The following is a 242971-nucleotide window of genomic DNA, read 5'->3' as shown; positions in this document are numbered from 1 at the left end:
CAAATGAAGGTAATCAAGTCCAAGTATCACATCCCCTCACAGTTTGAGTTTGATGATTATATACAGTCAATCAAATTGATTGATCAGCAAATCTCAAACTATAATCCAGACTTCAAAGCATTGGCAGATAATATGCAATCACGTGTCACACTGACATTGGTGAATAACTATATATACACTTAGTTTTATATTTATATAGTATTAAAATGACATTTATTCTTTACTTGGACTAGATCCTGGCTTGCACTTAAATTCCTAAAGTACTTTAAAGGAATGGAGATCCAGAAGGCTAAGGGCTGCAGATACATGATAATGTCACCCTTCCCTGTCAAGCTGCACAATATCTTGAGTTGGAACTATGCCACCTTTCCTTCATTATCTTTAGGTCAAAATCCTGGAACTCCCCCCTTATCAGCATTATGGATGTACCTACACCGCAGTACAAGTAGGCAACTCACTGCCACCAGCTCAAGGGCAATTAGATATGGGCAATACATACCAGGGTTGCCCCATTCCATGAACAAATATATAAAGCCTCCTTTCAGGTTTAATTATTTGCTAAAAACTTACTGTGTCCACCCCAACCCAACACCACTACCAAAATTCGATGTTTTTTTCCAGATGTTTCTCCCACATCCTTCAGAATATCCACCAGAAATCCCCCTAGCTTCTCTCTGGAACACTGACTCCAGTTCAAGAGTGTTCAAATGAAAAAAAGTATCCCCACATTCCTACCATTGTATGATGAGTTCAAAATGGCTTCCTTGTTTGTTTCAGTTACATGCTTTTTGAAATCTTAACATAAGCCATAAAAGACAGAAGAAAGATTTTAAGCACTTTCTCTTATATTTTAATTTCATGATTTGTTTTCATGCACTCATTTTAAAATATTAATATATTAAACTACTGTTTGGTTCTTCTATTTTGACACTATATCTGGTAATATAATTTCTTGGGGCAGCTGATCTGATAAGCTGTTGATAGGGCTTGATTCAGGTTCAACAGGAGCCTGAGTGATAAATGTCGGACTGTGCTTCTCATCTTGAAGGCTGTGAAGGAAATAGTGTTCAGGTCAGACTTTTGAAATGAGAAGGACAGAAATAATATAGACTGTGAAAATTATGTAGAGCTGCTAAACATATCTAGTTTTCAACTTCCTAAATTGCTTCTGTTCTGTAAAGCTTAGAATCTGTCGTTAATTTCTTTTATATTTTACTTATCAATTTGGTACAAGTTTTCTCCATTAAGGTATTATTTGATTTACAAAGTCAATTATTTCTTATTGTTGAACTTCTGTGTTCTATGGTAACAATGCAGATCAATCAGGGATTACAGTGCAGAAATAGAAATTGCTGGAGAAACTCAGCAGTTTTGGCAGCATTTGCAGAGATAAAGCAGTTAATATTTCGAATCTAGTCGCCCTTCTTCAGGACAGGAAGAAGCATCTGCAGTTCTTTGCTTTGCCTTATATTAGGTATGACAGTCCCTTTGGTTCAGACTTTGAGGTTTTTCAGGCAAAAAATTAAGGGAAGGACATCTCTGAAAGTACTATGACGACCCATGGTGCTCCTACTGCAATAAGAAGTGTTGGTTCACCTTCAATCTGTTGTGGTTCTTTCCCATTTTGAAGCCCTTTCCCCAGTTTAATATACATTGGAAAATAATTAAAGTGAGCTAGCCATCAGGAAACAACATTTACGCAACATACACATTTATGACAAATATTTCTAAACTGTACAGTGCTGATATATTAACTAATCCCCCTTTAATCCATACTGCAAAAGTAAAATGTTGGGTATACATAAATCATTCACTGGATCTGAAAGAGCCTTATTGTGATGAAAGAAAAATACTGCTGATGCAAAAATATCTGATGTAAAAATACAAAATGCTAGAGAAACTCAATACATCTGAGAGCATCCATGGAGACAGACAAACAGTTAACATTCTGAGACCAACATCACTTCTTCCAACCCAGAGTTGGAATCATCATTGGTTTTGTGATGTTGAGAAGGAACAAATAGAACAGAAGAACAAGTCTGGGAAATGTTAAGGAAAATTGGAGATAAAATGTGTCATTGAATAAAAGAAATCGATTGTCCTTATGGATGTGGAGGAGGCAAGACATAGAAGACATGCTAATAATAATAAAGACGAGTTCTAACTGAAAATACAACTATAAAAACCAATTTACAAAGATGTGGAGAGTTTGGGGCCTTGTAGAGTGAGAAGCCAGGAGATAAAGGGCCAAGCATTACAGTTTCTGCAATTGCATCATAAGGTGCAATTTGGGTGTGAGCAAGCAGGAAATGAGATGTTGGCAGCGATGGAGGAGTAGACCAGGGTCACAGATGATTCCCTTATGGAAAGATGTGAGGGAAGATGTGTTTGCTGGTGATATCCTGCAGGATAGGGCAGAAGATGATCCTTTGAATGTAGATTCAAATGTGGAAAATGGAAGGTGAGGACAAGGGACGTCTATCCCTTATCGTGGTCCTGGAGAGTAAATGTGCAAGGAATGGGTTGAACACGGCTGAGGATGATGTCAACTGAGGAGGCAGGGGCAAGGACATGACAAAATCAAAAGGCAAGTTCTTTCTTGTTCCCACTCCCCAGCCTGTACTAGTTTCTGAACAACTTGACTGCTTCCATCCATAAATCCATGTACAATCAGGAAACCAAAAGGGAGGAAATGAGAAAAACTGCAAGTTGAAGGTTACCCAGCACACCCCAATGCTAGCATTAAACTTGTGAGCACAAGTTCATTCTCCGGTAATGATAGGTCATCTAATGGGCAAAGATGGAAATCCACCCTCAATCAAATCACCATAATCGGGCCATCAGTATATGCCTACATTTAGTCATAAAGATGTACAGCACAGAAACAGACTCTTTGGTCCAACTCGTCCACGCCAACCAGACATCCTAATTTAATCTAGTCCCATTTGCGAGCACCTGGCCCATATCCCTCCAAACCCTTCCTATTCATGTACCCATCCAGATGCCTTTTAAATGCTGTAGTTGTACCAGCTTCCACAACTTCCTCTGGCAGCTCATTCCATACACACACCCCCTCTGTGTGAAAATGTTGTCCCTCAGGTCCCTTTTATATCTTTTCCCTCTCACCTAAACCTATGCCCTCTAGTTCTGGACTCCCCCACTTCAGGGAAAAAATTTGTCAATTTATCCTATCCATGCCTTTCATGATTTTATAAACTTCTATAAGGTCATCCCTCAGCCTCTGACGCTCCAGGGAAAACAGCCCCAGCCTATTGATCCACTCCTTATAGCTCAAATCCTCCGACCCTGGCAACATCCTTGTAAACCTGTTCTGAATCCTTTCAATTTCACAACATCCTTCCTAAATGTATGGCATCACTTTATTACAATACTCATGGAAGGACATAATTAAATTACGTTCTCTGCACAGCTGTTGAAGAATAAAATGAAACTATTTGTACTGAAGGATATTTATAGAGTCTGTTCTTTACCTAGCTGCTTCTGGCTCCTTTGCAGTCACTCCATTTTCAGGAAGTTGTTTCCTCTTCAGACTACAAGTAAATGAGAGATTCATAATATGGATTATGCACACACTGCATGCATACTAGCCTATTGAATAATCAGGCAATGAGTAAACCAAAAAGCTAGCAAAGAAAATGTAAAATCATTTACAAAATATTAATTCCGGAAACCATTGCTGAAAAGTCTAACTCTATTAACATTATAGCCAGTCCTTTCAGCAATGAGTGTAGCCAGACATAGTGTAATGGTTTCATCACTCTATCTAATCAAAGAATTCCCTCCTGAACCAAATGATGAAAGGTGCAATAATACAATTCTTGGAATTTAAATTTCAAAATAAAAACTGGGAGGGGGGGGGGGTTGAGTTACTTCTCTGAAGGGTTTTCTTTAATAGAGAACAACGTCACACAATCCTCTCAGACAGTGACTGAAGCTAACAGTTAATAATGCAGCTAACTGCAGACACCAATGATATTAAAGGATAAAACTTCACACAGGCTTACATTATGTTATATGACAGGTAAGGTAATTTTTTTCAATTCACTGGTGGGATATGGATGTTGCTGGCTGTCCAGCATTTATTGCCCATCCCTAGTTGCCCTTGAGAAGATGCTGGTGAACTGGTTTCTTAAAGCATGCAGTCCACCTGCTGTGGGTTGACCCACAATGCCATTCACGAGGTAATTCAGGATTTTGACCCGATGATAAAAAGTTTAGGGGAGTAGCTTTGTTTTCAGTTCAGAAGACACCAGGGTTGAGTTTAGAAGTAAGTTTAGTTTCTTCCTAGAAGAGATTTATGCCAGCTCAGGACAAGTCACTTAGAGTCATAGAGTCCTGAAGAAGATTTACACCAAAGCATTAACTCCACCATCTCCTGATGCTGCCTGGCTTGCTGTGTTGTTCCAGGCTCCTGCTTGTTTATCATAGAGTTTTACAGCATGGAAACAGATACTTCAGCCCAACTTGTCCAGGATTTTCTAAACTAAACTAGTCCCATTTGCCTGAGTTTGGCTCAAATCCCTCTAAACGGTTTCTAACCATGTACCTGTCCAAATGACCTTTGAATTTTGTAATTGTACCCACCTCTATAATTTCCTCTTACAGCCTGTCCCATACATGCACCACCGTCTGTGTGAAAAAAGGTGGCCCCTCAGGTCCATTTTAAATCTTTCCCCTCTCATTTTAAACCTATGCCCTCTAGTTTGGACCCCCCCATCCCTATCCTGGGGAAAAAAACCTCAGCAATTCACCTTATCATGCCCCTAATTTTATAAACCTCCATGAGGGCACCCCTCAACTTCCTACAAACCAGAGAAAGAAGTCCTAGCCTATCCTTATAACTCAAACCTTCCATCTCAGAAACATCTTTGTAAATCTTTTTACACCTTTCCAGTTTAATCACATCCTTCCTATAGCAGGGAGACCAGAATTGTATGCTGTACTCCAAACATGGCCTCACCAATGTCTTGTACAGCTGTAATATGATGTCCCAACTCCTTTACTCTGTGCTCTGATTGATGAAGGCAAGCATGCCAAATGCCTTCTTCACCACCCTGTGTACCTGTGACACCACTTCAAAGGAACACGACAGGCACATGGAAAGTGAAGTGAAAAGTGATACCAAAGCATGATTCTTAATCTGGACTTGTGCAAAAGAAACTCCTGCACCAAGCACATTGCTGCAAGAGGTGCAATAAATTCACTAGCATTAACCAAGCTTTCTGCATTTCTAAAAAGCACTGCTTTCATAGAGATAGTTAGATGCACTGGTAGTAATCTTCTAGGAAGCCTTAGATTTTGGACATGTCCAAGAGGATTGGAAAACTGCCGATGTATAAAACTTTATTGATAAAGGGAATGAGTCAAACAACAGATAGGTCAGTAAACATAAAATGTGTTATTGGAAAAATGTTAGTCTGTTATAAAAAAGAGTATTTATAAATACATGATTTGATCAAGCTTCACAAGGGAAATCATACTTGACAAATTGGCCATGAGAAATGCAGGGTTACAGGGATAGGGTAACATGGTGGTATGCTCTTTGAAGAGGCGGTGTGGGCTTGTTGGGCAAATGGACACACTGTAGAGATTCTATGATTTCTATGTTAACACATTTTCAGTGCTCATCCAGGTAAAGCAAACAGCATGAATAACAAAGTAAATTGGGAATTTAGTGCCAAAACATAGAATTATCAGATAATTTGAAGACACAGCTGTTAAGAGTGTGTTGTATCAGATATTTCATTGACAAATAAATTATCCAAGTAAAAACTGCAAAATAATAAAAGTAATAAATAGATGGAAAGTGAGGGCTGGCACCATTTGAATATTGTATGGCATTCACTATATCAGTCACCATTTCTAAGCAATGTAATTCAATCTGATGTTCTGAAATTCACAATTAAGGTATCACCTTTCAATGCAACATACCTGTTTGTTTGGAATCCATTCATCTTTGCAAACAGTAGGCGCAGGACCTTTTCTTTCTGCTCCCAAGTTAAGTCAGAGATATTTACTTTTCCAACATGAGTGCTAGAAAACACCAATTGGATTTATTTAAGAATAAAATTAATGGAGAGATTGTGGGCAAGAGAAGCAAACAACAGTAACTTAAATACCATTCCAAAATAAATTGATTAGCAAGTTCTATAAATTTGTTGCATCTCAATTCCCTGAATTCCCCTAATCCTAAAAACACATTAAAGACCTACAATTATGCATTTGTTCCAAGTTTTACTTCTCTAAACATGGTGGCTCAGTTGCTCAGTGGTTAGCACTGCAGCCTCACAGTGCCAGGGACCTGGGTTCGATTCTAGCCTTGGGCGGCTGTCTGTGTGGAGTTTTGCATATTCTCCCCGTGTCTGCATGGGTTTCCTTTAGGTGCTCCGGTTTCCTCCCACAGTCGAAAGATGTGCAGGTCAGGTGGATTGGCAATGCTAAATTGCCCATTGTGTTAGGTCATTAGTCAGAGGGAAATTTGGTCTGGATGGGTTACTCTTCAGAGGGTCGGTGTGGACTTGTTGGGCCGAAGGGCCTGTTTCCACACTGTAGGGAATCTAATCTAATCTTTATTCTTATATGGGATATGGGTTTCATGGGCAATTCCAGCATTTGCTGCCCAACCCAAACTGCCCATGAACAGAGTGCCTTGGTAGGCTATTTCAGAGGGAATTTAAGCATCAGTCACATCACTTGCTTTCAGCTGGGAGACACATGTAGGGATGGTGGTATGTGAATGCATGTTACCAGAGAATTAACTTGGATCTCTTGATTACTGATGCAGTGACATTATCATTATGTCACCATCTCCACCAAAAAAATTTTAAGAATCTCTATGCATTTTCACAACAGCTTTACCAATGTATATAAAGGCATTATATAAAATTTTAAAAATCTAACAATATTGACATACCACTTATCAGCTTCTTCCATATCTTGGTACACACAGTTTGTGCTATGCTCACTTTTGTTAAAGGTCCTGATTTTGGGATATTCCTCCTTGCCAGTACTTGCCTTCAGCATTAATTTCTGGTATGCAACTTGGGCTGCCCGCTTGTAGTGAGCCCGACTGTGGAAGATCTGCTGCCTCACTTCATCTAAGGCTTGCAGGAAAAACAATTCCACTTCAGTGCGCTGATCCAGGATGTTTTTGGCAAGCTTCTTCACTCGATTCATCTCTTTATCTTTCAATTTAACCACTGCCTGCAGCCTGGCAATCTCTACCTTACCAGTTGCTAGTCTAAGTTCAGTTTCTCGTTTGATTTCTTGCTTTTCTGCCTCGAACTCGGATGCCATGAGTCCCAGTGCTTTTTCCAAGTTCTCCACTTTCCTTTGAAGCTCGCTGATCTTTTTTCTCTGCTGCCTCGACTGTGACACTTTTTCTTTCACTAATAGCTCATTAGTTTCCTGGAACAAGAATTGAATGGGACTGTTATAATAAAAGATGTAAAAACATGTAAGCATGAGAGAAGATGCAAGAGTAAAGGAAATAGGTTGTCAGGCAAGATTAAAGAATTTTTAAGCTCTACAGTCTGGGAAAAACTCAGTTCAGGGTGACTTCGTTGAGACACACCAAACATTTTTTTTCACAAATAAAGATTTTGTTCAGTCAAAACAAATTCAGGGTACTTGCAATTCTTAAGCATACCCAGGGTATCATTTTAAGTGAATAAGAAATAGTTTTCAAATAAAAAATTTCATTCATAGTAATAAGTGAAATGAATAATTGTCCACTATGATTACCACAGTTTAAAAAAAATTGATGTTTTAACTGAGAAATTGTCAAATTAAATTCAGGGACCATATGAATATAAGCAGGGTAACTCCTTTTCTAGATTCTCTCAGAAGGGGAAACAGACACACACACTGTCAAAACCACTGAGAATCTTGTATGTATCCTTTAAGTCACCTCATACTCTTCTGAATTTCAAGAATATAACACAAAGGAACATTGCACAAAACTTTATCCCCTAAAATAAGTCTAGATCTCAAACCTTACAGCTATGACCCTTCTGAATTTGCGGTTTCCACAGTTCTGTTTACAGAATTGAGTTTTATAAAATGCATACACTTTGCTCAGTCTTCAATGAATACAACACCTTTTCACTCTCCAGCTGTGTGCTTTTTTCTTCGAGAGTCTTGTGAGACTTCTTCATATATTCTTCATCTTTCTTATAGATCTTCACCATCTCATGTAGCCTTATGTTTTCTTTGAAGACACAACGAGTTCTTTCATTAAGATTCCTGTGGGAAGACAGGAACAGTATTTGAATAACTACAGAATTAGCACTGCTGGTCATATTCCTGACAAAGCTCAGATGCTGCCTGACCTGCTTGGCTTTTCCAGCACCATACACTCAATTGTTGGTCATAGGCAATGGGGCCATCAAGTTTGTATCGATGACCTTCTACACAATTCATTTAATCATGCTCTGCTTGTTGCCCATACATTACATTTCTTTTTAACAAACAATCATTTAAAAACTATGGTCTCTGTTTCAAAAATGTTTCAATGTTATTCCAGAGTTAGAACTGGACAGAAGCAATATTTCATTATTAATACCAATAAAGACATTTCAATTCAATAGAATCCATCCTGTAGCACAGAAACTGAGACAAACTTCTGAAAACAGGTTGCTGAGGAATATGAAGTGAAGCATCTGCTGGGTTGTAGTGTTTCAACATATTGCACTCCATGGAAATCACTGAACTTAGCTTGTGACGGTTCATCATCCATCTTCGACAGAAAAAAGTCAATAATGCTTTGCGTGATTGTAACTAGTGCCTTTGACTCCAGGATATCAACTAGCAGTGAACATATTCCTCATTAAAAAGGAAGTTCTTATCACCATAATTATTTTTGAAAAAAGTAAATAATCTCAAACAAAGTAAATTTTTTCTGTTTTGAGGGTATATAACACTCGGCCTTAATATTTTTGATGAGAATGAGCATCTTACATTAGCTGATATGCAATAGTTGATGCTTTCATGGTTACCAAAAAGAGTATTTGGAACTTTCACAGAAGCGCTTTGGGAGGTGTTGTCATTTGGATGCATTACTAAACCGATGCTCCGTCTGCTCCCTCAATCAGGTATAAAATAGTACTGGTAAAAGAAGCAACAGGGAGCTCTCCCTATATCTATCCCCCAACTAACACTCACAAATGTGTTATCTGCTCACTACCCAATGTGCTATCTGCTCAATACCTCATTGTTATTTGTAGGGTTTTGTTGGGTGGATACTAGCTGCAATTATTCCTCTTGCAATGGTGACTGTGATTCAAAAGTACCTGACTGTATGTAAAATGCCTTACGATGCCCTCAAGTGGTGAAAGGATTATAAAACTCCATGTCTGTCTGTAACAGAAATGAGGATAAGTAAAGCACCTTCTGTGATGTCACTGTCCTCTTTATTATTTTCTTACTCAGTTCAGAGGTCTCCTGTTCTCCCATGCATATCACAAAATCACAGAATTATTACTGCACAGAAAGAGGCCATTTGGCTCACAGTGTAAAGACTATCTTTTCATTATTCTGTATTTTTGACTGTGCACTGAAATGAAAAACAGGCTATTTAAAAATAAGGGCTATGGAAGGAACTTCTGCACTTTTTAAGGACATGTCAGCAAAACTCATTGTATTTGCTGTTGACACTGCTGCTTTGTTTAAGCGGTGCAGCAAATGTTTTAAGATGGGCTGTCATGAGATGAGGGGTAGGGCATAAAGTGAGATTTGGCTGGGCAACAAGTAGCAGGTCCATTTGCAGCATTGTGAGCAATTATGGATGACAACCATCAGCCTGCCAAATGTGATTGACTCCTGGGTAGCTTGTGGGTCTGAACAATACTGGCAGAAGCCTTCAGACTTCCAGAAGGGGACATATTGTATTTCCCTCCAGTCAGTTATTCAAACCTTGAATAAACTTTCTGTTAACCTGAGTCTAAGCAGGTAATAACAACAGGTAAACTGAAGAACATGAAGCTTTTACGACAATTCTGGTATCAGGGGGTTTGACTTCCAGCATACTACCCTCGTGTGGTGGAAGATTATGAATTTGTGTTATTTCCCTACCTTTGCCCCTAACCCTTGCATATTGTTTCTAATCAATGTTCATCCAGTGACTTATTGAATGCTTCTATTGCCTCTACTTCCACAACTTCCAGACAATGCATACCAGACTCAAAGAGTCACACAGTCATAGAGATGTACAGCACAGAAACAGACCCTTCCATCCAACTTGTCCATGCCGACCAGATATCTCAAGCTAATCCAGTCCCACTTGCCAGCACCCAGCCCATATCCCTCCAAACCCTTCCCATTCATACACCCATATAGATGCCTTTTAAATGTTGCAATTGTACTCGCCTCCACCACTTCCTCTGGAAGCTCATTCCATACAATGAATGGAATGAGCTTCCACTGCGTGAAAAAGTTACCCCTAGGTCTCTTTTATATCTTTCCCCTCTCACCCTAAATCTATGCCCTCTAATTCTGGACTCCCCTACCCCAGGGAAATTACTTTGTCTATTTATCCTATCCATGCCCCTCATGATTTTATAAACCTCTTTAAGATCACACCTCAGCCTCTAACGCTACAGGGAAAATAGCCCCAGCCTATTCAACCTCTCCCTGTAGCTCAAATCCTCCAAGCCTGGTGAAATCCTTGTAAATCTTTGCTGAACCCTTTCAAGTTTCACAACATCCTACGTAATATTCCAAAAGTGGCCTAACCAATTCCTGTACCGCCGCAACATGACCTCCCAACTCCTGTACTCAATAATCTGACCAATAAAGGAAAGCATACCAAATACCTTCTTCACTATCCTATTTACCTGTGACTCGACTTTCAAGGAGATATGAACCTGCACTCCAAGTCTGTTTGTACAGCAACACCCCCAAGGACCTTACCATTAAGTCTTGCTAAGATTTGCTTTCCCAAAATACAGCAACTCGCATTTATCTAACTTAAACTCCATCTGCCACTTCTCAAGCCATTGGCCCATCTGATCAAGATCCCTTAGTAATCTGAGGTAACCTTCTTCACTGTCCACTACACCTCCAATATTGGTGCCATCTGCAAACTTATTAACTCTACTTCTTGTGCTCACATCAAATCATTTTGTAAACGACAAAACGTAGTGGTCCCAGCACCGATCCTTGTGGCACTCCGTTGGTCACAGGCCTCCAGTCTGTAAAACAACCCTCTACCACCACCCTCTGTTTTCTACCTTTAAGCCAGTTCTGTATCCAAATGGCTAGTTATCCCTGTATTCCATGTGATCTAACCTTGCTAACCAGTCTCCCATTGGGAACCTTGTTGAACACCTTACTGAAGTCCATATAGATCACATCTCCCGCTCTGCCCTCACCAATCCTCTTTGTTACTTTTTCAGAAAAATCAATCAAGTTTGTGAGACATGATTTCCCATGCACAATGCCATGTTAACTATCCATAATCAGTCCTTGCCTTTCCAAATACATTTACATCCTGTCCTTCAGGATTCCCTCCAACAACTTGCCCATTACTGACATCAGGCTCACTGGTCTATAGTTCCCTGGCTTGTCCTTACCACTTTTCTTAAATAGTGGCACCACATTAGCCAACCTCCAGTCTTCCGGCACCTCACCTGTGACTATCGATGATATACATATCTCAGTAAGGGGCCCAGCAATCACTTCCCTAGCTTCCCAAAGAGCTTCCCAATGGGCGGCATGATGGCCCAGTGGTTAGCACTGCTGCCTCACAGGGACCCAGGTTCAATTCCTGCCTGGGCAACTGTCTGTGTGGCATTTGTATATTCTCCCTGTGTCTCCGTGGGTTTCCTCTGGGTGCTCCAGTTTCCTCCCACAATCCAAAATGTGCAGGCCAGGTGAATTGGCCAAGCTAAATTGCCCATAGTGTTAGGTGCATTAATCAGGGGTAAATATAAGGTGGGGGAATGGGTCTGGATGGGTTGCTCTTTGGACACTTGGTGTGAACTTGTTGGGGCGAAGGGCCTATTTCCATACTGTAGGTTATCTAGTCTAATCTAATCTTCTAGGATACACCTGATCAGGCCCTAGGGATTTATCCACTTTTATGCATTTCAAGCCATACATCACTTCCTCCTCTGTAATATGGACATTTTTCAAGATGTCACCATCTATTTCTCTACATTCTATACCTTCGATGTCCTTCTACTTTGTAAACACTGATGCAAAATACTCATTTAGTATCTCCCCTATCTCCTGCGGCTCCACACAAAGACCGCCTTGCTGATCTTTGAGGGCTTTATCCTCTCCCTAGATACCCTTTTGTCCTTAATGTATTTGTAAAAACCCTTTGAATTCTTTACCTGATTTGTCAAAGCTACCTCATGTCCCCTTTTTGCCTCCTGATCTCCCTCTTAAGTACACTCCTACTGCTTTTATACTCTACTAAGGATTCAATTGGTTTATCCTGTCTATACCTGACATATGCTTCCTTCCTTTTCTTAACCAAACTCTCAATTTCTCTCGTCATCCAGCATTCCCTACACCTACCAGCCTTTCCTTTCACCCTAACAGGAATATACTGTCTCTGGACTCACATTATCTCAGTTTTAAAGGCTTCCCATTTTTCAGCCATCCCTTTACCTGCAAACATCTGTCTCCAATCAACTTTTGAAAGTTCTTGCTTAATACTGTCAAAATAAGTCTTCCTCCAATTTAGAATTTCAACTTTTAGATCTGATCTACCTTTTCCATCACTATTTTAAAACTAATAGAATTATGGTCACTGGCCCCAAAGTCCTCCCTCACTGACACTTCAGTCACCTTTAATACTATGACCGTCCCAGTCTACGTTTGGAAAGTTAAAATCCCCTACCATAATCACCCTATTACTCTTACAGATAACTGAGATCTCCTTACAAATGTGTTTCTCAATTTCCCTCTGATTATTAGTGGGTCTATAATAAAATCCCAATAAGGTGATCATCCCTTTCTTATTTCTCAGTTCCATCCAAATAACTTCCCTGTATGTATTTCCGGGAATATCCTCCCTCAGTACAGCTGTAACGCCATCCCTTATCAAAAACACCACTCGTCCTCCTCTCTTGCCTCCCTTTCTGTCCTTCCTGTAGCATTTGTATCCTGAAACATTAAGCTTGCCAGTCTTGTCCATTCATGAGACACGTTTCTGTAATTGCTATGATATCTCAGTCCCATGTACCTAACCAGGCCCTGAATCATCTGCCTTCCCTGTTAGGCCTATTGCATTGAAATAAATGCAGTCTGATTTATCTGTCCTACCTTGTCTCTGCTTTGTCCCTGTCTGCCCTGACTGTTTGGCTCACTTTTTTTCTCAACTGTACCAGTCTCAAATTGATCTCTTTCCTTACTATCTCCCTAGGATCCCCATCCCCCTACCTTACTAGTTTAAATCCTCCTGAGCAGCTCTAGCAAATCTCCCTGCCAATTCAGGTGCAATCCGCCCATCTTGTACAGGTCACTTCTACCTTAGAAGAGATTCCAATGATCCAAAAATGTGAATACTTCTCCCATACACCAGCTCCTCAGCTATGTATTCATCTGTTCTATCCTCCTTTCCTACTCTCACTAGCTCGTAGCGCTGGGAGTAATCCAGATATGACTACTCTCAAGGTCCTCCTTTTTAAATTCCTGCCTAACTCTCTATATTCTCCCTTCACAATCTCATCCTTTTCCCTTCCTAGGTCATTGGTTCCAATGTTTATAATGACCTTCTGCTGGACCCTCTCTCTCTCTCTCGCGAGAACATTCTGTATCCTCTCTGAGACATCCTTGATCCTGGCACCAGGGAGGCAACACACCATTCTGACATTTTGTTACTGGCCACAGAAGTGTCCGTCTGTGCCTCGGACTAGAGAGCCCACAACACAATCAATCTCTTGGAACCTGACGTACCCCTCATTGCATTAGAGCCAGTCTCAATACCAGAAACTTGGCTGTTTTGATGCGTGAAAAAGTTTCTTTCTTGAATTACATCTGCTAAATTTGCAAATAATTTTAAACCTGTGTCTTCTTGTTCTTGAGCCATTTACAAGCAGGAACAGTTTCTCCCTATTTACTCTATCAGGATCTGTCATGATTTTGATAACTTCTATCAGATCTCCTTGCAGTCTTCTTCTCCCATGAACAACAGCTCAATTTCTCCAATCAATCATCAAAACTGAAGATTTTCATCACTGGTACCATTTTGTAAATTGCTCTGTCATCTCTCAATGTGTTCACATCTTTCCAAAATTGTGTAGCATTCAAAATTGGACACAATACTCCTCAGTTGAGGACTAAAAAGTGTCCTGTACAAGTTCAGAATAACCTCCTTGTCCCTATTAATAAAGACTAAGGATAGTGTATGCATTGTTAACTGCTCTCTTCACATATCCTGCCACCCTTAGTTATCTGTGCATATATGTGTCCCTCTGCTCCTGCTAGGTATCGTACAGTCTATTTTCTATTGTTTGTCCACATTCTTTCAACCAAAATGCATCACCTCACACTTCTCTGCACTGATCATCATCTGTCACCTATATGCTCATTGTACCAAATTGTCTTTTTTTTATAGTTATACACTGTCACAGAGTCATAGACAGACAGCATAAAAACAAGCCCTTCCCCAACTTGCCCATGCCGACCAGGTTTCCTAAACTAAACTCGTCCTATGTGCCTGCATTTGGCCCATGTCCCTCTAAACCTTTCTTATCCACGTATCTGTTCAAATCTCTTTGAAATATTGTAATTGTACCTGTCTCTACCACTTCCTCTGGCACCTATTTCATATACAGTCCTCTTCACAGTTTACACTGATTCTGAGTTCCCTACCATCCACTAACTTTCAAATTGTCCAATGCACACTAAGATCCAGATTATTAAAATTGGTCAGGAAATTCAAAGATCTCAATACCAACTCCTGGTAAACTCCACTAAAGACTTTTCTCCAGCCCAAAATACATCAATTGAACACAACTGTTTCCTGATACTCTGCCAATTTTGTATGCTATTCAAATGATATTATGGGCTAACTAAGCTATTTAGTTACTTCTACAGATTGCTTAGAAAAATTTCATGATAACTATTTATTGCTTGTTAAATGACATTTTATTCATGCAGAAAATATATCAAGATCTGGGAGTATAATCAGAAACTTACATAATAGCTTCAGTGTGAGCCTGTTCAGTCAGCTGAATTAGTCTCTGTTCTGCCTCCCTTTCCAAACGCATCTGAAAGTACATAATAGTGACATAAACACAGAACACTTCACTTCACCTTAATAATTGCCATTGGTTGCTTTATAACAATAATAAAGTAATAACTCTCATTTCCATTTTTGTTGATTTTCTTAAAAGGGAGAATTCTGTGTCATTTTGCAACAGCGTGCATTATTTCTTTACAAAAGGTAATTAGAAAGTAGCATCAAAAGAGGACTATTGTGAAGAAGAACGTAGAATTAGACTAAGTAGTTCACTTGAAGAAAATTGAATGGATCTGCTTTTGCGCTGTAACAGTATGATCATTTCAGTATATGACCAATTCCATAGCTATATGATACTTTTTCTTTAAGGTCAGTTTTGGAAGAGTCAGTTGAGCTACAGCCAGTATCCTAGGTATCAAAACCAGTCATGCAAGAAAAACACAATTAGTTGTCAACATTTCAAAAGAGAAAAGATATAACATTTCAGGTCAAAAGCCTTTGTTTGAGTGTTCAGTTACAAGGACCTAACACTGAAATTCAGGATCTCAGCTCCTTCAGGTGCCAACAGATTTGCTGGCAGGCCTACATTTTGTGATTTTTTTTCTCCATTATCCAGCATTTGTTGTAAATCTTCAGTGATGAAAAAATTTCAGTGGTACATGGGTTATTTCAGTTCTCTAGTATACAAGGTCCCTCCAAATCGTAGTCTTTGCTTAAAACTCAAAGGAATTGATAAGTTGCTGAAGTATTATCTTTCTATTTAATATTGAAACATTTTATTTACTTCTTTTCATGTTCTTCTTGCAGTATCCACTGTTAGCTTTTACACCGAAGACTTCTACAAATGTTTTAGATTAGATTAGATTAGATTACTTACAGTGTGGAAACAGGCCCTTCGGCCCAACAAGTCCACACCGACTCGCCGAAGCGCAACCCACCCATTCCCCTACATTTACCCCTTTACCTAACACTACGGGCAATTTAGCATAGCCAATTCACCTAACCGGCACATCTTTGGACTGTGGGAGGAAACCGGAGCACCCGGAGGAAATGTTCTGAGTTATTCATTAAAAGACTCCAGGTGACCAACTCACTGTAACCTGCCCCTGCCCTCAAACAACCCATCCCTCCTAGCCTTCCATCCTACCTGGAAGGCTCTGGTCTTCCTTTTAGGCCCAGAAGTCACCATGCTAGCACACAGTAGAAGAAAAGGAAGGAAAATCATCTTCATGATCAACCACGGACTTACTGTAAAACACTTAATTAAATCCCATTAAAGTATATGTGAGACTGAATTGGTTTCAGGGTGGGCTCCTGTTTCCAGTTCACGTACCTTTTCTTCAAAAAACTTGTTTTCCAGCTGTCTTAGTGTTTCTTTGTGTTGTTTGTTTGTTGTGTTCATTGTGTCCTTTATCTGAGAGAAGAAAAGAAAAAAAATGGAGGAAACGTTTATTTGTTCTGCATCTCCCCTTTAACTCCTAAAATTTGCAGTGGTACCTAGCATCTTTTCCAAGTGATAGCACATTTAGGATGTGATGTTAAATTGAAGTTCCATCCGCCCACTCAGGTACATGTAAATGATTCGATGACATCTTGAAGAAAAGCAGGGAGGTTCTACTTAGTGTTCTTAATCAATACCACTAATGTTGATCACCATAGAGTCATAGAGATGTACAGCATGGAAACAGACCCTTCGGTCCAACCTGTCCATGCCAACCAGATATCCCAACCCAATCTATTCCCACCTGCCAGCACCCAGCCCATATCCCTACAAACCCTTCCTATTCATATACCCGTCCAAATGCCTCTTAAATGTTGCAATTGTACCAGTCTCCACCACATCCTCTGGCAGCTCATTCCATACACATACCACCCTCTGCATGAAAAGTTGCCCCTTAGGTCTCTTTTATATCTTTCCCCTCTCACTAACCTAATCTATGTTAGGTTATATCTCTAGTTCTGGATTCCCCGATCCCAGGGAAACAACTTTGTCTATTTATCCTATCCATGCCCCTCATAATTTTGTAAACCTCTATAAGGTCACCCCTCAGCCTCTGACGCTCCAGGGAAAACAGCCCCAGCCTGTTCAGCCTCTCCCTGTAGCTCAGATCCTCTAACCCTGGCAACATCCTTGTAAATCTTTTCTGAACCCTTTCAAGTTTCACAACATCTTTCCAATAGGAAGAAGACCAGAATTGCACGCAATATTCCAACAGTGGCCTAACCAATGTCCTGTACAGCCGCAGCACGACCTCCCAACTCCTGTACTCAAATTTCTGACCAATAAAGGAAAGCATACCAAACGCCTTCTTCACTATCCTATCTACCCGCGACTCCACTCAAGGAGCTGTGAACCTGCACTCCAAGGTCTCTTTGTTCAGCAACACTCCCTAGGACCTTACCATTAAGTGTATAATTCCTGCTAAGATTTGCTTTCTGAAAATGCAGCACCTCGCATTTATCTAAATTAAACTCCATCTGCTACTTTTCACAGTTGTGTCAACTTACATTCCAAAAGTTGCCTTTCCTCAAAGTTACTGCATTAGCTGTAAAGCTCTTTCGACCCAAGATTGTGAAAAATGCAAAGAAAGTCTTACGGGGAAACAATAATCTACCATCTTACAGTTGTGTACTAGACAACAGGAGAAAACCATTTTGGATATGCATACATGTATATTTTGATGTCTTCACTTGAAAACGATCAACTTTTGTGTAAACACACCAGCATAGGATTCAACATGAATGGAATATTGTAAATGGTACGTGCAATTACTTAGAAACCATGTTAATTTTCTAAATAAACTTTACATTTAGCAAAAGCTACAAATTATTAACTATTTAACCACAACAAATAAACTTTTCCACCTCATTCAATTTCCTCATCTTACCTGCTCTTGTCTGCAGCTGGCAATGTATGCTTCTCAAAGGCCACAAATACTGGCGCTGCCATAAATGCTCATGCCCCAGGAATGAATAACAAAATGCTCTGCTGCATACGTAGTGCTGCAATTCCTGTGTTATGCCATTGTGCATTGTCAAAAAAAACTGAATCAATGTTTCAGTCCAAGGCTCTCTACCAAAGGACAATCTCTGGACTTGAAATGCAAATTCTGATTTTCTCCCCGCAAATGCTGGCAGAACTACTGGGTTTCTCCTGCATTCTCTGCTTTTATTTCAGGTTTCCAGCATCTGCAATATTCTGCTTTTATTGCAGTGCTCAATCGGCTCGAATGCCTAAAACAAATGAAGGACAATGAGGTGGAAAAGCATACAGTCTCAGTGAAGAAGGATGCCTTTGGTGACAGCGACCAGAGAAATCTTGGTTCTGCACTGGAACAGGATCTGAATTGAAAAGAGCAGTGAGAGCAACGGGCAATGAAGTTGGGTGTCGTGACACATCTAAGCACCTTATAAGAAAAGGAAGTTGAGAAAACAACCTCTGAATGAGCTGCCAGAGGAACTGGTGGAGGCTGGTACAATTGCAACATTCAAGAGGCATTTGGATGAGTATATGATTAGGAAGGGTTTGGAGGGATATGGGCCGGGTGTTGGCAAGTGGGACTAGATTGGGTTGGAATATCTGGTTGGCATGGACGGGTTGGACCGAAGTACATCTCTATCACTCTATATAAGAGGGCCTATCACTACAATAACTGTCTTTGAGGGTGGATGGATGGAATTTGGAGGAAGGGGAGTTACCGACAATATTTGTTAGCTTTGGCAATAGAGTAGTAGTTGTGCAATGAGTAAATTCCTTGCTTATCATTTTAGCCAGAAATGGTGAATGGGAAGACAGAATAGAACAATTATCAGAAAATGGGATATTAATATTGAACAAAAAGAAAAAATAAATACTTGGATTCATATAATTACTTTCAAACTGAAACTTCTCACTTCACATAAATGAAATACTTTTTACATTCCAATGACAACTGTTAATGATAAGTAATCTGTTCATATAGGCATTATTTGCAGAAGAGTGGCACAGTGGAAGGCAAATATGAAACTGGCGCTGATACAAAGGTGACATAAATGAGCAAGTTGTCTGGAATATTGTGTTTTCAGCGTATTTACTTTAAGACTGATTATAAATTTAAATTATATCCACACAGAGGTGGCAACAGTTTTGTATATAACTATATATTTGCTTAAAGATGCACATAAAGAAACAGGAAATCTGAATAGACTCACATCATCCAATTCATTTTCCAAAAGAATTTGTTTCTTCCTAAACTCCTTTACCCTGTTCAGTTCCTCTTGGATCAGCTGTATTTCTTTTGTTTTTTGTAACATTTTGCCTTGCATTTGTTCCAACTGTTGAGTGTAGCTTTCAACCTATAGGAAGATGAAGGTGTGAGAGCAAGTTCAGCTAACAGTGACGACTTGGATAGAGCACTGCACTCCTTATTAATGTAGGTTATTTGCTAATAATTATGGATCAAATTGTATTTCCCTGAAACATTTGGATACCACATGAAGTACTGAAGAAATTACAGCACAAAGAAGGTAATTTGGCCCATCAAATCTACGTCAATATTGCTGATGAAAGGCTTATGCCCAAAATGTTGACTGTCCTGCTCCTTGGATGTTGCCCGACCTGCTGTGCTTTTCCAGCACCACACTTTTTGATACTGTCACCCTTTGTTAGTCCGTTACCTATGATCCAGCCTCACTTATTTTTTAAGTTAATTCACTCAAGTGCCCAACTAATTTCTTTCTGAAATCACTGGATTATCTCTGTTTTCACTGTGCTCAGAGAAAAATTTCCAGGTCATTACAATTAACTGTCTATGAGGTAAGAACCATTCTTCCCCAGAGAGACCTCTCTACACACCTTGCCCAAAACATTGAATCTATCTTTGATTTGATCAGGTGATAAGAGCATAAGACGCAAGAGCAGAAATTGGGTATTCAGCCCATCGAGCTATTCAATGAGATCATGCATCTGATAATCTCAACTTCACTTTCTTGCCTTTTCCCCATAACCCTCAATTCCCTTACTGATTAAAAATCTAGCTATGTCATCCTTAATGGCCCTCTACAATAAAAAGTTGCAAAGATTCACTACCCTCAGAGAAGAAATTCCTTATTTCTCTCTCTCTCCCCCTAACTGGGCAGCCCCTTATTCTGAGATAATGTCCTCTAAAACAACTCTCGATACCTACTGTAAGTCCCTCAAGAATCTTGAAATTGAAATATTGAAATTTTACTCTATTCCAAATCATCGATATATATTTAAAAAGCAGTGGTTCTTGTATTGACCCTCGGATGAACTCTCTACCATCCTCTAGATTGAGGAGCAACCATTTAGCACTGCTTCCTGTCCTTTCTTTTATATCCAACATGTCATGGGCAAAGTGAGAATGGGGTGAATTTAAATTAGGATTGCTTTTCTCCTCAAACCCTTTTCTCCTTTCCCTCTTTAAGCCTAACTCTTACTGAGGCTAAAAGTATTTCCCAAACCCTGTCTTTTTATTAAACCCATAGAAATATCTTTTAAAATTAAATAAAAGGTAGGGTTTATTAATAAGCTTTCAAAATGTTGGGCTGCTTCTTTGCTACTTCATTCTCACTCTTTCGCTCTCTCTCACACATAGACACACATGTATACACACACACATACACACACACGCAGACCTAAAAGGCAAGTTACAATTTATGATTTTTTTTTCCCAAAAGTCAAGAATGCTGGTATTAATGTATGTGACTTAGAGTTCAGTGAGGCAATGTCCAATTGGGAATCTATGAATTGGTTAATCCTATACCAATTATTTTCCTGGAAGTTGGGATGCAGTCAAAAGGCACAGCAATATTTCTTATACTCAGATAATTAGTCCAGATTGGAAGACAAAGTCCAAGATTTTTTCTGGAGATGTACTTTCGAGAGAGAAAAGAGATGGACAGCATGCCTCTTAACTGGTAAGATCTAGAGCTGGTGTTCCTGTAATGTTAAGATAGCAACTGGTTTAGAATCCCAGATTTGCATACTTAAGCAATTTCCTTCATGTGACAAGGACAGACATTTCAGATAGTGAAAGTCCATCTGAATGGACTATTTGGAAGATTGTTGTGCTAACACTATAGCATTACTTTCCCCCATGTGAGTATCCATTGTCAGGTGACAAGATAACTGTAAGAGCAATAGCGCCTATTTTAATATAAAGCATTGAGGTTTTCTTTTGCCCAGAGCTGGATGGAAGCAAGTTTTCAAGTACTTTGTGTCAGCTTTAGCTGAAATGTTTATACAATGCAAAGAGTGCAAAAGCTCCTGGAAATGCAAATATATGATCAGGTATGGCCATTTTATAAATTCAGCAAGCTTGTTTGTATTTTTAACACAAACAGAATTTAAAGATGAAAATAAAGAAGAAAATATAGTTTTCTTTCAGATTTCTCTTCATGCCTTCTGGTCATGACATACATTTCAACAACGAAAACAATTTCCACTGCCACCACGTAGAACTGATTATTGCTAAATATTTTTTTGTTTATTCATTCATAGCTGTGGGTGTCACTAACTTGGTTGACACTTATTGCCAATCCTTAGTTTCCTTTGTGCAGGTGGTGATGAGCTGCCTTCTTGTTGCAGTCCACTTGCTTAGGTGAATCCACAATGCTATTAGGGGGAAAGTTCCAGGGTTTTGACCAGCAACAGTGAATGAATAGTGATATATTTCCAAGTCAGGATGGAGTGTGGCTTGGAGTGAGACTTGCAGGTGGTGGTGTTTTCATGCATTTGCTGCCCTTGTCATTCTAGATGGTAGCGGTAGAGAGTTTGGAAATGGTTGTTGAAGGAGCTTTGTTGAATTTCTACAGTGGACCTTCTTGATTATACACACTGTTGATGGGTGTTGTTGGTGGAGGGAGTGAATATTTGTGGATGCGATGCCAGTCAAGCAGGCTGATTTTTCCTGATGGTGTCAAACTTCAGTGTTGATGGAGCACTCATCCATTTCATTCCTCACTTGTGCCTTGTGGATTGTGGACAGCCTAATTGAAGTCAGAAAGATGGATACTCAATGCACGATTCCTAGCCCTTGTCCTGTTCTTGTCGGCACAGTATTTATATGGTTGGTTCAGTTCAAACTCTGGTCCAGAATGTGGATAATGAAGCTTCATTAATTCCGTTGAATGTTAATTATTAAATTCTCTCTTATTGGAGATGGTCATTGTCTGATACTTATGTGCAGCAAATGTTGTTTTGCCACTTTTCAGCTCAAATGGACCTCCACATCTTGCTGCACTTAGACTGCTGCAGTATTGGAGGAGTCATGAATGGTGCTTAATATTGTGCAGTCATGAGCAGACATTCCTAGTTATGACCTTAGGATGGAGGGAACAACAGTATTGAAGCAGTTGAAGATGGTTTAGCCTACCCTGAGGAACTCCAGCAAAGATGTCCTGGAGCTGAGATGACTGACCTCTGACAATCATAACCATCTTCGTTGTACCAGGTATTACTCCAATCAGTGGAAAGTTTTCCCTCTGATTGTTATTGACACCAGCTTTGTGAGAGCCACACTCTGAAAATGCGGACTTGATGTCAATAGCAGTTACTCTCACTTTACCTTTGGAATCCAGTTCCTTTATCCATGTTAGAACCAAGGCTGTAATGAGATCAGGAGCTAAGCAACCCTGATGAAACCCGAACTAAGCATCAGTGAGCAGATTATTGCTTAGCAAGTGCTGCTTGATCAATCTGTTGATGACACCTTCCATTACAGATGGTCGAGAGTAGATTGACAGGGTGATAATTGCTGGGTCCTGCTTTTGTGTACAAAGACATAACTGGGCAATTTTCCACAATATCAAGCAGATGCCAGTGTAGTAACTGCACTGGAACAGCTTGGCTTGGGGAGTGGCAAGTTCTGGTGCACGTCTTCAATACTATTGGCATAATGTTTTCAGGGCCTACAGCCTACACAGTGGCTTCAACCAATACCTAATATTGAGAAGTAAATCACATTGGCTGAAGACGGTGATGCTGGGAACCTCTGGAGGCCGAAGAATGCTACTGCCTTACCTTTTGCACTGCTGAGCTGGGCTCCCCATCATTGCAGCTGGGAATGTTTGTGTAGCCTCCTCCTTCAGTGAGTTGCTTAATTATCCACTACCATTCAAAACAAAATGTTGCAGGATTGCTTAGTTCTGACCTGTTGGTTGTGGAATTGCTTAGCTCTGTCTATCACTTGCTGCTTATGATGTTTGGCACACATTTCAGTCCAGTGTCTCCTTATTTACCCCATCAAAATCATTCTCATAATTTTGAATACCTTTATCAAATTTGTTCTCAACCTTCTTTCAGCAAAACACCACTTACACTAGTTTCTCTATGTTATTCAAATTTCTTATCCAAGTAAGTTGTCAAGACCCTCTCCCAAGTCTTGACATACTTCCTAAAATATGCTTTACTAGTCAACATACTTTAATCCAGTGCTTCCCTTGAACCTTCGAAGATGACAAGTGCCATAAATACCGCTGTAACTGGAAAACTTCAGTCACTTACAATTGTTTTATTTTCCTCAGTTGCTTGTTGCTTTTGATCCACTAATTGCTGTTGCAGTTTGGCGATCTGAAAAATATAAAATCTGCAATTACATTGACAAAATTCAACTCTTTGAGAGTGGAAAATTTCAGTGACACATTTTAATCCCCTTTATGCAGGCAAGCACTTTCAAATAGTGTGGCGCTGGAAAAGGCTGACCAGCTGTGCTTTTCCAGCACCACACTTTTTGACTCTGATCTCCAGCATCTGCAGTCCTCACTTTTTCCACGTCCTTTCAAATGCCAAGACTCAGAATATGCCATGTAAATTCATGAACACTTAAGCCATTCTGTATCAAAAGCACTTGACTTAATCAAAGTAAAAACTAATACTGAGAATACAGGAATAGGTTTAGCCCAGTCAGTCCTTGGACTCTACTCTGCAATTCAATTTGATCATGACTGACCTACATCTCAACCTCTTTTACCCATCTTTTCCCATATCCCTTGATACCCTTACCTTGCAATAATCTATCATTCTGAGTTTTCAAAACCCCATGTGCAAATTGAAGGAGATAGACTGTAAGGATGCTCCTGGCCTTTTTGTGAAAAGATATATCCTGATTTGTTCCTGAATTTCTTTCCCCCTAATTTTAGGATTATGTCTCATGGTTTTTGATTTGTCAGCCACAAAAGAAAGTTTTTTGTTTTGATTACATTAAATCCTTTTAACATTGAAAACACCAGTAATCCTAGCCATCAAGGAAATACAAGCCACAGTTATGTAATATGTCCCCAAAATTTAATCCTCTAAACCACGGTCAGATGAAACTATAGACTACCCTCTTCAAAGTCAATCTGTTCACACAGAACACAGTTCTCCACATGTGAAGAAGGCGTTTGATATGCTTTCCTTTATTGGTCAGAGTATTGAGTACAGGAGTTGGGAGGTCATGTTGCGGCTGTACAGGACATTGGTTAGGCCACTGTTGGAATATTGCGTGCAATTCTGGTCTCCTTCCTATCGGAAACTTGAAAGGGTTCAGAAAAGATTTACAAGGATGTTGCCAGGGTTGGAGGATCTGAGCTACAGGGAGAGGCTGAACAGGCTGGGGCGGTTTTCCCTGGAGTGTCGGAGGCTGAGGGGTGACCTTATAGAGGTTTACAAAATTATGAGGGGCATGGATAGGATAAATAGACAAAGTCTTTTCCCTGGGATCGGGGAATCCAGAACTAGAGATATAACCTAACATAGATTAGGTTAGTGAGAGGGGAAAGATATAAAAGAGACCTAAGGGGCAACTTTTTCACGCAGTGGGTAGTACATGTATGGAATGAGCTGCCAGAGGATGTGGTGGAGGCTGGTACAATTGCAACATTTAAGACGCATTCGGATGGGTATATGAATAGGAAGGGTTTGGAGGGATATGGGCTGGGTGCTGGCAGGTGGGAATAGATTGGGTTGGGATATCTGATTGGCATGGACAGGTTGGACCGAAGGGTCTGTTTCCATGCTGTACATCTCTATGACTCTATGTGACCAAGACTTTTTACAAAGCAAACATAACTTCTGGTTCCCTTGAGAAAGGCCAATGGTCAATTATCCTTTCTCATAACTGATATATATATATATATATATATATATATAAATCTCTCTTTCTTCTCTATCTCCCTCGTGCCTTCTCCACACTTCACCTAGTCCACGAGATCTCCCACTACCCATGTTCCCACTCCCCTCCTGACCACCTTACTTCCTATGTTAATTGATATTGTTAATGGTTCTTCCTCCTCAGGGTTTGTTCCCCTTTCCATTAAATTTATTGACATCAGGCAGAATGCTTGCAGCATTTTTGGAGAAAAAACAGAGTTAAAGATTTGAGTCCAGTGAAATGGTTGTAGCATTCGCAATTCTTTTATTTTATTGTCCTATTCTTGTGTTCTGTTCCTTAACATAAAATCACCATTCCTACGTTAGAAGGTAAGTAACGTATGTTCAATTTGCTTGAAAATCTCAATAAACTTACTTAACAGACAGCTGATAATCTTCATTAACGGAACAACTTCGGTACATATTTTTAATCTAGCATGTTGCTGCTTGCACTCTGTGGGTGCTGATCATGTGGCGTCATCCTGGTTGTGGGCTCATTAACATACCCATTAGTAGGTATCAATGGGGACACTTCTCAAAGAACCAACATATAACCCCCATATCGCTGAAAATGATACCCCATCTTCAAAATCCCTTTCTGCCCAAAGTCATTGAACATGTTGTCGCCTTCGAAACACGTATACTTTTTCTCAGTCTTCCACGTTTAAATCTTTCCAATGGGGAGAAGATTAAATACATGTTAAATAACAACATTTTAAAATACATAATTAAACAAGATTATTACCATTGTCTCTTTCTCCAAGTCCTGTTTCTTTAAGTATGTGATCACTTCCATGGCATCTCTCTCTACCTGAAACCGATCGTTCATTAAGGTTTCATTGGTCCTGGCAAGTGTCCGTGCTGTGTCACGGTACTCCACTCGCGACTTCTCAACCGTGTTGAGTCTCGATTCCCACAAAGCAGCATTAGCCATCGCCTTCTCTGCATCTGATTCCACGGGTTTTGGTTCAGCCTTTTCATCCTTATTTCCTTTCCTTAATAAAAAAAGTTTTTTTTTAATTTGGAGATGCAGTCTTCCAGCTGTGCCAGCACCCACCTTCGGCAGAAACATTTGGGCCACAGCTGTGCTTACTGACTGTCCTTCCACCACCACCACAGTCTGTAGCTATGGCCTTCTGTGAAAACAAATGCTATCATCTTGAGGCTCCCACGCTCTTTTCCTGTCAACATTGGCAGTGCTAACCTCTGTAGATAGGACCACTGATATGCCAGTTTTGGAGATGGTTCTTCAAGGACAAGTGTAAGTTGTCAGTATTTTAAGGCTTGATTTATTTTTGTAGGGGTGGTGGATAATTAAATAAATAAAATCAAAGGTCATCCGAAGTCGGGGTCCTCAACCCAGAACAAAAATTCAGCTTATTCACCTGGTTTGCTGTACATTTTAAACATTTAATCTAGATTGGTATATGTTTGTTTATATATTGAGATATAAAGTTACCCCCATTTGAAATCATCGAGCTTTATATAATTTAACAAGTAACTGAGTTCTCTTTCTATCAAGGTTTCGCCTTGTAGTATTCATACAAGGCTGCAATTCTGTAAATGTCCACCCTCTGATACCCCATTCAAGTTCACATTTTTCAGAGTTTGACAGGCTAGTAAATCATAAACCCATGACAAGCATCGATATGCTTAAATATTTTACCAAGGAGGAAAAGATTGATGGTAAATTCTACAGACTGTCTTTGGACAGCAATCTAAATTAACCATTTCTAAATTAACCCCATCCACAATTATTCTCTCACTTCTCCCCTACTTCCTTAAGGAAACAACTCATTATGGAGGGTTAAGTACCCTACATAACGCTTGACATAGTGTCACGAGCGATGGACTAATCAGTTCTCGAGCCTTTCATCTGGCGAACATAATGGCATAGGGAGACATGCCTAGAGGAGAGCATTATATACGTTCCCAGAAAGAAAGGAATTAAATGTCACTTCATTACACACAAATTATATAAATGTAATCAATTAGGTTACCGAAATGTAGCCAACTGCGCCATCGCAATTTGAATTATGCCCTATGCATATGTTCCTACGATGGTATTTATGACTGTGATGTAGTGAATCAACAGAGGATGTTTGTTGATTGACATATGATCGGCGTAATAATAATAACGTGGCCGTACAGGTAAAGCAAACGACAGTTGTTGATTTTCTAACAAACTATCTTGACCTTCCTTGAATTATATGCTAGTTGCCAGTATACGGTCCTACTTAAGAATAACAATACAAAATCAAGCTTAATATTTCATATGTACAAATAATATTACAACGTTAACATAACTCTGATGATGTCATATTCCAAATGCCAACCTGTTTTCTTTTATAGATGTTGACCAATATCCTCCTTATTTCACAGATGTCCATTTCAGTATTTACCAAGGTAAGGGGGTGGTGAGTAATCATATTTTACAGCACTGAAACACGCCCACATCGTGTACGCGCAGTTAATCGAACATCTTCTAATCCCCCTTTTCCCCAGCACTTAGCCTGAACCCCTTGTATGCTACGGCGTTTCAAGAGTTCATCTAAATAATTCTTATGTCTTGAGGGTTCCCGCCTCTACGATCCTTTTTGATTGCGAGTTCCAGATATCACAACCCTCTTTTTCCCTCAAATCCGATCAAAATACTTTGCTCCCCACTTAAAAAAAATACTGTGGCCCCGTTTAGCCATTGGCCCCTCTATGGAAGGGAAATGTTTCTCCCTAAAAAACTATGCCCCCCTTTCGCCATTGACCCCTCTACATTGGGAAATGTTCCTCCCTAAAAAACTGTGCCCCCTGTTTAACCATTGACCTCTCTACATTGGGAAATGTTTCTCCCTAAAAAAACTGTGCCCCCTGTTTAGCCATTGACCCCTCTACAGTGGATAAAAACAGGGGCTGCAGATGCTGGAAACCAGATTCTAGATTAGAGTGGTGCTGGAAAAGCACAGCAGGTCAGGCAGCATCAGAGGAGCAGGAAAATCGACGTTTTGGGTAAAAGCCCGTCATCAGGAATAGAGGCAGAGTGCCTGCAGGGTGGAGAGATAAATGAGAGGAGGGTGGGGGTGGGGAGAAAGTAGCATTGAGTACAATAGGTGAATGGGAGTGGGGATGAAAGTGATAGGTCAGAGAGGAGAGCTGAGTGGATAGGTGGAAAGGAAGATAGGCAGGTAGGACAAGTCATGGGGACAGTGCTGAGCTGGGGGAAGGGGAAATGAGGAAACTGGTGAAGTCTACATTGATGCCCTGGGGTTCAAGTGTTCCGAGGCGGAAGATGAGGCATTCTTCCTCCAGGCGTCGGGTGGTAAAGAAATGGCAGTGAAGGAGGCCCAGGACCTCCATGTCCTTGGCTGAGTGGGAGGGGAAGTTGAAATATTGGGTTACTGGGCGGTGTTGTTGATTGGTGCGGGTGTCCCAGAGATATTCCCTAAAGCACTAGGAGGCATCCAGTCTCCCCAATGTAGAGGAGACCACATCGGGAGCAACAGATACAATAAATGATATTGGTGGACATGCAGGTGAAACTTTGATGGATGTGGACTTCACCAGTTTCCTCATTTCCCCTTCCCCCACCTCACCCCAGCTCCAAACTTCCAGCTCAGCACTGTCCCTATGACTTGTCCTACCTGCCTATCTTCCTTTCCACCTATTCACTCCACCCTCCTCTCTGACCAATCACCTTCATCCCCAACCCCACTCACCCATTGCACTCTTTGCTACCTTACCCCACCTTCCTCCTTGACCTATCACCTCCAACCCCACCCCCATTCACCTATTGTACTCAATGCTACTTTCTCCCCACCCCTACCCTCCCATAACTTATCTCTCCACCCTGCAGGGAGTCTGCCTCTATTCCTGATGAAGGGCTTTTGCCCGAAACGTCGATTTTCCTGCTCCTCCGATGCTGCCTGACCCCCCTCTACAGTGGGAAATGTTCCTCCCTATTTACCTTGGAGAGCCGTTCGAAGTCTGTGCACCACAAACAGATCCCGCCCCCCCCCCCCCCAAAGTGGTTTTGATCAGTAATACTTCCCCATCCATTTTTGTTTTGCTGAATGGTCTGGCGATCTTTCATGCAATAGTTTGAATGGAGACGTAGCAAAACAGAGGTAGAGGCGGCGAAACTTTTAAAATTAGGTTTGAACAGCACCGAGTTAATCAACATTTAAAGGAAAATACGCAGGCATGTTACCCTTTTCCCTTTTTCTTCGGCATGGTTACTGAGCGGTAAGCTTTGAAATTGCTGTGCTGTGTGAAGGTTTCTGCTGCGGGAGAGTTTCCCAAGTCTCACTCTGGAAAATGAGAGTTGCTAATTTTGCTTGTCACGCCTGCACAGCGTTTTGGAAGACAACGGGAGGCGAGAGTCTGATCACAAATTCATCCTTTCATCCCCACGGAGGACGGAGCAACTTCAATTAATTTTTTCTCCCCCTGCGTCTTTTCCGACTACATTTGAGTTCCTGAAGGTGGCCCACAGCTCCTGCTGGGCGGGCTCTCTGCCTATCTCACGCTACATCTTCAGAGGACAACTTCTCCAGCTCTGACTCAAATTGTTCAAATAATGGCTCGAGACAGCGGGAGAGGATCAGGCCGGCGGAGCGTCCGTCACCATGGAAACCGAGTGCTTCGGAGGGAAGGGCCGGGGTGGGGGGGGACGGTGACGTTCGACGCGAATGACGGATGACGTCGGGACGCGCTCACGGCTTGCGCGTGACGTAGAGCGCAGGAGGCGGACCAAGAAGGTGGGGTATAATGGGGGCGGGGTGGTCGCTCGGCGGCCGGCCGGCAGTGCCGGTTTGGCAGAGATTGTGGATCGGAGTTCTCCGCGAGGGGTAAGTGATGTTCGTTTGTGGTGGCTCTGTCGGCTTGCTTTCTTTTTTGAAGAAACGCGGTGGCACTGAGGGGTTGTATCAGGTGGACAAGGCGCTGCTGAGGGTTCTCCTGTCACTGTGGAGTTGTCCACTGTCCTGGAAGTTTCTGTTTGGCCGCAGAGGGACCTCTTTGCCTGTCCCAGCCACAAGTGTCAGGGTCCCCCCCCGGTGTGTGACCGACCTGTCAAATCCAGACCAACACTGCGCTGGATCAAGGCAGCCCTTCTGAGACAAAGCAAACAACTGCGGAGGCTGGCGATCTGAAACAAGCAGAATCCTGCAACTGGCGAGAAAACTGTCCTGAAGAGGAATCACACTGGACTCAAAGCGTTAACTCTATTTTCTCCCCATTGATGCTGCCAGACCTGCTGAGTTTCTCCAACAGTTTCTGTTCTTGTTTTCTCACTCAGCTTGCCTCGCCCAATCAGATTTTCTCTAAAAATTTCCTCCCTCACAACAAGAGCTGAAGAAGCTTGATACTATCCAGAAGAATGCAGCCCACATGACTGGCACTACATCAAAAAAACATCCATTCCCTCCACCATGAATGCTTAATGCACATTGCTGATACTGTCTACAAGATACTCTACAGAAATTCACCAAAGGTCCTTAGACAACACCTTCCATCTAGGAGGACAAGGGCAGCAGATACATGGGAATATCACCACCTGTAAGTTCTCATGCAAGCCACTCACCATCCTGACTTGGAAATATATCGCTGTTTTTTCACTGTTGCTGGGTCACAACCCTTGAATTCATTCCCAGAGGGCATTGTGGGTCAACCGACAGCACATGGATGGCAATGTTTCATCAAGTCCCTCACTCCTTCCATCTTCTTAAGAGCAACTAAGAGTGGGCAATAAATGCTGACCAGCCAGTGACATCCATGTCCCATGACTGAATTTAAAAAGTCTCTTCACTCATTGCTTGCATAACTCACTTATTAATTCAGCTTGCTCCACTCACTCACTCACTCATTCAGCCCACTTGTCTCACTCAACTTTTCTCATTCACTCACTGAACTTGCCTTCTCCCCCCATTCATTTGTTCACTCACTCAACTTGTATCACTCATTTGTTCACTTGCTCAATCAGCTTTCCTCATTTTATCATTAATTCACTTACTCATTCATGCAGTTTGCCTCACACATTCACTTAATCACACCCAGATCACAGTAAATTCCCTTGGTTCTGAGACGAGGAATACACCAGATCAAATGATTCTGCTGGTCATTCTGCATGGTTTTTTTTTAAAAAGTCAACAAATGCGGAAGGAAAACAGAAGTTGTATTTTGAATGAATGTATGAGAGATTGTTGATATCCTAGCAAAACAGTGAAATGTAAAGATAAAGTCCCTATAACACTACTAGACTATAGAGTTGCTCTCTCTTTGGAGAGAGAGATGTTGATGGTTTAACCTGAGGGCCACATGCCTCAGATGAGGGGAGAGATTGAGAAGGAGACTCCTTCATGGTAACTTCAACCTCCATGTGTAAATTGAACCCATGCTGTTGGCATCACTCTGCATTGCAAACAAGCTGTCCACCAACTTAGATACTAAACCCAGGAAACAGCAACCAAAACAAAAACATCAGAGAAATTGAACTAAATGGATAGTTTTCTTCAAAGCTTTCAGTAAAGTACTGACTTCTCCAGTTGTATGTGGAAGATTAAGTTTTTCTGGATAGAGTAGATGAAGGTCCTTGAGTAGTTGTTCATTCAGATACATATAATACATAATATAAGGACAATTGCAGTTTGGTCCTCTTGAAGTCATAGAGTCGTCTAAGATTTTTTTCTATTTGAGTATTAACATTTTTTTGGAAGGGAAATGCTTCCAAAAATCTAAATGCCATTTTTAAACTTGATTTCACAATAGTCAGACTTTTCTGAAGTTATTTTAAATATATTTTTAATTTGCTTTTGCAAACAATGTGTGAAATCTTTCCAGGTAATTCAACAGTAGCAACCTATTATTCTGGTAGCTGTCCAGTACTGGCTGTGCAATGCAGTGCTGTTCATTCAGAATCAACCTGTCAGCCAGCCAATTTATCATAGGGAAAGCTTAATTATGCCTGTTCTCCCTTGATGTTCATAGTTATTTCAAAGAGATGATTTGATAATATTGGAAGGTGCAATAGCTTCATGGCTAAAATTGGATAACTCAGTACAGACTATTGCTCATATCTGGGATCATCCTGGAATGTCTGAATCAGTGCCACACCACAATTTGAATGAGGCATTGGGAAAGCTCTGATGATATAGCTCTGATGTTATATTGGTGTTATATTATTTATTTTTCCTCTCTTCAATATCTGCAAATAAGCTTGAGTAGGTGATCTGATATCAATACTGTTTTCTGTCATTCATCCATCTCAATATTGTAGAACCACAGCACAAGGTCATTTCATTCTGTAGCAGTTGTTCATGTGATGTGAAACAAGGAATGTTAAGAGACACAGGCTAAGGTTAAATAACAGGTTAAGGATGATCAGAGAATGTCAGTGCAAATATTCCCTTGGGGAGGATGGTTAAGGTACAGAATAATATAATGGGAAGGAGCTTGATTAGTCTAGTTGCCAACTCTTATGATGTCTCCTCAATTTCTATCAGCTTAAGGTACTTTGAAGATAAGCAACACAGTTGATCATTTTGCCATTTTTAACTTAAAAGTGTCTTTCTGAGCTGCAGAATCACAGAATTGTTATTGTGCAGTAGAGGCTATTCAGTGTGTCTGCATTGGCAGATTTGACGTTTTTGTTGTGCTGCATTAGGTGATCTCAGTGAAAGCTGAAGGAAGGGGTCTAGTGTAGGCTGCTGTACCTCTGTACTGGTAAGAAGTAAAAATCATCTAGGCCTCCGTGTCACGACTACTGTGTAGTGATCTCTGTTGAAAACCAGTTAACTCCAAGCATTTTGTGAAAATAAAGTCGTGACCTGCTTTGATGTCCCTGATGGTATTGTGGCTTGTTAACATTTGCTTTCTAAGCCATAAAAATCACAAATCTTCAGAAGATTTGGAGTTATCCTCTAACACTTCCAAAAAGAAAATTCCAAACACAGTTCATTTCCATTGTGTTTCCACTGTGACGTGTTATGGTACTGTGCAATTGTTCATCATTTTACTTCTGAAATTACTTTCTAGAGCTCTCCTAACCTCTTCTGCTGAAATGAAATTTGTCAAATGCAAAAGAAAAAGAGAGTATGTGTTTCTGTAGTGCATTTTCACAACCTGTAGTTCTCCAAAATGCATCACCGTGAATGAAAATTTTTGATTTTCATTGTTGTTAGGTCGGAAATATAACAATTACTTTGCACTCAATAAACTCTTCTAAACAGTAATGATGATGACCAAATAATCAGTTTTAGTGATATTGTTCTGAGAGGTACAGTGGAATAAATGTTCCATTTCTGATCCAAAAAGCCAACACTTCTAAATGCACTTTGCCTGGGAATGCTGATTATTGTGCTACAGACTCTGGAATTGGACTTGAACATGCAACTATTTGCCTCTAGCCAAGATTTATATCCACCAAACCATGACTGGAACTGTATTCATTACTTGGTCTACAATACCGGAAAGTTGTAAGTTTGGCCCAAAAGCACTACCAATTTAGATGATCTCCTCAAGGACACTACAGTTGGCCATTATCCTCAGGAGAAGAAAGGGAAATCTTGGGAATAATTTCTATTCCTAACTGATATGATCTGTTGGAAATGATGGCAAGGTTTCAGTTATGCTCATCAGTTGATTACCCCAACAATCATCACTAAGTTGTTGTCATCCATTTGAACAACATATCAAGAAGAGGGTTGGTTTGCTGGATGGCTGGTCTCTGATGCAGAATGATACCAATAGTGTGGGTTCAATTCCTGCAATGGCTGAGGTTACCATGAATGACTCTCCTTCTCAGCCTCTCCCTTTGCCTGGTGCATGGTGACCCTTAAGTTAAGCCACCACCTCACTCTCAAATAAGAGATAAGCCCTTTGGGGCTATGGAAACTTTACCTTTTAGTTTTTATTCCAAGAACTGTTGTGTCCGGAACGGCAAGAACAGCATTGCTTGCTGAAACCAGTCAGGAAAGTGGATGCTTACAGTAAATTTCCCTATCCGTATACTGGTCACTTTCTTCTTCTCAGGGAATATAAATGTATAATTTATAACCCCTCTGTGTTTTGTAAAAGCATCCAAAGTATCGCAAAAGGCTCAAAGAAGAGCAAAAATGATTTTGGATTTTAAAACTGTGAAGACGTGAAAAGACATTTGTAGAATTATATTTCTTAATGAGGGAGGAAAAAGTCAAGCACACCAATCAAACAGTTTTATGTAGCCTTTTTGCTGTTGGGGAAGCTTAAATTATTTATCTCTTTTTTTTTGTTATTCTTTAAGAAACTTTGGCAAAGGTCCAAAGTCTGGAGTACAGTGCAGTACCAAGGTTGAAAAGAAGAGCTGAATTGTTTAATGTAGAGGCGGGGTGTTGTCAATTTTATTTCTTTTTCCCCTCTTATACACCTTTTTGGTGTATATCATAGAGCATGTAGTCAATTGGGTTTACCATGCCTGTGCTGGCTTGTTGAAAGAGCAGCCCTACTCAAGCTCAAGGCCCAGCTTTTTGTCCATAACTCTGCAAGGTTCTTCAATCTTGATGCCACTTTCTGTATTGCTTAGATTTTGGTACTTAGTGTTGTTTCACCATATTTTAACATATAGCATTCTAGATCTGACAATTGAGTAAATCAAAATTTTCCTCTTCTCCTCCAATTCCATTTCCATTTCCAATGTTATTAAATTAATGGCTACTTGATATCGCTTCATTCGGAGTTATACAGCATGGAAACAGACCCTTTTGTCCAACTCATCCAGCTATCATAAACTAAACTAGTTTCATTCAGCTGCATTTGGCCCATATTTTCTATTAACCTTTCCTATTCATGTACCTGTCCAAATTTCTTTTAAATGTTGTAATTGTACCTGCCTTTAACATTTCCTCTGGCACCTCATTCCAGACATGTACCACCCTCTGTGTGGAAAAAGTTGCCCCTTAGGTCCCTTTTAAATCTTTCCAGTTTCACTTTAAACCTATGCTCTCTAGTTCTGGATTCCCCTACCTTAACTATGCCCCTCATGATTATTTTTATTCCTAATTTATTCCAATGTCTTATTTTAATCTTGAAACCTTCCATTAAGTCATGTCTTAATTTCAAGAAGAACAATCCTAATTTTTCCTCCTGCTCCTCATCATTGCAGTTCCTCATCCCCAGTAAATGTCCTCTGTAACCTTTCTAATACTCTTGGTAAGTTTCCTTCCCAAGAATTACCCTCATACTCCAGATGAAGCTGAATAGTGATTTGTAAAGTTCAGCATGAGCTGTATTAATTATTAATATTCTGTTTCCTCTATTTATAAACACAAGTATTCATTTGCTTTTTTTAACTACTGTATCAACTTGCCCTACCACCTATAAGGATTTGTGTCAAGGAGCCACAAGTTCTCACTGCTGATCTGTACTTATCTGATTTATAGTGTATAACCTTTCAGAATAATCCTCCCAACACATCTCCACAATGAATTTCATCTGCTATGTTTCTCTCTGTTTCATCATCCATTCTAAGTCAGCTTACAGATCACCATCTACTACCGTGCCAAGTCTTGTCAGCTGCAAACTTCATAATGCTGCTCCCTTCACCTGATTTTTGGTTGCTCTTATTTCCTTAATTGAATTACTTCAAAAACCAGCCACTCTTTCCCATCTCCATTCTTAGAGTGACCAGAGATTGATTCTCTCTGCACTTTTTGATTGTAAAGGAATAACAGCTGAGCCTAAATCAGTCCATGTTCAATGTCTATTGTTCTTGATTGGTGGACCCTTGAGACAACAAATCCTGACAGATTTCTATTGTAGTTCAGATAGGAAACATTTAATTGAACACTAAAACGCTACACTCGTTTAAAAACCCTCAAGAGTTTCATGTGTGTTTCCAAGAATTGAATTGACTCGTCATTGCTTTTAAGGCATACCTTGTGTTGCCTTCTTTGAAATTAAAATTAATTGCTGCTTTGAGTTGTGATTTTTAAATTTATATCACTAAACTGTAACAATACAGTGAACTGTTTTGTGGATGTTTTCAAAGACATTTGAACTTTCTGTGGTTGTAAGGGGTGAAAAAATATGAACTGAAATCTGGTGTAAGAAAGGATTGTGATTTGAAAGGAGTAAATAGAATTGTTGAGCTTCTGGGTGGAGGGAAGCTGACTTGTCCTTGTTGGCAGGATCATGATTTCAAGTTGTGAAATGCCTGGCATCTGGTGTTGACATACAACATTATCACGATCAGCAAATGCTTTGGCCCTTCAACCCTGACCTCCAGAATGTGTTTATTTTACTAAAAGTTAATCTAAAAACCTCTTTACTTATTTCTGATGCCAAAACCAAACCACATATTTAGTGCAGTGTATCCTTTACATTATGCAATTTGGGTTTAGCCATTTACAAGCTGTAGAGTCAAGGTTGGTTCATCAACCAGATAACACAGCCAGTCATTGAAATTATCAGGAGTTCATGGGGGAAGCATTTGTCCCTCTATTGAATAACCCTTCCTGCTAATTTGTATGCTTTTAGAACAGAATAATTATGATCTAAAATAACATAACATTCGACATTGAAAATCAGCAAGTGCTTTGGCCATTCAACACTGCCCTTCAAAATGTGCTTATTTTACTAAAAGTGAATTTAAAAACCTCTTCATCTATTTCTAATGTCAAAATCAAACAACATAATAGTTCAATGAATCCTTTACATTGTGGACTTTATTGTGTTGTGCACTTGACTGTACTGAATATCCTTTCCTACTAGTTTGTGTGCTTTTAGAGCAGAATGATTATGATCTAAAACAAGATAACTCTTGACATTCACTCACTCCTCTACTTTTTTAATGCTCTTGAATGGAAAGTGAAACAGTTCAGAAGAAAAACAGAAATGTTGGATTACGTATTCATAGATCTGTTAAACATATGTTTACTATTTAACTGTATTCTGCAGGAGTCAACCTTGGCTCTCACCTAAGTCAGCAGTTTGTGATTTTTAAGCCTCACTCCAGAAGTGAGCACATAATCTGGTCTCATAGTTGAGTGCAAACTTTTGAATGAGACTTTAAAATTAGAGGTTTTGTCTGGCCCCCTTAAATCGAAATAAAAGATATTATGGCACAATGTAAATAGTTATCCTGCAACCCACACTTCTACAACAGATTATCAATGTGATTTTGCAGTATCTATCTTCACCCTAGACTCCTCATACCAGAAATGTATCCTTTTATAGTTTTATAGTTTTATAGTATCCTTTTATACCCATCGTATCCTTTTATAGTTTTAAACACCAAACAACTTATCTTGTAATCGCTGCTATTGCAATGAAAACAGATTGATATTTGTCTTTATGTTTGTTGTTTCTCGTACTAAGTTGCATATTAGGAATCAGTGCCACTGTCTCCATTGCTTCAACATTTTTCACACTGTTTGGAGATGAAAACTACACATCATAGAAACCAGAGATGCAGCACAGAAGGGAACAATTTGGCCCATTTGACCATGCTGAGCATGGACCATGTCAAACACTCCACCAAGTGTAATCTTGTTAAAATATGTATTAATGGCCTTAAAGTGTTGGTGTATTTTCATGCCTTGAGAACATGGGAACAACAACAGGCCATTCAGCCATTGGGCATGCACTGCCATTCAATTAGATCATGGCTGACTTTCTGCCTCAATGCCACTCTTCCACATTATCTCAATCTCTCTCAGTAGTCTCCAAAAACCTTCTGATTTTTTTCTTGAACATGTTTAATGATTAAGATTTAGATTTAGATTACTTACAGTGTGGAAACAGGCCCTTCGGCCCAACAAGTCCACACCGCCCCGCCGAAGCGCAACCCACCCATACCCCTACATCTACCCCTTACCTAACACTACGGGCAATTTTAGCATGGCCAATTCATCTCACCTGCACATCTTTGGACTGTGGGAGGAAACCGGAGCACCCGGAGGAAACCCACGCAGACACGGGGAGAATGTGCAAACTCCACACAGTCAGTCGCCTGAGGCGGGAATTGAAGCCAGGTCTCTGGCGCTGTGAGGCAGCAGTGCTAACCACTGTGCCACCGTGCCGCAGCTGATCATAATAACAAATTACAAAGGTTCACCAAATGAAGAAATTCCTCCTTATCTGTCCTAGATGGCATACCTTTTATCTTGAGATTATTTCCCCGGCTCAACAGTCACTAGCCCAGGGAAGCTGACACTATATGTCATCTGACACTTATTTTGTTAACTTTATCTCTTCAGTAACCCCTTCTGCAGAACTTCATTCCTACTTCAGGTTAATCCTCACAATTGAATGCCACTCCATCTAGCCCGTTGTCCAAATTATTAATGTTTTATGAACAGATGTAGATTCAGAACTGATCCTATTTCTAACCATCTTGAGAAATTGTTTCTTAACAGTTGCTTTCCATCTCTTCTCTTTCAAATAAATTTTAATCTAATTTATAACTTACCCCAATTGCATACTTATCAATCATCTTAATTGTATGTGTTTCCTTGTCAAAGGTTTGCTGAAAGTCCATTTCTGAAAATGTGTTGCTGGAAAAGCGCAGCAGGTCAGGCAGCATCCAAGGAACAGGAGAATCGACATTTCGGGCATTAGCCCTTGAAGAAGGGCTGATGCCCGAAACATCGATTCTCCTGTTCCTTGGATGCTGCCTGACCTGCTGCGCTTTTTCAGCAACACATTTTCAGCTCTGATCTCCAGCATCTGCAGTCCTCACTTTCTCCTGAAAGTCCATTTCCCCCATACCTCTTCTAAATATCACATTAGGCTTATCAAGCAAGTCTGACTTGTCTGAAATCTGTGATGAAAAGTTCCAGTTTTCTTTTCATCTTAACTAAATATTGCAGTTCTTTATTCTTTGCCGCTGACTGATCTTATAATTACTGGCCTACCATTGTCTCTGGAAAAAAAGCCCCTTTATTCTCAGTGAATTGCTAATCCTACTATTTCTCCCACATCACCCTGTCCCCCTCTGTATTTTACTTCAGTTTGCCTTTCATAAACTTGTGTAATTTCAAGGCAAGTAATCTCACAAAGCATCTTAAGTTTGTTTGGCTAGTGAAGTGGGAGGGAGAAATGCTGCACGTTGAAACAGATTTAGAGCATACACTCTAAGAGTAGCTGCTTATTTGGACATCATCAAGTTATATTTGAGGCTCATCTCAATGGTAAGATGTATTTGTATAGAGTTTAGAGTAATCTATAAAGCCATGCATTGCTTCACCTTAAGAAGAAAAGGATAAGAATATTACAGTGTTCTTTTTAAGGTGGAAGTCTTATAATTGTTAATTTTATTTGAAAGAGGAAAGTAATTATTTAAGGTTGAAACTATGCCAGTGTGTTGCTTTCTCTGCTCTTTAGATTCAGCTGTGAAAGTTCTAATTCCTACCAGAGTAATAAATGTAATACTGGCCTCCTGTTTGTAATTTAACATTCATTTCTGTTAAAAAGTGTATCTTTTGGAATGGTGTGCATGTGGCATCTGCTTTCCTCCCACACAGCTTTTCTGCAAGCCTTGGGCAGAGGAAGGACCTTCATGGGAGAGGCTACCAGCAAGTAAATGTGGGTTAAAACTCAACTCAACAAAAACTTTGGGTGTAAGTTTGCTCACTGAGCTGAAAGGTTCATTTTCAGACATTTTGTCACCATACCAGATAACATTATCAGTGAGCCTCTGGTGAAGTGCTAGTGTTATTGTCCCACTTTCTATTTATGTGTCTTGGCTTCTTAGGGTAGGTGATATGCATGTCTCTGTTTAGCTTATCCTAGGATGGATATGTTGTCCTAGTCAAAGTGGTGACCTTCATCGTCTGTATTTAGAGATACTAGTGATAGAGGATCATGTCTTTTTGTGGATTGTTGATGTTCATGTATCCTGTTTGTCTGATGTAGTGTTTGTGGATATAGGTTTGCTTGCTGAGCTGGAAGGTTCATTTCCAGACGTTTTGTCACCCTACTAGGTAACATCTTCAGTGGGCCTCAGGTGAAGCACTGCTGATAATTCCTGCCTTATATTTATGTTTGTTTGTTACAGTCCTTGCATGGTATTTTGTAAATTTACAGGAAAATAACACAGAAGCAATCATCCCAACACCCACAAACTGATCTGCATCAGGGCAGTGTTACAACAAACCACAATCCACTGCAGCACCCAGGAACTACGAAGGGCAGAAGAAAAATACCTATACAGCATATTCAAGAAGAACAGATACCCAATAAACATAGTCTGCTGATTTCTCAACAACAAACCCAAACAAGCAGACACAACGCGCCCAGAAACTCTAGTCACATTACCTTATGTCTCTGAAATGACTTCCAGACTATCCAGACCTCTTGGCATCATGGTAGCCCACAAACCTACCAACACACTTAAACAGTGGCTAATGAACCAAAATGACCCTATACAAACAACCAGCAAAACAAATGTCATTTACAAAATACCACGCAGGCACTGTAACAAACACTACATCGGATAAACAGACAGAAAACTAGTCACCAGGATACATGAACATCAACTAGCTACAAAAAGACATGACCCACTGTCACTAGTATCCTTACATACAGACAAGGAGGGACACCACTTTGACTGGGACAAAGTGAGGACTGTAGATGCTAGAGATCAGCGTCAAGAGTCTGGTGCTAGAAAAGCACAGCAGGTCAGGCAGCATCCGAGGAGCAGAAGAATCGACCTTTTGGGCATAAGCCCTTCATCAGCTTATGCCCGAAACGTCAATTCTCCTGTGTCTGTGTTGATGACTGACCTGCTGAGCTTTTCCAGCACCATGCTCTCATAACTTTGACTAGGACAAGCTAAAGAGAGACATGCACGAGAATTCCTAGAAGCGTGTTTTTGGGATCCTTGAGGGGGAAGGGGAGCAGCCCCAAGTCATGGTCCACATAGATGCTAACAACGTAGGTAGAAGAAGGGATGGGGATTAAAGGCAGAAATTCAGGGAGCTAGGGTGGAAGCTTAGTGCTAGAATGAACAGAGTTGTTATCTCTGGTTTGTTGCCTGTGCCACATGCTAGCAAGATGAGGAATAGGGAGAAAGGAGTTGAACGCGTGGCTGCAGGGATGGTGCAGGAGAGAGGGTTTCGGATACCTGGATAATTGTGGCTCATTTTCGGGTAGATGGTACCTATCCAAATAGGATGGTCTACTCCTGAACCAGTCGGTATCAATATCCTAGGGGAAAGTTTGGTAATGCTCTTCGAGAGGGTTTAAGCTAATTCAGCAGGGTGATGGGAATCTAAATTATAGTTCCAGTATCCAGGAGTTTGAGAACAGTGAGGTCATAAATGAGGTTTCAAGGTTGCAAGAGTTCACTGGCAAGCAGGAAGGTGATTTGAAGTGTCTCTACTTCAACACCAGGAGCATCCGGAATAAAGTGGGTGAACTTGCAGCATGGGTTCGTATGTGGGACTCCAATGTTGTGGCTACTTCGGAGACATGGATAGACGAGGGACAGGAATGGTTGTTGCAGGTTCTGGGATCTAGATGTTTCAGTAGGAACAGAGAAGATGGTAAAAGAGCGGGAGGTGTGGCATTGTTAGTCAAGGACAGTATTACGGTGGCAGAAAGGACGTTTGATGAGGACTTGTCTACTGAGGTAGTAGAAACAGGAAAGGAGGTCACCTTATTGGGAGTTTTCTATAGGCCTCCACATAGTTCCAGAATATAGAGGACAGGATAGCAAAGATGATTCTGGATAGGAGCAAAAGTAACAGGATAGTTGTTATGGGGCCTTTCACGTTCCAAATATTGACTGGAAATGTTGTAGTTCAAGTATGTTAGTTGGGTCAGTTTTTGTCCAGTGTGTGCAGGAGGGTTTCCTGACAGTATGTAGACAAGCTAACAAGGGCCGAGGCCAAATTGAACTTGGTACTGTTAATAAACCAGGCCAGGTGTTGGATTTGGAGGTAGGTGAGCTCTTTGGTGATAGTGACCACAATTCGGTTATGTTTACTTTAGTAATGGTAAGGGATAGATATATAACACAGGGCAAGAGTTATTGCTGGAGAAGAGGCAATTATGATGCGATTCAGCAAGATTTAGGATGCATACGTTGAAAGGAAACTTGAGGGGATGGGCACAATTGAAATGTGGTACTTATTCAAAGAATAACTATTGCATGTCCTTGATAAGTATGTACCTGTCAGACAGGGAGGAAGTAGCTGAGCGAGGGAGCCGTGGTTTACTAAAGAAACTGAATCTTTTGTCAAGAGGAAGAAGAAGGCTCATGTTAGGATGAGACTTGAAGGCTCAGTTAGGGTGCTTGAGAGTTACAAGTTAGCCAGGAAAGACCAAAAGGGAGAGCTAAGAAGAGCCAGGAGGGGACATGAGAAGTCATTGGCAGATAGGATCAAGGAAAAATCTAAAGCCTTCTATAGGTATATCAGGAATAAAAGAATGACGAGAGAAAGATTCAAGGATAGTAGTGGGAAGTTGTGTGTGGAGTCTGAGGAGATGGGGAAGCACCAAATGAATATTTTTCCTCCATATTTACACTGGGAAAAGACAATGTTGTCAAGGAGAATACTGAGATACAGGCTACTGGACTAAATGGGATTGTAGTTCACAAGATGGAGGTGTTTGCAATTCTGGAGAGTGTGAAAATAGATAAGTCCACTGGGCCGGATGGGATTTATTCTCGGATTCTCTGGGAAGCCAGGGAGGAGATTGCAGAGCCTTTGGCTTTGATCTTTATGTTGTCATTGTCTAAAGGAATAGTGCCAGAACACTGGAAGATATAATATGTTACCCCTTGTTCAAGAAGGGAAATAGAGACAACCCTGGTAATTATAAACCAGTGAGCCTTACTTCGGTTGTGGGTAAAGTGTTGGAAACGGTTATAAGAGATAGGATTTATAATCATCTAGAGAAGAATAAGTTGATTAGGGATAGTCACCACGGTTTTGTGAAGGGTAGGTCATGCCTCATACCTTGTTGAATTCTTTGAGAAGGTGACCAAACAGGTGGATGAGGGTAAAGCGGTTGGTGTGGTGTAAATGGATTTCAGTAAGGCGTTTGATAAGGTTCCCCACGGTAGGCTACTGCAGGAAATACGGAGGCATGAGATTGAGGGTGATTTAGTGGTTTGGATCAGAAATTAGCTAGGTGAAAGAAGATAGAGGGTGGTGATTGATGGGAAATGCTCATCCTCGTGTTCAGTTACTAGTGGTGTACCTCAAGGATCTGTTTTGGAGCCATTGCTGTTGGTCATTTTTATAAGGATGTAGAAGGATGGGTTAGTAAATTTGCTGATGACACTCAGGGGGTTGGTAGAATTGTGGACAGTGTGGAAGGATATTGCAGGTTACAGAGGGATGTAGATAAGCTGCAGGGCTGGGCTGAAAAGTGGCAAATGGAGTTTAGTGTGTAAAAGTGTGAGGTGAGTGCTGGGCTAATGGTAAGATTCTTGGTGGTCTAGAAGAGCAGAGAGATCTCAGTGTCCATGTACATAGATCCCTGAAAGTTGCCACCTATTTTGATAGGGTTGTTAAGAAGGTATACGGTGTGTTAGCTTTTATTGGTAGAGGAATTGAGTTTCGGAGCCACGAGGTCATGCTGCAGCTGTACAAATCTCTGCAGCTGCACTTGGAGTATTGCGTATAGTTCTAGTCACCCGCATTATAGGAAGGATGTCGAAGCTTTGGAATGGGTTCAGAGGAGATTTACTATGATGTTGCCTGGTATGGAGGGAAGGTCTTATCAGGAAAGGCTGAGGGACTTGAGGCTATTTTTGTTAAAGAACATTAAGAGGTAACTTAATTGAGACATATAAGATAATCAGAGGGTTTAGTAGGGTGTACAGTAAAAGCCTACTTCCTTGGACGGTGATGGCTAGCATGAGAGGACATAGCTATAAATTGAAGGGTGATAGATATAGGACACATATCAGAGGTAGTTTCTTTACTCAGAGTAGTACGGGCGTGAAACACACTGCCTGCAACAGTAGTAGACTTGCCAGGTTTAAGGGCATTTAAATGGTCATTGGATAACTATATGGATGAAAATGGAACAGTGTAGGATAGATAGGCTACAAATTGGTTCCACAGGTCAGTGCAACATCAAGGGCCGAAGAGCCTGTACTGCAACATAATGTTCTATGTTCATGGCATTCTGACCGGAACCCCATCAATAAACACATAGATTTGGACCCCATCTACAATCCTCTGAGAAAAAGAACTGGAAATAATATCACCCACCCTAAGAAATCAAGATGCATACATAGAAAGTGGGACATAACACCAGTGCTTCACCGGAATCTCACTGATGATGTTACCTAGAATGATGACGAACATCTGAAAATGAACCTTACAGTTCAGCGAGCAAACTTACATCCAGAACTTCAATCTGAGCTACAAGTCTTGTTAAAAATCCTCAACAAAACTGTTTAACAAAACTTTCTTGTTCCAGATTCGTAAGGTACAATTAGATTCCAAACAAGACCTTCACTGCCATTTCCAACATTTCTTCTCTAAGAAGATATGGAATTCCTGAGGGATCTCTTTGTTCTGCAGTTTCTTGTTACCCTGCCTTACATTATTTTGTCAGAAGCAGATGTTTATAGCCCACAGTATGGAATTGAAAATCCGGACATCTTACCTTCAAGGCTAACATCTGTAAATGTATCCAATGTGTTTTATGGAATCATGTTTGATGCTGGAAGTACTGGGACGCGCATACACATCTACTCTTTCATTCAGAAAGGCCTTGGTAAGTTCATTTTTCTCTATACACAGACTCCATTGGCTCGTTGCAAGTTGTCCATAATTGTGCATTTGACGCAGTTAATCGATTTAAATCTAATATTAAGGCAAAGTACTGTGGCTGCCGGAGATCTGAAATAAAAGCAGCAAGTGCTGGAGAAACTCAGCATGTCTGGTAGAATTTTTGGAAAGAAAAACAAAGTTAATATTTCAAGTCTGACATGACTCTTCTTTGGAAACCCTGTTGCTGCTGTGGTGTCCTGATACATTATGACTTAATGTCCTAAGTGTTATATTTCATAATAGTAAAGCAAGTTCACATAATTACAACAGTATGCAAGGAATCTTTGCAACTGCCTCCAGCCACCATAACAAGCAACTATATTCAAGAAAAGGTTTTCATTTTATTTCCCTTCCTTCCCTGTTTGCTAAAATTACCCTGCATTAATCCAACCTTGATTTGGAGATGCCGGTGTTGGACTGGGGTGTACAAAGTTAAAAATCACACAACACCAGGTTATAGTCCAACAGATTTAATTGGAAGCTCACTAGCTTTCGGAGCGACACTCCTTCATCAGGTGATTGTGGAGGGCTCAATCGTAACACAGAATTTATAGCAAAAATTTGATGTAACTGAAATTATACATTGAAAAATTGTGTGTATCTGTCTGGGATGGGGGTTGTGTGTGTGTGTGTGTGTGTGTGTGTGTGTGTGTGTGTGTAGTGAGTGCAGAGTGTCTTAAGTCTGTGAGGGGGGTGCATGTGTGGGTGTGTGTGTGTCTATAAGGGTGTGTGTGGGTGTCTGTGTGCGTGTCTGTGTGTACCTGTATCCGTGTGTGTGTGTGTGTGTGTGTGTGTGTGTGTGTAGTCCAATGGTGATCACCTGTAATATGACATGAACCCAAGGTCCCGGTTGAGGCCCTCCCTATGGGAACCGAACTTTCCGAACTTACTTCAACCGGGACCTTGGGTTCATGTCACATGACAGGTGATCACCATTGCACTACACACACAAACACACACCACACACACACCCACACACACTCTCTCTCACATACATGGACACAGGTACACACAGACGCACACACAGACACCCACACACACCCTTATAGACACACACACTCCCACACATGCACGCCCTCACAGACTTAAGACACTCTGCACACGCGCACACACATACTTACACTCACAACCCCCACCCCAGACAGACAAAGACCCACATGCACATATATTTGTGAATTTGTACTTGCAGAGTTACATTGCACTTTGCTCAAAATCTGCATACATTCATGTAGAACTCTGAGCTCAAAAACTGCATGAATTTATGTAAAACTCTGTTATCTCACTTTTTAGAATAGAATCAATCTAAACATCAGGTCATAGACAGAGAACACAGGGGGCTAATACCTTCAACATATTGTCTAGTATCACCGTTGTTAACAGCTAACCCGAGAATGCAACTTTAAAAAAAAGGGTTTTGTGATTTACACATGAAAGAAGTGAAACTATCACTGTATTCTAACAGATGAAAGGCTTAACAGACAATCAATTTTTCAATGTATAATTTCAGTTACATCACACTGCAAATTTTTGCTATAAATTCTGTGTTACGATCGAGCTCTCCACAATCACCTGATGAAGGAACGTCGCTTCCAATTAAACCTGTTGGACTATAACCTGGTGTTGTGTGATTTTTAACTTAATCCAACCTTGTATGCATGTCTAGCTGTTGATGGTTGCTAATTGAGTTTTGAGGGTTTTTGGAATGTTGGTGTACATTCATTCTGAGAGCAGCATTTTGTTAGCCTTCAATGCAACTCTTTGCCACATATGAGGGGAGCATGAATTTGTAGTGTTTACAAATAAAACATGCCAAAGAAAATTGGGGCCTGTCCATTCAAGTGCAAGTGACATTTCAATGGTGTGGTAAATCTTAGTTTCTGTCAAACAACATCTCTGGCCTTAAGAAAAGTCTTTATTTATTAGAAATCCGATGTCATTCCTTCACATTTTTATCATTGTTAGAGATTTTAGTTACTTTATTTTTCTCTGTTAATCCACCTTTTCCAATTATTTATTATGTAAATGATTTTGTTTTGAATGTTCTAATTTATACTTACTGGTTTAGGTTCTGCATAACTCAGTAAGGATTCTTCAGTCAGTTGGTTACTTAATTCCTTGCTCAATTCTCACATTGCCTGATTCCCTGTCAGGACACTGCGGTATTTCAGCGCTTTAGTTACATAGTGCAAGAGTGCTCAGAATCTGTAGGTAAGTGACAAGAGCAATTCAGACAAAACTGCAGAGTCCATGTCCGTATGTTTGTGCCCACTGATCTTGATCCATCAGGCAAATTGCAGACTGAAATCAAGGAAAAGTATGCCTCCGTGTAAGTATTGCACAGTAACCAATCGCAGCAATAGCAGAAGGGAAAGATCTGAAGGCTGCAGCCCCACCAATCCACTATGGAAAGTGGAGATCAGAAATAACAATTGGATCTCTGTGGCTCATTCAAAGTATAAAAAGAAGTTTTCTGGATATCCTGACCAACGTTACTCCTCAAAGGACACTACCCATAATAGATTAATTTGTCAGTCTTCTCATTGCTCTTTGTGGAATCTTGCTCTGCATTGCATGATTCTGGTGTTGCTTGCATAAGTTGCTGCATTTCAAGATAATTACATTTAAAGCCGTTGGACTAGTATGGTAAATACAACAACAAAGCACTTCTTCCTTCTTAGATATCCCATTTGAGACAAATACTTCTTGCAAAATTTGTTTTAAATTGTAAATTGGTTTAAACAGTTTCAAATAAGTAACCAACATGTTTTTCAAACAGAACCCCCTCAAGTCGACAGTGAAATATTTGAATCGGTAAAACCTGGTCTGTCAGCTTATGTAGATGACCCTGAGCAGGTGAGTTCTGCAATTCTTAATGGAAATATTAACCTATTTAGTTATGGTATCAGTGATCTCTTGTGCTAGTTTATGTGTGCTGTACTATAATAAATTAGTGTATTGTAATCTATTATATTAAACCCAGCTATCTCTACAATTGTGATTTGTGAGACTGCTGGTGTAACTGGGAATGTTTAAAATTACCTAACAAACTAGAAAGACTGTTTTATTTTGACACACCTCTTCTAATACCAATGGGCAAAGGTTTACACTCTGTGTATTTATACTACTGCACGCAAAGGACAAAGTTCCAAGTTACATCAGCAAGTTAGAGCAAGTTTGTTTCTTTGTGTGCCTTGTTCTTTCTCTGTTCTTTCTAGGGTGTGAGGGGAGGAGATTAGGATCCTTCCCTTATTTGTTTTACATGCACTCTATGCATGTCAGCTTCCCAAAACTGTTTACCACTGATATTTTACTGTCACCATGATTAGTTAATTTTCAACAATCATGAAGATGTTAAGAGCACCAGAATGGTAAACAGTGAAATTAATAATTCATGATCATTTTCCATTTGGCAGCTCCTATGTTTTTGTTTCCAACAACAGCATCTCTCTTAATCTGTAAACAATATCTCTCAAGTAATTATTGAATAGATCTTAGTTGAACTTGGTACCCTGACAGGGTGTGCCGAAGGAAGAACTGATATGCAGAGATAGGGAATTAGATACAGATACAGGAACATATTTAAGGATTGTTAGCATTGAGCGAATTAACTGTTTTATTTTAGAATATTATGGGTTGTTTGATTCAGAATGTTGCTACTTATTTTGAAACACTATAGATTGTCCCTGCTGGTGGGATCTGTCACATCTGTCAAAATGGGAACAAAGTTTCAGAGCAGGTTGTGGAGTTGTGAATCTGCTTGAATCTCCTTCAACGAAATGGAAGCTCATAATAGATTTTTAAAAAATCTTCTTTCAGCTTCTTGGCTGCAGAGCATCCAACAGGGAGGAAAGAGCCTTCAGGAAGAACTGTGTACTTGTTGAGTAAAAACACAGTGTGGCAAAGGCAAACTCTCCACTGTGTGCCTAATTCACTTGTTAGAAATTGAAGTATTGATCACAGCGATAGTACGTATAAATATGTGTATATATATATTATATATATATAGCTTGAACCCTATTGACACTTGTGGTGTTTCCATTATTGTCTTGTAGAAAGTTGACAGCATTTTAATGAATTACAGACAACTTTTAGATATAAAAGGACATTGTACAGAGTGAAACAGTGACTACCTTCATAGCACTGGGCTCTGTTTATTATGCTGTAGTTTGAAATCACTTTCTGTGTACAAGTATTCAGATCTGGCACACTTATAGTATTGTGTAGAACAGACAGTAGAAGGCCTGTTGTTTAAAGCCCTATGTTATTGTATTTTAGGGTGCAGAGACTGTACGCGAACTACTGGATGTGGCAAAGCAGACAATACCTTCAACCCACTGGCACACTACCCCTGTGGTATTAAAAGCCACAGCAGGACTGCGATTGCTTCCAGAGCAGAAAGCCCAAGCTTTGCTATTAGAGGTGTGACCTTATAATATATTGATGCAAAAATCCATTACGTGGGGAAAAAAGCCAAATTCAGGATACAGGGTTAGTCTAATATCTTGGTATCAGATGTGTAGGTGAAGTCACACAAAATGCCATAAGCTTCCATGTAGTAAAAAGGAATTTGACTTTTCCAGTAATCAAGAATCTGTGAGTTTTTTTATTACAGATCTAATACTCTTTCAGTTTGGTAACACTTTAAAGACTAAGAAGTGGTATAATGACTGGAACTGTGCTATTTTATGAGGAAAATTTATTGCTTATGCTCCAGCAAATGTGTTCAAACCAGACTGACTTGTTTATGCTACCTAGATACAAATCAGCAATATGCATGGTATTATCCTGAGTTCAAAGCACACCATGATAGTTTGCAAATTTGAATTCAGCATATTTTTAATCTAAAAATAAGTCTTTATCAATAAAAGAATTAAGTTACTCTAAATATCCAATTCGTTCACTATGGAGAAAGTGAAGACTGCAGATGCTGAAGAGTAGAGTTGAGAATGTGGTGCTGGAAAAGCACAGCAGGTCAGGTAGCATCTGAGGAACAGGAGAATTGGCATTTCGGGCATAAGCCCTTCATTGGGAATTTCCTGATGAAGGGCTTATGCTCGAAACATCGATTCTCCTGTTCCTCAGATGCTGTCTGACCTGCTGTGCTTTTCTAGCACCACACCCTCAAATTTGTTCACTATATTCACTTTAGCAAATCAAATATGCTTTCCTTATCCAACTGACATAAATGTAAATCTAACTTTATGCTCACCACTGAAATGACCTCATGAGCCATTCACTTGTTTCAAATCATCAGTGCTTCAAGTAGGCCTATCCCCATCATTTCAGGACAGCTACAAATGGATAATGAATGCTAGCCTTGCCAGCAACCCTCACATTCCAAGAATGTATGCTTCTGAAGCACTGTGGTCTCAAGAGAATTGTATCCCTGTCAGGGGACTTATTCTTTGAAGAAGTAGAAACAGTGTTATGGAGGGTGGAAAATTGTGAGAACCAATTGATTGACGGTAAGGGTAAATGGTGAAAATGAGAATCTAACCTTGAGGGAGATTTAAAAAAAAAGATGAAAATCACATGGGCATAGTATAAAATAAATTAGCAATAGCACTAATTTATGTATTCTCAATCCAGGTCCAGGAACTATTTGAGGATTCTCCTTTTCTAGTACCAGATGAGTGTGTTAGTATAATGAACGGCACATATGAAGGTTGGTACCAAAATTTCATGTGTGCTTATTTTCTCCTCTGTTGCTAATTATGTCTCTAGACTGGGAATAATTTTCCAATTTCTAGAAAATCAATTATTTTTTGCTGCACCATTTGGGATGGAAAGGGACAATATACTTCTATGACTTTCTACAAATCTGATGACCAGTTAAATATAATTTGAAGTCTACATTAGTTATGCTGAGTTATGATCATTTAAGTTGCGATTTAGATATTGTTACTTGTATTACATAAGTACTTGCTTCCTCAACAAATATATAAAACCTCCCATTTTTCCTGTCTTGAGGATGAAGCTGTATGGTATTTTGCTGCTGAATTCTACCCTGCAATAGGTGTGTGTCTCTCTGTGTATTGGAAACTGGGATGTAATGGTCATGGATAGATATTTTTAAACAACCTGTTCAGACCTATTATGACCTATCTGTAGATCAGGTGGAACTTGAACATGGGACTTCTGACTCACCGGCAGGGACACTAAGACTTGAGCTCCCTTGAGCTTTGATTAAATTACTCCTGTGGTCAATAGGCCTTTGGTCACCCTAGTCAGACTTTTGCATGAAGACTGCCTATTTGGGTGAATTGCTGAAAGAAGCTTATTCAAGCACATGTCCATTTCAGAAGTTGGATAGTGAGGCGAGGAGATGGCAGGAAAACTAGAGTCAAAAGATAAAATAACAAATTTTGGCAGAATTGAAAAACACCATCATTCAAATTATGATAGTACTGAATAGCAGACTAGGCTCTAGGTGCCACCTCCCGTTTCCATTTTGTGATGTTATGTTCCTGACCTAATTCTACCCCTCAATTCCTTCACAGCCTCTTTGGTGTCAGACTGTTAGCTTGAAATCCAAGCTAAACTATTTTCACACTTCTATTTCTGAGGTACCAATTCCCTGCTTACTGCCGCAGGCTGAAGCAGACAACTTGCAATCTTGTTACGTTTGTCCCTGAGTTCTATTTCTGACTCCATATCGTCTCTGTCATTAAGACCACTTCCTGCCCGCTCCATAATATTGTCACCGTCACCTCCGCTACTGCAAGTCTCAAACGGGCTTTAGTTACCTACAGACTTGATTGTTCCATTGTTCTCCTGCTGGATATACCATCCTTTTTACTCTCTGCAAATTTTGAAATGGTCTAACTCCATTTACTTATCATGTCTGCATTAGCTTCCAGACTGGCAATACTTTGAATTTAAATTTCTCACCCTCTTGTTCAAATACCAACTACCAACTCCTCCCCATTCTATTTCTAATTAGGCGCTCTATTTCTCTATGTACTCCTTTGATAAGGTGCTGTACAGGAGGCTGCTAAATAAGATAAGAGCCCATGGTGTTAGGGACAAGGTACTGGCATGGATAGAGGAATGGCTAACTGGTAGAAGGCAGAGAGTAGTATTAAAGAGTTCTTTTTCGGGATGGTAGCTATTGACTCGTGGAGTTCCACAGGGGGCAGTTTTGGGACCACAACTATTCACATTATACATTAACAATTTGAATGAAGAAATTGAAGACACTATTGGTAAATTTCCAGATGACACAAGGTAGTTGGGGAGAGAATAGAGTTGAGGAAATGGGAAGCCTGCAGAAAGAATTGAACATGCTAGGTGCATGGACAAAGAAGTGGCTGATGGAATACAATGTGATAAAGTGTGATGTTATATACTTTGGTAGAAAGAATAGAAGTGTAGACTATTTTTTAAATAGGGAAAGGCTTAGGAAACCTGAAACACAAAGGAACTTGGGAGTCCTAGTTCAGGATTCTGTTAAGATTAAACATACAGGTTCAGTTAGCAGCTAGGAAGGCAAATGCAGTGTTGGCCTTCATTTCAAGAGGTCTAGAAAACAAGATCAGAGATGTACTGCCGAGGTTGTATAAGGCTCTGGTCAGAGCACACTTGGGATATTGTAAGCCATTTTGGGCCCCATATCTAAGGGAAGATGCGCTGCCAGAGGAGGGGGTCCAGAAGAGGTTTACAAGAATTATCCCAGGGATGAAGGGCACTCACGAGAACTCTGGGTCTGTGCTCAGTGGAATTTAGAAGGATGAAGTAATATCTGATTAAAAGTTAGAGGATACTGTGAGGCCTGTACAGAGTGGACATGAGAAGATGTATCCACTAATAGGAGACTAGCACCAGGAGGCAGAGACTCAGGATGAAGGGACAATCCTTTACAGCTAAAATGAGGAGGAATTTCTTCAGCCAGAAGGTGATGACTCTGTAGAACTCATTACTACAGAGGGTTATAGATGCCAAGATGTCAAGTCATTTAGTGTATTTAAGACAGATGGATAGGCTCTTGATGTGTCACGGGATCAAGGGTTACAGGGAGATGGAAAGAAAATGGGGTTAAGAAACATATCAGCCATGATTGAATGGCAGCACAGAATGGATGGGCTGAATGGCTTAATTCTGCTCCTCTATCTTATGGTCCTGTGGCCCTCCAGCTATACATTGCTCTGAGAACTCTACATTCCTCCAACTTTGGCTTTTTGTCCCTATCCCTTTAACATAACCACAGTCTGATGTGCTTTCATCCATCTCAGCCTAAACTCCAGAATTCCTTCATTTTAATCCCGCCATCCCAGATCCTTCAAATCTACCTCTTTTGCCAGTCTAGACATCTCCTTTATTTGATGCAACTTGATCTGATTGCACGCCTGTGAGGTATCTTGGAATTTATTACCAGTTTGAAGGTATAAATGCAAGTTGTAAAGCTGGAAGTGCACAGCAGATTGGGCAGCATAGAACATAGAACATAGAAAAATACAGCACAGTACAGGCCCTTCGGCCCTCGATGTTGCACCGACCGAAGCCTACCTAACCTACACTAGCCCAATAACCTCCATATGCTTATCCAATGCCCACTTGAATGACCATAAAGAGGGAGAGTCCACCACTGACACTGGCAGGGCATTCCATGAACTCACAACCCGCTGAGTAAAGAATCTACCCCTAACATCTGTCCTATACCAACCTCCCCTTAATTTAAAGCTATGTCCCCTAGTAACAGCTGACTCCATACGCAGAAAAAGGTTCTCACTGTTAACCCTATCTAAACCCCTAATCATCTTGTACACCTCTATCAAATCTCCCCTAAACCTTCTCTTCTCCAATGAGAACAGCCCCAAGTGCCTCAGCCTTTCCTCATACGATCTTCCTACCATGCCAGGCAACATTCTGGTAAACCTCCTCTGCACCCGTTCCAGTGCCTCCACATCCTTCCTATAGTATGGCGACCAAAACTGCACACAATACTCCAGATAAGGCCGTACCAGAGTCTTATACAACTGCAACATGACCTCAGGACTCCAGAACTCAATTCCTCTACCAATAAAGCCCAGTACGCCATATGCCTTCTTCACAGCACTATTTACCTGAGTGGCAACTTTCAGAGATCTGTGTACATGGACACCAAGATCCCTCTGCTCATCCACACTACCAAGTAGCCAACCATTAGCCCAGTAATCCATCTTCTTGTTACTCCTACCAAAGTGAATGACTTCACACTTAGCTACATTGAACTCCATTTGCCACCTTTCTGCCCAGCTCTGCAACTTATCTATATCCCGCTGTAACCTGCCACATCCTTCCTCACTGTTCACCACTCCACCGACTTTCGTATCATCCGCAAACTTGCTCACCCAGCCTTCAAGCCCCTCCTCCAGGTCATTTATAAAAATGACAAACAGCAATGGTCCCAAAACCGATCCTTGTGGAACACCGCTAGTAACTGCACTCCAAGATGAACCTTTACCATCAACTACTACCCTCTGTCTCCTTCCAGCCAGCCAATTCCTAATCCAAACCTCTAATGCACCCTCAATGCCATACCTCCATAATTTTTGCAGTAGCCTACCATGGGGTACCTTATCGAACGCCTTGCTAAAATCCATATACACCACATCTACTGCTTTACCCTCGTCCACTTCCTTGGTCACCTTCTCAAAGAACTCAATAAGGTTTGTGAGGCACGACCTGCCCTTCACAAAACCATGCTGACTATCCTTGATCACATTATTCCTATCCAGATGTTCATAAATCCTATCCCTTACAATTCTCTCTAAGACTTTGTCCACAACAGAAGTGAGACTCACTGGCCTATAGTTACTAGGGCTGTCCCTACTCCCCTTCTTGAACAAGGGGACCACATTCGCTATCCTCCAGTCTTCTGGCACTATTCCTGTAGACAACGACGACATAAAAATCAAGGCCAATGGCTCCGCTATCTCCTCCCTAGCTTCCCAGAGGATTCTAGGATAAATGCCATCAGGCCCAGGGGACTTATCTATTTTCACCCTTTCCAGTATTCCCCGGACCTCTTCCCTACATATCTCAAAGCCATCCATTCTAATCACTTGTGACTCAATATTCACATCAGCAACAATGTCCTGTTCCTGAGTGAATACTGACGAAAAGTATTGATTTAGTGTCTCTCCAATCTCCTCTGCCTCCACGCACAACTTCCCACTACTATCCTTGACTGGACCGATACCTACCTTAGTCATCCTTTTATTCCTGACATACCTATAGAAAGTCTTAGGGTTTTCCCTAATCCTACCAACCAAGGACTTTTCATGTCCCCTTCTCGCTGCTCTTAGCTCTCTCTTTAGATCCTTCCTGGCTACCTTATAACTCTCAATCGCCCCAACTGAACCTTCACATCTCATCTTTACATAGGCCGCCCTCTTCCCTTTTACAAGGGATTCCAATTCCTTATTAAACCACGGCTCCCTCACAAGACCATTTCCTCCCTGCCTGACTGGTACATACTTATCAAGGACACCCAATAGCTGCTCCTTGAACAAGCTCCACGTATCATTTGTGTCCTTCCCTTGAAGCCTATTTTTCCAATCCACACATCCTAAGTCATGCCTCACCGCATCAAAATCAGACAGAAGCTGATTTAATATTTTAATTCAATGGCCCTTCATCAGAACAATAGGTTATGCCAAATAATTTTATTGTTTATGCCAAGTAATAACCAATGAAGGCAAGTGTGCCAAATGCTGCCTTCACCACCCTACCTACTGTGAAGCCACTTCAAGGAGCTAAGCACCGTACCCCGAGGTCTCTCTGTTCTACAACGCTCCCCAGGGCCTTACCATTAACTGTGCAAGTCCTGCCCTGGTTTATCTTACCAAAATGCAACATTTTGCATTTATCTAAATTAAATTTCTCCTGCCACTCCTTGGCTCACTGGCCCAGTGATCAAGATCTGTTATGATATAACTATCTGTGTTTTTAAATTGGTAAACCAAAATTTGTCACCATTATAAATGTTATTATGGCTTTGACTTATGAAATCTAGTGAGTCATGATCTTGACTTACATTGTTTATGAAAGGAGAATTTGGGATGGTTTCAGGCTTTGGACAGAGTCTGTATGACTCTTGGAAAATCTAAGCAACTAGACTGTGCCACTCTGTTCTTCAGTTTTCTTTCCTTTTTGCAAATTTATATTCTACCTTTAAGGCTCTTGTGTGTGGTGGTCTTTTTTAATTTATGTATTTACTCATGGGATGTGAGCATTGATGGCTGGCCAGCATTTATTGCCTGTCCTTAGTTGCCCTTCAGAAGGTGGCTGTGAGCTGCCTTCTTTAACCACAGCAGTTGCGACTTTGATGTGAAGGGCTGTCACTCTCACCTCACCTCTGGAATTCCTCACCCCTAGTGTCTCTAGCTCTGGGCCAGAAGCCCTGGCTTAAAGTCCCATCTTCTTGAGAGATGTTTCATGATATATCTGAACATTTTAGTGTGGCTCAAAGAAAGGTGGTTATAGTTGTTGGAGTCAGTCATCTCAGGTCCAGGACATTTCTGCAGGATTTTCTCAGGATATTGTTCCAGGTCCAACCATTTTCAGTGGCTTCATCAATGAGCATCCCTTAATCATAACTTCAGCATTGGAGCTATTCACTGATGATTGCATAATGGTCAGTGCCATTCACGACTCCTCACATTCTGAAACAGTCCAGGTCAAAATGCAGCAAGATCTGGACAATTCAGTGGCAAGTAATATTTTCTCTACACAAATGCCAGGCAATGACCATCTCCAACAAAAGAGACTTTAACTATAAACCCATAAAATCTAATGACCACAATCATCACTGAAACCCCCGCTGTCAACTTTCTAGAGGTTACCAGTGACAAAAAAACTGAACTGGATTAACCACCAGTCCAAAGATGTGTAGGCTAGGTTGATTGGCCATGGGAAATGCAGGTTACAAGGATAGGGAAGGGGGAATGGGTGGATTTGGGTTGGATGCTCTTCAGAATGTCAGTGACTTAATGGGCTGAATGGACTGTGGTCACACTGTATGGATTCTATTGATTCTATATAAACAATGTGGCTGCAAGAGCAAGTCAGAGGCTAGCAGTCTTGCATTAATTGATCTATCCTTACCCCATAAAGCCTGTCCATAAGACACAAGTCAGGGTTATAATGGAATGCAGCCCAGTTGACTGGCATCAAATCCATAAGTATGTCCACAACTGAGCCATGTTGTGGACATAGCTGCTTTGCTACAACCTATTCACTGATACCCAGTTTGTGTTCTGTAAGGGTCACTCAACTCCTGACCTCATTATGCCATTGGTTCAAACATGGGCAAAAGCACTGAATTTCAGAAGTGAGGTGAGGGTCAACATTTGACCAAGTGTGGCATCAACCCTAGCAAAACCGGAATTAATGAGAATCTGGGGGCAGTGGTGGTGGGACGGGGGACACATCTCTCTACTGGTGTCACTACCTGGCACATAGAAAGTTGGTTGTTGTTGTTGGCAGTCTGTCATCTCAGCTGCAGGACATCTCTGTGGGAATTCCTCAGGATAGGGTCCTAGGCTCCACCATCTTCAGTTGCTTCAACAGTGACCTCCCCTCCATCATAAGGTCAGAATTGGGGATGTTTGCTGCTGATTGCGCAATGTTCAGCACCAATCATGACTCCTCAGATACTGAAGCAGTCCATGTTCAAATACAACAAGACCTGGGCAAAATCCAGGCTTGGGATGAAAAGTAGTGAGTGACATTAGCAACACACAAATGCCAGGCAATGATCATCTCCAGTAGAGACAATCTGACCTCTGCCCTTTGACATTCAATGTTTTACCAATGTTGAATCCATCACTGTCAACATCCTAGGGGTTACCATTGACCAGAAACTCAATTGGACTGGCTATATAAATACGGTAGCCATAACAGCAGGTCAGATGCTAGGACTGCCGCTAACTCACCTCCTGAGTCCCAAAGCCTGTCCACCATCTACACCACTCAAGTCAGTAGTGTGATGGAATACTCCTCACTTGCCTGGATGACTGCAGCTCCAACAACATTCAAGAAGGTTGTCACCATCCAGGACAAATCAACCCATTTGATTAGCCATCCATAAAAATTCTCTCCATCCACCACCGTCACTTAGTAACAGCAGTTTATACTGTCTACAAGATGCACCACAGAAAGATTCATAGACCGCAATTTACAACCCCCAACCACTTCTATCTAGAAACTCAAAGGCAGCGGATAGGTGGGAACATCATCACTTGTAAGTTCCCTTCCAAGCCACTCACCATATTGACATATTGCTATTCCTTCACTTCACAGGGTCAAAATCTTGGAATTCCCTCTCTCATGGCATTGTGGGTGAACCTGCACCAAATGGATTGCAGTGCTTAAAGAAGGTAGCTTAGTACCACCTTCTAAAGAACAACTAGGGATGAGAAATAAATGCTGGCCTAGCCACCCATCTCCCACATCCCATGAACGAATAGAAAAATGTTTATTGAAAATATTTTATGCCATCTTTTATTAAAGTTATAGTTGATTCAATTTCCTCCAAGTCAGTCAGTGCATTGCATATCATTATCATTTGCTGTGTTTTTAGTACAAACAGAATTACCTCTGGTTCTGACCCCGCCACAATAGTTGTTTTAATTAAAGGTATGTTATTGTATTAATGAGAGAAATGTGATGCCAAAGGTCAGTGGGATATGTATGTAAAGAACCCAAAGGGTACAATTATAAAAAGGTATGGAAACTATCAACAGAATGTAACCTGAGCACATTAAGTTGGTTAAAGTATACATTAAAGAAATAATGGCCCAGTTCTTAACTTATTAGAGTAGTGTCAAGAAAGGAGTGCAGTGATCCAGAGTTCTGGAGAAAAACTTTAACAAGGGAACAAGCTAAGGAGCAGTCTCTTGCATTACATTCACATTATTTTGTACACCTGCAGTGTTATTAAACGTATAACAGTGTTATTAAATGCATTTTATTTTTTGTAGGAATTTTAGCCTGGATCACAATAAACTTCTTGACTGGTAGGTGTGTGTTTTCTCTTCCTATCTGACTATTGCCATTTCTTAAGTGGGTAAAAACATGGTCTGGCTTTTTGTTTAGCTGTAGCTTTACCAGCCTGTTGCCATCCAAACTTTCACAATTCACAGCATTCTGTGCTGCCACTTAATATAGGACCTTAAGACAGTAATCATTATTTAATCCGATGAAAAATGAAAAATCTAGTGTTACTTTGGATTCTGTCAGAGGTCCCATTAATTTTGCAGTTTTTGGGACTGATACAAGACTAACTCAATGGGCTAAAGATCAGACCAAAATGAATAGGCTCATTGAGCTGATTGGCCAGTAGTTTCAATAACTATAAGTAGTACAAGTAGCACTATAGTACAAGTGAGATTGTATATCTTTTTAAGAAAGGAAGATTTCTAGTGGCATTTTATAACCAGAATTTGACTTGCTTAAAAAATATATTTTATAGGCCACCTGTATGGTGCAAATGAAAACACTGTAGGAATCCTGGACCTGGGAGGTGCATCCACACAGATTACTTTCCTCCCTCAGGCTGAGGTAAGAAGAAACAGCAACTTTCTGACTCAACTAGAAATCAATATCATTAAATCTTGAAAGGAATTTCCCCTCCTTTCACTCTCGGCCTCCAAACCAGTAACTAATGTGAAACAGATGCTCAGTTTTAGTACATGCATCAATATTGCAATGCACAGTTAAAGTGTTGTCTCAGGGGCTTGTGGTGCAGTGTAGTGTTATTACCTCTGAGCCAGAAGTTCCAGGTCCAGGTCTCATCGGCCCAATATTGCTGTGGGTCTGGAATCATGTGGGTAAAGACAGACCAGAGAAGGACTGCTATTCCCTTCCTTAAAGGACATTATTGAACCAGGTGTGTGTTTCTTACAATCTACAATGGATTCATGGTTGTCATTGATTCTAAATATTTTATTGAATTCAAATTCCACTATCTGCCATGACAGGATTTGATCCCAAGTCTCCAGATCATTAATAGTCTAGTGATAATAAAACTAGGTCATCGCCTACCCAAAATGTGTGAATGAATTTCTGGAGGGGTGAAGGAAAGGACTTGCAATGTTAAACCAAGGCAAACAAGATTGGCATTCACTAAGTCATTTATTTCATGCTCTGGAAATGGAGGTCCCACTTGCAGGTTCTGCATTCATTCTCCTTAACTCAGTGTTTTTCTCTTTCTCCAAATAGCATCCTCAGTATCTAAGGATCACTAATCAAGGCTAACTGAAGCCATGATTTCACACTGGGGAAGATTCTTGTGGCACAATGGTAGTTTCCCTACCTCTGAACTGGGAGGCCCTTGTTCAAGTTCCCCTGTTACCGAGAAATAACATTTTTGAGCAGTTTGTCTAAAAAAATGTCTATCACAAGATGGAAGAGTCTGAATTGGTAATTTGAGACCGTACAGGACATGCACCCATCCATCAGTGGAATTGAGCACCTTACTCTTAGCCACCTTTGATAAGGAAGCTCAATGGAATGGTCTACTAATGAGTAATAATTAGAATCAACAGCTTTTACCCAAATATCAGGTATGTAATATTTTGCCAATGATGAATTAGTCAAATTCATTGTACTATGATATTAGAGGAAAAAGATTATTATTAAAAACCATTTTATAATGAGACATGAGTATCTATTTTGTGAAAATCTATGAAATTGTGCTAATTAGATTGTTTATAACTCTTCAATTCTAAAGTTGGAGGGAATCTTCTTGAAAGAAAAATTTGCAGTTACAGTACACCTTGCATGACCTTTTGAAGTATTTGTAGTTTTTTTATTATTAATCGTTCACAGGACATGGGTGTTACTGGTCATGCCAGCATTTATTGCCCATCCCTAGTTGTCCAGAGAACAGTTAAGAGTCAACCACATTGCTGTGGACATGTAGTCCAAACCAGGTGGCAGTTTCCTTCCCTAAAGGACATTAGTGAACCAGATGGGTTTTTATGACAATGGTTTCATGGTCATCATTAATATCTTAACTCCAGATATTTATTGAATCAAAATCCACCATATGTCATGGCACGATTTGCATCCGGGTCCCTAGAACATAACCTGGGTCTCTGTATTAATAAAAGCCAAAAGAAGTATGGATGCTAGAAATCCGAAACAAAAACAAAGTACTGGAAAATCTCATCCTGTTTACAGAATGGGCAGCACTGGTTGTACCGATAGTGAAGCTCGACAGGTTGGTTCACCTTTTGTGAGGTTTTTAAACAAATGGTAAACCACTTTTCACTGTTGAATAAATACCTAATTCTTCGCATAGAGAATTTATACGCAAAGCTGCAGGGAAGGTGTCCTTCACAAAGCTGGACAAAGTTCATCCATAACCTGGTTTCCATCCTGACACCTTTGCGTCAACTCTTAAATAAAAGTTAGCGTTGGAAATGGTTGCGTAGCCAAGCCATAGCTTTCAAGGAAGTGAAGAAACAGCTATCATCCTCTAAGGTGTTGGCACACTATGATCCCAGGTGACATCTGTGTTCACATGTGATGCTTCCCTGTGTAGCATCAGGCTAGTATTAGCTCATAGGTGGTCCAATGAAGAGCAATGCCCAATAGCGTATGCATCAAGGACTTTGGCTTATGCAGAGCACAAGTACACCCAGATAGAAAAGGAACATTTGACAGTCATATTTGGATTCTGGAAGTTCCATCAATACTTTTACAACTGTAAATTTGTAACACTAACAGACCACAAAACTTGCTAGATCTACTTAAAGAGAACAAGGCAGCATTGCCCATAGCTTCAGGCCGAATTCAGCAGTGGAGTCCGAATACTAAGTGCATATAATTATGTCGGAACATCATCCAGGAGGCCAATTAGAAAATGCAGATGCATTGAGCTGCCTCCCACTGGCATATACACCATTGGTGATTTCCACCATTAGAGTAATGGTTTTAAGGTTTTATATAAAGTCATTTCCAGTCACAGCTGACAATATCAGACTTTGGACATAGAAAGATTTGGTCCTGGCAGAACTGAAACAGCTGGTGGTTATGGGGGAAACCAAAGGGCCATCACAACCAGAATTGAAACCTTTTTTGGATCCAGAGAAACCAGATCACAGTAGAGGATGGCATATTGTTAAGGGGAGCAAGTGTGATTGCCTTAGCATACTAGATACTGGCTGAAGTCTACTGTGGTCATCCAGGTGTTTTCAAAATGAAGATGTTGGTGAAAAGATATGTTTAGTGGCCAGAATTGGATTCAGTAATAGCTGAGTTAATGATGCAATCCCCGGAGTGCCAACAAGGACAAAATGTACTGCCATCAGCTCCCCCACATTCGCGGGAATGGCCAGGTAAATCCTGGGCTCGGTTACACGTTGACCGTGCAGGTCCTTTCAGGTGCTCAGTATTCTTAGTCATTGTGGACTCCCACTCAAGTGCAGAATTCATTTTGTCAAACAGGAGCCTGACGATAGAAAGATTGTGCATATCAAACAGACCCCTGGAAGTGTTGGTCACAGATAATAGACCATCATTTACCAGCAGAGAACTTGACTATTTCCTAAATTCAAATGGTATTTGACGTATAAGGACAGCTCCATACTATCCATTGTCCAATGGTGTGGCAGACGAGCAGTCCAAACTTTGAAGGCAGGAATAAAGCTTCATTAGATACTGTTATGAAGATGTGGGTGTATCTTTAAGAGAGATAAAAGCAGCAGAACTACTGGACACAGCACTAAGTCTTCTTAATAAGGCAATAATGTAACAGTGGGTCGAACATCTCAGTTAGTTTGTTGCCCTGAGACAAAAACAAATTCAAATTTGGCCAATCAGTTTAAAATATACCCAGAGAAAAATTATACCCCAATTTCCAATCCAGTTTGAATTGAGTATATTAACAATCTTAAAAGCCAAAGACACAATCCAATGCTCTGAGGTATAAGACCAGGGGAATATTGAACAGTTGAGAGGAGAACTGCCAAGTCCTAGCATATATCAGACTGCTTGGAAAAGTATCTCTCTTAAAAGTACCTTTTTGATCAGTAAACTTTTTAAATCAGAATTAGCAGATGATGCAGAAATTCCTAACAAGGAGAAAAGAAGATATAGGAAGATCTGAAAACAAGAACCAAAGCTGCCTGGTTTTGAGATCAGAAGTGTTGTTTTGTAAATCTTAATTGGGACTTTTATCAGACTAGTATAATAGAAGAGAAGGTAAAAGATGGGTTAGAGAAAGAAATTGTAAATAGTGGTTAATTAATTATTCTCTGTTATACTTTAAGGAATAAAATTGTTAATTTTTACTTTGCATAATTCTTGGCCACTGAAATTTTACAGATTACTGCACGGGATAAATCTTTTCTGTGTTGCTGGTTTTAAATTAAGCAGGAGTATTTACTCCAGGTCATAACAGTTTGGAGGCCCAGGTCTATGATTTGAACTGGATTTAGACAGATTTGAATAGATTTGGGGGTACAAAAAATCCCAGCAGATTAAAACACTTGCAGGTTAGTGTCCTAGATCTTTAAATAAAATGCAGGTGAGATAATTTGTTTAATTTTGGGGGCTTGTGGTTGATTAAATTAAAAGTGCAAAAGTAAAGCTGAAATTATAATGGGATTACTCAAACACTTGGGTGTGTCAGAGAAACAGACAAGTGCAGTAGAGGTAGAAAAACCTAAATTACAATTGAGGAAAATGGAGTTAGAAGATAAACCAAGAGAGAAGAAAAGAAGAGAGGAAAAGTAGCGACAGAAGGTTGTTGGCTGAGCAAGGATAGAGAGATGGAGAATTTGAACTTGAGAAGTTGCAACTTAATCAACAAAGTCAAGTTAACAGAATGGAAATTAAAAGAGAAGGTAGTGATATATATAAATACGTCAAAACTCTGCCACATTTTGATGAGAAGGATATTGAAGCCTTCTTTATTTCATTTGAAAAATTGGCTACGCAGATGGAGTGGTCCGAGAATTTATGGGTAATGCTTGTTCAGACTAAATTGGTAGACAGAGCTAGTGGGGTATTTGCTGCATTGTCACATGAGGTGTCAAGAGATTATGAAGAGGTTTAACAGACTATGTTAAGTGCTTATGAATTGGTATCAGAAGCATATAGACAGTGCTAAAAATCACACAACACGAGGTTAACTTTGTGCATCCCAGTCCAACACCGGCACCTCCAAATCATATAGACAGTGGTTCAGAAACACAAAGAAAGAACCAGATCAGACTTAAGTTGAGTTTGAAAGAATTGAACACAGTCATTTTGATCGATGGGTGCGTGCTTTGAAAATAGATAGGACCTTTGAGGCTCTCAGAGAAATTATTCTGGTGTAGGAATTTAAAAACTTACTTCCAGAGATGGTAAGAATTCACATGGAGGAACAGAACGTTCAGGAAGTGAGGAGGGCAACAGAATTAGCAGGTGAGTACATGCCGGTGCACAAGACCAGCTTCCGGCCAGAATCTCGTCCTGTGAGGGATAGAAGTGGGGAGAAGGGGAGATCCTACAATACTAATCCAAGAATACAGAGCACTGGTAAGATTTTACAGTAGGATAACAAAGAAGCTCAAGAGGGTGGAAAGGAGGTGAAAGGCCTCAGGTGTTTCCACTGTGGTAAAGTGGGACATGTAAAGACACAATGCTTGTCATTAAAGAAAGGCACTGTCAGAAAAGATCTGGTAAAAGAAGCTAAGCCATTCACATTAGTGAAGGTAGTAAAAGAGATCTGAAGAAAAGCCAAGGAGCTGCGGAGAGTATACAGCTTAGGCAGGGGTTGGGTTTGGAGTTAATACCTGATCTCTACAAAGAATTCGCCTCTATGGGTAAAGTATACTCCGAAAGAACAGGGAGAGAAGGACAAGAAGTTATAATTTTGAGAGATACAGGATCTAATCAATTGCTGACAGTAAGGGCTGAGCAAATATGCACTCTTTCTGATCTGTTACCTGAGAGTGGTGTAATGTGTGGAATAGATAGACAGAATTCTAGTGTTCCCCTATGTAAGATCAGGTTGGAGTGCCAACTTAAGACTGGGGAAATTACAGTGGGAGTGATTGACGGAGTGTCAGTTCCAGGAATTCAGTTTGTTCTTGGGAATGATTTGGCAGGATCCAAGGTGAGTGTGACACCCCTTGTTGTGGAGAAGCCCAAGGAAGACCAAGAAACTGAGGAGTTACAACAGAAGTATCCTGGTATTTTCCCAGACTGTGTGGTAACCAGATCCCACTATCATAAGTGACTGCACGAAGTGAAAGGTAAAGACAAAGATGAAGGAGTTGAGGTTCAGTTAGTGGATACCCTGTTTGATGTAATGATGCAGGAAAAACCTGAACAGGCAGAGGATCAGACAGAAGTGTTTAGTCCTGAAAGGCTAAGAAATTTGCACCAGCAAAGACAAGTTGATAAAAGATATATATGTGGATGCATACTCTGAAAAGGAAGCAGAGAATATTCCAGAGGGTTATTATCTGAAAGATAGAATCCTTAGACGGAAATGGAGTCCACGGCAGGTTAGTGCAGAGGAGAAATGGGCTGAAGTGTACCAGAATGTATTGCTGGGTACATACAGACAGGAAGTGTTATGGGCAGCACATGAACTATCTGTAGGAGGTCACCTAGGGTTACAAAAGATTCCGGCTAAGGTACAAAAACATTTTTATTGGCCTGGAATGCACAAGGATGTGGTTAACTTTTGCTGTATGTGTCATACATGCAAAATGGTAGGTAAGCCACAGGCTGTAATAAAACCAGCCCCTTAGTTGCCAATTTCCACATTTGAAGAACCGTTTGCATGTGCCCTCCCAAGAACTAAAAGTGGGAACCAGTACTTGTTAACCATAATGGATGTGTCTACCAGATTTCCGGAGGCAATTCCATTACAGAGTATCAAGGCAAAAAAGGTGGTAGAGGAGTTAGTAGCTTTCTTCACACAGCATGGGCTACTCATAGAGATTCAGTCAGACCAAATTTTACTGCTAGGCTGTTTAAGGAGATTACGGATAGCTTCGCTATACAGCTCTTTAAATCCAGTGCATATCATCCTGAATCCCGGGGAGCTTTAGAAAGGTGGCATCAGACCTTGAAGACCATATTAAGAGCATACTGTCAGGATTACCCGAATGATTGGGATAAAGGTATCCCATTAATATTGTTTATCATTAGAGATGCCCCAAATGAATCTACTCAGTTTACTCCTTTAGAGTTAATATTCAGTCGTGAAGTGAGAGGCCCTTTGAAATTAATTAAAGAAAAATTGACAGGATCAAAGTCAGAGATCTCACAATTAGATTATGTATCGGAGGTGGGGGAGAGATTAAAATGAGTAGGTGAGTTAGCTAAACAGCACCTAAAGAGGGCTCAGTGTAGACTGAAGCAGGTGGCAGATAAAAACTCTGAGACTCGGAAGTTTTCCCAAAATGATAACATGTTAGTGCTGTTACCAATGAGAGGAGATTCCTTCAAAATCAGGTTTACTGGTCCCTATCAAATTGAGAAAAAACTGAGTCAGGTGAACTACTTAGTAAAGATGCCAGATAGGGGGGAAAAAAGGTATCTGGTATGTCATGTGAACATGTTGAAACATGTATTATACTATATTATACTAGAGAGAAAGAACTGGAGAAACAAGTGTTAGTTACTGCCACGCAGAGAGGAATCAAAACCAAATGATAGAGATTTTGAGGTGCCTCAAAATAGATTTAAAAATGGAAAAGTCCTTGAGGAGTGGAATAGATTGGTAAGCTACCAGTCTCAGGAGCATAGAACAAAGTTGAAAGATTTGTTACTGCAGTATAAGAACATATGTAAGAATCAGATGGGGAGGACTAATGCTATTGTACATGAAGTAGACGGAGAGAATACTGGCCCGATAAAACAACACTCCTATCAGCTTAATCCTTTCAAAGCCAGACAGGTCCAGATGGAGGTGGAGGCCGTGCTCGACGAGAACATCATTGACCCAAGCCAGCACTTGGAGTTCGCCGATCGTCTTAGTTCCCAAACCGGACAGCACTCAACGATTCTGCATGGATTATTGGAAGGTCAAAGCCATTACAAAATCGGACTGCTATCCAATTCCTAGATTGGAGGACTGAATCAAGAAAGTCTGACAAGCCAGTTATATCACCAAGTTGAACTTAATGTGTGGTTACTGGCAGGTACCTTTATCACAGACGGTGCAAGAAATTTCTGCGTTTGTAACCCCAAATGGGCTATATCAGCTTAAAGTGATGCCACATTCCAAAGACTCATGAACAGAGTTGTGGCTGGTATAACAAACTGTGCAGTCTATTTGGATTATGTAGTGATCTTTAGTAAGTCCTGGAAAGATCACATGGTACAGTTGGCAGAGCTCTTTGAATGACTACGAGAAGCAAAACTGGTGATAAACTTAAATAAAATGGAATTCGCGAAAGCAGAGATGACATTCTTGGGACATAACATCGGTCATGGATAGTTGACCCCACAGAATGCAAAGACAAAGGCTATTGAGGAGTTTCCACGACCAACCTTGAAGAAAGAGGTACTTCAATTTTTAGGACTCAGCAGATTCTATCAGAAGTCTGTTCCAAACTTCAGCAGTGTAGTGGCACCATTAACCGATTTGCTGAAGAACACAAAGTTTCAGTGAACAGAACCATGCCAGGAAATATTTGACCAGTTGAAATCGATATTAACCATCAAACCAGTTAGCTACACCAAACTTTTCAAAACCTTTTAAAGTTACCATTGATGCTAGTGACATTGGAGTTGAGGCTGTACTCCTACATGAGGATGAGAATGGGATTGAACTATTGAACTTGGTACTGACCTTACAGCATTTTAATGTGTCTGTCAAGAACAATGTGTCGGAGACAATTGTGTACACAGACCACAATCCGCTTACATTCTTAGAACATTTTAAAGATAAGAATTTGACACTATTTCATTGGAGTCTAATGTTACAGACTTTTAATTTAAAAATCATACATGTTGTGGGTCGTAAGAATGTAATCACAGATGCATTATTGTGGATTTAACTGAGTTTAGATGAGATTTGTCTTTATTTAATGTTTTATGAATTATATATATAGGTATATAGGAAGACGTTAAGGTGAACTTATATGAAAGTTATTGGTATGTTAGGGTAATGTGTTTAAATCTTCGAGGAGAAAGTGAGGACTGCAGATGCTGGAGATCAGAGCTGAAAATGTGTTGCTGGAAAAGCGCAGCAGGTCAGGCAGCATCCAAGGAGCAGGAGAGTCGACGTTTCGGGCATGAGCATTCCTGAAGAAGGGCTCATGCCCGAAACGTCGATTCTCCTGCTCCTTGGATGCTGCCTGACCTGCTGTGCTTTTCCAGCAACACATTTTCAGCTCTAATGTGTTTAAATGGTAGAAAAAAAAGCCATATTTTCATCACGATGGATCATTTTTTCTTAAGGGGGGAGATGTTATGAAGATGTGGGTGTACCTTTAAGAGAGTTAAAAGCAACAGAACTACTGGACACAGCAGTAAGCCTTCTCAATAAGGCAACAATGTAATACCTGGTCGAACAACTCAATCAATTTGTTACCTGGAGACAAAAACAAATTCAAATTCGGCCAATCAGTTTAAACTGTACCCCAAAAAAGAAAACCAATTTCCAATCCAGTTTGAATTGAGTACATTGACAATCTTAAAAGCCAGTGACGCAGCACAGTGGCTCAGTGGTTAGCACTGCAGCCTCACAGCTCCAGAGACAAGGGTTCAATTCCAGCCTCGGGTGACTGTCTGTGTGGAGTTTGCACATTCTCCCCGTGTCTGCGTAGGTTTCCTACAGGTGCTCTGGTTTCCTCCCACAGTCCAAAGATATGCAGGTCAGGTGAATTGGCCATGCTAAATTGCCCATAGTGTTAGGCGCATTAGTCAGAGGGAAATGGGTCTGGGTGGGTTACTCTTCGGAGGGACAGTGTGGACGTGTTGGGCCGACGGACCTGTTTCCACACTGTAGGGAATCTAATCTAATCTGCTCTGGAGTATAAGACTAGGGGAATATTGAACAGTTGAAAGAAGAACTGTCAAGTCCTAGCATTGTAACAGACTGCTTGGAAGAATATCTCTCTTAAAAGTACATTTTCGATCAGTAACCTGTGATGCAGAAATTCCTAACAAGGACAAATTCCTAACAAAGATCTGAAGACAAGAATCTACAACTGCCTGGTTTTGAGATCAGAAGTGTTTTGTAAATCTTAATTGGGAGTTTTATCAGACTAGTATTATAGAAGGGAAAGATAGGTTAGAGAAAGAAATTGTAAATAGTGGTTAGTTAATTATTCTGTTATACTTTAAGAAATAAAGTTGTTAATTTTTACTTTACATAGTTGTTGGTCACTCAAATTTTACAGATTACTGCACGGGATAAATCTTTTCTGTGTTGCTGGTTTTAAATTAAGCAGGAGAGTTTATCCCGTGTCGTAACAATACCAACCTGTCTCAGTTCATATTTGATGACAGGACCACTCTGCAACTGCAGGGATAGTTCCAACAGATGGGGAGAAGAATCCACACCAGGTTAAATCTGATCTTCCCAGACCTGGATGGAATGTCAGTGCTGGAAATAGGACTTCACTAAGTGAGAGAGTTTAATTCAGGGGATAAAGTTTTTAATGGAGGAACCATGGGAATGGTTCTGCGTGGGTAAGAGGAATGGTCGACGTGAGGTCAGGTCCTGTGATGTGTGATAGTCCTGAACAGGCACATGGATCATATGAAAGTTGCAAACTCTCAAATGGTGCAGGAGCAAAATGTACCTGGCTCCTTGATAGTGTTTGGGACTGTTCCGAAACCTGTAGGTTCTCCTTCTCCATCAAGCATTGAAAGTACTTTAGACTCCGAGATGGACAAGGCAGATGTTGCTGCCTCAATGCCTTTGCTGCCTGAAGAAGAGAATTAATTTCTTCCAAGATGCTCCAGACACAAGAGATGAGCTACTGTGTGTTTCATGCTGCCTGTATCAGTCAGAGTTGGAGAAACCTGATCTGGTTCTATAGTGTCCCAAGAGGAGCTACAAAAAGAAAATAATCGGCCTATGTCCTCAGACTAAGGGGTTGGGAGGAGAGATGTAATGATTCTATGAGGTCAGCCAGGTGGGCCTCATAGAATACAAGTCCCTAATTGGGGCTATTAATCTGTCCAATCGGGGGCCCTGGCTAAAAGATGTAGGAGGAGTGTTGAGGTTCTATTCATTCTGAGAGCTAGCTCTGCGGAAGCTGGATCAGTGTCAAGTACTTTCTATGTGCAAATAAAGAGTGACTTGGTGACAGGATACTATCCTCTGTTGTGGTAAATTATTGTACAAAATAATCTAAGGAGTCTCAGGTACAGGTTATAATTGTCAATTTTGCCAACATGTTAGGAGAGCTCTACCTCAGATTATGAAGCAAGACCCTGCTTAGTCAGGAATTTATCAGATATTTTAACATTGAGAAGCAGTAGGCCTTACAGTACTTGAATTCTAGCATGGTCTGTTTAGACTTATATTAATCAAAATACCTTGCTGCAGGGTGTCAGGTACTCCTGGTCTTATCTACCACTCTCAGATGCATTCTTATCTCTCCTCAGGAGCCTCTGTTTGGTGTTAATCTTTAGCCTTGAGAGGCCAACTTTGTCTACAACAATATATTGAGTCAATAAAATGCTCCAGACTGGATCTTCATAATTTCCTGATGAAGGGTCCTGCCCGAAGCATTGACAGTCCTGCTCTCTTGATGCTGCTTAACCTGCTGTACTTTTTTTCAGCTCCACATTTTATTGACTCTGACTTTTCAGCATCTGCAGTCCTCATTACCTCCAAGTTACTACATTATACTGATGAGCAACTCAGGGTAGTACCAAGGTCACTTGGCATTCAAGCTACTGATAAGAACTCATAAGTTATTTTCAGTTCAGTCACACATGCATTTAGCTGCCTGGCCTGCTTTCTGCACTTTCAGCATTTTATCTGTGGATTCAATTTAATTATAAAATCTTTCTTAATTTATTTCCATTTGATTGAATTAACTATATAAATTTGACTTATTTAAATTAAGTTTGCTGGTCATGGAGTCATAGAGATGAACAGCAGAGAAACAGAATGTTTGGTCCAACCTGTCCATGCCGATCAGATATCCCAACCCAATCTAGTTTCACCTGCCAGCACCCGGCCCATATCCCTCCAAATCCTTCCTATTCATATACCCATCCAGATGCCTTTTAAATATTGCAATTGTACCAGCCTCCAACATTTTCTCTGACAGCTCGTTCCATACTGGAACCCTCTGCATGAAAATGTTGTCTCAGGTCTTTTTTATATCTTTCCCCTCTCACCCAGGGAAAAGATTTTGTCTATTTATCTGATCCATACCCCTCATGATTTTTATAAACTTCTATAAGGTCACCACCTCAGCCTCCGACACTCCAGGGAAAACAGCCCTAGCCTGTTCAACTTCTCCCTATAGCTCAAATCCTCCAACCCTGGCAACATCCTTGTAAATCTTTTCTGAACCCTTTCAAGTTTCATAACATCGTTCCGATAGGAAGGAGACCAGAATTGCACACAATATTCCAAAAGTGGCCTAACCAATGTCCTGTACAGTTGTAACCTCCCAAGCCCTTTCAAATATGATCATTTACCCCTTCTTAAGACTTTTATCGGTTATATTCATGCCCTTCCTAATTGAATGAATTGTTGTGAGGTAACTGATACTCAATATTTTCCCCCATGCCCCTGATCTTCTTTCATCCTCTTGGTAATCAAGAATCTATCTTCCTCTGCCATAAAAATACTAAACGATTCTGCATCCACTGCCTTTTGAGGAACGAAATTCTGTACTTTCAACCCTCTGCTTTAAATGAGCAGCCCATTATTTTTAAATAGTGACCTGTATTTATGGATTCTCCCACAATAGAAACACCCTTTCATCAATCACCCAGTCAAGTCCCCTCAGGATCTTGTATGTTTCGATTAAGTCACCGCTGAATTTTTTAAACTCCAGAGTCTAGCCTGTCTAGCCTTTCCTCATAAGCAGGTATTATTCCAGCTATTAGTCTAGTGTCTAGTTTTTAATCAAGTCCAGCTATTTCTCGTAGGCATGAGTTCACCTCATGCAACCGTGTATTTCAACAGATATTTACACAGACTCCTCAACCTTTGTTAAATAAATATTGCCCCAAAGAGGAATGGGCAGAGGAGTGGCAGATGGAGTTTAATTTAGATAAATGTGAGGTGCTGCAGTTTGGAAAAGCAAATCACAGCAGGGCTTGACACTTAATAGTAAGGTCCTGGGGAGTGTTGCTGAACAAAGAGACCTTGGAGTGCAGGTTCATAGTTCCTTGAAAGTGAACTCATAGTTCGATAGGATAGTGAAGAAGATGTTTGGTATGGTTTCATTTATTGGTCAGAGCATTGAGTATAGGAGTTGGAAGGTCATGCTGCAGCTGTCCAGGACATTAGTTAGGTCACTTTTGGAATATTGTGTTCAATTCTGGTCTCTCTCCTGTCGGAAGGATGTTGTGAAATTTGAACGGGTTCAGAGAAGATTTACAAGAATGTTACCAAGGTTGGAGGGTTTGAGCTATAGGGAGAGGCTGAACAGGCTGGGGCTGCTTTCCCTGGATTACAGGAGATTGTGGCATGACCTTATAGAGGTTTATAAAATCATGAGGGGCACAGTTAGGGTAAAAAGATAAGATCTTTTCCCTGAGTTGGGGGAGTCCAAAACTAGGGGGCATAGGTTTAGGTTGAGAGGGCACAGATTTAAAAAGGAAATAAGAGGCAACTTCTTCATACGTAGTGTGGTGCGTATATGGAATGAGTTGCCAGAGGAAATGGTGGAGGCTTATACAATTACAACATTTAAAAGGCAAAACAATGGTATATGAATAGGAAGGATTTAGAGGGATATGGGCCAAATGCTGGCAAATGGGATGAGATTAATTTAGGATATCTGGTCAGCATGGATGAGTTGAACCAAAGGGTCTGTTTCTGTGCTGTACATCTCTATGTCTCCATGACAAGGGAATATGTATATTTAAGTTTGCATTGAGCTGACATTTTTGTTTTAATCTTGCAGGGTACACTTCATGCTGCGCCTAAAGATTATATCAGTTCCTTTGAAATGTTTAACAATTTCTACAAGCTGTACACCCACAGGTATGTTACATAATACTAACTGGACAATTTTTGCATTGAAGATAAACCAATGATAATTAATGTTGTTGAGTGCACTAACATTGTTGTAGAGTATTGATAACAAATCTAGTTGATTGTAACTGTCCATCTTTGTTCATCCAGGTAATCCAGTTAAGGGCTTTGAGTCAATTGTCTGAGACCCAGAAATTTGTACACATTATTGAATATTTAAGTTTGACTTCTTTAATAAAAATTTAGGTTGTGCTATGAATGCATTAGCATATTGAGACAACTGTGTGCTTGATCAATCAGGTATCCTACAGTAACCTCAAATTATTTCATTGTCTTTGCCTCATTCATCTTACCTGGAAATCCATTGCATATGTTACTTTCCTGTGTGACAAACCTCCTGACACCAGTGAAACATTTGTGGGAAATTTTGTTACACCTCTCAAATGGGGACAGAAAATGTAGTTTGTACTCTACCATCTCTTGCCCCAAAGACTTTTGAAATGTGTCCAATCCAATAGATGATGTTTCAAGTTCCTGACAGTCACGTAACACAAGTGTTAGGTTCATGTGAGTCTCAATACCTGACCACTAATTATGTTGAGCCAAACCTTCTCCTCTCAGGTTTGTCCATTTCAGATTGGACTAGTGAATTTCTGTCCTTTTTGTAGTTTGCACCAGTGCCCCTTTAACCTGCTGTTTGCTGTATTACTTGGATTTTCAATTATATTTATTGTATGTATCTCCCCTAAGATTGACAATCTAAACTTATCCATTTTGATGCCTTATGAAGATACTGATGTACTGTATTTTGATTCTTATCTATATCATTACTCTATCTTCTTGATATCTCGGTTACCTAGCTGACCCATACTACACTGTTGTCACACAGATGCTTGCAGAGTTCTGCAAATGTATGTCAGGGAGTTAAACGTGGAAATTGTAGGGACACTGGCCATCATCTTCCAATTTTCCTTAATTACAGAGGTCATGCCAGAGGACCAGAGAATTGCAAACCTTCTCCCTTGATGCTGACCATTCAGTTTAAAAGCAAAGGAAGTTTTGGTGAACCCATATAAAACATTTGCCACAGCTGGAACTAGGCATCATAATTTTAAAAAGGATGAAAAGACATTATGTTGAAAGATTCAAAGGAATTACCAAATTTTAAGGAACTTCACCCATGAAGATGGATTGCAGAAGCTGACCAGTTCTCCTTAGAGAGGATCAAGAGATTTGAAAAGAGATGTTCAAGATAATAGGGGATTTGGACTGAGTAAATCAGCAGAAAATGTTCACATTGACAGAAGGGTCAAGAACCAGAGGCCACACTGACTTAAAGTGATTGACAAAAAGAATAGCAATGTGAGGAAATGCTTTGTTTTTGCAAAAAATGGTTGGGATCTGGAATGGGCTACTGAGATTATGATGATGCCAAATTCACTAGAGGCTTTCAAAAGAAATTTAAAGAACTTTCTGAAGAGAAGAAAATTGTAGAGTGGTGGCAAGTGGGACTTAGTGAGTTGCTCATGCTAAAAGGTGACATGGACACAGTGGACCAAATGTCATCCTCCTCCCCCGATTCTGTTTCTAAAGAATGTTTTCCTTTCCATTCTGAACTTAGGTAGTAGATTTATTGAGCATGTCAGAGCCGAGCCTCATCTGTCCTGACTCAAAGCATGTCCTTGTACTCTCTGGCTGTGGTCAATTGATAATAATTAGGAAAAAGAACCTTTTTCTCCTGTTTTACCATTCTTCTCCATGATCCACCACTCTCCACATACTCCCGGTCCTGTCAACCATGACCTTTCATCCAGGAACACCAGGGTCACCTGTAGTGTGGTGAGATAAAAACAATGACTGCAGATGCTGGAAACCAGATTCTGGATTAGTGGTGCTGGAAGAGCACAGCAGTTCAGGCAGCATCCAAGTAGCTTCGTAGTGTGGTGAGATCAACTAAAGCAGTTCACAGCATGGATTACCATAGGACTTTTCCAGTCAGCAAAATCACATTCCATATTTTGCAGTCTACATGTTTGCCAAGTTCTTTGAAGAAAGTATTGCATTAACAATAAAATTGTTGAAGTGCTGCTAGGTTAACCAGTCCCTTCAGCCAAGTGTAGGTTTAGGTCCTTTTTACTCTGGTTCCCAAGGATGAGCAGCAGCAATCATTATTGAAAAAATATTTTTGTATAATTTTACAGAAACAAAATGATAATGCATGTTACTAGAATATTAGTAGGATTCTTGCCAAAGGTCCTGATGTATTTTTTATTCTTGATTGTCAGTTATTTAGGTTTTGGACTGAAAGTAGCAAGATTGGCTGTTTTAGGAGCATTGGATGCAAAAGGCAAGTGCAATCTCATTTTTAATTACTGTCGAAATATTTCTTGGTTTTATAGTTCAAAAAAAAGGGAAGTGTTAGAGTTCTGCCCTACTCTAGTTGTCACTGGAATTTACCTGATTTTTCATTGTGTTACGACTCCATTGGGTCATACAGCATAGAAACTGACCCTTCAGCTCACCGTGTCAATGTCAAGCAATAAGCACCAAACTACGCTAATCCCAAATATCTGTACTTAGTCCATAGACTACTGTGCCCTGGAATTTTAAGTACTCATCCAGATGTTTCTTAAATGCTGGGAAAGTACCTGCCTGCACCACCCTCTCAGGCAGCAAACATTGTGTATATATATGCTACTGTCTGAGTGAGAAGAATCATAATCAGATTGCCTTGTTCCTCACCTTAAACTTATGCCTTGTCTTAGACACATTTGTCATGGAGAAGATATTCTCGCGATCTACTCCATGTATGCCTGTCATAATTTTGTACACCCTGTGGTACGCCGCTGGTCATAGGCTTTCGATTACAAAGACAAACCTCCACCATCACCTTTTTCCTCCTATTTGCAAGCCAATGTTTGGATCCAGTTTGACAACTTGCCTTGGATCCCATGGGCTATTACCTTTAGGAACAGCCATTCATGTAGGATCTTATCAGCTTTACTGAAGTCCGTGTAAACCATATCAACTGCACTACCCACATTTAAATTTAGTCATTTTTTCAAAAAAAGTCAATTAAATTAGACTTCTAACAAATCCATATTGAACATAGAACATAGAACAGTACAGTATAGTACAGGACCCTTTGGCCCTCGATGTTGTGCTGACCTTTTATCCTATTCTTAAGATTAAACTAACCAACATACCCTTACTTTTACTACCATCTATGTGGCTATCCAAGAGTCGCTTAAATGTCCCTAATATATCTGACTCTACTACTAGTTGTAGCAGTGCATTCCACGCACCCACCGCTCTATATAAGGAAGTGACATTGTCTGGTATACACTTAGCGTCAGAGGTCTGTATTGAGTAGAATTTGCAAGAAGTGTCCAGGAGAGTTTTCTAGAGCAGTATGTCATTAGTCCGACGAGGGAAGGGCCCATATTAGACCTGGTATTGGGGAATGAGCCAGGCCAGGTGGTAGAAGTTACGGTGGGGGATTTCTTTGGAACAGTGACCACAATTCTGTAAGTTTTAGAATACTCATAGACAAAGCTGAGAGTGGTCCTAAGCGAAGAGTATTAAACTGGGCCAAGGCCAATTATATCAAAATTAGGCAGGAGTTGGGAAATGTGGTTTGGACACAACTATTTTGAAGGGAAGTCCACATTTGATATATGGGAGGCTTTCGAAGATAGTGCAGGATAGGCATGTCCCATTGAAGGCAAAGGTAGGAAAGGCAAGATTTGTGAACCGTGGATGACAGGAGAAATCATATGACTAGCCAAGAGGAAAAGGGAAGCCTATATAAGGTCCAGGCAGCTAAGAACAGAACAGGCCCTGGAGAAATATCGGGAGAGTAGAAACAGTCTTAAACGAGAAAACAAGCAGGCTAAAAGGGGTCATGAAATAGCTTTAGTGAGCAGAATTAAGGAGAATCCAAAAGCATTTTATTCTTATATAAGAAGCAAGCAGGTAACTAGAGAAAGGATTGGTCCACTAAAGGATAATGAAGGAAGGCTGTATGTCGAACCTGAGAATGGGTGAGATTCTGAATGATTACTTTGCATCAGTGTTCACGGAGGAGAGGAACATGATGAATGTTGAGATTAGAGATAGAAGTTTGATTAGTCTGGATCACGTTGACATAAGTAGGGAAGATGTGTTGGGTATGCTAGAGGTTATTAAGGTGGACAATTCCCCAGGACCGGATGGGATCTATTCCAGGTTGCTGAGGGAGGCAAGAGAGGAAATAGCTGGGGCCCTGACAGATGTCTTTGTGGCATCCTTAAACACAGGTGATGTGCCAGAGAACTGGAAAGTTGCTCATGTTGTACCCCTGTACGAGAAGGGTAGTAGGGATATTCTGGGTAACTATAGATCAGTGAGCCTGACGTCAGTGGTGGAAAAGGTACTGAGGGATAGGATCTATTTATATTTAGAAAAGAATGGGCTTATCAGTGATAGGCAACATGGTTTTGTGAGAGGGAGATTGTGCCTTACCAAATTAATAGAGTTCTTTGAGGAAGTGACCAAGTTGATAGATGAAGGAAGGGCTATTGATGTCATACACATGGACTTTAGTAAGGCATTTGACAAGGTTCCCTATGGTAAACTAATACCTTGTGACTTCACTTTCTCTGTGCAGGGTGTTCTAGATAGGTGGATAAGGAACAAGTTGAGCAACAGGAGACAGAGAGCAGTCGTTGAAGGGAGTTTCTCGAAATGGAGAAAGGTGACCAGTGGTGTTCCACAGGGATCAGTGCTGAGGCCACTGTTGTTTGTGATATACATAAATGATCTGGAAGAGGGCACTGTTGGTATGATCAGCAAGTTTGCAGATGACACAAAGATTGGTGGAGTAGCAGAAAGCATAAGGGACTGTTAAAGAATACAGGAGAATAAAGATAGACTGGAGAGTTGGGCAGAGAAGTGGCAGATGGAGTTCAATCCAGACAAATGTGAGATGATGCATTTCGGCAACACTAATTCTAGAGCGAATTATACAGTGAACGGAAGAGCCTTGGGAAAAGTTGATGAGCAGAGAGATCTGGGAGTGCAGGTCCATTGTATCCTGAAGATTAGATTAGATTACTTACAGTGTGGAAACAGGCCCTTCGGCCCAACACGTCCACACCGCCCCGCCGAAGCGCAACCCACCCATACCCCTACATTTACCCCTTACCTAACACTACGTGCAATTTAGCATGGCCAATTCACCTGACCTGCACATCTTTGGACTGTGGGAGGAAACCGGAGCACCCGGAGGAAACCCACGCAGACACGGGGAGAATGTGCAAACTCCACACAGTCAGTCGACTGAGGCGGAAATTGAACCCGGGTCTCTGGCGCTGTGAGGCAGCAGTGCTAACCACTGTGCTGCCCACATGGGTTGCTGCATGGGTGGATAGAGCGGTCAAGAAGGCATATGGTATGCTTGCCTTCATTGGACGGGATATTGAGTATAAGAGCTGGCAGGTCATGTTAAAATTGTACAAGACATTGGATCAGCCGCATTTAGAATACTGTGTACGGTTTTGGTAGCATATTACCAAAAGGACGTGGACACTTTGGAGAGGGAGCAGAGGATGTTGCCTGGTATGGAAGGTGCTAGCTATGAAGAGAGGTTGAGTAGGTTAAGTTTGTTCTCATTAGAAAAAACGAGATTGAGGAGGAACCTGATTGAGGTTTTCAAAATCATGAAGGGTATCGACAGGGTAGATAGCAATAAGCTTTTTCCCAGGGTAAAGGGAAAATAACGAGAGGTCACGCTTTCAAGGTGAGCGGTGAAAAGATTAAGGGGGATACACGCAGAAAGTTCTTTACACAGAGGGTGGTGGGTGTCTGGAACGCGTTTCCAGCAGAGGTATTAAAGGCAGACATGGTAGATTAATTTAAGATGCGTCTGGTCAGTTGCATGAGTAGGTGGGGAGCAGAGGGATACAGATGCTTAGGAATTGGGCGACAGGTTTAGACAGTAGATTTGGATCGGCTCAGGCTTGGAGGGCCGAAGGGCCTGTTCCTGGGCTGTAAATTTTCTTTGTTCTTTGTTCTTTATCTCACCTAAACCTTAAAATTCTGCCCTGGGAAAAAGTCTCTGACTATCCTATCTATCTATGCCTCTCAACATCTTGTACACCTTTATCAAGTCCCCTCTTATCGTTCTTCGCTCCAACGAGAAAAGCCTTAGTTCCCTCAACCTTTCTTCATAAGACATGCCCTCCAGTCCAAGCAGCATCCTGGTAAATCTCCTCTGCACCCTCTCTCAAGCTTCCACATGCCTCCTATAATGAGGCAACCGAACACAGTATTCCAAATGTGATCTAACCAGGGCTTGATAGAGCTGCATCATAACCTCGCGGCTCTTAAACTCAAACTCAATCCCCCTGCAAATGAAAGCCAACATGCCATATACCTCCTTAATAACCCAATCAGCTTGGGTGGCAACTTTGAGGGATCTATGGATGTGGACACCAAGATCCCGCTGTTTCTCCACACTGCCAAGAATTTTGCCTTTAAACCCTGTAATCTGCATTCAGATTCAACCTTCCAAAATGAATCATTCTCACTTTTCCAGGTTGAACTGCATCTGTCACCTATCAGCCCAGCTCTGCATCCTGTCAATGACCTGTTGCAGTCTACAATAGTCCTCCACAGTATCCACAGCTCCAACCTTCCTGTCATGGGCAAACTTACTAACCCACCTCCCACTTCCTCATCTAAGTCATTTATAAAAATCACAAAGAGCAGAGGTCCCAGAACAGACCCATGAAGAACACCACTGGTCACCATGGTCTAGGCTGAATGCTTTCCATCTACTACCACCCTCTGTCTTCTATAGGCCAGCCAATTCTGTATTCAGACAGCCAAATTTCCTTGTATCCCATGCCTCCTTACTTTCTGAATAGGTCTACTATAGGGAACCTTAACAAATGCCTTGCTAAAATCCAAGTACACCACGTCCATTGCTCCACCTTAATATATGTGTATTGTCACATCCTCAAAGAATTCAATAAGGCTTGTGAGATATGACCCGCCTCTCACAAAGCCATGCTGACTATCTCTAGTCAAAGTATGCTTTTCCAAAAAATCATAAATCCTGTCTCAGAATCCTCTCCAATAACTTGCCCACCACCAACATAAGACTGACTGGTTGGCAATTCCAAGGGTTATCCCTATTCCCTTTCTAGAACAAGGGAATAACATTTGCCACCCTCCAATCATCTGGTACTACTCTAGTGGACAGTGAGGATGCAAAGATCATTGCCAAAGGCACGACAATCTCTTCCCTCACTTCCCATAGTAACCTTGGGTATATCTCATCTGGCCCAGGGACTTATCTATGCTCATGTTTTTCAAAATTTCCAGCACATGCTCCTTCTTAACATCAAGCTGTTCTAGCAAAGCAGCCTGTTTCACGCTGTCCTCACAAACGACAAGGTCTCTCTCATTAGTGAATACTAAAGCAAAGTATTCATTAAGGACCACTCCAACTCCTCCGACTCAAGGCACAAGTTCCCTCCACTATTTTTGATCGGCCCAACCCTCACTTTGGCCATCCTCTTGTTCCTCACATAAGCATAGAATGCCTTGGTGTTTTCCTTAATCCTACCCACCAAGGCTTTATTGTGCTTCCTTCTACATCTTCTAAGTCCATTCTTCACTTGCTTCCTGGCTACGTTGTAACCATCCAGGGCCCTGACTGATCCTTGCTTCCTCATCCTTAAGTAAGCTTCATTCTTCCTCTTGACTAGATGTACCACATCTCTTGTCATCCGAGGTTCCTTCACCCGACCATCCCCTCCTTGCCTCAGTGGGACAACCCATCCAGCACTCGTAGCAAGTGCTCCCTGAACAACCTCCACATTTCTGTTGTGTACTTCCCTGAGAATATCTGTTCCCAATTTATGCTCCACAGTTCCTACCTAATAGCACGGTAATTCCCTCTTCCCCCATTAAATACTTTCCCATACTGTCTGCTGCTGTCCCTCTCCATGCCTATAGTGAAGTTCAGGGAGTTATGATCACTATCACTGAAATGCTCTCCCAAGAGAGATTTGACATCTGACTTGATTCATTGCAAAGCACCAAATCCAATATGGTCTCTCCCCTAGTCAGCCTATCTACATATTGAGTCAGGAATCCTTCCTGGACACACCTGACAAAATTTGCTCCATCCAAACTATTTGCATCAAGAAAGTTCCAATCAGTATTAGGGAAGTTGAAAAGACCAATGACAACAACCCTGTTACTTATGCACCTTTCCAAAATCTGCCTCCCAATCTGCTCCTCTGTTTCTGTTGCTATTGGAGTGGTCTATAGAAAACTCCCAATAAAGTAACCACTCCTTTCCTGTTTCTGACTTCTATCCATACTGACTCTGTAAGCAAACTCTCCTCAATGACCTCCCTTTCTGCAGCTGTGGTACTATCCCTGATTAGCAATGCCACATCACCACCTCTTTTACCTTCCTCCCTACTCCTTTTGAAACATCTAAACCCAGAATATCCAACAACCATTCTTGCCCCTGTGATATCCAAGTCTCCGCAGTGGCCACAACATCATAGCTCCAAGTACTGATCCATGCTTTAAGTTCATCACCCTTGTTCCTGACACTTCCTGCATTAAAATGTATATACTTCAACCCATCACACTGTCTGCAGCTTTGCTATCAACTGTCTTTCCTTCCTCACAGATTCTCTGCACAGTGTTTCTGCCTGTTCACCAGCTACTGATCCATAGCTCCTGTTCCCATCCCCCCCCACCAAACTAGTTTAAACTCTTCCAAATAACTCAAGCAAACCTCCTGTACAGGATATTAGTGCCCCTCCAGCTCGGGTACAACCAATCCTTCTTGTACAGGTCCCACTTTCCCCAGAAGGTATCTCAGTGATCCACATCTCTGAAGCCTGTGGCACTGGTACCAATCCTGAGATTACTACTGTGCTTGTCCTGCCTTTTAGCTTCCAACCTAACTCCCCATATTCACTTTTCAGGTCCTCATCCCTTTTCCTAGCTATCTCATTGCTACCAATGTGTACCACAACTTCTGACTATCCTTGATCAGTCCCTGCCTTCCATGTATTGATTAATCCTGACCTTCAGAATTTTTCCAATAATTTCTCTACCACTGACATCAGCCTAACTGGACTGTAATTATCTGGTCTATCCCTGGTGCCCTTCTTGAGCAAAGGAACCATATCAACTATCCTCCTGTCATCAGGCACTTTGCCTGTGGCCAGCGAAGTATTTAATGCATCTGCCAGGACACCAGCTATCTCCTCCCTTGCCTCCCATGGATGGACCACACAGGTTAGAACATAAATACTGAATACCTCTTATTTCAGTGGGCCACAGCTGAATCACATGGTGAACCTGCATCCTGAGTCATTTGGGGGTGTTTAGTAATTCTGAGGATAGGGTGGCTCTGTGGCACTTTATTTTACTTGATTTCAAATTTATAAAAATGACACAAGTTTCATTTTTCCCAGTTTGAACATACGAGGTATGGTTGGCAAATTTGCAGATTACACCGAAATTGGAGGTATCGTGGACAGCGAAGAAGGTCACCTCAGAGTACAACGGGATCTTGATCAGATCGGCCAATGGGCTGAAGAGTGGTAGATGGAGTTTAATTTAGATAAATGTGAGGTGCTGCATTTTGAAAAGGCAAATTAGGGCAGGACTTGTACACTTAATGGGAAGGTCCTGGGGAGTGTTGCTGAAAATAGAGACCTTGGAGTGCACATTCATAGTTCCTTGAAAGTGGAGTCGTAGGTAGATAGGATAGTGAAGAAGGTGTTTGGTATGCTTAGTCAGTGCATTGAGTATGGGAGTTGGGAGGTCATGTTGTGGCTGTACAGGGCATTGGTTAGGCCACAACTGGAATACTGCATGCAATTCTGGTTTCACTGCTGTAGGAAGGATGTTTTGAAACTTGAAAGGGTTCAGAAAAGATTTACAAGAATGTTTGAACTATAGGGAGAGGCTGAATAGACAGAGGATGTCTTCCCTGGAGCAATGGAGGCTGAGGGGTGACTTTTATAGAGGTTTATAAAATAATGAGGGGCATAGATAGGGTAAAGAGACAAGGTCTTTTCCCGGGAATAGGGGAGTCCAAAACTAGAGGTACAGGTTTAAGATGAGATGGAAAAGATGTAAAAGGGATTTAAGAGGCAACTTTTTCAGGCAAAGGGTGATGTGTGTATGGAATGAGCAACCAAATGAAGTGGTGAAGGCTGGTACAATTACAACGTTTAAAACTCATCAGGATGGGTATTTGAATAAGAAGGGTTTAGAGGGATATGGGCCAAATGCTGGCAAATGGGACAATATTAATTTAGAATATCTGATCGGCATGGATGAGTTGGACCAAAGGGTCAGTTTCCATGCTATACATCTCTATGACTTTATTTTACAATATAATTCCTACCTTGGACTTTGCCTGAGATTGTTTTTTGTTGGCACAAGCTACTTTCGTGCAAATGTATCCTCGCAGTAAAACTGACTTGAAAACAAAGTTATTGTAGGTGTGCAGTAACTCCCACAAAGACGAGAATCTTTTCGGGCCACTGTCTATTCATGTTGACTTATAGATTAACATCAGGTGTAACAATTGGAGAATGAGACTGTCAGTACTCAGTGGAATGCTTTATGTACTTCATCTAATTAATTCCCACATAATTTAATTATTGGGATAGAATCCATGATCAGAAATTGTCAAAAGGGTGACTTTGAGATGATCCCTTGATATTCTCACTTCGTTCATAGATATCTATAATATATTCGGTCCATTATGTCCACACTGATTCATTATTGACCTCTCTACTAATGGAAAAAGTGCTTTGCTATCCATTCTACCTACGCTCCTCAAAATCTTATGCACCTCCATCCCTTGCGATCGTCACTACTCCAAGGAACACAACCCCACCCTCTCCAAAGCTTTCTCATAGCTCAGACCCTCCAGTCCAGGCAGTCTCCTGGTAAACATCCTCTGCATCCTCTCTAGTACAATCACATTCTTCCCATAATATGATCCGAACAACTTGTTGCAGTACTCTAGTTATGGCCTCACCGGCATTTTGTACAGTTCCAAGATAAACTCCCTGGTGTTGTATTCTGTGCCTCAGCTCATAAAGACACATGTTGCATGAGCCTTATTAATCACCTAATCAACTTGTCCTGCTATATTCAGGGAATTGTGGATATGTTCACGACCATCCTCTGACCTTCAGCATTTTCCAAGATTCTTCCATTCATAGTAACCCTTTGCCTTGTAGCCTTCCTCAAGTGCATTCTCTCTCATTTTTCCAGGATGAATTCTGTTTACCACTGCATTGTCCACCTGACTATTTTGTTAATATCCTCCTGCAGTTTACAGCTGTCCTCCTCACTGTTTACCACTGTACTGATCTTTGTGTCAGTGTGTTTGGAAAAAAATAGGTTTTCCTTTACTTTGATAGGACTTTTAAAGTTTCAGTGGACTGCTTGCATTTTTTTTAAACATTGTGGATTTTTAGTTTTCTCACTTCCATCCTTCCAAACATTGTCCATACTTGCTTCCAGATGTGGACAGCAGACGATTTACAAGTTCATGTTTACCACCGTCTTTGAAAGCTGAATGGAAATTTAGTGGAATCAACTACAAGTTTGGAGGAATAAAAGAAGGTAAGATAACATTACCCCACACTTGGACAACTGCAATTGTACAAAACTTATTCGATATGCGAGATGTTGCATTTTGGTGAGACAAACTAGGGCAGTTAATGATAGGGCCATGGAGAGTGTTGTTGAACAGAGAGACCCGCGGGTGCAGGTACATAATTCCTTGAAAGTGGGCATCACAGGCATAGTGAAGGTGGCATTTGAAGTGCTTCCCTTCATTGGTCAGAGCAGTGAGTACAGGAGTTTGGATATCACGTTGCCGCTGTACAAAACATTGGTAAGGCCATATTTGGAGTATTGTGTATAATTCTGGTTGCCCTGTGATAGGAAGGATGTTATTAAACTGGAAGGGGTGCGAAATGATTTACAAGGATGCTACCAAGACTGGAAGATTTGAGTAGAGGTTGGACAGACTGTGATTTTCTTCCCTGGAGCATAGAAAATTGTTGGGTGACCTTATAGAGATTTATAAAATCATGAGGGACATAGATAAGGTGAATAACCACTGACTTTCCCAAGGGCAGGGGAGCCCAAAACTAGACGGAATAGGATTAAGGAGAGAGGGAAAAGATTTAAAAAGGACTTGAGAGGCAACTTTTCCACACAAATGATGGTGCATACGTGGAACGAGCTGTCAGAGGAAGTGGTAGAAGTGCGTACAATTACAATAGTTAAAAGACACTAGGAGAGGTACATGGATAGGAAAGGTTTCAAGGAATATGACCCGAATGCAGACAAATATGACTAGTTGAATTGAGGCCACTTGGTCAGCATGGAGAAGTTTGCATGTTGTATGACTGGACAACTATTTTCCCATCAACTGGATCTTCATGATCCAGATTGATTTTTGAACAATAAAATAATTAAGTGTTATGGTGAGCAAGCGGGTAAGTGCAGCTGAATTCACGAAAAGATCAGTCATTGAATGGCAGAGCAGGCTCAGCAGGTCAGATGGTCTGCTCCTCCTATTTCTTATGTTTATGTTTCTCCATGCGTGTACAGTTACAACATTTAAAAGACATTTAGATAACTCCCCCTAAAAGGGGGAGGCGTGGCATTATTAGTTAAGGACAGTATTATGATGGCCGAAAGGACATTTGATGAGGATTGGTCTACTGAGGTAGTATGGGCTGAGGTTAGAAACAGGAAAGGAGAGATCACCCTGTTGGGAGTTTTCTATGGATTCTAAACAGTTGCAGAGATGTCAAGGAAAGGATTGCGAAGATGATTCTGGATGGGGTGAAAGTAACAGGGTAGTTGTTTTGGGGGCTTTAACTTGCCAAATATTGACTGGAAACGCGATAATTCAAGAGCCTTGGATCAGTTTTTGTCCAATGTGTGCAGGAGGGTTTCTTGACAGAGGATGTAGATACAGGATTAGTGGTGCTGGAAGAGCACAGCAGTTCAGGCAGCATCCAAGGAGCAGTGAAATCGACGTTTCGGGCAAAAGCCCTTCATCAGGAATAAAGGCAGAGAGCCTGAAGCGTGGAGAGATAAGCTAGAGGAGAGTGGGGGTGGGGAGAAAGTAGCATAGAGTACAATAGGTGAGTGGGGGAGGGGATGAAGGTGATAGGTCAGGGAGGAGAGGGTGGAGTGGATAGGTGGAAAAGGAGATAGGCAGGTAGGGACAAGTCCGGACAAGTCATGGGGACAGTGCTGACCTGGAAGTTTGGAACTAGGGTGAGGTGGGGGAAGGGGAAATGAGGAAACTGTTGAAGTCCACATTGATGCCCTGGGGTTGAAGTGTTCCGAGGCGGAAGATGAGGCGTTCTTCCTCCAGGCGTCTGGTGGTGAGGGAGCGGTGGTGAAGGAGGCCCAGGACCTCCATGTCCTCAGCAGAGTGGGAGGGGGAGTTGAAATGTTGGGCCACAGGGCGGTGTGGTTGATTGGTGCGGGTGTCCCGGAGATGTTCCCTGAAGCGCTCTGCTTTAGTATTAGGCCAACAAGCAGCGAGACTACATTGGATTTGGTACTGGGTAATGAACTGGACCAGGTGTTAGATTTGGAGGTAGGTGAGCACTTTGGTGATAGTGACTACAATGCAGTTATGTTTACTTTAGCAATGGAAAGGGATACGTATATACCACAGGGCAAGAGTTATAGCTGGGAGAAAGGCAATTATGATATAGGCTATGGGCACAATTGAAATGTGGAGCTTATTCAAGGAACAGCTACTGCATGTTCTTGATATGTATATACCCGTCAGGCAGGGAGGAAGTGGTCGAGCAAGGGAACCGTGGTTTACGAAAGAGGTTGAATCTCTTGTCAAGAGGAAGAAGGAGGCTTATGTAAAGATGAGACATGAAGGCTCAGTTAGGACGCTTGAGTGTTACAAGTTCGCCAGGAAAGACCTAAAGTGAGCTAAGAAGAGTGAGGAGGGGACATGGAAAGTCTTTGACAGGTAGGATCAAGGAAAACCCTAAAGCTTTCTATAGGTTTGTCAGGAATAGGTAGGAAAAGAGATGGAGATGTAAGGCAGAAGCTTAAGGAGCTAGGGTGGAAGCTTAGAGCTAGAACAAACAGAGTTGTGATCTCTGGTTTGTTACCTGTGCCTTGTGCTAGCGAGGCAAGGAATGGGGGGAGAGAGAGCAGTTGAACCCATGGTTACAGGGATGGTGCAGAAGGGAGAGATTCAGATACCTGTATATACCAATATCTGGGGGGGAAGGGGAGGCAGCAAGGGGTGGTTGTTGCTAATGTTATTCAGGAGGATTTAAACTAATTCAGCAAGGGGATGGGAACCTGAACTGTAGCTGCAGCATACAGGAGGTTGAGAGTAGTGAGGTCATGAATAAGATTTCAAGGTCGCAGGTGTGTACCAGCAAGCAGGAAGGTGGTTTGAAGTGTGTCTACGTCAGTGCAAGGAGTATCCAGAAAAAGGTGGGTGAACCTGCAACATGGGTTTGCACCTGGGACTTCAATGTTATGGCCATTTCAACTACATAAACAGAGCAGGGACAGGAATGGTTGTTGCAGGTTCTGGGGTTTAGATGTTTCAGTAAGATCAGGGAAGGTGGTAAAAGATGAGGCATTGCTAGTCAAGGACAGTATTAGTGGCAGAAAGGACGTTTGATGAGGACTTATCTACTGAGGTAGTAGAAACAGGAAAGGAGAGGTCACCATGTTGGGAGTTTTCTATAGGCCTCCAAAATGTTCCAGAGATGTAGAGAAAAGGATAGCAAAGATGATTCTGGATAGGAGCAAAAGTAACAGGGTAGTTGTTATAGGGGACTTTCACTTTCCAAATATTGACTGGAAATGTTATAGCTCAAGTACCTTAGATGGGTCAGTTTTTGTCCAAAGTGTGCAGGAGGGTTTCCTGATGCAGTATGTAGATAGGCCAACAAGAGGCTATATTGGATTTGGTACTGGGTAATGGACCAAGCCAGGTGTTAGATTTAGAGGTGGGTGAGCACTTTGATGATAGTGACCACAATTCAGTTACATTTACTTTAGCAATGAAAAGTGATAGGTACATATCACATGGCAAGAGTTATATCTGTGGGAAAGGCAATTAAGATGCGATTAGGCAAGATTTAGGATGCATAGGATGGGGAAGGAAACTGCAGAGGGCAAGCACAATTGAAATGTGGAGCTTGTTCAAGGAACAGCTACTGCATGTCCTTGATAAGTATGTACATGTCAGGCAAGGAGGAAGTGGTCAAGCGAGGGTTTACTAAAGAAGTTGAATCTCTTGTCAAGAGGAAGGAGGCTTCTATAAAGTTGAGTCTTGAAGGCTCAGTTAGGGTGCTTGAGAATCACAAGTTAGCCAGGAAGGAGCTAAGAGAGAGATAAGAGCCAGGAGGGGACATGAGAAGTCTTTGGCAGATAGGATCAAGGAAAACACGAAAGCTTTCTATAGGTATGTCAGAAAGGAAAGAATGACTACAGTAAGATTAGGGCCTGTCAAGGACAGTAGTGGGAAGTTGTGTGTGGAGTCCAAAGAGATAGGGGAAGTGCTAAATGAATATTTTTCATCAGTGTTCACACAAGAAAAAGCAATGTTGTCAAGGAGAATACTGAGATACAGGCTATTAGACTGGATGGGATTGAGGTTCACAAGGAGAAGGTGTTAGCAATTCTGGAAAGTGTAAAAACAGGTAAGTCCCCTGGGCCGAATAGGATTCTCAGGGAAGCGAGGGAGGAGATTGCAAAGCTTTTGATTTTTATCTTTATATCCTCATTTTCTATAGGAATAATGATAAAACTGGAGGATAGCAAATTTGTTCCCTTGTTCAAGGAGAGTAGAGACAACCCAGGTAATTATAGACCAGTGAGCCTTGCTTCAGTTGTAGGTAAAGTATTGGAAAGGATAATAAGAAAGAGGATTTATAATCATCTGGAAAGGAATAATTTGATTAGGGATAATCAATACGGTTTTGTGAAGGATAGGTCATGCCTGACAAACCTTCTTATTGCGTCTTTTGAGAAGATGGATGAGGGTAAAGCGATTAATGTGGTATTTATAGGTTTCAGCAAAGCATTTGATAAGGATCCCCATGGTAGGCTATTGCATAAAATACGGAGGTATGGGATTGAGGGAGATTTAGCGATTTGGATCAGAAATTGGCTAGCTGAAAGAAGGCAGAGAGAGGTGGTTGATGGGAAATGTTCATCCTGGAGTTCAGTTACAGTTTTAGGGCCACTGCTGTTTGTCATTTTTATAAATGACTTTGATGAGGGCATCAAAGGATGGTTTAGTAAATTTATGAATTACACTTAAGTAAGTGCAGTTGTGGACAATGCCGAAGGATGTTGCAGGCTACAGAGGGATGTAGATAAGCTGCAGGGCTGGGCTAAGAAGTGGAAATTAGTATTTAATGCAGAAAAGTGCGAAGTGATTCACTTTGGAAGGAGTAACAGGAATATAGAGTACTGGGCTAATGGTGAGATTCTTGGTACTGTGAATGAGCAGAGAGATTTCAGTGTCCATGTGCATAGATCCATCAAAGTTGTCACCCAGGTTGATAGGGTTGTTTAGAAGGCATACAGTGTGTTAGCTTTTATTGGTAGAGGGATTGAGTTTCAGAGCCATGACGTCATGTTGCAGCTTTACAAAGCTCTGGTGTGGCCACACTTGGAGTATTATATATGGTTCTGGTCACCACATTATAGGAAGGACGTGGAAGCATCGGAAAGGATACCAGGATGAGATTTACCAGGATGTTACTTGGTATGGAGGGAACGTCTTAGGAGGGAAGACTGAAGGACTTGAGGCTGATTTTGTTAGAGAGAATGTTGAGAGGTGACTTCATAGAGGCATACAAGATGATCAGAGGATTAGATAGGGTGAAGAGTGACAGCCTTTTTCCTCAGAGGTGATGGCAAGCACGAGGGGACATAGCTTTAAATTGAGGGGTGACAGATATAGGACAGATGTCAGAGGGAGGTTCTTTACTCAGAGTGTAGTAAGGGCAGGGAATGTCCTGCCTGTAACAGTAGGAGACTGCCAACTTTAAGGGCATTGAAATGGTCATTAGATAAATATGGATGATAATGGAATAGTGTAGATTAGATGGGCTTCATATTAGTTCCACAGGTCGGCGCAACATCAAGGGTCAAAGGGCCTGTACTGCACTGTAATGTTCTATGCTCTATACATGAATGAGAAATGTTTAGAGGGCCAAGCGCAGTAGGATTGTTCTAGTTTAGTTTGGGATTATAGTTGCCATGTATTGGCTGGACCAAAGGGTCCATTTCCATGCTGTATGACTCTACGAATGAATGAATATCTCTCTCTCTCCCATGGACATGGCGTTCATGGCCTAGGTAGAAAGACTTATGTAAAGGTACTTGTCTTAGCAATTGTTTCATGGACAGCACCTTGCTCTGATGTGTAAAATTGTGGATTCGGCTCCTACTCCAGAAAACAAAAGTTTAGGTTGATACTGTAGTAGAGTAGAAGTATAATTTTTGTATGGGACTTTGTGTAGAGGATGTGTTGGTTTTCTCAGGTAATCATGAAAGAAATCATGCCACATTCAATGACTGATGATGGAGATAACCCAGTGTCCTGGCCAATATTTTATTTCCCGATTAGCATCACTAAAACAGATGATGTGATTGTTATCACATTACTGCTTGTGGGAGCTTAGAGTGTTTCCTCCATTCGATGAGATCAGGGCTAAACCGATAATCCTCAATTCCATTTTCCTTTCTTTTCCCCTTCATTCTGTTAAAGACCTGTCTTTCCTCAGCCTTGAAAAATGTGACGACCCAGCCTCTACAGTAAAGAATTCCACAGATTTATGACCCTCGTGGAGAAGAAATCCTCCTCGTTTCTCTCGCAATTGAATGACCTCTTCCTCTGAGATTATGCCTTCTTGCTGTAGACTTCCTCCACAAAGGGAAACCTCTCTGCATTTTCCCTGTCAAGCCCCTTAAGAATCTTTGTTTTTTGTTTCAATAAGTTCACCACTCATCCCACTGAGTATTCAACCTCTCCTCATAATATAATCCCTCCATACCCAGAACCAGTTGAGTGAATCTCCACTGGACTCACCAGTATCCTGTATCCATGGTAACATAGTACCCCACTATTTTTAAGTGGTCTAATGTGTAGTACCTTACCAAGGGGAAGTAGCTATACCATAGGTCAGAGAATAAATCAGGAGATAGTGAAGTTATGTAAATAAGGCATTTCATTAATCACAACTGACTTTAATTTTTTTTTTATTCACTCGTGGGATGCAAGTGTTACTGGCTTGGCTAGCATCCATTGCCCATCCCTAGTTACCCTTGGGAAGGTGGGGGTGAGCTGCCCTTTTCAGCTACTGCAGTCCACCTGCGATAGGTTGACAAACAATGCCCTTAGGGAGGGAACTCCAGGATTTTGACCTAGTGACAGTGGAGGAATGGTGATAATTTCCAAGTCAGGATGGTGAATGGCTTAGAAGGTAACTTGGAGTTAATTTATCTGCTGGATGAGAAAGTCAAATCAGCGACATATAAATGCAAGTATTGTTATTTATTTGTAATCATAGTTCCTTCTGGATTCCAATCCTGCTACACTGAAATTATCAAGCTGATACAAAAGAAACTTGATCAGCAAGATGAAATCAAAAGGAGGACATTCTATGCATTTTCATATTACTACGATCGAGCTGTAGATGCAGGAATTATTGGTATGTGAATAGCTAAATTATGTTTTTGATCTCATTTTTCTACACATATCAAAATAAGTTTTCAAAAGCTTTATTTCTAATTTGTTTTAGATGTTGAGGAGGGTGGCGTTATACGTGTGAAGGATTTTGAAACAAAAGCAATTGAAGGTATTTTTTTAACATAGTCTTTTTAAATAGAAATATTCTGTACTTAGAAGTAATTCTGAAAAAGGTTTGTACCCTAACCCTAACTAAATAGAACTGGTAAGAAGAAGAAACTAACCTCTCACCAGCAAGGAAAACAGAATTTTCTATATTCTTTTGAGTGGAAAGACATGGTTCTATTCCAAGTCTGACTAAAACTAATTTCCAAAGCAAGATTTTAAGGACTAGAGAGGAAAATTTGTACAAAGTAGTAATTTTCAGGGTGAACTCTACTTTAGTGAGGGCCTATTGCCTTCCTAAGTTAAGAAAAGTGTTATCAAAGTGAACAAACTGATAATATTGTGGAAATGCCTTCTTTGCACACACTGCAGTAGGTCAAGACTACAGTACAATACTGCCTTCTTGTGGAAAACCAGGCAATGAGGCATAACTGCCAATCTTGGCAATAATAATCATATCACAAATGCTGAAACCTATCAAGGTATTGTTCAAGAAACTGAAATCTATTCAAATGATTATACAATAGAAAAGCACAGAGTATCCATAATTATAAGGAGGGCATGGAAGGACTGGAGAAGTGTTCAAAAGATGATTTACACAGATGAAGTCAAAAGTCACACTGCATCAAATTGTAGTCCAACACAAGTTTTTGGAGCACTGCTCCTTCCTCAGGTGAAGTGGAGAAATGCACACAGATGAACAAGGTCTTTGTACATATCAGAATAGACTGAACTAACTGAGTTTAATTTTGTCTGAAAAAGAAAAGGCTAAGAGGTGCCAAATAGAAATCTTTAAAATTTTGGTAAGGTTTAATAGGGTAGACTTGGTAAGATGTTCCACTTGTTACAGAGTCTAGAACCAGAAAAAGGTAGAAACAAAAAAAAAAGAAAATGCTGGAGAAACTCAGCAGGTCTGGCAGCATAAATAGAGGGAGAAATAGTTAACGTTTCTAGTGCAGTAGGACTTTTCTTTGGAACTCAGAAATAAGATCTACATTAGCAAACTCAGCAGAATCTTCCTGGCTCCTCTTATCGCATTGAGTTGGTAATGAATTACATTAATGTATTGTTATAGAAAGCTAGATGAGTACATGAGAGAGAAAGGGTTAGATAAAACAGAGTATGAGGAAGCTTATATGGAGCATGGACCCGTTGGATAAAATGTTATTTCTATGTATAATTTTCCATGAATCTAGTGCCCTTTTTAAAGGAGTAAAAACATTATATAAAGAGAAAGGACAGGAAAGTAATTGCTAGTTGTCATGTGGTTATAATACAATCTCCTAATAGATCAGAATGAAACCAAATCACTCCTGTTTTCCTGCTGCCTAATTATGAACTTTGAATTCTTCAGTGTGTAAAGACTTCAATAAAGCAACCAAAGGTAGTCCCTTTCTCTGCATGGATCTAACATACATCACTGCCTTACTCAAGGAAGGGTTTGGATTCTATGATAACACAGAACTACAGGTAAACATGATGCTTATTCAGCTTCACTTTCTAATGTGCTATAGACAGACTGTAAGAAATGTTTCCTTTTATTATCAAGTTTATAAAGTTAGTCTAGGCTATTAAAAATACAGAGGATTAACAAAGTTATCTTGTAGATTAGTCAGGTAACCCCAAAGAATAAACTAAAATCTCTGTCAATCAAAGTTATCTTCTGTTTATTCCAAGTCACCGCTAATTCAGTACAACTTATAACAGTGTAAAACTTTTTAAAGACCATTAGATCTAGGAACAGAAGTAAGCAATTTGGCCCATCAAGCCTGCTTTGCCATTTGATCATGGCTGCTGTTTCTCAACCCCATTCTCTTGCCTTTTCTATGTAACCTTTGATATCCTTATTAATCAAGAACATTAAGGGACTTGACACCAATTACAAACTAAAATTATTTTTTTCTTAGAATGCCTCAAATGGTTTTACAAAGTTAAAACTCACCACAACACCAGGTTATAGTCCAACAGGTTTAATTGGAAGCACACTAGCTTTCGGAGTGGCGTTCCGAAATCTAGTGTGCTCCCAATTAAACCTGTTGGATTATAACCTGGTGTTGTGATTTTTAACTTTGTTCACCCCAGTCCAACACCAGCTCCTCCAAATCATTGGTTTTAAAACTTAAAAGTAGAAATTTATGGTTTCCATCTGAAAACTTGCTTCAGAACTTGGAGGACATTAAAAGCAGAATTTTAAGTTTTAAAACCATCTTGGCATTGCATCCAATGAAATAAATAATTTTAGTTTGTAATTGATCTTAAGTGCTATTGACACTTTGTTCTGTGGTTGTAGTTTCAGTAGTGCACATTGCTGTGTGGTATAGCTGGGAATACAGACAGAGATTAGGCATGTTAAATGTTTGCAAGGTATCTATTAGGATCAGACAAGGGGGTGGTGATGTTGGATTAGGAAGGGGCGAGGCTGAGGTTTCTGCTGACATTCGATGGTCAAGTAGGAAGTCCAACTGTTGAAAGACTTCCGTCCTAGAAGTAAAATCTTATGTTTGTTGTTGTGACTTCCCTCTCAATTCTGTCCCAGTCTTTTCTGGGCTTGCTGAAGATTGATGTTTACTGTATTATAGTATTTATCATTCTTGCATTTATTATTTTCACAGCTGGCCAAGAAAGTTAATAATATTGAAACTAGCTGGGCACTAGGAGCAGCATTTCACCTCATCCAGTCATTGAGGAGCACTGCGTGAATTGTAAAGCAAATCTAATGAGACACTTTAAAACAGTAGCAATCATGTGGCTCAATGCCTCCATAAATAAAGTCTGAGCACTGATTTCTATCTGCATATAGAGAAAATAACTTCAACTCCAAACTGGTCTCCATTCACTGAAAACAAGTCAGAGATGTGCTCCCTTCTAGGGAGTCTCTCATTGTTTCATGAGGTGGTTAGTTAATTAGGGGTGGGGAGGAAGCTATGCTATATTGCTATATTTTTGACTCCTGTTGGATAAATTAAGCAGAAAAATAAAATCAACATCAAGACTTTCAAAAATATACTTTCGATGGAATTGCCATAAGAATGTGGGAATGCTCAATACCAAAACATCACATCGGGCAGTAGTCGTGAAATGATCTTTCTACTGGACTTGCAGAGAAACTCTGACATACTTAAATACTTTTCAGTATTAACAGTTTAATTTGGTTAGTGCTTGCTCCCACTGTAACAAAAGTCTACAAGAAAATGTTGATGTAAATCTGCTCAAAACCTTCAATGACAGCAGATATTTTTAAACATGTCCTGATTACTGTTAGTGATAACGTGCCTAGATTTTTAAAAATTACTCAAATTAAATCTCACTCCAAATTTAGTTCCAGATGTAGGTTTATCTTAGAAGAAGCTTGATTTCAAAGCTTGTTTTTTAATCATTTACAATGGTAGGAGCACTAGAACATTAAATCTTCTTATTAGAACCAGCGTTGGTTATATAAGCAAATAAAGAGTAGTGGGGGAGCCAGGGATTGGCATTTTAACCTCAAGAATATGGGAAGTTGTTATCCTCAACCGATCTTGAATGCCTCCTAGTGACTTTTAACTTGAACGTGTTTTGCCAGGAGACCAGAATCTGATATTAAATTATTTGGAGATGGTAGGGAGTGGAAATATAAAGTAATTAAGCAGTAATTGGGAGATACTCAAATACCACAAAGTGTTAATTTTTAATTGTGACTGTAATAGATATGTCACCTTGGAAGTCAATTTAGCTCTTGGATAAGTTTGAATTTCAATGGGTTCAAATCACTGTGGTACATCCAAAGTTCTGCCTTAACCAGACTTTGATCTCTGTTACATAATTTCCTTACAAGTTGCAAATCTATGACAAGCTGGAGCAGTGTGATGTTGTCAATAAAGCCACTCAGGTTTCATATTACAATAATGTTTTGTACTGCTATTTTAACTAACATATCAGACTAATCAGGTATTAAAATTATGTAACATAAAAGAAACATTTAAATTCAACTAGTTTATGTCAAGTAATCGAAAGTGTACCTGAAAGTTGTCAAATTTGACTGGCGTTTTTGGTAAATGCTGTGCCAAGAGCTAGCTTCACACTAGCCAGCTGTATAGATCAGAAGACCTATAAATATTGGGTATGGCTCATCAGATTCTCTTGCCCAGTCACTGTCTCAGCAATTTAAACATCTCTGATCAAAGAGGTTTCATTTTCAGTCTAGCTTTTAATCAACAAACGCTCACTGAAAGTAAGAGAGCTTTGTTAGCAGTCATGTAAGATTCTCTCTCTCTCTCTCTCTCTGCCATGTGCCAAATCCTTGTGGTTATATTGTGTCTCCTGGAACAAATTCTTTGCTGCTTTTATCCAAAAATGTATATTGCACAAGTGTATTTAACTGCATGATGGCTGTAAAAATGATTTCATATAAAATATTCACTTGCAGTGATTTCATTGACGAATTCAGGACATCTACACAGAATATTCTCAATGCCCTGATCTTATGGTGTAAACTTATCAGATGAGTTTAAACTTTTATCATGAATTAAACTTAATTTAAAATATGATTATTGAATAGTATGCGTGCTTCTTGCTATTTTTTGTTCCTTTCTACTACATCAGCCACACTTAGAAGTAGCTCCACAATCCCTGAAGGACAGACAACTTCAACTTATCTACAGCAGTTGAAGCGCTTGTGATGCAGTGGTGTCAGTACATCTGGGTCAGAAAACTTGGGCTGAAGTCCCATCTGCTTCAGCAGTGTATCATAACATGATCAAACAGGTTAGTTTTAAAATAAAATACCTGTACAAGCTATTCATTTGGTTTACCCTTTAAATACATCTAGATTTAATAAAATATACTTAGTTTCTGCATCTGATTATTCACTTTTGCAAACCAAAGACAAAGCTGGCACATTCTTGTTTTCCTGACAATACTTTCGTCTTGAAATGGATGGAAATTTTATTTTGAACAAAATCTTATTCAATGAAACTGGTAAGGATGCTAAAGATATGCTGTATGTTTTGCAACATGGTGTTGCCCCAACCGGCAGACATTGCTGCATAGTCTACCAGAAGCAAAGATGATCACCATTAATCTTTAATCCTGACTGAATAGAGCTCTATATGGTGGGAACACTTTATCATGCATTGAAGCACACAGGATCACATATAGCACAATCATATCCTTTATAATAGATTCTAGCATTTTCCCTATTACTAACGTCAGGCTACAGGTCTATTCGTAGTCTATGTTCCCCTTTTTTCTCTCTCCATCCTTTCAAATACCATGTCACTACATTTCCGAATTAATAACATTTTAAGAAATGAAAGGGCAAAGATCATTAGGTTCTAGGGATTTGTCAAATTTAAGCTCATTAATTTTTCACATTATCTGTATTTTTAAAAAGTACTAATTAGCTGTTATAGGGATTGAATCCACCCCATTTCCATCACTTTGCACAGTATACCAGCCATCTACAACTACTGACTCTCCCTCTGTAATTACACAATACAATATAAATAAAGGGAAGACATCACAATTGGTGGGAGCCTCTAACTAAATTAAAGTATCATTCAATGGCTTAGTTTGTAAAATAAGTGGAGAAACTGAAGCGTTGTAATGTGTAACTTGAGACTGAAGTGTGAATTTAGACCTTTACTACAAGTTAATCAATGCATACGTGTTGAACATAAATGTACTTGATGAAAACCTGCAATTAACTCACTCTTTACAGCAGATTGTCACTGCACGACAACATCAAAACCCTGTTGATTCCAAAATTTAATAGGGTAGAAATCTCTTCCAACCACTGAGATACAAAAGCTTAAATAGATTTAAGAACAGCTTATTCCCTGCTGTTATTAGACTTACAAATGGACTTTTCAAATTTTAAATTTAATGTTGATCTCACTCTGTGCACCTTTTTCTGCCGTCATAACATTATTCCTTGCTCTGTTCTATTACCCTAATGCACTTTGTATGATATGATCTGCCTGTCCAGTACACAAAACAAAACTTTTGACTGTACTTAGGTACATGTGACAATAATAAATCAAAATCAAAAAATGGTTCAGGGGAAAAACTAATATTTGGCAAGAAAATGTCTTAAGACTAATTAAACGTTAGCAAGCAAGTTGTTAAATTACCAACTAGTATTGTACTAAAATAATAGTATTTATAGTGATTTATATTAAAAAAAGGACACTGAATATGCCCTGGAGTACAACTGCAGGTAATTTACTTACAGGTACCAACATAAGCTGATTTTTTTTTAAACTGACTGACAAAATAAAGATTTTCATCTGTTCAGTTCTTACAATTCACTGTATTCATGAAAACATGAAGCTGGATTTTAAAATTCACAGTACTCGGAGATCAGAACTCTGGAAGCAATTGCATCCTGCTCCAGTAAAAATAGTAGGAAAATATGGAAAGTCAATCTATACCCAAGTTCACTGATGGTCTGAGCCAAATGGCACAGGACTACCAGAGTTCACCCAGGAAACATCTGAAAGATTTGCTTAATTTGCAAACTTAACTTGTAGAAATCCTGCTATTTTGTGACCATTCACTTCAAAAAGATCCCTCACTTCTGAAGACACCACTTGCAATACCAGTTCACAATGTATCTACATCAAAATTAGTAAGTTTACAAATCACAAAACATGAGTATTACTTTTATTTCTGATATGTAATTTCACTATTTTGGCCTTATTTTATAAAAATACCATTTGTAAGTGTTAATTAACTCTTATAGTATCTGTCTCGGTTTGCTTTCTCTTAACCCTGATAGACCCAGACTGCATCAGGTACAAGAGGCTCAGATTTCTTGAAACACAGTGATAGTTCAATGTACACTACTATCTGACGTCTGTGCATACTGTTCACACAAAACAATTCACAGTGTCCCTTCCCATAAACAAAATGATAGCAATCAGAGTGTACATTTTGCTCTACAGCGTAACAATTCAATGCATTTAAGCATTCAGGCGGCTTCTCTCTTTTTCATCACGTTATGATTCATCAACCTGAATTAATTTGTAATTTATAAGATTTAATCATGCATTGGACTGTCACAAACCACAAACAAACTTCACCAGTGAGTGGGCGATGAGGTCATTCTGACTATTTTTGGATTTCTTGTACCATTCACCATCCATGCTGTTCACTGTTCTGTGGCACACTATTTTGGATGCAGGCTGACAAGGAATTTGATAGTAAATATTTGATTTGTACTAGACTATGTATTCCATTCCAATGTAATAAATTAGAAAATATAACAAATCAGTCCTTTACAGTGAACAACGGGAACTCAAATAAAAAAGTTTCCTAGCAGCTAGAATTTGCAATCCTCCAGAGATAGAAGAAATCCAAGATAGATGCGAAATATGATTCACCTACTGACGAATGCCATGATTTGCTCCTGGAAATAATGGAAAAAGTTTATTAATAAAATATCAAACATAACCCAAGCCGGTTTTATAACATTTTGTTTAAAACAAAAAAAAATCCTTGAAGTGAGAGCACATGACCCTGCTCCCAGGTTTCTGTCAATGTAATTTTACAATAGCCACTAAGTTATGTAAAAGCAACATTGGCTGAAACAACTAACCCTTTTTTTAAACCTTTTAGTATTTATCATTCAAGTACTGACTAAATTAACAGAGTCCACAAGCAAATGCTTATTTTGATAACCCCCATGAAAATGCATTCTCCATTCTTCCTTGTTTCTAATGTCAAACCAATTTTAGCTGTCAATTCCTACCAATTGATAGACCAGTGGAAATCATTCGATATCCTAATGTGTGTTATTCCATAACTCTCATCCTTACAAATAATAAACTGATTACCTTAATAGGTACAAATGCATTTGTTGCCTGCAGACCAAGACTCCTCAGACAGACCAATGGTATACTTTTAGTTGAATATAATCTTTTCAGCAGGTCTATTGCAGCCATGACAGGGAGATTATGTCTCTGACGCTCTGTTTCAAATGCATTGAGGTGGTTGGTAGATCCTAGATAAACAGAGGAAACAATGGTTGATGATGGCAGTGGTTAAAATGCACAGCAGTCAACTCAATTCCACTAGTTAAATGGTGCTTAGATAAATAAGTTGTAAAGTATTATAAGTAAAAGTCTGAGGACAATATAGCAGATTATATCTAATTACCCTCTGGACAATTAGGGGTGGGCAATAAGTGCTGGCCTAGCCAGTGATACTCTCATTCCATCAAAGAATAAAAAACCCCCATGATATAGCTGGAAATTCAGCCTATAAGTAGTTGTTTTATTCTTTATAACTGCTTAAAAAAGCAGTTTGATGAATTACTCATTCAACTGAGGTGTTCAAAGCAGTAGTGGCTGATTATTTAGAGTATTAGAGAAGCACTGCACGAAAATAGACCCTTCGGTCCAACTCATCCATGCCCAACCAGATATTTTAACCCAATCTAGTCCCACCTACCAGCACTTGGCCCATAGCCCTCTAATCCCTTCCAGTTCATATTCCCATCCAGATACCTTTTAAATGTTGTAATTGTACCAGCCTCCACCACTTCCTCTGGCAGCTCATTCCATACATGCACCACCTTCTGCGTGAAAATGTTGCCCCTTAGGTGCCTTTTATATCTTTCCCCGCTCACCCTAAACCTATGGTCTCCAGTTCTTGACTCCCCCACCTCAGGGAAAAGACTTTGTCTATTTAACCGATCCATGCCCCTCATGATTTTATAAACCTCTATAAAGGTCACCCCTCAGCCTCCGACGCTCCAGGGAAAACAGCCCCAGCCTATCCAGCCTCTCCCTATAGCTCAAATCCTCTGGGAACATCCTGAAATCTTTTCTGAATGCTTTCAAGTTTCACAACATCCTTCTGACAGAAAAAAAAGGAAAGGATAGGAGATAGGCACCAGGTTAAAACGCTCAGACAGTTGATGCAGACACAATAGAGTCCACTTCCTGTTCAATTCTGAACTGCTGCAAGTCTCACCCCAACTGAGATAGATTAAAACACTACCAATATTCATGCTGTTATTCAAAGGCGAGGTTCAATTTTTGATCTGCACTGAGCTGGTATCAGTTCGAATACTGAAAATGGTATCAGTGTCCTTGGCTAGGATGTTGGAGATTTATAAAGAAAAAGCCAGCATTTCTGACAACTATCCACTGGCAGTGGGCAACGTTAATGGGGAGGAACATCAGGCACAAGATTATCTTAACTCTGGGAGTGTACAATGATGGTAGCCCGAGGTCAATTATTTCTAGCTTTTAAACACTGGTTCACCAGAATGCTGTATTTGGTCATAAATGCCTTGAGGAACACTGAGACAAAGCTATAATGCTTTCCTCAGCTAATCAGCCAGGTTTTGGGAGCAGAGTGAAGACATACCAATCACACAAATGTACCTCCGACCTCAGGAGGTTACCTGCTCACAATCAGCTTCACTTGGCAGATGAGTGGGTCAGAAATGGGAGTAAGTAGTCATAAATTATAGGAATGAGAACCCAAATGGGATATCCAGGATGAAAACTTGCAAAGTCTACACAGTGCATTAAAGTGAGAATTCTTAGTATGAGAACCTAGTGTTTTTTTTAAAAACCAGCCTTCATCACCAAAAATGACCCCATTTACAGTTAAACTAGCCAGAGACAAAGGTTGTCCTACCTAGGTCTTTGCCATTGTAGGCTGCCTCGCTGAGATGTTGAGAGAGACTAACAACATCCCCAAAACCCAGGTTGACTCCCTGCCCTGCTAATGGGTGAACTCTGTGTGCAGCATCCCTATAAAAGGAAGGAAATTACAAATTAAGAGAATATTTATTAAACAATGAAACAATTTTCCCTACCAAGTCACTAGTCGGAGGATCCAGTCATATCAAGACAACCAGATTTTACTTTCATCATTTCCAATCGAGAAAGGAAAATCAAAATATAAATACTCAGACCTTTCCACACACTATTTAAATTATGCAGAAAGTGCATGTTTATTTAGCAGGACAACGTCGTTGGATTTGTCACTTTGCATATTGAAGAGGGTTTTTATTCTCCCAACAAATAATGATATTATAAAAGCTAACTTATCAAAATTATTGAAGCCCACAAAAGGAGCTGAACTAACATTAGAATATCTCTGTACAGTTCTCAACCTGTAACAGCGAAAACAGATTAACTGTTTATTCATCTGAGTAGGCCTGGTGATGGTGCAGTTTCTTATTTTCAGAAAGTCGAGTGTTTTCTAACAACTTCAAAATCAGCCATGGTTCACTTGTACCTCTCTGGCCTGACAGACTTGTGGGTTCCTGTCTTAATCCAAATATGAGCATGAAAGTCTCAGTTAATATTCCAGCACAACAGTGACGGAATGATGCATTGCAGGAAGTATTATCTTTCTGATGAGACATGAAATAGATTTTCATCTTCATTCTCAAGTGAACCCAATGACACTTTTTATCCCAAAACAATATCCTTTCACTAAATCTTTGTCCACAACATATGGTTGTTTGAGGAAGCTTGCTGTTATCAAATTGGCTGTTCTGTTTCCTATATTACAGTAATGCCCATAGTTTTTAAAAAAATTCACTGGCTTCAATGCATACTGGCATGGCCTGAGGTAATGAAAAGATCTGAAATCCAATGATATTTTCATCTTTCAAAAGTAATTTAATTGATTGCGTACGTGTTGAGACACATTATATGAGTGCTTTATAAACCCAAGGCCCATTTAATCAGCCTTATATACACTAATATTGCTCCTTGCATCATAGAATTATATTAATTATTTAATCAGTTTCTACAATGACAATTTTGGCACTTGCAGCTCAAATAAAACTTAGAATGGTATAGCAAAGATAACTATTTGATCCATTGCATCTGTGCTCAGCAGAACTCCCATTCTTTCCTATGGATTCTCAAGTTAAACGGAGATACAATTTCCTGTGGAAGGTTACTGCTGAAGTTCCATTAACCTTTCAAACGGGGCATTCTCAAACCCTCAGTAAAACTTGAAGTTGGGTCAAAATTCTGGAATTCTCTCCCTAAGGGCACTGTGGATCAACCTACAGCACAGGAACTGCAGCAGTTTAAGGTGACAGCTCACCACCACCTTCTCAAGGACAGTAATAAATTTTAGTGAGTTTTGAGAAGATTTGTAGCTCACAGCAATAACAACAAAGACAGCAATAAATGCTGGCTCGCCAGCAACACTCACATACTACGAGTGAATTTAAAAAGAAACTCTTTTGAATTTTGTGAAAATTTGATTTTGAGACATGGTTTTTAAGACCATAAAATGTAGGAGCAGAAATAGGCCATTCAGCCCATTAGTTTGCTCCACTAACAATAGCATGCGTTTAAATTTGCACTGACCAATAGCAATTTACATTTAAATTGTGAAAATAGAGTTAATGTTCCTCAGAACTTCTGAAGGAGGGTCACTGAACTCAAAACATTAACTCTGTTTTCACTCCACAGGTGTGGCCAGACCTGCTGGGTCTCTCAGCAATACCTGTGTGTTTTGTTTAAGATCTCCAGCAACTGCAGTTCTTTGTTTTACATTTAAGTTATACTGTTTATATAGTAAGATAGCCTAAGGCACTTGACAAGAGCATTATCAAACACACAGTCATTTAAGGAGATTTCTTGAGGAGCTCTTTAAAAGGAGAGGGGCTGAAGGAGAAAATTCCAGAACCTAGGAAAGCTAAGTGTGTTTGCAAGGTCACATGAGAACACAATCATGGATGGAGCAGACATCTGCAGCATTCAACCTGCCTTGCTGTGAACAGTAAGATACAAGAATTCTCCAAAAGGCAGCTTCAGGTTTTTACTGTCCTGTCTAAAGGGCCACAGTGCAAGGATCAAATAGTTGCCTGCAGCATACAAAGGGACACCTCCCAATGATAATACCAGCACACAAGTTGGCTTCCCAGACTTTCGATCTCAGATGGGTCACAATGTAGGAGATAGGGATAGGGAATTGATCTTACCCAATGAGAGCAACACGTGGTCTAACATACTTCGTGGCATGACCCAATCCAAGTGGAAACATAGCCCTGCTTTTTGGGTCAATGTGAGCCACGCTTGGTGGCAGCTGACGTACCGATGTGCCAGATGGCATCAGGAACATTAAAGCTGTCTTTAACATAGAGCTTGCAGTGTCAACAAATTCAGAGTGATTCTCATTGCTCCACTACAAAACAGAAAGTCAAAATATCAATTAACATTTAAGTTTTGCAGAAATCAGAACTTTAGCACCATTTTATCACAAATCAAAATATCATATTGCAATTAGTACAAATAGAGTGTTTGTCTTAAATATTTATTCAATAATAGAGGTAAAGTCGCCATAGTTTCAGAGGACAATAGGGCTGCTCTTTCATTAAAAAGACAACTGATGCTGAGTTTAACCTGAGGGTTATCAAGCCTCAGATGCGAGAGAGGTCAAGAAGGTAGAGTCTACATGGTGACTTCAACTAATACAGGAATTGAACCCATGCTTTTGGCAACACTTTGCATCACAAACCAGCTGTCCAGCCAACTGAGCTAACCAACACCCAAGTTTATGAGCACCACCCTGGTGAACTACAATAAAACTGAACAGTTTTCTGCATAGTAAATTGCTGATTTTGTTACAGTGATGTAGCAGAGCCAAATGAAAGCCACACAAGGTATTCATGACTTCAGAAATTACTTCATAGTGTCGCCTATTAGCCAGAACTTCCAATTACATGTTCAAAGAATGTTCCAGGAAAGGCAAATCCAGTTTAGCAATAATGCTCACTAACTCCCCCTTGGGCAAGCAGCCCATCACACATGGACCCTACTGTCAGGACACAAGTGCTGGAGGCTGCCAATCTAGTAGAAACACACAGCAGCATGAGTAAATGAGCAAGTACAGAAAATGAAAAAAATTTAATTGTTTCAATCAAGTCTCCAGCTTGCTTTCATAGCAGAAGAATATTCACATCTGGGAGAACTCCAGGCAATACAGAAAAAATAAGCACACCTCCGCTGTAAAGCAGTAGGAAATGGGTTTGCAAAGCACAGCCTCACAGAAACCCACTTAATACATTAAATCTGATCACTTGATTTTTTAAAAAATTCACAGCAACAGAAGTTTCAATTTCTTTTCCCTCAATTTTCTAACCGGTCTTGAAAGAGAAATTTTGCTTTCAGATTCTCATTTCGGAGTCTTTACAGTAAATATTGACTTTTAAGTAATATATCTCAGAACTTAGGAACACGAGGATGTCTTTCAGTCCATTGAACCTTACAAAAGACCTAGTCGTTCAATATAATCACTGCTGATTAAACAATTCAATGCCTTCACCCATCCTATCACCTTACTCAATGGTCTAAGTATAAATAATTGCTGATGAATTGCTCATCATCCTGCGCTGTTTAATTGTTAAGTGAACAGCAAAACAGGCCGTCTTTAGAAATTACTTCATAGTGTCACCTATTAGCGAGAAATTCCAATTACGTGTTCAAAAACAGCTACTTACATATAAGATTTCAATTCTAAGTGCTTACATAAATAATTTAGATGTTGACTTACAGCTATGAAAAAAAAAGTAACAGCAGGAAGTTCGGCAGACAGCGTTCCTACTCACCAGCACTAATAATAAGACAGTTAGATAGGCATTAGAGCTCGACAACGTGCATTGGCATTCCAGAGTTAGCGCAAACAGCAAGTCTAATTTATTCTTTTCTCTCATGGATGAACATTGCCTGAACTCTGCATTGACCAATATCCAATGTGCAACATCCCAATTCAACTATGCACTTAGTAGCCCCATCTTCACATTTCACTTACAAAAGCTGAATTGATGGCATCCACAAATGTCTCTTCATCCATACTGAGCAGGTCAGATGCATGCTGGTGGGAAGTTGACCACACTAAGGAACTGAGATTATCAGACAGCTAGAGAGACAAAGTTCAAAGATTGCATTAGTCAGACCTAACCATTCTTATACAATGATATTAAAATGCACCCCACTCTTTGCCCAAAATTAGTCACTTACAGCTGGTAACAGCTCCTACAAGAATTGATTTGCAATGTCCATTATAAAGACCATGTCTTTTTATTTTCATGGTGTTTTTTTAAAACTGGGACTTAAATGAAGAACAAACTGTTTTAAAACTAGGGATTCGAAGGGTTGCTGCCTGCTATGAATGCAAGTAATTTTATACTTATTGTGAACACTGCTTGTACGACTGTGGGTTGGTTATAGCAATGGTTATAAGACGAACTGGAGCAAAAGGGCTGTGTACAAATGGAACTTTAGTTGGCAACAAGTAGCAGATTACTTTGTAGACTAGAGACCAGTTACAGGACAAACATCTTCTGCCTGCCAACAATTCTGTGATTAGTCCTCAAGTAAGTGAATAGCTTGCAGAGAAACCTTCAGATCAGCACCAGCTCAGCAACTCTCTGCAATAAAAGGCACTTTTGTTTTGAAGAAAACCTTTATCTTTCCTTCAGCTGTTGCTATAAGTTGTGACTTTTAAGTGAACCAGCCACCCCCTGCCTCTTACAAATCAGTGGAAGCATCCTAATGATCAGCAAAAGAATCATCTCACCAACCTTTGTGATCAGGAACCACTGAACTACTTTCCCAGTATTTCTCGCTGTCCATAACTTTTTTTGTGTGTACTGTGAACTCTGATTTATTCAAATACAAACAGAATAGAAAAGTAATCTAAGACATGACAGATGGTTAAGTGCAGCATGCTTTTAAGGAACAGGTGACTTTGGGTCCAAACATTCCCAAGTTCTCAACTACTGGCATTTCCTCGTCTTACATCTGGACCAGTTGGCCACTATAATGAGGAGTGAACAACTGCCATTATCCACGTAGCAGGTGATCAGCACAACTGTAGAAGGCAAACTAGATGGATCTGAACCTCTTTCTGTTCAGAAATCGTTTACACTGAAAGCATTGATTCGAACACTTAAAAATGAACTCACGATCAGAAGTAGTAGTTGAGGCAAATGGCATGGATGCATTGAAGGGAAAGTTAGATAAACACAAGAGGGAGAAAGGAATAAAAGGATAAGTTGATTCACCTCCTTGTAACCCCTTCATGTGAAACAAACAATAGTATTAACTTGTTAGGTCATGAACGGCTTCTGGGCTACAAATATGATATATTCAATGTTGTGTACTCATAAAAGGATTGTGCAATCATGAACATTTTAACCAAGGTCTCTGACTTAATGACAAACTTTTTAATACAATGGTTTCAGAGAATCTGCATCTTAGTTTAGAAAGTAAATTCAAATTGAAACTGAAGTGTACCGGAAGCATTGCAATTGGCCCAGTCACCAGAAACCTCTGCCAAGCCACATTGTTGTCAGTAGGCTAAAGATTTAAAAGAAAGAAAAAATTAGTTGGAAGCAATGACAATCTCACACATCATTCACAAATTAAATAGTTTTGCACAGACATCTGTCAATTGTTCGAGTACATTCTCAGTCATCTACTTACTTCAGCAAGACGAAGGGTAGCAACCACAGCAGACTGATCGTATTTCCACTGCATGGTCTGAATACCAGCAGACTTCCGCACCATTGAGTTTGGACCATCTGCACCAATCTATTTGGATGAAAGATATTATCTTTTCATGTAGTCAAGCTTAACTAATCAGAAAACAGTAATTACATCAACACCATGGATGTGATCAGTTACCATTCCCGCAACCCGGGTCCTCTAGTCCATATGTTTTAGATGACTTTTGACATTACATTATTGATACATCACAGGTAGATTTAATTTGGGGATAATTATGACAATTAATCAGTTTATTCAATGTGCACAATGAAATACAGTATGGATGTAGAAGAATATGTAGAACTTCAACTTCTTTCAGATTTTCAGACTGCAGACCAATGGTGTGCCACAAGGATCAGTGCTGGATCCATTGTTTTTTTGTGATTTGAATGTGAACATAGGAGGTATAGTTAGTAAGTCTGCAGATGACACCAAAATTGGAGGCTTAGTGGAGAGAGATGAAAGTTAACTCAGAGTACAACAGGATCTTGATCAGATGGTCTAATGGGCAGAGGAGTGGCAGATGGAGTTTAATTTAGATAAATGCAAGGTGCTACATTTTGGAAAGCCAAATCAGAGCAGGACATATACAGTTAATGGTAAGGTGCTGGGGAGTGTGGCTGAACAAAGAGACTTTGGAGTACAGGCTCATAGTTCCTTGAAAGTGAAGGTGCAGGTAGATAGGATAGTGAAGGCGGCATTTGGTATGCTTTCCTTTATTGGTCAGAGTATTGAGTATAGGATTGGAAGGTCATGTTGCAGCTGTACAGGACAGTGGTCAGGCCACTTTCGGAATATTGTGTGCAATTCTAGTCTTTCTCTCTTGGAAGCATGTTGTGAAACTTAAAAGGATTCAGAAAAGATTCATAAGGATGTGGACAGGGTTGGAGGATTTGAGCTAAAGGAAGAGGCTGAAAAGTCGGAGGCTGTTTTCCCTGGAGCGTCAAAGACTATATGGTGACCTTATAGCCATTTATAAAATCACGAGGGGCATGGATAAGGAAAATATACAAAGTCTTTTCCCCAGGGTGGGTGAATCCAGAACTCTAGGGCATTGGTTTAGGGTGAGAGAAGAAAAATTTAAAAGGGATCTAAGGGGCAACTTTTTCACATAGGGTGTATTGCATGCACAAAATGAGCTGCTGGAGGTAATAGGGGAAGCTGGTACAATTACAACATTTAAAAGCCATTTGGATGGGTATATGATTAGGAAGGGTTCGGAGAGATAAGGGCTAAGTGCTGGCAAATGGGACTAGATTAGGTTAGGATGTCTGGTCGGCATTGATGAGTCTGTTTCCATGCTGTACCATCCCTATAATTCTACTACATTCCCTGCCCGAAGGATATTGGAAATGGGAAAAGCTACATTGTTTCATGTGCGTGCATGTCTCTGCATGTGTTAGTGTGCGTGAGTTTAAAGGGGAATTAATTTTAATTAGTAGGGTTGTATGATGACAGTTCATAACTGTTTACCTGCAGCTAGAATCTAATTACTTGTAATAAATAGTGCTTTTTGTTGAGAACAAAAACCTGTTCCATATTTTCTATTAATTTGGGTCTAAAAGACAGGTAAAATTGAGAAAGAATACTTTTAAAAATCTTTAACTTTTATGATGACTCGAGGAATAGTGGGGATCAACTTCCAGCACACTATCCCAATGAGATATACTGCACCGCACACCTCCCTTCACTGCAAACCTTCCTGCTGCAAATCAATAAGAAATAACAATGCTGACCAAATATCAATAAAAAATAACCGCATAAGAATATGCAGTGGGATTGGTCATAAACTGTGTACCTTCAAGGTGATTTACACCTAAGACCTTAGCATGACTTTTCTCTTTACAGATTCTAGAGCCTCAAGCCCATTTTCTGAGCTTTATTACACGTAGACACCCTCAAGTTTCAAATGCAGTGTAATGGGTGAAAGCATCCTGCAGTCAGGCAAGTACACCATCTTTCATGGAACTCAACAGAAGGTCCCAGGATTAAAATGCAGGACTGTGTGGGACAGTGCCAGGGACATTACATCAGAGCTTCATGTCTCCAATCTTGGATGGGAGAAGAAAGCAAAGGAAACCTGGACAATTGGTCAGGTTTCATCTCTCAGAAAACATAAGCAGATGCCAAGTGAGAGTAGGATCAGAATCAGCTGGGATATCTGACCCAACATTGAGGATGACTGACAACGTATATAACGACCAGTCAAAGGCACCAGAAGGACTGCAGTGTACCCTGAAGTGTACTCTATAATGAAGTGACACCTCTAGTCAGGAAGGGAACAGGGTAAAAATTAAAAAGATGACATGTTCATCACATGCTGAGAGTTTGATTTCACTATTGCTTACCAGTACTGATGCCTGAAGTTTACTCCCATCAGCAAGTTCAATTTGCACCCATGGGTTCATATCAGGTGTTAGGCTTGGTTCTGGCCACGTATAGTTCACCACTTTGCTCCTGTATAATACATGCACCCTGTCTGAGGGGAAACAAAACACAAATCTATTTCATGGTTCTCTGCAGTTTCTGAATGGCCTGGACAGAGTGGATGTCAGGAAGATGTTTCCATTGGTAGGACAGGCTGGGACTGGAGGCCAGAGCCTTAGATAATGGGAAGACCTTTTAGAACAGAGATAAGAAGAGTGGTGGATCTACCAAATTCATTGCCACAGACTGTAGAGGCCTTGTCATTGAGTACATTTAATATTGAGATAGGTGGTCCTTGATTGTCAAGAGGATTAAGGGTTACGGGGAGAAGGCCAGAAAATGGGAATGAGAAACTGATCAACTATGATTGAATGGTGGGGTTGAATGGCTTAACTTCTGCTCCTTTCTCTTATGGTCTTATTTCACCACCTGCCACAGGTGTCCTTCATGTCCTATAGGAAGAATTCCTAAATTGCACCAAGTTCCACTCACTCCTAACCCCCATCCCTACTGATGTACACTGGCTCCAGGTTAAGAAACACCTCAATTTTACAAATTCACATTCTGGTTTTTAAATCTCTGACTCACTCCTCTGATATCTCCAAGCCTTTAAATGATACGTGTTTCTCCAAATTTGGCCACTTATTCAATCACTTTATCAATGACAACCATGCCTTCAGCTGCCTTGGCTAAGCTCTGGAATTCCCTCCCTTGCCTCTTTATTTCTCTTTTGGAAGAAGTTGGACAACCCTTTCAGATTTCTGTGCTCCTCCAATTCTGACCCTCTTGCACAGCCCTGATATTCATCACCATCACTGGCAAACTTTAATTAGCTGGACCCTAAGGTATGGCACGCCCTTTCATCAACTCTCTCTTTAAAGCAACTTCTTTAACCAAGTTTTTGATTGTATGCACTGTAGTTCAGTGTCACATTTTACTTGACAGCTTCCTGTGATGTGTATTGGGACTTTTTTTTTTAAACTGAACTGTGTTAAATGCACTGTATAAATGCAAATTATTGTTGCTAAAGAAGAGCAAAATTTCTTCCTGCTCCATCCTGCAGCAGCAAATCTTTATAGAGCAATGAAATCATGACTAGATCATCTAGTTCAGCACTGACTCAAAGTGACAGCAGTATGTTACATCAACAAGAAGCAATGCAAGAATCCACCAAGACTCCTTTGACTGTACCTGTCTTCCAAACAGCACATAGTGACTCTACACCACCTGGATTACAGCAGTTTAGTAATGTGCTCACCATCACTTTACAGAACCAGGGGGACTGAGATAAATGAGAAACCAGAGACTGGTAATACTGTGGAATTCACTACCATAGAAAATGGTTGAGGTCAAAACATTATGCGTTTTCAAGGAGGAGGTAGATATAGTTCTTGAGTCTAAAGGGATCTTGGGGAAGACAGGATTAGGGTATGTGCTCAACGATCAGCCAAGATCATACTGAATGACTGAGCAGGTTTGAGGCGTCAAATGGGCTTATACCCGTTCCTATGCTTCTCAAGTACAAATATAAAATGAGTGATAAATGCCAAACCCACTCTGCTTCCCTGAATGAATGCTTAAAAACTATTGTTATAGCCATTATAAAGTGCTAACCCTGCCTTTTTGTCAAAACAATGCTGATTTTTTTTAAAAACATTTCCAAGAGCCCAGATGGAGTCTCAGTTTAATATCTCATCTGAAAGACTGATGCTAAAGCAAGACACTAAGTGATAGGTTAAATTTAGGGAATCACCCTCAGTCAGCACCTTTAGAAGAAAAAGTGAACAAATCCAAATGGAAGTGAAATTACAAGGTCACACTTGATGCATTGCTTATACTTCATAGCACTGTAATTACCTCAGCACCCTGTTTTTAAAAGCATTCAGTAGCTTTTGAGAGATCAACACCTACCAGCAGCAGTCAGTTGTTTAGACAAAGCTGACAATATCACGTCATTCTCAACAATGAAGCCAATGTCCTCCAATAGGTTAGCTTTGTCAAATGTAATCATTGCATCTGAACATTCATCCCAAACCTGAGTAGAAAGCAAGTGAAGTTTAGAGACACAGTTCACTCTCGCTTATGCAACAGAACATGTTAAGAAGCTAACCAGTCAAGAAAGGATCCAGGAATACCAGTTTGTTCAGCCCAGCCTGTCAATTTGGTCATTCTATTGATCTGTTCTCATGGCTTGCCCCATCTTCCTAAACCATTTGAGGAATTAAAACATATCTTTTTCCTCTCACAAATGCTTGAAACTTAATGACACTGTGTACGAGGGGGGTAAGGTAGTTACTGTAAAAATGACGATCGGCTTGCATTCATCTTAGGATTACTTCATTTTACTCCCAGTTCATAAGTAACCAGAAAGGATTCCTACCTTTACCAATAAATCACTTTACAAACTTATAAAACCTTGATCAAGTCTCCATTTTGCCTTACCAATTTTCTATTTTCTTCCTTTAGCATACAAAGTTAGGTGATGAGATCAAACAAGGAGGATTTGTTCAATCACTTGGAAATGCCAACTATACTGTCCTTTCTTTCATTTCTCATATTAACAATCATCTTCTGAAGTCCCAAATTTTACAGTTCTACAGACAGCAAAACCTCATTCAACTGTTTACTCTTCACTTCAGCCAGGATGGTATATGTTAGAGATAAAGCAATTTATTACTGCTGAGCTGGACTGTGTGCGCGCTGGGGACGTCCATCATCAAGGCACAGTACACTGTGACAGTAGCAATGGTTTATCATTCATTTATCCAATCTCTCGTTCAGGGTTGCTCAGGCCAACTAAAAGTGGCTCATTCCCAAAGCCAAAATCAGGTAATAATAAACAGCTGATCCTAATCCCAACATTTTATTTTATTCATTCATGAATGTGGACATTGCTAGCAAGGCAGCATGTATCTTCCATATTCTTGTTAAGATGGTGGCAAGCTGCTTTCTTCAAAGGCTTCAGTCCATTTCTTGAATGTGACTACAGTTGTAAGAATACAGAAGGTGGTAGGTTGACAGGAAATGTTAATCCTGGAGTTCAGTTGCTAGTGGTGTACTGCAAGGATTGGTTTGGGGCCACTGCTGTTTGTCATTTTTTATAAATGACTTGAATGAGGGTGTAGAATGATGGGTTAGTAAGTTTGCGGATGCCACTCAGGTCGGTGGAGCTGTAGACAGTGCAGAAGGATGCTGCAGGTTACAAAGGGACATAGATAAGCTGCAGAGCTGGGCTGAGAGGTGAAAAATGGAGTTTAATGCAGAAAAAAGTGTGAAGTGATTCACTTTGGAATGAGTAACAGGAATACAGAGTACTGAGCTAATGGTAAGATTCTTGGTTGTGTGGATGAGCAGAGAGATCTCAATGTCCATGTGCATAGACCTCTGAAAGTTGCCAACCAGGTTGATAAGGTTGTTAAGACAATGTATGGTGTGTTAGCTTTTATTAGTAAAGGCATTGCGTATAAGAGCCATGAGTGCATGTTACAGCTGTACAAAACTCTGGTGCGACCACACTTGGAGCAATGTGTACAGTTCTGATCGTCACATTATAGGAAGGATGTGGAAGCATTGGAAAGGGCGCAGAGGGGATTTACCAGGATGTTGCCTAATATGGTGGGAATGTCTTATGAGGAAAGGCTGAGGGACTAGAGGCTGTTTTCGTTACAGAAGGTTGAGAGGTTACTTAATAGGGACATACAAGATGATAAGAGGATGAGATAGGGTGGACAGTAAGAGCCTTTAGATATAGGATAGATGTCAAAGATAGGTTCTTTACTCAGTAGTAAGGACATGGATACCCTGCCTGCAACAGTAGTAGACTCACCAACTTTAAGGGCATCTAAATGGTCATTGGATAAACATATGGATGATAATGGAATAGTGTAGGATAGATGGGCTTCAGGTTGGTTTCAAAGATCAGTGCAACATCAAAGGCCAAAGTGCACTGTAATGTTCATGTTCTATTTGGTGCAAGTACACCAAGAGCTGTTCACAAAGGAGCTCCTGGATTTTGGCCCAGCAGCGATGTAGTTCAAAGTCAGAACATGATGAAATTTGGGAAGTAAATTTGCTCAGTGGCATGCCCATGTATCTGCTGTCTCACCCTTCTAAATATAGAGGTCAAGAGTTTGGAAAGTGCTATCAGGGTGAATCATAGTGAGGTGTTGCAGCACAACATGTAAATACTGCTGCCACCTTATATTGTTGATGGAAGGAGTGAATATTGAAGGTGGTAGATAGGTTGCCAGTCAAATGGGCTGCTTTGCCCTGGATAGCATTCAGGTCGAGTCTTGTTGGTGCTGTACTCATGTAGACAAGTGGACAACATTCATTTACATCCCTGACTCTTGCTTTTTAGACAGAAAGGCTTCAGGAAGTTTGGTGTAAGGTCACTTATCAGAAATACTGCTCTTACAGCAATAGCACATGTGCGCGTCTGGTCTTGTTAAGCATCTGGCTGATAGTAATCCCTGAATTAGTGGGGGATTCAGCAATGGTAATATTATTTAACATCAAGGGGAGAAAATTGTTTCCTGGCATTGGGGGTTATGAATGTTTCCAGCCACTTCTCAGCCAAGACTGAATCTTGTCTAAATCTAGTTGCATGTGAGTATAAACAGTTTCAGTCTCAGAAGAGTTGCAATCAGTACAGACCAACCAGTGGCAACCATCTACACTTTGAACCTAATGATGGATAGGAAGTCATTGCTGCTTCAAAGATAGTACTTCCCTCGAACTCTAGCCAGAAAGTCCATAGAGGGTTCTTTAACCAGTGATACCTAACCAAAGTATCATGAGGAAGCCAGAGTAATTGCAATACTGCCAGTATTAGCCTGACTAAAAGTCTCTAGGCAAAAGTGAGAACTGCAGATGCTGGAGGTTAGAGTCGAGAGAGTGTGGTGCTGGAAAAGCACAGCAGGTCAGGCAGCATCTGAGAAGCAGGAAAATCAACATTTCTGGCAAAAATCCTGATGAATGGCTTTTGCCTGAACCGATTTTCCTGCTCCTCGGATGCTGCCTGACTGCTGTGCTTTTCCAACACCACATTCACATGACTAAAATTCCCAGTCTCTTTACAGGTACTGACGTTGCCTAACACCAACACCGGGAGGATTACATACCATGGCTTCATCATAGGCAGGAATTATGCAATAAGTACTTTCCTCCTGAATGCCATAAGGCTCAAGTCAGGATGATGATGGACTACTTTCCATTTGTTTGGATGAAAGCAGCTGCAAAAACACGCAAGAAGCACAACACTGTCCAAAACAAAGCAGCTCACTTGACTGGCAATTCCACTGCCATATGCACACTGGGGCAGCAAAGTATGCCATCAACAAGCTAGACTGTGTGATAACTCACCAACACTTCTCACAGGCCAGAGGTTGAACCATGAGCCTATGCCCTTTGTAAGTCTGCACCTCACTGGCCAAACTCTCGATCAGTATTGGAAACTGAACAAAAAAATAAATTGAGAAAATGAAATAAAATCGATAAAAATGCCATTGAAGCTTTACCTGCATTCTCTTGAATGGCTTGTATCTCATGTTGCATATATGATCCCAAACTCCCAAACCTAGGAAGGAAAATGTTGTAAACATAAAGCTGAAATAATGGAAGAGGTCCCTTTTTGGTATTTTGTTTTTGCGCATGCACACACTGCACAAGCGCTGATGGTCTTTTAGAATCTATGTCCCTTTACCTCAACGATCACAAATAGGAACTGAAAGAGCATTTTACTCTTTGTATCGAGGAATGGTTCCAAAACCACAAGTCACAATCTAAGTTGGTGTGACAGAAACAACAAAATGCATCACAACGAATAAAAATATCACATTAATCACGGACGTCATATTGCCCCATCAGTGGGAATTAACCAACCATAAGACAAACTCCTGAGGTTGGACATTTTGATTGGCTGTAGTGGCTCTAAGCAAGCGTGCTATGACAACTATATAGATACGTATTTAAATACAAAGACTTCCTAGAGCAGTGATAATAGCAGACAATAAGGATGTGATGACTGATAGCAGCCCATCCTCTAACAACCTGAGACTTTTATAGCAGGTTTTTAATTAATAGCACATTTTCATATATGATTAAAGGTTGATCTATAATTCGTGAACTTTAATAATTATACAATGAACTAGGCTGTTTTATTTCTACTGGGTTTTGTTTGGGGTAGAGTTAATTTTCAACAGTTAAAATGGATTCTGGAAATTAGTTGAGGAAGCACTACCATAGAAGCAGGTTGGCGAGACAGAATATTGAAGTACATCCTACAGCCACTTAAGGCAAGTAACACAAGAATAGCCAAATACAATGCTCGACAGCACAAATTAACTTTAGTGCAGCTATGCTACCTCGCCACAAATGACAACTGCAGTACAACATCAACTGAAATGAAAAGTATAAGGGCCCACTGAGACTTACGGCTTAGGAATGCTGCAGTGCCTGGAGTAAGTGCGCTCACTCGGTTACTATACAATTCTGGTAGCTGTCCATCTGCTTTCTTATTTCCAGCCTCCAAAAGCAGGATCTTTTTCTCCGTTAGATTTGGATCATAAGCTGCAGAGAAATAAAAATACTGTAATAGATATTAACTTGAATATTATTTGATATCATTATACAAGACAGTCATTGCTTAAAGATCATTCGCATGAACATTCAAAATGGTTAAAAGTGGAACTTTAAGCTCCTCAGGCCTGCAAAAACCATTTTATAGGATTGTGGCTGATCTGTTTGTTTCAAATTCCACATCCCAGTCTACCTCCCAATAACCTCTGAATTCCAAATCCATTTGCTTTTAAAAGTAGTAATCATGTCATTTTTACAACAGTTCCTGCATGGATCCAAAGACAAAATTGTTTCTTTCAGTGCTGTAAATCAACTAATTATAGAAATAGAAAATTAAGAGGATATATTTTGAACCAGACTCCTTTGTTACATAGTTCAGGCTTGCTATGACATTTACACACCGGGCAGTTGGAGACCTTACTCGAAAAACTACCTCTTTAATTTGAAAGCATTTGCACCATTTGACTTTGTAAAAATCATTATATTAGTCAGAAGAAGGCTGAAGCAGATTAAGAATCAAGTATGTATTGGAGAGAAGCACAGGTGGAAATTGTTAAACTCTCCTGAAAGTTTTCTGATTTTCTTTGGACTTTGGGGTGAAATTAGAGGACAGACCAATTGTAAATATTAGTATTTTATAACCAGGAAGAGGCTAAACCCACAGGTACTGGTCAGCAGTGAGAAAAGTTAGAGACACTTTAATTCATAGATTTGACAGCAAAATTAAAATCCATGAGATTAAATGGGCAGCTAGCAGCATGGTTACAAACAGAAAGCAGATTAGTGGTAATTTTTTTTAAAAAGCAGATTACAAACAAATATGCAGAGGTATTGCGAGGTCATCATTAATGCCTCTGCTCTTTTTGATGTATATCAGATATAACTTCAAAGTTTGCAGAGGTTAAAATATATAGAAATACTCTAAACAGCAAGATGGTCAGGAATAACTTTCAGGAGGACAGATCAGTGCAAAACGTTCAATGAAGAAAATTATGAGGAGAGGCAAGGTAAATTCAATAGTACAATAATAAACAGGATATAGGAATAGTAAGGTCTCATGATGAATAACAAGTTTATAAAGAGATTTGCAATTCTCTAGTGCCTTTCATAACTGAAAAATATTCCATAGAGCTTTGCATTTAAAGCATTTAGGAAGAATAGTCACTGTTGTAACATATTTAATAAGACAGTTGAAAAATGTGGTGCTGGAAAAACACAGCAGGCCAGACAGCATCCGAGGAGCAGGAGAATCGACGTTTCGGGCATAAGCCCTTCATTCCTGAAGAAGGGCTTATGTCCGAAACGTCAATTCTCCTGCTCCTCGGATGCTGCCTGGCCTGCTGCGTTTTTCCAGCACCACATTTTTCAACTCTGGTACTCCAGCATCTGCAGTTCTCACTTTCTCCTATTAAATAAGACAGCCTATTTGCACAAACAGCAGTACGAGTGACCAGATAACTTTTTTATGCTGATGGAAAGTAAACGTTGACTAGGATACTAGGGGGAGAACATTCCTACTCTTCAAATTACTGCCATAAGATTGTTTACATCCACTCAGATGATGTTTCATTTTAACATCTCTCGGGAATTCCAACAGTGTAGCACTCCCTTGATTCTCCACTAGAGGGTGGCAGTCTTTAATTGAACCCACAATATTGTGGCTCAGAGACAGAAGTATTTCCAACTGAGCCACAGAGAAACAGCATTTGAAGGCAAGGAATTTACCCTAAATCTCAAGAGACTTGTGGCTTCAACTGGAGTTTCATTCCATTCTTAAAGTGTGGTACCCAGAATGACGTCAAGGCCTTGGGAGGATACAGAAGAGATTCACTAAAATGGTAGTAGGCTTAAAGGAGCTCAGTTACGTCAAGAAATTTAGAGAACATTTCAATATAGAAATTCCAGAGGAAATCTCAAATGTCCAAACAATGAAAAAGTTTGAGACAGCAGATAAGGATAAATAAAGTGTCAGTCTAGATTGGCATATCTGGAGTGGGAGAAGGTGAGGACTGCAGATGCTGGAGATCAGAGCTGAAAAATGTGTTGCTGGAAAAGCACAGCAGGTCAGGCAGCATCCAAGAAGCAGGAGAATCGACGTTTCGGGAAGAAGGGCTTATGCCCGAAACGTCGATTCTCTTACTCCTTGGATGCTGCCTGATATCTGGAGTGGGGCTTGGACCTACAATGTTCAGGATCAGCACATTAAACAAAAAAAAAATCCGAAGAACCTTGGGTACAGAAAATCAGAAATTGCTGGAAAAGCTCAGCAGGTCAGGCAGCTTCTGTTGAGAGAAGACGGAGTTAGCATTTCAGTCCAGTAACTTTTCTTCTGGAATTGATTGTAGCTAGGAAAAGGTTGGTATTTAAGATAAACATTTGGGGGGGGGGGGGGGGGTGGAGGGAGTAACATGAGACATAAATTAGACAATTAGACAAAGGTCAGCCTGAGAGATTCAATTGCTGCTAATAGGGACCATTAGCAGCTGAAAATGGTAATAACCCAAGTGGCGACAAGACCTGATGTATGGAGTAGGAGTAAGGACATAGGAGAAGGTATTCTAACTCTAAAATTGGTGAACTCAATATCGAGTCCAGAAGGCTGCAGAGGTTCCCAAATGGAAAATGAGTTGCAGTTCTTCTAGCCTGCACTGAGCTTTGCAGAGTACTGCAGCAAGCTCAAGATAAAGTTGCTGGCCAGGTAACCTGGTTGTGTTGAAATGGCAGGCAACCAGAAGCTCAAGGTCATTTTTGCACACAGATTGCAGGTGTTCTGCAATGCAATTGCCAGTCTGCGCTTTGCACCCCCAATGTAGAGGCTGCTTTGTGAGCAATGAATAGACTAGGTTAAGTGAACTTAATGGGAAGATCGAGAGGAGTGTTGCTGAACAAAGAGACCGCAGGTTCATAATTCCTTGAGAGTAGAGTCACAGGTAAACAGGGTAGCAAAGGAGGCATTCGGTACAGTTGCCTATATTGGTCAGTGCATTGAGTATAAAAGTTGGAAGGTCATGTTGTGGCTGTCTCAGACACTGGTTCGGCCATTTGTAGAATACTGTGTTCAGCTCTACTCTTGAAAGGATATGGTGAAACTCGAAAGAGCTCAGAAAAGATTTACAAGGGTTGGAGGGTTTGAGCTATAGGGAGATGCTGAGGCTATTTTACCTCGAGCATCAGAGGCTGGGGGGTGACCTTATAGAAATTTGTAAAATCATGAAGAGCATGGATAGGGTGAAGTTCCAAGGTCTTTTCCCCAGAGTAGGGGAGTCCAAAATTAGTGGTCGCAGGTTTACGGTGAGAGGGGAAAAAATTTAAAACAGACTTAAGGGGCAATGTTTTCATACAGAGGGTGGTATGTGTATGAAATGAGCTGCCAGAGGTGGTGGTGAAGGCTGGTATAATTACAACATTTCAAAGACATCTAAATGGGTATATGAACAGGAAGGGTTTAGAGGAATATGGACAAAACACTAGCAGATTAATTTAGGATATCTTGTCAGCATGAAAGAGTTGGACCCCAGGTTCTGTTTCCATGCTCTACAGCTCTAGGACTCCAAGTTTCTTGTGGTGACACCCTGTTGGAAGTGGCTGAAATAGCAGCTTAATGATTCTTTAGATGTGGATGCTGATGGGATGGTAGGTGAGGACAAGGGAGACCTTATCTTAGTTGTGGGAGGGTTGAAAGCCAAAGTTCAGGAAATAAGTTGTATACTGAAGACCTGGTCAACAAACAGTATAGAATCCTCGGTTGGGAAAGAAGGTGGACATTTCAGAGGCCCCCCCTCATCAAAGTTGGCATCTTCAGAACAGACAGGACAGAGAAACTTGAAGAATGGAAGACAGTCTTTCTAGGAAGCTGGGTATGAGCATGTATACTCAAGGTATTTTGCAAGGTTTGTAGCTCAGGTTGAGGTTTAGGGTGTAGGTTTGCTCGCTGAGCGGTAGGTTTGATATCCAGATGTTTCATTACCTGGCTAGGTAACATTATCAGTGGCAACCTCCAAGTGAAGCAAAGCCATTGTCTTCTGCTTTCTATTTATATGTTTGCCCTGGATGGGGTTCCTGGGGCATGTGGTGATGTCATTTCCTGTTTGTTTTCAGAGAGGTTGATAGATGGTATCTAGATCTATGTGTTTGTTTATGGCATTGTGGTTGGAGTGCCAGGCCTCTAGGAATTCTCTGGCATGTCTTTGCTTAGCCTATCCCAGGATAGATGTGTTGTCCCAGTCAAAATGGTGGTTTTTTTCCTCCGTGTGTAGGGCTACGAGGGAGAGAGGGTCATGTCTTTTTGTGGCTAGCTGGTGTTAGTGTATTCTAGTGGCTAACTTTCTTCCTATTTGTCCCATGTAGTGTTTGTGGCAGTCCTTGCATGGAATTTTGTAGATGACGTTGGTTTTGTCCATGGGATGTACTGGGTCTTTTGAGTTTGTTAGTTTTTGTTTGAGAGTGTTGGTGGGTTTGTGTGCTACTAGGATTCTGAGGGGTCTTAGTAGTCTGGCTGTCATTTCAGAAACTTCTTTGATGTATGGTAAGGTGGTTAGGGTTTCTGGCTGTGTTTGGTCTGCTTGTCGTGGTTTGTTCTTGAGGAACCTGCGGACTGTATGTTTTTGAGTATCAGTTCTTCTTGAATACGTTGTATAGGTGGTTCTCGGTTTTCCAAAGTTCGTCTGTGCTGCAGTGTGAGGTGGCTCATTGGAATAGTGTTCTGATACAGCTTCGTTTGTGTGTGTTGGGATGGTTGCTGGTGCAGTTGAGTATTTGGTCAGTGTTTGTCGGTTTTCTGTACATGCAGGTTTGTAGTTCTCAGTTGTTCGTTCTTTCGACTATGACGTCCAGGAATGCGAGTTTGTTGTCGGTTTCTTCCTCCTTGGTGAACTTTATTCCTGTGAGGGTGTTGTTGATGATGTTAAATGTCTCTTCTATCTTGTTTCGTTTTGTGATGACAAAGGTGTCATCTACGTAGTGGACCCAGATTTTTTGGTTTGATGGTTGGTAGGGCTGTTTGTTCTAGTCCTTGCATTACCACTTCTGCTATGAATCCTGATAGTGGAGATCCCATGGATATGCCATTGGTTGGTTTGCACACAAACCCACCAACACTCTCAAACAAAAACTAACAAACTTAAAAGACCCAATACAACCCATGGACATAACCAACGTAGTCTACAAAATTCCATGCAAGGACTGCCACAAACACTACGTAGGACAAATGGGAAGAAAGTTAGCCACCAGGATACACGAACACCAGCTAGCCACAAAAAGACACGACCCTCTCTCCCTCGTAGCCCTACACATGGATGGAAAAAACCACCATTTTGACTGGGACAACACATCTATCCTAGGATAGGCTAAGCAAAGACATGCCAGAGAATTCCTAGAGGCCTGGCACTCCAACCACAATGCCATAAACAAACACATAGATCTAGATATCATCTATCAACCTCTCCGAAAACAAACAGGAAATGACATCACCACAAACCCCAGGAACCCCATCCAGGAGAAAGATGTAAATAGAAAGCAGGAGACAACAGCTTTGCTTCACTTGGAGGTTACTACTGATGATGTTACCTAGCAAGGTAATGAAACGTCTGGATATCAAACCTACAGCTCAGCAAGCAAACCTACACCCTAAATAGTCAAGGTAATTGAGAGTCAGTGGGTTTGTAGTTGATATTGACGACTTTATCTCTCCATGCTTCAGGCTCACTGCCTTTATTCCTGATGAAGTGCTTTTGCCCGAAATGTCGATTTCGAAGCCACTTGGATGCTGCCTGAACTGCTGTGCTCTTCGAGCACCACTAATCCAGAATCTGGTTTCCAGCATCTGCAGTCATTGTTTTTACCCCGATATTGACGACCAGCCTATCTGCAAAAATGGGACCAGAGATGTCAAGAAAGGGAAGCGAGGGGTCAGATGGATCAGGTGAAGGTGAGGACAGGGTGAAAATTGATGTGAAATTTATTAACTTATACAATTCCAGCCAAGAGAGGGAAGCAGCACCAATAGCATCACCAATGTACCAGAGAAAGAGTTGTGGGTTAGGGCCAGACTAGGCTTGGAACAAGGAATGCTCCACGTACCCCACGGAAACAGGCACATCTGGGTACCTATGGCCATGCCTTTGAGTTGAAGAAAGTAGCGGAGTTAAAAGGAGAAGCTGTTCAAAGTGGGGATGAGCTCAGCCAGGCAGAAGGTGGTGGTGGTGGCTGGGGACAGTTCAGACCTTATCTCCAGAAAACAGCAAGAGTGCCCTGAGACCAGCCTGATGGGAATGTATAAAGTAAAGGGGTTTCACATTCATGGCTGCAGCCCACGAACTGGAAACTCAGGGTGCCACAGTGGTTAGCATTGCTGCCTCACAGCGCCAGACACCCGGGTTCAATTCCCACCTCAGGCAACAGTCTGTGTGGAGTTTGCACATTCTCCGTGTGTCTGCGTGGGTTTCCTCCGGGTGCTCTAGTTTCCTCCCACTGCACAAAAATGTGCAGGTTAGGTAAATTGCCCGTAGTGTTAGGTGAAGGGGTAAATGTAGGGGAATGGGTTGCTCTTTGGAGGGTCAGTGTGGACTTGTTGGGTTGAAGTGCCTGTTTCCACACTGTAGGTAATCTAATCAAGAATCACAGAAGTGGGAAGAGACGGGACAAGGGGAGAAATAAAAATAGAGTCGAGATTGGGAGAGATGGGTTCGGTGGGGCAGGAGCAGGGAGGGTTTGCCCAGGCAGTTCTGTTTGTGGGTTTTGGGAAGGAAGTGGAAGTGGGCTGCATGGGGTTGGTGGGGGGGATTACGAGTCTGAAGGTAATTGGGCGAGATCACCCGATGAAATGAGATGAGTGGCTGGTATTAACACAATTCTGAACATTCCTGAAGAAGGGCTCACGCCTGAAACGTCGATTCTCCTGCTCCTCGGATGCTACCTGACCTGCTGTGCTTTTCCAGCAATACACTCTGATCTAAATCATCCAGCATAGAGAGGTCCCCGGGGATGGGACCTGGAGACCACCCACCCCCCCCCGCCTCCCCGGGGATGGGACCTGGAGACCACCCACCCCCCCCCCCCCGCCTCCCCGGGGATGGGACCTGGAGACCACCCACACTCCCCGGGGATGGGACCTGGAGACCACCCACACTCCCCGGGGATGGGACCTGGAGACCACCCACACTCCCCGGGGATGGGACCTGGAGACCACCCACACCCCCCGCCTCCCCGGGGCCTACCTAGAGCACAGGCCATAGCGGTGCCAACCATCCCGCCGCCCGAGATAACCACATCGTAGAACTCGGGAGGGCCGCTCTCCTGCTCGGAGGAACATCCCCTCCTGCCGCGGGGACCGCTCGGCAGGAGCCAGGCCAGTCCCTGGGGGCGGAGGCCACTCGTCAACCTCGCTCCTCTCCACAGACTCATGGCACGTGCGGCACGGACTTCATAACTGACCAACGGTCACCTTCCAACCAGTGGGGCAAGATGGCGCTGCAGGGCGGAAGTGCGCAATACCACTTCCGTCTAGCGGGCAACCAGCCAATCATAATACAGTCTGTGTGCGCTGACGCAATCATGGGCACGTGCAGCAAGACATGAAGCGCTTGCGCGTTATCTCTATTTTAGGGAAAGTTACACTAATATTTCACTTAATGTCTTAATTACTGGACATGAATATAGTTTCAGACAGCACCATCGACAAATTACAGAATTGTGGGGAGAATAACGTTAAAATAATTATGGGGATGTGTGTGAATGGAGCTAACAGGCTCCTTGGGAAAAAGCTAGCATTGATTGACCGAATGGCTTACTTTGGTGCTGCTCTTTGACATTACAGAATGTCATGCCTCACCTTTTGAGTCAGAAATCCGAGAGTTGAATCACGTTCAAGAGACTTGATGCTGACATTGCCTGTGCATTGTAGAATGCTGCACTGTTGGAGGTATCATATTTCAGGTATCACATCACATCACATCGTAAGTCGTATTCGTCCTCACAGGTGAATGTCATAAAGACTACATGGTGCTGTACTAAAGAGGGGCAAGAATAGTCTGCCAGGTAGACATTAATAATTTAACAACAAAAACAGAAGTTGCAAGAAAAGCTCAGCAGGTCTGGCAGCATCTGTGCAGAGAAATCAAAGTTAATGTTTCGAGTCCGGTGGCCTTACATCAGAATGGGTCCCACAGGCCTGTTGAGCTTTTCCAGCAACTTAGGTTTTTGTCTCTGATTTACAGCATTCGCATTTCTTTCAGTTTTTATTAATAATTTAACGATTCTGTTTGTGGATTCTGCTCCTCCATTTAATTATATCCTAGTTGATTCGACAATCCTTAATTCTACTTTCCTGCCTTTTTTGACAACCCTTAATTTTATTTTTCAAAAAGATTTTAAAATATCTTTGTTTCAGCCTTGAGCACTCACCCTCAACAGACACCTGTGGTAAAGAATTCCACATATTAATTACCTTCTGGGAGATGAAACTCCCCCCATCTCTATTTTTATCAGAGATTAAGCTATTCTGAGATTAAGACTTCTGGTCCTTGACTATCTCACAAGGGGAAGCAACATTTCTGCATTTATCCTGTCAAGGGTGTCTCTCATTCTTCTAAACTCCGATGAGGATAGATCCAATTTACTCAGCCAAACTCCATAAGACAGTTCATCTGTACACTGTCTCTGGTGTCAGTATATCGGGCGCAAGAGGTACTGGGAAATAGATAGGGCATGTCAGAAAGGCAAGTTCACAGTGATCATGGAGAACTTCAATATGCATGTGGACTGGGTGAATAATATTGCTGATGGATCCAAAGAAAGGGAATTCATGGAATGCTTACAGGATGGCTTTTTGGAACAGCTTGTGATGAAGTCCACAAGGGAGCAGGCTATTCTGGATTTAGTACAATGTAATGAGCCTGACTTTATAAAAAATCTTAAAGTAAGGGAACACTTAGGAGGGAGAGAACATAATATGGTAGAGTTCAGTCTGCAGTTTGAAAGAGAGAAGGCAAAATCAGATGTAATGGTGTTACAGTTAAATAAAGGTAATTACAGGGGCATGAAAAAGGAACTGATGAAAATCGACTGAAAGCAGAGCCTAGTGGGAAGACAGTAGAGCAACAATGGCAGGTGTTTCTGGGTGTAATTGAGGACACAGTACAGAGGTTCATCCCAAAGAAAAGAAAGATTATCCGGGGGATGATTAGACAGCCATGACTGACAAAGGAAGTCAGGAAATGTATCAAAGGAAAAGAGAGATCCTATAAAGTGGCCAAGGGCACTGGGAAATCAGAAGATTGGGATGGCTACAAAAACAAACAGAGGATAATAAAGAGAGAAATAAGGAAGGAGAGGATAAAATATGAAGGTAGGCTAGCCAGTAATATTAAAAATGATAGTAAATATTTCCTTCAATACATAAGAAACAAATGAGAAGCAAAAGTAGACATTGGGCCGCTCCAAATTGATGCTGGAAGGCTAGTGATGGGAGATAAGGAAATAGCTGAAGACCTTATTAAGTACTTTGTGTCAGTCTTCAGTGGAAGACATGAATAATATCCCAACAATTAAGGAGAGTCAGGGGCAGAGTTGAGGATGGTAGCCATAACAAAAGAGAAAAGCTAAAAGGGCTAAAAATTGATAAATCTCTTGGCCCCGATAGGCTACATTATACAGTTCTATGGGAGGTGGCTGAGGAAATATCAGAGGCATTGCTTGTGATCTTTCAAAGGTCACTGGAGTCAGAGAAAGTCCCAGATGATTGGAAAATCACTGTTGTAACCCCCTTGTTCAAGAAAGGATCAAGACAAAAGATGGAAAATTATAGGCCAATTAGCCTAACCTCAGTTGTTGGTAAAATTCTAGAATCTATTGTTAAGGATGAGATTTCTAAATTCTTGGAAGTGCAGGATCGGATTAGAACAAGTCAGCATGGATTTAGTAAGGGGAGGTCGTGCCTGACAAACCTGTTAGAATTCTTTTAAGAGGTAACAGATAGGTTAGATCAAGGAAACACAGTGGATGTTATGTATCTAGACTTCCAAAAGGCCTTTGATAAGGTGCCTCACGGGAGGCTGCTGAGTAAGGTGAGAAACCATGTTGTTTGAGGTGAGCTACTGGCATGGATTGAGGATTGGCTGTCTGACAGTAGGCAGAGAGTTGGGATAAGAGGTTCTTTTTCAGAATGGCAGCCGGTGACAAGTGATGTCCTGCAGGGTTCAGTGTTGGGGCTGCAGCTGTTCACTTTATATATTAATGATCTGGATGAAGGGACTGGGGCATTCTGGCGAAGCTTGCTGATGATATGAAGTTAGGTGGACAGCCAGGTAGTACTGAGGAGGTGGAGAGGCTGCAGGAAGATTTAGACAGTTTAGGAGAATGATCCAAGAAATGGCTAATGAAATTCAAAGTGAGCAAATGCAAGGTCTTGCACTTTGGAAAAAAGAATACAGCATGGACTATTTTCTAAACGAAGAGAAAGTTTATAAAGCTGAAGTACAAAGGGATCTGGGATTGCTAGTCCAGGATTCTCTAAAGGTTAACTTGCAGGTTGAGTCTGTGATTAAGAAAACAAATGTAATGTTGTCATTTATCTCAAGAGGGTTTGAATATAAAAGCGGTGATGTGTTTCTGAGACTTTATAAAGCTCTAGTTAGGCCCCATTTAGAATACAGTTTCCAATTTTGGGCCTTACACCTCAGGAAGGACATATTGGCACTTGAACGTGTCCAGTGTAGATTCACACGGATGATCCCTGGAATGGTAGGCCTAACGTAGGATGAATGGCTGAGGATCCTGGTATTTTATTCATTAGAGTTTGGAAGGTTGGGGGTGGGGGGGAGATCTAATAGAAACTTACAAGATAATGCATGGCTTAGAAAGGATGGACGCTGGAAATTTGTTTCCATTAGCCAGGGAGACTAGGACCCGTGGGCACGGCCTTAGAATTAGTAGGGGTCAATTTAGAACGGAAATGAGGAAACATTTCTTCAGCCAGAGAGTTATGGGATTGTGGAATTCATTTCCATGGAGTGCAGTGAAGGCCATTGAATGTCTTCAAGACAGAGATTGATAAATTCTTGATCTCGCAAGGATTTAAGGGCTACGGGGAGAATGCGGGTAAGTGGAGTTGAAATGCCCATCAGCCATGATTAACCGGCAGAGTGGACTCGATGGGCTGAATGCCTTACTTCCACTCCTATGTCTTATGGTCTTGTCTTTCATTAGATAATAGTGTTCTGACTACTGCCTTGTACAGTTTTAGCAAGGCTTCCCTGTTTTAGACTCCTTTCCTGTTGGCAACACAGTGGCTCAGAGTTTTGCACTGGTGCTTCTCAGCACCCAATACCTGGGTTCAATTCCACCCTTGGGCAACTGTCTGTGTGGAGTTTGCACATTTTTCCTGTGTCTGTATGGGTTTCTCCGAGCTCTCTGGTTTCCTCCCACAGTCCAAAGAAGTAACAAAGAGGATTGATGAGGGCAGAGCTGTAGGTGTCATCTATATGGACTTTAGTAAGGCATTCGACAAGGTTCCCCATGGGAGACTGATTAGCAAGGTTAGATCTCACGGAATACAGGGAGAACTAGCCATTTGGATACAGAACTGGCTCAAAGGTAGAAGGCAGAGGGTGGTGGTGGAGGGTTGTTTTTCAGACTGGAGGCCTGTGACCAGTGGAGTGCCACAAGGATCGGTGTTGGTTCCTCTACTTTTTGTCATTTACATAAATGATTTGGATGTGAGCATAAGAGGTACAGTTAGTATGTTTGCAGATGACACTAAAATTGGAGGTGTAGTGGACAGTGAAGAGGGTTACCTCAGATTACAACAAGATCTTGACCAGATGGGCCAAGGGGTAGAGAAGTGTCAGATGAAATTTAATTCAGACAAATGCAAGGTGCTGCATTTTGGGAAAGCATATCTTAGCGGGACGTATACACTTAATGGTAAGGTCCTAGGGAGTGTTGCTGACCAAAGAGACCTTGGAGTGCAGGTTCACAGCTCCTTGAAAGTGGAGTCGCAGATAGATAGGATAGTGAAGAAGGTGTTTGGTATACTTTCCTTTATTGGTCAGACTGTTGAGTATAGGAGTTGGGAGGTCATGTTGTGGCTGTACAGGATATTGGTTAGGCCACTGTTGGAATATTGCGTGCAATTCTGGTCTCCTTCCTATCGGAAAGATGTTGTGAAACTTGAAAGGGTTCAGAAAAGATTTACAAGGACGTTGCCAGGGTTGGAGGATTTGAGCTACAGGGAGAGGTTGAACAGGCTGGGGCTGTTTTCCATGGAGCGTCAGAGGAGGTGACCTTATAGAGGTTTGCAAAATTATGAGGGACATGGATAGGGTAAATAGGCAAAGTCATTTCCCTGAGGTCGGGGAGTCCAGAACTAGAGGGCATAGGTGTAGGGTGAGAGGGGATAGATATAAAAGAGACCTAAGGGGCAACTTTTTCATGCAGAAGGTGATACATGTATGGAATGAGTTGACAGAGGAAGTGGTGGAGGCTGATACAATAGCAACATTTAAGAGGCATTTGGATGGGTATATGAATAGGAAGGGTTTGGAGGGATATGGGCCGGGTGCTGGCAGATGGGACTAGATTGGGTTGGGATATCTGGTCGGCATGGACAGGTTGGACCGAAGGGTCTGTTTCCATGCTGTACATCTCTATGACTCTATGACTACGTGCAGGCTAGGGGGATTGATGATGCTTAAATTGTCCATAGTGGCCAGAGATGTGCAGGTGGGTTAGCCATTGGAAATGCAGGGTTTCAGGGATTGGGTAGAGGGAAAGTTCTTCAGATGGTTCTTGTGAACCAATGGGCTGAATGGCCTGCATTTCCCCTGCTGTAGGAATTCTATGAAATAAAAGCCAGTATTCCATTTGCCTTCCTTATTACCTGCAGAGCTCGTAAGCTAGCTTTGTTGTGATTTGTGCACAAGGACTCCCAAATTCCTCTATATTGTAGCTTTCTCAATTTACAAAACATTCAACTCCTCTATTCTTTCTGTCAAAGTGCATAACCTCACATTTTCCCACATTATATTCCATTCACTAAATCTTTACCTACTTATTTAGCCTATGTCCCTCTGTAGACCCTTTGAAATATCCTCATCATTTGCTTTCCCACTTCCTTTGTGCTAGCCACAAAATTGGCTATAGTACAATCACTTTCTTTATCCAAGTCATTAATATATATTTTAAATAATTGTGGCCCCCCAGTACTGATCCCTGTGGTATTCCACTAGTTTCAGGTTGCCTTGCCGAAAATGCTGCTCTTAACCCTCCTTCTCTTCTTCAATCCACTATTCAAACTAATATACTACGTTTAATATCATAGGTCGCCTAACGTGGTACATTATCAAATGCCTCCGAAAATGAAAGTATATTACATCCACTGGCAAGCACGATTTCCCTTTCGAAAAGCCATGCTGAGTTTTCTTGATCATATCAGTATTTCTAAATGTTCTGCCATTTGAATAATATTAACAACAAAAAAGGACCCATCAACCCTACATGAGTACTATCCTCTCCTCTATCCAATTATTAATTCACTTAGTACACAAAAAGAAAAATGCGGTGAATGCTGTATGTATGAAGTAAAAAAAAGAAAATGTTGGAAATACTCAGCAGGTTGGCCCAGATGGTACTGACATAATCACCTTCTATATCATATTTTCTATGTTTTGGGTCAAGCAACATTTGTTGCGAGAGAGAACCAATGTAAGATTTGAGGTTAATGACTTTTCATTAGAATTTGAAAACGTTAGAACTGTTACAGGTTTTTAGCGGCGAGGTAAGGGCGATCAAAAAGCAACGTCTGATTGCAAAGCGGAAGAGAACGGATATGGATGGTACAAACGATGTCTCTTATTCATTCGCCGGTTGCGGCTGTTGCCAGCAACGTTTTTGGGAAGTCGCTTCCTTGAGCTCCCGCAGCCTGTGTGATGTAGAAAACCCCCAAAACGTTGTTTCTGAAATGCAGGCAAATTACTGTATTTCCAAGTCAGGGCGCTTTTCGAATTTGGAGGGATGGAATTACGTATTTGTGGGTAACTATGCTGTGTGCAAATTGACTGTTTTACAACAGTCGAACAGTGTGGCGCTGGAAAGTACAACAGGTCAGGGCAGCATCCCAGGAGGACGAGAATCTACGTTTTGGACATAAGCCCTTCTCCCGAAACGTCGACTCTCCTGCTCCTTGGATGCTGCCTGCTGACCTGCAGTGCTCTTCCAGCGCCACACTTTTCGACTCTGATCTGCAGTCCTCCCCTGTTTTACAACAGTAGCCAGACTTTAAAAATGTTTGAAGTAAACAAGAACAGGAAATTGCAGCATTTGTGGAGAAAACACAAGAATGACCATTTCGAGTCCAGTGACCCCCTGTATGTTTCTCTCCCTACTGCGTACCGCGGCTGCACTGTAACAATGCATGAATGGGAGAGGGCGGGCGCATGTGGAAGGAATGAACCAATCGCAGACAGCGACGGACGTCTTGCGGCACCCATTGGTAGGGAGGGCGGGCCCTGGGCGGTGATCGACATGCGCAGCGCACTATCGGCGCGCGTCCAGGCGCCGCATTCGCACGAATCAGCGGCGCGGACGGCGGATCATGTGAACCTCTTGGGTGCGTTTGGTTTGTTCTGAACCTTCAAAAATGATTTTCTCTTGCGTCTTTCTTTTTGGAAGAAAGAAAGATGTCGGTGCCGTCGTTTCTGAATAATTCTTTACCTTGTCAGGGCCGGAGAGGCCTTAAAGTGGGGTGGAGTGGGGGCATTAACCCCGGAGCAATGTCAATAACCACCCCGACATTTCACAGCTAAATATCACGGGGACACGGCCAGGTGCTTGGTGGAGCTCACCGAGACCCGACTGCTCAGGTATTTGGTCGATTTTGTTTTAATTTGGCCGAGCCTGTCTGTGTCAGCCCCTCTGCTAGGCCTCAGGCCTGCTGGTTTGTGCTAACTCTGGTTACCATGGTAACCGTGCGGCTGCCGGGCTGGCTTGTGGCTTTATTCAGTGTGGGCCCAAATCAGTGTCACTTCTAACCGTGAGTTGATGGTATTACACGTTACTGGCGGAGGAGGAATAAACCTGACCAGAACTGCCTGGACCATAGGAGCAGAAATTAGGCCATTCAGCCCATCGAGTCTGCTCCGCTATTCAATCATCGCTGATGAGTTTCCCGACTCCATTCTCCCGCTTTCTCCCCGCAATCCTTGATCCCCTTGACTCTCAAGAACCTAACTAGCTCTGTCTTCAAGATACTCAATGACCTGGCTTCCACAGCTCCCTGGCTGAAGAAGTTTCTTCTGATCGCTCATGCAAAAAAAATAGAGAAAACGCTCAACGGGTAGTATCTGTGGAGGAAGATTCCTATTGTGGAAAGTACTCGGCATTATCAGTGCCTTTTTCAACAAGAAGAGATCTTCCCTTTTTATTAGCTCTTGTTTTTGTTACCCTGCCCCCCTCCCGCCCCTTTTTGTTATTTTGCTCCTTCATTGTTTCTCTGAGCTCCGCCCCCTGCCTTGCTTAAAACTTGTTCCATCTCCCAATATATTTTCCTGTACCTGTGTTTTTGCTTTTGCTGCTGTTTATATATTATTTACTATCAATGCTATGTGATGTGGCTGTATTGCTCGCAAGACAAAGCTTTTCACTGTGCCTCGGTACACATAACAATAAATTCAATTCAATTCAAGTTCTGATAAAAGATTGTCAATCTGTATTGTCTATAGCATCTGCCTGACATTTGAGTGTTTACAGCATTTTTCACTCTTATCAGGTTTCTGACATCTGCATTATTTTGTTTAGTATTCATTTATTTATGTGATGGTGAATGGTGGCGTATTTAATTTGTTTACTGGGCTAGTCCGGAGCCATGGAAATAGTCTATTCTTAGTGGCAAAGATGCAATGGGCAAATTTGCAAGGAAAATATTAGAGGTGTAAAACCTATACCACTATACAAAGTAAAAAATTGAAAGAACTGTGGATACTTGAAATCAGAAACGAAAACAGAAATTGCTGGAAAAACTCAGCAGGTCTGGCAGCATCTGTGGAGTGAAATTGAAGTCAATGCTTCAGGTCAGTGATTCTTCCTCAGAAGCCAGGAAGAGAGACAACAATTGAACAAACAAAGGACTGGATAGCGATCAGCCTAGGAGAATGAACTACTATTAATGGGGACTACTAGTGCTTAACAATGGGTTGTGTGTAACAACAGACCATGTGAGAATAAGCCCTGATGTGGTTGGGGGAAGTTGGGGTAAGGGGAAATGGTGCTTTAAGCTCTCAAATTATTGACCTCCATATTGAGTTCAAGAGGCTGTAGAGTACCCAAGCTGAAAATGAGGTGCTGCTGTTGGCGAGGAAACAAGGTGGTGAGTTGAAGTAGCAGGAAACTGGAAGCTCGATGTTTTTTTGTAGCCAAAATGTAGGTGTTCTGCAAAGTGATCACCCAGTCTACGGCTTTGTTTCCCCAATTATGGTCTCCTCTACGTTTGGAGAGAAACCATTTTATGATGGTTAGGTAATGCAAATAAAAACAGATAGCTTTATGATCTTGTTTTGATAAGAGAAAAACTGACTTTTTCTTAACATAGAAAAGTATTTTTAAATTAAATCTCTTATTTCAATAATTGAGATGTGGGTGACACTGGTCATTATTGTCCAACACTTGGCCCCCTGAAGTGTGGGACTGAAGTTTGATCTTTGCCAGACAAAAAGTAGATAATGGTAGAACTTTTCTCTGAATTTTTGCAACAATTTCTGTAGCCATTTTATTTTAGCACCAGCCGACTAATGCGCAGACAACATTGCATACTGGAAATCAAACACCTATCCTCTGATGTGGAGATGCAGTCATATATCCACTAAACTACCAAATTTATCTATATGAAACTTGAAAAGGTTCAGAAAAGATTTACAAGAATGTTGCCAGGGTTGGAGGATCTGAGCTACAGGGAGAGGCTGAACAGGCTGGGGCTGTTTTCCCTGGAGCGTCGGAGGCTGAGGGGTGACCTTATAGAGGTTTACAAAATCATGAGGGGTATGGATAGGATAAACAGACAAAGTCTTTTCCTTGGGGTGGGGGAGTCCAGAACCAGAGGACATAGGTTTAGGGTGAGAGGGGAAAGATATAAGAGACGTAAGGGGCAACCTTTTCATGTAGAGGGTGGTACGTGTATGGAATGAGCTGCCAGAGGAAGTGGTGGACGCTGGTTCAATTGCAACATTTTAGAGGCATTTGGATGGCTATATGAATAGGAAGGGTTTGGAGGGATATGGGCCAGATGCTGGCAGGTGGGTCTAGATTGGGTTGGGATATCTGGTTGGCATGGACGGGTTGGACCGAAGGATCTGTTTCCATGCTGTACATCTCTATCACTCTATCCAATAAAGTTGGAGCTTAAAGAAGTACTTTCTAATGATACATACTACTAATCACAGGTCTTGAAAATTGAAGATCTGGATTAGTTTGTTAAATTTGCTTAGGATCTCTTTCAAAGTAACTGATGACTACAAATCTAAAGACTACAAATATTATACATTTTATTGTTAAGCCAAAAGTATGAACTCCATTAAATACTGCCAGAGTAAAAGTATGAAATTCCCAGTAACAAACTAAAGGTCAGTTAGTGTCTGAAAATGAACCTCTTTAGAAGATCTACTGTTACCTAGAAAGTTTAGTCATGGTACATTTTTGATGTCATTGCTTCTTAATGATTGCAATAAAATTATAATTGTTGCATGATTTTTCAGTAGGATATGTCTGAGCAGGACAAGTTCCAGCAACGCAATTCTGATAACTGGATCTCTCTGGTCAAATAAAGCTAAACTAAATGGAGAATTTGGAACAAGATCAAATACTGTTTGAAAAACAGTACTATGAAGACCTTTTGGCCTTAAAAAACTCATGCAGGCAGAGGCTACTGATTGTGGGTGAGCACTATGAGCTCCAGAAGAACAAATGCAACACGGAACATAAAAGTAATATGAAAAGTTTAGCATCAACAGAAGAACTAGACAAGTTTTTCATGAATAATGTACAACGAGTTCCTGTGAAGAATAGTCACTGTAAACTGCATTCATCTGGGTGAGTCTGTGTGATCTAAGTAGATAAATCCACCCTGGTTCATGGGGTAATTTTGTTCCTCAGTTCTTGTGCACTAATTTAGCACCTTTTGTTGAACCTTGGTTATTCAACAGCAAACTGCATTTTTGCCGTAATTTTAATGTATCCAAACATTGCAGTGCATTTAACATTCGCATAATCAATAAAAACACATTTTGGCACCAAGCTGCAGAAGGCCATACTAGGACAATTAGCTAAGTAAAAACAAGAGTTTTAGGGCACATCTTAAAGAAGGCAAGAAAAGTAGCTAACTCAAGGAAATTTCAGAACTTAGAGCCAAACCATCTGAAAATATGGCTGCCAAACTGTGGAACATTTAAAATTGGGGATGCATGCAGTTAGTTAATATATGCACTTTAGGGAGCTGTTGAACATCCATGATCCTGATTAGCCAATTTGAAAACTACTAGTAATCTGTGAAGCAAAATAATTTTTGCTAATAACTGACCTCATACGATCTTGTTGATGCAGCATTTTGGAGTTCTATGGCCTGTGCCAGGGTGGGTGGATATGGGTTTGCACTTCTGAATGGTGGCCATGAACCAGTTCTTGTATAAAAGTATGTGGGAATTGCAGTGACTGTTTACAGGCTGCTGTTTGAATTGACATCATGTATCACCGAATGTTTTAACCCTGAGACATTGGAAACAATATAGTCTTTTCTGTAGTGGAATATAAACTTTGCAAGTTTGTTTTATCTATATTCCCTCACTATCTCCTTATATATAACTGTCTTTCAGTCAAAGAAGCAAGGAAAATTGGACCCGAAACATGTCTGCGGTAAATTATAAAACTGCTTAGTGATAAATCAATGAAAGGAAAATTTCTGCCAGTTGGACCATTGTCTCCTATTTCTGGAAGTGTCCTTCTATACACTCTGCCTAGGACTTTTAGACTTGGATTTCATACAGACTCTGTTCTTTTTCTTAAATCATATAATACGAAGTGTGCACAACCACATATTATGATATCTATATTGTCTTTGAGCTAACTCTGTCAGTATCAAACAAGCCTAACCATTTCTTTTTTTTAAACTTACTGTGAATTATTACTATTTTTGTTTGTCAGAAACGCAGTGATGAGAAATTCCTGCTCTGCAAATGAACTCAGAAGTTTAACTGATTCAGAGCTGAATGTTAAAAAGGATCTAAAGAAATCCAGCAGACCCAAATCTGTTACTTCAGCTTGGACCTCACAGTTTACAGGTGAAGGTTTTCCCAACTGTATTAATACCACTGTGTAAATCTCAATTTCTTTGGGTAGAAGAACACCTTTTCCAATCGATTAGTCGTCATTCCTGAAGGGCTGATGCCCGAAACGTCGATTCTCCTGTTCCTTGGATGCTGCCTGACCTGCGCTTTTCCAGCAGCACATTTTCAGCTCTGATCTCCAGCATCTGCAGTCCTCACTTTCTCCTCGAAGATTAGTTGCCATTGGTCTATCTAAATTGAGATATAATACTCATAAGATGAAAGTGCTACATATAACGTGTACTTTAATATTACTTGTAGGAAAACTAATATGCAGTGCCCTTCAAATGTGCTCCCTTGTTATTGAGACAGCTAACCTGCTTGTGGTGCATGTCCACTGGCCACACTCCACCCCTGCCTCCGAGGTTGCACTTTCACACTATTTTGCAAACTTTGTCTCCTACTTAAAAGACCAAAGTGAAGCAGCTTGGGAATGCTGAATTACAGAGAAATCAAGCTTTCCATAAAAACAAAATTTTCTGTTAGAAGGAGAAATATATAGAACCACGTATCAAAAATGTGTATTTTATGTCTAAATGTCTTTTAGCACTTATTACAGATAGCTCTTTGTAATTAATAGCTGAAAATGTGTTGCTGGAAAAGCGCAGCAGGTCAGGCAGCATCCAAGGAACAGGAGAATCGACATTTCGGGCATAAGCCCTTCTTCAGGAATGAGGAAAGTGTGTCCAGCAGGCTAAGATAAAAGGTAGGGAGGAGGGACTTGTGGGAGGGGCGTTGGAAATGCGTTTGGTGGAAGGTGAACTTTAATATTTCCAACGCCCCTCCCCCAAGTCCCTCCTCCCTACCTTTTATCTTAGCCTGCTGGACACACTTTCCTCATTCCTGAAGAAGGGCTTATGCCCGAAACGTTGATTCTCCTGCTCCTTGGATGCTGCCTGACCTGCTGTGCTTTTCCAGCAACACATTTTCAGCTCTGATCTCCAGCATCTGCAGTCCTCACTTTCTCCTTTGTAATTAATAGTCTGGTAAAAGAATTATTGCTATTTAGAAGTTAAAATAACTGTCTTAATTTTTGTTTTAATAAAAGCAAAATATCTAAACTGGAGTTTCCTTCAAAATGTTACATTTTCCTTCACAATCAGATGTGATAGTGAAGGAAAATGGGGCAAAATCAGTCAGAGATTTGAGGCCCCCAAATACAGGGAGAGGCTGAATAGGTTGGGGCTGTTTTCCCTGGAGCGTTGGAGGCTGAGGGGTTACCTTATACAAAATTATGAGGGGCATGGATAGGGTAAATAGACAAAGTCTTTTCCCTGGGGTGAGGGAGTCCAGAATTAGAGGGCATAGATTTAGGGTGAGAGGGAAAAGATATAAAAGAGACCTAAGGGGCAACTTTTTCATGTGGTGGAGGTTGGTACAATTGCAACATTTAAGAGGCATTTGGATGTGTATATGAATAGGAAGGGTTTGGAGGGATATGGGCCGGGTGCTGGCAGGTAGAACTAGATTGGGTTGGGATATCTGGTCGGCATGGATGAATTGGACCAAAGGGTCTGTTTCCATGCTGTACATCTCTATGACTCTAAGTACAAATGGGTATTCTGTAGCAACTAGGAGAAACTGAGGACTGCAGATGCTGGAGATCAGAGCTGAAAAATGTGTTGCGGGAAAAGTGCAGCAGGTCAGGCAGCATCAAAGTAGCAACTGTCTTGTAAATACTGGATAGGAAAGAGTTAGCTTCTCATCTCCCTATAAGTGATTACGTCAGACAAATGGCACAGGAACAGGTAGTTCAGCAATCCAATCCATGTTAGTGTTCATGCTCCACTTGAGCATAATCCTATCTTTTCTCCTCTTAAAAACTACTCCTGTCCAGATCATGTTCTGCCAGAACCACTGAGTGCCTGACCTCCTTACACCTTTGTTTCAAACATGAACAAAGAGCTGAATTCCAAAACTGACACCATATGTCACTGAGTGAATGTTTTAAGCCTGAGACATTGGAAACAATATAGTCTTTTTTTTGGAGGGAATCCTGAGGGACAGGATATACATTTATTTGGAAAGGCAAGGATTGCTTAGGGGTATTCAACATGGCTTTGTGCTTGGGAAATCATGTCCCACAAACTTGAGTTTTTCAAAAAATATAGTCTTATAGTGGAAAATAAAGTTTGAGGTGAGAGTGACAGTCTTAGAGTCATACAGCATGGAAACAGACCTTTCGGTCCAACCAGTCCATGCAAACACAATCCCAAACTAAACTAGTCGCACTTGCCTGCTCCTGGCCCATATTCCTCCAAACCTTTCTTATTCATGTATCTATCCAAGTGTCTTTTAAACATTGTAATTGTACCCGCATCCACCACTTCCTCCGTAAGTTAATTTCTTTCTTCGTTCATGGGGTGAGGCCCTCACTACCTCCATCCATGGCCCCAAAGGAGCCTTCCACATCCATCAAAGTTTCACCTGCACATCCACCAATATCATTTATTGTAGCTGTTGCTCCCGATGCGGTCTCCTCTACATTGGGGAGACAGGACGCCTCCTAGCAGGGCGCTTTAGGGAACATCTCCGGGACACCTGCACCAATCAACCCCACTGCCCTGTGGCCCAACATTTCAACTCCTCTCCCACTCTGCCAAGGACATGCACGTCCTTGGGGATCCTCCACCGCTGTTCCCTCACCACCCAACGCCTGGAGGAAGAACACCTCATCTTCTGCCTCGGAACACTTCAACCCCATGGCATCAATGTGGGTTCCACCAGTTTCCTCATTTCCCCTTCCCCCACCTCACCCCAGCTCCAGCCTTCCAGCTCAGCACTGTCCTCATGACCTGTCCTACCTGTCTATCTTCCTTTCCACCTATCCACTCCACCCTCCTCTCTGACCTATCACCTTCATCCCCACCCCCATTCACCCATTGTACTCTATGCTACTTTCTCCCCACCCCCACCCCCCTCTCATTTATCTCTCCACCCTGCAGGCTCTCTGCCTCTATTCCTGATAAAGGGCTTTTGCCCTAAACGTCGATTTTTCCTGCTCCTTGGATGCTGCCTGACCTCCTACTGTGCTTTTCCAGCACCACTCTAATCTAGACTCTGGTTTCCAGCATCTGCAGTCCTTGTTTTTAACCAAGCAGCATTTATTGCCCATCCCTAATTGACCAGAAGGTAGTTACAAATCAACCACATTGCTGTGGGTCTGGCATCACATGTAGGCCTGACATGTGGTCCGCTAAGGATGGCGGTTTCCTTTCCTAAAGGATGTTAGTGAACCAAATGGGTTTTTCAGACAATCAATTATGGATTCATGGTCATCATTAGATTCTTAAATCCAGATATTTATTGAATTCTAATTCCACTATCTACCATGGCAGATTTGAACCCAGGTCCCTAGAACATTATCTGGGTCTCTGGATTAACAACAGTCCAGTGATAATAGCACTAGGCCATTGCCTCCCCCATTCCACACGCAAACCACTTTGTAAAGATTTTCCTTATGTCTTTTATAGATCTCTCTCCTCTTATCTTGAAAATGTACCCCTAGTCTTGAAATTTCCCATCCCATTAACTCTATCTATGCCTCTTATTATTTTCGAAACTTTTATCAGGTCGCCTCTCAACTTCCTATGCTCCAGTAAAGAAAGTCTTAGCCATTCCAGCCTTTCTTTATAACTTGAACCTTCCATATTGGCAACATCCTGGAGAATCTCTTCTGAACCCTGTTCAGTTTGATTAATTCTTTCCCATAACTGGATGACCCGAATTGGACACAGTATTCCAGAAGAAGCCTCACCAACGTCCTGTACAACCTCAACGTGACTTCCCAACTCCTATACTCAAAGGTCTGAGCAATGAAGGCAACCATGCCAAATGCCTTTTTAACCATCTTGTCTATATGTGATGCAAAGTTCAAAGAATTATGTACCTGCACCCCTAGATCCCTCTGTTCTCCAACACTACTCCCTACATTTAATTATATAAGCCAAAATGCAGTACTTCTCATTTATCCAGATTGAACTCCATCTGCCATTTTTCAGCCCATTAACCTATTTGATGAAAAACCCCTTTGTAATCTTAGTGAAGAAGTTTTCTGTGCATCAATTTTGCCTTGACATCAAGGCTGTATTCAACTGAGTATGGCATCAAGGAACCCTAGCAAAACCGGAATTATTGCATATTGAGGCAAACTCTCCACTGGTTGGAGTCACACCTGGCACATAGGAAGATGGTCATGGTTGTTAGAGGTCAGTGATCTCAGCTCCAGGCCATTTCTGCAGGAGTTCCTTAGAGTCAAGTCCTAGGCCCTACATCTTCAGCTGTTCCATCAATTGCTTTTGCTCCATCATAAAGTCAGAAATGGGGATGTTTGCAGATGATTCTGTAATATGCAGCCCCATTGGTGACTGCTCAGATACTGAAGAAGTCTATATTCAAATGCAGTAAGATCTGGTTAGTATCCAAGCTTGGGCTGTCCAGTGGCAAGTGACATTCACACTATCCAAATGCAAGGCAATGTCAATTTCTAATAAGAGACAATCAAATCAACATTCAGTGGTGTTACTAACACTGAATCCCCCACTGTCAACATCTTTGAAATTATCATTGACCAGAAATTCAACTGGACTCGTCGCATAAACAGTGGCTCCACGATCAGGTCAGAAGCTAGGAATACTATGGTGAGTAACTCCCCTCCTGACTTCCCAAAGCCTGTCCCCACGTTCTACAAGGTACAAGTCAGGAATGTGATGAAATTCACCCCACTTGCCTCAATGGATGCAGCTCCAATAATATTCAATCATCCAGGACAAAGTAGCCCACTTGATTGGCACCATATCCACAAATATCCACTTCTCCTACCACCAATGTTCACTAGCAGCAGTGTATACTATCTGCAAGATGCATTGCAGAAATTCTCCAAAGATCCTTAAACAGTGCCTTCCAAACCCAAGACCTTTTCCATCTAGAAAGACTAGGGCAGCAGATGTGTAAGCACACCACCAACTGAAAGTTCTCCTCCAAGCTGCTTACCATTCTAACTTGGAAATATGTTTTCTTTACTGTGACAGAGTCAAACTCCTGGAATTCCCAAGGGCATTGTGGGTAAGCTTGTATGTGGACTCCAGCAGTTCAAAAAGATAGCTTAGCACCTCCTCTTTCAAGGGCAACTAAGGACGGGCAATAAGTACTGGCTAGCCAGTGATGTGCACATCCCACAAGTGAATTTTTTTTTAAAATCATTCTACCCTCAATTTATTCCCTTCTCTTTTAAATGCCTCTCTCACTTGCTATTGAATACATGTACACTTTTTTGCTTCAACTATGTTCTGCATTTGAGAGTTCCACATGCTTACCGGTTCTTGGTTCAAGTCTTTTTTTTGGTTTCACTTTTGGGTCTCTTAGTAACTGTTTTATATTGTCTGAAATAGTAAGATTCAGGTCAAGGAAAATTCTTTCCATATACACGCTATCAAAATGTTTGTAATATTGATCACCTCCATTTGGCCATCCATCTGACTCACATTGTTTTCAATATAGAAGGAGACTCAGCCTGTTAATCCTTTCTAATATGTATACCAGCACATTTCTGGTTTAACTCTTGTAAGTTTTAACTGCACCCTCTCAATTGTCATGTTTTGTAATATGGTGACCAGAATTGCTCAAAATACTTTAAGCTTAGAATCTAAACTCTCTGGTCTAAATTTTATGGAATATACTGTGGAAAAATGAGAGATTATGCACTTTGGCAGGAAGAATAGTGGAACTGAATATCATATAAATGGAGAAAGACTGCTGAAAGCTGAAGGAATTCAGGATAATCGCACATAAACCACAAAACAAAAAGTTAGCGTACAAGTTCAGACACTCGTGAGAAAGCAAATGGAATGCTGGCCTTTATTTCAAAGGGAATGAGCTATAGAAATAGAGACGTATAGAGAAATAGAGAGAAATATAGAATAGAGCAATAGAAACGTCGATTCTCCTGTTCCTCGGATGCTGCCTGGCCTGCTGTGTTTTTCCAGCACCACAGTTTTCAACTATAGAAATAGAGAAGTCTTGTTAAAGCAATACAAGACACTAGTTGGACCACACTGAGAATACTTCAAACAGTCCTTCTCTTCTCTCAGGAAAGGTGTATTGGCATTGGAGGCAGTCCAGAGAAGCTTCATTATGTTAATCCCAGATATTGAGGGATGGTATTATGAGTCAAGGTTGAGTAAAGTAACCTCATTGAAACGTATAAGATTCTAAGGGGGTGTGACAGGCAATATGTGGAAACTCTATTTCTCCATATGGAACAGACTAGAACCAGAAGGCATAATCTCAGAATAAAAGATTACTCAAAGACCGAGATGAGGCAGAATTTCTTCTCCGAAAGAAGTGAACCTATGCAGTTCTTCATCACCGAGGGCTGCAAAGGCTGGGTTGTTAAGTATATTGAAGGCTGAGACAGACAATTTTTAATGAGGAAAATACTGGCGAGGTGGAGTTGAGGAAGATTAGATCAGCCATGATCTCAGACTTGATGGGCTGAATAGCCTACATATATTTCTACATCTTATGGTAAATGAGATTTGATATCAATCATAAATTCTTTACTTTTTAATTCTGTTCTTTCAGAAGTAAGGTCTTATGCTCATTTATTTAATGGCTCTGATAACCAGTGGCACAATGCTTTGCAATGATATATTTGTACTTGGAGATACCTCTGTACCTCCATCCTACCTAGACCTGCGGCTTCTAAATGACTGATGCTACTTTAATCTCTGCCAGCTATAGGAATGTATAAGCAAGATGTGGCAGTAGACACTCAAAAAAGAGTGGTAAAGATCATTTTCTCTGTGAAAGACTTTTGTTTAAGAATGCACAACTAATTTTATTTCATGTGATATTAACCTCACTAGCAAGGCATGCATGTATTATCTATTCATTTATTGGTCTTGAGATAGCATGAGTGAGCTAACCTCTTGATCAGCTGCAGTCCGTACAGCTGTTTGGAAGGGAATTCCAGATCCTTGACACAATGATAGCGGACGAACAGTTCCAGGTCAGGATGGTTTGTGGCTTGAAGGGAACTCCTAGATTATTGTGGTTCCACATGATTTTCTAAGTTGTACAGGTTTGAAATTTGGAAAATGCTAAAGGAACTTTGGTGAGATTGGAGTGCATTTTGTTGATCTATCCAGTAATGAAATCAAGAGAACTACAAACTCTGAAGCTTTCAATGGAAACTTATCTATTCATTCAATATTATTGAATGGTGGTGTAAGCTTAGGGCACCTATGAACAATTTCTTTACTTGAAATGGTTAGAATATGGATTTGCTACCACAGTGAGTGGTTGAGCTAGGTAAAATCACTGCTTTTAAGGAAATCCTAGACAATGTTTTGACCACTTCAACAACTCTCCAAGCTGACTTGTTTGTAATATTAAAACAAAGATGAAAATTATAAAACACCCATCTCTCCCATATAATGGGTGGTAGACAGTGCAGTAATTACACAAACCTTTTAAAAAGGAAGATAAGGGTGGTTGATATGATGAAATGTATAATTCACGTTAGCTCACATGGCATGCTGTATGCTGGTTGTTGGTTGTTGTGGCAGGTAAGAAGAAAAATGACCTTGTATGTGACCCATGTTATAACTAATCTGAGTGCATTTGATATCCAAAGTGGAAAGCTACTCTGCTTTAGAAAATATTTGTCTTGGAACCAGAAAAATATGCAAAGATTGTAAACTGGTCATATTCCTTGACAGGACAATATATAACATGGATCTAAGGATAAGAAGTTGATAATTAGAAATGGGCTAAGGAGAAATCTTTTCACTTTTTCTTTCAAATTCTCGACCCAAACCTCCATTACTGAATATATTCCGAGCTGAGATTGACAAATGTTTGTTTGCTGAGGGAACCTTGCTATATGAGGAGTTAGCAGAAAAGTGGAGTTGATACAGAAAATTAGCCATAATATTATTGAATGGTGGTGTAAGCTTAGGGCACCTATGAACAATTTCTTTCCTTAAAATGGTTAGAATTTGGATTTGCTACCACAGTGAGTGGTTGAGCTAGGTAAAATCACTGCTTTTAAGGAAATCCTAGACAAGTACGAGGGGGAAGGAAATAGAAGGATATGTTAATAGAGTGAGATAATGAAAAAGTGGGTTGTAGCTCTTATGGAGCCAAGTGACTTTCATGTATCAGTTGGGCGAAATGGCTGATTTGTGCTGTAAGTAATTAGGAACAGTGGAATTGAATGCATCAAATTTCTGGATGTTTTAACACCTTGTAAAGAACCTGCGTAGCACCACGTTGTGCATGTACTTTCTTACTAAATATTTCTTTGCAGTTCCTCAGCCATTTGACATGACGATGCGGGAAAGTCAAAAGAAGATTCAGCTTCTCAGATCCAGACTATTGCTGGAAATAGAGAAGGAGCAATTGGAAACACAGGATCGGGAAGTGACAGAATGCCAGAAGAAATTCCGGGCTCTTCCTGTACCAGCTCATGTTTATCTTCAACTTTATGAAGAAATGAATGAACAGAATGAGGAAAGGAGAAGAAGAGGACGAGAGAAGCGGAAAGAATTCCTGATGTCCACACAGAAACTATTCAGTTTTACTGAGAAGGAAGAGGAAGAGAAAAAAGAGAATGAGAAGTTGAAACTACAGATCAGTGAAGTCATACCAGAAACGGTGAAGAAGGCAAAACCGATAAAGAAAATTCCACTGTCTGTTAAAGATCCAACAGTAAGCGAGAAGCTAAAAGGTAAGCTGAGTAACTGATTGTAGACTAGTCATTGTAAATATGTATTGCATTGTGCTGAAGTATTCAGACCACGCTACACATAGGAACTGAAGCAGAATTCCCCATCTCCAGATGGAATAGTAACCTGATCTCTGGTATCTGCCTATGCAGCTCTTGACTAGAAATAGGAGCTGCCTTGAGAGCAGTTACTGGCAGAAGTGGGGATAGGAAATCTATTTATTTTCTCTTCATTGCGTTTTTGTTTCTGGTCCTGACTCTTCCAGTGTACAAGAGAGGATATTTGTTGTAGAAATCCTGAGAACAAACTAACATGCTGCCTATTGTATGTCATAGAGTCATAGAGGTGTACAGCATGGAAACAGACCCTTCGGTCCAACTTGTCCACCCCGACCAGATATCCCAACCCAATCTAGTCCCATCTGCCAGCACCCGACCCATATCCCTCCAAACCCTTCCTATTCATATACCCATCCAATGCCTCTTAAATGTTGCAATTGCACCAGCCTCCACCACATCCTTTGTAGCTCATTCCATACACGCACCACCCTCTGCGTGAAAAAGTTGCCCTTTAGGACTCTTTTATATCTTTCCCCTCTCATCCTAAACCTATACCTTCTAGTTCTGGACTCTTTGATCCCAGGGAAAAGACTTTTTGTCTATTTGTTGTGGTCCTGTTCACCGAGCTGGGAATTTGTGTTGCAGACGTTTCGTCTCCTGTCTAGGTGACGACATCACACATCCTCCTGTGAAGCGCTTCTGTGATGTTTCCTCCAGCATTTATAATGATTTGTACCTGCCGCTTCCGGTTGTCCATTCCAGCTGTCCGCTGCAGTGGCCGGTATATTGGGTACAGGTCGATGTGCTCATTGATTGAATCTGTGGATGAGCGCCATGCCTCTAGGAATTCCCTGGCTGTTCTCTGTTTGTCCTATAATAGTAGTGTTGTTCCAGTCGAATTCATGTTGCTTGTCATCTGAGTGTGTGGCTACTAAGGATAGCTGGTCATGTCGTTTCGTGGCTAGTTGGTGTTCATGGACACGGACCGTTAGCTATCTTCCTGTTTGTCCTATGTAGTGTTTTGTGCAGTCTTTGCATGGGATTTTATACACTACATTTGGTTTTGCTTATTCTGGGTATTGGGTCCTTCGTCCTGGTGAGTTGTCACCACAAAGGTATACAGGAAAGCCACACACACAGACCAAGTCCTAAACTACGAAAGCTACCACCCCAACACACTCACAAGAAGTTGCATCAAGACACTGTTCAAAGGGCCACAACACAATGCAGTACACCAGAACTGCAAAAAGAGGAAGAAGGACACCTATACAATGTATTCGCCAAAAACGGATACCCCCGCAACTACTTCAACAGATGCCTAAGGGAAAGACAATGGAATGAGGACATGCCACAACCCAAAGGACTAGCCACACTACCATACATCAAAATCATTTCTGAACTGACAGCCAGACTACTGCGACCACTAGGACTCATAACAGCATACAAACCAACAGCCACTCTCAGACAACTCACCAGGACGAAGGACCCAATACCCAGCATGAGCAAAACCAATGTAGTGTACAAAATCCCATGCAAAGACTGCACAAAACACTACATAGGACAAACAGGAAGACAGCTAACGGTCCATGTCCATAAACACCAACTCGCCACAAAATGACATGACCAGCTATCCTTAGTAGCCACACAAGCAGATGACAAGCAACGTGAAATTTGACTGGGACAACACTACTATTATAGGACAAGCCAAACAGAGAACAGCCAGGGAATTCCTAGAGCCATGGCACTCATCCACAGATTCAATCAATAAGCACATCGACCTGGACCCAATATACCGACCACTGCAATGGACAGCTGGAACGGACAACCAGAAGCAGCAGGTACAAATCACTATAAATGCTGGAGGAAACATCACAGAAGCGCTTCACAGGAGGCTCCCAAGCACTGAGGATGTCACCGAGACAGGGGACGAAACGTCTGCAACACAAATTCCCAGCTCGGCGAACAGAAAAATAACAACAAGCACCCGAGCTACAAATCTTCTCCCAAACCTTGAACTTTGTCTATTTATCCTATCCATGACCCTTATGATTTTATAAACCTCTATAGGGTCACCCCTCAGCCTCCAACGCTCCAGGGAAAACAGCCCCAGCCTGTTCAGTCTCTCCCTATAGCTCAAATCCTCCAACCTTGGCAACATCCTTATAAATCGTTTCTGAACCCTTTCAAGTTTCACAACATCTTTCCGATAGGAAGAAGACCAGAATTGCACGCAATATTCCAACAGTGGCCTAACCAATGTCCTGTACAGCCGCAACATGACCTCCCAACTCCTGTACTCAATACTCTGACCAATAAAGGAAAGCATACTAAACGCCATCCTCACTATCCTAACTACCTGCGACTCCACTTTCAAGGAGCTATGAACTTGCACTCCAAGGTCTCTTTGTTCAGCAACACTCAGCAGGACTTTTACACTTAATGGTAAGGTCCTACAAAGATTTCCTTTCCCAAAATGCAGCACCTCGCATTTATCTGAATTAAACTCCATTTGCCTCTTCTCAGCCCATTGGCCCACCTGGTCCAGATCCTGTTGTAATCTGAGGTAACCCTCTTTGCTGTCCACTACACCTCCAATTTTAGTGTCATCTGCAAATTTACTGACTGGACTTCTGATGCTCGCATTCAAATCATTTATGTAAATGACAAAAAGTAGAGGACCCAGCACCGATCCTAGTGGCACTCCACTGCTCACAGGCCTCCAATCTGAAAAAACAACCCTCCACCACCACCCCTTGTCTCCTACCTTTGAGCCAGTTCTGTAGCCAAATGGCTAGTTCTCCCTTTATTCCATGAGATCGAACCTTGCCGATCAGTCCCCCATGGGGAACCTTGTCAAATGCCTTACTGAAGTCCATATAGATCATATCTACTGCTCTGCCCTCGTCAATCCTCTTTGTTACTTCTTCAAAGAACTCAATCAAGTTTATGAGACGTGATTTCCCACGCACAAAGCCATGTTGACTATCCCTAATCAGTCCTTGCCTTTCCAAATACATGTACATCCTGTCCCTCAGGATTCCCTCCAACAACTTGCCCACCACTGAGGTCAGGCTCTCCGGTCTATAGTTCCCTGACTTGTCTTTACTGCCCTTAAACTGCACCACGTTAGCCAACTTCCAGTCTTCCGGCACCTCACCTGTGACTATCGATGGTACAAATATCTCAGCAAGAGGCCCAGTAATCACTTCTCTAGCTTTCCACTGAGTTCTCGGGTACACCTGATGAGGTCCTGGGGATTTATTCACTTTTTAACTGTTTCAAGACATCGAGCGCTTCCTCTTCTTTAATCTGGACATATTGCAAGATGTCACTATCTATTTCCCTACAGTCTATATCTTCCATATCCTTTTCCACAGTGAATACTGATGCAAAATATTCATTTAGTATCTCCCCCATTTTCTGTGGTTCCACACAAAGGCTGTCTTGCTGATCTTTGAGGCATGTAGTTGTTGAATGTCGTACACGTTCCAAAACACACGATATATTTGATTTTCAATTACATGTGTCAGATCCATGCTGGCACTTAAAGTAATTCCTATTTCGGAACTATTCCTAATGGCAGACTAGGTCTCTGCTCAGCAACTCTTCATAATAGCACAGCTGAGATTCAGACACTGAATTGTGCAGTGTCTGAATTTTGCTTATCTTTTCAATGCTATGATATCACCGATAGATACTAGCAAGTGTATTGCTAAGTATACGTTTATTAAAATGCAGACTTTTTTCCTGTTTCTCTATTAAAGAAGAGGAGCTGTTCAGAAAGATCCGCATACAGATGCGAGCTGCGGATTTGCTCAAAAGTGCTTCTTCACCTATCAATCTTCATCCTTACAAAAAGGAGCTGGCTAGATCAAGCTCTATGAAAACCAGAGAGGAAAAGCTTGGATTCCTGGAAGATGAACCAAAGTTCAAGCCGAGGATAAATCCAGACATTCCTGATTATGTTAAACTCTACAAAGCTTTTCAAAGGGAAGCGAGAAGAAAGGAGCAGGTGAAGGAGCCGACCAAATGTGTGCCTTTTGAACTTCATACATCAAAACTAGCACCGCGGCAAAGCAACACAAGTGAAGTTGTATCAAAGGTAAGCTTTTCACTGCAATGCCACAGGTTGGAAGTTCCTCTCAAAACTGAAGTATATTAATATCAACAGTCAAATACATTCCAGAAATCCCAATCTAGATATATGGGGGTTGGATCTTCATCTTCACTTACTGAGCTATAATCTGGCAGAGCAGATTACTTGTCATTTATGACTATGCCATTTCTCAAGGGATTACTCCTAATTTCCACTGAAACTGCAACAGAAGAGCAGGGAACATGCTGAAGTTTTACCATTGGGAATTTACTTACAGGTCATTCTCTTCTTTTGCAGTCCCTTGGGATTGAGGTGAATTGCTTTCATTCTGGTTCGTTAGACTTATCAGCCATCACACAACCCACTATGAATACTGCAACACATAGAGCAGCCAGTGCTTGAAGGGTTGGGAAATTGAGGTGTTCAGAGGGAAGTACAATTCCTCCAATGAATCAACTTAGCTTTTACGCATTCCCAATGAAGTGTCTAGATGTGTTCCGTGCTTCCCAAACAAATTTTCTGTTTTTAGGTTGGTCACAAACCAGAGACTCCCATGAGTTGACAGGGATGTTTGAGCTCTTAGCAGATGCTTTAAGGACATCCCTGAAATGTTTTTGCTGTCGTCCTGTGAGTCATCTCTGTGACCAAGTTCCAAATTGAGCAGTTGCTACAGGAGTGGGGCATGCAAACTAAAACTGGCTTTGTGTAAGTAACGCCTTAATGTTGGACTGTTTGGCTTTGGAGTGGATGCTGCTGTTGGATCATCTTTCTTGCTACTGGATTTAGATGATCTTAAGGTACCACTTGCACCTTTCCAGTACTTTCAGGTATGCATAAATATATAAATTATATGTGTATGACATATTTACACTTAACAATTTCAGGTAAAGGTAAAATCTCCATGGTCTTCCCAGATCATAGGGCTGCTGTCTCATTTAGGCAGACATCTAGTATTGGCTTTACCTGAGGGTCATAAGACCTGAGGGGAGATATTGAGAAGAACAGTTCTTCAAGGTAACCTCAACTGGTGCAAGAATTGAACCCATGCTGTTGGAGTCACTCTGCATGGCAACTAGCTGTCCAGCCAACTAAGCTATTCCAGACTACAAATGTAAAATAGAGTTGCTGTAGAGCGCACCTCTAGTGAGAAAACTTGTTTGATTGCTGAAGTTTGTCAGTTTGAAAGTATGAAGCAGAGTTTGTACTTTTTTAAAGTCAGCATCAAGCAGTTCCATGTTCTACCTGAGGTTGTATCCAAGGTCTAGGTTAAATATGTGACCTGTACCGAGTTAGCTATTCATGGTTGGAGATATTGATGTCAAAATTTACCCTGTGGATCGTACAAATTGCTTAGCGGTAATTCTGGTAAGCACAGCATGGAACAGACTCAATACACTTTTGAAACAATGGTAATGTGTGTCCAGTACCCACGGCATTGAGAGTCTTGAGCAGCAACAGCATAACTTTGCTCTTTGATCCTGGCATTGAGGAAAGAGAAGGTAAAATATCTAGCAACAGTGACCACCTTCTAGCGCAGGTTGTGTGTGTGTGCTTGGCAAGAAATATCTCTTAGGGTATGGTGACGAGATTACAGGTATCTATCACCAGAAACCAACTTGCAAGAAGCCTATTCTTAGTACAAACCCAATTCATCCAATTGATTTAAATGATATTTTTATACTATTATTCTGTGTTAGTTAGATGGCTTCGTTTAAATTAATGGATCATTCATGGATTTATTAAAATAGAAGATTATTTTGAATTATCGCAGTAAACTCCAATCAAATATTGTGGTTCTGATGGTGACTATGAGTGAAAATGAAGCCCTCGATTGCATACTTGGGCTCCTTTTGGTGTAACTAACATGCATTTAACAACTTAATTACCTAACTTTAGTGCAAGTGCAATAATTTGACTTTATTTCACATTAAAAAGGATTATATCATTATACAATTCTTGTGTTAAACAATTATGATATTGCATAACTCTTTTCTAACATAAACATAAAATGGTTACTCTGCTGTTACGTTAACAGGCTTCTCATCAGAAAGTTAAGACTCATTTGAATGAAAACAATTCTTTCAGTGGCATTCATTCACTATCTTCTGATACACTTCCTACCTACACAACAGATGCTGCAAGGAAAAGGCACTCAGCTGTCAGGTAAATCAAAATTAGAAATTAAACAGAAACTCTCATTAGTAACTCTCATAGTTGGTAAGTTTCCTTCCTGAATAAAATCGAGCAGCCTGCTGAGCTACTTTATAAGATAACCATAAGTTCATCATATTGCTGAGAGTTTGGAGTCACACAGGCCATATCAGATAAGGATAGCAGATTTCCTTCCCTAATGGACACGTAAACCAGATAGGAGTGGTGCTGGAAAAGCACAGCAGTTCAGGCAGCATCCGAGGAGCAGTAAATTCGACGTTTCGGGCAAAAGCCCTTCAGGAATTGCTGATGAAGGGCTTTTGCCCGAAACGTCGATTTTACTGCTCCTCAGATGCTGCCTGAACTGCTGTGCTTTTCCAGCACCACTCTAATCTAGACTCTGGTTTCCAGCATCTGCAGTCATTGTTGTTACCTACTCAAATCAGATAACTTTTTATGACACCCCAAGTGTTTCACTTTCTACACACTTTTTTGATTAGTGAGGATTTGGAGGTGCCGGTGTTGGACTCGAGTGTACAAAGTTAAAAATCCCACAACACCAGGTTATAGTCCAACAGCTTTATTTGAAAGCACTAGCTTTCGGCGCGCCTCTCCTTCATCAGGTGGTTGTGGAGTATGAGATTGTAAGACACAGAATTTATAGCAAAAGTTTACAGTGTGATGTTTACAGTGTATTGAAATGATATATTGAAAGACCTGGATTGTTTGTTCAGACTTAACAATCTTATAGAGGGGGCAGGGTTGCCTTGTTAAGAACAAAATTAAATCTATGGCACGGCGTTGGATGATGTGGAGTCTGTGTGGGTGGAATTGAGGAACCACAAAGCCAAAAAAACCATAGTGGGAGTTATGTACAGACCTCCTAACAGTGGTCAAGACCAGGGGCGCAACATGTACCGGGAAATAGAGAAGGCACGTCAGAAAGGCAAGGTCACGGTGATCATGGGAGACTTCAATATGCAGGTGGACTGGGTAAATAATGTTGCCAGTGGATCCAAAGAAAGGGAACTCATGGAATACTTATAGGATGGCTTTTTGTAACAGCTTGTCATGGAGCCCACAAGGGAGCAGGCTATTCTAGACCTAGTGCTATGTAATGAACCAGACTTTATAAAAAATCTTAAAGTAAGGGAACACTTAGGAAGCAGCATTCATAATATGGTAGAGTTCAGTCTGCAGTTTGAAAGAGAGAAGGCAAAATCGGATGTAATGGTGTTACAGTTAAATAAAGGTAATTATGAGGGCATGAAAGAGGAACTGACGAAAATAGACTGGAAGCAGAGCCTAGCAGGGAAGACAGTAGAGCAAAAATGGCAGAAGTTTGTGGGTATAATTGAGGACACTGTACAGAGGTTCATCCCCAAGAAAAGAAAGATTATCCGGGGAGGGATTAGACAGCCATGGCTAACAAAGGAAGTCAGGAAACTTATTAAAGAAAAAGAGAGATCCTATAAAGTGGCCAAGAGCAGTGGGAAATCAGAAGATTGGGAAGGCTACAAAAACAAACAGAGGATAACAAAGAGAAATAAGGAAGGAGAGGATCAAATATGAAGGTAGGCTAGCCAGTAATATTAGAAAAGATAGTAAAAGTTTCTTTCAATACATAGAAACAAACGACAGGCAAAAGTAGACATTGGGCCACTTCAAACTGATGCTGGAAGCCTAGTGATGGGAGATAAGGAAATAGCAGGAGGACTTAATAAATACTTTGCATCGGTCTTCACAGTGGAAGACATGAGTAATATCCTAACAATTAAAGGGTGTCAGGGGGCTGAGTTGAGTATGGTTGCCATTACAAAAGAGAAAGTGCTAGAAAAGCTAAAAGGTCTTAAAATTGATAAATCTCCTGGCCCCGATGGGCTACATCCTAGAGTTCTGAGGGAGGTGGCTGAGGAAATAGCGGAGGTGTTGGTTGAGATCTTTCAAAAGTCACTGGAGTCAGGGAAAGTCCCGGATGATTGGAAGATCGCTGTTGTAACCCCCTTGTTCAAGAAAGGATCAAGACAAAAGATGGAAAATTATAGGCCAATTAGCCTAACCTCGGTTGTTGGTAAACTTCTAGAATCCATCATTAAGGATGAGGTTTCTCAATTCTTGGAAGAGCAGGGTCGGATTAGAACAAGTCAACATGGATTTAGTAAGGGGAGGTCGTGCCTGACAAACCTGTTGGAATTCTTTGAAGAGGTGACAAGTAGGTTAGATCGGGGAAACCCAGTGGATGTGGTCTACCTAGACTTCCAAAAGGCCTTTGATAAGGTGCCACACAGGAGGCTGCTGAGCAAGGTGAGGGCCCATGGTATTCGAGGTGAGCTACTGGTATGGATTGAAGATTGGCTGTCTGACAGAAGGCAGAGAGTTGGAATAAAAGGTTCTTTTTCAGAATGGCAGCCGGTGACAAGTGATGTCCTGCAGGGTCCAGTGTTGGGGCCGCAGCTGTTCACATTATATATTAATGATCTGGATGAAGGGACTGGGGGCATTCTAGTGAAGTTTGTGGATGATACAAAGTTAGGTGGACAGGCAGGTAGTACTGAGGAAGTGGGGAGGCTGCAGAAGGAACTAGACAGTTTGGGAGAGTAGTCCAGGAAATGGCTGATGGAATTCAATGTGAGCAAATGCGAGGTCTTGCACTTTGGAAAAAAGAATCCAAGCATGGACTACTTTCTAAACGGTGAGAAAATTCGTAAAGCCAAAGTACAAAGGGATCTGGGAATGCTAGTTGAGGATTCTCTAAAGGTAAACATGCAGGTTGAGTCCGTGATTAAGAAAGCGAATGCAATGTTGTCAATTATCTCAAGAGGGTTGGAATATAAAAGCACCGTTGTGCTACTGAGACTTTATAAAGCTCTGGTTAGGCCCCATTTGGAGTACTGTGTCCAGTTTTGGTCCCCACACCTCAGGAAGGATGTACTGGCACTGGAGCGTGTCCAGCGGAGATTCTCATGGGTGATCCCTGGAATGGTAGGTCTAACATATGAGGAACAGCTGAGGATCCTGGGATTGTATTCATTGGATCTTAGAAGATTAAGGGGAGATCTAATAGAAACTTACAAGATAATACATGGCTTGGAAAGGGTGGCACTAGGAAATTGTTTACGTTAGGCGAGGAGACTGGGACCCGTGGACACAGCCTTAGAATTAGAGGGGGTAAATTCAGAACAGAAATGCGGAGACATTTCTTCAGCCAGAGTGGTGGGCCTGTGGAATTCATTGCCGCAGAGTGCAGTGGAGGCTAGGACGCTAAATGTCTTCAAGGCAGAGATTGATAAATTCTTGATGTCACAAGGAATTAGGGCTACAGGGAGAATGCGGGTAAGTGGAGTTGAAATGCCCATCCAGCCATGATTGAATGGTGGAGTGGACTCGATGGGCCGATTTGGCCTTACTTCCGCTCCTATGTCTTATGGTCTTATACTGCACAACCAAATGATGATGAAGGAGCAGCGTTTCAAAGGCTAGTGCATTCAAATAAACCTGTTGGACTATAACCTGGTGTTGTGATTTTTTAACTTTGATTAGTGAGTACAGTGATACTGGGACACTGGGGCCTTATACGTTATATTATGAGACATTTGTGGAATAAACAGGAAGAAACTCTCCCAATGGAACATCACTTTAAAGTGATTGGCAATACCGACATAAAGAATATTTTTTTTTATGGACTAGGTGGTTAGGATCTAGAATGCAATGTCTAAATATGGGTGAATGCAGATTCGAAAGAGAACTGGATAATTTTCTCGAAGATTAAAAAAAGCAGGCCTATGGGTAATGGGTGGGTAATAGGGGTTGGTGAATTGCTCATGCAAGAATTCAACATGGACATGATGGACCAAATGGCCTACTGTGTTGTGATCATTTTAGGATTTTTAAAATTCCAAATTTGTTTAAATTTAAATTTCCTGACTGCCATGGTGGGATTTGAACACTTTTTTTAATGTCTGGATTATTAGTCCAGGCCTAGTCATAGAACTTTACAGTATAGAAGGAGCTCTTTGACCCAGTCATCGAATGCCCATCCACTCTAATCCCATTTTCTACTACTTATTCCATAGCCCTGTTACTATAGCATTTCAGGTATTCATCTAAACACTTCCTAAATGTTGTGAAGTTTCATATTCTAACACCCTTTCAGAAAAAAAAGTCTTGCTTAAGGTAGAGGGCAGGTGGTTCCAAAGGGATTTAGGTCTATGCTGCTAGAATACTAGTTTTGATCACAAGGCTACAGTAGAGTCATAGAGATGTACAGCATGGAAACAGACCCTTTGGTCCAACTCGTCCATGCCGACCAGATATCTCAACACAATCTAGTCCTACCTGCCAGCACCCAGCCCATATCCCTCCAAGCCCTTCCTATTCATATAGCCATCCAAATGCCTCTTAAATGTTGCAATTGTACCAGCGTCCACCACTTCCTCTGGCAGCTCATTCTATACATGAACCACTCTGTGTGAAAAAGTTGCCCCTTGGATCTCTTAGTGTATCTCTCCCCTGTCACCCTAAACCTATGCCCTATAGTTCTGGACTCCCTGATCCCAGGGAAAAGACTTTGCCTATTTACCCTGTCCATGCCCCTCATAATTTTGTAAACCTCTATAAGGTCACCCCTCAGCCTCAGACGCTGCAGGGAAAACAGCCCCAGTCTGTTCAGCTGCTCCCCATAGCTCAAATCCTCCAACCCTGGCAACATCCTTGTAAATCTTTTCTGAACGCTTTCAAGTTTCACAACATCTTTTCGATAGGAAGGAGACCAGAATTGCAACAGTGGCCTAACCAATGTCCTGTATAGCCGCAACATGACCTCCCAACTCCTGTATTCAATACTCTGACCAGTAAAAGAAAGCATACCAAACGCCGCCTTCACTATCCTATCTACCTGCGACTCCACTTTCAAAGAGCTATGAACCTGCACTCCAAGGTCTCTGTTCAGCAACACTCCCTAGGACCTTACCATACTCCAGAGATTTTGTATAAATTCTCCTTTAGGTCAGTAATTAAGTTAAGAAAATGTAATTGAGTTTTTGAAAAGATGACCAAGTGTTTGATTATACTGTTGTAGTTGAAGTGGTTTACACAAACGTCATAAAGCCCTTTGACAAGATCCCACATGGAAGGTTGGAAGGCATGGAATTTTAAAAATTCTAAAAATTAACAGCCTATGAGATCCAATGCAAGTTGACAAACATGGTCCAAAATTAGCTTACAAATAGTGCATTGAGTATAGGAGTTAGGAGGTTGTGTTGCGGCAGCACAGGTTAGGCCAGTTTTGGAATACTGTGTTCAGTTCTGGTCTCCCTGCTGTAGGAATGATGTTGTGAAACTTGAAAGGGTCAGAAAAGATTTACAAGAACACTGCCAGGATTGGAGGGTTTGAGCTATAGGGCGCAGCTGAATAGTGTGGGGCTATTTTCTCTGGAGCGTTGAAGGCTGAGGGGTAAACTTCTGGAGGTTTATAAGATCATGAGGATAGGGTGAATATTCAAGGTCTTTACCTTGGGTGGGGGAATCCAGAGCTAGAGGGCATACGTTTAAGAGGGGAAAGATTGATGTGTGTGTGTGTCAGCGGAGCCTGGTACAATTACAAGATTTAAAAAGCATCAGGATGGGTACATGAATACGAAAGGTTTAGAGCAAGTTGGACCAAAGGGTATGTTTCCATACTATACAGTTCTGTAACTAAATAGGAGGCAAAGGGTGATTGTGGAGAGTTGTTGTGATTAGAAGCATGTGACCAGTGGTGTAGCACAGGCATTGGTGCTAGGACTCTTTGTTGTGTACATTAATGACTAGGGTGTGAATATAAAAAGTAGAATTAGAAAGTTTGCAGATGACATGAAAATTGGTGTTGATAGGAGGATTGTCTCTGGCTACAGTCTGAGGAGGTGGGGTGGGTTTTTGATTTGAGTGCACAGAATTAAAAGAGGCACAAACAGTAAATTGTGAGAATCTTTTCCCCTTGGTCGATATGTCTTAAGACCAAAGGATATAAGTTTAAGGTGAGCTATAAATGGTTTCGAGGAGATCCGATAAAAATCTTTTTCACCGAGGGGGTGGTAGAAATATGGAACCTATTGCCTGAGAGGGTGGTGGAGGCACATACACTCTCAACATTTAAGAAGCATCTGGATGAGCATTTAAAAAGCCAGAGCATAGTAAGCTATTTGTTAGGTACAGATAAATGGGATTAATATAGTTTGGTGTTTGTTGGTCAGCAAAAACATGGTGGGCTAAAGGGTCTGATTCTATGCTATATAACTCAATGACTCTGAAACCTGGTTTCTCCATCTAATTTCACCCTTTGTACCATTCTCGTGTATTTCCTCTGCACAATCTAAGGTTGTGTCCTTCTGCTACAGTATGGTGCCGAGAATTTGGCACAAAAGTTTGAGCAGGTTCCTACGTTTAAAAGCATTTAGTACATATTTCTTGATTTGGTACTCTATTCATAAAACCAGGGATTATATGTGCCTCTGAAAATGTGTACACAATTATTCTCCAATATTTGTACTGGAAGTCCTTTAAAATTTGGTTACATTGTTGCTTCCTACCAAAATAAATCGCTTCACACTTCCTTACATTGAACTTAATCTGCCAGTGTTTCCCCAGACTGAATATGTTCTCCTGAGGTGTTATTGGTAAACTTCCATCTTGAATACAACTTAGTGGATTGCTAAGCCATATGAGAAGACCACTAAGAATCCACATTGAGGAGGAGCCTGGGTTCTTCCAACCTTTTGTGCTTCTAATTCAAATTTCCAGCATACAAATTATTTCATCTTGCTTTGGGGATGGTTGCAGTAGTTTGAAGGGAAGAAGGGTTAATATTATTTTGAGCAAGTATGATCCTGGCAGATTTGAAGAACTGAAAAATGTGTTGCTGGAAAAGCGCAGCAGGTCAGGCAGCATCCAAGGAACAGGAGAATCGACGTTTCGGGCATAAGCCCTTCTTCAGGAATGATAGGACAGTACCTGAGAAGAGGAAACAGCTAACAATATTAGCTATTATGAGCCAGGAAGAAAAGTTGGTTGGTCAGCAGTTTGATTGAAATAGATTTGAGGAAGCAAGTTTCCTGGAAAAGACAAGCTTGGAGAGAAAGCCAACAAATTTTACCAGACAATGGGCAACTACATTGGGTTGTTCACTTGTATACCAGCCAATAACATCTACATTTAAACAGCAGCCAAATATAGCTCACACTTGTGAAATATCCAACAACTTACTTTTACATAGCAACTAATACCTTGTGTTACAGCAACAACTAACGACAGCCAAAATCAACAATTTACACATTTGTGTAACAGCCAACACCAGCAACTTAAAGTTCTGTTACTACCAATAACAACTGAATAATCATAGGGGCAAGTACAGCTTACACTTCAGAAACATTCAACAATAACATACTCTTGTATGGCAGCCAACAACAGATCACATTTATTAATAAGCCAAGTGCAATGTACACCAACAAAACTTAAACTCAGATATCATCTTAAATTTACATTTGTACGATAGCAAACTGTAACCATGCGTACACAGCACATTTTATAGAACAAATGGCCCGTCATGCTCACTAGGAATTTAAAGAAAACCAAGTCAGAAAAGAGATGTTCCAGGAGATGATTGAAGGCTATGTAAGGGTGGCCTGTACCTGCTTATACCAAAATGGCCCATGCCTGCTTACACGAAGGATGACGAAAAATAAGCAAAACCAAACTGCCTGGTTACATAGTGAAACCTTTGAACAGGACTACTCCAAGGTCAGGAAGGGGGCCCTACGATAAACCATCTGAAACAGTTTTGATAAGCGGCTGCCTAAAGACAGACAAGTAATTGATCCTAGCCTCATTAATGAAACAATGATTGTCCCAGTGAATAAATAACATCAGGTATGAATCTCAGCCTGTGAGCCAGCCAGATTGACTCCCTACGCAGCTGCAAAGACGACAGCTAAAGTTATTTTGTAGTTAGTTGTTTCTTTGAAGTTACTCATAACTTTTAACTAGAACCTATTTGTTAATATTTTCAGATAATCATAGAAGTAGTTTTCAACATAAGAGTTAGATACACATATAACCAAAGTATAATACAACCATTAGGGAAAAAAACCCACTTAAACATAGATGTGAATGTTAATTAGTCTTAATAAACCTCTTCTGTTCCGCCCTGAACAAACTAGATTGTTCACAGCCCATTAATTACAAAGTGCTAACAGTAGAAGTAGCTGTATAACTTTACACTTTATAACTAACTTTATAACCGAAATCAACATTACAAATCTTATAGCAAGTAGTTAAAATTAACTTTTGTATTTTTACATATGTGATTAGGACTGTGGGAAATACAATGACTAACAGAATTTAAGCAGTCCTTAAAGAGATGAGCAAGCCTGAGTATATTTGAGGGAGTATAACCAATAACTTTGGAATGTGGATGCATAGGAGGATCCCAAAGCCTTGAAATAATAGTGTCTGATAAACACCATAAGATCTTAGGAACCTGGGGTTGTCCATGGGAATGCCCATCATTGATTAGGCATTTTACACAATTAGGTGAATGGAATTAAGGGGGAAGAACAATGACTATACTGTATTTGATTATTGTAATACAAAATATATAAATATGCTGTACTTTACTGTAAAGATCAGAATGTGCCATTGATCACTGTTTTGATCTGAGCCAAAGATTAAGGGAAAAATTGCTTTCTCACCTTGAGGCGAGATTCAGAGAAGCTCCTTCAGGCCTCTCCTTGCATTAACCAGTTTATGCTTAGATGACAGTCTTCCATTTGCCTAAATCCTGCTTTGTAGTCTGTTAAGGTAGCCTCCAACAGCACAGTAGAAGCTATATGTTTTGAGGAAGATTTTGAAAGTGAAATGGGAAATGGAGGAATTTGGGAATAAAGGTCGATAGCAGAAACACGATGCCAGGAGTTTCTATTTACTGAGGGTAGACCATGAGAAGTAGTAACACACAATAGACCACCGTCAAAAGAATGGCATATGCTGAGAATAGAGGTAAAGAAAATGATAAGAGATGAGTTGGAGTAACCATGTAAAATATAAACAATGATGTTAAAATCAGTGAGTCACTGGAGGTTTGCAAGGACAGGAATGATAGGAACTTGGGCAATAAATGCATTGAAATTCTACAAATTGAATGAAGATGAGGAGGCACTGAAGCAATTGAGGCTAAAGTTTCCTGATTGGCAAAGTAATAGAGGTACTGCTTCACATATTGCATTTGAAACTCCATTTTACTCACAGTCAAACAGGACACCAGTATTATGGACAGAGTGAGCAGTAAGGAGGTGGAGTTGGAATTTATGCCTCAGACACCAAGAGATGCCAGAGAGAGTTGGATAATTCCCTCAGGTACCAAGGCCAGGCAGGGAGAATTGCATTTGGGAGATGTGCAAAGCCAAGTACAAAGAATTTAAAACCTAATAAGGTCCTGTCAACCTGTGGTTTTTATGGAGGCACACAACCAAAAGTTTGAGTCTCAGAGACTCAGTTGGTAACACCCCTTTTAAACAGATGTGTGCCTCCATTTTAATAATCCTATTATCTTTAAGCCAGTTTTGCTGGCACCAGGAAGCTTCAGAATTAAAGGGAGGCAAGAAAGAATGGAAATGAGGAAAATGCTTTGTCAGCAGATTTGTGGGCCAGTAGGAGTGTGGTAGCCCAGATCACTGCAAATGTATAATCTCTCTGACCCTGCCCAATGGAGACTAACTGAAGACTGGAGAAAAAAATCATGTGCAAAGATCTGTTCAAATTAGCAAGGAAGAAGTCTGGTAGAAAGAACAGAAAGACAGGTACATTTTTTTGAGTTAGGAGAATCACTTTAAGCATTGCTATGTTGTGCCATTTTAACACGGTGGCACAGTGGTTAGCACTGCCTCACAGTGCCGGAGACCCGGGTTCAATTCCCGCCTCAGGCGACTGACTGTGTGGAGTTTGCACGTTCTCCCCGTGTCTGCATGGGTTTCCTCCAGGAGCTCCGGTTTCCTCCCACAGTCCAAAGATGTGCAGGTCAGGTGAATTGGCCATGCTAAATTGCCCGTAGTGTTAGGTAAGGGGTAGATGTAGGGGTATGGGTGGGTTACGCTTCAGCGGGGCCGTGTGGACTTGTTGGGCCAAAGGGCCTGTTTCCACACTGTAAGTAATCTAATCTAATCTAATCTGATTTTATCCTATAGAAAATCTCTAGAAGAACGGGACAAACAAGCGCTCGAGAAAGCTCAATGGATGGAGAAGTACAAGATGAATACCCAAGGCATGAGCAAAACTTTATTGACACGGGCTAAAGCTATGGACCCTCATCAAAGCCTAGCAGAGACCTACAAAAAAACATTGAAGCAGTATAGGTCTGTTCAGTTCTTTGCCACTTTTCTATACAGAAATGAGAGTGTTGTAATAGCAATAATATAATAAAATTTGTTATCTGCTATGTATATCTAACGATAACATGGCACATTATTTATAGCCATGTTCAATTGCATGTAAGAGATCAGTTGGCAATATTGCATTCCTCTGTGACCCAAAACCAAAGATGTTCTTTTATGTCCCTTGTGATTTGTGAAACCTCTGTGTTCCTAAATTCTAATTGATCAATTGTTGCTTCAGACAGCAAGATTTCAAGAGGAAGAAAGAATACATGAAGGAAATGGAAGAGATGAAGAGACGAGTCCGTAGCAGACCGTTCCTCTTTGAACAAGTCACTCAGGTGAGCAAGTAAATGGTTGCAAGTAGTAAAACTCAAAGCTGCAAAATACTGTAGATGTTGGAAATCTGCAGTAAAAGACAGACAGTGCTAGAGACACTCAAAAGGTCAGACACCATTTGTGGAAAACAAACAATTAATGTTTCAGATCAACAACCTGATGAGAGGACATTACGAAAATGATCACTTGAGTGAAATATACAGAGGTGATCATCACCTGCCGTAGATATTACAACTATTAAACAAGGAAACGAGAGATAATTAAGCAGAAGGTTGAAAATTATTTAAGTTTAACACCCTCACATGGAAGTGTGCAACATAGATCTCTCATCAGCACTGTGTGGTTTTTTGGCTTTAGAAAAATGCTACATCCGTAGCTGAGAGACGGTACCGTGAAACATTGCGGCAAGCTGGAGTGGATGAAGAATTTGTGGAGGATAAAGGAAGAAATACAGCGTCTATCCCTCTTACAATATCGGATGAAGAAGACAATAGCTTTGACAGTGAAGACAGGTAGAATGTTTTGTTGCACATACTAGAGATAATGGGCTATTACAAAACTCTGGCAAAAAACTTAATTATGAATTACTCGTCAAATTGTAAAGAAATTGAGGGTTTGGTTAGGAAAAAGAAGGAAGCATATGTAAGGTATAGACAGGATAGATCGAGTGAATCCTTATAGTATAAAGGCTGTAGGAGTATATTTAAGAGGAAAATCAGGAGGGGGACATGAGATAGCTTTGGCAAATAGAATTAAGGAGAATCCAAAGAGTTTTTACAAACACATTAAGGGCAAAAGGGTAACTAGGTAGGGAATAGGGCCCCTCAAAGATCAGCAAGGCGGCCTTTGTGTGGAGCCACAGAAAATGGGGGAGATACTAAATCAGTATTTTGCATCAGTATTTACTGTGGAAAAGGATATGGAAGATATAGACTGTAGGGAAATAGATGTTGACACCTTGCAAAATGTCCACACTACAGAGGAGGAAGTGCTGGATGTCTTGAAATGGGTAAAGGTGGATAAATACCCAGGACCTAATCAGGTGTACCCTAGAACTCTGTGGGAAGCTAAAGAAGTGATTGCTGGGCCTCTTGCTGAGATATTTGAACCATCGATAGTCACAGGTGAGGTGCCGGAAGACTGGGGGTTGGCTAATGTGGTGCCACTGTTTAAGAAGGGTGGTAAGGACAAGCCAGGGAACTATAGACCAGTGAGCCTGACATTGGTGGTGGGCAAGTTGTTGGAGGGAATCCTGAGGGACAGAATGTACATGTATTTGGAAAGGCAAGGACTGATTAAGGATAGTCAGCATGGCTTGTGCGTGGGAAATCATGTCTCACAAACTTGATTGAGTTTTTTGAGGAAGTAACAAAGAAGATTGATGAGGGCAGAGGGGTAGATGTGATCTATATGGACTTCATTAAGGCGTTTGACAAGGTTCCCCATGGGAATCTGATCAGCAAGGTTAGATCTCACGGAATACAGGGAGAACTAGCCATTTGGATACAGAACTGGCTCAAAGGTAGAAGGCAGAGGGTGGTGGTGGAGGGTTGTTTTTCAGACTGGAGGCCTGTGACCAGTGGAGTGCCACAAGGATCGGTGCTGGGTCCTCTACTTTTTGTCATTTACATAAATGATTTGGATGCGAGCATAAGAGGTACAGTTAGTAAGTTTGCAGATGACACCAAAATTGGAGATGAAGTGGACAACAAGGAGGGTTAAATCTGATTACAATAGGATCTGGACCAGATGGGCCAATGGGCTGAGAAGTGTCAAATGGAGTTTAATTCAGATAAATGCGAGGTGCTGCATTTTGGGAAAGGAAATCTTAGCAGGACTTATACACTTAATGGTAAGGTCTTAGGGAGTGTTGCTGAACAAAGAGACCTTGGAGTGCAGGTTCATAGCTCCTTGAAAGTGGAGTCACAGGTAGATAGGATAGTGAAGGCAGCGTTTGGTATGTTTTCCTTTATTGGTCAGAGTATTGAGTACCGGAGTTGGGAGGTCATGTAGCGGCTGTACAGGACATTGGTTAGGCTACTGTTGGAATACTGTACATCTCGATGACTCTCTGACTCTAAATAAATATTTTGTTGGGAGGATGATATTTGGGGTTGGCGGTGAGTAGGCTTTACATGAACACTTGAAACAAATGATAAGAAGTGGTTTGTACTTTTTCCCAAATTTTCAACATTGCTTTTGCCATTCAGGGTAGTCCCATATCATGCCTCCATGCACCCATCTGACTGAGGTCAGATACCCCTTGGTGTAAGAAAACAAATGGTTGGCTGCTGAGAGAAACAAAATACAGTTAACATTGTATTCTATTAGATAGCACACTTTATCTTTGAAATCATCAAAAGAAATATACGGGATGGGAAAGAGTTGTGTAGTGTGAAATCAGTAGGAATTGTGAAATAATGTAACAGTTAAACGCCATTTCTTGTGATTTTTCAGCAAAAGGTCAGAAGAGATGAACTGAAGGTCAAGCCAATGTTTTCAATGTAAAGTCTTTTCCCTGGCATGGGGATGTCCAGAACTAGAGGACATAGGTGTGAGAGGAAAGAAATAAGAGACCGAAGGGCAATTTTTTCACGTAGAGGGTGGTGCATGATTGTAATGAGCTGCCAGTGGAAGTGTTGGAGGTTTGTACAATTACATTTAAAAGGCATCTGCATGAGTATATGAATAGGAAGGGTTGAGAGGGATATGGGCCAAATGCTGGCAAATTGGACTAGATTAATTCAGGATATCTGGTTGGCATAGACAAGTTGGACTGAAGGGCCAGTTTCTGTGCTGTATATCTCTATAACTGTACCTCAAACTTTCCACAACAGCATATCCTTCACATTTGTATTTAGTCTGCAGAGTCTGACACTGGTTCTTTTTGCAGCACAATATAAGTTCCTGATCATATGCTGGTCTTTGGGAAGTATGTGGAAATAATGGGCCAGTAACCCCCAAGAGACCAATCTTACGGTATGTCGCATGAGAACAAGGAACCCAAAAGAGTTTGATGCAAATGAAATTGCAGCTTTAATTCTTTTCGTGCCTATACATTTTCATTGAGAAACCTTTTGTGTAGGTTCCACTCAAAGCATCAACCTTGGTTCTGTTAGAGTCATAGGGATGTACAGCATGGAAACAGACCCTTCGGTCTAACCTGTCCACGCCGACCAGATATCCCAACCCAATCTAGTCCCACCTGCCAGCACCCGGCCCATATCCCTCCAAACCCTTCCTATTCATATACCCAGCTGAAAATGTGTTGCTGGAAAAGCACAGCAGGTCAGGCAGCATCCAAGGAGCAGGAGAATCGCCGTTTCGGGCATGAGCCCTTCTTCAGAAACTTCCTCCCTATTTATATACCCATCCAATGCTATTTAAATGTTGCAATTGTACCAGCCTCCACCACTTCCTCTGGCAGCTCATTCCATACACAAACCACCCTCTGCGTGAAAAAGTTGCCCCTTAGGTCCCTTTTATATCTTTCCCCTCTCACCCTAAACCTATGCCCTCTAGTTCTGGACTTCCTGACCCCAGGGAAAAGACTTTGTCTATTTATCCCATCCATGCCCCTCATAATTTTGTTCCTTGAAGAAGTTTTCTTCTCTCTACAAGAATCTCAATGAGTTCTCTCTCTCTCACTGCAACCCCCAGGTCATCTCCTCTGATTCACTTATTGTACTCTATGCTACTTTCTTCCCACCCCCAACCCCCTCTCATTTATCTCTCCGTTCTGCAGGCACCCTGCCTCTATTCCTGATGAAGGGCTTTTGCCCGAAACGTCGATTTTCCTGCTCCTCAGATGTTGCCTGACCTGCTGTGCTTTTCCAGCACCACTCTAATCTATATCTTGTTCCTTGTTTGTGTGTTAGAAATAGTAGGAGTCTGCAGTATAGGAACCAGCAAATAATGGTGTGTGAGGCAATCCTCCACCTATTTTCAAATAGTGCCAACTGACCAAGGACAATGGTACACACTGTTACTGAGCATCAATGGTGGAGGGAATGAGTGTTTGAGAATATGATGGCATTCAAGTGAATTATTTTGTCCTAGATGGTGTCAAGCTTCTTGAATGTTGTTGGAGCAGCACTCTTCCACGGAAGTGGGGAATATTATGTTACAATCCTGACTTGTGCCTTGTAGATGGTGGACAGGCTTTGGGGCGCTACATTTCTCCTCTACATTGGGGAGACTGGACGCCTCCTTGCAGAGCGCTTCAAGGAACATCTCTGGGACACCTGCACCAATTAACCCCACCACCCCATGGTCCAATATTTCAACTCGCCTTCCCACTCTGCTGAGGATATGCAGGTCCTGGGCCTCCTTCACCGCCACTCCATCACCTCCTAACGCCTGGAGGAAGAACGCCTCATCTTCCGCTTCAGAACACTTCAAACCCAGGGCATCAATGTGGACTTCACCAGTTTCCTCATTTCCCCTCCCCCCCCACCTTACACCAGTTCCAACCTTCCAGCTCAACACTGTCCTCATGACCTGTTCCTGTCAATCCCCATTCCTACCTATCCACTCCATCCTCCCCTCTGACCTATCACCTCCGTCCCTACCCCCATACATCTATTGTACTCTTTGTTACTTTCCCCCACCCTCCCCTCTGACCTATTACTTCTCCCCTTCTCTTAACCCCCCCAATTTATCTCTCCACCCTGGAGGCTCCCTGCCTCAATTCCTGATGAATGGCTTTTGCCTGATTTTCCTGCTCCTCGGATGCTACCTGACCTGCTGTGCTTTTCCACCACCACTCTGATGTACTTTGGGGAGCTAAGCGATCAGTTTCTCACCACACTGTATCCACAATATTTGTATAGCTAGGCTAGTTCAATTTCTGGTTAATAGTAAAGTCCTGGACAGTGCCAGTAGGGAATTCTGTAATGGTAATGCTATTGAATGTCAAGGAATGATGGTTAATTTCACTCTGTGATTTCATTGCCCAGCACATATGTTGTGTGTATGTTACTTGCCCCTTGTCAATCCAAACCTGGATATTGTCTTGCTGTACTTGGACACGATAAGCTTCGGTGTGTGAGGAATCACAAATAGTGCCGAACATTGTACAATCATTAGCAAATAATCCCACTACAAAGGAAGGTTATTTATGAAGCAGCTGAAGATAGTGTCCTCAGCCCAACTGACTAACTTGGGGCTCTTGTGGTGCAGTGGTGGCAACCCTAGCTCCAAGCCAGAAAATCCGGATTCAAGACCCACCTGCTCCAGAAGTGTGTAAAAACATCTCTGAGCAGGTTGGCTAGAAAATGCCAAAGCTGAGGAACTCCTGCAAAGATGTCTTGGAGGTGGGATGACTGACCTCCAATAATCACAGCTATTATCCTTTTATGCAAGGCATGATTCCAACCTGTGGAGAATATTTCTCCATTCCTAATGACTCCAGTTTTGCTTGGGCTCCTTGATGCTTCACTGACCCTCCGAAGAGCAACCCACCCAGACCCAGTCCCCTACATTTACCCCTTCACCTAATACTACGGGCAATTTAGCATAGCCAATTCACCTAACCTGCATGTTTTTGGACTAAGCAAATGCTAAGCAAATTCTGCTTTATGGCCATTGTTGATGATACCATCCATCACTTCACCCAACAACTTGGAAGTTCCATTATTGAGTATTCATCACGTTTTGAGGGAAAGAATTACAGATTTCTATTAACATACCATGCTCTAATTTCAAGATTATGTCCCTTCTTGATTTCCCATGCCAGAGGCAAGTTACTTGTACCTACGCTATTGAATCCCTTTATTAATTTAAATGCTTCAATGTGCTTATCCCTATCATGTTCGCATTTTTATAAAATATCTTGTGGTAAGCTGAATACCCAGGCGCTAAATCATTGGTCTACAGAAGTTTTAATTCATGAATGGGAACTAAATAACTTGCTCAGGTTGGCACTTGGCAAGAATGGCATTTGACATGTTTGAGATTTAAGATTTATTTTATGAAATCTAGTTCTGAACTTTCAAAACCACAAAATGTGAGATGATTCAGAGCTAGATTTGCAAAAGAATCACTGGAATTGCAATAATAAATATAGCAAATTCACATGACTTATCGATTGATTTGATGTGCATCTGTTCCTTTTGAGGATCCCACTTATGCTACTTGGCTCTAATTAAGAACTAAAGGCAATCTGCATTTTGTTCCATAGCAGAGAAAACCAGGAGAGTGATGAGACAAGTGAGCCTTCAGAAAGTATCAAACCAGTGGGAGTAGATGAGGAAAACATTATTCCAAATAAGGACAAAGGTGAAGAGGATGGAGAACAAGATGACGATCCTTACTGAGACAAGCAAAATAATCTTAACATTTGAGTAAGAAATTCAAACTGTAAACAGTACTAATAGTTCTAGCCTTCAGTTAAAAGAAAGACAACAATAAATTATTCACTCTTTCTACATTAGGTTTGCAATTACAATTACTCCAGCCTGTGTTTTGATGTAGATATGTTAGCAAGCATAATGTGAGCCAATTACCAATATACACTATAGCTTGGAAACATATCATTTCAGAATCCAAGCACACACAGCTCTTAAAATTACTGACATAGCATTGATGAACTATCTGAACTTTGCTTTGATCAGTTTAATGTATTATTTCACAAGTTACATCCATGTCTCTTTTGTACATTTAATGTAAAGTTTTGCATTTGACATGTTTGAAGGACATAATGTACTTGAGCAAAGGACATTCCTGCTGGTAATCGACATGTTAATAAGCTAGAAAGTAAAGTATACCTTCTTTTAAGAAGAGGCTATTCAGTCTGTTAAGACCATTGATTGTAAGAATTATCCAACTCTTTGGAACACCCCTACTTTTTACTTCCGCTCCCCCGACAGCCCTTCAAATTTTTCCTGTCCTTAAATCCAATAGTTTACATATTCTAACTGAAAACTAGGTAACCAATGACTCTTTTTAGCACTACTAAATAATAGTAAAAATAAATCTGTTAAGCTTAGAGAAAGCACACAAAAAATGAGTAATTCCCTATTCTATTATCCAATAACTGAAGAAACTAAGGAATTTCCTTTTACACGTTCAGCAGCCACATCTGTAAGGATTTTGGTTTGATCATCAGCATCAAGGTAATGCATGTTGGTCTAGAATGTTGTCATTCTGTCATTGATCAGTATTGACAATCTGACAAAGCACGTAGACTGGACAAACTAATGCTTTCCCTGCTTAGGTAAAGTAGACTATAATCAGACAGGAAACTGTAATGTATGATGGCAGTGGAGTAGGGTTCCTGAGCAGGAGTGCATGTGCACTGTTTTCTTTCTTTATTTTTTTTTATTCCTTTCTCGCTTTTTTCTTCCCTTTTTTAAAGTTTTTTTTTAGCCTTTTTTCCCCTCTGCTCCCTTCTGGAGGGAGCTCAGTCATCGATGCAGTGGTGGCAATGGCAGCAGCTGGGGACCAGGAGCGGAGACATTGTTAGTTGTCCATGAGGTGGCTGGTGTGCCTGGGCACAACTCTGGCAGTCGGTGGCATATCGGCTGAGTCCAGAGTGGGGCTCTGCCACTCTGTGTGGATAGGGCCCAATGTGTGGACTGAAGACAAGGCCCCAGTGCTTTGGCTGGAGGTGAGGTCCTGCATTGACTGACGTGAAAGGGCTGTAAATTGTGTACTTTTTCTTTATTTTTCTATTTTATTTGTCTGAACTTTTTTTAAACTTATTTTTTTTAAATTTTATACCAAAGAACCTGTACTTAAGTATCTTTGTACCTAAGGTGATACCATAAGTGATGACTTGTAATCTTTTCACTGTACTTACGTAATGTAGGACTGTGAGACGAGCAAAAATTTCTTCACTCAAAACCAGTAGTGAACATGTGAAAATATCTACCACAGAAGATTGTGGAGGCCAAGTCACCTGAATATATTCAATGAAGACAGACTTTCTTTGTGATTTCAAAGGCGGCAATGGATATGGGGTGAAAGCTTGAACATAGCAATAAGGTACAGGATCAGCCATGATCACACTGAATTTCAGAGCAGATTTGAAGGGCTTATTCTTGCTCTTAGTTTTTGTGTGCTGGATGTTAGTGACAGGGTCACAACTATCAACAATCCATTACTTCATTCGAACTAACTCCAAGATGATAGTGGAGTAGAACTCCTGAGCCAGAGCCTGGTAGCCTACAAACCCATCAAATGCTCTAAAGCAGCAGCTCATGAACTTGAAAGACCCTACACAGACAACAAGCAAAACTAATGTCATTTACAAAATACCTTGCAAAAACTGTAACGAACACTACATTGGACAAACAGGCAGAAAACTAGCCACCAGGATACACGAGCATCAACTAGCCACGAAAAGACATGACCCACTCTCACTAGTATCCTTACATACCAATGAGGAAGGACACCACTTCGACTGGGACAACACATCCATCCTAGGACAAGCCAAACAGAGAGAGACACAAGAATTCCTAGAAGCATAGCATTCCAACTGGAACTCTATCAACAAACACATTGACTTAGATCCCATTTACCACCCCGAGAAAAAGAACAGGAAATGACACCACCAATCCAAGGAAACCTAAACACACAAATAGAAAGCGGAGGCTTATCTGGAGGCTCACTGATGATGTTACAGAGTATGGTGATAAAACCTCTGAAAACAAACTTTCTAGCTCAGCGAGCAAACCTACATCTAGAACCTCAACCTGAGTTACAAATCTTCTCAAAACTCGCTAACATCCCCCTTTCCCAAACTATTGCCATTCATATAATAATTGGCCTTCCTGTTCTGGCTATCAAAGTGGATAACCTCATTTATCAATAAATTTCATCTGCCATACATTTGTCCACGCAATGTGTCCAAATCACATCGCAGCACCTCCACATCCTGCTCACAGTTCACTCCTCCAGCTTTGTCTCATCTGCAAATTTGGAGATATTACATTGAATTCTCTCATCTAACTCAATATATTTTGTGAATAGCTGAAGTCCAAGCAGTACCGATTCCATAATAATCGCTGGCTGTCACTTGGAAAAGGAATTATTTCCTTTGGTTTTCTGTCTTCTAATCAGTTCTCTATCCGTCAGTATATTACCCAATCTAATGAGCTTTAGTTTTACATGCTAAAGATTAAGTATTTGTCCTGCCCCTTTACATGTACAACAGATTACCCTTTAATCTCTTACAAATGCATCACTTGCAGTTCCAACTCATTAATAAGTAAGTTTCTTCTCTGGCGAATGTTTGTTCAATTTATCTAGGCTACTAATTACTAAGTTATGAACACAGCAATTTATTAGTTTAAAATATCCATATAATCTTTTTGCTGGGATTAAAAAAATGAATAACTATCCATTCAAGGTTTTTAAAAGTTTATTTTAACACTCCAACCTTCAGGTTTTTGTTTCTTTTTAAAAATTTGTTTTGCTGTGTGAACTAAGTAGTGAAGTTTAAAAAAAAGACTACTTTTCACAAACTAAATCAGAATCTGAAACTGTCAAATGCAAGTTTAAAAGAAAGTCTCAAGTTTTTATCTTTGTGCACAACCAGGTTGAGGTAACAACGTATTATTGTGAGAGGGAAGAAAATACTTCCAATCTACTCGTCCTTTCCTTTTTGTTCTCCTTGAACTATGAGACTCTATTGACAGAAGTAACTTTTACGACTGACTTATTCTCTCTGCACTCTATTTCTATAGTACCTTCTATGTACTAAAATATTGCAAGAGCTTTGATCAAGCAAAATCCCTTCACAGCCAAGCTCATTAACCTACCTGTTTAGTAGCAGAAGCTGGCACCTTTTTTGCCTTGTAAATGTTTCTGAATGTTACTTCAGAAAGTTACTTGCTTATGAGAAAAAATTATTCCAGTGTACAACTTATTTTTGTTATGGATTGTGTTTCTTTTTGTACACATTGTGTTTAGATTCCGCTTTTAACTGGAAAATGTATTCATTTTATAATTGGCTAGATTGATGGGTCACATGAACTCTCATGCAAGTCATAGTTTATGATAGCTCTCTAAATTAGTCCCTTGCTACAGAATACAGAAAGGTTAACTATAGTTATGCTCTTAAACATTGTTCTTATTGCTGTAATTGTGATTTTTTTTCAAAAATTCTCTTGGAAAGTAACACTATACACATGTTACTAGAATATTCACTATGTAAAATAATGTCCACTCCTTATGTTGTCTATAGTGTATTTTTTGAATTGCATATCATAAATTTTGATCAAAAATATGTTAATATTGCTCAAAAGTTTAGAATCTTTATTTTTGCAGAAATAGAAGATCAGCTGGCAAGTGCACAGAATGCAGCAACCTACATGTGGATAATTATTGTTCCCATCAGTTGTTCCAGAGTCTGTCTCACACCTGTTCACTTAACACAACTGACCTTACATGTTTTACAAAATGTTTCACTCTGAAAAGCAAATACCATTCTATCTATATAAATAAAATTATCTAGCCATGGATTGTTTTTCATCATTATTTTTTCTTTGATCAGATTCTCTTGTAACCACACACTCATAATCTGCATTACTCTGAACCAATTCCGCTTCCTACCAATTATTCTCACTGGTGATCAAGAGTCTGCTGGACTAGGTCCATGTCCTTTCATCTACTATCTCAGCATGGTTATCTGTGATCTAAATTTCATCACGGAGATAACCATGCTCCTTTCCACCTCCCAAGGCAGCCTTTTCACAGCTTCCAAACTATGCCTCCCACTTAATCCCAGACCGAGTTTTGATTCATCCTCGATAGGGAACAGATGGAAAGGTAGCTAATTATCTCTTTACTTCCCTTAATTAAGAGGATGTGGATGCTGGTTTAAAAGGAAAATGAAGCAATGCTCCAACAATTCTACATTTTATGACAGGATAAAACTACACATCTCCCAAAACAAAATAAGTCGTATAATTTGTGTTTTAAAAAGCCAAGTACTTCCTCAGAGAGACAGGAAAAACAATAACAATAGCTGATGGACAAGGTATTCAATTCTTATGGAGGCAAAATACCACCAGCACCCATCTAGGTGAATTGTTTGTGTTGTAATTTAGACAATTCTCCTGTAGCTCTTCTATTGGTATAGAGTTGCATTAGCAGACACCCAGGAGAGCCTGTACTTTTGGGGAAATAAGTAAAACAATAAAAGGAATGTCATATAAAGGCAGGAGTTGGTTTCCTTTGTGTGCTGTAGTGTGATGCTGTCTGTAACTGGATTATTATGGCAGTCACAGAAAACTTATACTACAGGGTAGCTCTCAGCCCTCCAGAGACCACCAGCTTCCCACAGCAGGTCCTACCTTTGCAATCTTGGCTTTCCAAGCAATGAAATAATCGATCCCTGTCTCCCCTCAAAAACGTGATAAGAATTTTTGCCTGAACCACCCTTTCAGGCAATGAGATTCAGACCCTACCGCTCAATCACTGAAAAAATGTTTAATTTCCCCCTCTAATTTTTCATTATTTTACCTAGATTTAAATAGGTCACCCCAATTTACACACACAGACCTCTGTTTTATAAAGCTCAATTAAATCAGCACTCAAAGTTCTCAATATGTGATCTAAATAGTTGTTCTAGGATAATCTTCCTGCCCTGATATGCAGTGCCTCAGCTAATAAAAGAAAACGTGGCCAGTGCTGCCTTAACCACCTTCATTAGCCTGTCTGCTACCTTTAAGATTCTGTGGCCATGTACTCGAAAGTTCCTTAATTTATCCACACTATTTAGGAACCTCACATTTATGATTTTCTCCCCCCAACTCGTCAATATGCATTACTTCACACTTCTCCAAAATGAATTCCATTTTCCACCTTCTGTCAACTGCCCAGACAATCCAAACCTTCATGCAGTCTATAGCTTTCTTGGTCAGTATCAACAGTACAGCCAACTTCTGTATTATCTGCAAACATTCTTGAACATTCCCACTATTTGAGTCTAGATTATTAGTGTAAACCACAAAGAGCAAGGGATCAGTACTGAGCCCTGTGGAACCTCACTGGTAACAGCCTCTCAATCACAAAAACACACAAACCACAATCCTGTCTCCTGGTACTGAACTCATTTTGGATCCCAGTCTGAGGGTCACTTGATCCAAACCGTTAACTTGGATTTCTCTTCACAGATGTTGCAAGACCTGCTGAGCAATTTTCCTGCAATTTGTTTTTGGTTCTAATTTTGGCTCGAATCTGCCAGATTGCTTACAGCCTGGCATGTCAGACCTTGTCAAAAACCTTCCTAAAATCTATCTATCCACTGCAACTGCCCTCATCAACCCACTTTAGTACTTCCTCAAAAATTTCCAAGTCAAGTTCATGACTTTCCTGTAAACTCAGTTTCCTGACTAATTGCTTTTAAAAGCAGGGTTATAGTGTCTCCCAGAATTGATTCCAATCGTTTGCCAACAACTGAAGTTAAGCTCCCATTGTTAATAATTGTTCATTAATATTCAATTACTCTCACTGTAACCCCACTGTCAACATCACCATTAAGTGAACTGGACTAACCACATAAAAAAAAAAGTGACTACAAGAGCAGGACAGAAGTAGAGAAATCTGAGGAAAGCATTTTACTTCTAGTCTCCCCAGTGCTCATCTCCCATCTCCAAGGCATATGCCAGAGTGTGATGTAATTCTGTCTACTTGCTTGGATGTGTGCAATTGATCCAGGATTGATACACAGCAACAGCATGTACAATCTACAAGATGCACTGCAGAAACGCCATGATTTTTTTTCCAAGAGCACTTTCTAACCTGCAACTTCAACCACCTACAGCAAGGGCAGCAGATGCATGGGACCACCACCACTGCCTGGAGGTAACTTTCCAATGACTTGGTAAGATTGTGCACTCATAATTCTTTTACAATTTCTAAATCAATATAAAGTAGGGAAGTATTGTTGCAATTGTACAAGACATTAGTGACACCACATTGCATATAATTTTGATCCCTTTACTTGAAGAATATAGTCACATTGGGACATTCACTAGATTGATTCCAGAGATGGGGGCTTGTCTTCTGAAGAGGGATTATGCTGTTTGGAGTATAGACGAATGAGAGGAGATCTTGAGGTACAACGTGTTAAAGGAGACAAAGTAAACATAGAGAGGATGTTTCTTCATGTGGGGCAATCTAGACTGAGGAGTCATAATGTTAGGATAATGGGTAGCAGATTTAAAACAGAAGAGAAATTATTCCTCAAAGAGCTGTGAATTTGACATTCACTATCCCAGTGTGGATGCTGGGACAAAGTCAATTTAAGGAGGAGATAGACATTTTTAATCAGCAGTGGATTGAAGAGTTATGGAGGCAGGCAGGAAAGTGGACTTGAGGCTAAGATAAGATCAGCCATGTTCATATCAAATGGCAGAGCAGGATCAAGGAGCTGAAATGCCTATTCCTGCTCCTAGTTGTTACATTACATCAAACTTTATACATTTTACCTTCAAGGACTAAGACTTATTAGCCAAAGTGTTGTTCTTTAAATCTCTCCTGACATTAGATGTAGCTTTGTTGTAGTGCAAAGCATTGGTCTGTATAGATACCATGTTTCCCAGATTTAATCCTATTGCCCTAAAAATCTAAAGTTCATCTGCTGGCACCATCTCTCTAGCCACATGTTCACCTTTTCTCAAATGATTAGACTCCCTAAGTGTGGAAACAGGCCCTTTGGCCCAACCAGTCCACACTGACCCAGAGTAACCCACCCAGACCCCTTTCCCTCTGACTAATGCGTCTAATATGGGCAATTTAGCATGGCCAATTCACTTGATCTGCACATCTTTGGACTGTGGGAGGAAACCGGAAGAAACCCACGCAGACACAGGGAGAATGTGCAAACTCCACACAGACAGTCGCCCGAGGCTGGAATCAAACCTGGAAGCCTGGTGCTGTGAGGCAGCAGTGCAAACGACCGAGCCACCGTGCCGCCCCTATTAATCCTCCAATTTCTGTACTCATTAGTAATATGGTATGACTTTTGAAGTCCTACATTTTAATCTCTTTCCTCATTCCTTAAAATCTGCCTGAAGGACCTCAACTTTTCCACTCATGACATTTGTATCCTTTTGGAATATGACCCCTCTCTCCTCCAAATTGTTCTGCTGTGTGGTCTATCTGGCAGTCACTGATTCTCAAGCTGTGGAGTGACCATCTCCTCAATCATGTTTTCCACCACACCACAGAACAATGAAGGTTATAAGTACAGAAGACAATAGCTTGAATTCCAATTGCAATTTCATTGGGAATTAGGGTGACTGGATTCTCAAACTACGGAAAGACATTGCACACTTCTAAAGTGACCATTATGGACCAAGTTTCATGTGAAAATGTTTTATAGAGCACAGGGTCAGAATGAAGCGGTATGGACAGGCAGTTCGAAGCTTCTATTGCTCTTGGGCTAAACAGAGCTACACATTCATAATCAGAGGGGTGCTGGAGTACTAAACCAGGAGGGAGGAAAAGGTAACACAGCCAGACTTCTTGGATTAGAGTGGTGCTGGAAAAGCACAGCAGGTCAGGCAGCATCTGAGGAGCAGGAAAATCGATGTTTTGGGCAAAAACCCTTCATCAGGAATAACTTTTGCCTGAAACGTTGATTTCCCTGCTCCTTGGATGCTGCCTGACCTGCTGTGCTTTTCCAGCACCACTCTAATTCAGACTCTGGTTTCCAGCATCTGTAGTCCTCACTTTTGCCCAGCCAGACTTCCTGCCTGTTATTGTTAAAGCTCCACAAGTACACAGCCTTCTAATATCCAATCATTTATACTTGCACAATTTGTACTTTAGCCCAGTATAAGTCACAATATATGGAGTTAAAAGAAAGTCTCATAAATGATATTAAAAACTCAAACATCGACAAATATTTCTAACTTATAGTTTATTAAAACTGGACATCAGTACCCTTAAATGCAAAACACTGCTTCAAAAGCCTAAAGCAGACAAACTCAGTGTCCTTGTTCATTGATGTAATCATCCATCACTGAGGACAGTGAGGCCTCTTAGAATAGATGCTAGAAAAGCAAATTGAACCAATAAAAAATTGAAGATTCAAAAGAAATTAGGCATTAGCAAGAACTAAAATTAAGTTTAATGCTGCTTTTTAAGCAGCATTCTGAATTCCTGAATTCTGAAAGGAAACTTCAATAATTTCAAACTTTCATACAAACCTTTAAAAGGTTATTGAAAATCTGCAAAATTTCTTAACATAGAATATTGCAATTTGAAATTCATAAGTAATGACTGATATTATAGAGGGTCATAACCACCTCAGTTGCAAGGCTTTCTAACACTTCCATTATTGGTGTACTCTATTATATATATATTTCACAATAATATTTTTAAATTCTGCAGTGCCATGTTCCTGTTCACATTCAAATACATCACATGGGCACTTGACCCAAAACAAAATCTTGTTGCATTTTTAATTTGCCCTCCTGTACTGGGAGATGATAATTCCATGGACAGCAGCCACTCCTCCCCTTTATCTGAATGGACATTGTGTTCATGAGTTTGGCTGTTCCAACATTAGGAAAATCACAGCCCAGCTCAATTTTGTTGTCACCTCATGTTACATTTGATCAGGGAGTTAGTAAATAATGATCAGGAGCAGATTCCCCAGCTGATCTGCCAGTCTATTACTTAACTTAGCAAAAACCAGGTTAAGTCTTGGAAATTTTGGTCTATTTGGCTTTTTAACCAAGATTCACCCACCAAGCCTAGTAGAAGCTCTACTTTTCAATCATATTTGGTTCCACCTGCTTGTTAAGTTCCTCTTTCAGTGACTGCTTCCTTTGAGCCATATAAAGATCCCAGAGTCCTCTACTGTTAGAAAAGTGTTCCAAGTGGACGTGCAGAGTTGCTTTTCCTTTGAGTTCTGGTTCCTATGTAGGCAGGATTATAGACCAGTATTCATTGCATCTTCAAACCATTTGGTCCAGGACAGAAGCTGAGTACAGAGGAGACTGAGCAAGATCTAAATATTCTATTCCCTAACTTTGACCTGCCACCCCGACCACATTTCATTTGAGAGGTTTGACTCAAAGTATTCTGAATGCAGGGCACAGGACATGGTGGCATAACCTTCTTTAGTTTAACGCAAAGTGTAACACTTGTGCATGTCATTATCAGTAATTCTCAGCACTCAAACCTAATTCTAGGACGGGGAGGGGAAGAGTTCTGGTTTGGAAAATATTTAATGATGCATACACAAAACCTTAAATGACTTTCGTTATTAGACCTACTGGCTCACTAGGAAAGCAAAGTTGGCTCTGTCACTTGTAGACACAGGACCCTCTCTGTTTCAAGCTTCTTGTCACTCTCAAAATGGTGGTGATGCACAGCTCAGGTGATTATTAAAGTAACTTCACTGGAGTTGAAAGGCAATCTTTTGAGCATGAGGCATGAAGAACAGAATACACAGAAGATTCTAAAAACACCGTCTTGTATTCAGATCTACAGGCTGGGCTATTGAGAACATCACTGGCTAACAAAGTTTGTTGCGATGCAGCAAATGGAATTTAATGGCTCATTGTATTTAAATAAATACCAGGCAAGTCTTTTTCCTTACTGCTCCAAAGACGAGAAGAAATTAAAATGTGTTTAATTTCTTCCGAGCAGAGATCTTGCAAACATGGGCAAATAATTCAGGAAGATGATGAAGAACAGTAAAAATACCCACCACTACAGTTCTCATTCTCAAACTCAAAAGGTGAACCTACTCTCAGGTTAGGTCATTTTAGGGTAAACTTGAGAGAGGAATTTGTTCCTACAGTTCAATTCGGCAGGCAGCGGCTTAACTTCTGCAACACTTTATTTTAACCACTCCGGGATAAGCGGCCTCCGTTCACAAAAGGGGTTCACTGGTAGTCACTGTATTATCACAGTAACTACTTCTTCGTAAGAATGTCCTGCAGTGGCGATAGTAACCAGATGGTGCGGCTGGGGCAGAACAACGACGGATGCAGTGGTCGCTGTACCAGTAACTGAAGGAGAATTCTCAGGTAATACTTCTGGCAGAGGGGAAACAAAAAAAAAGACATTTTTAATACATCTTTTTTACAAAGTGTTACATTATCAAGTCAGAAAGCTTGTATTCGCTTCATTACAAATTAATTGGGAATGATTAGTGAGTCATTTAAGATGATTAAGATAATTACTGGGATGGACAGAAACTATTTCCTCTCATGGGCAGAGTCTGGACAGAAAAGGGGCATAACCTTGAAATAAAAACTAAGTAAGTCAAAGATGCTGGGAAGCAGTTCTTCATACAAACTGACAAATTATTAACAGGAGGAAGCTATTTCGCCCTCAAGGCTCTTCCACCATTTAACAAGATCGAATTGATCTGATCATCATTTTAACACCATTTTCCTTCCTACTCCTGATAACCACGGGCTCCCTTGTTAGTCAAGGTTCTATTAACCTCGGTCTTAAAAGTATTTGATAACAACCCCTCCTAGAGTCTGGGGAACAGAACTCCGGAGAATCGACGTTTCAGGCATAAGCCCTTCTTCAGGAATGGCTGAAGGGCTTATGCCCAAAACGTCGATTCTCCTGTTCCTTTGATGCTGCTTGACCTGCTGCGCTTTTCCAGCAACACATTTTTAAGCTCTGATCTCCAGCATCTGCAGTCCTCACTTTCTCCCTTAAAATGGGAGAGTCCTTGCAATGGCTGAAACCAGGGCCAGGTATCATTGACTATGGAGATCCTTGATTGGCCCAGGTTAACAAACCCAATCAAGGAGCCCTGGCTGACAGATATAAACAGAAGATTCAGAAGGTCAACTCAGTCTAGGGACTGGCTCTGAGCTGGCTGGTCAGGACCCACGTACTGTTCACATGTAATTAAAAGGTGACTTGGTGATGGATACCGGTCTCTGTGCAGTTATTTCAGTCCTGATTTTTAAACTCTTGTCTGCAAATGATGTGGAAATCTGGAACTCTTCCCCTCCAAGAATGCACAAACTACCTGTTCAACAGGAGTCAAGGGAAGGTAGAGGGAGAGGAAAACTCGTATAGCAAGTCAACCTGGGAGAGACGGGTACATAAAGTAGTTGTTAGTTCATGACCTAGGAGCAGGTTGGCCCAGTGCATCTCAGAGGCAAGGAAAGGTGCATGATGTTATACAAACTGGACAAAGAAATAAACGTGTAAAACAAGCAAAAACACTTGCATTTTTTTTTAAAAGAACTTGGCTTGTCTACATACCTTCCTCTGCTCCAAGTATACTAGGTGGCAACACTAAAGGCTGAGCTTCCAAACCCGTAGGCATTGCCATTGTAGCTGTTGCTACCGGAAGTCCAGCAGGTACCTCTGGCTCTTTTGCTGCACCAGTGTCAGCCAATGGGATCGCTTCTGAAAATATAATTGGGGAGAAAAGTAAGGTTAGCACTTGGAAAAGCTGCTGTGTACAATATAGCAACCTCCACCAAGATGGAGTAGGCACTGTTTGCAGGAAATCACATGCCGTGGATATGGGGAGAGTTACCTTACGAGAACAGGATGGGCCTGTAACCATTTGAATTAGGAAGAATCTGAGTGAAAAGTATGAGATACTGAATTGAGTTGATAGGGTGGATGCTGGCAGGATTTTTTCCCCTTGTAGGAGAGATTAGAATTAGGGGATAGTTTAAAATTTAGAGTTTGAAACAGGTTGAGAGTTGGAGAAATTCCTTTTTTTAAACAGGGAGCAAGGCCATTGAATGATTTTGATGGCAAACATAGATTCTTGACCAACAAGGGATTCATATGGTGGTAGGTCAGAGGGATGGAGTTGAGACCACATTCAGATCAGCCAGGATCTTAAATGACTGGCAGAGCAGAAGGTCAAGTAGGCCAAATGACCCACTCCTGCTCCAAGTTTACATGTTTATATTATCTTTCCAATCCAACTGAAAGACCAACTGGTTGGCTGGCCAATAACTAGTCATTTATTTCTCTACAATAGACACAGATGTTCCTCCAATGATCTCCCTTGGACAAATCTTATATCAGCAAGGATATAAGGTTCCACATTTGCATGTTCCCCCTGTTCCTGCGTGGGTTTCCGCTGGGTGGTCCAGTTTCCTCCTACAGTCCAACAATATGCAGATTGGCCATGCTGAATTGTCTGTAGTGTCCAGGGATGTGTACGCTAAATGGATGAGCCATGGGAAATGCAGGGTTACAGGGATATGAGAAGGGTCTGGATCCTGATGGGATGCTCTTCAGAGGATTGGTGCAGACTCCATGGGATGAATGGCCTGTTTCCACACTTTAGGGATTCTATATGGAATCAATCAACAACAGATACTTACAGGATTCTTACCATAAAGAATTGGCGGTTTTGTTGTGGGGACAATAATGGCTAAGATACTTGGCACTTATGAGTGTGCTTTTGTAGACAGTGATAAGGTTTCTGCCTCTTGGCCTGAAGATTAGAGTCCAAGACACACCTGCCCTGGAAGTGTGTTAATAATATGTCTGAACACAATAATTAAGAATAGTTAAGAACTGGGTATGCTAGTAGAACCAGGGTGAAACCACAGGAGCAGAAGCAATACTAGAAGCAGATTGCATGCAGAGTCATCTGTATATACAGCTTATAGTTTAAACTGTTAAACCTATAAAAAGACTTTCAAATAAATTGAATCCACGCTACTTAATCAGTATTATTTATCAATAAGACACGAAACAAAAGAGAAAAATAAAGTTGCAATGGTCCTACCAGACTATAGGGCTGCTTTCTCATTCAGTAGAGATCACTGGTGGTGGTTTTGCGGCCAGTTAGCTGGACAGCTGGTATGTGATGCAGAGTGACATCAACAGCATACATTCAATTCCTGCATAGACTATCCTTCTGAATCTCCTCCCCGCTTGAGGTATGGTAACCCTCAGGTTAAACTCACCACCAGCTTTCTCTCTCCAAATGAGAGAGCAGTCCGATGACAACTTTACCTTTAAAAACAAGAAATACACTGTACTTTTCTACTATTGTAGAATGTACTATTCTAGATTACCCCAGAAGAGGAAACATCCACTCAGCGTTTACCCTGTCAAGGCCCTCACAAGAGCTTTCATGCTTTTAAAATCCAGTGAGCACAGGCCCAAACAGTTCAGCCTTTCCTCAAAAGGCAATCTTTCATCCCAGAAATCAGCTAAGTTAACATTCTTTAAACTACTTCCTTAATGAATATCCTGACAATTAAAAGAGAGAATCTGCTGACACCCGGCTGAAACATTCTCAGTCCTTAAGTGCAAAATGCACACTTCCTGTGCCAGTAACGCAATTATGTTATTCCACCCCCTTTCCTCAGTGGAACGGGAACCTTTCAGGGGTGACAGGAGATACACACTAAGCTTAGGTACAAAGACCAGTGCCCTAATCTTGGTCTGATCTCACCAATGTCATTGACAATTGTAGCAAGACTTCCCACTCATATTCATTGCGCTTCACAAGAAAGGCCAACATTTCATTTGCCTCCCGAATTACTCACTGTGCCTACATGCTAACTTTTGTGATTTGTGTACAAGGACACACGCCAGCATTGCAACATTCTACAGACTCTCACCATTTAAGTATTTGCTTTTCTATTCTTTCACATTTTTCTCACACCAACCTCCAGTTGCCAAATATTTTTCCACTCACTTGACCTATGCAGAATCTGGTTTCCAGCATCTGCAGTCATTGTTTTTTAACCTATGTATATCCCTTTGCATACCATTTGTGTGGTTCTCACAATTTACTTTCCCCACCCTCATATTACCTGCAAATGTTGCAATAATACAGCTGCTCTTTCAAAGTCATTAATATAGGTGATAAATAATGGCAGCTGAAAACGTGTTGCTGGAAAAGCACAGCAGGTCAGGCAGCATCCAAGGAACAGGAGAATCGACGTTTCGGGCATCAGCCCTTCTTCAAAGGGCTGATGCCCAAAACGTCGATTCTCCTGTTCCTTGGATGCTGCCTGACCTGCTGCGCTTTTCCAGCAACACATTTTCAGCTCTGATCTCCAGCATCTGCAGTCCTCACTTTCTCCCCATAAATAATGGCAGCCCAGGTACTGAACCCTATGGCACTCTGCTACTCACAGCCTAAAATCAGTAGTTACCCTGGTTATTTTCCATTCACAGACCATGTTGACTTGACCTGATCGTATGTGGATTTTCCAAATCTCCTGCTTCCTTGATAACATATATTAGGCTATAACTAGTGTCTATTCCCCACTTTCTATCCCCCTCCTTAAATAGCAATGTTGTTCCAATCTCCAATCCATTCAGACTTTCCAGAATTTAGGGAAAATTTGAAGGTTACAACTAAGCATTCACTGAGGATCCTAGGGTGAAGACATCATGTCCAGGGTCTTGTCAGCCTTTAGTCTCATTGGGTTTTTCAAACATTCAAATTACAGCAATTGTTTCAGGCTCCTCCACTCTTTTTGTCCTTTAATTTTCTCTATTCTTGGGATGCCTTTCACATCTTGAACAAACATTTTGCATCCACAGTTGAAGTCTCTGCCATTTTCTGGTTTCCCATTTTGAATTCAATTTACAGGGATCAAATTTCATTAAGGAACAAAAAGAACCAAGAGTGGGTCATTCAGACTGTCAAGTCAGCTCCACCATTTAATATGATCATGGCTGTTCAAACTCTTCAATGATTTTTATTCACATTATCTCCATAAAACTTTACACCATTGGTAGTCAGAAAATCTTATCAGCCTCTACTTTAAACATATTCAAAGACTGAGTTTCCACAGCCCTCTGTGGTAAAGAATTCCAAAGATTCACCTTTTAAGAAAAAAAGTGCTCTCCTCATCTTGCTCTGAAATAGCATCTCCATCATTTTAAAATTGTTTCCCCTGGTTGTAGACTCCTTAAACAGAGGAAACATTTTAATCTAGGTTTACTCTGTCTATCCTATTCAGTATTTGGTAGATTTCAAAATTAAATAACCTGTCATTCTTCAAAACTCTAAGGAGTAAAGGGCCCAGTTTTTCCAATCTCTCTTCATAAGTTATTCCTGCCATCTTGGCTACAACTCTGCCTCAAGGCAACAATATCTTTATTGAGATAATATTCCACAATATTCCAGGTATAGCCTAAGCAAGTTTCTGTACAATTGAAGCACTTTTTTTAAAAATGTATTCATTTACAGGATACGGGTGTCACTGGCTGGCCAACATTTATTACCCGACCCTAGTTGCCCTTGATGAGCATGTGATGATGAGCTGCCTCTTGAACCATTACAGTCCATCTACTGTGGGTTGACCCACAATGCCATCAGGGACTCTGAGTCAGCGACAGTGAAGGAACGATGGTATATTTCTAAGTCAGGATAGAGTGTGGCTTGGAGGGGAACTTGAAGGTGGCAGTGTTCCCTTTTATCTGCTGCCCTTGTCCTTCTAGATGGAAGTAGTTGTGGGTTTGGAAGGTGCTGTCTGATGATCTTTGGTGAATTTTTGCAGTGCATCTCATAGATAGTACACACTGCTGCTACTGAGCACCGGTGGTGGAGGGAGTAGATGCTTGTGGACGTGCTGTCAAACAAGCAAACTGCTTTGTCCTGGATGTTGGATTACTCATGGACTCAAATCCCCTTGTAATAAAGGCTAATGTTCCAGTCTTTTATTCCTTTTTACATACTTGCAGAATATTTTAGTCTTTTTCATACTTAGAAGTTTTCTCTCATGATCCAGTTTGTCTCTCATATGCGTTTTTTCTTAGTAATCACCTTTGTTTCAGAAAACGTTCCAGATCTTTTGGCCTACACTAATCTTTTTGATCAAGAGAACAGTGGGTGGTGTCGCCCCTTGTGTCGACCTGTGGTTTCATTGGATATCACTGAAACTCCCACCACTAACATCCCAAGGGTTATCATCAATTAGAAAATGGACGAGCCATAGAAACACCAACTACAAGAGCAGATTAGAGGCTAGAATTCTGCAACAAGCAAATTACCTCCTGACTCCCCAAAGCCTGTTTACCATCTAAAGGGCACAAGTCAGGGATATGATAGAATATCCTTGATTTTTCTGGGTGACTAATTCCAACAACACACTCAAGAAACTCAAAATCAACACAGTGTATTGCACAGTGGCAGCACTGTATACCACCCACAAGATTCATTGTAACAACATATTAAGGCACCTCCAACAGCACTTTCCAAAATCTACAACCTCTATCATCCACAAAGACAAGGTCAGCAGATGCAATGGATGCCACTTCCTGCAAATTCCCATCCTAGTCACACAACAGCCTGACTCAGAACTATATCACTGTTCTGCACCTGTTGCTGGGTCAAAACCCTGGAACTCGCTCCCTAACAGCACCGTGGGTGTACCTCCATCACATGGACTGCAGCAGTTCAAGACAGCAGCTCACCATCACCTTCTCAAGCGCAATAAATGCTGGTCTATCAGTGATGCCCACATCCCTCGAATTAATTTTTTTTTTAAAACTGCTCCATCAACTATCCACGATCAAGGGTCCTCATTGAGTAGTGACTAATGGAATTAAGTACCATCTCCTCTCTGCTGAAGGTAATGCTTAACAGTCAAATTAGCTTACGTCAGGTCAGCCTTGTTCCTCAAGCAGTACAATTTCACACAAATATATCTTGGACCAAGGTTACAGACAGGTGGTGAACTAAGAATATAATAAATATCGCAGTAATGCAGTTAGGGCTTGCACTTCTGGATTGAGGGGGCTGGTGGGGAGGCACTAAAGCATATTCTCTGGGAAAAGCAACATTTTCATAGGCACAGACTCTACGAATGCATGAATGCAACTGGTTTTAATAACGGGGAAAATGCTCCTTCCCCAACATTGGGAGCCCTCATGAAATCCACTCACCCCTTCCACCGCCAGCACATACCTCTGGCTTCTTCCTGGTCAGAGACAGGCACAAGCACATTGTGGTACTTCCGCAAGTGGACATTCCTGCTGCCGCTCTGAGAGAAGGTCTTGTTACAAATGCTGCAGCAGTAAGGCTTCTCACCTGCAATCCAATGAAGTGTCACTTCAGATAACCCATTTTTGTTTCAATGCTATTTTCTCACAGCCATGAGAATGGTATCCCCGTGCAAAATTATTTTTATGCACTTTACTCCAGGTGGTCAAAATGTGGTCTTCACTATCACACAGAGACTTGTTCAGGCAGAGAGCAAACATGGGAAAGGCGTGGGGATTACAAGAGAGAAAGGAACAAGAGGACTAACCAGTTATGGATGAAGAGGGTTGGGAGGAGGTTCAAGTGGGGTTAATGCCAATATAAAAAAGCAAAATATTGCTGACACTGGAAACATGAAACAAAAACAAAGCAATGACAAAACTCAGTAGGTTTGGCAGCATCTGTCGAGAAACAGATAGAGAGAACTCCCAGAATCATACAGTACATAAGATGCCCTTTGGCCCAGCAAGTCTTCACTGCCAAAACTGTGCTAAATCTACACGAATCCAACTTTCCAGTACTTGGTCCATATCCGTGAATATTATGACATTTCAAGTGTTTATCCATGTACCTTTTTCCCCACATCTACTACCCTCCCAGGTCGTGCATTCCAGAACCCCACCACCCTCTGGGTAAGAAATGATTTCAACTCTCCTCTAAACCTCCTGCCTTTCACCTTAAAAATATGCCCCCTTATTATTGACTTTTCAGCTAATCCTTAATCCTTCAGCTGCTTTCTCTTGTAAACCTCTACTGAGTCTCCCCCTCAAGCCTCTCTTCACAGCCAAAATGCTCCATCCCAGGCAGCATTCTGGTGAACTCCTCAACACTCCTACAGGGCAATCACATCCCTCCTATAGTATAGTGACCATAACTGCACACAACACTCCAGCTGTGGCTTATCCAAAGTTCCGCACTTTTCCAACATGCTCTTATAATCTATGTCAAAAAGTGCGGCGCTGGAAAAGCACAGCTGGTCACGCAGTGTCCGAGGAGCAGGAGAGTTCCCCTTCTCCCTCTATACTTTCTCCAAGTTGATTATAACCTTACTACAAAGCCTCCTCCCCTTTATAATCTATGTCTCAACTGAAAAAAGGCAGTGTATGCCTTCTTAGTCACCTTATTAACCTGCCTTCCATCTTCAGAAATTTGTGGACAAGCACCCCAAGGTCCCCTTAGTCCTGAGCTTCCTCGTATCTCAAGCATGTAGTAATCCCAAGACTTGTTCCTTCTTCCAAAATGCATCACCTCACACTTATCATCGCTAAGTTCCATCTGTCACTGACAAGATCATCTGACCAATCTGTTTATATCCTCCTGTAACCCAAGATCTTCTTCCTCACTATCAACTTTCTTATTATTGCATCTATCTAATCTAAATCATACACACAGATACATATCACAATCAGTAATGGACCCAGCATGGATCCCAGAGTACACCACTGGATTCTGAGCTCCAGTCACACAAACAGCTTTCTACCACCACCCCCTTGTCTCCTGTCACAAAGCCAATGTTCGATCCAACTTGCCAAGTTACTCTGGATCCTGTGTGCTTTTAATCTTCTTTATCAGTTTCCAATGTGGGACCTTGTTAATGGCCTTGCTAAATTCTACGTAAACGACGTCCACTACACAATCTTTATCGAAACGTTCGGTCACCTCAAACACTCCAACCAGATTTGTCAGACATGATGCCCTCTTTCAAAGACATGCTGACCACCTCTGATTAAATTTTAAAAACTGAAAGAACTGCAGATGCCATAAAATCTGGAAGAAAAGCAGAAATTGCTGGAAAAGCTCAGTAGGTCTAGCAACGTCTGTGAAGAGAAATCCACAATAAATTACCCTTCAAAAGGTCACCGGACTCAAAACGTTAACTCTGGTTTCTTTCCACAGATGGGATTCTGTAGTCCGAGGTACATTCAGACATTTCTGTGGCTAGCAGAGAAAAAGCAGAATGGTGTGTTGTTTCCCTGGTGCCAGGATCAAGGATGTCTCAGAGAGGGTGCAGAATGTTCTCACAGGGGAGAGGAGCCAGCAGGAGGTCATTGTCCACATTGGAACCAATGACATAGGAAGGGAAAAGGTTGAGATTCTGAAGGGAGATACAGAGAGTTAGGCAGAAATTTAAAAAGGAGGTCCTCAAAGGTAGTAATATCTGGATTACTCCCAGTGCTACGAGCTAGTGAGGGCAGAAATAGGAGGATAGAGCCGATGAATGTATGGGAGAAGGATTCACATTTTTGGATCATTGGAATCTCTTTTGGGGTAAAAGTGACCTGTACAAGAAGGACGGATTGCACCTAAATTGGAAGGAGACTAATATACTGGCAGGGAAATTTTCTGGAACTGCTTGGGAGGATTTAAACTAGTAAGGTGGGTGGGGGGGGGGGGGGGGGAGAAAGAGGTGGGACCCAGGGAGATAGTGAGGAAAGAGATCAATCTGAGACTGGTACAGTTGAGAACAGAAGTGAGTCAAACAGTCAGGGCAGGCAGGGACAAGGTAGGAATAATAAATTAAACTGCATTTATTTCAATGCAAGGGGCCTAACAGGGAAGGCAGATGAACTCAGGGCATAGTTAGGAACATGGGACTGGGATATCATAGCAATTACGGAAACATGGCTCAGGGATGGGTAGGACTGGAAGCTTAATGTTCCAGGATACAAATGCTACAGGAAGGATAGAAAGGGAGGCAAGAGAGGAGGGGGAGTGGCATTTTTGATAAGGGATAGCATCACAGCTGTGCTGAGGGAGGATATTCCTGGAAATACATCCAGGGAAGTTATTTGGGTGGAACTGAGAATTAAGAAAGGGATGATCACCTTATTAGGATTGTATTATAGACTTCCCAATAGTCAGAGGGAAATTGAGAAACAAACTTGTCAGGAGATCTCAGCTATCTGTAAGAATAATAGAGTGGTTATGGTAGGGGATTTTATCTTTCCAAACATCGACTGGGACTGCCATAGTGTTAAAGGTTTAGATGGAGAGGAATTTCTTAAGTGTGTACAAGACAACTTTCTTATTCAGTATGTGGATGTACATACTAGAGAAGGTGCAAAACTTGACCTACTCTTGGGAAATAAGGCAGGGCAGGTGACTGAGGTATCAGTGAGGGAGCACTTTAGGGCCAGCGACCATAATTCTATTCGTTTTAAAATGGTGATGGAAAAGGATAGACCAGATCTAAAAGTTGAAGTTCTAAATTGGAGAAAGGCCAATTTTGACGGTATTAGACAAGAATTTTTGAAAGCTGATTGGGGGCAGATGTTTGCAGGTAAAGGGACAGCTGGAAAATGGGAAGCCTTCAGGAATGGGATAACAAGAATCCACAGAAAGTATATTCCTGTCAGGGTGAAAGGAAAGGCTGGTAGGTTTAAGGAATGCTGGATGACTAAAGAAATTGAGGGTTTGGTTAAGAAAAAGAAGGAAGCATATGTCAGGTATAGACAGGATGGATTGAGTGAATCCTTAGAAGAGTATAAAGGAAGTAGGAGTATAATTAAGAGGGAAATCAGGAGGGCAAAACGGGGACATGAGATAGCTTTAGCAAATAGAATGAATGAGAATCCAAAGGGTTTTTACAAACATATTAAGGACAAAAGGATAACTAGGGAGAGAATAGGGCCCCTCAAAGATCAGCAAGGCAGCCTTTGTGTGGAGCTGCAGAAAATGGGGGAAGATACTAAATGAATATTTTGCATTAGTACTTACTGTGGAAAAGGATATGGAAGATATAGACTGTAGGGAAATAGATGGTGATATCTTGCAAAATGTCCAGATTGCAGAGGACAAAGTGCTGGATGTCTTGAAACGGTTAAAGGTGGATAAATTCCCAGGACCTGATCAGGTGTACCCGAGAACTCTGTGGGAAGCTAAAGAAGTGATTGCTGGGCCTCTTGCTGCGATATTTGTACCATTGATAGTCACAGGTGAGGTGCCGGAAGACTGGAGGTTGGCAAATGTGGTGCCACTGTTTAAGAAGGACGGTAAAGACAAGCCAGAGAACTATAGACTGGTGAGCCTGACCTCAGTGGTGGGCAAGTTGTTGGGAGGGAATCCTGAGGGACAGGAGGTACTTGTATTTGGAAAGGCAAGGACTGATTCGGGATAGTCAACATGGCTTTGTGCATGGGAAATCAAGTCTCACAAACTTGATTGAGTGTTTTGAAGAAGTAACAAAAGAAGATTGATGAGGGCAGAGCAGTAGATGTGATCTATATGGACTTCAGTAAGGCATTCGACAAGGTTCCCCATGGGAGACTGATTAGCAAGGTTAGATCTCATGGAATACAGGGAGAACTAGCCATTTGAATACAGAACTGGCTCAAAGGTAGAAGACAGAGGGTGGTGGTGGAGGGTTGTTTTTCAGACTGGAGGCCTGTGACCAGTGGAGTGCCACAAGGATTGGTGCTGGGCCCTCTACTTTTTGTCATTTATATAAATGATTTGGATGCGAGCATAAGAGGTACAGTTAATAAGTTTGCAGATGATACCAAAATTGGAGGTGTAGTAGAAAGCGAAGAGGGTTACCTCAGATTATAACAGGATCTTGACCAGATGGACCATTGGGCTAAGAAGTGGCAGGTGGAGTTTAATTCAGATAAATGCGAGGTGCTGCATTTTGGCAAAGCAAATCTTAGCAGGACTTATACACTTAATGTTAAGGTCCTAGGGAGTGTTGCTGAACAAAGAGACCTTGGAGTGCAGGTTCATAACTCCTTGAAAGTGGAGTCGCAGGTAGATAGGATAGTGAATTCTGGATTAGTGGTGCTGGAAGAGCACAGCAGTTCAGGCAGCAGCCAAGTAGCTTCGAAATCGACGTTTCGGGCAAAAGCCCTTCATCAGGAATAAAGCCAGTGAGCTGAAGCGTGGAGAGATAAGCTAGAGGAGGGTGGGGGTGGGGAGAAAGTAGCATAGAGTACAATGGGTGAGTGGGGGACGGGATGAAGGTGATAGGTCAAGGAGGAGAGGGTGGAGTGGATAGGTGGAAAAGAAGATAGGCAGGTAGGACAAGTCAAGGGGACAGTTACTGAGCTGGAAGTTTAGAACTAGGGTGAGGTGGGGAAAGGGAAAATGAGGAAACTGTTGAAGTCCACATTGATGCCCTGGGGTTGATGTGTTCCGAGGCGGAAGATGAGGCGTGTTTTTCCTCCAGGCGTCTGGTGGTGAGGGAGCGGCGGTGAAGGAGACCCAGGACCTCCATGTCCTCGGCAGAGTGGGAGGGGGAGTTGAAATGTTGGGCCACGGGGCGGTGTGGTTGATTGGTGTGGGTGTCCTGGAGATGTTCCCTAAAGCACTCTGCTAAGAGGCGCCCAGTCTCCCCAATGTAGAGGAGACCGCATCGGGAGCAACGGATACAATAAATGATATTAGTGGATGCGCAAGTAAAACTTTGATGGATGTGGAAGGCTCCTTTAGGGCCTTGGATAGAGGTGAGGGAGGAGGTGTGGGCACAGGTTTTACAGTTCATGCGGTGGCAGGGGAAAGTGCCAGGATTGGAGGGTGGGTTGTTTGGGGGCGTGGACCTGACCAGGTAGTCACGGAGGGAACGGTCTTTGCGGAAGGCGGAAAGGGGTGGGGAGGGAAATATATCCCTGGTAGTGGGGTCTGTTTGGAGGTGGCGGAAATGTCGGCGGATGATTTGGTTTATGCGAAGGTTGGTAGGGTGGAAGGTGAGCACCAGGGGCGTTCTGTTCTTGTTACGATTGGAGGGGTGGGGCCTGAGGGCGGAGGTGCGGGATGTAGAAGAGATGCGTTGGAGGGCATCTTTAACCACGTGGGAAGGGAAATTGCGGTCTCTAAAGAAGGAGATCATCTGGTGTGTTCTGTGGTGGGAAGGCGTTTGGTATGCTTCCCCTTATTGGTCAGAATATTGAGTACAGGAGTTGGGAGGTCATGTTGCAGCTGTACAGGACATTGGTTAGGCCAATGTTGGAATATTGCATGCAAATCTGGTCTTCTTCCTATCGGAAAGATGTTGTGAAATTTGAAAGGGTTGAGAAAAGATTTACAAGGATGTTGCCCGGGTTTGAGGATCTGAGCTACAGGGAGAGGCTGAACAGGCTGGGGCTGTTTTCCCTGGAGCGTCGGAGGCTGAGGGGTGACCTTATAGAGGTTTACAAAATTATGAGGGGCATGGACAGGATAAATAGACAAAGTCTTTTACCTGGTGTCAGGGAGTCCAGAACTAGATGGCATAGGTTTAGGGTGAGAGGGGAAAGATATAAAAGAGACCTTAGGGGCAACTTTTTCACACAGAGGGTGGTACATGTACGGAATGAGCTGCCAGAGGACGTGGTGGAGGCTGGTACAATTGCAATATTTAAGAGGCATTTGGATGGGTATATGAATAGGAAGGGTTTGGAGGGATATGGGCTGGGTGCTGGCAGGTGGGACTAGATTGGGTTGGGATATCTGGTCGGCATGGACAGGTTGGACCAAAAGGTCTGTTTCCATGCTGTACATCTCTATGCTAGACCTGCTCAGTTTTTCCAGCAATTTGTTTTGTTTCTGATTAAATCTTGCCTCGTTCAGAGTCTAATATGACTTTACTTTTCAATAGCGAACTGACGCTGCCGACCCTCTGAGTTTTATCAGTGCTCTGTGCTTTTATAATGCCAGCAGAGGTTTGATTGGGTCCAATCCAATCTTTCTAATGTGATCTACTTTTCCCTTAACCCCTGCCTCTCCACACTCACACCTGCACTGCCGCCTCTATATAACACACAAACAATCATGAGTCCAGATAGAACTCGGTGCGGCTTAGGACATGGACAAGAGCAACACTTAGGAGCAGGTGAAGCTTAGTGTGTGAGGGTGGGACACGGTCGAGTGCGAGGGTATTAAAAGCATAGATAAAAGTTTCAGCAGTAGATGAGGACAAGGTAGAGAGGACAGCAGCAAATTTAACGTCAGTCTAAGTAGACAGTCTCCCTGATAGAAGTCATAGGGTGTAACTGAATGCCTATAGTCTGCTGAAGTTCGGAGACAGTGAGCATGAAGGGAAATGGAAGTGAAGCGAGGGAACATTTGGCAGTGGAACAGCTTCGGTCTTCTCCACGTTGAACAGGAGGAAACCACAGCCAGTCCAAAGCACTGAGGCAGGACCAAGCGGGAGCCTTCATCAGTAACAATCTTGTGATTCTGAGAGGCAAAATAATAGAGACTGCAGAACAAGACAAGCACCAGGAAGAAAAAGTAGCAGCAACACAAGATAATGCAGAGGAGAGCTGGACTATGAAGGTGGAAACTAAACCACATAAAACATTGACCTTGAACAGGGCATTCTTCACAAATTCCACTCAGGAAGTGAAATGGCTCCACACCCTATTCAGCTTCATATGGCCCTAACACCACACCTGCCCTTCTCACAGCAAATGCAAGAACCCAGTACCTGAGTGTACGACCATGTGTTTACGAAGACTGGAATATTCTGTAAAACAACGTCCACAGCTTCCTGCTTCACAAACGAATGGTTTCTCTCCTAACGGAAAGGGAAACACAGCAGCAAATTACCATGGCTCCCCGAAAGGAAAACACATTAGTGGTGTCTACAAAGGTAACAGGGTAGGGAGGGAAGCAAGTTCTCCTGCCTTCACTTAGGCTGAAAATTGTTCAAAAACAAAAGTTACCCTGAGCTTTCCAAAAAGCGGGGGTCAAGTGCTGAAATGTTGGGGTCTCTGAGCTCAGAAGCGGCAATGGACATTGAGGAGCTCTGACCAAGTTTAAGTAGATCTAACAGGCCCCCACTTGCACAGCTACCCTCTACTCTCTCAATTCTCATTGTGACAATATTCAAACCTCAAAATGGAGAGACGGTGAGAAATAAGGTTGATGTCACATGACACCAGGTGATAGTCCAACAAGTTTATTTGAAATCACAAGCTTTCGGAGCACAGCCCCTTCGTCAGGTGAAGTGAGAGAGAAGAGCAAACAGACACAGAATTTTTAGGCAGTGAGATCGAGGGCAGCGATCAAAAGATCATACAACTGGTGTGAGTGGAGTGTCAAATAATACATCTCTGCACATGGCCAACGGTGTTAGACAGTGCGAGTAAAGTGTCAACCGCTGAATAACAAGTGAAGGGATGACCTGTAATCTAATAAAATGAGGCAGAGAGATAATTACAAAAAACTTAAAATAAGGTGGTGCTGGAGATAAACTAAATGACTGGTATAACATGATAAGTAGAAGAGTCACATGCCGAGGGTCTAATGAAAGTAGTAAGTAATCCAAAACTGTACAAACTAATTAAGGTAGAGAGATGATCATTTATCAGGATGATGGTGTCAGAACAGGATAGTAAGGAATATTTTACAGATACAGAAGTGTGGTGCTGTAGAGAGGTTTGAACCCACATCCCATGGCTATGCCACCATCTTCCCCCATTATAATTGTGCGTTACATGTGACCGAATCTGAAACTCATCTTTATAAACCTTGGCTCAGATTGTGTTTGCCAGACAGAGTGGGATAAAGGTTACGTTCTTCTAAAGAGCGGTGAATGATGTCCCAGAAACGTTTTGTGTTCTTTTCATGTTGACTATTCTCCAACATCCCTTGCATTCCCACAGGACAAACTTCTACAACCTCAAACTACGTTTTGCTTTTATTAAAACAAAGCTTGAACTGAAAGTACAAGTTGGCTCTCAGCGATGTCATCAACAACTCAGACAGAGTTGGTGAACAACCACTCTCACAGAGACATGTGCCATCAAAAAAACCTGAATGGAAACTCAATTTTGCTGGGAATCATTAAAAAAAGTGACATCACGCGCTAATGCCAGTCTGTACCAGTGTGAATTCGCATGTGGTTCTTCAAGTTGCCTGCTGTTGTAAACTTCTTCGCACAGTCAGCTTCGGGACAGATGTACGGCTTCTCTCCGTTGTGTGTCCTCATGTGGACCTTTAACCTCTGGAGCACATAGAAACTCTTCCCGCATCCTTCCTTCGGGCAGGTGAAGGAGCGATCATTCCTTTTGGAAAGGGAGGATTTACCAGTTGGAAGGAAATAGAAAGATGCAGTTGTGGAGTAGGGAGCAAGGGAATGGGGGGGGGGGGGGGAGGGGGGGTGAAGAGAGAGAAAACACGGGAGCGAGAGAGAAGGCGAGGGAGAGGGGAGAGAGAGAGAGAGAGAGAGAGAGAGAGAGAGAGAGAGAGAGAGAGAGAGAGAGAGAGAGAGAGAGAGAGAGAGAGAAAAAGAAGGCGAGGTAGATGGGAGAGTAGAGAGACAAGACATAGTGGTCAGGAAGTGGGGAAAACGAGGCCTCAGTGCAAAAGCAAAGTGTGGGAAGCAGGAGATATCGTTCACTTCCTACATATTAAAATTATCCAAGGAAATGGGGATCGTGCTGGACAATGCCATTGAACCAGATCAACCATAATTTCACAGAATGGTGGAGTAGGCTCAAAAAGCTGAATAACCACATCCTGCTCTAATTCCTTACATTCTCCCATGGCATCCTGTTTATTTTGTTTACTTACTATACAAACTTCAAACTATTTTAGAGAAATTCTCTCGTTTTCTTTCTGAAGCCGTCCTGATGGGCATGGGGTTCAAATCACATACCACAGCTGTGGCAGCAATAACGAAATAAATGTGAATAAGTCAAAGCCTTTCTAATGGCTATCCTTCTACTTTGCACCTGATCAATAAATTAGTTTAGAGGTAAAAGGATAAAGTAAGAGATCAGTGGTAAAGGGTGAAATATATTGTGGGGGTGGGAGGGCAGAATTTAGTCTCTTGTTATGGACTAGGCCAGACCACTCAAAACATTCTTAAGCAGGCAGCCCAGACCATAACTTCACAATTTGTTTCGCTAAGTGTACAGTGAAAATTACCCAGAGTAAGTTAGCGAGGTTGACCACCAGGTTTTAAAACAGGCAAGACATTATTCACAAAACTACACAATGAAACACAAAGAACAGAACAAAGAACACAGTCGACTCAAACTAGACTTAATTATGCTGCTCCGAATATACATAACAGTCCCAACAAACAAACCCCCTGAAACTCAGTAAAAATGTAATAAACGCTTACAGGCCAAAATTAGAAGGGCAGAAGGAAAGAGAGTTTAGCAGCCTGTTTCCACACAGCTGAACTCCTAACTAGTTCTGGACTGAACTCTCAGCTCGAGAGCAGACCATTCCCCTTTCATTATACAGGTCACTTCTAAAACATGACCACTTTGGTGTGAAGTCTCATCTGTTTACATATAAACAAAAAGCCTCTCAAAATCCTTTTTCATGTCTATACCAAACTAGCCACCTCAGAGCAAGGAGGGTTTTATGACCCCTCTGAAAAAAATCAGACACAGTATCCTTCAGAAAAGGAACAGCTTTTAGAAAAGAGGGACCAGCTTTGTGACATTCTGTTTTTACTTAAAGGCCTTTTCTTTAAAAAAAAGTGTCTGTAAACTAGCTTGTCTGGGCATATGTGTATAGTCTATTCCTTTAAAATACATGAAAAAGTTGGAAGTGCAAGAGCCCAATCTTCCTGGCTTTAAATTTGCTTCAACATAAGACACTGGGAAGAGAATGTTAGATTTGGAGAGGTGGTGGAAGGGCGAATGGGAGAGGGGGTAGGAGAGTGCATGAAGGCGGGGACCTTGAATTATTTTTTGGTTAGCCCTTTGGTCCTTTAATATCCTTCACTGGAATGACAAGTGGGAGACCTTCAAAAGTGTGATAACAAGAGTTCAGAATCATTATGTTCCTGTTAGAGTGAAAGGCAAGACTGATAAGATTAGGGAACAATGGATGAATAAAGCTATTGAAGTTCTAGTCAAGGAGAAAAAAAAAATTTGATATTGACAACTGGAATCAACTCAATCTCTTGAAGAATATAAACAGTGTAGGGCATTCCTAAGAAGGTAGGCAAAGAGGGGATGTGAGATAGCCTTGGCAGGTAAGTTCAAAGATAATCCAAGAAGATTCTGCAAATACATTAAGAGCGTGAGAGCAACTAGAGAGAGAGTAGAACTCTTAAAGATTAATGAGGCCGTCTTTGAGTTGAATTGCAGGACATAGGAGAGACAGTAAACGAATATTTCATATCAATTTTTACTGTTGAGAATGAAACAAAAGATGGATAACTCAAGGAAATAAATATTAACATTTTGAAAACAGTTCACATTACAGAAAAGAAGTGCTGAAGGTATTAGAAAACATAAAAGTAGATAAATCTCCAGGACCTGATCAAGTGTATTCCAGGACATCAAGAGAAGTTAGGGAGGAAATTGCAGGGCCCCGGCAGAAATATTTGTATCATCTATAAACACAAGTGAAGTATCGGAGGACTGGAGGGTGGTTAATGTTGTGCCATTGTTTAAGAAAGGCTGCAAGGAGAAGCCTAGAAACCATAGACCTGCGAGTCTGACATCGGTGGTGGCTAAACTGTTGGAGGTGATTCTGAAAGATAGGACTTATATGCATTTGGAGGGGCATGGAATGATTTAGGATAGTTAGCATGGTATTAATGAATTACCAAAGAAATTGACGAGGGCAGAGCGGTAGACATTGTTTATTTGGACTTTAAGAAAGCCTTTGACAAGGTTTTGCATGGTACACTAGTTAATAAAGTTATGGGATTCACGCTGAGTTTGCCAATTGAATACAAAATTGGCTTTCAAGTAGGAGACAGACAGTGATGGAGGATTGTTTTTCAGACTGGAGTCCTGTGACAAGCAGTGTTCCACAGGGATCAGTACTGGGTCATTTACAAAAATGATTTAGAGGAAAATATAGGAAGTATGGTTGGCAAGTTTACAGGTGACACCAAAATTGGTGGTACAGTCGACAGTGAAGAACGCTATCTAAGATTACAAAGAAATCTTGATCAATTCAGTCAATAGGCTAAGGATTGGCAGATGCAGTTTCATTTTGGATAAATTGCAACATTTAAAAGGCATTTGGATGGGGGTATATGAATAGGAAGGGTTTGGAAGGATATGGGCCAGGTGCTAGCAGATGGGACTAGATTGGGTTGGGATATCTAGTCGGCATGGATAGGTTAGACCGAAGGGTCTGTTTCCATGCTGTATATCTCTATGACTCTAAATGTGAGGTATTGCATTTTGGTAAAACAAACAAGGGCAGGACTTCTACAATTAATGGTAAGACCGACCCTCTGTAGTGTTGTAGGACAGAGATACCAAGCGGTTCAGGTGCATAATTCTTTAAAATTTGCTTCACAGGTAGATAGGGTGATAAAGAAGGCATTTAGCAAGTTTGCCTTCATTGCTCAGACCATTGAGTATAAGAGTTGGGGTATCATGTTGAGGTTATACAGGATATTGCTGAGGCCTCTTCTGAAGTACTGCATGCAGTTTTGGTCACCTGTTACAGGAAGGATAATATTAAGCTGGAGAGAGTCCAGAAAGGATTTACCAGGATTCGTCAGGAATGGAAGGGCTGAGATATCAACTGGAAAGACTGGGACTTTTTTTTTACTGGAGTGTAGATGGTTGAGGGGTGACCTTATTGAGATTTATAAAATCATGAAGGATACAGACAAGATGAAATATAAAGGGTCTTTTCTTTACAGTGACGGAGTTTTAAAGGGGGGGAATATTTTTAAGGTGAGGGGAGAAAGCTCTAAAAAGGACATGAGTGGCAACTTTTTTTATTTTTTTTACACACACAGGGTGTTTTTTGTGTGAAATCAATTGCCAGAGGAAGTGGTGGACGCTACAATGTTCAAAAAACATTCGAATAGCTTCATAAATAGGGAAGGTTTGGAGGGATATGGGCCAAGCGCAGGCAGGTGACACTAGTTTAGTTCAGGAAAATGGTCAGTGTGGACGATTTGGACAAAAGGATTCGTTTACATGCCGTATAACTTAGTTTGAAAATTTCTGTGTCACAGTTTGGTTTTGCATTTGCATCTTTAGATCTGCCTCACTACCAAGCAATCCCGAAAATGAAAAACTTTGCGCCCCACTGCCAATCAAATACAGAGTGCAGGCATGTAGTTATGAAATATGGTTTTGAACTCACTTGTGTGTTTTCAGGTGATATTTCAGGTGCGCATGCCAGAGGAAGGTCCTGCTACATCCGCCATAACAGCACTTCAGGGTCTTCTCACTTCGTGGAGCGATGTGCTGCAGCTCAGGAGTTAAATCTTCCTTACAGCTGGATGCTTTACTGTCGTTGGTGGGCTCTGCTGAAAGCAAAAATCACACAGCACAATGGCAGCTGAGAAAAATCGGTGCTCAGGCAGCAAGCAGATTTCAAGTGGCCACTACCTGTCGGAAATACAATTTCTGCTTCTTCTTCTATTGCAGTTGTGTCAGCACAAATTAACAACACAGGATGCCATCTACCAACATTTATGTGGATGGCACTGGTTAAGCGCAGCAGGTCAGGCAGCATCCAAGGAGCAGGAGAATCGACGTTTCGGGCATGAACCCTTCTTCAGGAAGGCTCATGCCCGAAACGTTGATTCTCCTGCTCCTTGGACGCTGCCTGACCTGCTGCGCTTTTCCAGCAACACATTTTCAGCTCTGAACTCCAGCACCTGCAGTCCTCACTTTCTCCATGGCACTGGTTAAACCAGACATGTCTAAATAGTCTTGGTAATACGAGTATATGGACAGAAAACAGTCTAGAGGTGGGCCTTAAAGATGTCAAGTAATTAGATTAGCTTCCCCTACAGTATGGGAACAGCCCTTCGACCCAACAAGTCCACACCGATCCTCCGAAGAGCAACCCACCCAGACTCCTGACTAAGGCACCTAACACTAAGGGCAATTTAGCATGGCCAATTCACCTGACCTGCACATCTTTGGACTGTGGGAGGAAACCGGAGCACCCAGAGGAAACTCATGCAGATACGGGAGAATGTACAAACTCCACACAGACAGTTGCCTGAGGTGGGAATCGAAGCCGGGCCCCTGGCTCTGTGAGGCAGCAGTGCTAATCACTGAGCCACTGTGCTGCCCATTAACTTAATTCAACGTAGAATCTCTACAATGCAGAATGAGGCCATACAGCCCAAATCTGCACCAACCCTCCAAAGAGCATCCCATCCTTGTAACTGTGCATAGTATTTTTACCACAGCTAGCCTGCACATCCCTGGACAATTGAGCATGGCCATTCCACCCAACGTGCATGTCTTTGAACTGAGAGGAAACCAGAGCACCTGGTGAAAATCCACACAAACGGGGAGGGGGAGAACATGCAATGCCCACATGGGCAGTTTCCCAAGGCTGGAATCGAACCTGTGTCCCTGGCACTGTGAGGAAGTATTGCTAACCACTGAGCCACCGTGCCTCATCATGGTTAGTAATGGGATGTGATTATTTACTCCGGCATCTGGATCGTCCTTGGGAGGAACAAGTGTTGCTACACTTCTTCAAAACAAATGGTCCTTGGGGTTTGTGTGGTACCCATTTCTGTTTATTTTCACCTGTCCAGTCCATACAATGGAACATCGCCAATCTACTTCTCGCCCTCCTTTGCAGGAGTGGTTCCTATTCCAAATCTTTGAAGAAGGGAAGATCAGGGAATGTCACAACAATTTCAGAGGTGGCAAAAGTGGGACAGAGGTGCAAATTCTTCCCTTTTGCTTTCCATACTATTTTTGGGCAGAAGGCGGTGTGGGGGGGGTGGGGGGGGGAGAATTCAGAAGAATCAGAGAAGAGAAACAAAGATAAAATAAAACTGGTCTCAAAACGTTAACTCTGTTTTCTCTCCACAGATGCTGCCAGACCTGCTGAGTTTCTCCAGCAATTTTTTGTTCCCGTGCATTTAAGAGAAACAAAAGTCGTGCCACTGAAAAATAAAATCAAGGTGATCCTCCCAAAAGTACGAAAGGTGGGGGGGGGGGGGAGGGCGCGGGAGGAGGTGAGCCCACTGACAGTGAGCAACCAAGGGGCAAGCCACAGTAGCGATATCCTCCCGGCTCCAGACACCAAGGGCTGCCTGTCCCCTTCAGAGAGGATACTTGGGAGTAACGCACAACTGCAGCCGGTCGGCATCTTCAGGATAAAGAGGAGGTGAAAAGATCAGAGTGATGGCAGAAACAGGAGCCGAACAAGAGAGGACAGGATGTTAGAAATGAAACTTTTTGTTTTGCTCATGATGCAATTTGAAAATGCAAGCATGGTGCTCACAAGATACAATTCTTGGGCGGCCAGTTGCACCGCAGGAAGCGTTTAAGAACTTGCATACATTGAAAAACAAAAAAGGACAGAAAGCTGTCAGTACCTTTGGAATCCTTCACCAGTTCCGCTCTGGTCGCAGCCACAAGACTGTCATGGGCTAATTCCTGTACACGGAGGTACCATGGAGTACTCCCATCCACGCTTTCATTGGCAGTAGTCACACTTCTGGCATCAGGTCCCTCAGCTTGAATTGGCAGCCCAGGGTCAGAGGCAGAGGGTTCACCTGGAAAACCACATGCTCCATTTATATAGTGCCCTTCAAAAGCCTCGGGACTTTGCAAAGCACCCCAAGGTCAATTAAGTACTCGACAGTATCGGAATCAAAGAGGAAATACACTATTCTATAAAAAGAATAAAAGAATTACACAAGTTGAGGATAGGCCAATGCCCTGCTTTATGAAAACTAAAAGAACAGTGAATCTGTAAATCAGAAACAAAAACAAAAATAGAGGTTTCTGGAAAAGCTCAGGAGGTCTGGCAGCAGAGGAAGGATCACCAGACCAAAAATGTTAACTTTGATTCCCCTTCACAGATGCTGCCAGAACCACTCAGCTTTTCCAGGAACCTCTGTTCTTATCCCTGCTTTAAGAAACTCAAATAGTGTAAAGATGATTGAGAACTTAAATTCTCTAAAGAAAACAATACGCTCTCTATGGATTTTCTTGCAAAATGCAGACAGCAGAACTTTCCAATCAACCTATTTAGAGACGCTAATACTCACCACTGGAACAGGTGGGACTTGAACCTGGGTCCCTGACTTAGAGATAAGCACACTACCACTGTACCATAAGAGCCTTTAAAGCAGACCTATCAGGATATTTCCTAATTAATCTATTCAGAGATAGTACTACACACCACTGGAGGTGAGACTTGAACCCAGGCTCCTGTCTCAAGGTAGGGACATGACCAGACCTTAACCCTATTGCAGCCTTGTTTCTTTGTGATGTTGATGGTGGGATAAATACCAGCCAGTAAAATGTGGTGAATTCCCCAATACCTTCTGCAAAACAGCATCTGCAAGACAGCGACAGTTCCTCAGTTTGACAACTCCATCTAAGTGGGAGCCCAATCAGCTGGATTTTGTGTTTGAATCTGAGGTGCCATAAAAGGGGTCAAATGGGAACACTATATGGGAGCAGAGTTGGTTCTTGACAGACCAGTACTCCATGCCAATACCTGATACAGGTCATTAATTTCTCCCATTTGTAATTGTGTGCAAGGCCAGGGAGGAGCAAGTATTGGAAACACAAAAGTAGCTCAGGATCCCACTCCTGATGGTGGTCCAGCAAACCCCGACTTCCTGTCCCCCAATTACCAGCATCAGTACAAAGTCTGTTTTTTGAGCATCATGCAACCAACAGTTAACCAGCCTGCCCAGGATCATTGTCAAGGTTTACAAGGTTAGGATATAGCAGAAGGCTGAAGCACCCAGTAACAATCAACATCCTTTAAAAAAAAGAGAAAGATCACTGTGGGGGTGGGTGCAGTTGAACATTACAATATTTTCTCAATTCAAAAAAAATTGGCACTTTACTAATTGCCTGACTGCCTGTTTACATGTCCCCAACATCTCAAGCATTTGATGATTAAAAGGGAAGATATAATGAATATCTGTTTCAAAGTAAAATCATTTCCAGGCCAGCTGCATGTGTTTGTTGTGATCTTATTATGCAAGTGAGTTTAGAAACTACACAGTGACCAACTGAAACAATCAGACCTTTATATTAACAAAGAGCAGAGCCAGACTTCACACCCTGCCAATGAAGCAGGCTAAGAATAAACTGATTGTGATTGGAGACACAGAGTGCTAAACACAGAGGGGGTTAGATAGCAAGGCACATGTTTGTGGCACAAATACTGCAGATCCTTTCCAACACCATTGTGTCCTTCCATTCCTTTATCCTTCATTTGTTTATCCAGCTTCCCTGGAACATGTCCAATACTGTTCACCTCAACTACCCTTGTGGCAGCGAGTTCCATGTTTCAATTATCGTTTGGGTAAAGAGGCTCCCATTCAATGGCCTATTGGATTTATTACAGACTACCTAACATTTGTGGCCCCAAAGCATGGCCTTCACTGCAAGGGGAACCATCTTTCCATCAATCCTTTGATACCCTTGAGGCTTTTTGTCACATTTCAGTCTTATTTCTAAGAGTTCCAGCCTGCTTAATCTTTTCCGAAGGTAACGGTCTCTCACTTCTGGTATCATTTTTGCATTTATTCTAACAACAGAGGACAGGTTGTTCAGAGTACCCCAAGTATGCTCTAAACAGAGCTCAATGTGTTTTCTGCTTCCCTCCAGGAAGGAAACAGTTTTTAGTTTACATTTTTAAAATAAAGCTTATTAACCCAACTAGGTAAAAACAAGGACTGCAGGTGCTGACTACAAATACTGATTTGTTAGTCTGTAATCCTAGATCCATTACACCTTGATGCTGACTTTTCAAGATCCATATGATCTTATTCACCCAGCAAAGTTTAACCCTTGTACTTGCCTATATTTAAATTCATTTGCTAATAACAAGAACATTCCATAATGTAATGCTTTCCTGTATTTTGTCACAGTCACACAGAGGTAGTGGCAATGTCACTGGACGAGTAATTCAGAACCCCAGGCTAGTGTTCTGGGAAAATGAGTTAGAATCCCACAATAAAAGGCGAAGTTACCGTAATCCTACCGAATCACATGGCTGCTCTGTAGTTAGAGATAGATGCTTGATAATGGTTTAATCGGAGGGTCACCATGCCTCAGGCAAGAGGAGAGATTGAGGAGAGCCATTTATGGTAACCTCAGCTGGTGCGGGAACTAAATTCATGCTGCATCACAGGCAACTGAGCTAACCGACCCCAAAATCCCACAACAGCAGGTGCTGGAATATAAATTTAATACAAATCTGGAATTAAAAGCTAGTCTAATGGCGACCACATATCTTAGCTAATTGTCAGTAAAACCCACCTGATTCACTAACTTACTTTACGGAAGGGAATCTGCTGTCCTTACCTGGTCTGGCCGACATGTGACTCCAGAACCACAGTTATGGAACCGACATTTGAAATAACCCGACAAGCCACTCAGCTCATAGACATTTTTGGATGTGCAATAAGTGCTAGGCCAGCCAGCAAGGCTTACATCCCACAAATGGGGAAAAAAAGATGCAGCTCCACATTGCCTGCAAACTTTAAAATTGCACTTCTCATTCTTTGGTCCCTGTAAAATACAGTTTCCTACTTGTAATCAGTTTCAGTAACTACTTTAGCCATTAACGCCCTCTCACTTTGTTGTTTCAGCCAGCCCACCATCTGCTCTGTGGCTTGTCCCAGCTCCTCACATTTTGAATGAGTCACCGTGGTGTCTTGTCGCTCAATTTCTTTTGCTGTTATCGACCCCGAAACACTTTGCAGTTCTTCTCAATTAGGAACTTAAAAAAAAGTATGTTTTTTTTTAAAAAACACTACCTTAAGGTAAACATTTGGGTACCTTTAACAACTCCCACTATAAGTGCACACATCAGAAAAGATAAAAGCTCTTGGCCCCTAAATATGCTGCTCCATGCTCTTTTTGATCTTACACTTGAACAGTAGCGATTGCGAAGCTTCCAACGGCAGAATCCAAATCAATGATCCCTGTCACAATAAGTCAGCCTAACTGCAACTCAACAGTGAGATTAGGGGGGAGATGGCTGGATGTAGAGAGCTTCATCACCGAGATTCAAATGGTGTCGAACAGAGATTAAACATTCAACTTCCAATCGTCTTTACATTTCTTTCAAGCCTCAGACCACATAGCTTTCCCCTCGTGTCACTTTTTCCCCTTGATCACTGCTTCATTCACTTGTTAATCGTCTCCTTTACATTTCTACCTTATAATTTCCCACAAACTGACCTTATTGTTCAGAGACCACAGGAGAAAATGTAAGAGGAGGGATGCTTGGCACTTTGTTGGTTTGGAACTTAGCAAACAATGGCTCAAATCCAACAGCACACCTCAAAAATGAAACGCAAACCCATTGCCCATCACTGTAACAAGGAAAGTTTCATGGAAAAATATTTAAATCCGCCCTGCAAAATTATGGAGTCTCTCACATTCCCACTTTGCAGAGGTTTGTGAAGTAACTTCTTTTCCTTTTAATAAGCTCATCAGTTCAGAAGAAGAGTCAAAACAGAAGTTACTGGAAAAGTTCAGCAGGTCTGGCAACATCTGTGAAGAGAAAGCAAAGTTAACGTTTCCGGTCTGATGACCCATCCCTAGAACTCGAAGGGTCACTGGACCCGAAATGTTAACTTTGGTTTCTCTTCACAGATGTTGCCAGACCTGCTGAGCTTTTCTAGCAACTTGTTTTTGGTTCCAATTTAGTGTCCGCAGTTCTTCAGAAGAAGAGTCAAACTGGACTCAAAACGTTAATGGTTTCTCTCTCTCCTCAGATGCTACCAGACCTGCTGAGTTTCTCCATCACTTTCTGCTTTTATTTTAGATTTTCAGTATTCACAGGAGTTTGCTTTTATTGCAGAGGTTTCTGTTGCACTTACCAGAGACTGGAGCTTGGTTGTCTAATGTGTCATCACTGCCTTTGCTTGGAGGCAGACATTGGCCAGCACTCTGTTCTGGCTCCTCAAACCCTTTTCCCAATGGTATGAAAGTATTCTGGACAAACTGTACCAGCAACTGTAAATAAAGCAGGTCAGAACATCAGCAGTTAAATCTAAACATATGATAGTGCTATGATACCTGGTGGTAAAACAACAATACAGGACAGACAAGAGAGAGTAAACGATTCCAAGGTTACATTAAATCATGAATGTCATAACCATGAGAATATCTGAAGCAACACCTTATTTACTGTCAAAGTCCATTTAGGACTCATTTAACAACGGAATCACCAGTGTCCCCTTGAGGCTCAGAAGGTTGAGAATTCACATGGCACTCTCTCTCAAGTTACAAAGTGGAAGAGCAGTGGTTCACTTCAGAGAGAGACAACAGGAGTACGGAGGGTGTAAGGATTTCTTCTGTACACTTCATAGGAGTTGACGACAGCTGGGAATTATGGAGACGTCAACTCTGCTTTAAGCAAAGCCGATCTTAATGCTGCAAGTGAGCAACTGAGAGGAGTTTGAGGTAAGGAAGGGGAAGTTACAAGTACAGTCTCAGGCTTGACAAGAAATCCACGAATATTGGGTAGTGGAGTTAGTTAACCACAAAAAAAAAACAAAGGACTGCAGATGCTGGAAGATCAGAAACAAAATCAGAAATTGCAAGAAAAACTCAGCAGATCTGGCAGCATCTGTGGGGAGAAAGCAGGGTTAACGTTTTGGGTCTTCAGAACCGCAGTTAACCTCACAGTTCACCACGGAGTAGGTCTAACAATATGAGTACTAATTGCTTGTCTTCAGCAAAAAAAAAACCCTTGTACTCATATAGCGTTTTTAACACAGCAAATCCCACCTCACCAGAGGCACTAGTCAAAATTCCTGAACAGTCCCAGAGCAGGAGGATTCAACTGAGGACCATGGCTATAATAACACTTGTTATACTGAGCCCAAATCTGACAAAGAATGATTAGACTGGTATTGTGCATGGTGTTTGAAGTTGTCACAGTGGCAGTACTTTTGTCTTGGAGTCAGGAGGTCATGGGGAGGTCATGGGGCAGGTGGGGGGGGGGGGGAGGGGAGGAAGGGGCAACTCATTGTATAAATAATCTCAGGTGACACTTCAGTGGAATACTCGGAGTGCTGCACTGCTAGAGGCACCATCTTTTGGAACACACTTCAAATCAAGACCCAGTGTGGCTTTTGATGGATGTCAAAGTCAGCAAGGCTTTCTCCAATAAAGAGCTTTTAGCAGATTCCTAAACAATATTTATTCCTTGATCAAAATCACTAAAATACATTAACGAGCAAAACTAGAGCCCTTGGGAACCTGGGGGGGAAGCTCTCTGCTGGTTGGAGTCATAGCTGGCACATAGGAAAATGATTGCTGGAGTTACCTCAGCTCCAGGACATCTCTGCAGGAATTCCTCAGGGTAGTGTACTCGGCCTAACCATTTTCACCTTCCCTCCATCAGTAGTGGGAATATTTGCTGATGATTGCACAGAGTTCAGCACTATTCACAACTCCTCAGATAATGAAAAGTCCATGTACAAATGCAGCAAGACCTCGACAATATCAAGATTTAGGCTGACAAGTGGCATGTGATATTTGTGCCACCTGAATGCCAGTGGCAACAAACACCTCCAACAAGAGAATCAAACCAGCATCCCTTATTACTCAATGACATTACTATTGCTGAATCCCCTACTATCAACATCTTTAGGTTTACTACTTACCAGAAACTGAACTAGATTAGCCACATAAATATTGTGGCTACAAGAGCAGGTCAGAGGCTAGAAATCTTGCATCAAGTCAGCCATCGCCTGACTCCCCAGAACCTGCTCATGGTCTACAAGGTTCAAGTCAGGGGTTTATTGAAGTACTTCCCACTTGCCTGGATGAACGCAGTTCCATCAACGCTCAAGAAACTTGATACTTTCAGGAGAAAAAAACTCACTTGATGAGCACCACATTAACAACGATTCACTCCTTCGCTTTGCAGCGCTCAGTAAAAGTGTCTACCATCTTCAACACTGGGTAGTGCTGGCATTCAGGTACATAATTCTTTGAAATTGTGGTTGAGGCAACAGCAGCATGTTTGCCTTCATTGCTCAGACCTTTGAGTATAGGAGTTGGGACATCCAGTTGAGATTGTACAGGATATTGGTGAGGCTTCTTCTAGAGTACTGTGCACAGTTCTGGCTGCTCTGTTATAGGAAGGTTATTATTAAACTGGAGAGGGTTCAGAAACAAGTTAACAGGATGTTACCAGGACTGAAGAATTTGAGTTATAAAAAAATAGACTGGGACTTTTTTCTCGAGTGGAGGAGGTTGAGGGGTGATGTTATAGAGGTTATTAAATCATGAGGGGCATAGACAAGGTGAATAGCAATGGTCTTCTGCCTGAAAGGTGGGGGAGTTCAAAACAAGGGGACATATTTTTAAGGTGAGCAGAGAAAGATTTAAAAAGGATGTGAGGGGCAACATTTTTTTTTTAAAAAAACAGTGTGGTTTGCATGTGGAATGAATTGCCAGAGATTAAATTAGATTCCCTACAGTGTAAAAAAGACCATTTGGCCCAACAAGTCCACACCGACTCTCTGAAGAGTAACCCACCCAGACCCATCTCCCTCTGACTAATGCACCTAACACTATAGACAATCTATGGCCAAATCCACCTGAACTGCACATCTTTGGATTGTGGGAGGAAACCCACAGACATGGGGACAATATGACTCTATGTGGAGTTCGCACAGAGATGTACAACATAGAAACAGACCCTTCGGTTCAACCCGTCCATGCTGACCAGATATCCCAACCCAATCTAGTCCCACCTGCTAGCACCTGGCCCAATTCCCTCCAAACCCTTCCTATTCATATACCCATCCAAATGCCTCATAAATGTTGCAATTGTACCAGCCTCCTTGTACCAACTTCCTCTGGCAGCTCATTTCATACCCATACCACCCTCTGTGTGAAAGCGTTGCCCCTTAGGTCGCTTTTATATCTTTCCCCTCTCACCCCAACTTCAGGGAAAAGACTTTGCATATTTACCCTATCCATGCCCCTCAGAATTTTGTAGACCTCTATAAGGTCACCCCTCAGCCTCCGACGCTCCAGAGAACACAGCCCCAACCTGTTCAGCCTCTCCCTATAGCTCAAATCCTCCAACCCTGGCAACATCCTTGTAAATCTTTTCTCAACCCTTTCACGTTTCACAACATCTTTCCGATAGGAAGGAGACCAGAACTGCATGCAATATTCCAACAGTGGCCTAATCAATGTCCTGTACAGCCACAACATGACTTCCCAACTCCTGTACTCAATACTCTGACCAATAAAGGAAAGCGCACCAAATGCCTTCTTCACTATCCTACCTACCTGCGACTCCACTTTCAAGGAGCTTTGAACCTGCTCTCCAAGGTCTCTTTGTTTGGCAACACTCCCTAGGACCTTACCATTAAGTGTACAAGTCCTGCTAAGATTTGCTTTCCCAAAATGCAGCACCTCGCATTTATCTGAATTGAACTCCACCTGCCACTTCTCAGCCCATTGGTCCATCTGGTCAAGATCCTGTTGTAATCTGATCCTGCTGTCCACTACACCACCAATTTTGGTGTAATCTGCACTTACTATCTGTATCTCTTATGCTCACATCCAAATCATTTATGTAAATGACAAAAAGTAGAAGACCCAGTATCGATCCTTGTGGCACTCCACTGGTCACAGGCATAGACGCCAGAGGCTGGAATCAAACCCGTGTCCCTGGCACTATGAAGCTGCAGTGCTAACCACTGAGCTATCAGAGGAAGTAGTGGATGTAGGTAAAGATACAACATTTAAAAGACATTTGAATAAGTTCATGAATAGGAAAGGTTGGAGAGGTGAAACCAAAAAAGAAGATGCTAGAAAATCTCAGGAGGTCTGGCAGCATCTGTAAGGAGAGAAAAGAGCTGACGTTTCGAGTCTAACTGACCCTTTGTCAAAGCTTTGAATCTCAGAACTGCTGAGATTTGCCAGCATTTTCTTTTTTGGTTTCAGATTCCAGCATCTGCAGTAATTTGCTTTTATTATTTTATAAGGTTGGAGAGGTATTGGCCAAATGCAGATCGATGGGATTAGTTTAGTTTGGGAACACGGTTGGGGTGTGGGTCTGTTTCCATGCCATATAACTCAAGCTGTACAAACTCACCAAGATTCTTTAGACAACCCCTCCCAAACCCACAACCACTGCCAGCTGGAAGGATAAGGGCAGACAACACTTTAGAACATCAACAAGTCCGAACCACTCATCATCCTGAATGAGAAATGTATTACTGTTCCATCACAGTCACTTTGGTCAAAATCCTGGAATGCCCTCTCTAACATAAAAACACATGAACTACGCACAAGATTAGGCCATTCAGCCCCTTGAGCCTGCTCCACAATTCAATATGATCAAGACAGATCTAATTGTAATTCAAATCTACCTTCCAATTTGCATATTCAATAATGTTTCAACTAATTGCTGGTTCCATCAAGAGTGCCAAAGACTCACGAACCAGAAACATATTAAGTACACCTCATCTGTGTTTAAGAATCTGGGATTGACATTCAAAACAATGATCCCTAGTTCTACATTCTCCCGTATCCTTTTCCCATCTACCCTGTCAAGACCATTCAGAAATATATATATTTGAATTAAGTCACTTCTTACTCTCCAGCCGATATAAACCTAACCTGTCCTCATTACACTACAAGTCCATTTTATGAATTCATTCTCTTAACTGCCTCCAAAGCATTTGTTTCCTTCCTTAAATACGATGACTAATACAGCACTCAGTCCTCCAGATGCGGTCCCACTCATGTCTTATATAACTGAAGCATATCCTCCATACTTGTGTATTCAATTCCCCTTGCAATAAATGATAACATTCTATTAGCTTTCAAAATTACTTTATATTAGCCTTCAGTGATCTATGCCTAAAGACACACAGATCCCTCGAGATCTCAGGAGTATATAATCTACTTACATCACCTGGACTGCAGCAGTTCAAAAAAAAAAGCTCACCATTACAGAGTCAAAGGCAACTAGAGACAGGCCATAAATGCTGGCCAGCCAATGACAGCCACATCGCATGAGTAAACGAAAAAAAATTCTTGCCTTTTACATAATGTTGTTTTATCCTTCCTGCCAAAATAGACAATTTGAATCTTCCCCCAGTTGCCGCATCTTTGCCCCCACTCACTTAATCAATCTATCTTCTCATACTCTCTTCACAGCCTAATTTCTTTCCAATCTTTGTGTCATCAGCAAACTTAGCAACAATAGATTCCATTTTGTCACCCAGATCATTGACATGAATTGTAAACAGTTGCAGTCACAGCACAAATCCCTCTCGCAGACCAATCAATATACCCTGCCAACCTGAAAAAGATCCCTCCATGCCTATTCTCTGCTTCATGCTAGCCAGCCAAAAGCTCTATCTCTATCAATGCGTCACTCCCAAGATGGTAAACTTATATTTTTAATAATAACCTTTGATGTGAAACCTTATCAAATGCCTTCTGGAAATTATGTACAGTACTTCCGCCAGTTCCCCTTTATCCACAGTGCATATTACTTTCCAAAAGCACACCAACAGAGAGCTTTTCACAAAAATTATGTTGGTTCTGATTACCTTAACTTATCCATGTGCCCTGCTTTAACTCTTTATTAATAACCCCTTTATTAATAACCTCTTCCATTTTCCTTATGAGAGGTATTAAGGTAACTTTTTCTAAAATTAATTCATTGTGAGGGTATTGCAGGTTGGGCCAACATTTATTGCCAATCCCTAAATACCCTGAGGGCAGTTAAGACATATACAGCATGGAAACAGACCCTTCGGTCCAACTCGTCCATGCCAACCAGATATCCTAACTTAATCTAGTCCCATTTGCCAGCACTTGGCCTATGCCCCTCTAAACCCTTCCTATTCATATACCCATCCAGATGCCTTTTAAATGCTGTAATTGTACCAGCCTCCACCAGTTCCTCAGCAACGCATTCCATACATGCACCACCTTCTGTGTGAAAACGTTGCCCCCTAGGCCCGTTTTATATCTTTCCCGTCTCACCCTAAACCTATGCCCTCTCGTTCTGGACGCCCCGACCACAGGGAAAAGGCCTCGTCTATTTATCCTCATGATTTTATAAACTTATATAAGGTCACCCCGCAGCCTCCAACACTCCAGGGAAAACAGCCTTAGCCTATTCAGCCTCTCCCTATTGCTCAAATCCTCCAACCCTGGCAACATCCTTGTGAATCTTTTCTGAACTTTTTCAAGTTTCACAACATCCTTCCGATAGGAAGGAGACCAGAATTGCACGCAATATTCCAACAGTGTCTAACCAGTGTCCTGTGCAGCTGCAACATGACCTCCCAACTCCTATACTCAATGCTGTGACCATAAAGGAAAACATACCAAATGCCTTCTTCACGAACCTATGTACCTGCGATTCTACTTTCAAGGAGCTATGAACCTGCACTCCAAGGTCTCTTTGTTCAGCAACAGTCCCTCGGACCTTACGAATAAGTGTATAAGTCCTGCTCTGATTTGCTTTCCCAAACTGCATCACCTCGCATTTATCTAAATTAAACTCCATCTGCCTCTCTTCAGCCCATTGACCCACGTGATCACGATCCCATTGTAATCTGAGGTAGCGTTCTTCGCTGTCCACTAACTCTCCAATTTTGGTGTCACCTGCAAACTTACTAACTACGCCTTCCTTCATCACATCCATTTCATTTATATAAATGACAAAAAGCAGTGGACAAAGCACTGATCCTTGTGGCTCTCCACTGGTCACAGGCCTCCAGTCTGAAAAGCAACCCTCCACCACCACCCTCTGTCTTCTACCTTTGAGCTAGTTCTGTATCCAAATGGCGAGTTCTCCCTGTATTCCATGATAATGTCAATCACTAGTCTCTGATTTTCTGCTCTCTGGCTTCCTTTTGATTAAAAGAGTTACTTTCACCATATTCCAATCTAACGGGATCTTAGACACATAAAGAGAGTTTTGGGAACTTAAACCCAATGCATCAACTATCTTACTAACCAATTTGCTACTAAGATCCTAGGATGAAGTTCAACAGGGTCTGGACACTTGTCAGTCCACAGATCTAAAACTTTACCCAGTGATTGCACAGTGGATATACCTATAACAGGCTGCATGCAAAAGGTTTAAAGGTGACAGTTCACCACTAAATTCTCACAGGTAATTCTGGATGGACAATAAATACTGACCCAGCCACCAAAAATCTCCTAAACAAATACACAAAATTGTCTTTTGCTGTTCACAAATCAGCTGCCACTTTTCCTATACTACAACAATTTTCAAAAACACTTCAAATACATAAAACAAAGCTCTTAGGCCACCCTGAAGTTGATAATGCTAAGAGGCTTTCACCAAACAATCCAAGAAATTTAAACTGCAAACCTGAATCAATAAGTTAAGAGAGTTGTTGCAACTCACCTCAGGCTTGGATTCTAGTTCATCTGACAACATAGATTCAATCTCAGATTTCTGTGAAAAGAAGCAGTACACATTGTTGATTTAGAGATTTAACAATAAAACAACCCAGCACCGGCTACGTATCATAGGCAGCTGATGAGCTTAATCCATGGTCTCTGCCAGGTTAGTTGATCTCAGCAGTTGGTGGCTCAGATGCACTTTAACCTCAGTATCATGAGTTAGGGGAAAGGGGGAGGAAGTAGAAGGGAGGTGGAAAAGAAACAAATGAAGAATCCCACTCTTGCTCCCTACCCGGTTGCCCCTGCTATAAGTCTGGGATGAGTGAGAAGATGAGACTGAGATGCTCCTATCTCAAAAGGCAGGAGAAAAATCACCATCAAGGCATACATATGCATAATGACCTCTTGAGAAAGTTAGTGCAGAAGTTAACTGCATCCCATTAAGGGGCAGTGTCAGTTCTGTAATGGCTCAGGGGTACACAACTTTCTGCTCGATTTAAGTAAAAACCCAAAGAACTGCAGATGCTGAAAATCAGAGACAATCTGACAAAGGGTCACTTGACCCGAAATGTTAACTCTGATTTCTCTCCACAGATGCTGCCAGACATGCTGAGCTTTTCCAGCAATTCCTATTTTTGTCTCTGCTCACTTTGCCCAGTATCTCTGAAATGTGCAGCAACAACCTTGGTCAACTATCTTTCTCTTGAGCTCCCCTGGATGCTGCTGGATATTCTTACAGGATTGTAGAACAAATTAGGTGTAGCAGCCCCACTGGAGACTGCTCGGCCATTAAGTAAGATCACAGCTGACCTGATTACCCCAGGTTCCTACCTATCCCAATAAACTTTCATCCATTTCTTTATAACAAAAGCACCCATTACCACTGTCTTAAAAAGATTTAAGAACTCTGAAATTCTGTGGAAAGGTGGTGGAAACAATGGAGAAGGTGGTCATTTGACGCCTACACTGGTTCTTGTACTTAGTGCCAATCTTCTGCCTTTCCCCCCTGTACCTCTAGGTACCATTTCTATCCAAATAATCATGCCAGGCCCTCTTGAATACCTCAATTGAACCTGGCTCCACCACATTTCCAGGCAGTGCATTCCATACCCCCTTAAGGTTTTTTTCTCACATTATCCTTGCTTTGTTTGCACGTCAACCTAAATCCAAGCCCTTTCTTTTACAAGAGTCCAGTTTCTCCCTATGTATTCTGACCAGTAGCCCATGACTTTGAACACCTCAATCAGATTTTGTCTCAGCCTTCTTCTCTCCAGGGACAACAGTCCCAATTTCTTCAATCTATCCTCATCACTGAAGTTCCTCATCCCTGGAACCATTCTAGAAATCGCCACTGCACTCTCGCCAATACATTCACATCTTTCCTGCAGTGTGGCGCCCCTAACTGTGCACAATATTCCACACCGGGTCTAACAAGTGTCATTTACAAGTTCTACAATCACCTGCTTACTCTTGTATTCTATGCCCGTTTTGAGAAAGGGCTCCAAAGAGTCACAACACTCAAAAGAAAATATTTGCCTCACCTTGATTTTAAATGGCCAATGCCCGATTTTTAAATGGTGACACCTAAAGCTGAGTTCTCTCAGAAGCAGAAACATCTTTTGCACAGGCCTGCTGATAAGACCCTTCAGGATTTTACTTGTTTTCATCAATTCATCTCGTTCCCGTCTAACCTCAAGGATGCAAGGTTCTGGATTAGATTGGTGTTGGAAAAGCACAGCAGTTTAGGTAGCACCCGAGGAGCAAGAAAACTGCTGTGCTTTTCTAGCACCACTCTAATGCAGAATCTGGTTTCCAGCATCTGCAGTCGTTGTTTTTAGCTCAAGGATGCAAGCCTACCTTGTCCAACCTCTCCTCCGAAGGCAATCTATCCATGACAGTATCAGTGAGAGTGACCACCGCACAGTCCTTGTGGAGGCAAAGTCCAGCCTTCACATTGAGGACACCCTCCATCATGTGCTGTGGCACTATCATTGTGCTAAATGGGACAGACTTCAAACAGATCTCAACTCAAGAGTGGGCATCCATGATACGCTTTAGGATATCAACAGCAGAATTGTATTCTAGCACAATCTGTAACCTCATGGCTCGGCATATCCGCCATTAAACCACTAACATCAAACAAGGTTCAATGAAAAGTGCAGAAAATGTGTTGCTGGAAAAGTGCAGCAGGTCAGGGCAGCATCCAAGGAGAAGGAGAATCGATGTTTCGGGCATAAGCCCTTCTGCAGTCCTCACTTTCTCCTCAATGAAAAGTGCAGGAATGCATGCCAGGAGTAGCACCAGGCAGACGTGAAGATGAGGTGTCAACCTATTGAAGCTACCAAACAGGACTACTTGCATATCAAACAGCACAAGCAGCAAGTGATAGACAAAGCTAGGTAATCCCACAACCAACAAATCAAAGCTAAGCTCTACAGACTTGCCACATTCAGTCGTAAATAGCAGTGGACAATTAAATAACTCACTGGAGGAGGCGGCTCCACAAATATCCAAATCCTCAATGATGGAAGAGTCCAGCATTTCAGGACAAAAGATAAGACTCAGTATTTGCAGCGATCTTCAGCCAGAAGTACCGAGATAATCCATCTTGGCCTCCACCAATGGTCCCTAGCATTACAGATACCAGTCTTCAGCCAATTTAATTCATTCCGCATGACATCAAGAAACAGTCTGAGACACTGGATATTGCAAAGGCCCTGGCAACATTCCATCATTAACACTGAAGACTTGTGGTCAAGAACTTGCCGCTCCCCTGGCCAAGCTCTTCCAGTACAATGACAACACTCTCATCTACGCGACAGTGTTGAAAATTGCTCAGATATGTCCTGTATACAAAAGAAAACAGGGCAAATCCAACCTAGCTAATTACCGCCCCATCAGTCCACTCTTCATTATCAGTAAAGTGATGGAATGTGTCAACAGCAGTGATAACAAATAGCATCTGCTCAGCGACGCCCAGTTTGGGTTCTGCCAGAGTCACTCAGCTCCTGACCTCATTACAGTCTTGGTTCAATTGCAGACAAAATAGCAAAATTCGAGAGGTGAGGGGAGAGTGACAGCTCTTGACATCATGGACACATTTGATTGAGTGTAACATCAAGAAGCCCTAGTAAAGCTGGAATCAATGGGTATCACGGCAAAAAAGTCTCCACTGGTTGAAGTCATACTTGGTACATTGAAAGATGGTTGTAGTTGTTCGAGGTTAGTCAGCTCAGCACCAGGACATCTCTGCAGGAGTTCCTCAGGATAGTGTCCTAGGCCCAACCATCTTCAGCTGCTTCATCAGTAACCTTCCCTCCATCATAAGGTCAGAAGTGGGGGTTTTCACTGATGATTACACAATGTTCAGCACCATTCACGACTCATCAGATACTGACACAGTCCATATTCAAATGTAACAAGATCTGTACAACATCCAGGGTTGGTTTGACAGTGGCAAGTAACATTTGCACCACACATGCCAGACAATCTAATCACCAGCCCTTGAATTCAATCATGTTACTATCACAGAATACCTCATTACCAACATCTTGGGGGTGACCATTGACCAGAAACTCTAGTGGACTCACCACATAAACATAGTGGTTACAAGAACAGGTCAGAAGCTAGGAATACTGCTGCAGGTATCTCACCTAACTCCCAAAGCTTGTCCACTATCTAAAAGGCACAATCAGGAGTGTGATGGAATATGCCCCACTTGCCTGGGTGGGTGCAGCTCCAACAACACTCAAGACGCTTGACACCATCCAGGACAAAGTAGCCTACTTGACTGGCACCACAGCCACAAGCATCCATTTGGGGGGGGGGGCGGCACATTGGCTCACTGGTTAGCAGTACTGCCTCACAGCATGAGAGACCTGGGTTCATTCCACCCCAGATGACTGTCTATGTGGAGCTTACACATTCATCCCATGTCTATGTGGGGTTCCAGTTTTCTTCCACAGTCCAAAGATGTGGTTAGGTGGATTTGCCATAGGATATGCAGGGTTATGGAGATAGGGTTGGTGGGGGGTGGTCTGGGTGGGATGGTCTTCAGAGGGTCAGTGTCAACTCGATGGGCTGAATGGCCTGTTTCCACACTGAAGGGATTCTATGATTCCCTCCACTACCAATAATTAGTAGCTGCAATGAGTACTAGCTATAAGAAAAACTATAAAGTTCACCAAAATCCTTAGCACATTCCAAACTCTCAATCACTTCCACCTAGAAGGACAAGGCCAGCAGATACATGGGAACACCATCACCTGAAAGATCCTTTCCAAGCCACTCACTACCCAGACTTGTAAATATATCTCCATTCCTTCTCCGTCCTTGACTTCCTTCCCCGAGAGCATTATGGGTCTACCTATATCACGTGGCCTGCAGTGGATCAAGAAGGCAGCTCACCATCACCTTCTCGAGGACAAGTGGAGACGGGCAATAAATGCTGGCCCAGCCAGCAACAGCCATGCCACACAAGTGAATAAATAAAAAATAAACCTTCTCTGAACTACTTCCAACACATTTACATTGCTCCTTAAATAAGATGAGCAACGCTCTATACAGTACTCAACAACTGCACGCAGAGTCCAATGAGACCATCAAGCCTGTGCAATCCTCTAAAAAAAAATCTGAATAATTAGTCTCACTCCCTGCTGCGTCTGCACGGTCCTACAATGTTTTCCTTTCAAAGTATTCACCCCATAATATCAGAGTAATGCAGGGTCCACTGTATGCTATCTAAAATCACATCCTTTTGGATTTGGACACAGTCTTTTCAAAGGCAACCCTTACCTCAATTATATAGGAAGGTGATTTCTTCGGTGAGGCTACTTTGCACTGACACACTTTACTGATCTTCAAGTGCCCTCACCTGAAACAGAAAATTAGAAATCACTAAATAAATAAAACTTAACCAAATTGGAGTTTTAATATGCTTCTCAAGACATGCAATGTTAGCATTAGCACTTGACTCACAGATCAGGGACACACATAGTCCCTGTATACTATCCTAAATAACACAACTTAGCCACTCTGCTTCGTTGCCTCAGCATTTTCACTCAAACTAGCTGACCCAAAACAGTAGCATCAGCCGTGACTCTATTGGTATCAATGACTTAGAAGATTATGGAGTGGGGCTTGAATCCACAGCCTTGACTGCACAATCCAGGCTGACAGGCCCAATGCAATATTGAGGGAACACTGCTGTGCACTCTTTCAGATGAGAGATTAAACCAGGGCAGTCTCTCCTCACAAGTGGATACAAATGATCCCATGGCATTAGCAGAGAAGAGTAGGTGAGTTTTTTGGCCAATATTTACACATCAACAACACCGAAACAGTTGATCTGGTCATTATACAAGCCTGCTTGAGTGATTTTGCATTTGCAAATTGACTGCTGCATTTCCTACATCACAACACTGACTGCACTTCAAAAGTAATTAATTGGCTACAAAACTTGTTAAAAGATGAAATGAGGACATTTGTGCAAATACCCACCTCTCTCGTCCATTTTTAAGAAAAACACCGTCATCACAATAATTTGAAAAGTCCCCAGTTCATTTTCTAATCAATTTACTGACCTCAAAAGAGCAAACAAGTGGAGTACAAGAATATATTAGCATATTGTGAGCTGGTTAATGTTTGGAAGGGGTGGGCCAGCAAGGGCAGTAGATGAGCCATGTGCCACAGTCCTGATCAACGTTCAGCAATCTGTATGGAAATACGAATGAAATACTCCCCACCCGCGTTTTCCAGGTAAATGAGGTTCCTCTGTATGTGGATACTGATGAGGATAGGATTGGGGCTCTATTAAGATGCCTTCAACATCCTCAAGATCAAGCAGTGAGATGACACTATGTCAACAGGACACATTGAAGTAATGGTGAATTGTGGATTCAAACCCCACTCCATAGTCTTGACTGTGCAATCCAGGCTGACATGCCCAATGCAATATGGAGGGAGCACTGAGGGAGATATTGAAGGAGACACCAAAGATCAAAATGAACTGAGGAATAATGGTCCCACCCAAGTGAATGAATGAGAACAAGACTGACAAATGACTTCGAATAAATGGACGCTCTGAAACTTACACTTTCTGAATTTTTTTTTGACATCTTCAAAGAAGAACACGACACCAAAGGTTGTGAGGACTTATCTGACCTGACAAATAAGAATTAATCACACAAAAGAAAAGGCCACATGGACAAACTGGTCTTTTCCTGTTCAACATTTTCATCCTGATGTTCCAGATATAATCAAATATATATATAGCAATTTCAGAAATTTAAATTAACTAATAAATCTGGAATAAAAATCTAAGCTTAATAACAGTGATCATAAAACATCAGATTGTCATAAAAACCAATTTAGTTCACTCGCTCTTCAGGGAGGGAGGTCTGCCATCCTCACCCAGTTTGGCCTGTAGCTTCAAACCCACATTGTAGTTGACTTTTAACTGCCCTCTGAAATGTTATTAAAAAGTCAAAGATAAACAAAATTGGACAGACCATCCAGCAGCAAATAGGCACCAGAAAAGCTTTCACTGTTGCTAGGTCAAAATCCTGGAATTGCCTCCCCAACAACATTGTGGGTGCACCTAAATCTTGCAACTCGCCACCACTTTAGGCCATTAGGATGGACATTAAATATTGTACTTGTCAGAGATTCTCTACCTCATGAATGAGAGGCTCTTGTAGGATCCCTACCTCTGAGACAGAAAACCAGTTTCAAGTCCCACCTTCTCCAGAGGAGTATCATTAAATCCCTGAACAGATTGATCATTTTTAAAAAACCTTACAAAGGATTACTGTGACACTATGGTAATGGGCCATGGGCCTGGGTTCAAGTCCCAACTGTGTCAGACATGTGTCACAACATATCTGAACAAGTTGACCAAATATAGCAAACTGTGATTGATTTTTTTTAAAAACGTACTCCCCTTTTATAGAATTTAAAATTGCAACAGGAAGCCATCTGATCCACTGTGTCAATGCTGGCACCTCAAAGATCTCAACTAATCTGTTCTGAAGTCCCTCACAGATCTGCTTCCCTCCTCTGACTTTGGGAGCATATACCAGATCCTAACAACTCATTCCTCCCACAGAAATCAAATTCTCCTTTCTGCTTCCCTCACACCAATTCTTTTAATAATTATTTTAAACCACCTATGGCCCCACCTGACATGGGGGCAGTTTTTATCCCCCTTAATGTACCAAAACCTCTGGCCACCTGTACTAAATACTAAGCAGGGGAGGCTCAGGCCCTATGGCCTGAAATACCTGGTACATCTTCTCTCTGCCATTAACCCCAGTTTACTTCCCACATGCAGGAGATTAACGAAGGAGGTTCGACACTACTCTGCGGGAGAAAGAAATGTAGTTACAGTAGTCGAGGCAAAATAAATCGAGATCTCAAAAGGAAGGAATACCTTTTGAAACATGGTTTCTAAATATTAAACAAAACAATACATATACAAAATAACAATTGTTCCCTCTCATTAAGCTGAATTGAAAGCTAAAAGAGGAAGGACAGATTTACAGATTATCAGCAGAACCGCTGTGAATGGGTGGGGGGTCCTGAAGCAGGGTCTTACCCCGTCCTCCCGTTGCCCCTTGGATACACGCAATCCCCAGCAGCCAGCCCCCGCTAGCACTAACGGAGCGGATGTGTCTGCACTACGCCTGCGCCCCCCCTGCCTCCGCAACACATTTGCTACATTCGGGATTCCACCTCCCGGGCTACGGGCAGCCGGACAATACAAAACACACGCTACCAGAGCCCTGTCGAAACGCGCTTCACCCCCTTCCTTCTCCCTCCCGTCCACCTCTTGCGCTGTTTTGCGATTTGGAATTAAACGCACTGCTCTCCCGGCAAGGAAGTTTGGATTTTGGGTAACAGTTGGAATTAGGTTAACTGCTCACCCCAAACATAAATGAGGGAAGGGAGATGGTAGGCAAAGATGGTTAAGGTAAATTGAGGAGAGCTTTCTCAAAGGGCTGAGATGGGTCCCTGGCCTCCTGTTTTGATTCTGAATGATTACATTTTACTCACAACATATAAACTATCATTTTCTTGAACTTTTTTTTGTTCATTAAATGATTTAATGTTGACAGAAGTGTTGAATTCAGCATCCCATGGATGAAGAGAAGATATATCAATCAGATTTCTTATTTCTGACTCGTTCATTCCTGATCCCTAGCAAAGGTAGAGTCACCATATCCCTACAGGGCCAACAGATTGCTCTCATTGAAGAGACAGAGAGAGAGAGAGACGACTGGTGGCGAGTTTAACCTGAGGGTCACCACCTCTCAGACAAGTGGTGAGGTGTGAGATCCAGGTCCTTTATGATAACCTCAGCTAGTGCAAGAAGTGATTCCTAGTGGAAGTAACATAGCTGTGAGACCAGGCTCAGCTCAGACTAGTCTCACCAGTCAAATAGAGGATTCACATGGCTTCACACAAATAGCCAGCAGCTCAAGCTAGGTATGTGGAAGGTCATCATTATCAGGGGAATCCGAACTCAACAAGGAGTAGAAGCAGTGGCAAAGGGCATGACAAAAGTGTCAAACCTCTGAGGAGGAATTCCGAAATTCTTACTACAACAACTTTGATTTAGATGGCCACCCATAATTTAATAAAGCCTCTCGAGTTGTTTCACAGATGCATTGTTGAACAAAACCTGTCATCAAGTCACATGAGAGATATTAGGGCACATAACCCAAAGCTTGTCCAGTACTGAGACAACACTTTATTTAGCACTTTTTGGATTAGATGTTAAACCGAGACCCTATCTGCCCTCATTGGTGGACTTATAAGATATCATGACACTATTTGAAGAAGAATAGGGGAGGTCTGCATGTTATGAGTGATATTCATCCCTCAATAATCTATTAGTTAGTTATCACATTATTGTTTGTGTGCTTGCTATGCACAAATATCAAAAATAATATAGCAATTGTTATGTTACTGGGCTACTCCAGAGAACTGGATGAACGATCCAAAGACATGAATTTAAATCTCATTACAGCAGCAATGATTGGAACGACCATCACACATTTCTCGGAGTGATGAAGTACTGTCTTCAGACTGAGTACAGATTGACTTGTGTTGTCTCGAACTGCAGCCCTGATAAATGGCAGAGATTTTAAAAAGATCATGTCAGCAGCAGCGGAACTGTCTTCAGCCACAATCTGTAGTCTTAAGGCCCGTCAGATCCCTTAATCTGCCATTACCGTCAAGTAAGGTAATTTACCTTAGGAATGCAGGAGTGCATGGCAGGAGCAGTATAGGGTGTTCTCAAAATGAAATACTAATCTGAAGAAGGTACAGTACAGAATTAACTGCATAGTAAACAATGGAATCAAAATTTGGTGGACAGAGCTATGTGATTTCTCCAAGCACTGGACCAGATCTAAATTCTGCTATCTACAACATCGGGTCATAAATAATAATACAGTAATAATTTAAACATCTAATGGGAAGATGAGATTTAATGAATATTCCCACTCTCATTGATGATGGAGCCCGGTATTGAATAGAAAAGAGAAGGCTGAAGCCTCAACAACTAGTTTCTGCCACAAGTGCTGAGTGAATAATTCTTCTCAGCCTCCACCCAACATGCCCACCATCAGAAATTCAAGCCTTCAGCCAATTTGGTTCTCTCCACATGATATCAAGGAACAGCCAAAGGCACTTGATACAGTAAGGTCAATGGACCCAGATAATATCCTAGCTTGATGCTGAAGTCTATTTATCCTGAGTTAACTGTACCCCCAACCTAGTTGTTCCAGGACAGTTCCAACATTGGCATCTACCCAACCAAGTGGAAAGTTGCCCATGTACATGCTTTCTGCAAAAAAGCACACCCAATTATAAGTGGCTCATCAGTGTCTTCTTAGTCATTCACACAGTTATAGACTGTGTAATTGGCTTACTCTCTCACAAACTGCCCATGAATGCTCAATTTGTGTTCTTCCATAAGCCCTCTTCTTATTACAGCTGAGGGCCAAACATGTACGAGAGAGATAATCTCCAGAGTTGAAGTGAGAATGACTGCCCTTGTCATTAAGGAAGCATTTTACAAAATGTGGCACCAGAAAGCCCAAGCAAAACTAATACAAAAAGAAGACCTTGTGGTTTTTGGAGGCCAATCAGCCCGTCCCCAAGACACAATTGCAGGAGTTCCTCAGGGCATTGGCTCAGGCTCAACCATCTTAACCTGCCACTCCCAATGACTTTTTGGCTATCAGCTGGTTAGAAATAGAGATGTTTTCAGTGTTCAATTCCATTTGCAATTCTTCAGATACTGAAGCAGCCAGTGCCCACATGCAACATGAACTAGACAGGCTTTATTCCAGCTTTGGATAATAAGTGGCAATAATTTATACAGCGCAGAAGTGTCAGGTAATGACCATCTCTGACAAGCAAAAGTCTAAATATCTCTCTTAAAATTCAATTGTATTAACAAAATAGCAACATTCTAGAGATCATTATTATCAGAAGCTTAGCTGAATGGTGGTGGTGGTAGGGGAGGGTTGCTTTTTAGACTGAAGGCCAGTGACCAGCAGTGTGCCACAATAATTTGTGCTGGGTCCACTGCTTTTTTTAATTTATATAAATGATTTGGATGTGAACATAGGAGGTATGGTAAGTAAGTTTGTAGATGACACTAAAATTGGAGGTGTAGCAGACAGCTGCTCCCATCCAGGGCAGTGGGGGGGGTATTCCATCACACTCCTGACTTTACATTGCAGATGCAGGCGGGCAGCATGGTGGCACAGTGGTTAGCACTGCTGCCTCACAGCGCCAGAGACCCGGGTTCAATTCCCGCCTCAGGCGACTGACTGTGTAGAGTTTGCACATTCTCCTCATGTTTGCGTGGGTTTCCTCCGGGTGCTCTGATTTCCTCGCACAGACCAAAGATGTGCAGGTCAGGTGAATTAGCCATGCTAAATTGCCCGTGGTGTTAGGTGAGGGGGTAAATGTAGGGGTATGGGTGGGTTGTGCTTCGGCAGGTCGGTGTGGACTTGTTGGGCCAAAGGGCCTGTTTCACACTGTAAGTAATTACCTAGACTAACTGAAAATGTTGGGCAGGCTTTGGGGAATTGGGAGGTGGGTTGCTTACTGCAGTATTCCTAGCCTCTGAACTGCTGTTGTAGCCATTGTGTTTATGTGGTGAGTCCAGCAGAGGTTCTGGTCAATGGTAACCCCCAGGATGATAGTGCAGGATCCAGTGATGGTAACACAACTAAGTGTCAAGTAGTTGTGGTTAGATTGTCATTTCTTGAAGACGGTCATTGTCTAGAATTTGTGTGGAACAAATGTTACTTGCCACTTGTCAGCCCAAGTCTAGACATTGTCCAAGTCTTGTTGCATTTGAATATAGACTGCTTCAGTAGTTGAGCAGTTGTGAATGGTGCTGAACTTACTGCAATCATCCCCACTTCTGACCTGATGATGGAGGGAAGGTTATTGATGAAGTAGCTGAAGATCTTTGAACTGAGGACACTACTGTAAGGAACTCCTGCAGAAATGTTTTGGAGCTGAGATGACTGACCTCCAACAACCTTCCTCCTATGTGTCAGGTATGACTCTTATCAGCAGAGAACTTCCCCCCAATACCCATTGTTTCCAGTTTTGTTAGGGCTCCTTGAAGGCACACTTAGTCAAATGTGGTCTTGATATCATGGGCTGTCACTCTCACCCTACCTTTGGAATACACAAGGATGCCTAAATCCCTGTATGATGTAGCTTTCTGCAGTCTTTCTCCATTTAAAGAACATACAGCTTTTCTTTCTACCAAAGTGCATAATCTCACATTTTGCCACACTATTTTCCATCGGCCCATTCCCTTAAGAGACATAGAAGACATTATAAAATATAGGAGTAAGAGTAGGCCATTTGGCCCTTTAAGGTAAAAACAATGACTGCAGATGCTGAAAATCAAATACTGGATTAGTGGTGCTGGAAGAGCACAGCAGTTCAGGCAGCTGCTCGTTGGATGCTGCCTGAACTGCTGTGCTCTTCCAGCACCACTAATCCAGCATTTGGCCCTTTAAGCCTATTCCACCACTCAGAATTATCCTGGCTGATCATCCAACCCTGTTCCTGCTTTCTCCCCATACCTTTTAATCCCTTTAGCCCCCCGAATTGTATCTAACTCCTTCTGGAAAAGCTTCATAGTTTATAGTTTCAGCTCAACTGCTTTCTGTGGCAGAGAATAAGAACATAAAAAATAACTGCTGAGGTAAGTCATTTGGTCCTTGCAGACTGCTCTGCCATTCAATATGTTCATGTCTGGTCACTCACCACTCTTAAGAAATCTCTCCACATCTCAGTCCTGAGGAGAGTTATCTTCACCCAGAGAGTGGTGAGTCTGCACAATTCTCTGGCACAGAAAGCAGTTTTTAAGATTTTGAGGTGGTGAGCCTGAGGCTGTTAGATGTATTGTAAGGTTCACTGCATCAAGCATGGCTCACTGGACACTGAACCACAAGTGGTGTGTTGGAAGGATTTAGACATCCATCTGTTTGCCCACATTATAAATGCATCTTCTTTGAACTGGAATGGGATTTGAACCCGGAGCTTCTGGCTCAGAAGCAGAGGTCTAACTCTGTATCATCTCCCAAACCCCCATGCTGCTGAAGTCTATGGCACTTTCAGCAAGAACTCCAAGCTGTCCATACAGTGCACCAACCCTTGGTTACAGCACTTCTTCAGCTCTCTGCCTCCTGTATCAACATTGCACCATCATTAAGGAAAACTCTGACATTGGTCCCATTTTTCTACATGCACTGTCCTAGGGCCCTGCTATCATTCACTCAACAGAATAACACTGATTCACTCTGAAAAGCCAATTTACCAAAAGGAAATACTGCTATCAACTGTTTAGCAATCAATTAATTTGTTGTGAAGTGTAATGACAGGGAAGCATCACATATACAACTCATTTGTCTTCACTTCACTTCCCAGCTGAACAGTAAAAAAAAAACCCTGACCCTCCAATGTCATGGTGCCATATAGTTGTGACTATAGTGGGTTTATGGCCCGCAAGGGAAAGCAAAACTCAGAACAGCAGTATGCACTCTGAGTGAGACTCACATGTCTAAAATAAGGAAAGCTCAGCAGTGCCCCAGCTGCCTGGGCCTTCTTGTGGGCTATCTACCTTTCAAGCGTGGTGTTGTAGCTATGAGACCATAAGACATGGGAGCAGAAGCAGGCCACTCAGCCGATCAAGCCTGCCCTGCCATCCAGCAAGATGATAGTTGATCTGACAATCCCCAACTCCATTCTCCTGCCTTGTCTACATCCCTCTATAGACTCTTTGTATCATTCTCACTACTTGCCTTGCTATCCATTTTTGTGTTATTCACAAACATGGCTACAGTGTTATTCACTTTCCTCCACCTAGTCATTCATATATAATGTAAATAAATGTGGCCCCAGCACTGGTCCGTGTGGCACTCCACTAGTTATACTTTGTCATTCTGAAAATGTAACCCTTTTTCTTACTCTCTGTCAGTATTAATTAGCCATCCCCTGTACTTATGTTTTTGTTTTTGCAGCTGTTTATCTATTATTTACTTATCTATGCTACTTAACTATGTCACCTGCCTGTATTGTTCGCAAGACAAAGCTTTTCACTGTGCTTCAGTACACGTGACAATAAATTCAATTCAATTCATTCCAATCAACTACTTCTAACATCATGGATTCAGTTCTCATTCAATTATTCAGATTGGGATATCTGTTCGGCAGAGATGTGTTGGACCAAAGTTTCTGTTTCTGTGCTATGACTCTATGAATATAATAGTCAAACATGTGGAACCTGATCAAATACTTTCTGGAAATCCAAATAAATTACAACTATGGGTTCCCCTTTCTGCTTGTTAACTCCTCGAAGAATTGTCATAAATATTTCAGGCATGATTTCTCCTTCAAGGATCCTTGCTGACTCTGCTTTATCATTTTATGTATTTCTAAATGTTCTACTATTTTATCCTAATATTGAGTAGAACACTCTCCCAATAACAGATGTCAAGCTAGACGTTCTATAGTTATTTGTGTTTTGTTTCCTTTCCTTTTTAAATGAAGTGTTAACATTGACAGTTTTCTCATCTGTGGGACTGTTCCATAATCTAAGGATTCTTGGAAGATTGCAACCAGTGCATCTGTAGCTACTTCTTTTAAGATCCTAGGATGCGTCCCAGGAGGTCCAAGGGACTTAGAGTCATAGAGATGTACAGCATGGAAATAGACCCTTTGGTCCAACTCATTCATGCCAACCAGATATTTTCCATTGATCTAGTGTCACTTGCCAGCATTTTGGCCCATATCTTGAGAAACCCTTCCTATTCAGACACCCATCCAGATGCCTTTTAATTGTTGTACATGTACCAGCCTCCATCACCTCATCAGCTCATTCCATACTACCCTCTATGTGAAAAGGTTGCCCATTAGATCCCTTTTAAATCTTTCCCCACTCACCATAGACCTATGCCCTCTAATTTTGGACTCCCCAACACCATGGAGAAAACCTTGAATATTCACCCTATCCATGCCCCTCATGATTTTATAAACTTCGACAAAGTCACCCCTCAGCCTCTGATGCTTCAGGGAAAATAGCCCCAGCCCATTCAGCCTCTCCCTATAGCTCAAATCCTCCAACCCCAGCAACATCCTTGTAAATCTTTTCTGAACCCTTTCAAATTTCATAACATCTTTCTTATAGTGGAGAGACCACAACTGCATGCAGTATTCCAAACATGGTCTAACCAATGTACTGTACAGACACAACATGACATCTCAACTCCTATATTCAATGCACTGACTAATAGAGGCAAGCATACCAAATGCCTTTTTCACAACCCTATCTATAGAATACATAGATTTCAAGGAACTATGAAACTGCATCCCAAGGTTCCTTTGTTCAGCAACACTTCCCAGGACCTTATCAGTCTTTAGCCCCATTAGTTTCCCTAGTACTTTTTCTTTAGTGATACTTATTGTACTTATTTCCTCTCCTCCTTTTGCCTTTGATTATTTAGTATTTTTGGAATGATATTAATTTCTTTCAACATGAACAATAATATATTGATTAAATTGTCAGCCATTCTTAGCTCCTACACTATTATTTCCCCATCCTCATTCTCTTAAGGGCCTACATTCACTTTGGTCTTTTTTATATAGACTAAAAGACATGCTTGATGGACATCTTGATATTACTTGCAAGTTTACCCTCAAAATGTATCTTCTATTATTATTTTTCTGCTGGCCTTTAGTTGGTTTTGATAACTTACCTATAGGAATGCATGGAAATTTTACAACCTGCAAGTTCCTTCCAAGTCACACATCCTCTTGACTTATAAATGTAGCATTGTTCTTTCATCGTTGCTGACCTAAATTTCTGCAACTCTTCTTCTGACAGCATTGTGGAAGTACCTGTGCCACACAGAGTGTACCACTTCAAGAAAGCAGCTCAACACTGTCTGAAGAGTTATTTTAAAATGGCCTTGGAATACTGGCATTGCCCTTATTCCATTAATTAAACACTATATATCAATATCACTTCTTTCTTTCTGGCTAATCTATTGTTCCAAGCAGTTCTGGCTAAGGCTCCTCAACTTATTATGGCTCTAGGCATGATACATTAAATCATAATTCCCTGATGAGGCAGAGTTACAAATCAGGTTATAGTCCAACAGGTTTAATAGGAATCACTAGCTTTCGGAGCGCCACTCCTTCATCAGGTGGTTGTGGACTATAAGATCATAAGACACAGAAATTATAGCAAAATTTACAGTGTGATGTTATATATTATTATATAACTGTAATTATATATTGAAAATGACCTGGATTGTTTGAATGGACATGTTGGTTTCAGTTCCTTCATATGTAAATCCCAGAACTTTTTAAAAGTTACATTCTCAAGTGAACACCCCAATCCAATACTGGCACCTCCATATCAAAAATTGATGAGGCAGGGTGAACTGATTCATCTTGGTTATTCATCTGCCATTTCGTTGGTTGCAACAAAGTTAATTTTATAAGGACCCCTTCTTTTATGGATATAGCACAATGGCACAATGGTTAGCAGTGCTACCTCACAGCGCCAGGGACCCAGGTACTATCTCAATTTTGGGTGACTGTATGTGTGTGTTTGCATGTTCTCCCTGTGTCTTCATGTGTTTCTTCCAACAGTCCAACAATGTGCAGGTTTGGTGGATTGGCCATGCTAAATTGTCCTTAGTATCCAGAGATGTGTAGGCTTGGTAGATTAGCCATGGTGAATGTGGAGTTACAAAGTAAGAGCAAAGTACTGCAGATGCTGGAATCAAAACTAAAAACAAAAATACCTGAAAATCACAGTGGATCAGGCAGCATCCATGGAGAGAAAACAAGCTAACGTTTTGAGTCTAGGTGACTCTTAGCTTATTTTCTCCCCATGGATGCTGCCTGACCAACTGTGATCTCCTGCATTGTTTGTTTTCAGTAGAGTTACAGAGATTGACTGGGATGCTTTTCGAAGGATTAGTGCAGACTTGATGGTCTAAAAGGTCTCTTTCGATACTGTAGAGATTCTATGACTTTACCCCAGACCCAAATTACCTTATCTTTTAAAAGGGAACAAATTTAATTAGGCTTATTTAAATTAACAGAAAGACTGAGAATTCATTACTAAATGTGCGAAGAACTAGAAATGAAATGCATAAACACACAGATTTGAATTAAGAGATGACTGCAAAAGGTAAAAGGTTAAAAAAAGATATTTTTCGCAATTGTTTGTAAACAGCAGATATTGAATGTTGCAGCCATTGAATATCACTGGTAGCATTAATGTTGATTGTTAAAGGGTGAATTTCGAGAGTCTCAGCTTTGTAGGTTGATTGAAGCTCTTTTGTCCTGATTCCATTCAACAGTGGCTGACTGGAAACACCCTTTTACCTGCTCTGCAGAAGTATTTCCTGTCCTCAGAATGATGAAACTCACAACACACTAGTTCAAACACAAAGATTTCTGACTATTAACCCACAGAGACCAGAATTTTAACTCCTGCCTCTGAATATTCTTGAAAGGGGGAAATTGTAAATATGTCTTTTGCCCAGAACTGCTGCCTTTTTTAGCAATCATGTTCACAGTCTGCAATACTCCCAAGAGATTATAAATTCAGTTTATACTGCATTTGAAGCTTTTTTGATGTGCATCAGGTGTGACATTCCAGATTCTCTCTCTCTCTCAGCAGGCAGCCACTCAATTACAGTTGCAATCGACTTTTGTCTACATGTTCTTTTGCAAAGAAAAACACATTTTCTAATTAAAGATTGATAGTTCCATTGGTAAGCCACATTAGGAACAATGGTCATTTCATAATGCCTAATTAGATAGAGGAGCTTCCAATGTTAAAGGAACAAGTTAAAGGAAAATAAATTAACTTGGGTCCTTCAGCTTCGATAATAGTTGCTTCAGAGATCAATAAAACATAAAAGCAGAAATAGGTCATTCAATCTATTATGTCAGCTCCACGATTCAATGAGATCATGGCCAATCTGATAATCCTCAGGTCCAATTTTCTGTTTTGCCCATAACCCTTAATTCCATTACTGATTAAAATTTACCCTATTTCAGAATTAAATATACTTTATGATCCAGCCTTTATAGGGATTTGTGTGATAGAACTCTACAGATTCAGTAGCCTCTTAGGGAAGAAATTCCATGTCAACTTTGTCCTATCTGGACAACCATTTATCCTGAAATTATATCTTCTGGTCCCACAAGGAGAAACAGCTTCTCCACATCTTCCATGTCAAAACCCCTAAGAATCAATAAAGTTGCCTTGTATTTTTCTAAACCCGAATCAGTATGTTTCTGTGCTGTATGATTGTCTTGTCTATGAGTATAGGCCCAACCTACTCAACCTCTATTCATAAGAAGATCCCTCCATACTAGTGAAGAATCTAGTGAAATCACTCTGAACTCCCTCTAATAAGAACACAAAACTGTTCATAGTATACTAGGTGAGGTTTCACTAGTGCCTTGTATAGTTTTAGTAAGACTTGCCTTTTTTTATACCATATATACTCATGTGTAGATCGATCTTATGTGTAAGTCATAGAGTCGTAGAAATGTACAGCATGGAAACAGACCCTTTCATCCAAGTCATCCATGCCAATCAAATATCCCAACCCAATCTAGTCCCACCTGCGAGCACCCAGCCCATATTACTCCACAACCACCTGATGAAGGAGTGGCGCTCAGAAAGATAGTGCTTCCAATTAAACCTGTTGGACTATAACTTGGTGTTGTGTGATTTGTAACTTTTCAATCCTAACAACGTCCTTGTAAATCTTTTCTGAACCCTTTCAAGTTTCACAACGTCTTTCCGATAGGAAGGAGACCAGAATTACATGCAATGTTCCAAAAGTGGCCTAACCAACGTCCTGTACTCAATATTCTGACCAATAAAGGAAAGCATACTAAACGCCGCCTTCACTATACTATCTACCTGCGACTCCACTTTCAAGGAGCTATAAACCAGCACTTCAAGGTCTCTTTGTTCAGCAATACTCCCTAGGACCTTACCATTAAGTGCATAAGTCCTGCTAAGATTTGCTTTCTCAAAATGCAACACCTCGCATTTATCTAAATTAAACTCGATCTATCACTCCTCAGCCCATTGGCCCAGTAGATCAAGATCCTGTTGTAATCAGAGGAAACCTTCTTCGCTGTCCACTACACCTCCAATTTTAGTGTCATCTGCAAACTTATTAATTATACCTCGTCTGCTCACATCCAAATCATTTATATAAATGACAAGAAGTAGTGGACCCAGCCTTGTGGCACTCCACTGGTCACAGGCCTCCAGTCTGAAAAACAACCCTCCACCACCACCCTCTGTCTTCTACCTTTGAGCTAGTTCTATTTGCAAATGACTAGTTCTCCTTGTATTCTATGAGATCTAACCTTGCTAACCAGTTTCACATGGGAAACCTTGTCGAACGCCTTATTGAAATCCTTAAAGATCACGTCTACCCCTCTGCCTTCATTAATCCCCTTCATTAATTCTTCAAAAAACTCAATCAAGTTTGTGAGACATGATTTCCTGTGCACAAAGCCATGTTGACTTTCCCTAATCAATCCTTGCCTCTCCAGATACATGTACATCCTGTCCCTCAGGATTCCCTCCAACAACTTGCCCACCACCGACATCATGCTCATTGGTCTATAATTCCCTGGCTTGTCCTTATTTTTGGGCAAAATATCTGGCATTTTTCATATACCTCGTGTATAAGTGGACCCTAGCTTTTCAGGAGTCTCTTCCTGACTATATGTGCAACCTTAAAGAGCATGATTTGCACAATTTTGATTCAAATGCAATACCTGTGTCATCACATATTATGCACACCAATATATATTTGTGTAACGCGATTTTCAATTAATTAAATTGAATGTTGATAATTATATATTTACATGCATATATTTGACCTGTGCATGCAAATATCTACGGTACCTTATGGCAACCCTTGACCTTGTCTTCCCGCTGTTGCCTCAGTTTCTTAGAAGTAGGTGTCGTGTACAGTTGTGCTCTGAACTTATTGTAAAACTCCCACAGATTTTTCTGACAAAATGACATCACGAAGAAACAAGTGTACAGCATAGTTTAAACTAAAAGTTATTGAAGTTGCAGAGAAGAACAAAAATAGCGTAGCTGCAAGGGAATTCTGTATTTCTGAAAAACTTGTTTGAGATTGGAGGAAAAAAGTCTAAAGGCTATACCAAAACAGAAGTATGCCAACCAAGGAAAGCTGAACAAAAGGCTACAACTGGAAGAAAAGATTGCTGACTGGGTAATTCAGTGTCGTCAGAACAGAAGCATAGTAACTTGACAATGTATTAAAAATACATGCCAAAAACAAAGCAAGAAAAGATGAATTCAGTGATTTCAAAGCCAGTGCTGGATGGTGCATTAGATTTATGAAAGGGTATGATTTAGTTCTCAGACAGAAAACCAAGATTGTCCAATGTCTACCAGCATATCATAATAATGTTAATTGGGTTCCATTGCTTTGTAATCAGAAGTCGGAAGAGAATGGGTACAGGCTCTCATGCAATATGAATGAAACCCTACTGAACTTTGATATAGAGCTGAAAATGTGTTGCTGGAAAAGCGCAGCAGGTCAGGCAGCATCCAAGGAACAGGAGAATCGACGTTTCGGGCATCAGCCCTTCTTCAGGAATGAGGAAAGTGTGTCCAGCAGGCTAAGATAAAAGGTAGGGAGGAGGGACTTGGGGGAGGGGCGTTGGGAATGCGATAGGTGGACGGAGGTCAAGGTGAGGGTGATAGGCCGGAGTGGGGTGGGGGCGGAGAGGTCAGGAAGAAGATTGCAGGTTAGGAAGGCGGTGCTGAGTTCGAAGGATTTGACTGAGACAAGGTGGGGGGAGGGGAAATGAGGAAACTGGAGAAATCTGAGTTCATCCCTTGTGGTTGGAGGGTTCCCAGGCGGAAGATGAGGCGCTCTTCCTCCAACCGTCGTGTTGCCATGGTCTGGCGATGGAGGAGTCCAAGGACCTGCATGTCCTTGGTGGAGTGGGAGGAGGAGTTGAAGTGTTGGGCTACGGGGTGGTTGGGTTGGTTGGTCTGGGTGTCCTAGAGGTGTTCTCTGAAATGTTCTGCAAGTAGGCAGCCTGTCTCCCCAATATAGAGGAGGCCACATCGGGTGCAGCGGATGCAATAGATGATGTGTGTGGAGGTGCAGGTGAATTTGTGGTGGATATGGAAGTGTCCCTTGGGGCCTTGGAGGGAACTAAGGGGGGAGGTGCGGGCGCAAGTTTTGCATTTCTTGCGGTTGCAGGGGAAGGTGCCGGGAGTGGAGGTTGGGTTGGTGGGGGGTGTGGACATGACGAGGGAGTCACGGAGGGAGTGGTCTTTTCGGAACACTAATAGGGGAGGGGAGGGAAATATGTCCCTGGTGGTGGGGTCCGTTTGGATGTGGCGGAAGTGACGGCAGATGATATGCTGGACATGGAGGTTGGTGGGGTGGTAGGTGAGGACTAGTGGGGTTCTGTCCTGGTGGCAGTTGGAGGGGCGGGGCTCAAGGGCGGAGGTGCGGGAAGTGGAAGAGATGCGGTGGAGGGCATCGTCGACTACGTCTGGGGGAAATTGCGGTCCTTGAAGAAGGAGGCCATCTGGGTGGTACGGTTTTGGAACTGGTCCTCCTGGGAGCAGATGCGGCGGAGACGAAGGAATTGGGAATATGGGATGGCGTTTGTACAGGGGGCAGGGTGGGAGAAGGAGTAGTCTAGGAAGCTGTGGGAGTCGGTCGGTTTATAGTAAATGTCCATGTTTCATCTCTGCATACCTCGACACGGTCCAATCCCCCCAGACGTAGTTGATGATGCCCTCCACCGCATCTCTTCCACTTCCTGCACCTCCACCCTTGAGCCCCGCCCTTCCAACCGCCACCAGGACAGAACCCCACTGGTCCTCACCTACCACTCCACCAACCTCCATATCCAGCGTATCATTCGCCGTCATTTCCGCCACCTTCAAACGGACCCCACCACCAGGGACATATTTCCCTCCCCTCCCCTATCAGCGTTCCGAAAAGACCACTCCCTCCATGACTCCCTCGTCAGGTCCACACCCCCCACCAACCCAACCTCCACTCCCGGCACCTTCCCCTGCAACCGCAAGAAATGCAAAACTTGCGCCCGCACCTCCCCCCTTAGTTCCCTCCAAGGCCCCAAGGGACACTTCCATATCCACCACAAATTCACCTGCACCTCCACACACATCATCTATTGCATCCGCTGCACCCGATGTGGCCTCCTCTATATTGGGGAGACAGGCTGCCTACTTGCGGAACGTTTCAGAGAACACCTCTGGGACACCCGGACCAGCCAACCCAATCACCCCGTAGCTCAACACTTCAACTCCCCCTCCCACTCCACCAAGGACATGCAGGTCCTTGGACTCCTCCATCGCCAGACCATGGCAACACGACGGTTGGAGGAAGAGCGCCTCATCTTCCGCCTGGGAACCCTCCAACCACAAGGGATGAACTCAGATTTCTCCAGTTTCCTCATTTCCCCTCCCCCACCTTGTCTCAGTCAAATCCCTCGAACTCAGCACCGCCTTCCTAACCTGCAATCTTCTTCCTGACCTCTCCGCCCCCACCCCACTCCGGCCTATCACCTTCACCTTGACCTCCCTCCACCTATCCCATTCCCAACGCCCCTCCCCCAAGTCCCTCCTCCCGACCTTTTATCTTAGCCCGCTGGACACACTTTCCTCATTCCTGAAGAAGGGCGATTCTCCTGTTCCTTGGATGCTGCCTGACCTGCTGCGCTTTTCCAGCAACACATTTTCAGCTCTGATCTCCAGCATCTGCAGTCCTCACTTTCTCCTTGAACTTTGATATACCACGGAACAGAACTGTGGACAAGATTGGAGCAAAAACAGTTTTGGTTAAGACTACTGGCCATGAATGGAGTCAATTCACTGTGTGTACTTGGTTGTATGGCAGGTGGAACTAAAAAAGGTCTATGATGATTTATAAGCAGAAAATTCTGCCCAAACAGAAATTTCCAAAAGGCAGTGTCTTCCTTATCCATGAAACAGGCTGCAAGACTTGGATGAGGGAGGTTTGGAATATGTGACCAGGTGGACTTAGAAAGGAAAAAAAGCTTACTAGTTTCAGATATGTTTGGATCACGCAGAGTGAGAAGAGTTATCAGTGAACTTCGAGCTAACAATGCTGACTTTGCAATGATTCCTGGAGGCCTTACAGACATGGTGCAGCCATTGGATGTTAGCATCAATAAACCTTTTAAGGACTTAGTACAGAAGAAATGGGAGTCTTGGATGCAAGAAGGGGAAAAAAGCTTCACAGAGGGTAACAATTTTCATCAGAGTGTGTCTAGGAAAATTAACAAGCAGTGAAATTCACAACTGATCTTGGAGATATCTGTTTGTGAGAGGTCAGCACAGAAACAGAGAAGTGAATAGTTTTAAGTATAGCCTTGCTGTAAATCTACAATAGTGAGTAGAGTGGGTTCTTTGTTTTACTTAAGATGTGTCTCTTGATTAAACTTAAAAATATAAGCCATAAGTATAAATTGGCCTAGAGTAGTGTTTGTAGAGGAATAAGACGGTACTATTTTCTGGGTCTGTAGATTAGAAGAAGCAAAAATGGTCCTTAGTAGAGTGATATGTGGGAGTTCAGGAAGGGTTTAAGTCTTACTGAGAATTATATCTGCGATAAATGCTAATGGTTGCGAATCCTGTCAGATCGAATGGATCAATTGGAGAGACGGTTCGAGGCAATGAGGAATTTACAAGAGCAAGGAGAAATAAAAAAGGGGAGCAATGGAAGAGGCAGTTATAAGAAGGGAGAAAAGTCACAGATGGAGTCACATAGATGGGCTAACTCCAGGAAAGGTAAGAGAGGTAGACAGGTAGTGCAGGACTCTTCTGTGGCTATCCCCGTTTCAAACAGTATGCTGGAAAATGTAGAGACTGATGGATTCTCAGGGGAATGTAGCACGAACAGCCAAGTTTCTGGTATCGAGACTGGCTCTAATGCAACGAGGGGTACGTCGGGTTCCAAGAGATCAATTGTGTTAGGGGACTCTCTCGTCCGAGGCACAGACAGAAGTTTTGCCAGCAGCAAAAAATCAGAATGGTGTGTTGCCTCTCTGGTGCCAGGATCAAGGATGTCTCACAGAGGGTGCAGAATGTTTTCAAGGGGGAGAGGGGCCAGCAGGAGGTCATTGTACACATTGGAACCAACGACATAGGAAGGGAAAAGGATGAGATTCTGAAGGGAGATTACAGAGCATTAGGCAGAAATTTAAAAAGGAGGCACTCAAGAGTAGTAATATCTTGATTACTCCATGCTATGAGGTAATGAGGGTAGGAATAGGAGGATAGAGCAGGTGAATGCGTGGCTGAGGAGCTGGTGTATGGGAGAAAGATTCACATTTTTGGATCATTGGAATCTCTTCTGGAGTAGAAGTGACCTGCACAAGAGGGATAGATTGCACCTGCAATGCAGACTTTGCAATGATTCCTGGAGGCCTTACAGACATGGTGCAGCCACTGGATGTTAGCATCAATAAACCTTTTAAGGACTTAGTACAGAAGAAATGGGAGTCTTGGATACAAGTGAAAATGGGACACTTGGAAGGTGACTAATGTACTGGCCAGGAGATTTGCTCTAGCTGCTTGGGAGGATTTAAACTAGTAAGGTGTGGAGGGGGGAAGGTCGGACCCAGGAGATAGTGCGGAAAGAGATCAATCTGAGACTGGTACAGTTGAGAAAAAAAGCGAATCAAACAATCAGGGCAGGCAGGGACAAAGCAGAGAACAAGGTAGGACTGATAAATTAAACTGCATTTCTTTCAATGCAAGAGGCCTAACAGGGAAGGCAGGTGAACTCAGGGCATGGTTAGGAATTTGGGACTGGGATATCAGAGCAATTACAGAAACGTGGCTCAGGGATGGACAGGACTGTCAGCTTAACGTTTCAGGATATAAATGCTACAGGAAGGACAGAAAGGGAGTCAAGAGAGAAGCAGGAGTGGTGTTTTTGATAATGGATAGCTGTACTGGGGGAGGATATTCACGGAAATGCATCCAGGGAAGTTATTTGGGTGGAATTGAGAAATAAGGAAGGGGTGATCACCTTATTGGGATTGTTTTACAGACCCCCTAATAGTCAGCAGGAAATTGAGAAATAAATTTGTAAGGAGATCTCAGTTATCTGTAAGAATAATAGGGTGATTATGGTAGGGGATTTTAACTTTCCAAACATCGACTGGGATTGCCATAGTGTTAAAGGTTTAGATGGAGAGGAATTTGCTCAGTGTATACAAGAACTTTTTCTGATTCAGTATGTGGATGTACCTACTAGAGAAGGTGCAAAACTTGACCTACTCTTCGGAAATAAGTTGACTGAGGTGTCAGTGGGGGAACACTTTGGGGCCAGCGACCATAATTCTATTAGTTTTAAAATAGTGATGGAAAAGGATAGACCAGATCTAAAAGTTGAAGTTCTAAATTGGAGGAAGGCTAATTTTGATGGTACTGGGCAAGAACTTTCAAAAGCTGATTGGGGGTAGATGTTCACAGGTAAAGGATTGGCTGGAAAATGGGAAGCCTTCAGAAATTAGATAACCAGAGAGCAGAGACAGTATATTCCTGTTAGGGTGAAAGGAAAGGCTGGTAGGTGTAGAGAATGCTGGATGACTAGAAAAATTGAGGGTTTGGTTAAGACAAAGAAGGAAGCATATGCCAGGTATAGACAGGATAGACTGAGTGAATCCTTAGAAGAGTATAAAGGCGGTAGAAGTATACGTATGAGGGAAATCAGGAGGGCAAAAACGGGACATGAGATAGCTTTGGCAAATAGGGTAAAGGATAATCCAAAGGGTTTTTACAAATACATTAAGGATAAAAGGGTAACAGGGAGAGCATAGGACCCCTCGCAGATCAGCAAGGCAATATTTGTGTGGAGCCACAGGAGATGGGGGAGATACTAAATGAGTATTTTGCATCAGTGTTTACTATGGAGAAGGACATAGAAGATATAGAATGTAGGGAAATAGATGGTGACATCTTGAAAAGTGTCCATATTACAGAGGAGGAAGTGCTGGATGTCTTGAAACACATAAAAGTGGATAAATCCCCAGCGCCTGATCAGGTGTAACCGAAAACTTTGTCGTAAGTTAGTGAAGTGACTGCTGGGCCCCTTGCTGAGATATTTGTATTATCGATAATCGCAGGTGAGGTGCCAGAAGACTGGAGGTTGGCTAACGTGATTTCACTATTAAAAAAAGATGGTAAGGACAAGGCAGGGAACTATAGACCAGTGAGCCTGATGTTGGTGGTAGACAAGTTGTTGGAGGGAGTCCTGATGGACAGGATGTACATGTATTTGGAAAGGCAAGGACTGATTAGGGATAGTCAATGTGGCTTTGTGCGTGGGAAATCATGTCTCACAAACTTGATTGAGTTTTTTGAAGAAATAACAAAGAGGATTGAGAAGGGACTTCAGTAAGGCATCCGATAAGGTTCCCCATGGGAGACTGGTTAGCAAGGTTAGATCTCATGGAATACAGGGGGAACTACTCATGTGGATACAGAACTGGCTCGAAGGAGAAGGCAGAGGGTTGTCTTGGGGGTTGTTTTTTCAGACTGGAGGCCTGTAACCAGTGGATCGGTGCTGGGTCCACAACTTTTCATCACTTACATAAATGATTTGGATGTGACCATAAGGGGTATAGTTAGTAAGTTTGTGGATGACACCAAAATTGGAGGTGTAGTGGACAGTGAAGAAGGTTACCTCAGTTTACAACAGGATCTTGATCTCATGAGCCAATGAGCTGAGGAGTGGCAGATGGAGTTTAATTTACATAAATGTGAGGTGCTACATTTTTGATAAGCAAATCTTAGCAAGATTTATACACAGAATAGTAAGGTCCTAGGGAACGTTGCTGAACAAAGAGAACTTGGAGTGCAGGTTGATCACTCCTCGAAAGTAGAGTTGCAGGTGGATAGGATAGTGAAGAAGACATGAGGCTGCTTTCCTTTATTGGTCAGAGTATTCAGTACAGGAGTTGGTAGGTCATGTTGCGGCTGTACATTACATTGTTTAGACCACTTTTTGAATTTTGTATGCAATTCTGGTCTCCCTCCTATCAGAATGATGTTGTGAAACTTGAAAGGGTCCAAAAAAGATTGACAAGGATGTTGCCAGGGTTGGAGAATTTGAGCTGTAGGGAGAGGTTAAATCAGCTTGGGCTGTTTTCCCTGGAGCATTGGAGGCTGAGGGGTGACCTTATAGAGGTTTATAAAATCATGAGGGGCATGGATAGGTTAAATAGACAAAGTATTTTCCCTAGGTTGGGGGAGTCCAGAACTAGAGGGTATTGGTTTAGGGTGAGAGGGGAAAGATATAAAAGAAACCTGAGGGGCAACGTTTTCACGCAGAAGGTGGTATGTGTATGAAATGAGCTGCCAGAGGAAGTGTTGGAGGCTGGTACAATTACAAGCTTTAAAAGGCATCTGGATGGGTGTATGAATAGGAAGGGTTTGGAGACATATGGACTGGATGCTGACAAGAGGGACTAGATTAGGTTGGGATATCTGGTCAGCATGGACAAGTTGGAAGGGTCTGTTTCCGTGCTGTACTTACCTATGATTCGATAACATGCGTGCTCCATTACTTGCAACTGTATGCGAGTAGATTGTTAGAGTCCTGAAAGCTGAAATTATTGTGAAAGCCTACAAAAATGTGGAATTTCTAATGCTTTAGATAATATGGAGGATGACTATTTATGGTCAGAATGAAGTGATGACAAATCAATTGATGATCCCCTTAAGAGTGCAGATGAAGATGATCCATACGACAATATGCTTGACCCAGACGATTGGAATGAATTATTCAGTGGTACAACTGATGAGGACAATGAATTTGAAGGATTCTAATGGACCTTTCCATGTACTGGTAACTTTTGTTTTAAGCAGCTATCCAATAATATTTGTGATTTCCAGTGAGAAGAGTTTTTTGTTTTGAATATCAGTTTTTTGATGGAAAGTGTTTATCATATTGTATTAACAGTTTAATGCAGTCATTTCTAATAAAATTCTAATAGTCTTTTTTTTTGTTTTTAACTGCTTCTCTGATTTTATTTCATATACTGGATTAGTGGTGCTGGAAGAGCACAGCACTTCAGGCAGCATCCAACGAGCAGCGAAATCGACGTTTCAGGCAAAAGCCCTTCATCAGGAATAAAGGCAGTGATTTTATTTCATGACCTGTGGGAAGCTAGAGAAGTGATTGCTGGGCCTCTCGCTGAGATATTTGGATCATTGATAGTCATAGGTGAGATGCCAGAAGACTGGAGGTTGGCTAATGTGGTGCCACTGTTTAAGAAGGGCGGTAAAGACAAGCCAGGGAACTATATACTGGTGAGCCTGACCTCGGTGGTTGGCAAGTTGTTGGAGGGAATCCTGAGGGACAGGAAGTACATGTATTTGGAAAGGCAAGGACTGATTCGGGATAGTCAACATGGCTTTATGCGTGGGAAATCATGTCTCACAAACTTGATTGAGTTTTTTGAAGAAGTAACAAAGAAGATTGATGAGGGCAGAGCAGTAGATGTGATCTATATGGACTTCAGTAAGGCGTTCGATAAGGTTCCCTCTGGGAGACTGATTAGCAAGGTTAGATCTCATGGAATACAGGGAGAACTAGCCATTTGGATACAGAACTGGCTCAAAGGTAGAAGACAGAGGGTGGTGGTGGAGGGTTGTTTTTCAGACTGGATGCCTGTGACCAGTGGAGTGCCACAAGGATCAGTGCTGGGCCCTCTACTTTTTGTCATTTACATAAATGATTTGGATGCGAGCATAAGAGGTACACCAAAATTGGAGGTGTCCCTACCTTTTATCTTAGCCTGCTTGGCACACCCTCCTCATTCCTGAAGAAGGGCTTATGCCTGAAACGACGATTCTCCTTCTCCTTTGATGCTGCCTGACCTGCTGCACTTTTCCAGCAACACATTTTTAAGCTCTGATCCCCAGCATCTGCAGTCCTCACTTTCTCCTAGCGAAGAGGGTTACCTCAGGTTACAACAGGATCTGGACCAGATGGGCCAATGGGCTGAGAAGTGGCAGATGGAGTTTAATTCAGATAAATGTGAGGTGCTGCATTTTGGGAAAGCAAATCTTAGCAGGAATTATACACTTAATGATAAGGTCCTAGGGAGTGTTGCTGAACAAAGAGACCTTGGAGTACAGGTTCATAGCTCCTTGAAAGTGGAGTCACAGGTAGATAGGATAGTGAAGAAGGCGTTTGGTATGCTTTCCTTTATTGGTCAGAGTATTGAGTACAGGAGTTGGGAGGTCACATTGCAGCTGTACAGTACATTGGTTAGGCCACTGTTGGAATATTGCGTGCAATTCTGGTCTCCTTCCTATTGGAAAGATGTTGTGAAACTTGAAAGGGTTCAGAAAAGATTTACAAGGATGTTGCCAGGGTTGGAGGATTTGAGCTATAGGGAGAGGCTGAACAGGCTGGGGCTGCTTTCCCTGGAGCGTCAGAGGCTGAAGGGTGACCTTATAGAGGTTAAAAAAATTATGAGGGGCATAGATAGGATAAACAAGCAAAATTTTTTTCTCTGGGGTCAGGGAGTCCAGAACTATAGGGCATATAGGTTTAGGGTGAGAGGGGAAAGATATAAAAGAGACCTAAGGGGCAACTTTTTCACGCAGAAGGTGGTACAAGTATGGAATGAGCTGCCAGAGGATGTGGTGGAGGCTGGTACAATTACAACATTTAAGAGGCATTTGGATGGGTATATGAATAGGAAGGGTTTGGAGGGATATGGGCTGGGTGCTGGCAGGTGGGACTAGATTGGGTTGGGATATCTGGTCAGCATGAACGGGTTGGACCAAAGGGTCTGTTTCCATGCTGTACATCTCTATGACTCTCTGACTCTATGGACTGACCACTTGTTGGTATGCCTATTAACCTTTGTACATATATGTAGGCCTACATGTACTTTACGGTATTGCTAACTGACATATGGTATGACAGTACAGTTCTACCATAATAGGCAGAATGAAGACAGTTATTTTGTAGATAAATATTCAACAATGGCCATAATTCTTTTTCCTTTTGTTCTTTATTATTTTATCTAGAAATTTGGGTCTTGTTTGTCCATTTTTGACTCACATCAAGCATGAATTTTCATCCCCTCGAAAATAATACCTCGTGTATAAGCTGACCCCCTAATTTCAGCTTAAAAACGGTCTGCAAAACTCGACCTATACATGATTATATACGGTATTCCATTCCCCTCAAAATAAAGGCTAACGTTCCATTTGTTTTTCCTATTACCTGCTGAACTTTTTTTGTGAGTTAGAGGAGGCTTTATAGAGTCATGCAGTAATACATCATGGAAACAGATGC

At 41.5% G+C, this 242971-nt stretch overlaps 5 protein-coding genes across 18 annotated transcripts; 2 read left to right on the top strand and 3 right to left on the bottom strand.

The window, feature by feature from the left end:
• Positions 1-233: 233 nt before the first annotated feature.
• LOC140476108 (basal body-orientation factor 1-like) lies at positions 234-29985 on the bottom strand. 2 transcript variants are annotated; one of them, XM_072568196.1, is made up of 11 exons: positions 29548-29985; positions 26092-26341; positions 23721-23786; positions 19406-19549; positions 16548-16628; positions 15172-15242; positions 8121-8265; positions 6935-7428; positions 5953-6054; positions 3492-3551; positions 234-1049 (listed from the first exon to the last, which is right to left on the bottom strand). In XM_072568196.1, exons 1-11 carry the CDS (start codon positions 29568-29570, stop codon positions 920-922), a joined length of 1566 nt encoding a protein of 521 aa, XP_072424297.1. In that variant the 5' UTR covers positions 29571-29985; the 3' UTR covers positions 234-919. The 2 variants fall into 2 exon arrangements, with proteins under 2 accessions (XP_072424297.1, XP_072424298.1); XM_072568197.1 differs by lacking the exon at positions 29548-29985 and adding an exon at positions 27683-27758.
• An 84-nt stretch (positions 29986-30069) lies between these two features.
• Positions 30070-96686, top strand: entpd5a (ectonucleoside triphosphate diphosphohydrolase 5a). 3 transcript variants are annotated; one of them, XM_072568194.1, is made up of 15 exons: positions 30109-30187; positions 39836-39896; positions 44754-45053; positions 47886-47962; positions 49385-49528; positions 50699-50774; positions 59074-59109; positions 59565-59653; positions 73159-73238; positions 75515-75576; positions 84795-84896; positions 91877-92017; positions 92108-92164; positions 93515-93630; positions 94773-96686. In XM_072568194.1, the coding sequence occupies exons 3-15, from the start codon at positions 44825-44827 to the stop codon at positions 94857-94859; spliced, it is 1296 nt and encodes a 431-aa protein (XP_072424295.1). In that variant the 5' UTR covers positions 30109-30187; positions 39836-39896; positions 44754-44824; the 3' UTR covers positions 94860-96686. The 3 variants fall into 3 exon arrangements, with proteins under 3 accessions (XP_072424294.1, XP_072424295.1, XP_072424296.1); XM_072568195.1 differs by having other exon boundaries at positions 39836-39931; XM_072568193.1 differs by lacking the exon at positions 39836-39896 and having other exon boundaries at positions 30070-30187.
• A 2102-nt stretch (positions 96687-98788) lies between these two features.
• coq6 (coenzyme Q6 monooxygenase) lies at positions 98789-124155 on the bottom strand. The gene is made up of 12 exons (XM_072568192.1): positions 123896-124155; positions 116538-116672; positions 115622-115680; positions 112014-112137; positions 110024-110154; positions 107613-107720; positions 107424-107486; positions 105937-106044; positions 104108-104310; positions 101791-101906; positions 99975-100141; positions 98789-99547 (listed from the first exon to the last, which is right to left on the bottom strand). The coding sequence occupies exons 1-12, from the start codon at positions 124080-124082 to the stop codon at positions 99518-99520; spliced, it is 1431 nt and encodes a 476-aa protein (XP_072424293.1). The 5' UTR covers positions 124083-124155; the 3' UTR covers positions 98789-99517.
• A 7100-nt stretch (positions 124156-131255) lies between these two features.
• fam161b (FAM161 centrosomal protein B) lies at positions 131256-172280 on the top strand. Of its 5 annotated transcripts, XM_072568188.1 has the most exons (11): positions 131257-131536; positions 134420-134753; positions 135861-135997; positions 144354-144773; positions 148595-148932; positions 150962-151089; positions 161292-161459; positions 161719-161818; positions 162174-162328; positions 167998-168160; positions 169627-172280. In XM_072568188.1, the coding sequence occupies exons 2-10, from the start codon at positions 134500-134502 to the stop codon at positions 168131-168133; spliced, it is 1836 nt and encodes a 611-aa protein (XP_072424289.1). In that variant the 5' UTR covers positions 131257-131536; positions 134420-134499; the 3' UTR covers positions 168134-168160; positions 169627-172280. The 5 variants fall into 5 exon arrangements, with proteins under 5 accessions (XP_072424292.1, XP_072424289.1, XP_072424290.1 ...); XM_072568191.1 differs by having other exon boundaries at positions 131256-131536; positions 168001-172280; XM_072568189.1 differs by having other exon boundaries at positions 134423-134753; positions 167998-172280.
• A 4394-nt stretch (positions 172281-176674) lies between these two features.
• Positions 176675-220681, bottom strand: LOC140476102 (zinc finger protein 410-like). 7 transcript variants are annotated; one of them, XM_072568184.1, is made up of 12 exons: positions 220591-220681; positions 217791-217869; positions 215483-215624; positions 212998-213048; positions 205442-205577; positions 200957-201136; positions 198745-198910; positions 194542-194723; positions 193142-193231; positions 185668-185790; positions 180021-180167; positions 176675-178822 (listed from the first exon to the last, which is right to left on the bottom strand). In XM_072568184.1, exons 4-12 carry the CDS (start codon positions 213028-213030, stop codon positions 178680-178682), a joined length of 1200 nt encoding a protein of 399 aa, XP_072424285.1. In that variant the 5' UTR covers positions 213031-213048; positions 215483-215624; positions 217791-217869; positions 220591-220681; the 3' UTR covers positions 176675-178679. The 7 variants fall into 7 exon arrangements, with proteins under 7 accessions (XP_072424285.1, XP_072424281.1, XP_072424287.1 ...); XM_072568180.1 differs by lacking the exon at positions 215483-215624; XM_072568186.1 differs by lacking the exon at positions 215483-215624 and having other exon boundaries at positions 176675-178819.
• Between the last annotated feature and the right edge of the window lie 22290 nt (positions 220682-242971).

The sequence above is a fragment of the Chiloscyllium punctatum genome, chromosome 4 (assembly GCF_047496795.1).
Source record: "Chiloscyllium punctatum isolate Juve2018m chromosome 4, sChiPun1.3, whole genome shotgun sequence".
In the NCBI taxonomy this organism is placed as follows: Eukaryota; Metazoa; Chordata; class Chondrichthyes; order Orectolobiformes; family Hemiscylliidae; genus Chiloscyllium; species Chiloscyllium punctatum.
Note: the sequence above shows the minus strand (reverse complement) of the source record. Positions and strands in the feature narration are given on the sequence as shown.

Coding starts and splice junctions, on each gene's coding strand:
- fam161b (XM_072568189.1), top strand. CDS start 134,500: ATGGAGAATTTGGAACAAGATCAAATACTGTTTGAAAAACAGTACTAT. Junction 135,998..144,353: donor TTGGACCTCACAGTTTACAG/GTGAAGGTTTTC, acceptor ATTTCTTTGCAG/TTCCTCAGCCATTTGACATG. Junction 151,090..161,291: donor AAAAGGCACTCAGCTGTCAG/GTAAATCAAAAT, acceptor TTTATCCTATAG/AAAATCTCTAGAAGAACGGG.
- LOC140476108 (XM_072568196.1), bottom strand. CDS start 29,570: ATGCCGAAGAAAAAGGGAAAAGG. Junction 19,550..23,720: donor CTGAGGAAAATAAAACAATT/GTAAGTGACTGA, acceptor ATCTTCCTATAG/GTTGAAAGCTACACTCAACA. Junction 3,552..5,952: donor AATGGATTCCAAACAAACAG/GTATGTTGCATT, acceptor ATTTACTTGTAG/TCTGAAGAGGAAACAACTTC.
- LOC140476102 (XM_072568184.1), bottom strand. CDS start 213,030: ATGTTGTCAGATGAACTAGAATCCAAGCCTGAG. Junction 201,137..205,441: donor CAACCAAGCTCCAGTCTCTG/GTAAGTGCAACA, acceptor GTGGTTTTCCAG/GTGAACCCTCTGCCTCTGAC. Junction 194,724..198,744: donor TATCACCTGAAAACACACAA/GTGAGTTCAAAA, acceptor CCTTTCCAAAAG/GAATGATCGCTCCTTCACCT.
- coq6 (XM_072568192.1), bottom strand. CDS start 124,082: ATGAGTCTGTGGAGAGGAGCGAGGTTGACGAGTGGCCTCCGCCCCCAG. Junction 112,138..115,621: donor AGCCATTCAAGAGAATGCAG/GTAAAGCTTCAA, acceptor CTTTCTACTCAG/GTTTGGGATGAATGTTCAGA. Junction 107,721..110,023: donor AACTTCAGGCATCAGTACTG/GTAAGCAATAGT, acceptor TCATCCAAATAG/ATTGGTGCAGATGGTCCAAA.
- entpd5a (XM_072568193.1), top strand. CDS start 44,825: ATGGAATTCCTGAGGGATCTCTTTGTTCTGCAGTTTCTTGTTACCCTG. Junction 59,654..73,158: donor CTTTCCTCCCTCAGGCTGAG/GTAAGAAGAAAC, acceptor TTAATCTTGCAG/GGTACACTTCATGCTGCGCC. Junction 92,018..92,107: donor TGTAGATGCAGGAATTATTG/GTATGTGAATAG, acceptor AATTTGTTTTAG/ATGTTGAGGAGGGTGGCGTT.